The 207992-nt window shown below is 46.0% G+C and overlaps 4 protein-coding genes and 1 pseudogene across 12 annotated transcripts; 2 read left to right on the plus strand and 3 right to left on the minus strand.

Annotated features, from left to right (window-relative positions):
• The first annotated feature begins 13224 nt into the window (after positions 1 to 13224).
• On the plus strand, positions 13225 to 42362 carry ITPRIP (inositol 1,4,5-trisphosphate receptor interacting protein). Of its 7 annotated transcripts, none has more exons than XM_084800285.1 (3): positions 13225 to 13421; positions 20120 to 20620; positions 32053 to 35692. In XM_084800285.1, exon 3 carries the CDS (start codon positions 32066 to 32068, stop codon positions 33737 to 33739), a length of 1674 nt encoding a protein of 557 aa, XP_084656411.1. In that variant the 5' UTR covers positions 13225 to 13421; positions 20120 to 20620; positions 32053 to 32065; the 3' UTR covers positions 33740 to 35692. The 7 variants fall into 7 exon arrangements, 6 of the variants coding, with proteins under 6 accessions (XP_084656411.1, XP_084656408.1, XP_084656410.1 ...); XM_084800282.1 differs by having other exon boundaries at positions 20120 to 20317; XM_084800283.1 differs by lacking the exon at positions 13225 to 13421 and adding an exon at positions 14371 to 17266 and having other exon boundaries at positions 20120 to 20317.
• A 3040-nt stretch (positions 42363 to 45402) lies between these two features.
• LOC311592157 (uncharacterized protein) lies at positions 45403 to 78275 on the minus strand. The gene is made up of 14 exons (XM_084772170.1): positions 78135 to 78275; positions 77934 to 78042; positions 75123 to 75345; positions 73201 to 73299; positions 69556 to 69659; positions 68650 to 68797; positions 67516 to 67620; positions 67171 to 67352; positions 61192 to 61355; positions 60830 to 60938; positions 57988 to 58210; positions 56541 to 56642; positions 46855 to 46961; positions 45403 to 45663 (listed from the first exon to the last, which is right to left on the minus strand). The coding sequence occupies exons 1-14, from the start codon at positions 78166 to 78168 to the stop codon at positions 45492 to 45494; spliced, it is 1881 nt and encodes a 626-aa protein (XP_084628296.1). The 5' UTR covers positions 78169 to 78275; the 3' UTR covers positions 45403 to 45491.
• An 8332-nt stretch (positions 78276 to 86607) lies between these two features.
• On the plus strand, positions 86608 to 176475 carry CFAP43 (cilia and flagella associated protein 43). 2 transcript variants are annotated; one of them, XM_084772183.1, is made up of 38 exons: positions 86615 to 86790; positions 87964 to 88217; positions 92272 to 92368; positions 98548 to 98715; positions 100743 to 100893; positions 106630 to 106789; positions 109971 to 110038; positions 111732 to 111863; positions 116108 to 116224; positions 122131 to 122211; positions 125276 to 125424; positions 127288 to 127391; positions 129151 to 129291; positions 130763 to 130935; positions 133057 to 133206; positions 134387 to 134517; positions 137065 to 137218; positions 140569 to 140655; positions 141786 to 141863; positions 144157 to 144282; positions 146085 to 146189; positions 147175 to 147291; positions 148531 to 148761; positions 150158 to 150364; positions 152136 to 152225; positions 152685 to 152765; positions 153321 to 153446; positions 156617 to 156736; positions 158981 to 159088; positions 160289 to 160375; positions 161222 to 161310; positions 163501 to 163714; positions 164749 to 164861; positions 166095 to 166254; positions 170613 to 170777; positions 172693 to 172773; positions 173393 to 173546; positions 173736 to 176475. In XM_084772183.1, the coding sequence occupies exons 1-38, from the start codon at positions 86726 to 86728 to the stop codon at positions 173900 to 173902; spliced, it is 5001 nt and encodes a 1666-aa protein (XP_084628309.1). In that variant the 5' UTR covers positions 86615 to 86725; the 3' UTR covers positions 173903 to 176475. The 2 variants fall into 2 exon arrangements, with proteins under 2 accessions (XP_084628310.1, XP_084628309.1); XM_084772184.1 differs by lacking the exon at positions 98548 to 98715 and having other exon boundaries at positions 86608 to 86790.
• LOC311592163 (large ribosomal subunit protein eL34-like) lies at positions 89660 to 101163 on the minus strand (annotated as a pseudogene). The gene is made up of 3 exons (XR_014783559.1): positions 100902 to 101163; positions 96171 to 97351; positions 89660 to 90820 (listed from the first exon to the last, which is right to left on the minus strand). The product of XR_014783559.1 is annotated as a large ribosomal subunit protein eL34-like (transcript).
• SFR1 (SWI5 dependent homologous recombination repair protein 1) lies at positions 175980 to 180181 on the minus strand. The gene is made up of 4 exons (XM_084772185.1): positions 179816 to 180181; positions 178955 to 179064; positions 177620 to 178459; positions 175980 to 176717 (listed from the first exon to the last, which is right to left on the minus strand). Exons 1-4 carry the CDS (start codon positions 179826 to 179828, stop codon positions 176523 to 176525), a joined length of 1158 nt encoding a protein of 385 aa, XP_084628311.1. The 5' UTR covers positions 179829 to 180181; the 3' UTR covers positions 175980 to 176522.
• Positions 180182 to 207992: the final 27811 nt, after the last annotated feature.

Genomic DNA, 207992 nt, shown 5'->3' on the forward strand with positions numbered 1-207992 from the left:
TTTCACTGCCTGAAGGTGGCCTCTGCTTTACAACTGCAAAGGTGTCCACGATAATCTAGTGGAGATACACACACACACACACACACACACACACACACACACACACACACAGTGTTCTGTCTGCATGTAATAAACACCTGCATGCCAGAAGAGGGCACCAGATCTCATTAGAGATGGTTGTGAGCCACCATGTGGTAGCTGGGAATTGAACTCAAGACCTTTGGAAGAGAAGACAGTGCTCTTAACCATCTCTCCAGCCCCTTGAGTAGAACTTTTTAAAGAAGTCTTTATTCAGGCACGCCAAGCTCACAGAAAGAACATTAAGAGCCCAAGGAGTGTAGATGCTGCCATCCTGACAACACGACTTATGATCAGGGGAAAACGAAGACCCCAAAGTCAAGAGAGGTAGAAAGGCACATGACATGTTTAGATCTTAGAAGTGAGATCCAGACGGGCATCAGTGTGGGTGGAGAGATGGATAGTGGGTGGAAGAAGCATGTTGTTACAATTCAGTTCATGATGATAAAACAAAAACGATTTCCCATTTTCTATCTGGGACCTGGAGTCATTCTGCTCCCCCTGTGTTGTTGCAATAAAAAAAGAAAACACTAGATGGCATCATACTACTAAGAGTCCTCACCTTCCACAGCTTGAGGACAAACACCCAAGAGAGAGTGCAGCTTCTAATTTAAACAGTGTTCATCTTATTCCTCCTTATACACATTTATTTCCTGAACATCTAATATATATGCCCAGCCCTATGCTGCCCATGACAAAGAAAAAATACAGAAGTTAAAGCTCCCTAAATGAACACAAAGAAAATAAAAATGTGTGTGTGTGCCCTCTTCCCTCCCAAAAAGGTCTTCAGAACAATTAAAGAGGTAGATAGAGTAAGGATGCTAAGATACAAGGCCCTGTAACCTTGGACCTTTTACCTTAGCTCCTAAAGAATGTGAAGCCTGGAACTCACAGTGCTTCTCTGCCTAGAATGTTCCAACACACCCTTTCTTCAGAGCTCAATCCTCAGTGAATTCTTTCCTCGAAAAAAGTCACAGACCTTGTATTCTACTTTTTATACTATCAAATAATAGTAACAAATGACCTGACCATGTAAATGGTTAATACCCATCTTCCTCACAAGGCAATTGAACAACAGAAGGCCAAAGATCACCATGTGTAGGGTTTGTGGGCTGGATTCACACACACACACACACACACACACACACACACACACACACACACACACACACACCCTAAATCATACGTTGCAACCCTAATTCCTCATAGCTCAGAATGAGATTGTATTTAGAGGTGGGGCCCTTAAAGTCATGATTAACATGAAAACAAAGTCACCCTAATCCAATCTGACTGGTGTCCCTATAAGATGAAGCATCCATCTGGCTGTACAAGCAGGAGCAAGTGCAGACACAGGGAAGACAAAAAAGAGGCCATGTGAGACAGCAAATTTGCTGACACCTTCATCTTAGGCTTCTAATCTCCAGTATCATGAAGAAATAAGTTTCTGGGTTTTAGGCAACCCGATATATGGACCCATTGGTCATCTTGGGTGATAGAGCAAATTCCCAGCTGATTAGTGTGTGGAGCTTATAGCTCTGGAAAACTACTGTATCCAGCAACATTGCACAGTAATTCACCAATGAGTGACTGACTAGCGAGTGAGTTCTTGGGTATGGAAGTGAAGGATGCCATGGCTTATTGAGGAAAGGGAACTGAGGTTGAACGTAAAGAATAGGGCTAGAGATGTGGGAGAAAATTGGAGGAATCCCAACTATAAGAAGTAGCACGAACACCTACCAAGACAGAACTGCAAAGAGCCTCCTGCAAAAAAAGGTGAGATCTTAAACTGGGGAGGCGGTTCAGTGCTTAAGACCACATGCTTTCCCAGAAGACCAAGCTTCGTTCAGGTATCCATAGCAGGAGGCACACAACCACCTGTAACTCCAGCTCCAGAGGATGTGATGTCTCTGACCTCCATAAACTCCAGCACACATGTGCTCGCACACACATTCACACACATGAATAAATCATTAAATATAAAAATAAGTATTTTTTTTAAAGAAGGGGGCAAGGTTCCTATCAGGGACCAGTGGACGCTGCTAATAAGAGGGTAAGGATAAATGGTTAAGAGGGTAGGGGTGAATGGTTAAGAGGGTAGGGGTGAATGGTTAGGAGGGTAGGGGTGAATGGTTAGGAGGGTAGGGGTGAATGGTTGGGAGGGTAGGGGTGAATGGTTAAGAGGGTAGGGGTGAATGGTTAAGAGGGCAGGGGTGAATGGTTAATAGGGTAGGGGTGAATGGTTGGGAGGGTAGGGGTGAATGGTTGGGAGGGTAGGGGTAAATAGTTGGGAGGGTAGGGGTGAATGGTTAGGAGGGTAGGGGTGAATGGTTAATAGGGTAGGGGTGAATGGTTAATAGGGTAGGGGTGAATGGTTGGCAGGGTAGGGGTGAATGGTTGGGAGGGTAGGGGTGAATGGTTGGCAGGGTAGGGGTGAATGGTTAATAGGGTAGGGGTGAATGGTTGGGAGGGTAGGGGTGAATGGTTAAGAGGGTAGGGGTGAATGGTTAGGAGGGTAGGGGTGAATGGTTAATAGGGTAGGGGTGAATGGTTAAGAGGGTAGGGGTGAATGGTTGAGAGGGTAGGGGTGAATGGTTAAGAGGGTATGGGTGAATGGTTGGGAGGGTAGGGGTGAATGGTTAGGAGGGTAGGGGGGAATGGTTAGGAGGGTAGGGGTGAATGGTTGGGAGGGTAGGGGTGAATGGTTAAGAGGGTAGGGGTGAATGGTTGAGAGGGTAGGGGTGAATGGTTAAGAGGGTAGGGGTGAATGGTTAGGAGGGTAGGGGTGAATGGTTAAGAGGGAAGGGGTGAATGGTTAAGAGGGTAAGACTGAGTGGTTAAGAGGGTAGGGACGAATGGTTGAGAGCTATGGAAGAACATCAGGGAAGTTACCACAAACTCAAGGACCAGAGAGAACCACAGATGCACTTGTTTGTTCTGCTGGGTAACTCAAAATCTGGGCAGAAGCTCTAATTCCCCTGCAAAGCTCGTTGTCCAAACCTGAATACAATAGCTGCTTATCAGCACCCTCCTCTGACTGCTCAGCTGTGTGCACAGCACAGCTGTGACAGCAGTGTTATGGAGAGTGCTCCCCCTCGTCAGTGACACCCAGGGAGATGGTAAAGTAAAGCAGAAACTCTACCTTGTAGCTTTCCAGCCTGGAAGACAAAACAGTTGCGTGCCACAGGAGCTCACTCCTCAACTGGCCACAGAAGCCCAGCAGGCCGTTAGGGTGGAGGCTGCACAACCCACTGTTTTCTTTAGACAAGTAGCTTCAACCAAGAAGAGCACATCTCCATGAAGCCAGACGCTCTGGCTTGCTCCGCCTGCCTCCTGTAGCTGATCTTACCGTATTTTCCTAGCAACTTCTATGGAGGGTCACAAGTTGCCAGTAAGCTGGAGCCTGGAACTGGCACGACAAGGCCAGGAGAAGCTAAGGAAGACAGACTTAGGAAGAAGAAAACAGGAGAAAAAAAAAGATCAAGTCAGATAAGGAGGTTCGTGCCTGTAACCCCACCTCTGGGGAGGCTCAGGAAGGAGGGTCGCAGGTTTGAGGCCAACCTGAGCTACATAGCCTCATCATCCAGACCTACAAAGCAGACCTTGTCTCAAAATATTTAAATGAAAAACAGCCAGGCATTGGTGGCCCACACCTTTTAATCCCAGTACCCAGACAGATGTCTGAGTTCGAGGCCAGCCTGGTCTACAGAGTGAGTTCCAGGACAGCCTGGGCTTCACGGTGAAACCTTGTCTCAAATAACAAAAGACAAACAAACAACAACAACAACCAAAAACGAAAAGAAAAAGGAGAAGGAAGGGGATTGGGAGTCACATATCCAAAGAGATGAGGGAGGCAGGGGTCCTGCTCACAGGACCCAGGGAGGCCCTGCGACCTCTGCTTTCCTGGGTTCTACTGATGTGTTGTATCCCCAACAATATCACTTTATTTGTTTCAGCTCAATGAAAAGTGTTTCCATTGCCTCGATCTACGACCCACCCTCCAAAAGACAAGCCCTGGCCGACACGGGTCCTGTTTACACGGCTTTCTTCCCGTCTTGCTGGATTTGCTCTCCGTGGAATCTAAAGCTCCATCTGGGCCCCCAGTGACACGGCAAGAACCGCTCCAGTCAATCCTGCCTAACGTTTTTCCTCCAGGCTGTTGGGAAGATTAAAAGCCCGTGTGTTACAGAAAATTGTTATCATTTATCAGCCAACCCTTTGGTCACCTTAGATGACAGAGCCGGATCCCAGCTGGGCAGTGCTCTCCAGAATGCGCGTGGCATATTTTATTCCTTTAATCTCCTCCTTTCCAGCCCACTGCAGACCTAAGTTAACAGAACATCCTTTGAGCGTCTGACATTGGTTCCCAAAGGGTCTCCAGACAAACTCTCCCCTTGGTACCTAAGGAAGCAGTGGAGCACAAACAGATATATGGGGAAGAAGGGAAGGTCAGGAGGCAGGAGGTGGGTGGCAGCGAGGAAGCAGCCACCTTGGATGATCACTCTCACCACCTCCAGAGGAGAAGAGAACAGCCTTGTAAGCAGGCCATGTCACCTGTGTGGAATGTGGCTAGTTCCCAGCCCCTGTTCCATTCAGGGGAGGTGACTCTGGGGCACAACTGGTTAGGCCAGCTTGTTCAAGTGCATGTGTCTTGCTCAAGAGGCCAAAGGCTGACTAGATTGGCACCCCACAAAATATACCCACTATAAACAAATAAACAAAGAATTTTAAGTTGAAACACGCATACTTTTGATGATGGTTCGATTCCTACTATCCCCTGAAAGAATTATACTTTTAAACACCTCCAGGCTTTACACATATGATTCCTGTGCTGGCTGGTTTTATTTCGACTTGACACAGGCTGTAAGGCATCTTCTCAATTGATCAACGTGGGAGGGCCCAGCCCATTATGGGCAATGCCATCCTTGGGCTGATGGTCCTGGGTTCTTTAAGAAAGCAGGCTGAATAAGGCATGTAAAGCAGCCCAGTAGGCAGCACCCCTCCATGGCTCCTGCCTCCAGGTTCCTGCCTTGCTTGAGTTCCTGCTCTGACTTCCTCCGGTGATAAACAGCACGATGTGGAAGTGTAAGCCAAATAAATCTTTTCCTTCTCAACTTGCTCTTTGGTCCTGCTTTTGAAACCGTGCCTGTGGCAATTCCTATGTCTCCTCCATTGTCCAACTAGTCAATTATTTCTTTATCGTTGTGGTAGGGATCCAACCACGGGCCTCGGGCAAACTGAACAAGCACTGTACTATAGAGCCATGTCCCCAGCCGTTTAGTATTTTTCAGGTGTACACTCAGGTTGGGCATGGTGGCCAAACCTGTAGTGCCAATATGTGGAGATTGAGGCAGTAAGACCCAGAGTTTAAGGCAAGTCTGGGCTACCTAGGGAAACCCAGTCAGAAATAAAGGGGCCTGGAGGAAGGAAGGGAGGAAGGAAGGGAGGAAGGAAGGAAGGAAGGAAGGAAGGAAGGAAGGAGAAAGAAGGGGAGGGAGGGGAAGGAGGGAGAATGGAAGGGAGGGGGGAGGGAGGGAGGGAGGGAGGGAGGGAGGGAGGGAGGAAGAGAGTTCCATCACTTAGCCACACCTCCTCTGTACTAGGAGACCTGACTATCTCTGCATCAATGCTTTGGCTGTAGCTGTGGCTTTGCTTCCATGTTTTGTTTTGCTTCCCCCACCAGACCCTTTAATGTCTCTCTGATGCTAACCCACGCATAGGAGGCAGACAAAAAGGCTGATGAATGAACGGGAAGGAGAGTTATCGTACTCACTCAGGCACCACTAATTACTCCTTAGAGATGAAAGAATGGGGAAAGTGGAAAGCTATTAGAACCCAAGTATTTAAGTGCTGTTGAGATAGGGTCTCCCTCTGTACCTCAGGCTGATCTCAGACCTGCTGTGTGGGCCCAATCCTCTTGCCTCAGTTTCTTCAGATGCTGAGTTGACAAGCATGTGCTACCTGGCCTGGTTTAAGATTCTTAAAGTAGTTAAACTAATCATGCTTAATTACATCAAAGAGCACCAAAGAGAAATATCAATATTACAATATAATAAATTTACCTTGCTTCCCTGTCTGTCCTCATTGTTAGTAAACAGCACTTCTTTCTTGCCCAGAGGGATGGATACACTATAGATGCTCAATGAAAATTGATAAATGAAGTCATGTGGCCTCTGTAGCAACTACTCAGAGATCACTGTTATAGTACACAAGTAGCCATAGACAGTGTGTAAATGACCAACATGGCTGTGAGCCAATGTGATTATGTGTATAGAAACAAGTGGCGCTGTGGGTTGAGTCTGCCATCTAATTCCTGACTTAGCACATTGCCAAGTAGAGAGCATGTTCTATCTGTAGGATGAATGGATGGATGGATGGATGGATGGATGGATGGATGGATGCATGGATGGATGCATGGATGCATGGATGGATGGATGAGGGACTGAAGGCTTTTCTTCGTTTCCAGCACACTGAGTTGTCCCATCTTTAAACATAAACTACAGGGAGAGACATTAACACCTCAGAAATAAGCCTGATGGAAACCACCCATCAGAAGGGTGGTTTCTCTTAAAGCTTTTCCAAAGTGTGGACCTTCATGCATGGCTTGCATTTTTTAAAGGGGGGGGCTCTCAACATCTGTAGCAGCCCCCCTCCTCTTTCTAGAAGGCCTGGAGAACATGTGGGAAAGGAGATAGAAAGAGTCTAAGAGCAGAGGTCAGAGGAGACTGGGTGACTTCCAGACATGACGGGGCCAGTGCACAGCAGCTGTGGTTGCCTACGCAGATCTGTACCAGATGAAGCCAGTTGACTATCATGGACAGGGAGGGGCTCACCAGGCCCCACCCCTAACTGATAAGCTTTTGGCAAGTAAAGGCTGCTGAATTCTTCAGCTCTCTGACCTACTCTTCAGTGCATGGCTATATATTCGTGCGCATACAGGCAGCACTACATGGGTGCTGTGGGTTACAAAGAAGAAAGTGAAGAGGAGCAAGCAGATGCCTGAAGTCTGGAGGAAGGTGTGCGGGTGGGGTCTGGGAGCAGTGAGGGAGTGGGGGAAAGTGGGAGTAGGCCTTGAATGTGATCTAAATACATTGAATTAATGTATAAGACACTAAAATGTAGAGTAAAATTAAAACTAAGGGGAAGAGATATAAAGAGAAAAAAGGGGAGGCATATTGTCACGACTCACTTGGTGGAGCTCTTACCTAGCACACATGATGCCAAAAATCATCATCAAATGGGTCAAATCATCACCCTCTCCAATAAAAAAGAAAAAAAAACCTAAATATAAAAAGAGGAAAATCAAAGCAAAACAAAAATGCGTGAAATACTCATAACAAAGTCTTTTAAAAACACTTTTTTCCACTGTGGCATACTACTTGAAGGCACTGAGTTGTTAAACAAGCAGTTTTTTGTTTGTTTGTTTGCTTGTTTTGTTTTGAAGTTTGACAGCTCTTTGTTTAACGATTGAAATCTGGTTCCTGGGGAAGTTAAGTGCAGATTTGTATTAGAGGGTGGTTTGAATAAGAATGGCTGCCATAGGCTCAGATGTTTGACTACTTGGCCCTCAGTGGGAGAAACTGTTCCGGAAGGATTAGGAAGTTACAGGAGGCGTGTCCCTGGAGGCAGGCCTTGAGGTTTCAAAAGCTTAAGCCATTCCCAGTTAGCTCTCTCTGCCTTGCACTTGTGTCTCAAGCTTTAGCTGCTGCTCCAACACCATGCCTGCTGCCACGTTCCCTCCGTGATGACCATGGACTCTAACTCTCTGAAAGTGTAAGCCCCAAATAAATTCTTTCTTCTCTGAGTTGCCTTGGTAGTGATGTTTTATCACAGCAACAAAAAAGTAAGTAAGACAAGTCTAGTACATCTTCAACAAAAAGATACAGTGCTGGGGTTCAGACCAAGATGGTGGAGCCCGAGTGTCTGCCTTGCTTTCCCTCTTACCAGCTGTGTGACCTTAAGTCATTTAATCACTCTCAGCCTCAATTTCTTCAGCTGTTAAGTAAGGGTCTACTGCTATCTAGTACTTAGAATCCTTGTGAGAATTTGATGAGTTGTTTATGTGCAAAATGCCTAACGTGGAGCCTAACTGTTCATGATATCCAAGCAGCAAGTAGTCTAGAATAGTGACAACTTCTCCGGCCTTGTGGCCCTCAGCAGGCAGTCGCAAAGGCCTAGTCCTAAGGGACTGGTTTGCTGGAGCCGATTTCCAGGAAAGAAACAGCTAAATGCAAGTCATCCATCTCATCCCACTGACACCTTTGAGCTCTCAGCAAAACAGCATGTTCCAGGGAGGTATCCTGTTATCGCTCAGAAGTCCAGGCAGAGTGGAGTCCAGGCTGGCCAGTGACTGAGAGCACACAAGTGCCCTTTCCCCTCCACGGGCCCAGAACAGCTCCCACCGGCTTCCTGTCTCTCCCCTGTTGTGCCTTTAACTCCACGGTTTTTTTTGGGGGGGGGGGGGTCATCACAGCAGGAGGTGAACAGGAAGCCTGTCGCCATGTATTCAGTTATTTAAATTTTCCAGTTATCTTGACTGTGACATGTGAAGTGAAGCCAGTTGGCCCAGGATTTGTCACAAGCCACCTTTCACTGTGGAATTTGAAACTTCATCTAGCTCCTAGGGGCATGAAACACACCACACACACACACACACACACACACACACACACACACACACACACACACACACACACCAGAATGCTAGGCAAAGCTTTAAAATAGCCAGTATAGACATTCTATTCAGGGAATACACATGAAAGCTGCTTGCACCCTTGTGTTATTTTTGCTATACTCCTCACCGTAGCCTAGACACAGACCAAGCTTGGATGCCCATCATGGTTAAATGGACAAAGAGTGTGGTGCTAACATTTGCAGGAAAGAGGATATGACTGGAAGTCGGTACATTAAGCGAAATAAGGCAGTTCAGAAAGAAAAATCACATTTTCTCTCTCATATGTAGAATCTAGATTTAAACTCCTCACCACTCCTGTGTGTGTGTGTGTGAGAGAGAGAGAGAGAGAAGAGAGAGAGAGAGAGAGAGAGAGAGAGAGAGAGAGAGAGAGAGTGTAGGACATGAAAGTAGAAAAGGGACTATGAGATGGAAGGAAGAAGGAGGGGAGAGGAAAAACAAGAGAGTAAGGAATGTGCGTGCGGTGCTGTGAAAGCAGAAGAAGGTAGTATTTAGGGGGAAGAGGAAACTAACAGGACAGGGAGGAGTGGTGGGAGACTGGTGACTGAACAAAGTTTAATGATACATGTGTATGAAATGTCGTGAGAAACCCCGCTTCTCTGTGTGCTAATCAAAAGTAAATTTAATGGATTTTGTTGTTGTTGTTGTTCAGCCTCACTCATAATTAAAGAAATGCAAATTGAGACATTGAGATAGCTTTTTTAAAAAAACCTATAAAATGAACAAATAAATAATACTGATAAAATAACCTGTGAAAACTCGGCCTGATGGAGCATGACTGTAATCCCAGGTGACGAGAGAGGAGGAAAATTAGTCCCAAACTAGCCTGGGCTGCATAGTGAGACTCCGAGGAAGGCAGGCAGAGAGAGGAACCAGTGCTCCCAAGGATATGGGAGACAGGCAGTCTCGTACTTTATTGACAAAGGGTTAAATTGTGAAACCTCTTAGGAGAGCAGTCCTGCAGCATCTACCAAAACAGCAAACACACACAAGCTTGGGGCAGCCCTGAAGCAGCCAAGACTGTGAATCAAAGCAGCCACCTGTATGCAGGTTTCTTAATTGAAACAGACCCGTCCCTCCATTAAACCTGTTCTCATCCTAGACACATAAAACTAAAGCTATGCAGTCTGTTAGTTATTAACAAAATACTCCATTTAAAATTCATCTGGTGTGTGTGTGTGTGTGTGTGTGTGTGTGTGTGTGTGTGTGTGTGTGTATTCAGCTCTTGTTAAAGATTTCTGACCCAGACCTATAAATGAAATTATTGCTTTTCTTTCTTTCCCTTTTTTGTGAGTTATTTCATTTTTATGTTATTATTATACTTTTACTTTTTTGAGATTTTAAAAACAATTTCAACATTTCTCCCTTCCCTTTCCTCCCTCCAAAGCCTCCCATATAGCCCTCCCCACTCTCCTTGAAATTCATGGCCTCTTTTTTCATAATGTTATTGCTTGTATATACATACGTGTGTCTACGTACACACCATTTGGCATGGGACAGACAAGTGATTAACTCGCTGAATGCATCTCCTCTGTCTTAACAGGGAAATATTTTATTGCTAGGGATTTTAAATATGAATATTGAATTTTCTTGAGTAATTGCAGCTTTTCAAGTTCACCTGTGCTCTTCTTCCTGTACTGACTATCACTGCCCCGTTCTCCCAGGGCTGAGGATCTAACCATGGCTCTGGGAATATTCTCTACTGCTTAGCTATAGCTTCATGCAGCCATGACACCTTATCTCAAAGACCTACAGAGCTAATGCTCCTATAAGTTTGTATAGGTCTATAAACTTATAAATCTCATGTGATTCATTTTCCAATTTGGTTTATACTTTCCTTTATCTTTTTAAAATTTATTATTTTTATGTGTGTGTGGTATTGGGTATTGGATATAAGACCATTAAATTACATACCTAACCCTTTAGAAAGTTACTTAATTTGAGACATAGTCATGATAAGTTACCTGCACTGGTCTGAACTCACCTTGTGTCCCAGGTAGACTTTGAACTTGCTATCCTCTTGGAATCAGAGGCTTAAGCCTCCGGGTCTGCCTGAGTTTTGACTCCTTAAGCTCATGTGCAGTGGGCATTATTTATTTTGCTAAATATAAGAATGAACAATTGAGTTTTACATTTGCCTATGACAGACCAAGGAGATTCAGTTCTTTGAAACCAGGTTTTATATTCTTAAGTTAAGGACTCTCTCTCTCTCTCTCTCTCTCTCTCTCTCTCTCTCTCTCTCTCTCTCTCTCTCCCCACATTGTGTGTGTGTGTGTGTGTGTACGTATGTACCTCACAACCATGCAAGGCATAAGGTGTCTGATTTGCATGGAGACCACCCCAGTTAGGGTTACTATTGCTATAATGGAACATTGTGACCAAAAACAAGTTGGGGAGGAAAGAGTTTATTTGGCTTGCACTTCCACTTTGTAATCCACCATTGGAGGAATTCAGACTAGAGACTCAAACAGGGCAGAAAGCTTGAGGCAGGCCATGGAGGGATGCTGCTTACTGGCTTGCTCCTTACGGCTTGCTGAGCCTGCTTTCTTATAGAATCCAGGACCACCAGCCCAGGGTTGGCAGCACCCACAATGGCTGGGCCCTCCCCCATTAATCACTAATTAAGAAAATGCAATGGCAGTGCGTGTTTTTGTGGAGGCATTTTCTCAATTGAGATTCCGTCCTCTACGGTGACTCTAGCTTGTGTCAAGTTGGCATTAAACTAGCCAAGAAGACATATAGACAATCTTTTGGTTGAATTGCTTTTGTTTTATTTTGAAACCAGGTCTTGTTATATATGCTACCTATGTGATCCAAGATGGCTTTGAACTCATGATTATCTGTCTCAGACTTACTGGCATAAACCAGGAAAGAATTCAGTGTAGCCACATGAGTGAGATACAGGCTTGGGGACATAAAAGGAGGCCAGTTCAGGAAGAGTTTATATGCCAGGTTAGATTAGAGACCTAGCTAGTCCTGAGAATAGACAATAGAGCATTAAAGGGAGCATTGGGGTGAAAGTATCAGGTTCAAAAGGCAAACAAACATAAATACTCTTCTATTAATAAGTGTATCAGCTTGTTAGAAAATGCTAAAAATATTTTGCAGGTGGGCTGCAATCCCAGAGCGCATTGGAAGCACTAACCTTGACATTCCAAGCATAACACTGAACTCAGGCGAGGACAGCCTTGCTTGCGAGCCCCCACCTCCCAAACACACCGCCTCCTGTTCTGAGTGTCCTGCCCATTGAACTTGGAGACATTTTGGAACTACACAGCTCTTTCGGGAATGTTCCTCCAAGGTTCCTCTCTTTTCCTTGACCCCTAAATTCTGTAATAAGAATCCCCCACATCAGGAGCCAGCCAAAGCATGAACATAAAGTGCTCTGGGACAAGCCGGGCGCACGCCTTTAATCCCAGCACTCGGGAGGCAGAGGCAGGCGGATCGCTGTGAGTTCCAGGCCAGCCTGGTCTACAAAGTGAGTCTAGGATGGCCAAGGCTACACAGAGAAACTCTGTCTCAAAAAACCAAAAATAAATAAATAAATAAATAAATAAATAAATAAATAAAATAATAAAGTGCTCTGGGACAAGGGCCAGGGGTCTATTTTTAGAACATTTTCTCGTTGCCTGTTTAGCCTACAGACTCAGCCTAACGTGTTGCAGGAGTGTTAAAAGTCACTGGACTGGATGGAGCAAGGTGCTCTGAGACCAAATGCCGATAGTAAAGTGATCATCTCTAGACACCGTTACTTCCTCAACTTTCCCTAGACGCTCCTGAAACGAATTAATAATTTATTCCAGCCCTTCTCAGTCACGCCCACAAGTTGTAGGAATGTGCTCTTCACAATGGAAAGAAAAGTTGTTGATAAACTATTGTTTTGTTTATGGTACGCTTTCTATTTCATCTTCCCCTGCTCTAAAAGCCAGTACACGTCTAACTTGACAACTGGGAAAGAGAGCTCCCCCTAGAGCACTCGGGCGTCTTCCCTTTGTGCCTGTCTCCCGCCGAGAAACAAAGCATTTGTTCGCCTTTAAAATGTAGTGAACTGTTTTAATCCAATCAAACTGCAGGAGGAAAAGCGACCCGCCTTGTGTCTCGATTTATATTTTCCTCGAGGGACAAAATAGGTGGCCCCAGGAATCCCACTGCTTGTAAAACGCGCCACAGAAATGCAGGTAGACTTGCAGTGGCTTAACCCTTTTCGTTCTGAAGCCTAGACCGGTTTTTAAGGGCGTCCTTCCAGGTTCCTGTGTTCTGCCCTCCCTATTCCTCTTGAGCAGCTAGATCCTTCTCTCCAGGTGGCTCCAATTCCGCTGTTCTCTCTGGAACATCTGGGAGACCAAGAGGAGGGTCTCCGAGGCAGACCCACGGTCCCTCGGCGGCAACCCACAAGGTCCTCCTTAAGGACCTCTGCTGGGCGCCAGTAAAGGCGGGTGTTTTGTTCTTATAAGGAGCAAAAAGTTTCCGTGACAACACGGAAATGAGTAACTCTGCAGCCCAGTAGCGCAGGGCGGGAGGAGTCCAGGAGGCGGGAGCTGGCTAGGTCTACCCGCATCCCTGGATCCCCGCAGCCTGCAGACCCGGGACCCCAGCCCGCGCGTGGAACGAGGTCCACTCGGTACCCCTGCGGCTACCGCTACCGCGGCTGAACGTAAGTGCGGGGCTCTCGAACATTAGGCTTCGCTGGCCCCCAAGCTCAAAGTGTGTGGGATGTAGAGGGCGCTGGGACCTGGGGACTCCCGCAGAGCTGCGCGGGAGGTCGTAACGCGGGGTGCGACATTTGCGGGGACGGTCCCTAGGAACTCCTTTAATGCACGGGTGCTAAGTGGGCATTGTCTCCCTCACCACTCTTCCTTGTGATGCTTTGGGGTCTCACCGCCCTGCGGAACCCCCCACCCCCGACCCCTCACCCCTAATCTGGGAGGCAGGCCCTTCAGGCTTCAGAGCCCCTAGCCAGGCCACGTTTTTGTGCCTTTCATCTCTTAAGCCGAGTTGGGGAGTGTCTATCTGTAGTCCTGGAAGAAAGAAATGAAAATGACGTTAGTTTCATCCTTACTTGACTTGACACAAGGAGGTTGCTTCAGGCCGGATGAAGCCCCTGCCACTTCCTCTTTAAGGACTCCTAGCGGAGTAGACCCTGCAAAACTTTCTCCTGGGCTGTAAATAGTCTCTGCCTTGATTCCTAACCCATCCTCGAGGCCCCGCGCTGAGCCTCCCTCACTCTGACCCACAGCTGATGGCACTCGGAAGCCCCTGGCCCCCATACAAAATGGGCAACTATTGGCCGAGCCAGGGAAGAACCTCATTTAGCCCTTTACCCCTGTATGAGGATGGTCACCAAAACCGAGGGGGCCAGATACTGGTACCTGCAGTTCTGTGTCAGGCTGGCTTCCTGTTGTCTTTCGTGGGGTGGGGGGGAGAGTGGGGGGGGGGGTTCTCCTCTTTTACCATCTAGTTCTGCTTTGGAGATGCTGCCAGCTAAAGCCAACCCAGCTTGTGTGGTCGTTGGTTCAGGTCAGCAGTGAAAAGGGTGGTAAGAGGGTGCTATCTCCTGCCTGCCTGCCTGCCTGCCTGCCTGCCTGGCCTAAGAGACTTTCGGCATTTGCTGATTCCCTGTGAATCGCTGCTGCCCTAGGCATACTGCCTTCAGATTTTCCACTTGTGGCTAACCATGTGGTTGGTGGTTAGAGCCACTCTGTGGATGGATCCCTGCAGAAGATGGAGAAGCATCTGTTCACACGCTGCCCTCTCTGTGAGCCGATTTCAGCGACGGTTTCAGGGTCTCATTTAAAAAGTGGAAAATACCTGAACTTTTAACCCAATGTCATCATCCCAAAAGTTGTTAGCTCTCCGGGCCTTGAGAGAAACATAAAAGGTGTGTGGGTGAACTTTTTAATCAGAGGGCAAGATGGTGCGGCAGCCTCTGGGAGATAATTGCCCACTGTCTGCAAGCAACCTGGTTTTATAGTTTTCCCTTTTTGGACCCTCTGGGGGTTAGTGTAGAAGGGATCCTGTTTGATAAAAGCATGCTCTGTCTCCATGGAGACCGTGCTGGCATTCCGCAGCCTGCAAGGAGTAAGGTTGGGCCAGTGGAGTGCACTAGCCCAGTCCTCAAAGCCACTTGTTGGAGGCACAACACTGGCCAACGAGAACTTGTCCAGAGGAGAAGGGCTGAGATTGTGTGGCCAGTGGAGAAAGTGCATCTGGTGAGGAAGAAGAGCTACAGCATGTGTAACCTAGGGGTGAGATGCACAGAGGCGTGGTTATGGCTCTTGGGATTCCAAGCACTGAAACTTGATCAAAGAAAATGCCTTGCTCAGCCTGGCCTCAGATCCCTGCTTAGAACAGAGATGGGGCTCAGCCGTCAGCAGCCGAAAGGCAATGTGCTGGCCATCAGTGTGAGCAGAGGTTGTGAAGGGGGCCTTCTGGGTGCATGCTTCTGTGTTTCCCTGTTTGGAGGTGAGAGGTAACTGCCCCCCTAAGGATCTGAGAGTATTTCAGCCTATGACACTGTAGTAGAAAAGTATACTAAGACAGGGCCAGCTTTTCCCAAAAAATCAAAATGTGATTCATGCCGGATGTTGGTCCATCTTGGGTGCCCTCATCCAGGCTTATCAGAACTGGAGGAAGCTGAGATGGTGACCTCCAAGGCTACCACTACCGATCCAGTCTTTCGTGTGAATTAGAACATGGCCCTCACTCTTAGCAAGAGGATGCTGTTTGGTGCCATTGAACACAAGGACCTCATTGCCAAGCAGCTGAGTGTCATCCTTGCTCCCCCAGCCTGGTTCTCTTGAGCAATACACTGCTGAACAGTCATCCACAACAGTCAGTTATTAAGAGTTTAACATGGGCTGGAGAGCTTGCTCAGTAGTTAAGAGCACCGGCTACCCTTTCCAAGGGTCCAGGCTCAATTCCCCAGCACCCACAGGGTGGCTCAATACCATCTGGTAACTCCAGCTCCAGGGAACAAGACCCCCTCTTCTAGCATCCAAGGTCATCAGGCATGCAAGTGGTGCACAGACAAACACACAGGCAAAATACCCATATACATAAAATAAAAATTAAAAAGAAAAAAAAAAAACCAAAAGGATGGCAGGCTCATCCATTTGGGGAAGAGGCAGGAAGGAGGCAAGCCTGGCCTTGACGGTTGAGGTGAGGTTTGGCCAAGCATCAAATGACCTTCTTGATTACTGAGTGGTATGAGGCGGCAGATCCAGTTTGCATCCTGGAGTGACAGGGATGATGAGTAAGGGCCACCTGGGTGTGGTGCAGAGGGAAAAGGTGACAGCAACTTGCAGGGTGGAGTTTCCCAAGGAGATAAAGAGATCACACATGCGGACTTGCTCTTCCAAGCCCTTCATCCCCAATGTCCTCCTCCTGCCCCCACCAAACCCTACTTATCTGCACATGCCCTTCCCAATGCCATGCAGGAAGCCATTTCTAGCACTCCGCATGTCAAAGATTCCTTAGCTCCTATACCGTCCGTCTCAGGCCATCCGTGGTGAGGGGTGCCAGCTCTCACCTGCCTGTCTACCTGGGTGCATCACATCATAGGCCTTGGCTCCTAATACTGTACCCATAAGAAACCCATGTGTGCTTTAGAAAATGCCTCCAGTAGGATTTCTCCCTTTATGTTTTCATAATGCGGTTTTTTTTTCATTTTATTTACTTATTCAACATTTTGCAAGCAATAACCCTCAGGTACATATATTTGCATAAGGTAAACATTAGACAATCTCAGGGTTGCAGGGTGGTGCACTCTGCTATATGCAAATCAATTGGATCATCAAAAGGTGACCTGCGTGAGTCAATAGAAGCCCAGCACAGAACAAAGACACATGGTCCCTAGTTAGCACTAAGGCCCTGAGGAGCAGAAGTGTATAGGTGGCCACTTAGAACCAACCCCTGCTTCAGCCTGGAACTGAGCCCTCCCAAGGACGGTCTCTGCTTTGGCTGTCTCAGGCCACCTGCCCTGCCTAGCTGGCCTACTCCCCCCCCCCCCCCAGCCTTCATGATTAGTGAGCCATATCACAAGGTGCCATAGAGTCAAGATGGCAGATGCACAGGTTAAGTCCCTGCTCTGCTGCTCTCTAATTAGATGTTCCCACCAGGACAGAAGGAGAGCTTCCTGGTCTTGCCAAGCTGAGGACAAAGGTGGCCTACCATAGATAAAGGAAAAGCAGTTTCAAGCTTGGCCTGCAGCAGGTGCCCAGACAGGAGAGCAGGGTGGGGAGGGTTCTCTTGAGAGTGTCCAAAAGGCCTTCCAGGTCCTCTTCAATGGTTTAAGACCCCTGATATCTTCTCATAGAGAATGTGTCTCCCCCATGCTTATGTGCCCCACCCGGTGACATCACTGGAATGGAAGCACCTCAGATGGCATCACTGTTACCCAGGCAACACTTCCACCTCAAGGCAGACAGGAAGGACACAAATCAGCCTCAACTGTGAGACACATGTTACAGGACAAGGACCTAGAAGGTGTAGCCACCACAGGTGTGTTTCTCAGAGGGTGGGCCATGGATGGGGGCAGAGTCTGTGATCTCGGCAGTGAGCTAGTTGGTGGAAGGTGTGGAGGCCTTGGGCAAAGGAGAAGGCACAGTGCTGACTGCTCCATTCCCTTTTTTTCCTCTGAGCCAGACTGACTCCATACGTGAGCTTCTGCATCCGTCCACAGTCCTAATCTCCAAGGAGGGATGCGGAATTGTCTGGTGCAGTGGAATAGCACCAGAAAAGTGCTTTTCCCTGTGTCCTCACCCCATGTCCTTATTACTATGAGGGCTCTTCACTGATCAAGTTAATATGACAAGCATGGCACTGTGTGAGGGAGCTTCATAACCCAAGACAGGGAAGGAAAGGAACGTGTGGTAGACATTCCCCAAGAGGTAGGCAGTCACCTATCACCAGCTCTCACAGGCCCTGTGGGATGATTCCTCACATAACAGTCCTGTGGAGTCCCTTTATCTCTGGGAGCTTGTACTGGAACTATTTTTTCAAGATAGTTGGTAATTTGGGAGTGGCAGGAGAGAAGGCGGCAGCCATAGTTGCCTACTGTGTACCATCAAAGGGACACACTGAGGACAGTGCTGTGCACACGGCTGACCTCGTGGCAATCCTGAGGCTCTTAATTGCTGGCCTGTGGCTTCAGCCTCCTCATCTAAGGTGATGTCTGCTGCTGTCCTTCAGACAGAACTCCTGAGCAAGGGCTGCTACTAGCCAGTGCTACCAGTGAAGAGACACAGGCACGGGAGAAAGGCCCTCCCAGAGAGAAGTGGAAGAAAACTAGATGGCAAGACAGGTCTGTCTCTCTAGAGCTTTATAACCTAGGGCCTTTCAACTTCAAAGGACCTGATTCAAGTCGGCTGGTGCAATAGCTTCACGTGTTTCTCTCTTGTCCAGCAGGTCAGTGGCTAAAGGCCCATTTTTAGTGTGAACATAGCCTTTTTAAGGGTTCTGAGTAAAAAATTAAAATATCCTTAGCTGGGTAGACAATTTGCAAGCTCATGCTTCTACTTAGAACACTGGTACCCCCCCAAAATCCTTTTGTTCCTACAAACAGAATGGTCTCTATAGAAAACGCCAGCCTCACGCACTTAACACCTGCTCCCAGTAAAGCCGGCCCACGACCCTTTACCCGAATCTGTTTTTCTTACTCTCAACAGCCCCTCAAGGTACATACAGTTTTCTAGATAAAGGAACAGGCTCAGACTTGCCCCCATGCCCCCCGAGACACGATTCCAACTCAGATCTCGCAGGCCTTTCTTTCTGCTACCTCAGGCATCTCTGCCTGGACTCCACCACATAGAATCCCATAGCTTGTGTGTCAAAAGTGAGAAGCTGGCAAGCAGGCAGATCACCAGTTCCAGGCCTAAGCCTCCGATCCCTCTCTACTCCGTGATATTAGTAGAGGGGTCTGTTTTCTTGTCTGTCTAATGATCGTGGTAACAGCTACCACGTAATATTAAGCAATGCACATTAAAATGCTCCCCTAGTAATCCCAAGGAAACACAGAGTCCGTGCTGACCAAGGGGTTCGCGTCCCATGAGCGGCCACTCATGGCTCACCTAGGAGGAGAAACACTGCTTCAAAGCTGCCCTAGGCTGCTGCTAGGATGCACAAGATGCATGCAGAAGAGCGCCCCACCAGTGGTACCCAACCCAGAGGGATGCTGTCATCATCTCGGCCCTGCCTGTTGAGAGAACCATGAGCTCATAGCACAGTTCCCACGGGAGCCTGTTTCAATAGCCTTCTTCTTCTATAGAAGCAGGCAGGGAGTCACCTCAAATTCATGAACAGGTCCTTTGTTTGCTGAGACTTTGTTCTGAATCTCTGAGGAGAAAGGACAGCACCCCAGGCTGGAAGGGAGGGGGGCAGGCAATGCCAGGCCCCACTCCCACACCCTACTCCCCGATACCTTGAGCTTATCCAAAATTGTTCCTTTCTTTTGTCTTACCCCAACACCTAAAACCCCCACCCCCTGTCAGAAGAGCCCTGTTCCTTTTCCGAATCAGTAGGAGGCTTACCCAGGTCACGTGGTCTCTCTCGATGCTTCTTGAGTTCATTCAACTCCTCTTAATCCAGAAGCACAGACGTGTCACTGACATCATGGGACACTTTCATCCCACCTCTGGGTCATTGGGTGAGTGGCCTCACTCCTCTGGGCCTCGGTTTCCTTAGCTGCAGATGGATGTGAGTGCCCGCATCAGAGATTTAACATGAGAGCTAGAGACATACAGCACACAGCACAAAGCTTAAGCATCAGATGTTATGTATTGATTGCGGTTTGCTAAACCCTCCTAGCCTGTGTCACGCTAGAAGCTTGCCCAGTTTTCTCCAGAAAGGACACTTGCTCACTCTGCCTTACTGAATTTTTATCTAACTCTGCAGTCTTCCTCTGTTTTTCTTCTATCTCCACGAGTCTTTCTTAAAAGAAGTAAGGTAGCGAAGTTCTTATGAAACGTTCTGCAAGCCTCATTCATGCTGTTTTTTCTTCGTAATCATTTGCCTGAAGTTAAGGCCTGTTGGGACCGAAAAGAACTACAGTCGTTTCCAGGGCTACATCTGCAAGGGGTTTGAGTCACATTTGCTGGGACTTGGTGCTTTGCTTTTCTGAGTGTAGGGTTCCTCCTGGAAAGACTGTCTGGGTGTGAATTCAACCAGGACCCTACTCTTAAGACTTTCACATGTCTGCTCCTGGGATCAAGACTCCATTCATTCCTTCATTTATTCAGCAAGCATTGATAGCACAGCTGCCTCCATGGCGGTACTGCTGACTGCTGGAATGCAGGAGGATGCTCTGTTGAGCCTCCTACGTCACCAGACTTTCTCCTCTCCTTCTGTGGCCTTTAGACGACGAGGAGGAGAGAAGTTGGTGTCCACAGGCTTCTGAAGAATCTACTGGAATGCCGTTCGTTGTCCTCCTCCAAGGAAACAACACAAATGCCAACATCTCTTCTGAAGCACAGCACCAAATGTGACTGCAATCCTCACCAATGGGCTGAAAGCCATGGACTAGGTGTCATAGCACATGGCAGAGCCAGGACCTCAGTCAGTCCCTCTGATCATATAGTTTTGGCCCCTTTACTGCACTCTGGGTGATACAGCAAATGGCTAGACTATTCCCAGATGAAGAGGTTTGGACAGTTTCTAGGTGACTTTGGTGGGGGCACAGAAGTCTGTGCAAGTGAACTTATGAATTTGATACCATCCTTGGATACTTATGGGTCAGCCAGGGCTCTTGTCCGCTGTGCCAGGCATCACCTAGGTAGAGCACGTTATCACCCATGGCCACTCTGTCACCATTGGCTGAAAAGTGACATGGTGGCCGTTGCCGTTGCTTTTGTGCTTTGGGTAATTGGCAGGAAATGTGGCTGTGCCATTACAGATGATCCAGGGAGTAATTTCAGTAGCTGTTCCAAGCTGGAGAATTCATGCACTCTGTGTTCCAGAGAATAGAATTCGTTAGCTGTAGCCAGCAGGTGTGTCAGGGCAGGCAGGCAGCCATTCTGCTCCGTCTTCATCCCGACGCAGGAACCTGACCATAGCTCTTAGGATTTTTTTTTTTTTTAAACAGCTGGGTTGGCCTCTCCTCTTTGTTCTGCTTTAAGAAGATGAAAGAGTTTTGAGATCTTTACAGGCATAGACTACCCTCCTCCCCCACCCCCGCTGCCACCGTCCAGGGTAGAGTGTGTGTGTGTGTGTGTGTGTGTGTGTGTGTGTGTGTGTGTGTGTGTGTGCGCGCGTGCATGCAGAAAGCATCCTTTCTCCATCAGCCTTCTCCCAACTCTCCTCCTTTCTCTCCTTTAGCCAGTTGGGGCCCAGTGTTTTTAGGTACTGCCTGAGCCTAAGGAGAGTGCGCTGGGGAGGCCTACAGTAGGGGAACTGGTCTTTCTTTGGCTGCAGAAATTGGGACAAGAGGGCATCCTACCCTGTGCCTTAGAGGGTAGAGGTGCTGGGGAATTCAGACAGGCTGCCTTCTGAGCTGACTTTTGTTCCCCTGCAAGGATCAAAAAGAAAGTGGCTGCTGGGCATTGACAATTCCTTTAATTCCATCCATTCCCAGCTCCTCTGAAAGGGGAGGGGGAAGAGGGAGGCAGAGGGAGGGGGAGGGGGAAGAGGGACGGGGAGGGGCCTGGGAGCGCTTTGTTTTCTTTGTGGTTTCCCCTTGGTTCTTGGTTCTTTGCCTCTAGCAGCCGCTTCTGCTCCTGTTGGGGGGATCCTGCTTCCACCCTGCAGCCTGTTCTCCCAAGGAGGAAGCCTCAGGAGGCAGTGTGTGAACAAAACTCAAGGTGGAGAAGCAGGAAGCGTGCAAGAGGGGGCCCTGGCATGCCCTATCCTGATGTCCCCTGTCCCGTCCCAACTTGTATCTTGAGAGCAAGAGGGAAGTGTGTGTGTGTGTGTGTGTGTGTGTGTGTGTGTGTGTGTGTGTGTGTGTGTGTGTGTGTGTATGAGATTCTACTTGGAGTTTTGAGCCAACCTAATACAAGTCTGGGAAATGGTTAACAGGTCAGCCATTCCTTTGAGTAGGAATCCTAGGGGTCTTGGGAACCCCCCCTGTCCCCGCCCCCAGCACAGTGTACACTCTAGGAAACTAGCAAACTCATGGAGAGAAGAGAATAGTCAGTGAGGTGTGAGTCTTTGGCACTGTGAGCAGGCACATGCCTGGTACTTTAGGAGAGTGAGGGCAAAGAAGACACCCCCTCCTCCTGTCCTGGGGAAGCCTGACAGTTCAGAGATGCAGCTAACTGATGAGGCCAGAGGGATGTGCACGGAAGGTGTGGGCCTGGAGCTTTAGCAGTTGAACGACCTCAAACAGGCTGTTCAACTTCAGTGCCTTGGGCTCCTACCTGTGAGGTGAGGTTGATGACACCCTTCGCCAGCATTGCACCATGGGATACAGCAATAAGGACGCAGCCCCAGGGAACCCACACTTGGGTTAGGGACCCGTAAGGCTCCTTGAATGGTTTGTGGGAAGGAGTTTACAAAGAGGACATTTTAGCTTACAGAAATGGAGGCACAGAGTAGGGGAGGGGGGTGATGCACAGGAGGTGTTTAGAGGACGACAGTGGATGGTTTAAAGAGGCCAAGCAAGGCAGACCTAAAGCTTTGATCCTGCCGAGTGAAAAGAGGACTGCACCAAAGTGGTGGAGAACTTCAGGGTTGACGTAGAAAAACAGGATACCAAGGAGAGCTCAGAGGCCCTCACCCCAAAAGTCTATGCTGTCTCACATGCCATGGGTGCAGAGCAAAGGTTAAAGCAGATACATGGCTGGGGAGCTGTTTGCTGAAAGAGAGGAGGCCACTTTTCCCGAGGATGTTGTGACACTGTATTCTCAGGACCTACGTGTTCCTTCTTTCTTCCAGCTCGGGTGTCCCGCGTGTGGGTCTGTCTCCCACTGCTTTGTCCTCTGTCCTAGCCTTTCCGTTTCTCACAAGGACTTAGGCCCCACTTGGATCCAGGATCTCATCTCAAGCTCCTGCACCTAGATACATATACAGAGTCCCTTTGTCCAAATAAGCTCACGTCAGGGTGTGGTAGAGTCACATCTTCTTAAGGGCTGCCATTCAATCCACTCGGTGACTGCTGGATCCCAGGTGCCCTGCAGGGAAGAAATGTGAAGAAAGGGGTATGGCCAGGGCTCAGGGCTGCAGTCCTCCCTCCTGCCCCCACCCTACCGTCTGTGTGTCTATTCCCCGAGGCATCAAGTTATCTGTGATGCCCTGTGCGCCAGGCCCTCAGCTGGACAGAGGGGACACCTTGTCCTTCTTGGGAGACTGATGGTTTTCCCACCGTGCTTGATGCAGGCACACCAAGTAGCAAAGCAGAAAGGATGTAACCCTCCTGCCAGGGCCAGCAGCGTCCAGGCCCCTGTCCTTCCTGTCCCTTAGCTACCCTGGCCACTCTCATGACCCCAGTCCAGCCAAGAGGACTGGCATCCTGGTGACTTCCTTGAAGCCTCTTTCTCTTCCAAGACTGCTTTTAGCTGTGTGACCTCGTATCTCCTTTGGGTCCCAGCCAGCATCCCAATATAGACAACACAGCCCACCTCACCCAAGGGGCCACCTCCCTACCCAGTGGGCACTTCCACTGCCTCACCGGTACCTGATCAATCAGTCTGAGTCTCCTCTAGCTTACGTAGAGGGATTTCTCCAGTCTTTGGGGAGCCACAGACCTTTAGGACCATGCTCTCCTTGTTATACTCTTTAGACTACAGATTTGTAGAATTTCTGGAAAAGCTATGGGAAAAAAAAAGAAAACGTTTCTGGCATCTATGTCAAGCCCCCAGCACAGGCCTTGGGTATGATCATCCCTCAAATGTTGTCACCATGGTCCTTTCCAGGCAAAGAAGGAAGCAAGAGGTCCCTGAATGTGCCTGAGGCCAGGCTCTGAACAGCAGACATAAAGCTAGGCTGACTAGAAGGCACTGGGATGGTCAGGGCAGGTTGGCGGGGTGGAGGCTAGGCCTAGGCTGAGGAAATAGTAGTTCTGCCAACTAGCCGTTTAGGGGCTGGGTGGCAAGAGCTGAAAGGAATGCTTCCCAGTGAAGTGAGGCACAGAGCAGCGAAGGGGCCCAGTGCTGGCATCAAGGGGCTGCACATGGGCACACAGGCCTTGGTGAGCCATTGGCATTATCTGATTGGATCCAGGTGGTTTTAAAAGAATGTTTTTGAAAAAGTAACCAGTCCTTTAAAATGAGAGGATTCTAACAAAAATCTAAAATATTGGCTTCTATGAGGGATGAAAAAAGGTCTTGCCATTCTGGGTCCACAGGATATGCACTGTGGTGGTCATTGCTTGCAGGTGAAGCGTGTGTCACCTAAATGGCCAGTGTCCCCATGCTCAGCCCTCCACAGCAGCCTGGCTTATTTTTCCCTGGTGTCCTCGCCTATCTCCCACTTCTCCCCAACAACCTTGGCTTCACAACCACCCTTTTAGGGAAAGCAACTGGAAGAAGAGAAGAGAAAGAACTGAACAGGAGAGGTAGATAGTAGCTGAGGCCAAGACTCCAAGGATTCTGGGTAAATGAAGTGGGTGAGGGTGGACCACACCCTTTCTGCCTACTTTCTCAATTATTCTTGTTGGTCTTCTTCCTTCCTCTTTCTTCACTTCCTTTCTTTCTCTGCCCCTCCCTCTCCTTTGAGGGCAAGAGGCCTGCCACAGCCCAGCCCCCAACAGAGATGTTCTCCCCTATCCCCATGTGGGTACAGGTGAAGAGAGGTCCAGCCAGAGATGCTACAGTAGAATCTTGCATCCCTTTGGTCCTTGCTTGGATAAGGACCACCTCTATCAGGCCTTTCTCCTCCCCCCCGTGTTCTGAAAGCACGGTGGGTGCTCTCAGCTCAGGCATTACACACTGAGCAGAGGTGACTGGGCCCTGGTGCTGGGTCCTGAGTTAGCCAACAATGGACTTGGTAGAGACAGGTGACTGCCACACCTGTATCTGCCCTGGGCATCTCCCAGCACATGCTAAGTCAGCTCCCTGCGACAAGCTGGGGCTGTGTGTTGAGTCTAGCCCGTGCAGGGGGACTTGGAAGCTGTAGGACACTTGGTTTGCTATGCTGGACCAGTGGGTGAGAAAGCAGAACCAGTGAATAAACTGACATAGTGGAGGGCAGGGTAGTGGTCCAAGCTCGCAGCCAGAAGGGGAAGATCAGCTCACTCCTGGGGGGAAGTTAGTCTCACACTAATGGGACTCCACTCCACTGAAGAAAGTGTGGCTTTGGAGATGTAGCAGGAAACCTGGGATATAGGAGGAAGTCACCACAGTGCTCACGCTGCTCCAGCCTTGCACTCCAAAACCCCAAACCAAGATAGAGGCCAACATGGGCTCTGTTGAGGTCCACTGAGCCTTCATGGTATGGCCCTGATGCTCCAGGGCCTGGGAAACCTGGGAGACAGTCCTCTGGATGAGATGGCCAGTTGCCACTGACACATTGGTGGCCCGGATGTGCCCCAGGGCACAGGACACAATGGACCCACTCACTCAGTTCTCCCTTGATTTCCTGAGGAATAAAGATGTGAGAGCAAAGGAGAGGCGGGCTCTGCTGGGTAGTCCTCACTCAGTTGGACTGCAAACCATCTGCAGCCATTGGCCCCTTCTGTAAAATGGTAGTTAGGCAGCTGCCAACCTAAACAAGCACATTCAGTGCGCCAAGCTCTGTGCCTGGCTTGAGTGAGTAAACATACAAAGGGCCAGCCATTGTATGTGCCAGGCATGGAAGAGCACATGCAAAGCGTTTAACATCGTGCCTGACTCGAAGCAGCTCTTAATAACAAAAACGTCTTTTGCTGTTCTCTGCACAGAACTTCTTACCAAATGTCCCCTGGGAGGGCCCACGATGCACGCCCATTCTGCCTCAGGCCCCTCTACATCGTCTTCCTGGTCCAACCTATCTGCTTTTGGGGCCTCACTGTGCAAATCTGTAAGATGGTACTTAGGCTAGTACAGTTCTAAATTCTGACTTTCTCCAAATTGGCTTTGTTTCCCACACACGCAGCTGCGAACCCCGTTAGCTGGAATTGGAACCCCAAACACAAGGCCAGCGCACAGCAGGGTTCAGCACAGTCAGCGCAGTCTGGGTCTTCTTGATCCCTTTCTTAAAGGGTCTAGACTTAGACAGTGAGGGGGGAAACCCTCCACACACAGTCTACCATCACCTGCCTCCTTTATCCCATTTGTGTAAGAAAGCCATCAGATGTTCCTCTTGGCCCAGATTGCCTCTCCAGCACTGTGGCTACTATTATAATTAATTAGCAGAGTTAATTACATCTGACAGGCTGGGCCAGGCAGGAGACCTTGGCAAGCTCCAGAACCCAGCTGTGACACTGCAGAAGCCCCACCGTCCTTCTCCAGAGAGGGTACTTGGCCTAGGAACCTGGCTTTAGAATGGGGGGTGGTCAGGCTTGGGCAGTGGGGGCGGGGGGGGGGGGACCAAGAACCAGCAGGGGAATTTGCTAAAAGCACCACAGTGCTAGGCCCTACCCTGACGTTTCTGCTCAGCAGGTGGCATAAGATGGCGCTGAAAGGCCAGGTGTGGTAGCGCACACCTTTAATCCCAGCACTCTGGGAGGCAGAGGCAGGTGGATCTCTGTGAGTTCGAGGCCAGCCTGGTCTGCAAAGTGAGTCCAGGATAGCCAGGGCTACACAGAGAAACCCTGTCTCCAAAAACCAAAAATAAAAATAAGTGGAGCTGAAAATGCATCTGTCCAGCCAGTTCCCAGGTGGTACTGCCCCTGGGAGCCTTGGAGAGTTCCACGGGAAGGTACTTAGTCACTGAGAAATGGCCAGGATTAGAGTCACCCATCCAACCCTGGATGGCCTTAGGCTGGTGATGGGCAGGAGGAAAAGAAGGGCACAAGCTTGTTGCAGAATTCTCTGGAAGGAGGGAAGGGAGTAACTATGGAGCCAGGGACCTAACACCCCCACCAATGGGTGGGCCCAGAAGGGCCTTCAAAGGACAGGAATAAAGCTCTCTGTTTTCATAGCTCTAGTTCACTGGCCTCTTGAGGCTCTGTGAGGTGCTCTGTGGCTGCCTGACACCCATATGTAGTGTGAAGCCCTTTCTGTCAGGGATGTAGCTCTGCTCACTGAGGATCCTGAAGTGGCCAGCTCTCTCCTAGCACTCGGGTGCTTTATTGCAGCACCATGGTGGGAAAGCCTGGGCTTTGCACACAGAGACAGATGGAACAGCTGGAATTCCAGCTACCTCTGACCTCTGCAGCCACATGGCTAGAAAGTCCTTTGAGCTTTGACTGACCCATCTGTGAACCAGGGATCATAACCGCCTCTTGGAAAGCCACAGTGGTCACCGTGGACAGTGCTGAGCACATCCTAGGGAGGGCTTGACAGACAGGAGCTGTGGGCAGTAAACTCTCAGTGGTGTTTGTTCACCCAAGCTATTGTGAGAAGCATTCTGGGGTGCAGGAGTAAGGGACCCCAGTAAACAGCCACCTCACATTTCCCCTCTAGGGTCTTAGGCTCCTGGCTAGCCCTACAGGAAGAGCCTGGTAGAGTACCTGTCCTGGCCACCACATTCACCCAGATACCCAGAGGTCACTATCTTTCCCCAGCCTCTGTACCCCAAGACCTGGCTTTTGGCCAGGCTAAGTTTAGCTGTTTGAACCACCCTCTCTGTGGGTGAGGCTGGGGTGGAGAGGAATTCAGCGAGCTTCCTGTCTGCTTCCTGGCAAGCAGACGGAAGCCCGCCAAATGACCCAGGTTTATTCCCAAAGCCAAGGCTGCCCACAGCCATCACAAGCCACAGGTGTGGAGCAGTCTTAAAGCTGGCAGCTTTGGGACCAGCAGAAGCAGACATCTTGAAAAAGGCACCCTTTGGGGAAGGGTGTGAGGGTGCATGCACATTTGTGTCATTTTGGTTTTCAAGAGTTTCACACCGGAGTACAAACTCCTCTCTGCTCTTGCCCAGGCCCTTCAGGGCAGTGGTCCCTATCAACTGGTTTGGGAGGCAGAAGAGCAGAAGCTTCAATCCCAGCTCTGCGTGGGAGGCACACGTGACTACAGCCCGTTCAGTATATTGACCTGGCCCTCATACCCCATCCACAAGGCTCTATAGCCTGTACAAAGGTTAGCAAGGGACAAAAATGACAACTGGGTTAAGATCCCTGAGAAGAAGGTGATGGTTGAGCTGCAGGAGGTGGGATGGGGGAGGGAGGGTGAGTCAGCTGGGTCTCCTCACTTGCAGGATTTGAAGGATTCCTTCCTTTTGCTGGTGGGGCGGGGTGGAAGGCGCGCTGGGCCAAGTAACAGCCATGACTGTGGGGTGTTTTCTGCTTCCGAAGCACTTTCCAGCGTGCGTTCTTCCACACCCTGAGACCTGGGCAGGGCTACTGTGCTTGGCTGGTGAGAGTCCTCACCTGTGGAGGCCAAGGAAAAAGAAGCCGCTGCTTGTGGTGCCTGCCCTGCACCAGGTACTGTACCGAGCACCCAGGGGCATTTGACTTCGGCCTCCTTGTAAAGGAGGAGAGGTTCTGACCTCCTCACAGATGAAGATGGGAGCACTAGAAAAGATGAGTGGTCCCCCCGCCCTCCGGAAATCATGACACCAGGGGCAGAACCAAAGTTCAAGGCCAGGCCCGAGGGGGCGTCTCAACGTAGATGCCTCGTGTTCGTTGTGCCTTTAGCCTGATGCTTTTAACAGAGTTGGTCCATAACCCCCATGGGTGCTGCCTGTGTCCATCCAGAGCACCTTGCAGGCAGAGACATCTGTGTATTCTCGCCCTGCCACAGCTAGTCTTTAACAGGAGCGATGACACAAGGGGGCGGGGGATTTCCTTGCTCAAGCTTTACAACAGCAGGCGTTGCTCCTCCCACTTGCCAGGTGCAGAGATGGGATGGGAAAAGTCAAGTAATTTGCCCAAGGTGCCTATGCTTAGTCTGGGTCCTCCAAGTGACTCCTTGGTTTTGAGTTCTGGACAAGGAAGCTCCCAGAGTCTCGCATCCTCCAGCAGGCCTGTGGGTTTCGCTCGGGTGGCATAGCTGAAGCTATGGTGTGAAGGGGAAGAGAATTCTCCAGTCTGGGGGTTCGTGTTGGCCCACACTCCCCCCATGGGAAGGTGTGTTCTCCCTCCGGAACTGATGTGGAAGCTGACTTCCTCCCAATTGATGGCAGTTGCCATGGGTACAGCGGTGCCCACAGGTGGCTGCCTGTGTTACAGGGGCCTTGAAGGGCTCCTCGCTAGCTGGCTGCCATCTGGTGTCATCCTGCAGGGACTCCATTTAAAGCCCTGATCCCCGCTCTCCAACCAGCCTCAAGAGTTCTGCCCTGGGCCACCCTGGTGGATCACCCTTTGCTGTTTCTCTGTCGTGGAAACCATGACTGCTCTGTCTCTGCAGTTATCCGCCATGCGTTTCCCAGCTCTGGAGTGGGAAGCTGGCTGGCCGCCGTTGAACTTTTCCCCCCATCCTATCTCTTCCCTTCTGACATCCCGCACTTGCTCTTGTCCCTTTGCTTCCTGCTCTGTAGAAACCCATGGGCTCTTCACAGCTGTGCCTGAACTTGTCTTCTCTTCCTTCCCTGGGGCCAGATCTCCACCCCAGGCCCTCTGGATCCTGCTGACTGGTATGCTCTATACGTGGGGTGGAGCTGTCTGAGTCACCTATGAACAGCAGCTTGCCCTGGCCCGCCAGCACGGGCTGCGAGTGTTCATCTTCCTCTTGCTGGAGAATCCTTGCCTGCTCATGAGCCCCTTTCCCCTGCTACCATGGAGGGTAAGAGTTTCCTCCCACAAATCAGGAGACTGTAGGAAAAGAGCTCAGAAATTCCTGTCAGCCAGTGTTGGCTTACCCCAGGAGGGTGACAGCCCTTTTGGGTTCTTCTCTTTGTTGTCCAACAGGAATCTCAAGATCTTTGCTGATGTTACTGAGAGAGAGAGGGACAGGGCAGGTATAGTTCATCCCAGGGCTCCTGCTGGGAAATGAGAAAGTTCCATGAAAGGTCAAAACAGAGATGCCCCTTATCCTAGACCTCCACGTGGTGCCTGAGTGCTGAAGGTTGTGTGTACTTTGTCTTGCTACACACACACACACACACACACACACACACACACACACACACACACCCCTAAGGCCTTTTCCTTTGCTTCTGCTCGCCACACATTACGGCTATACTGTGCAACAGCAAAACTAGCAAGAATTGCTTTTCCTTCGTCACAATTTCAGATAGGATACCTTGGAATATGATTTTGTTTCTTCCCTTGAGAATGTCTGTCTTTTCACATAAAAAGAAACCCTTTTCTGCTTCTCGTCAGCATGTGCAAATCACCAGAGTCATTGCTTTTGCACTTGGCGCCGTAAGCTCAAATAAGGGTTAGTTCACCATAAGTAATGTCATAGGAGTCAACCTGATGGGCAAGCTGGCTGCCTAGTTACTAATGAGTGAGTAGTGTACACTGGGGAGATATGTTGGACAGATGTGCGGCTCATAGTCCAGGCAAGAAAGAGTGGAGCCATATGATTTCAACACATTTGCTCAGAGTGTAGCCTGAAATTTATAGCTGACTCTAAGCGACTGAAAATTTGGAAAAATGAAACTGCAGGTGACAGTAGTGAGTCAACTGTACCCATAACACAGCCCTTCCTCCAAGCACGCAGTGCTCAAGGGAACCAGAAGAGGGCATCAGATCCCCCTGGAACAGGAGTCACAGACTGTTGAGAGCTGCCCTACGGGTGCTGGAAAACAAACACTGGCCCTTGAAAACAGTAACTAAAGCTCTTAACCACTGAGCCATCCCTCCAACCCCAACCCCAACCCCAACCCCATCTGGATGATTTTAAAGTAAAGATTCTGATTGAGGTCAGGGGTGGGGCTGCAACTCTGCATTTAGTTGGTTGGTTGGTTTTTATTTCTCTCTTTCTCTCTCTCTCTCTCTCTCTCTCTCTCTCTCTCTCTCTCTCTCTCTGTGTGTGTGTGTGTGTGTGTGTGTGTGTGTGTGTGTGTGTGTGTATACCCTAGGAGGACATCAGTTCCCCGGGAGCTGGAGGACAGGTGGTTGTGACCCATATGGTACAGATACAAGGAGCTAAGCACTGGTCCTCTGGCAGAGTAGCAAGTGTGCTTACCTGCTACGTCCTCACTCAGGTCCCCCCGCCCCCATCTTGTTTTTGGTAGTCTCACTGTGCAGCCTAGGCTAGCCTTGAATCCATGGCAGTCCTCCTGACTCTGTCTCCTAAGTGTGTCAACCCCACACCCAGCTTGACTCTAGGTTTCTAGCGAGATTCCCAGGAGATGCAGTGCTACATGCATCACAATTTCAGTCGCAAAGACTACAAGAGTTCAGCCTTTCTCCCCCAAATTATTTAAGTGCTAGAAGTCCATCTGTCTTAGAGAATCTGTTAAGAGGTCAGATTCAGAGTTCAAACACTTGGATAAGAGCATCAAGAGGCATCAGTTCCATGCCCCTGTGGGGATATGATTACCTTTTTTTTTTTTTTAAGCCTAGACTCAGAGAAGTGAGTTGACGTACCCAGCATCACACAGCTCTTCAGTGACAGGATTCGATTTGGAACATGTCATCCTTAACCACTAGGTTTTATTGCAGGAGGACACAGCCACTAAACAAACTATATTGGTGGCAGAAGGCAGCATGTGGGGCCTCATAGTTCTGATGGCCGAAGAACAAATCAGCTTAGCTTAAAGAGAAGGGACGCCTTTATGGACTCCTCTGATTGCAAAAACCCAGAAGCGATGGTTTTATACACAGCTGGGTACCGGCGTGTGCTTTGCTCTATGTTGGTGGCAGGTTCTCCTTGGAGGTGGCTAAAGAGCGGCCCACAGTGTAGATGCAGTCCTACTATCAGACAGCCCTAGCAACAAGGAAAGCCTTTCTTCCCCTTGCCTCAAGTTGTTCATACATTCAACACAGAACCAATCACTGTGGGTATAGCTGTGGCTGCATGGAGCAGTCTCCTTATCTTGGGTTTGGCCTTTAGGCTCACCTCTGGATTTGAGCTGTCGGTTTAGATCTACCCCAGCCAAAGGGCCAGGAGGAGAGAAGGTTGACCCTCGAGGTCAACAGTGCGCTGGCTCCATCAAGGGAAATGTTCTAGCAGGCAGAAGGAAATGTCTAAGACGTGTGTAAGCCATAGACTCTTCCCCTAAGGCTGGACTGGAGCATGGGAGATGGTCACTGGAGGCGGCTGGGGGTTGAGTGTGAGACTCCAGGCCCTCAGTGGCTTTTGGGGGCGGAGACTGGTACAAGGGTCCAGGGCGAAGGATCCTTGAAGGAAACTTAGGTGTGACCAGAAGTGTCTTTCTCTTCTTAGGAACACTACAGCCATGGCCCTGGGACTTTTCAGGGTGTGTCTGGTGGTGGTGACTGCCATCGTTAACCACCCACTGCTGTTCCCTCGGGAGAATGCTACCGTCCCGGAAAACGAGGAGGAGATCATCCGCAAGATGCAGGAGCACCAGGAGAAGCTGCAGCTGGAGCAGCTGCGCCTGGAGGAGGAGATGTCACGGCTGGTGGCCGAGAAGGAGGCTCTGCAGCCGCTGGAAGATGAGGGCCAGCCGCAGCCAGAGGCCCACACTGCCTGGGACCTCTGGAGCACGCTCTGCATGATCCTCTTCCTGATCATCGAGGTGTGGCGGCAAGACCACCAGGACGGGCCCTTTCCAGCGTGCCTGGGCGGAGATGACGATGAGCTGTCTGGACTCGGAGGCACCCCACTGAGGGGCCTTCCCCTGCCCAATAAGGCCACCCTGGCCCACTTCTATGAGCGTTGTATTCGAAGTGCCACGGGTGACGCCACCCGCACCAGGGAGTTTGTGGAAGGCTTCGTGGACGACCTGCTGGAAGCCCTGAGGAGCATCTGCAACCGGGACACTGACATGGAGATGGAAGACTTTATTGGCGTGGGCAACATGTACGAAAACTGTCTAGTGGAGAGGCCCCTGTTGTACCAACTGTTTGTACCTTTCATTCCCCCAGAGCCCTATAGCTTCCGCCCAGAGCTCTGGTGCTCCAGCCTTTCAGTGCCCTTGGATCGCCAGGGCTACGGCCAAATCAAGGTGTCGCCGGCTGATGGGGACCCTCTAGGCTGCATCTGCGGCAAGACCAAGCTTGGGGAGGAGGATATGCTGTGTCTCCTTCATGGCAAGAAGAGAAGGGTGCGGCCCAGCCGTGGCGGAGGCGGTGCAATGGAGGACTTGCTGTGTTCCAGAGAGTCCTCATATCTAGACACCGTGCAGGTCATGAAGTGGTTCCAAGTGTCCCTCACCAGAGCCTGGCACCACATTGCCCACAAGTATGAGTTCGACCTTGCTTTTGACCAGCTGGACACCCCAGGGTCTCTCAAGATCAAGTTCCGCTCGGGAAAGTCCATGCCCTTCACCCTGACTCCGGTGGTCCAGTATAATGACTCGGATCTATACTTTGTCTCACAGGTCCCCAAGGAGTCGTGTGAGGTTACTCCAGCCCGGAACTCTGACTGGATCCTGTCCTTCGCTGTCTGTGAGAGACAGTTCCTCCGGATGACAACAAAGGCTTTGCCGGAGGGTGCCTGCCACCTCAGCTGTTTGCAGATCGCCTCGTTCTTGCTTTCCAAGCAGAGCCGCCTGACAGGCCCCAGTGGGCTGAACAACTACCACCTAAAGACCGCCCTGATGCATCTCCTGCTGTCCAGGCAGGCTGCTGATTGGACGGCCAGCCAACTGGATGCGCGCCTGCGGGAGCTCTTCTGCTTCCTGGAGAGGAGCCTGCTGGAGAAGAAGCTCCACCACTTCTTTGTGGGCAACCGCAAGGTGCCCGTGGCTATGGGACTCCCAGAGACCCTGCGCAGAGCGGAGCCTCTCAACCTCTTCCGGCCCTTCGTTCTGCAGCGGACACTTTACCACAGCACAGTGGAGTCCTTCTATGAAATGCTCAAGAACGCCCCAACACTCGTCCGCGAGTATTCCCTTCATGTCCCTTTAGACCACGCCAGCCCACCACCAAAAGCAGTCGCCTTGTAGAGCATGAGATTTGAGGGCCGTGAGGGAAAGCATCCTATGTATCTACCTTACTGGCCTCTGTGACCCCATACAGGAAACACGGCAGGCCTGGAGGCAGCTGAGGTTCACCTTGCTGAGGAGCCAGGTCCTGGAGAGTGAAGGAAACAGACTGACACCTGAACACTGTTTTTGCCTTTTTCTGCCACAGGGGCTTGTTGGTAAAACCATTGTTTTGAGTTTGGGCACTGATCCCTTGTCGCTAGCTGTAGATCACTATGAATGACCAAGACAGTGACCGGACAGTCTCTGGGTACTGAGTTAGAGAGATTGCAAGCACTGATTTGAATGCTTTTGGATCTGCTAGGAGGTTGCTGGGAATCAGATTAAGACCCAGCACTCCATCCCAGGAACTCTTGGTCCCAGCCACCTGCTGTTGAATCGCAGATGGGGACTGCTGTGGGAAATCACAGCCTTTGAACTACACCGTGCACAGTAACAGAGGTCCCAAGTGGCTGACATTTTTTTTTTTAATATTGCTTGGCGGAAAGAACCTGGCAGAGGCCCAGGACCTGGTGGTGGCTAATGTCTCCATTACACAGAAATGGGTACTTGGTGGTGGAGTGTCTTAAGTTGGCCAGTTTTTCAGCCGCACATCTTGCTCAGGTACACACCCTGTCCTTTTACCCTTGTACCACGTCCCAGCCACCATGGGTGCCATTTACAACATTGGGTGCTGGCTCAGAAGCCCCTCCCCCCCTCTCCACAGCTGATCTTACCAGCTGATCTGTGGTAGAGTGGCACAGATACTCGTGTCTGACTTGCACTTTGGCCCACTTTGCAGAAAGTTCCAGAGCCCCGGGGCGAGGATTACAATAGCCCTAAGCCATCTTTGGGCTCCTGATCATTGGGAAGGCTAGGCTTGTACACCACAGGTGCTATAAAACCTAGACCCAAAGCATCTCCCAGTCCCCAGCTCCAAGAAGGCCTCGCCCTCTATATGTAGGCAGTCTTTCCTGCATGGGCCTTGCTGACCTCCTGGATGACCCAGAGCTAAAGAACATGGTATAGGCTGGGCTCACTGAGAATCTGTGAGGTAGTTCAGACACAGCCCGTGTCTTCAAAGGAGTGCTGTGGGCCCCAGACCAGCACCAGAGCCTGAGGCTGGAGCTGGGCCCCTGTCCAGGCCTGTTTCAGAAGATCCAGCTGCTTCTTCTGTACTTAAACTTGGCTGCCTGTTTGGAATTTCTTCTCCACATCATCTCCATGGTAACTTTTACAGTGGACCAAAGAAGAAACAAGGTGGTACCCATAGCCATCCAGAAGTTAAGACAGCGAACCTTCCAGGCATCAAAATCAGGCTTCCCTTAGCCCCACACATGCCTTATGTGGCCTCAGAAAGCTCCAGAGATGGACCATGGACCATTTAGCCACCAAGGCTAAGTGATGGTGGAGAGAGTCTCTACCAAGTGCAGGGTAGCCAGAGACCCTAGGATGCCTGAGCAGGAGCAGAGGCTGAACCGAACACGTGTGGTCCTGCCCCTTCACAGCCTCCAAGCGACAACCGAGGACCCAGTAACGGAGCCTACTCCAAGTGTGGCTCTGTCTGCAACCCTGAGCCACCTTCACCAACAGGTACCTTCCGGAGTCGGGGCAACGTCCTTATTTATTGTCATCTGTGCCTATTTCTGTTCATTCGTGTCCCACTGTTCATTCAAAGAGAGCCTGGCAGTGAAGAACCAGCCTCCAGAGGCCAAGGTCAAGCCTGGACCCTTACCCTCCCCCCACCCCCAGCTTTCCCTTTCACTTCCAGGAGGAAGGTCACAGGAGAAACACCTCTGGCTTCTTGTCTGCCAGCCACTCGGTGGAACAGAAGCCTATTGTACACCAGAGATGCGTCTGAAGCATCCCAGGGCTCTCGGGGTTTTGTGCTGCCTTATTTATATTAAAGGAAGAATTAAATTCTTGTAAGGAGTAGAGTTTGTTTTTCACTTCAGGAAATCTTAGAGTAGAGTTGGGGATGAGGGTAGATTTCCTATTGGCAAGCAAAGCTTACACACACACACACACACACACACACACACACACACACACACACACACACCATTTTTATTTTTACACCCTCAGGGATTTTTTTTTAATAACAAAATGGAATACTTCTGCCCTTAAGGCAGCTTGTGCACTGCCTGCAGGGTCCCCCCGAAGTGCTTTTGAAAGCTGGCTGCAGGGCAGAGTCCAGCATGAGGCCTTAGTTCATAGAGCAGGCCTGTGCAAAGACAGGGAGCCCCTGGAAGAAATGAGGAGGGTTTGCTGTTTGAGGAATCTGTCTTGAAGCCTAAGTCCTCTGAGCTCACAGGACCTTTCCACAAAGGACGATACCCTCTCCCAACCCCTTTGCACCATGGACTTCCTCTCACCTCCCAAGGACACTGGGCAGCACCAATGTCTCCCAACTTGCTCTGCCGTAGGCCTCTGGACCGGGTCTGCCACACCTGAGGCTCTGAGGTTGGTTGTGTTAGGGGAACACACTATATCCTCAAAAGCCCCAGGCCAGGGCCTGAGGACATGGCTCATTCAGTAAAGTGCTTGCCACATAAAAACAGGGAACTGAATTTAATCCTCAGAACTCAAGGGAAGAACTGACGTGGTAGTTAATGCTTGTAATCTCAGGCAGGCAGGCAGGCAGACACACAGAGATGAATCCCCAGGGCTTCCTGCCCAGCCAGTTTAGCCTCACTGACCAATAAAATGCCCTGTCTCCAAAACAAGGTAGACTGTTCCCAAAGAAAGAAACCAGTGTTGTCCTATATGGCCTACACGCACACGCACACACACACACACCTAGCCCTCTGTAGTAGGGAGCTTCCATTTCTACCATGAGATACTCAAAACTACTTAGGAATAAAAGAGGCTTATCTAGCTCACCATCCAGAAGGCTCTAGATTCTAGATCAGATGGCTGTATTTGATGTCTGATGAGGATGCCGCATTATAGTGGGAACACGCTGCTTTGATTGGGGTGAAGAGCCAGGCTGAGACTCTTGTGCTAACCTTTGTGAGAAGTAACCAGGGATGCATAAGATACACCCTGATCTCCCTCAAGGAACCCTAATTTGAGGTTCTGTCACTAGTCTTAACCAGTCTTCCGAAGCAAGAACCCTTGGCAGGTGTGGTCTGGCCACAGCACCCAAACTATAGAACTCCCTGGAAATAGCTAGCATGCCAACTCATTAACAAAGCTGTCACCCAAATCACCCAGAGAGCTCCGCCAAGTTGCCTTGGACCTACATGGTGCTCAGCATCCAATCTAAGTGACCATGTAAAGCTCTAAGCATCCCCCAGGTGGTACCGTTGAGGAAAACTTCTTAAGTTCCTTTCAAGAAAACCACTGCTTTATCAGAAGACAGCCGTGGGCGAGGCTGGTCCCTTCACTGAGGAAGGTCAATATGGTCAGTGTGGTGCCAGCTTTACCGTAGGGCTTTTCCCTGAGCACAACTGCAGTCCCACAAGTGACCAGGACAGCAGATGGCTGTGGAAGCCCCAACTCCTGGCAGGTTGGTACAGGTACTGAGAGCCTGGTGCATAGGAGATGCTGTTCGAGACAGAAGGGAAGAGCAAGGGCCCCCTTTCAAGTTCTCCTATGAGAAGCACCACAAAAAGGACTGGAGTGGCCCAAGGGCGTAGCTCAGTTGGTAGAATACCTGCCTAGCATGCACGAAGCCCCGGGTTCAATTCCCGACACCACATGTTGTATCATACCGCATAGGTATGGTAGCACATGCCTACAAAGACTGAAACCTGGTGCTGCTGGGGGCCCAGCACATCCCTGTGTGGCCCTCACTACCCATGCCACTGGGAACAGGCTCCTTGCTGTGTCATAGAACCCACATTCTACCCAATTTCCCACCTAAGAAATGCAAGGACCACTGATACCTAGGGCTGTTAGGGAAGGCCTGGAGAAACACGGAGAATGATGAGCAGCTACCGTGCAGCAGCCCCAGCTGTGATCCATCCCCTTCTGCTCACCCAGGGATCAACTCCCACGACCCCACATCAGTCCTGAATGGATGTTCTTACTGTAACCCCCATTTTCCGTCTGAGGATATGAGATGCAGAAAGGTCAAGTGACTTGACTGGGGTCACACGGGGGTATATAGCAGTGAGGATCCCAAAGAAAGTATGTGTGGTTGTGTATACTGAGAAACCATGCAGGTTAAGATGGAGAAGGATCCCCTTCTCAGTGACATTCAAGCACCTGAAATAGGAGGGAGGGAACTGGGCAGGAGAGGAATAGGGAAAGGAGGAGGGAGGGACCAGGAATGAGGAGGAGGAAGGCTAAGAGAGAGAACAGAAATCAAAAGACGCAGGCATCTCTGGGATGGGGAGGCTTCTGGGAGTCTATGGGGGTCACCCTAGCTGAGACTTCTACCAGTGGGGGATACTGAGTCTGCAGAGGCCAACTTCTGTAGCCAGGTGGGACTTCCAGTTGGAAGGAGGGAGGGAGACACCAACCCATCCACAAAACCTTCCACCCAAAATTTGTCCTGCCTACAGGTAGTGCAGGGATAAAGATGGAGCAGAGATTGAGAGAACAGCCAACCAACAACTGGCCCAATTGAGACCCAACCCAATGGGAGAGAGCCAACCCCTGACACTATTAATGATACTCGATGCTTTGCAGACGGGAGCCTAGCGTAACTATCTTCTGAGAGGCTTCTTCATCCAGCAGGCGATGGAAACAGATGCAGAGACCCACAGGCAAACAATAGATGGAGATTGGGGAGTCTCATGGAAGAGTTAGGGAAAGTACTGAGGCAGCCAGAGGGAGCAAGGACACACCAGCAGGCCTACAGAGAAAACTAGGCCCCCCACACATGTGTAGCAGATGTGCAGCTGGGTCATCATGTGGGCCCCCTAACAATTAGAGCGGGGGATGTCTCTGACTCGGTTGCCTGCCTTTGGATCCCTTTCCCCTAGCTGGGCTACCCTGTCTGGCCTTAGTAGGAAAGGATGTATGTGCCTAGTCCTGCTAGGATTTGAGGTGTCGGGGTGGGTTGGTAGCGATAGGGAGGGTTTCCTTTTCTCTGAGGATAAGGGGGATAGGGGAACAAGGGGAGGAATGTGATGGTGGGGCTGGGAGGAGAGGAGATGGGCTGCAATTAGGCTATAAAGTGAATTTTTTTTAAAAATAGAGAAGAGTCTGTGAGGCCAAACCATAAACGTCTTGAATGCTAAAGTACCATTTGACTTCGTGCAGTGAGCAGAGGTGAGCTGCTGATGGTTTTTTAGTTGCTTAGTCCATCTACAGCTATAGAGTCATGAATTATGTGCTTGGTGTGGTGTAGGTGTGAGGGGTATGTGGCCGCCCTCCAGAGCAAGGCTGGCAGCAGCTGTGCCAGCGGTCAGGGAACATCCAATCTCTCCAAGGCTGTGATTCAGAATTTGTTCGGTCTAGTCTCCATCTCCTGGGAGAGCTGCCAGTTTATTTGGTTTGGCCAGTAGTGAGCGACAAGCAGAGCCAAGAACCACTTGAGGGGCAGGGCGGATACGTGCCTAGAGCTGGCCTCGGCCCCCTTTCTCTGACCCAGCTTTGCCCTACCAGGGAGAATTTTTAGACTTAACTTTTCTCAGTGCCTTCTAAAGATAGCTGTTCTTTTAGCTAGTATTCACACACATACACACACACACACATGCACACACACACACACACACACACGCACACATAGCAATACCATCATGATTTTTTTTAACTGACAAGTAATACCATCTAACTTTCCTGGCCATCCTGTTGGGACACGTGTCTGTATACCTTACTCTTTAAAATAGCTGCTCACTGCCTCACTCCATATTCCCGTGTCCCTCAGTTTACTCATCTTCCTTACCGAGGAGCCCTAGTCTCCAATGTTTTTGGGTTTTTTTTCTCTTAGAAGCAACACTGGAGTGAACATGTCTGAGCACTCAGCCTGTTCTGAAATGAGCTTTCCTCCCCTACCCATCACTATACTCCATGCTGAAGACCTTGCTTCCTGGGTGTGCATCAAGCCAGGCATGTGGCTAATCGTCAGCACGTGTGAGCAAGAACAAGGCACGGAAGCAAGTACTGAGCGATGAGTGTGTGCACTACCCAGTCAGGCACTATGAGGAAGCCAACGCTATAGACAATACTCAGACCCAAAGAACTGGGCCAGCCAGGAAGGCCAATGGCTACAGACTGTCAGAGATCACTAAAGAGTGCAAGTCATTGGGAATACAATTGGTAGCTCTGAGGCCTACTAAAGATGAACATAACAGCCAGGCCAGCTTTGCACATGAGCTCTTCGCATTTAACTTTCTCACACATGGGGTAATGTGAGGCACATCCCCAAGAAAACCTGTTGCACCCAAATTGTTCTGTCTTCCAAATACGTGTGCTTAAATCACCTGAGCATGGCTGGTTTGTTTCTGCACGGTACGAGGGTCTGCTTTAGGAGTGAGAAATAGCATTTGCCACCCCTCTGATGTTCCTCTGCGGCCCCACAACAAGACCAGAAAGTAAAACTGTCAGCAACAAATTATCTTCCAGAAAATGGAAGCGTGTAAACCTCAGAGGTGTCCAACCACGTTCGTTCTTTCTCCATGGGACAGGGGCTTTGAAAGTGCAGTGTGAGGGTTTGCAAGGCGGGGGTGGAGGGGAGTACGGACGGCTTTGTTTCCATCTGTTTCTCTTACGGCCCGTAGTTGGACTTTTGGTTTCTCTTGGACTCGCTGTATTTCACATAGAAACAGAGAGCAAAGAACTACTTCTCGCCTCCTCACTGCAGCCCCCCCCCCCCCCACTGAGTTCGCATCCGTAGAGGCACACCTCCCAGCCTACGTACTTCCGGAGAGTGGACTGAAAACAAGTTCTCGGGGGACAGTGATTAGACAGACCCCCCCTAAAAGACTGGCTATGGCCTTGAGTCTCTTCCAAATGGCATAAATAATGCTGACTGCAACTTCTGGAAGGTGTGGGTGGAGCGGGGTATTAACTGGAGGATGCGGGTCAGTCCTAACGGGAGATGAGGAAGCAACTCCTATAGACTCATGTTCCAAGAATCAGGGCCAAGCCAGCCCACGGCAGATGCCCTAAGCAACCAGGCTCTCCTGAACCGCAGCTGCACCTAGCGCAGGGCCAAAGAAGCCCTGTCTGTGGTTTCCTCTGATGCTACAGGCACCCAGATCAACACAACCCTTAAGTATTGAGGTTGTTCACCTGGGTGTTTAACGGCCCAGAGAGAGACTCCAAGACAAGCAGGCCCTTTGCCCCAGCTCCACACACCATCCAAATACAGAGGCCCACACATGAGACCTGTTCGCGGGGCACCCCAGTGAGCGCATGGCGCAGGGACTAGTAGCTGAGGCTATCCCAGTCCTAGCTGTGACTCATCCTAGCACAGCAAATCTCGTTCTGGGTTTTTGTTACCTCAGCCATGAAATGGGGATAGTTGGTGCCAATGTTACTGTGTGAAAGGGTGTGTGCCAAGTGCTTAGCTTAGGGCCCAAAGAGTGGCCCCGAAGCCAGGACCCATCGTGCCTCTCGCCTACCAGAGCTCCTCATAGCTAAATTCCCACTTCCGGTTGCTCTAGTGGGTCCAACGCCTCCCACATGGAGTCTGTCTTTCCTGGGGGCCCCTTCAGCACAGTAGTACCTACAGGAACCGTTTCATTATTATATCCCTGGGTGCCAGACATGTGCCAGGTTCCTAGGAAACATTTATATGGGCTTTAGTGGGGTAGTCTGGGGAGCCACGCCTTGATTTCCGCTCTCACTGGCTCTTTGAATGTGGAAAGCAAGCACATCAGAACCTCTGCAGCTCCGGAGACACAGAGTTCCCTCTTAGACAGCACAGGAGAAGACAGCTGTGACCCCTGCCTCATGAGATTCCCCTTGGGCTGTCAGGCGCACCATCCCCCATCAGGTCACCAACCCCATCCTGGACTCAGGGTGTTCAGTGAGCAAACACCAAATGGCAGTTACTGCTGTCTACAGGCCCTGTCTATCAGAGAGACTAGGAAAGCAAAGCCAAAGTGACGAGTCTTGCTTGAGAGCTCCGGTTCCTCCCAGCCAAAGAGGAAGGTGGGGCGGGCAGAGCCCAGGCAGACTAGTGAAGGCAGGGGCCTCGGAGGCTGAGGGCATGGGCTCTGGAATCAGCCCTTGTGCAAACCCTGGCTCTGCCCATTACCGGTTCTAGGATGACTGGACAAACCACAGGACATCAAAGCCTCAGCTTGCCTGTCTGTAAGATGGGGCAATTATTCCTCACCTTGCAAGGTTTTGAAGAGTAAGTGTTGTAGGTGGGAATGCATCCCTACCATGCATCAAGCACTCAGTACACACTTCATTGTTCCCCCATGCACAATGGGGCTTCTAGGCTTTAGGTGAAGACTTGCGATAGAGCTTCCTCAGCAAGTCACAGTGACTTCTTCCCCCTCACTCAGGCCAAGCGTCTCCTTCTCCCACCGCACCTGGGACGTCTAAGGGCACCCACATCTACCTCCATGTTGCCTTCAGACCATCAGGGACAGAGTATCAGATGAAACAAAGCCTCACAAAGTTCCCTTTCTGTTCTGTAAGCAAATGCCAAGCACCATTCACTTCAGAACAAAAAATAAAAATAAAATACTTCCTGGCTTCACCATTTATGCAGCTCTTCATTATTTATCTTGATACTTGCCTTGTGTTCACAAATGTTCACAAATGGGGGGGGGGGGAGAGAAACGGAGACAGAAACAGAAAGACACTAGGTGTCTTCCTCTATTCTCCGCCTTTAAAAAAAATTGTTTTCATATGTGTGGGTGTTTCGCCTGCATGACTATCTGTATACTACATTTGTGTGGTGCCTTTGGAGGCCAGATGAGGGCCAGATTCCAGGAGACTGGAGTTACAGGCAGGTGGGAGCTGCCATGTGTGTGTGCTGGGAAATGAATCCGGGTCCTTCAGAAGAGCAGCTAGAGAGGCTCAGAGGTTAAGAGCATTGGCTGCTTTTCTGAGTTCAGTTTCCGACAATCACATGGTGGCTCACAACCGTCTATAACGGGATTTGGCGCCCTCTTCTGGAGGGCGCGCACAACGCAGGCAGAACACTGTATACATATAAAGAATTAAATAGAAGAGGAAGAGAAAGAAGAGCTAGTGCTCTCAAGACTCCCTAACTTATTTTGTGAAACGAAGTCTCGCATTGGTCTGTAAGCACACAGATTTAGCCAGATTGGCTTGGGTAGCAACTGGATTCCTCCTGTCGCGGTCTCCACAGCACCAGGATGGCAGGAATGTGCCACCACGTCCAGCTTGCTGGGCCTTTACTGAGCCTTTGCCCCAGCAGTTGTGAATTTCTGTCATGCATATATTTTTTCTCCCAACCCCCATAAGATCTCTTTATGAAACATTATTGATTTGTCTCACAGTCCTCAGGCTCAGTTCGCCTATTTTCAGCCAAAGATTGGTGACTCCATCTGCTCTATGAGTCAGGAAGGTGACATCCAGAACCAAGGGAGGGGTCGGGGAGAAGGATCTGTGGTTAAGAGCATTTGCTCTGCTCCAGAGGTTTAATTGCCGGCATGCACATGGAGGCTCACAGCCATGTGACCCTAGTTCCAGGGGGTCTCATGCCCTCTTCTAGCCCTCCCCTCAGGCACCAGGCATGTACATGGTGCGCATACATACATGCCGGCAAGACGCAGGGTTTTTATTTAATCCCCCCCCCTTTTTTTTTTTGAGACAAGGTTTCTCTATGTAGCCTCGGCTGTCCTAGACTCACTCTGTAGACCAGGCTGGCCTCGAACTCACAGCGATCTGCCTATCTCTGTCTCCCAAATGCTGGGACTAAAAGCTTATGCCACCACGTCCGGCTTTAAAATCACATTTTTTAAAGGAATGAAAAAGAAGAAAAAACAAGAACAAAAAGAAGCAAGTTCAAGGTAGTGAATGAAACCAGGACCCTGGCAGCATGCACAAGTCACACTTACCCAAAGGGCATTCAAACCCAAACGAGGCTGTAGGCCACCAGCCTGCAACCTCTCCCCCTGTGAACATTTTCTCCCCTCTGTATTTCCGGGGTCTTCAAGTTGTGTAAATTAATAAGGGAGGCCTCAAGAAGATGCCTCCACCTTTCTAAGTCAGAGATATGGAATTTCTGTGCACCAGCAGTTCAGAGGCCACAGGCTGGAGACTCCCGACACACCTGCAGAGCTAATCAGACCCCAGAGCCCACAGAGATGATTCCCTCTTTCCAACCACGGATCCCAGCAAGTCATGATTCACAGAATCTACTCTACAGGAGCTTGGGTACCATGGCAACGAGGCGCCACATCCGGACCAGATGGTAGCACAGACTGCCTGTCATGTGGTGCCTTTTCTGGCAGGCCTGGTCACCTAGCCAAACAGCCTGCCTCTGTCTAAGTGGCATGGAGTAGCACCGGGGGTAACTATTTATATGGTGCAAAATAGGCCCACAGCCAGCAGGTGGCAGAGCCAGCTGAGATGCAGGGAGGAGGAAAGTTTGGTCTGAACAAAGGACAAAGCAGGAGCGTGAAGGAGTCAAAGCATCCCACTTGCTGCCTGGCCTCTGGGCATGGCTGGGGATGCTGAACCGGCTGGAAGACTCTCAAGTGAGAACAAAGCCAAAACGACCACAGGCTGATGAGGACACACTGACATAAAACAGCATGGGGCAGTGTCAGTCCTGCTCCACAGGAAGTAACAGCAGCTGCCCGCTGAAGGCACCTGCTTGGCAGACCAGCCACCCTAGCAAATTCACTGTGCTCTCTGCACTGCCTGGTCAAGTTGATAGAGGGCTCCAGGGAAGCCAGGCCAAGTCATCACTGCAAGGCAAGTTCCAGTGTACCACAGCTAAACCCTGGACCATTCTGGGGCATGTCTTCATCGTTGTTATCTGCCCCATGGTCCAGGATTTGGTACCCAGTAAGCAGCCAGAGGCATCTGCTGGAACCAGCTGAGTGAGTGACGCATATCCAGCAGTGACCTTTGCCTGTGACTGGGATTAGAGCAGAGAGGGGGGTGTTTTGGAGACAGGATGCTGGTTAATAAAACATTTTGTGAGACATCCTGAGCTCCAGTAACACCAGTGAGAGTCTGACGTCGTTCGTTGGTCCAGGGTGATAAACGGGTGTTTCATTTCCTGCGTTAGAATTCTTTCCAGTCACAAGACCCTTGGGTGTCTCCCAGGCCCGTGGCCAAAGTTTGAACAGGAATGATATGCATGCCTTCCCATGTGGGCAGCAGTGTTTCTTTGCTTTTTGAAAAAGGGTATTTCAACATAGAGTGTGTGTGGTTGACTACTCCTCCTCCTCCTCCTCCTCCTCCTCCTCCTCCTCTTCCTCCTTTTCCCCCACCCCCACTTTTGCTATGTTCTCAAGGTTTCCTCTTGCCAGAGGCTTTTGGAGAGTTCCGATCTCGAATGACAAACGGCTGTCAAATCAGGCCCTTAATTCCAGCACTGTGACCAGTAATCTGGGAATCAAACTGGCCAGAGGCTGGGGAGCCCAGGGTCACACTAGCTCTCAAAATACACTCTCACTTCAGCACCAGGCACTTTCTAGAGAATCATTAGAAGCTACAGGCTACAGGAGTCAGCCACATGAGCGCTAGACTATATTTAACATTTCCGTGTTTATTAGAGACTTCAAAAAAAAGAAAGAAAAGAAAAGAAGGAAGGAAAGAAAAGAACAGAAATGCACCGACCCCCAAGACAAGCCGGGATGCAGATCAGATGTGCTGAGAACCCTGGGCAATGCAGCGATTACCGTACGGCTGGGGCGCTCAGCCCAAAGTCAAAGGCAGTAGGGTTGTTTTGAAAATAGAGATTCAAGAAGCCCAGGAAAATGTTCTTATCAATGAGCAGGGCACAGACTGCGGGGTCCTGCTTCATGGTGGCTACCCAGAGCCGTAGCATCGGGGTGTGGTTCACACAGCTGCAAGACAGGAAAGGGAGAAGGTTGGGACAGGGGACATTTGTCACTTTGTAGATTTGAAAGAAACAAAAATACGGGTTTCTTTGAAAACTATGGTAAGCTTAGTTATTATGCAGCAAGCCTGATCTTTACTGACGACAAAAGGCTTACTTTTGTCACAAGGCTTCTGTGAGAGTGATGAAATACTTGTGAGGTGAGGCAGGGGAACCAAGTTTCTATTTCATTGCTGTCTGACTGATAACCTCGAGCAAACAGTCATAGGCTATTTGCAGACTCTACTTTTAGGGCTTTGAAAAAGGCGAGTAGCTTCCCAAACACTTTTAAAATAAATACAAGCAACCATGAAACCTTAGAATCCAGGCCTTTTCAAAGATAGACAGGGAATTCAGGTCTAGGGTCTGCAAAACTCCGCACCAAGGGAAGATGGCTGGTGGGTGGGCAGCCAGGACACAACGGAGTCTTGTTAATGGGGGGGGTGGGGGGCGGCGGGCTCTCCACTCTGCCTTGCGAGGAGGGGGGTTACAACTTACCTGTGTGTCTCACTACCCGGTCCCTTTGTCTGGCTGGAAGGGTTCCTTTTCAAACACTGCAAATGTCTGGTAATGCCTGACATGGCTGGCAGGGATCTGACTCAGCACCAGCACACAGCACACATGGCCAGTGTCACCTCGGCGCGTTGAGGTAACAAAGCTTTAAATATCCCTGCCACACTTTAAAGTGGGACGCTTCTGTGGTATGTGGTTGCCATTTTGTTTGCATGAACATAGCACATGCATTGCTTATAAAACATGGTTTTTTTTTTTTAAAGGGCATTCCTATGGGGGGGTGGTGGCATGAAATGGGACTCAGGTGTGCGGCATGTGCTGAGTGACTCAGCAGGACCAAATGTGCGGCTGTGGAGGGCGCTACCAATGATTTCAAGTGTCTGTGGGTACAGGAGACACTGGGCTCTGAAGCACTAGTGAGGCTGTGGTGCACAGGGTCTTATCCACAGAGAGTAGGTCACATGTGACCCTGTACTCGGTAGGAGCTGAACACGGTGCATTTAGGACAGGCAATCTTGCCTGAGTGGCTTCCAGCCCTGATTTCTGTTCCACAAGCATCCTGCGGCGCTCCACAGGGGAGTTAGCAGGGCCCAGCGCTCTCAGCAACTGGTGCTCTGGATTTGCAGTCGCTACTCAAATGTCTTACTCAGAGAGTCCGTAGACATCCAGCCGCTCAAACCAGGGCCAGAAGAGGTAATCAATCATGGATATATGGTCTCCACCAAAGAAGGTAGTGTTCTGATACTCAAGAATCTAGAAACACAGAACAATAGCCAGTTAATTTACACATTTGCTGACACATTTGCGGATGCTAAATAAACATAGCAGATTAATTACAAGGACAGAGAACTAGCCTGCCAGTCTTCTATCCCTCCCCGCCATGTTTCCTCCAACACCTTTAGGACCACAGTCTTCTTGGCCACATCCTGTTCCCTGCCTCCCTTCAACATTGAGCAAAAACCATGGCTCATCTGACTGGAGAATTTGGAAAAAGCAACCCAGGCAGAGGTGGCCCAGCCCTTCCCTTCGCCTAGGACAGAGTCTTCTGAGTCCTCGATTGTGTCCAGAGCAGCTCAGCTTGGAGCTGGGAAACCACACCTCAGGCCAACACTGCCTGTTCCCCGGGAACATGAAGCTCTGGTCCAGATGCTAGAAAGCAGCGCCGGAAACTCCACTTGCTGGAGTTGTGACCTCATCACCCACGTGCTCCACACTAACAGGGAAACTGCAGTCCCTATGTTCTCCCTTTTCTCGGCTCAGCGGGTCCAGAGCTAATGCTGGACAGAGCAGTGCTGTGTAGTTGGCTCCCTTGCATGCCAGTGTTGTCTTTACCATCCTTTCTTCTTTTATTCAAATTCTTCAAACATCTGCTACTCAACATCATAAACATTCTATAACAAAACAAAACATTTCTTTCTCAAATGGGACAAATCGACCCAAAAAGGTGAACTGTAAAGAAAATACTTTCTTTTTCTTCTTTTTTCTTTTCTTCCTTTCTTTTCTTTTTCTTTTTTCTTTTCTTTTCTTTTCTTTTTTTAAGCAGGGTTTCTCTGTGTAGCTCTGGCTGTGCTGGCCTCGATTTTTAGACCAGGCTGGCCTCAAACTCACAGAGATCTGCCTGCCTCTGTCTCTCCAAGTGCTGGGTGTGCAGGTTCACCTGGCTTGGAAAACACATTTTCAACAGATCACAGCCAGACAGTCACAAAAGAGTGCCTGCAGCTTTCCTAATCACAAGTAGTTACTGCTGAACCACTGTTTCCCAGAGAGAACAGCAGGATGCCAAGCTCCCCACTAAACCAGCTGCTCACACACACACACACACACACACACACACACACACACACACACACACACACACACACACTGAACTGGCCTAAGTAAGCCAACTGCTCACACACACACTGAACTGAGCTAACTAAGCCAGCTGCTCACACACGCTGACCTGTACACAGCACACAACAGCTCGACACTGCCCTCTTGTTGCTGATGGAAACTGCCAGGCCCATGAGCTGCTGAAAGCAAGCTCTGCTGAGAGTCCCATCTTTGGTTTGGAGAGCCTGCTGAGGAACAGAGCTTTGCCCAGAGATAAACTGTACATTCATGGCTGGGGAGACGGCTCAGTTGGTAAAGGGTTTTCTAAAGCTGCTCCTCAGAACCCACACAGGAAAAGGCTGGTGAGGTGGTGCACTCTTGTGTTCCCAACAATGTTGAAGTAGAAACAGGTGAGTCAGATTCCCTTGATAGAGAGCCACCTGAACCGGTAAAGCCCCAATCCAGTGAGGGACCCCAGCTCAGAAAACTCAAGGTAGAACTCCGCAGAGTAGAAATGGCACCAAAATCCAGGCACACTCCAAATGTGGCACACTCCTGACTGTGATCTGCTCAGGGTTTTATATTCAAAGATATGCTCATTGTGCGGAGTTTCACCTCTAATGCAACACAGAACCCAGGAGGACTTGCCTCCTTCCTCGCGCCGTCCTCATGTGTAAGGGGGTGGTGAAATGTGTGGCCCCCTCAGAGGCTGTGGTGAGGAACCACAAGCATGTGTGAACAGTAGCGCCTGAAGGCGCCCCAGAAAGGACACCATCCTGAGGGAGGACCCATTTGTTCCCCTGTCTGTCTCGCCTTCTCAGAAGGGAAAGCAAACCTCAGGGCCCTGAAGTCTAAGTTTCCATGTTCCCCAGGTTGGTGTAGAGGGAGCCTGGTCATTGTCCTGAAAGTCTGGAAGAACATTAGGTGGCACCAAAACGCTAACAAAATGGTACCGAGTCAAAAGCATCTAACAATGAGAAGTGTCTGCTGCCGGCTTCCGTCCTGGATGCCTGGGTATGGAGCCTTGAGAGAGAACAGCTCCCGTAGGGTCCCCAGTGTTAGAACTGTTTAGGAAGGATTGGGGGTGTTGTCTTGCTGGAGATGTGACCAGGGAGTAGACTGTGAGACCTCAAAAAACTCTGAGGCGTGTCCAGGTAGAGCTCTCTGCCTCCTGTTTGTGGACTGGAACATGAGCTCTCTTCTCAGCCGCGGCGCCATATTGGCCTGCCTACTGCCCTGTTCCCCATCATGAGGGCCATAGACTCCTAACCTCCTAGAACTGCAAGCACCAAACAAACTCCTCCAAGTTGCCTTGCTCATGGTGTTTATCACAGCAACAGAAAAGTAACTAAGACAGGGGGGAGAAAACAAAGCAGAAAGCTCTAAACTGCCTTAATGTTCAGAAATAGCTAAGGACCACCCAACTCTCAGTAGCTTGGTCTTGCTTTCCTGTCACCCACAGATGTGAACAAGCAGCTGTATGTTTTTGCTTCCGCAGCTGCAAACCAGGCCTTGCCCGCCATGATTGACAATACCCTTAAATCACAAGTCAAAATAAACCCTCTTGTCGCATATTTGGTCACCGCAAGGAGAAAAGCGACTGGTGTGCTGGGGAAGCCTAACGCTCCTCCACTGGAAGGCACCTCCCTATGGATTCCTTTACAGCTGCCTCCCGCTGACACCGGACACCATGGCCTGGCCTCCCTGGAGATTTGCAGCTGTCTTTAGAATCCTCAGCAATCCCTTCTATCAAAATCTGGTACCTCTCAGACACGCAATATTACCCCACGGTTAGAATCCAGATGCTGTGATGGGGAGATCCTGCAAAGGGGCATTTGGTGTTTGCAACATTCGGAAGAATCTGCTTTGAAGTGTTCTGAGGTTTCAGAGATGGATCAGTGGGTAAATATGCATGCCATGCAAGTGGGAGGACCTAAGTTCAAACCCACGTTAAAAACAATAGTTAAAGGCAGAGAGAGTAACGAGACCATGTGTAAGTCGTGCGCTTCTGTGCAGACGTAAGGCTGAGACTGGGAATCTGGGGAAGCTCCTGGAAGACCCCCTGACTAAGGCAGAGGAGAGTCAGCTGAGAGCCTTGCCTCAGCGAGGTGGAGGGGAGGATCAACAACAGACAGGATATCCTCATGTGTGCCTACACACACACACACACACACACACACACACACACACACACAGAGTATACATACACACGCTTATGAATTAAGAATATAAATAAGTAAAAATGTTGTTCTCTTTTCCCCAGTCACTGAAAAGGAAGACTAGAGGTGTGATAGGAGTGGCTGATGCGTGCCTGCAACAGAGGAGGCCTGTTTGGTTTGGTAAAGATGCGTTATTTCTGCCCTGGAACAAGTGAAACCCCTCACCTACTTGCTAGGGAGCTCTCTGGCTCCCCCTGGTGGGATAAAGGAGGAATATCATCAGGGAATCCAGGCGGAAGAAATGTGTGGGGCTCCCCCTGGTGGTCATAGGTGGCGTGGCGCAGTGACCAAGGCTCCCTCATAAGTCAAAGAGGAGAAAAAAAAAAGGAACCTGTAAGGCTTTTGAGATAGAAGTATTAACAGAACTGGAGGAACCTACTTTTGTGACACACACTGTTTGGGGCCACGTATCACCCCCATTTTGGTAACAGGAGAAAATTTTTAAAAAGCGAATCCCAGACTTCTTTAGACCAGGCATTCTAAAAAGCCCAGTCTTCAACTCACTCTTTAACTCTTCAAAATCTTCAACTGTTGCGACAGCCACCTGAGCTACACTGCCATCGCTTAGCTCGTCATCACCGGGAAATCCTTGGGCTCCAGTCCTCAAGCAGCGCTGAGTTTCCCCTTGGATGCCCTGCACTTGATGGAGGAGGGGACAATTCTTAAGAGTCAGAAGTCACACACACCCATTTCTGCAAAGAGACAGGCAGCCTCCAGGACAGAGCAGCAGACAAGCCCATACCAGAGGGAGCAGCAGAGCACTCAGATCTGGGACAGAGGTCTTTTTGAGTTTGTTAGGAAACAGGAGGGGATTTCAAAATGCTAAATTCCAGGTTCCTGCCACACAGAAACAGAACAGCCGAGCCTGAGCTCATGGTGCAGGGAACAGGTTTCCTGTAAAAAGCCTCACTGCTCAGTTAGGAAGAAGTCTGGGCAGTGGGCCTCAGGCCAGACCTGCCCCTGCCTCTGCCCATCACTTAGGACCAAGTTAATCCATGATGATGCAAAATACATCTCACCAACATTCAGGAGTCGACGGGACTCTGAAACTCCTCAGAGGCAAGCCTTTTAATGGGCTCAATTATTTTATCCAAAGTGCATTTTGTAAAAGTTAGGCACTACCTGGCCAAATTCTTGTAGACCAGTGGCTGGTGGATGTTAATGCACGTGAATACTCCATCTCTACGGAGGCCGAGGGCTTCCTTCCTGTGCCTGACAGCAAGGAAGAAAGCTCAACAGGAAATACTGCCCCTTGATATTTTTAAATGTTATACTCCCATATGCACAAGATAAATTGGGACAAAAGTTAAAACAAAACAAAAACAAACATGTCTTTAAAAGCAGTCAAATAACCTTCAAATATGAGAAATTCTCTAGTTGGAACTGTACAAACTAACAAGAAAAGCCGGTACTATCTTAGAATGTCAGTGGACAAGATGTTGGAACAATTTTTATAAAACAGTAAATTTAACCAAGCAGCACAAACGAATGGGCTAAAATCTCCTTTTGTCTGTAAAAAAGAAAAAAAACAAGTTAAACATTAGCATTATGGCTGAGCATGGCAGAACATGCCTTTAGCCCCAGCACGGGAGAAACTGAGGCAAGAGGACAAAGAGTTTGCTGTCAGTTAGCCTAGGCTCCACAGTGAGACCCTGTCTGGGAAAAAAATGTAGGAAGGATGGGAAGAAAAGAATAGGGAAAAAGAAAAGAAAGAAGAGTGGGAATGAGGAAAGAAAGGGGGAAAGGAGAGAAAGAAAGACGTTAAAACATCACAGGTGAAGTTTAAACTCAGTAAACGACAGGAGCTCCTGAGTGGTGCACATACTACGGAAGCCGAGACAGCCCTCAGACAAACTGTGCGCGCAAGGCATGCATCTCGGCTGCGTGGGGAGCTGCACGGAAGTGCAAAGGACAGGAATGCAAAGCAGGACAACAGACACGAAGGAGCTGAACCAAGCCGCGCCCTGTGACCTCGGAAGACGAAGCCTTCAGGTGCGGGTTCCCTCCGTGTGTTTCAGCCCACTCTCCATCAATTCTGGGAACAGCTGGACAGGGACCGAGCGAAGCCAGAAGGCGGAGCCAAAGCCTGTTAGCTAGACCACAGACTATGAGGGAAGACCCAACGCATCAGAAAAACCTGGCCAATGCAGCCGGCTTCTGCACATCATGGCGCTGGATTTGACAACCACCACCAGGAAAACGTTCTGAATAAAGACTCCCGGTCGCAAACAACCCCTGAAAGGTCCAGCCGTACTGGAATCCTCAAAGACAAGAAAAACAGAACCTGGCTCGAGGGTGGTGCTGAAATGGAACAGTCAATACGATACAAAAGACACTAAAAAGGGTACGCTTCCTAGGCTGGTGAGTCAAGAAGAGCTCGGAAGCCGCTCTGAGGCGGGTGTGAACGGTGTTGCATGCCAGCATTCAAGACAGGCAGGTGGGGGGGGGGGGCAGGCGGCTGGTCAGATCATCAAAGCAGTGGATTTTATTTATATTATCTCTATAACCTTAAGTGAACTCTTAGTAGTTTTTAAAGTTTTCTTGCTGCTGCTCTTTTCTGAGACAGAATCCCTCAAACTTGTGACCCTCTTACCGTTAGCCTCCACAGCCTGAACTTCAGGCCCCTACCAACACACCTAGGAAGTCGGACCTTTTAAAGATCATTTTAAATAAAAAGAGCATTCAAGTCATATCTCAAAAGGAAAAGATCACCTGGAGCTTAGAGCCACAAAACGCCAATTGAGTTTCTTGCTAGGCTATCACGTGGCATATTTTGCATTAACATCTTGACTTTGGGCTGGGAGATGGTTCAGTGGATGCAAACGTGAGGCCCTGAGATCAGATCTCAGGACCTTGCAAAGCTGGGTGAGATAGCATATGTCAGTAGCATACGGCAATGCTCCTGCGGTGAGGTGGGAGACCTGGTCCGCAAAGCAGGGAACAACGAAAGTCAGGCTGTTTCCATCAAGGCAGAAGGCCAGGACCATCAACAGAGGCTGTGCTCAGACCTCCACGTATCCACTGTGGCATAAGCCCACCCAAACCCCCAAACATGAACACACACACACACATGCGCGCGCGCGCACACACACACACACACACACACACACACACACACACACACTCATAGAGAGAAAAGGGGGGGGGGGAATATCAGCTTATTTTGTCTCTCAGAAATACCACGTGTGTATTCATCCCACAAAAAATCCTGTCTGTGACACCCACATGAGAGATGAGGTGACCTGTGCCTTTAATCCCAACACTCAGGAGACAGATGCAAGAGGATCTCTGTGAGTTCAAGGCCAACCTGGTCTATACAGTGAGTTCCAGGACAGCCAGGGCTACACAGAGAAGCCATGTTTCAAAAACAAACAAGCAAACAACAACAAAACAAAAAATACCAATGAGAAAAGTGCTAATGGAAACTAAGGAGGCATTTCCATCAGAATTATTCTGGTAAATTTCAACTTCACTAGGATCACCTCTAGTGGCTCTTATAGTTCATGTCCCCTGGCTGTTTCAGGTTCTGATCTCTTGTATGTGACGGCTAATATTCTTGCTAACACTCTGTGGGACAGAACTCCCACCCAAACCCGCTGAAACAAGCTGAACATCAGTGGTCTGTACAAGGCATGAGTGGCAGCTGGCTAACAACAGGAATTTCTGAGCCTCTGACTAACGTGAAAAGCGCTGGTCAGGGAGGCACTGGGAGCTGGCCAGTGGCTCACACCTCTCCCTGAGTTTAGAGACAGCGCCTTAAAGATCGGCCTTGCCGGGAGGATGCTCGGCCACTGAAATCAGCAAATGTTACAAAACAGGGCTTTGTTTTGCATTTTAATTTAGTTTTTCAGGGCGTATTAGAACATTCTTGTCACCACTCTGCTGCTTATGTATTCCAGTCTTTTCTCGTTAACACTGCTAGCTAGTCTACATATCGTTCTCCAGAGCCCTGGCTCTACACACCTGTCCCGCAACACCACCACAAACAGAACAAACTGGATCGTCCCTCCAGAAACATCATGTTTACTGGCCACAGATCTGAAAATTAACCTCAATAGCTACTCCACCAAAGTCCATCTTGTCATAGTCCCTTGAAACCTGTCCAGTCAAGTCCCACATCCAGCCCTACTCCAGACGTCCTGGTGGCCCTGCCCTCTGTCCTCCACACTAGTGAGCAAAGCAGGAAGAACCTCCCTTTCCTGCCTGGTCGGCTGCAATTACTACTCCACATCAGCTGATGAAATTCTGTACCCCAATTTCCTGTTCTCTCAACATACCATCTCTCTCTTCTGAAAGTCTCCAACCTAGCACTTAACATACCTGAGTTCAAAAATGAGTTTATCTGTTGGTCTCCATTTTACCACTGAGCCTTTGGGCGTCTTTATTTGCATTCTTTTTTTTTTTTTAAGATTTTATTTATTTATTATGTATACAGTGCTTTGTCTGCATGTACACCTGCTGGCCAGAAGAGGGCACCAGATCTCATTACAGATGGTTGTGAGCCACCATGTGGTGGCTGGGAATTGAACTCAGGACCTCTGGAAGAGCAGTCAGTGCTCTTAACCTCTGAGCCATCTCTCCAGCCCTTTGTTTGCATCCTTAAGTTAGTTTCCAGCCTTCACCAGCAGCCATTCCCATCTGCAAAGTACTCGTACTGTTGGCCTCTGCAGGACTCTGCGGAGAGTAAGACAGTGTGCACCAGCTGTGGCACAGATGCTAGCTGAGGAAGGCCAAGAGGCGGAGCCAGGCCTACCCCCTAGCTTCAGAGACTCGTGTACAGGAGCAGTCAAGCAGCAGAACTGTCATTTCAATGGCTCCTAAACTCTGTTTCGGTTTCAGCTCCTGAACGTGACCCAGTATTCACGGATCTGTGAGAACGTGATGAGGCGGGGTCGGATGATCCTAAAAGAAGACAGTAGCTGGGTGGGCGGCACACTCTTTCAGTGCCAGTGCCAGCACTCGGAGGGCAAAGACAGGCAGATCACTGTGAGGTCGGGGGGCTACATAGTGAGAGCCTGCCTCAAACACACACACACACACACACACACACACACACACACACACACACAAAGAGTAAAAAGTCTCTATTCAGAATGGTTTTGACTCCTTCTTTATCACTTCACATCCCACGTCTCTTCTCTCGAGCCTTCTTCAACACTGTGAGCAGAGGGGATGTTGGCGAAGCCGTTCTGGAACCACCTTCCAGGGTTCCTCTTGCCCAAGGCTCTGGAATCCAACAGCGCCACCCCTAAACTCATGACCCCACCGTCTGCGACCTCCTCAGGGTCAGGGTCATGGCAGTCTGAGGCCTCAGGACAAAAGTTATTATTCGTCTTCCAAAATTCCTGCAACTGTACCGCTCCGAGTCAGGAGACAGAGCGTGTGTGTGAATTTAATCTGCTTCTAGTTGATAAAGTCAAATGGATGAATATTAATAGCCAGTCTTCTCTTAAAGGATAAAGATAGTAGCTTTCTGGCTGTCAGCAGGAGAGCAACCCCACCCATAAAAAAACAATTTATCAATTTCTAGACCTGCGGTAAAGGAAATCCCAGCTGGACAGGGTCCCCAGGATGGGTGGGTAGCACACAGCTACACGGCTGCCCTAAGAGACTCTGCCAGCAAAGACTGCTCCTTGTCAACTCACATCCATCTTGCTGTCTAACACGCACAACACTGATGTGATGTCAGAACGTCCCCACTACAAGGTAAATCCCCGGCCTCCTCTGCTGACAGTCACGACCTGACAACTAAATTCTGGCCACTGAGGTTTAAGCAGTCACTGGATTTCTGGGTGAGTCCTTTAAGAGGGTCCAGCCATTTGCCACTTTTCTCTTCTGTGTTTGCTAGAGCCTGAGTGGAAAGCAACACCAGAAGTCACAGCAGCCATGTTGTTTTTAAGGATGCGACAGACCGATGAGCCTCAGTCCCTGCTGACTTGGTGAGGAAGCATGAAAACAGCCCTGACATGCCTCCCTCTGGTTGCAGAGTGAGAGAACAGACCATTATTGGACAAGTTTGCAGCATGTAGATCCCACACAGCCTCTAACCGATACCTCAGCCTCAGGGGCAGGAGCCATGCAGAAATACTTAGGGAACGCCACAATGCCAGGAAAGGATAATTGCTCATCCCTGACAACTTAAAAAAAAAAATCATTCCAAAGCAGGTCAGGCATGCAAGCATGTGCAGGTTACAGATGACCACTGAGGGACCACATTGCAAGCAGGCGGTGTCAGGTATCTAGGTTAGAGACACTACATAGGTTTGCTCATTCCTCTGACAGGAGAGACGCTCCACTGTACCTCTTCCAGGTTGCAGAACTCCTGACGCAGGGCGGTCTTCAGGTCTGTACACTCTCTCCCACATCTCAGCGTCACCAGACACTCCTTGGTTAAATGTGGGATCTAATCAGAGGACACAGGTTCTTAGTGGAGATGTTCCTGAGACCTGTTCCCACTCTGACTGAGAGACTCTGGGGCTTTTCTGTGCTTCCGGGAAGCACTTCTCACGGCAGCTGCTTGGCTGCTTTAGCAGGGTTCTCACTGTCCCCTGCTTGGTCAGCCACTCCTATGCTGCACAGACACGCTAAGCTTCAGTGTTCCTGTCTGAAAAACCTGAATCACTAACAGTACCCACTTCCGAGGGCAGCCAAGAAGGGCACCAATCAACAGTCAGAGGAAGTTTGGAACATCCTGACTGCTCAGTATATGTCAGCTACTAATAGCATTAAATTGGGTACATGAATATTTGTGTGTGTGTGTGTGTGTGTGTGTGTGTGTGTGCGCGCGCACACACACACACACACATGTATATTTGGTATATGTGGGCACAGATGTCCACAGTGGATGTCAGAGTGGGTATCTTCTTCAATCATGCTGCATCTTTTTTTTAAAAGTTATTTATGTATGGAATTAGTGTGGGGGCACGTGTGCACACTTGTGCATGCAGCATGAATTCGTGAGTGCCACGAATGCATGTCGGGTCTGAGAACAACTTTCAGTTCTTATTTCTCACCTTCCACCCCATGGGTCCAGGAGATGAAACTTGGGATGAGGCTTGGTGGCTGGTGCCTTCCTCTCTGAGATAGAACATCTCGCTGAACCTGGACCTCGCAGACTCAGTTAGACTAGCAGGCCAGCAAGTTCCAGAGGTCCTCCGGTGTCACCCTGCCCCCAACCCCAACCCCACCCCCAGCACTGGGATTATGGGGCGGGTACTGCCACACTGGGTTTTTATGTTAGGTGGAGGATCCAGAACCAGGCTCTCACGCCTCTGCAGTAAGCACTTCCCACTGAACCATCTCCCCAGCTCCTCACCAAGTCATTTTTATTTCTTCTCAAAGGGAACTGTCTTAACTTTTCTGTCCCTTTTCTCTCATTATCAACAACTGTCCTCATGATTCATGTTTCCTAAGTGCTCACCGCTCTTGCCCTGCTAAGGAGGCAACTCTTCCAGGTATAATCTCCCTCCGTTATTTGGTATTTCTCTGGAGCTTGAGAAATGCTCTTTTAAAAGGGACAGCAGTTTCAGCAGTTTCAATCCTCCCATTTCTAGCCATGGGAGCTTCTGCCTCCCACTGTGAACGTCAGTGCTGGCACTTGACGCTAGACCCAGGTGAGTTGTTGCTCAGAGGCTCCCAGGGTAACAATGAAACTATGTCACAATCCAGTTTAGGATGAACTAAAGTTGGGGAAACACACACACACACAGTAAAACCAAGCCTGTGTGGCTCTCTTTAACTCTGTCTACCTTACAGAACAGCTCCAACAGCATCTTCTGGCGAGCTCGTTCATACGGGTCATATGGAAACAGCTTCCTTCCCGGGTAGATGTCATCCAGGTACTCACAAGCGATGACAGATTCATAGATAAGCTGAGATTGGCTGTTCTCCAAGACAGGTATTTGGCCAAATGGGTGTTTTGTATAGTACCAATCAGGCTTGCTTTTCAGGTTAATGTTGACAACTTCGTGCCTTAAAAAATAAAGGGAAAAGAAGATTAGAAATGAGAGCCACATAAGCAGATGCTCACCTGGAAAAGAGAAACAGCTATAACACCAACATTCATACTTAGAGCTGTTTCTCTGACATTGGAGTTTGGTGCAAAATGTAACATGTGTATGTTTATCCCTGCGGTGGTGATGAGAGCTTAAAGCTTAAAAGCACAAAGACAACAGGATGTGGTGGCTCAGACCTATAATCCCAGACCCAGCAGACAGAGGCGGGAGGATTGTACATCAGAGAGTAACATAGAGGCCCTGCCTCCCAACCAAGACACTAAAGACCACAAAAAGACACCTGTGCTATTTGCAAGTCATAATAGACTTGGTGAATGTTAACACATCAAGCTGAGATCTTAGCCAGTTCCTCCCCTCCTCCTGCTCAGTGTCCATGACTGTACCCACCTCTTGGCATCCCTGTGATGATCAAAGCAGTGATCGTGTGTACTGTTTGGGAGCATGTCTAGTACATTAGCATGCAATCACTCTTCAGTCCTCTCCTACACATTATTATTGGAGGGTCAAAATTATTGGAGGGAGTTACCAGAGGCACATACAAGCATACTTAAAAAGATTAAAGGAAACACATGGTTATATTCTCCAATGTGGCGGCTCTCAACAGATTAGTTTACCTCTCCCCCATCCAAGGAATGTATATCATTATCTAGGGACATTCTGGATTTCATCTGGGGGATGGAATACAATCCTAGTCGGTAAAGGTGGAGGTACTAACAAATAACCTGGGGTGCACAGGACAACTCCACTCCTCTCCCCAAATGTCAGTGAGTGGGCTAAGGTTGAGAAACTCCATCCCAAGAAACTAATTACGGGGCTGGGCATATAGTTTAGTGGGTAAAGAGCCTACCAAGATACAGGAAGCCCTAGATACCATCCATCCCCAGCATCACAGAAGCCAGCCATGGTGATGCTGTTGTGAAAGTTCTGATTTCTTTAAAAACTCAGTTATGTTATGCAAGCATACTTTTTGTTTTAACCCCAGGTGTGGGATATAGGGCTGCTCCAGTTTGTCCACAGCTAATAACAGCCTTGTGAGAGAACAGGTGATCTTTGTCATCAAGAAACTGCCTCGTGCAGGGGCTTGGTTTTTGCCAGCTGGAAAACATCTTGTGCAGACTCCAAAAGGGTATAAATACAAGAGCCCAGAGAGAAAGAGGAAGCAGATGCTGGAACTTGCTTGGAGGAGGCGGTTGAAGGAGGAAGAGAAGGGCTGTTGCTGCATTTTCTGCTGCTGGCTAAATATCCTAAGACAGAGACTGGTATTGCCCCCCAAAGAACCTGGGGACCTTAAACAGCAGGAAGTAGCCAAAAAGAACTATGCCCCTTCTCCCTGCTAGCCTTCTTTCTCTCCTACCTGGTGTTGGGGTGTTGGAAGGATTGGTGTTGAAAGAGAGGAAGAGGCATTAAGGAATCCCAAATAAAGTATGTTTAAAAAGATCAGAGCCTGCATGATGCTCTAAGTCCAGCACTCTAGAGGGACAGTCAGAAGGGTCAGAGGTCCAAGGTCATCCTCAGACACACAATATGTGTATGGTTAGCCTGAGCTATGTAAGACTGTCTCTAAAACAAATAAGACCCCCACAAATACTGGCATCAGTTCCTAAGCTACCAGTTTGTCCCCAAATGAGCAGCACATTGTACTGCTCTAATTTTTCTGAAAACAAACAAGCAAAATAGAACAAATAGATTTGGACAAGAGGAAAGAATATGGAAATGCACATTATCCGTATGCATCTAGGCAGAGTTAATATAATTTTATTTAAAATATCTCCACATTGGTCTCTCTGTTCATTGACATGAGCTTAAACTCTGATGCCAGCTCCTGTGATGGACACTCCAAGTCCAGAGCCAGAGACTGAAGTTTTTGTGAGACAGGGTCTTCCGCGGCCAAGGCTGACCTGGAAGTCAGTATGCAAGTAAGAATGGTCTTGAACTTCTGATCTTCCTGCCTCCACCTCCCCAAGTTCTGAGATCACAAGGGTGTTCTTCCATACTTGGTTTTACACGCTAACTGGGCGTGTGAACCAGTGCTTCTTGCATGCTGAGCAAACACTCCCAAGCCCCACTGCCTTTTGAAGACCTACTGTGTGCCGGGCTGTCTTGTAGCCTCGAATGAGGTAGACCCTATTCTTTCAAACTCTATATATCTGTCATAGGTTGGGAGAGAGGAGAAGAAATGGTAGAAAGACAGAATGAATTAGAAAATGTAGGACATAGTTAAGCACCATGAAGAAAGAGAACAGAATTAATCCAAACTGCTTGGGGCAGAGGTTAGGGCTACAAGAAGCATGAGGAGGCCTCAGTGATCTTGGCTGTGCCCTTCCTAAATAGTGGGTGTCGGGGGGGGGGGGCAGTTCACTGACAGCATCATTGAGTTTGCTCTGCCTGGCCCAAAGTTCATGAAAATCTGATCTGGGAAAGAACATAGCACTCCAGGAGAGCTTGCACAAAAATCAGTCCCTCCAGCCATTCAGCCTCAGACAAAAGAGAAGAAGAGCCCCTTCTAGGAGCTGGAGACTTTAAATAGGAGCACCCTTTACAATGCTCAGGGAGCACATGGCCCCTGCTTTCTCACCTGATGCCTTTGGCTTTGAGGACCAGACGGGCCCTGTGGGAGTAAGGGCAGAACCTCATGCTGTAGATTCGGATCACACCCTCAGGGACTGGCCCTGGGGGAGAGCTTCCTGTAGGGCAGGGCAGGGGAGAGAAGATAGCGAATCTGGTTAGCCCTGTGGGGAAGGGACTTGCTCACCTAATGGACATCCGGGAGGAGTCTGTGCACTGAGTCTTTCAAGCTCCAGAGGAGACAATCACACAGTTTGTGGAGGGGAGGCACCCAAGGCCATCCTCGGTCCAAAGCCCAGTTACTCCTGTCAAGTGAGAAGAGCTGTGCCACACACCTCCCCCAGCCTGAGGGTCCAAGTCTAGAAGATTTACCTCTCCCCAAGCTTCTGGTGGCATCTTCAGACATCAACTTCCAGGTGTCTTGCAGTACCCAGAAGCCCGCAGTCTCTGCCTTGCAGTCCTCTGCTGCTGCTGGCTCCAGGTACAGCTGTGCTCCCTCCAGATTCAAACTGAATCTCTCAACAGTCCATAGCACTCTGGGGGAGGAGGGGCAGAGAGGAAGTGAACTGGGACCACTGGATAATCTAGCCTCTCACAGACACCTCCTCAGATATGGATGTCCATGGAGGGGCCAGGGAAACAGTAAATACCAAACCAAGCCCCAGAAAGTACTTCTTGCTTTAGACACACAGGGAAAGCATGTGGCGGGCTCTCATCCGCATGATGAAATCTGGACACTTAAACCCTGGCATGGATTTCAAAGGAATCGAATAAAAGTTTACCAGACCAACATTAACTTTCTCCTTCCATCACAAATCCTCATCTTAGGTAGATAACTGACCATACCTTCTGGATAACTGATTCAGCTTTTTGGTTTTTGGTTTTTGGTTTTTAAACAAACTTTCTCGCAGTTTGGCAAATGGGATGTTTGTGACTTAGGATGCGCTGACACCCTGTATCACTTGGGAAGTGATGTGCCAACTTCAGTGCCACACAGCACTCGCCTCTCCCTTATCCTGTTTATGAGATTTCTACCCACATTCTAAAAAATTGGCAGCGGATAAGAACATGATACCTAGAGGCCAAGAACTGTTTAAGAGTTCTGAAAGATGTTACTTTAGTTTCCAAGGACCTATAGCTCAGCAACACAGTGGCCACTCATCTCCCTATCTACGTGAGGTCGGAGGTAGCTGACCTTAACTTTGACCCTGACAGGCTGAGATCCTAAATTCCAGCAGGGGAAAAAAAGGGACTCCTTTAACTTTCCAGGACTGAGATGAACACATTTTAGGGAATGTCAAGGAAGGAAAGAAACACTGTGTCTCATTCACAGTGTTATTTCTACGATTTATTTCATTACCCAAACATCTGTGCCATGTCACTGATACTATTCCTCCTTCACAAAAGTGCCCCACAAAAATCAAATTATTTGTCCAAAATGAACACTTAATAGAGTCAAAACACTTAAAAGTCCAAAGACTTTTAAAAGGCTCATTGTCTTGGGCAGCAGCGATGGAACATTTATGTCCAGAAAGGCCTACGGCACATGATGGCCGCTTTATTGTTGAATCGCAGTGTTTCTCACTGAAATAACAGAGCCTCATCACATGCCTCAGAGGACGGCAGCCCTGGGCCTTTGGAACTCTCACCTCTCCAGAATGCCTTGACTAAGAATGATTTTTTTCTCTCTCTCTACAGAATAAGGATCCTTGAAATCTTCAGAGCAATGCTTCACCTACAGTTTTAATAAGGAATCCAGTGATTCCGTGGGAGTTACGCTTAAAGGCAGTGTGTCATCGATAGCTACAGTATACGAATTAGGTGTTGGCCAGAAATCTGGTATCTGGTGCTGAGGCAAGAACTTTTCACCTTTCACTGTGGCAGATGCAGGTACAGGCAACTAGTCCCCTGGAACTAATTTTGATCAAGAGGACAAGCTTGGCGGTAAAACAGAAACCAGGAGCTTAATAGCCAAGCCAAGTTAAGTAAGGTGGGGTAAAAAGATGGCTTCTGAGAAGACAAAAGTACCTTTTGTTGGGTCTCAAATGGCTGAGGTGCCTATTAACATATCAAAGCGGACACTGACCATCAGGTTCTCCCAGCATCCCTCAGTGCCTACCTGTTACAGGGTCGTGTGTGTGTGTGTGTGTGTGTGTGTGTGTGTGTGTGTGTGTGTGTGTGTGTGTGTGTGTGTCCAGCCCCTGCCCTAAACTTCTGCAGCCCGGGGACTGGGCTGGGCTTGCCCTTTCCCCGAGCCGCTCTTTCCTATATAATCCAGCCATTTTTGGTTACACTGGCTCTTTTACCCATTTTGGCCTCTTGGCCGCTCGGCTGCTGATCCTAGTTCCTCTTTCTCCCTCTCCCATCTCCTCATATGGCCCAACTCAGTCTGCTGGTTATGGCCACTCTGGGCTCTCCCAGATGTCTCTGCCTCTGCCTGTACGCTCCCTTATATCTATAATAAAAACCTCAACCCCTTAGGAACAGCCATGTGCTCCTTTTTTATTCCGTTTTTCATTCGCCTTTCACATAAATAAAGCAGATAACTGAGGAAAACATATCCAGATCCTAAAAGTGAGGGTACAAAAAAAAAGGCAAAATTTCAAAATCGAAATGAATTATTACTGACCTGTTTGGTGCTTTACCAGTGCCTTTTACACTTAAACTGGTCCTGAAAGTATCCTACAAAGCTTATCCCATTCAAAAGATAAGTAAGCAAAGCCTAGCAAGATTACATGCACCTGTTAAATGTCTCACAAATATGAAATGAAAGAGAGAAGAGTTTGGGGAGCTAAACTCTGGGAATACCAATCCCATCCAATAGCTTAGTCAGTACCAAGCGCAATGGAATGAACCGTCGGAAAGCCACTCCTCACAGAGTAAACAGTGAAGGCTTTTTAGGCCTCCGCTGCTCAATTATCGTAAAAACAGCCATAGACAATATATAAATGAATGGGTTCAGCTGTGCACCAATAAAATGTGACTTATAGACACTGAACTGGAGATGTGTATTTAATAGCCTCTTTTAGAGCTGTTTCATGTTCACAACAATGCAAAGCAGAACATATGGAGGTCTCCATATTCTCCCTGCCGCCACACACAGCCTCCTAACGATTAACACCCCAACCAGAGTGCTGCCTTTCTTACAACAGAGAGATGTACATGTATCAACACATCACTCCAGGCCCACAATCCACGAACCATTCACCCTTGGTCAGTTTGATTTCTACGTCACAAGTTATGGCTTATATTTTCAGCCACCTCGGGCGATATTTCTGAAAGGCACTCTCAGCTCTTTGAGCTGCATGGACTCCAGCAGGAGGCCTGGGGTGGCCTGGTGGTTTTAATTTGGTCATTGACAGTTTCTGTTGGACTGAGATAACGGTGGCCAGAATGGGAATTCTATCTGCGAAAGGTTCTATTAGACCAGAAGAGGGCGTTTTCCCAATTTTCCCCTCATGGTTTATTCCTTCTAAAGGGAACGCAGGTGCAATGCCAGGATTCTCAAACTGGGCGCTGGAGCCAGCTGGGCTGTGAGACCCCTCTGTGGCACTTGGGCAGAATCCTGAGCCTCTTGGGCCTCCATCTTCCCTGTTTAAGATGGCAAACTTAACAGTGTGCACATGGTGGCTATTGAGCATTGAGTGAAATCATGCAGACCTCATCAGTAGGGTTTTAGCTCAGGGAACTAATGACTAAGGATGCATTTAGCAGCACAGTTTGCATCCATAAAGAAGACATGCTTCGCAATTCGGCTTTGCTGTGCGTATCGGAATTAGAATCCAACCACAACTCTAAGCTCACCAGCTAGCAGTTTAATGCTAGCTGAAAGGGTCGAGTGCTGCAGGCTACATTTCAGTAATGTGATTTTTTTTTTTTGTTTTTTTGGTTTTTTGGTTTTTTGGATTTTTTTTGTTTTTTTGTGTAGCCTTGACTGTCCTAGACTCACTTTGTAGACCAGGCTGGTCTCGCACTCTCAGCGATCTGCCCACCTCTGCCTCCTGAGTGCTGGGATTAAAGGTGTGTGCCACCATGCCCAGCTAGTAATGTGATTTTTAATCTCACCAAAGATCACATCAGTTTTCTCAGAAGGATTTTAATCATGACCTCTAAGCTTGTTCTTTGCTTCCTCTTAAAGATTCAGTAGATAACTCCTGAACAGTTTTATTTGTTTGGGTTTTTTGTTGTTGTTTTGTTTTTTGTTTTTTTGTTTTTGTTTTTTGCAAATGTTCCATCTCTGCCATTTCATGTTTGCATCTCTATTATACTGACCAACCCAAGCACGAAAAAATTGTAATAAGGCCTTATGAGCTTCTAGATATCTGAAATATAATCCTATCTACTGTTTGTGTATGTGAAGGCACATATTTACATGTGTAAGCATGGATGTGGAGACCAGAGGTCTTTTGAGATGGGGTCTCAATCTTTTACATGGAATTTGTTGATTTGGTTAAGCTGGCTGGCCTGAAAGCCCCAGGGATCCATGTCTGCCTCTCCAGCACTGTGATTACAAACACAGGCTACCACACCTGGCCTTGTCTGTGAGTCTGGGTGGGGATGCAGTCAGGTTCTTAGGTTTGCTCCACAAGCATTTTACCTACTAAGACAGCTCCCTGGCACCAGATCTGCTTTTGTGACAATTCAAGAATCATTGATCATGGTGATTAGCAATTTTTCTTTTGTTGTTGTTGTTTTGGTTTTTTTGTTTGTTTCATTTTGTTTTTTCAAGACAGGGTCTCTCTGTGTAGCCTTGGCTGTCCTGGACTCACTTTGTAGACCAGGCTGGCCTCGAACTAACAGTGATCCACCTGCCTCTGCCTCCCAAGTGCTGGGATTAAAGGTGTGCGCCACCACCACCCGGCATAATTTCTGTCTTTACAGAATAGAAATAATATTTTTACTGTTTTAGTTTGTTTTGAGAAAAGGTGTTTTTCTTTTTCTTTTTCTTCTTTTTGACACTTTGTAACTCTGGCTGTCCTGGAGCTCACTCTGTAGACCAGATTGGCCTTGAAATTACAGAGGTCCACCTGCCTCTGCCTCCCCAAAGCACACCTTTAACTTGGTGTGCACCATTATGGCCTACTTGAGTTTTCAAAAGATGGTTTGGTTGGTTGGTTGGTTGGTTGGTTGGTGTCACAGCAGTCTCAAACACTGGAAACTAGATTATATCCCTCTATTGGAGAGCCCACGTGGCATGAACAATTACATCGCTGGCGTTCCACTACTGTTTGAACTCCAGGGGAGGGAAAGGCTCCACTCTCACATCTGCCTTTAGTCGGGGTTTGCAGGGAGTGAGGATCAAAGGGAAGTTGACCATACTACTCTGTCTTGGCTTCATCTCTAAATGTAAGAGCTGTTGAAAAGAAACGTCACAGATATGTAAACTCTTTTCTAAAGAGGAGCCTTAGCTGAGTAGAAGCACAGGCTACATTTGAATCACTTTAGCTTTTAATAGCTGGGTTACCTTGGGCAAATAATAAAACTCCCCTACACCCTGGTTTCTTTCTTTCTTTCTTTCTTTCTTTCTTGTTTGTTTGTTTTGGTTTTTCGAGACAGGGTTTCTCTGTGTAGCCTTGGCTGTCCTGTACTCGCTTTATAGACCAGGCTGGCCTGGAACTCACAGTGATCTGCCTGCCTCTGCCTCCTGAGTGCTGGGATTAAAGGCGAGCGCCACCATGCCCGGCTACACCCTGGTTTCTAATGCCCTGGTGTTCTAATCTATAATGTGGAGGTAAGAATACCAAGTAGTTTAGTAAAGTTTTACTTGGAAAAGTATGGCAAACACTTAATATTAACCATGTGTCTGTCATCTGGCAACTAATTAACATTAGCTATTATTATGTTTACTATTATTTAAGAATGTAGCAAGGAAGACTTTAGGAGCCTTCAAATAATAGGCAGTTCCAGAAACGAAATCTTCCTGGATGTCATCAGATAGCGTAAATCAACTAGTAATGCCGAGCTGAAAGCAGGATCTGTGGATCCGTCCTTGCAGGTCTTCATCCAAAACAGAAAATAAAAACGATTTAATTTTAATTACAGGTGTCTGGCTTAAAGATTCCTTCTTTGCTCTTAGCTTATTGACTGCTCCTTTTTAAAAAAAAATTTTTTTTCTTTATTCTAATGCTATATTATAAGCTCCCTTACACTTTTGGGGGGGGATTAAAAAAGAAGAAAAGAAAAAGAAACAGTCGCTATGGTTAAATACTTGGATTTTCTTTTTAAATTAAAGTGCACATTTAAAAGTTGGCCATCCTATTCTGAAAGCCCAAATTTAAGAAATACCCAACGTTCAGAATTGACCTAAAAACCCTCTTCCCGTCAGATACAACACAAACGAGACGGACCCACCCAGTAGCGGTGGCAAAAAAGACTTCCCCGCGGAACCTTCCTGTGGCTACCGCTCCAGCCCGGAGTTGGGCAGTCGGACTGCAGACGCCGGAGGTCCCGCCTCTTCTCGCACGGTCTTGCCCCGCTATTGGCCGCGGTGCCCTGCGCTGCAGCCAATGCCCGACGCGTTTGGAAGAGCGACCCAATAGGAGACCGAGTCAACGAAGCTCGCTAGGGAAACGGGCCCGCCCGGAAATCTATGGCTACGGAAGAGGAAGTCGGGTAGCAAGCGGTGAGCATCGGCATCTAGGCTCATATCCTCCTGGGAATCCGCGAGGAGCGGCCAGGGCCTGGCCAGTGGCCCACGGAGGGCCACACTGGTGGCTCCGCCCCGAACGAGGCGCCCGTTGTCTCCTTTGTGAAGTCAGCCAGTCCCCGGCTCCCCGGGGTGCGGCTCACATCACTATAAGGCTAAATCACAAATGTGGCGCTGAGCTATGGCTTAGGCGCTCTGAAGAACAAATCACCTGGGTCTCATTGCTAAGGGCAGGATATGCTTTCCAGCTCCCTTTGCCGGCATCTTGGTGCCTCAGTTTACTTCAGGACCAGTCGCATCATCCCTAGGATGAACCTAGGATCCTAGACTTCCCTCTTACGGAGGAGGTGATAAACGTAGTAAGATTAACCTTTCTCAATGAGGATCTCATTCATTACTTATCCGGTATTATATCCTGAACTGGCTGATATGATATTGCATATGAGACACCTATTTCTGTCTAATATGGGATTTGAAAGGGCTAGAGAGATGGTTCGGTCGGTGGTGTTTGCTGCACTTAGAGAGAAATATTAAGTTCCTGTCACCCACAGCCTCTGCCAGCTCCAGGGGCTCTTGGATTCTTCGGCCACCACCACCACCCCGCTTTTTTTTTTTTTTTAATTTAATGAAATTAGAAGCCGGGTCTGGGCCGTAGTGGCTCACACCTTTGATCCCAGCACTTGGGAGGCTGAGGCAGTCAGATCTTTGTTAGTTCAAGGCCAGCGTGGTCAACAGATTGAGTTCCAGGACAGCCAGAGCTGTTACACAGAGAACCCTTGTCTCAAAAAACTGGGGGAAAAAAGGAGGAAGAGAGGGAGAGAGGAAAGATAGATTAGAAGCTGGGAGTTCAAGCAAGAGGCTACCCGGTCGTGTTGAGGTTGTTTGAATTCAGTCGTCAGTGCTCACATCAGGAAGAGGAGAGTTAATGGGCAGTTTGGTTTTTAATTTAGAAATAAATCAATGACTTTTGTTTTTAAATCAAGATATCTTTATTAGAAGTCTGAATCAAACTGAAGATGTGCTTTGGAGATTTTTCAGTGAAGACTGTAAGGAACATTAGAATTGATTATTCTGAAATAGAAATGCAATAGACGGGCCTGGAGGTCATAAGGCCCGAGCTAGTGAGAATAAAGGGTAAAATGGAAGCGTGTTATCCATTCATGGAGAACCCTGGTCCTTCAGAGCCCATAGTCACAGGCCTCAAGGCTGTCCTGTAGGTAGAGACTTAAGAAAGTGCGAAAGGTCTCGGCATCTATCAAGTGGGATACTACGATGGGGTCTTTCTGCATGGCAGCCATCCAGACCTTGAGTTTCGGAGTGTGGGCTAAACATCTGTGGGAAGACAAGAGGGAGATGTGAGCTAGAACGACTAGAGAGGCCTCCCAGGGGCTCAAATTACCACCGCACTTTACCTCCCTAAGCTTTCCAAATGATCTTTAAAATGCAAGCAATAGACTACAAAGGGTTCAGATTTGAGTGCTGTTAAGGTCTTTGTTTTACAGAAGAGGAAAGCCGGCTTGAGAGTCAGTTAGTAGAACTTCAAAATGGGAGACTGACAGACCACGGAGTGTTAAATTCCAATTTCCTATATGAATTGTGAAGAGAAGTAGCCCCAGAAGGCTGTATTTCTAAGAGCTAGAAGTAGCCAGTTGTGGATGACTGCAAGTTTAAAAACCAATGTGGAAATCTTACAAGTAGGCGGGGAATAAGTAAGAAAGGTGAGTTGATACTAAGGTTTCACCAAACAGGAAACTTGAGAGTATTCTTTGGTTAATTAAACTTGTACTGATAGAAGGAGGTGGGGTGCATAATGCCTAAAATTCATCATATACACCATTGTGGATTCTTTGCCAGCAGAGAATTCTAAATTCTAAAAACGCTCTTCTCATGTCATAGATAGATGGCCTCCCTCCCCAGAGCTGAGGATGAGTAAATGGTGATCTGACAGGTTCTGTAATCCCAGGACTGTCCTCTCTGTTGGTTCTCATTCATGCCGGTGATATTAAATATTCACCTTAGTTCAGAAAAATTCCATATATACTATTACAGCTCTCATCCTAAATTACACACAGAATATTCAAATGTCTTACTCGCTGAGATCCAGTGCTCCCAGTCGTTGAAACCAAGGCCACATAAGATAATCAGCCATCGAGGGAAAACGCTCACCTAAGAAGTTTGTCGTTTCAGACAGTTCCTGAATGTTAAAAAAAAAAAAAAAAGTAATATAAGTTTATTTGTGCAACTAAAAAAAAAGTCATCAAACAACAGAAAACAACAGAGCCAAATTAGGTAGAAAATGTCTAAATTCCTTTTATCCTGATATAGTTAAATTGGGTTTTGATATGATTTAAAACCCTCTGTAACTCAGCAATCCTAACGGGATCTAATAGATAGTAAACCAATGGTTCTCAACCTTCCTACTGCTGCGACCCTTTAATACAGTTCCTCATGTTGGGATAACCTCCAGCCATAAAGTTATTTTCATTGCTACTTCATAACTAATTTTTGCTACTATTATGAATTGTAATATAAATATCTGTGTTTTCCAATGGTCTTAGGTGACTCATGTGAGAACTGCTCCAGTGTATGTACAGATATGTCAGGAGAGTACCAAGGTCCTTGTGCTCACAGCTAGCTCTAGGGAAAGCAGGAATGCTAACACACAGAGTTGTCTTTTCAAAAGGAAAGATGTATACTCTGTTCTACCCAGAAGGCTGGGAGTCAAGGTGGCTAGTAGCCCAGGTAAACCCTGTGCTATCTGTAGGCCAGGCAATTCCTGCCTCCCGGAAGCTCCCACAACCAGGCCTGGAGGTGGCTAATACTCTAGATAACCGTGTTATCTGTATGGCCGAAGGCTCCACCAAGCTCCCACAATGAAGACTAGAGGAGGCTGATAGCCCAAGATGACCTCTACACTATCTGTGTGATGGAGACCACACCACATCCTCCCCTAGGCCTTGAAGATGACTCATGTGCGGGTCTCATGCGCTTTGAGAAGAGCTTCGATGTAATCATGACTTTGTGCACAGAGGACTGCACTATACTTAAACACACCTACAACAAACTGCCTGGTGTCCGACTCAAGATGTTTGAACCAACAAGCCTCTGAGTCGCCTTGAACCAGATTTCCTTCTTGCCTCCCTCGAATTGTTATTCTGCCGACCCTGGTGGTCACACCCTCAGACTGATGAACACTGCAGCACTGTTTGGAATAGCTCACCTGTGAGCATGTTCCTTGTTCAGAGTAGAGGAGTTTTGATACAGTCAACCCTTAGAGCACTGAACGCACATAGAAAGAGCTATACATAGCGTAGCTGACTCTTAAAACACTAAGCAGTGTGTAAGGAGCTGTTAAAACACGCACATGGTACAGCTGCATTTGTATTTGATGCTAAGGCTTCACCAAAGAGAGAACTTGAGAATATTATTGGTTAATTAGACCTGTACTGATGGAAGGAGGTCGGGTGCATATGACTAAAATTCACTGTCTATATATGACACAGTCAAAGAATTTTAAAAGACAGAACCAAACTAATGTTCCCATTATAAATGACCTCTGTAGTTTTCCTCAGGGACTGTGTCATGTTACCCAGTGCAGAGAGATTGTTCTTGTCTTTCTGATTATTCATCTTCACTAAAATCAGAACCTGAAGCATGTGGACATCTTTCCAACTTCCATGCTGTCCCATAGAAAGCCAGAAAATAGCAAATTTGATTTAGGAACAAATATAAACCTCTACAATGAATTTCCAGTAAAGAAACTGAACTGCACAGTACAGCAGGCACAAATTAAAATGTCCTATTAAATTGTCTTAGGGTTTAGAAAAATAAGGGAAGTTACCAACCCATTTTAGGAGATTCAAATATTCATAATAGACTCAAATAAAGATATCAGAATAGTAAACTGTGAGTCAAACCCATGAGGACATAGAGAGAAATCCTTTATTAAGTCTATAAAGCATATGAAAGTCCACTTAGAGCAAGATGCCATCCCAGTGACACTAAGATGGTTCAGTACCAGAAAAAAAAAATCTATCTGTAAGAGCACTGCAGGGAATCAAAGTTGGCCTGGCCTAGCTGTCTTGAGAGGCATGAATCGTAGGTTTTTTTGGTTTAGAGTCTGTGGCTCCCAGGGCACTGTGTGCCTTTTCAGTTCCTGAGAAACTTCAGGCCACTTTGTGTTTCTCTGTGTGTCCCTTTAGTGGTGGAGGAAGCGGGACAGGACAGTTGCTTTTAGATGTTCATCTTGGGTACCCTTTATAGCACGCAAATGTCATTGTATCTTGCCAACAATAGCTGTGTTGACCCTGGCAATCATTATATTCTGTTTCTGATAAAGGTATAAGAAGTCTGATTGCTCTCAATAAAAATTGCCACAGCTTGAGTTTTGCTGTGGACCCTCCAACCAGTCTGGTTTAATTCCTCGAGGCCATATCAGGTGATCTGGGCCTGGTAAGTAAGCACAGGTGCTTACAGACCACAAGCATCAGGTTAACGAGAACAGGCTCTGTGAACTTCCCATAGATGTAACAGATACCAGGAACTTCAGCACTCTCAGTGTAAGAACGAGCAGGCTAGGGCTGAGAGATGGATAGCTCAGAGGTTAGGGGCATGCACTGCTTCTCTAGAGGACCAGAGTTTGGTTCCCAGCACCAACATCAAGGGGTTCAAAAATGCCTGTAACTCCCACTCCAGGGGAACCAACCCCTATAGCCTGCAGTGTCCCCTCACAGACATAATTATAAGTAATAAAAATAAAATGTTAAAAATAGCAAATTAGTAAGAGGAGCTTCATTAAAAAAACTGGATAAAGTCCATGCTTAGTGATAAAATGCTAGGATGCGTCCTATTGAAGGTAGCACCTATGTAACACCATGGTTAATTGTGAACAGAGTGTCTCAAGACCAAGAAGAAAGCTTTATCTCAAGGCACAAAGGACAGCTCTTCCCAAAAGGAAAGACACATGGTCTCCCTCACATGTCTGCATTCCTGGCCAACTTCGTGGTGGGAAAAGTTTATTACATCAGCAACAGGGAAAAGCAATACAGTGGCATCTATCATCTGATTACAACTAGGTTAAATTATTATTATTACTATTATTATATGAACATAGACTGGGAACAAGAATAGAAAAATCAAAACAAGTGATGTAGAAAATTGTAGGTGATATTTTTCATGTTATTTTAATGCTGATGGATACCTACTGATTGACTTGACCCAAATCTCGAAGCAGGATGCTCCAATCTCAAGGTCTAAGCAGAGAGATGACATGGCCAATTTAAACCTGTCTTCCTGGGTTGCTTCAAGCTACGCATTCTTGGCCAAGCTGTGAGTACAAACGTCTGACCACAGCCGTGCTCCCAGTGGCTGTAAATCGGTGTGGGAGGGAGAATAAGGCATGTGGAGTCAGGCACGCCTGCAGTACCAGCACTCAGGTAGCTGAGGCAGGAGGATCATGAGTTTAAGGCCAGTGTGGGCTGCATTGTGGGTTTGACGCTAGCCTGGGATCTCATGACGTCTGCCACAAAAACCCTAAATAAAAATACAACGTCAGTGATGGCTCCTTTAGGCGTCTGCATTACATCATGAGTAGAAGAGCTCACAGAAATCTGTTGTGCTTTAGTTTTCCTCGTCAGACTGATGTAGAGAGTGAGCGCGTGAGGGGAGGAGGGGAAGAAGAGAAGTGCAGAGAGAGGCGGCCACTCCTTGTGGTGAACGCTGAGAGAAAGAGTTACCTCCTCCAGCTTCATCAGCTCTTTCTTCAGTTCTTCTCTGATGCTGGGATAGTCTTCTTTCCTCTTCGCGGTGATAAAGCTTTTAACCAAAGGCGGCACCTGGAAAGAGAATGTTCCAGTTTGTCAGTGTGAGGCTAATGCCTCCCCGACACACACACACACACACACACACACACACACACACACACACACACACACACACACACACACGAATCCCTCCAGAGTGCTGCAGAGACAGGTGTAGAGCAAGTTGAGGAGTGTACAGAAGCAATGACCTGACATTACAAACTTTTTTTTATTTTTATTTTTTTTGAGGACTAGGATGTGAAGTTGCTCTGGATTTTGTTATCTGCAGATAACGGGGCCCACTTTGACAAACTTGAGCCAGAAATATCATAAATAGACACTGGGTGGCTCAGAATTGAATGACTAGGCCTGGAACTATGGGAACTTTCTAAAATCATGCCGAGAAATAGGCTAACCAAGAAGTACCAGTGCCCATGGGCATTTGTACCGCTGCACACTGAGACGCCTAGAAACACTCGCCCTAACATAGCTCCCCTAGAATTCAATCCTGCAGCCTCCACCACAGCCCCTAAAAGCAGGCAGCCACCTGAGTGCTGGTGTTACAGGCACACATGGCTTATGGGCACGCACATGCCTTGTGTGTGTGTGCATACGTGTGTGTGTGTGTGTGTGTGTGTGTGTGTGTGTGCGCGCGCGTGTGTGTGTGTGTGTGTGTTGGAGACGGGTTACATGAACTGGAGTATGTGGGTGCACTTCACCCCTGCATGTGCTTGTGGAGGCAGAACAGAGACGGGAGTGAGCATTCCAGATCCGTTTATCACTCCCCCCATGCTTACCCACAGAGCATTTCCTCACTGATTTTTAAACTCCCCAGCATTGCATGTATATGGTCCAGCCACATCCACTATTATTTTACCTTTATAATTCTAAGCCAGATAACTGACTTCCTTGCCATTTTTTTCAATGTCTCCAAAACAGAACGTTCTCCTTGTCAGTCTACCTTCTACATATTTTTAAAAAACTCTTTCTTTATAGACAAAATGCTCCTTTAATATACTGACCATAATACCAAAGTAATTCATCTGAATGAATAAAGCAGAGCATGGCCATTCTCGGTGTCTAAACACACACCATTTGGTCACCTCTTTACTAATACTAATTTGAATTAATCAACTCTGAGGCTACATTCTTCCCATGGAACTTTAGGGGTTTGTCCCTGCTGAAGACTGACAATGACAATTAAGAGCTGGTAGGTCCCATGTATCAGAGTCTGTTCTAGGCACTTGGTGTTAGACCTGTTTATAGATTAACACACTACAAGTGAGGCAAGCAACCTGCCCAAAATACAAGTATGAACATTTTCCAAACTAGTCACCCACCCAGGTAGTAATGGATCAGTGGCGGGAGCTCAGCCCTCTCCTGGTGGTGCTCACATTAGCAGGGCAACAAGAGCAAGAAGGCGGGCAGTTGTGAGGGCAGAGGGCCAGCAGCCTAGGTAAGGGAAAGCTTAGCAGGGAACAAGGCTGGAGTACCTGAGCAGCCTGGATATGTTTCTAGAAAGCAGCAGGTCCAAGCATACAGATTAAAGATGACTAAGCCAAATAAAAGAAAGGAGGAAACACCCAGCAAGAACTGGAGAAAAAAGGGATGTGTGGCAAGACTGAGAAAAAAAAAAGTCATCAGAGGTGGAGCCAGGAGAAAGAGCCAAGAGGGTTGACTGTGAAAGGGGAGCAGGGAGCAGAACATGAGGGCCTGGCAGGGCATGGTGAGCGGACTACAGTCCTCTGTTAATGTCCCCGGTCCCTGAACCATCACAAAGGCAGCACTGATGTAGCATAAATGAGGGTGTGTTGTTGTTGTTGTTTCAAACAAGAGCTGGAATTTCTTGCACACACCTTAGAGAAGAGCTGAAGGGTCATCTTCTGACGAGCTTTCTTGTAAGGGTCAACTGGAAACAACTTCTTCTGCGGGTATGCCTCATCCAGGTACTCGCAAATGATGGGCGAGTCGGAGATGATGTGACCCTGACTGGTCTCCAGAGCAGGCACCATCCCAGACGGATTCCTCTTTAAGAACCATTCGGGCTTGTTTTTCAGGTTGATATTGACGATTTCATGCCTGAAAGACACAAGACTACTGAAGAGAGCGAGGCATTTTTGTTTTCCTGCGTTAGTGCTGACTAGTTCTACCCTCTACTGAGTTGTCGCTGGCTTTTGTGTTTATCTAACGTCTCATGATCCACTTTCATCACACACTGTAGACTGTCCTTCTATTTAAAGGTGCAACACTATTCACGGAGCACCTTTTTTTTTTTTAATCCGCTCATCTTCAGTGGCCATGGACACTACACTATTGTGAACAGAGCTGCAGTGATCAAAGGCAATGCACGTGTCTTCTGGACCCTGATAGGAAGCAAATTTGGATTATGCTCACTCCCACTTAGTATATTAGAATCAGCCCAATGAAAACAGTTTATTTTTGGTTCAGTTCAGAATGAGTTCAGCTGATTCAACTGAATTCATTTTGCTAATATGAATTTTGAAATCTTTACAAGGCTGTTTTTTCTAATCCTAAAAAAAAATCTCATAAAATGAACCAGATTAAATCTACATGTTTTGATATGTTTTATTTTTTAAAAGCTTTAGAAAGCATAGAAAGCATAGGGCTGGAAGATGGCCCAGTGGTTAAGGCCACTTGCTGCTCTCATAGAGGATTTAGGTTCAGTTCCCAGGACCCACACCAAGCTTCTTTTGATCTGTGGGACCCTAAAAACATCATGCACATAAACTCATGTACACACACACACACACACACACACACACACACACACACTAAATCTTTAAAAGTATACAAGATGAATAGAAAAGAAAGATCACTGCATCCATGCTAAATCTAGGTTACGACTGTACACACCTTGTATCTTGCAGAGACTATAAGAGAAAGGAACATGTTACAAACCTTAAAGCAATGTCTGTATAACTCCAATCAGGAGTAATATTCATTACCACAGATCATTCAAAAGTAAGAAACCCCAGCATGTCTCACTTCCCGCTTCCTCGCCATAAGCAAACAGACTTAAGTTTATGGATTTAAATACATAACCCTTCACAAAAAGAAATAGCCAGTGTGAACACTGAAGTCAGCACTTGTGTGCGTGCGTGTTGAAAGACACGGACATAATGAATACACAGACTAGCTGCCAAGGGAAAATTGAAACCCTCTGCCATAGAATAATAAGCATCTCTGAGAATTATACTTCGAAAACGCAAGGCTGGTCTTGGGCTTTGAAGATCGAGAACATACAAGCAAGCTGGAAGCTCGGCGTTTTGAGCCAGCATTCAACACGCCTGAGCCCAGAGGCTGGAAGATGCTCCCTATAGAGACCATATGACAGATATGAACTGTATAAGATGTTACTGCCCCAGGAAAAGTTTCCAAGGGTTCAAAACCTATCTGTGAACATAGTAGAGCAGTTATATGCACTAACTGAAGGTACCTTCTCGCCCTGTAAGAGCCTGCCTCCCAAGTGTTAGGGTAAAATAATTTCAACCTTGCTTTGGAGAAGTGCTGGTTGAGAAATGTAATTCTTTTCCACGCAGAGTTTCAGCAGAAACATGTAACACAAGGCAGTGTGCCTCTGAATCCAGCTGTTCCCTGTTCTTGGACTTTCCCATTGCAGGAGGACAATAAATATCTTTTGTTTTTCAATTCCATTTGAGTTTCCTAATGATGGGAAAAGTTATGACTAATGCAGAAAAAATGCTTTAGGTAAATAATGCCAAAAATATTTTCATATGTGTTTAAACCATGATCTCTTCTCCAAAAAATAAAATAAAATCGTTATGAAGTGGTAGTTAATTTTAAAATACTTCTTTATACATCTTAACATTTAGTAAAAAGAACTACCTGCCTAGCCAATTTTCCCCCATGGACTAAAAGTAGTTTGCAAACTTTAACTGTATACCTGAATTTTTTTTCTTTTCTTTTTTTTTTTTTTTAATTATTATTATGTATACAGTGTTCTGCCTGCATGCCAGAAGAGGACACCAGATCTCATTACAGATGGTTGCTGGGAATTGAATTCAGGGCGTCTGAAGAATAGCCAGTGCTCTTAACCTCTGAGCCATCTCTCCAGCCCCCGAAACTCAGCAGGTGTCTAATAATTGTTCAAAAAATTCCACAGAGCATTGAAAGGAAAATGGTCCAATGGACGCGGTATCAGAGAAACGCCAAGTGGCTTGCCAACTGTAGATAACCCGTAGGTCAATGACTTAGTTTCAATGAGGCTTATCAAACAAACTTAGGCACTCCCTTTATTTGCAAGGGCATCACCCACATGGCTGTGCATGTGAAAAGTTGACTCTGACCTTTGTTTCTATGAGAAGCACTATAGAGGCCTCCAGGTGAAAGCAAAGTTCAGTGGACCAGGAATCCCGCGACCATAGCTAAGCCCTGGCTTCAGTGTTCAACGACCTTGCATAGACTACTAATTTAACTGCGGAAATAGCATTTCCAAGCTGTAGAATGCTTAAACAGGCTGCCCTAGAGCCCTACGGTCCGTGACAATGTGACAACTCTTCCCTGGAAAAGAGAGTATGAAACAAAAGGCTGGGGATATTTCCCCTGTACCCAAAACCAATGCTCCGAGGGTCTGAAGCCAGGTGGCCAGCCCCGGAGGGCTCCGGAGTGGTCGCCCTGATCCTCACCCGATTCCCTTGGCCTGCAGGACCATGAGCACCCTCTCAGCGAAGGGGCAGAACCTCATGCTGTAGACGCGGACCTGGCCCTCGGGGACTGGGCCCGGGGGCGCGCTTCCTGCAGAAGAGAGAAGGGAATCAGGGCCGAGGTCCCAAGGGAATCCTGGGGACCCCCCCATCCCTGGAGCCTCCCCGCCTGGGCAGCCTCACCTTTCCCTAGGCTCCTGGAGGATGCCCCCGACATCGCTGCACAGAACAGACAGAGAGCCACGCAGGTCCCACTGACGTTTGCGGGCCACTCTCAAAACACGTGGCCTAGCCTCGCTAATTTAAGAACCAGCGCTCAGCCCCGCCCAGACCGCGCCCCCTGGCCTGGAGCTGCCTCTGGGCTTAAAGGGAAAGCGCCCCCTGGAGGGACAGTACCACAGAGGCACACCCTGACCCCCACAACCCGTCAGCGCTTAAAAGGGGGACTTGTGGTCCCTTGTGTCACTCTGCAGTCCACCTGGAGATTTACCAAAGCAGAGATGCTCGGAGCCACCCCATGCTTCCAGGCAAAATGGGGTTGCCTGTGTATTTTCACAATGGACTCTGGCCCTGGCCTCCGGTACCTCCCATACGGGCTCCCTGGCATGCCTTGGTAGTTCACATGTTATGGCCCTTTGGGCTGTGATCCTTGGTGCTAGGAACCCCTGGACCTTACTGTCAGCTCTAGCTCTGCCCCAAGATTTCCAACTTATATGGCTTGGTCTCAACATTCCAGAAGGTTCGCTCGAAAGGCTCTTGCCATAACTTAACAACTCTGTGGTGGTGGTCTAGCCACCTGGACAATATTTTCCTTTTTCTGTCAGTACTAGCTTACTATGTATGGGCCACCGTCCCTTCTGTTACCCACAGAAGCACATTCCAGCCCACAGAAAAGAGCACACATCTGGATGTTATTAGCCTGAGAATGTGGTTGTACTTTCAAACTTAGATCCTTAAAACATTTGTTTGGAAACCTTAGAAAGAGCAGAAGCAGATTTAAGCACAGTGAGTGGGCAAAAGACCCGGCCAGAGGTTGTGTGCAAACTTCAACTTTTCACTTAGGAGTCATGAAAGTGGGGCGGAGTCCGCGTGCACCAGGATTCATACAGCAAGTAGTTGAAAGCTAGTAACTCCGGTGCTATTTACAGAAGACTGTCTGGGTTTTGTTTGCAGCTCTATTATTGGAGAAGCAGAGGCTGTCCTTGGAGCTCACTCCAGTTTCGATCCTGGCTTTTTCTTGTGTTCACCAGAACACTGGAACAAAGTACCAAGGTGACTTAAACAGCTGATATAGCTAACAGACACAGCCAGGGAATGGCAGTACTCAATTGGCTGGACTAGCAAACATGAGCTCTTCAAAAAAAAAAAAAAAGTACTGTTACAGCAAACCACTGTACTAGGTTATTTGTCTGCACTATATTAGAGATGATACCAAGTCCTAGCAGTTGAGAACTTAGTACTTGAACATCAGGGCTTGCATCTCCATTGGCCACAGTTAAAATGGCACAAGGCTGCATCTTTTGTAGTTTGAGGTGTCAATAGTTAGCCTGAAGAGACTAATTTTAACTAGCTACATTGCAAGAAGGTGAAAAAGTAAAACCCTAGTAACAAGAAATGGTTTTCACCTTCCAGCTAACACCCACCTTCACTGCCCAGATGTGTGCACTTGACACAACAGCCTTCTGGAACTTCTCAGGAGAGCAATGGGTAACTTCATACTTTTAGACATACAATCTGTAGTGACGGGATTAAGTTCAGGTGTTGAAGTTCACGCCAACTGCCTCACAGCTGATGTTCTAATAAAAACATCTGACTGTTCAATACAAGACCCTATTCTAGATATCAGAAAAGGCACCAGTTAGATTTCAGCCATTCCTCTAAACCTGAGGACATCTTAGATTCCAGGAATAGTAGAGCTTTGCAGACAGATCATCCCATGAGAAGGTCACCCCAAAACAGGGTCCATCGTCTTGTGGAAACCAGGTTGTCCACACAGGCCCTAAAGACTCCCTCAAGGTCACTCTGCAGAAACAGACTGAGTTATGGTCAACCAAATCACAGCCTGATCGGCACCATCTGATAGTGCATGCCTCCTGCCGCTCCCCAAATTCTTCCTCCACTTAAACCTAAAGCTCCTGTCAGCACCTCAGGGAGGAGTTAAATACTTAAATGGCCAGAGCTAGAAGAACTCCAAGCTATTAGTTTGAGAGCTCACTTCTCTAAACCTTGGTTTTTGAGAATATCATCAGAAGCCAAATACAGTCAGTACACCATCTGAACTGTCTTTTTGTTGACTCAAGCTTTTGTTGGAGAACACAACGCAGCACTTGGCAGAAAGGCCACAGAGCACACCCATGTTTAAGAAAGCACTGTTCTCTAGTCCAAAGGAACGTGGAAAACACGCGGAAGGACTAGGTAATCGGCCGAAAGTCAGATCAATGATAAAAGTAGAATGTGTAGCTAGGTGTTCCTGTCATTAAGCTTGTGTGAGAAGTTAAGACAAATTGACATAGATAGGGAACCCAGTAAGAGGACGAAAAAAACCAAACAGCCTCCAGGCTTTAACCTGTTACCCAGTAAACGCATGTTGTCAACAGCATTGTTACAAACCCAAAAGACAGGTACCAAGGCCAGGGTGTTTATACTCTATGAATTCCTTATGACTAAACCAAGATGAAACCAATGAGGTTTCAGATGGCTGCACAAATGGTAAATAAGGAGGAGGAAGAATTAGCAAAGAGCCTATCCTCCTGAGAATCCTTCCATCAGCTTCCACAAACAACAATGCCAGAGAGTTTGTCAGCTCAGAATCCTAGCCTTCTCTCAGGACTGACTCAAAAGGCACTGCTTTTGAGGTCAAACCACTAAGCAATACACTGTTGGACGCCCACCAGGTTTCCTCTAAAAGAACACCTTTGACGTGTGCTGTAGCAGTTGCCCTGGTTACTCTGCAGAAACTTGAAAGCTTTTACTAAAAACACTTGACTTTTTCCCAACGCCTACACAGTTACCTGGTGGGCGACCGGAATGGGATAAAAGGCCTGATGTGACATTATGTCTGTTCCATTTGCAGCTACTGAGTAGACCAGACACTACTTAGCTCTGCCTGTAGACTGGCTGGTCATCTGAAAATGCTTTGTTCCCGACTACAGTATAGAGTGAGCTTGCCATATTGCCTGTCAGAGCAAATGTGCACTTTTTCCTCCTGCTGCCTGGGGTTTCTCAGCATCTGCAGCTCTCAGCCCATTGCAAGGCTCAGAGGAAACCAGAAGGCCGGCCAGCGTCTGACATTTTTAATACTCTGACTTCATACTTTTCAACTAGGAAAGGATTTGTTTGTTTGTTTGTTTTGTTTTGTTGCCCTTTCTCATGAATCCTTAGACACTTTTGAATATTCACAACTGTGGAAGTGCTGCTGTCAGAGGTTTGGCTCAACTTCTTACAGTGAGTAGGGCCTACCACCCCAGCTCAGTCCAAAAGACCTTGTGCCAAGGTTGGGAAATGCTTGGGTTTAATTATTTCTAGGTGAGTCCGACCTCCAAGACAGCGTTCTCCTCCTGTCACTCTGTGTCCAGGTCATGTCGGCCACAGAAGACACAGATGTGCTATCTGTCAAAAGTCTATATTTATACATTGAAATAGATCTTTTCCCATCTCCTCTGGTTTGACCAAGGGAGAAATTGTACCTGCATGCACAGTTCCTTTGGAAGGAAATCGAGGAGAGAAGACAGTGCAAAAGGAAAGCGAATGTTGTTACAATCAAAACGGAGTGACTTGTGTCAACTAATGCAAGTTTAAGCAAATGAAGTAAATCAAGCCAGAAAGGTCTTGTGCACATGCTAACCCTATTACCAGCCCCCACAAATATCTGCAGGTTACACCCTTGCACAGAGGCCGCTGTGACCTCATACAAAAGGCACTCCCACAAGACATCTGTCTAGCCTCTGCCCCAACCTCAGACTGAAGCGACCGGGTTTCAGACTGTTCTAAGTCACTCTGTAGTGTACTTAAAAAGTCGCAGGACATTCTTCACAGTTGAGTGGAGAGTGAGGTCTGACTTTCATACAAACTCTGGTGCCCCATATTTGACCACGTCCCCTGGATGGGAAGGCCTGGTGGCACTCAGAGGAAGGATAGCAGGCTACCAAGAAGAGACTTGATATCCTATGAGCATATACAGGGGGTCCCCCCTCAGTCACAGTCATAGGGGAAGGGAGGTAAGGGGAAAATGGGAGGGAGGGAGGAATGGGAGGATACAAGGGATGGGATAACAATTGAGATGTAATATGAATAAATTAATAAAATATATTTTTTAAAAAGTCGCTTCCAGGAATTGTTTTGTCCTAAATGACACCATATTATAAAATAATCCCAATTCTGGGGCTGGATTACTCTTTTCCTTGTTTGTGAAATACAAGCCAGGAGACACAGACTGATAAACTATTCACACAAACTATGACCACCTATAAACTTAATAAATTAAACCAGGAGTATATGGGTACATGGTATGTCCAAACCACATGAGATGCATCTAAGCAGCGAATGATGCAAACGCATCCTTTGGATCACGTGATCGTCAGGATACCCATCACTGCATTAGGAAGCATCAGACCATCATGTTCCTGCATCACAGGATCAGCAGGCAAAGACCTCCAAGCTCTATGCACTGGGTTCCCGCTCAGCATCAATTCCCTTCCTGACTTGGAGCCCAACAAGCCTTGCTTGAAGCTCTGTGCTGTCAAAATCTTGAGTCAGAACACTGCAGTGCCTGGGTTCCCTGCCTTGGCATCCCTTTGACTTCACTCTTGCCTTCCCCCTTGAACTCTTCTTTAATGCTTTAACTCTTTCTTAGTCATTCCATAACATGCACATTCTCCAACATATATTGTGTGTGTGCTCATGTGTAATATGATGTGTAATTGAGAGTTCATAATAGTAATTAGAATGATTGCCAATGGCCACAGTTACCAAGTGAAACCAGTAGTTGATTAATTAAAGCCAGTGGGATTGATGTAACTTGTGAGCTTGTTGCTCCAAAATAAATTCTAGCACATGGAAAGCCACAAATGTGGGCACTTATGTTTCTGAAATAACTCATTCACTGGCATCATCTGTGAAGTCAGCGAAGCATAGCTCCACACATCCACACTCTCACTGAAAATAGCCTGAGAAACGCGCCTGGTCGAGAAAGGCTGAGACCTGATTCAGGTAAAGAGCAAGATTCATGGCTTACACCAACACACAGGCGCACGCGCGCACACACACACACACACACACACGCAAACCAGTAAGACCCTGTCTCAAAAAGAGAGGGTGCGTGTAAGGGTATAGAAGGTGCCTTGAATGGGGTTTAAATGATAAGGTATGGCCAGGAGCCACGAGGATTGCACAAGGGGGTTAGGACATTTCCTTGTACTGAAAAAGAAATTCTGATAAGAGTCCTAGAAAACTTGAGGGCTACAGCTGGAGAGTAAGGCCCCAAGCAAATGCTACTGGTGTTAGAATGGTTCGTTCTCAGCTGCCAGGCTCACTCAAGAAGCCTCTTCCCTTTCCTATGGCTCCGCAGTTGCGCATCTTCCTCTTTTACCTCAACATCACTCTCATTATTAAATATTGTTGCTGTGCCTTATTGTTTCAAATTTTTGATACACTCATCCCTGGCTTTCTCTTTATAACTTGACCTTGCTTCAGCCTACTTGAACCACCCATAGTTTATTACTGTGGGCCAGGGAAAGAACAGCATGACCCTGACTTGACCCCAAGCTCAAAACCAGGGCCATGAAAAAGAATCCCACCAATCCCTGAGCATGAAATCCCGCCAAACTCTAAACTTGCCCAAGATCCAGCCATAAAAATCCCACCAACCCCAGGCACACCCCCAAGGAACCCCTATATAAAGCCTGCTTTCTGCTCAGCTTCCTACTGCTTTTCCACCGAGCTGAGGCAGCCGCCCTCCTGAGCTTTCCCCTGCTGGCCCCATCCTCCCTCCGCAACCCCCTCCCCCTCTCCTAGTCCTCCTCGATCATCTGACCTTAGCCTAACAAGTCTCATCTGGTCTGCCAGCATCCTCTTCACTCTGTCAGGGGGAAGTGATCAACGAGTGGGCCCCAGAGTCCACATCAAGGCAGCCCCTACTCCTATGGGACCCACAAGGAGACTGAGCTGCCTATCTACTACATCCGAGCAAGGGGCCTAGGTCCTCACCATGCATGGACCTTGGTGCATCCGTCTCTGCAGCACCACCACCCACCCGACTCCCAGCCCGGATTTGTTGGCTCCATTGGTCTCCTTGTGATGCTCCTGTCCCCTCCAGGTCCTTCTGTCCCTCAATTCTTCAATAAGATTCCCTGCGCTCCACCCCAAAGTTTGGCTGTGAGTCTCAGCATTTGCCTTGATTCCCCCGCTGGGTGGAGTCTTTCAGAGGGCCTTGATGGTAGGCTCCCCTCCTGTTCCTTCTCTTAACCACTTCCAGTGTCTATTCTATTTGCCCTTCTGAATGAAAACTGAGCATCCCCTAGGGTCCTCCTTGTTATTTAGCTTCTTTAGGTCTGTGTATTGTAGTGTGATTATCCTGTATTACTTGGCTAATGTCTGCTTATAAGTGAGTATATACCATACATGTCTTTCTGGGTCTGGTTTACCTCACTCAGGGTGATCATTTCTAGTTCCACCCATTTGCCTGCAAATTTCAAGATGTCCTTGTTTTTAATAGCTGAGTAGTATCCCATTGTGTAAATGTACCACAGTTTCATTATCCATTCTTCGACTGAGGGACATCTAGGCTGTTTCCAGAGTCTGGCTATTACAGATAAAGCTGCTATGAACATAGTTGAGTAAATATCCTTGTTGTGTGGTGGAATATCTTTTGGGTATATGCCCAGGAGTGGTATAGCTGGATCCTGAGGTAGAACTACTCCCAATTTTCTAAGAAAGGGCCAGATTGCTTTCCAAAGTGGTTGTACAAGTTTGCACTCCCACCAGCAATGGAAGAGTGTTCCTCTTTCTCTGCATTCTCCCCAGTATGTGCTGTGACTTGGGTTTTTGATCTTAGCCATTCTGATGGGTATAAAATGGAATCTTGTTTTGAGTTGCATTTTCCTGATGACTAGGGGGAGTTGAGCATTTCAAGTATTTCTCGGCCATTCAATATTCTTTTGTTGAGAATTCTCTGATTAGCTCTGTACCCCATTTTTAATTGGATTATTTGTTTTGGTGGTGTTTAATTTCTTGAGTTCTTTATATATTTTGGATACTAGCCCTTTGTTGGGTATAGGGTTGGTGAAGATCTTCTCCTTAGTCTGTAGGTTGTCATTTGTTCTGTTGGCAGTGTCCTTTGCCTTACAGAAGTGTTTCAATTTCATGACTGAATTTATTAATTGTTGATCTTAGAGCCTGAGCTGTTGGTATTCTGTTTAGGGAGTTGTCTCCTGTGCCAATAAGCTCAAGGCTTTTCCCCACTTTTTCTTCTAACAGATTTAGTGTCTCTGGCTTTATATTGAGCTCTTTAATCTACTTGGACTTGAGTTTTGTGCAGGATGATAAATATGGATCTACTTGCACTTACACATAGACATCCAGTTAGACCAGCAGCATTTGTTGAAGATGCTATCTTTTTTTCCATTATATGGTTTTGGCTTCTTTGTCAAAAACCAAGTGTCCATAGGTTGGTGTAACTCTAACCAAGCAAGTGAAAGATTTGTATGGAAAAAAAAAAACTTGAAGTCTCTGAAAAAAAAAATAAATAGAAGAAGATATCAGAAGATGGAAAGATCTCCCATGTTCATGGATGGGTGGGATTAACATAGTAAAAATGGCCATCTTACCAAAAGCAACCTACAGATTCAATACAATTCCCATCAAAATGCCAACACAATCTTTACAGACCTTGAAAGAACAATTCTCAACTTCATATGGAAAAACAAAAATCCCCAAATAGCTAAGGCAATCCTACACAATAAAAGATCTTCTGGAGGTAACTCCATCCCTAATCTCAAGCTGAACTATAGAACAACAGTAATAAAAACTGCACTGCGCGGTACTGGCATAGAAGCAGACTGGTGGATCAGTGGAATCAAATTGAAGACCCAGAAATAAATCCTTTTGGGGTTTTGCTTTGTTTGCTTTTTAGTTCACAGTGGCTGAGTAGGAAAGAAAGAACTGGAGAAAAACAGAGACGCCCAGGGGAGGAAAAGGATTACACAGCAGGAAGGTGGAGAGGCAAGAGGATCAGGGGAGAAGAGCTGGCCCATCTTTCACCGGATTATTCTGTCAGCCTCCTTGCTAACAGGGAACTTTTGAAGTGTTATGCAACCATTGGGCCCTTTGCACTTGGGATTCTGACTTGGCCTTCAGCCTACTGGATTCTGAACTCTTGGGCAAGTTCCTGCTTCTAGTTTTCTTAGGGTGGGAAAGCAGGCCCTACCGTGACAGGGAAATAAATCAAACATTTCAGGCATGTCTCTAGGAGCAAGAGCAGTACGCAAAATTAATAGCTGTCTTGACATTTATTGATTCCGAACCTATTTGCCTAGGCGGAGCCACTCCAGCCAGCATCTACAGTCAAAGGTCACAGCCAAAGGTCCCACCCCTAGCTTTACCCCCACTCCCTCCCACCCCACCCCCGCCTATAGGCTTATCCAGCCAGCCAATGGGCGCGGGTTCCCGGTCTCCCGGATACCGGTGTAAACAGTGGCTTTTTCGCGGGGCGCCTTAGCCCGACCCCCGCAGGACTGCGGAATAACGGCCGCAGCCCCGAGTGGACCGAGAGGGTGGGCATGGCGCAAAGCCGGGAGCGCGAAGATGTCTCCGCGCAGTTCGCCGGGTCCTCCCTGTCCGTGAGGTGCGGGGTTCAGAGCGTCAGGAAATCCCTACCCTCGACCCTCTACCCTTTCGGTTCCTCGCTGCAGACTCCGCTTCTCTCCCTCCACCTCTCCCCCCCCAATCCTCCCTGTCAGCCTCTTCTGCCCAGCCTCTCGATCCCCTCACCGGATGACCGCCCTTCACTTTCCCACCCCTGTTTGCCCAGTGTGTCTCTCCCCCACTCTTTGTTTCTGCAGCCTCTTCCTGCCTCAGTTTCCCCCTGCGCAGTCAGACCCACAGCCTGCAGCCCATTCAGCTCTCCTGGCGATTCCCACCAGCGATGGACCTGTGGGTCGGTCGCTTCCTTCTAACTTCCTTCCCTCCCTCTCCTGATTTATGTGCACTGGCTCTAGGCCTCAGAAATCTGGAAGAGCTATATAGCAAGCATTTCCTTTCCTTCCACGTTCTGGGGGTGGGGTGTTGCTTGCGCATCCTCTGTCACTGCTGTCCACTTTCATGAGGGGACACAAAATCTGTGTTCTTCACTCTCCTTCCTCCATTTTCAAACAAATCTTTAACATTTAAATGAAATAGAATTTTCCAGGCCCCGCCCCCAATAGACTTTTCCTTATCTCAGACTTTCCTTCCACCATATACACACCACACAATCCTCTCCTAAAGTGTACCTTTTATGTTCTAACCCCGTGTTCCCATGGATTTAATATCCTTTTGTTTCATGCGTTTGTGTGTATTTTTAGGTCTAAAACAGGCACATAGTCTTCATGCGTGCAAATTATGAAGCAGCTTATGTGGCTTACAACCACATGGCGTACTGTCCTACTCAAAGGAGTTTTTGTTTGTTTAGTTGATTTTTGACTTAGTTGTTTTAGACGTTTGGTTTAGTTGTTTAGTAGTTTTTCATTAGCTAAAAACAACAAAACAAACAAAAGTCAAGATAATAGGCCCGGATGTATTGCAAGCTCCTTTTTTACCTACAGAGCCATCTCACTAGCCCAAGACCTTTCAATGCCTGTAGTTCATTGCCTCACACTGCTCTCACAGAGAGCATGCGTGTCCATCTGCAACACAGCATCAGAAAGGGAGTTACACATGAAGCATGGTACTTTAAGGATTGGGGTGGCTTTCTGGTTGCTGTGTGAAAAAAGGGAAAGAGCACGTAGTAATGCTGACGGTGAGCTGTGTTTTCTCAAAGATGGGTGCAAGGATTCCCTAGTCAGAACATTCATTTTGCCAACGACCACACCATCTGCTACGCTTCTGGGAACTTCGTAATATTCATCAACCTCGACACCAAGAAGAAGACCGTCCTCCAGTGTATTAACGGCATTGTGGGCGCCGTGGCAGCGAACGTCCCTGGTGAGGTGGTGGCTTTCTCTGACCGCAGACTAAGACCCATCATCTATATATACAACTTTCCTGCACTGAGCAGAAGAAGCAAGTTAAAAGGTATCTGGGAGCCCCTCCCCCCACCCCCACCCGACCCCCACCCCCACCCCCACCCTCAGAACTGAAGGGCTTTTATTTCATTTTTCCAGTTAAGGTTTCTCTGTGTAGCCCCGGTGTGGACTCACTCTCTACACCAGGCTGTCTTTGAACTTAGAGATCCACTTGCCTCTGCATCTCAAGGGCTATGAATAAAGGGGGGGGCACCACCACACCTGGGAATAAAGGGGGGCACCACCACACCTGGGTGCTGAAGAATTGTTTCATGTGAGCAAACCTTGCGAACGAAGATGATTTGTGCTGGGAGGGGTTGTTTTTTAAACAGGAGCAGTCAAGCTGACCACTGCAGGTTTATCTAAGTATTTCTGACTCAACGTGTGGTGTGCTTCCCCAGTCAACAATGGTACTGCCTCTGACACTACCCCAGCGGGCAGAATTACCCTGCTGTGGTGGCACACACCTGTGGACCCAGAAACTTAGAGGCTGTATGGGGAAACTCATTTGAGCCCATAAGCTGGAGTCCAGCCTAGGCAAGTTAGAAAGAACCAACCACTCCCTCAAAACATGCACATATTGGCTCCCAACCTAGACCTACCAAACCAGTACCCTAGTTTTTAACAAGATACTTCAGGTGATTCATGTATATTTTAAACTGTGAGAAACATAGGCTTAGAGAACTGACCTCTTCTGGGACAGTGTTTCTTCTTTCCTGGTGATTTTTTTTTTTGTCATTCTAAGGCACACAGATGCTTGTTTTACTAAGGACAAGTCTGAACCTCACTGGGTTCTTAACTACAAGATAGTGTCTAATGTTAAATTTGTGGTCATAATAGAGAAACACACACACACACACACACACACACACACACACACACACATGGTCACCTATTATTTATATTACTATTGAATTGTTCGCAGATACAGCTGACTTCCATAGACCCCGGGGAAGCCTCTGTCTTATGATACCTGCCTCGGTTTAATACACTCTGGATCTGAGTGTGGTGATTACACACGTCTGCAATCCAGACTCTGGGAGGCTGAGGAAGCAGGATCCAGAGCGTAAGACCACGCTGAGCTAAAATCGAGAGCCTGCCACAAATAAAACTAACAGTATAAGTCCCCACGTAGGTCTCTCAGGAAGCATGTCCTTGCTGGGGCCTGGGTTTCAGAACCACATGGGTCAAGCAGGGGTTTGGGTCGAGTCAGCACCATCGCTGTAGTTTACGTGTTATTCCTGCAGAACTTGGTCTGCATTCTCAGACCGAGGCACCTTACTGAAAACATGACCCAGTCGTAAGTTGGGGATTGTTGGTGTGGACTGTAGCCAGGCTTCATGTTTAAGGTGTCCTCAGCTTAGCTTTGTGGCTCCAGCCCTGGCCAAGCAATTGAAAGTAAATGCAAACCAGTAGGCAACATCCATATTGAATTTTAAAATCCCCAGAAGAAGTCACAACACAAACTGACATAAGCCATCAAGGATACCTGCCATCATCAGTGTCATTTAGTACCAATCGGAGGGCCTAACCAATAGGATAAAATATTTGACAAAAAATGTATAGCTGTGAGACAGAAGATTATAGGAGAGTCAGTAGTCTGCACCAACATCAATGATCGTGTGTAGCGTGCTTTCCATCTGAGGGCTCTTTCTTTCCGTCAGGTTCATGGTTTGGGGGCTTATGATTGTCACTCACTGTGGAGAAATTGGTAGGCTCTCGCTTGCTGATAGAGGCCTTCTGGGGCCACTAAGACTTAGAACTCGATATAAGGAGATGCAGTGGTCTGAAATATGGTTATAGGTATGCGTATTGGCGTAAGTGTAAAGACAAAACCGTCCACATCCTTGGTATATGAAAAGTGGCAAATATGTTAAAGAAGGGTTATTATTCAAGCATTATAAATCAAAGGCTTAAAGAAATATTAAGAACATGACAAAATGCTTAATGTAGTATAAACATGAAAACCAATAGGATAGAGAACTTTGTGTGATCTAAATTATATATATATGCATATATATAATTACTTTTTAAAGCTGCATATTTATTTTGCTTTCTGACTCTGTACTTGGGCCTTCAACATTTTCACAATGATTTTCTGCTCCTCAATAAGGAAAGCCTGCTTGATCCTGTCGCAGACACATTTGGCACACAGGGCACCATCATAGGCCCTGCTGACATGGGTCTTTGTCTTAGACAATCTCATAAGGACTTTGGGCCTCACAGCACAGAACCCCTTGCAATCTGCCTGGGCACACACCACATGTCGATGTAGGCTTTTCCCCCAACCTTCTTGGTATGCAGGTAAACAATCCTGTTGCCAAGGGTTCAAGGCAGCCTAGTTGTATTGGAGGTTGTATTGTAGGAGAGCCTGCGACAGTATGTCAAACGCTGGGCCATTCTGAGGGCGCTGGAACCACTGAGGGCTTTCCATAGCTAAGAGCAAAGTTACATATACAGAAAGTCTATTTCCCTGTATTTTTCTGTGTAAACATGCAGAAGAAACTAAGCATGATAGTGCATGCCTGGAATCCCAGCACTGGGAAGGAAAAGGCCATTCTCAGCTAAATCGTGGATCCAAGGCTAGCCTTGGTTGGCTGCATGAGACTCTGTCTGAAAGAAAAAAAAAAGCAGAAAGAAACTTAACAAATTTGATGTTAGGGTCACAGAAATACATTTTTTTCTGTCTAGGTTTTTAAAAATTCTCTTCAAAAATCATATTTAAAATTTTTTGAATGCATAATAATATTTACAATATTATATAACAATTAGAACATTCTTGATATTAGTGGTGACGATAGGAAAGGGTCTGTAGAGAAAGGATATAAAATATTTGTGTTAAAAATCCCATCCCACAGAAAATTAGCTTCTCGACAAATACATATTGTTTTCTTTGTTAACTAGGCCATTCTAAACAAATTCAGTAGCAAAGGCACATTTTAGGGTTATGCTATGGTCAGTTTAACATGAGAATTCTGGAGCTGGAGAGACGGCTCAGCTGTTAAGAGCACGTGCTGCTCCCAGGCTGACCTCAGCACCCACAAGTTCACAGCCGCCTCGAACTCCAACAGAAGGAGATAGGACACCCTCTTCTGGCCTCTGCAGAGGTGTGGCATACAGTCTCTCCCTCTCTCTCTCTCTCTCTCTCTCTCTCTCTCTCACACACACACACACACACACACACACACGCACACACGCACACATGCACACGCACGCACATGCACGCACACGCACCCACAAAGTGTAAAAATGGGAACAGTCGCTAAAATATTCAGAGCAAGCAAACAGATGCAAGTACCAAGGCTGAGCTTGGGCCTGTGCAGCCACACTAAACAAGAGGAAGTCAGTCAGCGACGTGAGACAGAGATAAACCCGTACCTCACTCAGCCTCCCCGGGACCCACCTGGTAAACATCTTATTGCCAAAAGCATTTAAAGCAACCTTACATTTCTTCAGCTAGACATATAAAGAAAGTTCTTCTAAGGATCGGAAGAAACTGCATTGAGGGCCAGATGTGGCCTAAAGATTTATAAATTCTTATTTATAATTTCTGCTTGATATACTAGCTAGAATTATGACACCTTCCCAAGATACTTGAAGCTTGAGGAACTGTTCTAACCCCAAGGTCTCATATTTATGAGCAGCTGAGGGGTCATTCGTTTCAAATCAGGCAGGGACACTACAGTGCAGTTTGCTCAGTACTGCACCAAGCTCTAAAGACAAAGACTTAAGGATCTTAAGAAAAAAAAAATGGATCTTACTGGGTGTAGTGGAGCAAGGCTATAATCCTAGCACTTGGGAGACAGAGGCAGGGGGATCATGAATTTGAAGCTAACAGGAAAATCCTGTTTGAAAGAAAACAAGACAAAACCACCACCACCAAAGCCAACAAAAGCAGCCCTGAACTTTGCCATCAACTTTCTGACTGTGACCTTAGACTCTGACCAGGAGGTCACCTACCTTAGAGGTGTGTGCCAGTCACCAGGAAAGGGCCGAATTCTGTAAGGCCATGAGTTCCATCTGGATGTGACAGTCAAGTCCTTGTCATGGATTTTGTATTTCAGGCAACGTCCTCCTGGACTATACTTTACTGTGCTTCAGTTACTGTGGCACCTACCTGGCCAGCTACTCGTCTCTCCCGGAGTTTGAGCTGGCCCTCTGGTAAGTCTCAGCACCCCGAGGCTCTCCTCCAGGTTCCACTGGATTTTACCAAAAGGGAGACACACACACACACACACACACACACACACACACACACAAAGGGGAGGCACACACAAATACACACATATACACACATGCACACACATACACATATGTACACACACGTACACACACATAGACACACACGCACACACACAACCAAAAGGGAGACACACACACACATACACACACATACACACATGCACACACACGCATGCACACACGCACACATACACACACATTCACATACACACACACACACACACACACACACACACACACACAAACCAAATAAAGGAAGATTGAAAGAATGATATCCTAGTCACATGGTTCAATGTCATCTTTACGCTCAGGTGTGAAATCTGTTAGGACAAAAACTGTGGCGGCTGAATTGCCGTGTTTCCTTAACCAGGGTGAAGAGCACATTCTAAGTGCATAAAGTTCCACCTTTCTCTAGAGCGAAGTGGTCTTTTGAGTTGTTAGCATGGGTTTTCTGCCTGTGCCGCAATTAGCCTGGTTTGTGAATTGGAGCTCAGTTTAAAGTTAACAGTTCATGGCGGCCCTAGAGCAGTGTGTTCAGAGTGGCACGTTCTAGCACACTGGCCAGCTGGGCAGAGAAACCTGTGGGTTAGACACAACTGTGTCTGTGCTGAGTCCCTTCAAGTGGCCAGCTGTGTGTGTGTGTGTGGCATTCACTGCCATCTGTGACATAAACCTCTCTGGGGTTGGGACTTTTTGTTTGTTTGGTTGGTTTGGTTTTTCCGAGACAGGGTTTCTCTGTGTAGCCTTGACTGTCCTGGACTCTCTTTGTAGACCAGGCTGGCCTCGAATTCACAGAGATCCACCTGCCTCTGCCTCCCAAGTGCTGGGATTAAAGGCGTGCACCATCACAAAGTGCAAAATGTTCCTGGGATGATTGAGGCCGCTCTTTGAACACCATCATTTCTACCTAAAAATCTAAGATTCCAGATTCAGAGAGCCAAGCTTAACTTATGTAGCACTTTACTTTACTTTGTGTTTTATTTTAGTGGGTATTTTGTCTGCATGTGGGTTCGGAGAATCCAACCCAGATCCCCTGAAAGAGCATTCAGTGCTCTTAACCAAGGAGCAAGCAAAGGTTTGCACCTATACCAGCCCCTGAGAGGCTGAGATAGGAGGATTGTGGTGACTTCAAGGCTAGCCTTGGCTACACAGTTTGAGTCAACCTGGGCTCCTGCTCTATAAACTATAAAACCCTAGGGAGGAAGGAGGAGGAAGAGGAAGGGAGGGAGCACTCTATTGAAGACACACACACACACACACACACACACACACACACACACTGCATGCACACATACACACTCATACATGACCGAGCTATTCTCCAAGGTCAAGCAGTCAAAGCACCAGCTGCTTTTTAGTTAAACATTCCACCCTACAAAGCATGCTGGAGCCTGCTAATCAGTATGCAAGAGCAGCAAGGTTTCATTTCTTTGAAGTGTCAGACATGGGTCAAAGCTAGGGACAGAGTCCACTTTTGTCAGGGAAAGCTAGTTGGAAAATGCCTCTCACATGAACAGCCAGCACTAGTGCTTTTTGTCCATGTTTGAGCTGTTTTATTCTTAAGCGACGTGTTAAATTGCTGGGCAGAGTTTAAGCCTGGGGGTATATTTCACAGCTTTCCATATTCTTAGGGACACAGGAGCAGGGATCAGGGGGTCTCCCATCTAACCCAGGAATTGAGGGAGGATGAGGGAAGGACTCCTGGGAAGGGAAAGGTGTTTAAATAGACCCTCATACTGCCTTTCTGAGATCACCATAACAAATGTCACAAATCAGGTGACATAATCAACAGAAATTTATTGTCTCAAGTTCTGGAGACCAGAATTCTGAGCTCTGGGTTCGGGCGGGCTTGGTTCCTTCTGTGGGCTATAAGTGAATTTGTTCAGTGCCTGGTCAAGTCCCATTTCTGCTTTGATGACCAATTTCGATGTTCCTTTGCCTATAGACACACCACCCTGACCTCTGTCTTCATTCACATGGGCACATGCATCATCTCGTAATGCCCCTGCCCGCCACACACACACACACACACACACACACACACACACACACACACACTTTTAAAACTACATAAGTGATTTTCAATTAGGGCCCAACCCTAATTACTGCATTTTAACTTGATTACCTCTATTAAAAATTCTATTTCCAAATAAGGTCATATTCTGAAGATCGGGTCATCAATATATGAATTCTTCCCCCCATTAACCCATAGCAATACCTAAAGTATAAGTAGGGATCAGCCTTAAGAAGGTGATGGTGAGCCAGGTGTGGTGGCGCACGCCTTTGATACCAGCACTCAGGAGGCAGAGGCAGGCAGATCGTTGTGAGTTCGAGGCCAGTCTGGTCTACAAAGTGAGTCCAGGACAGCCAAGACTACACAGAGAAACCCTGTCTCAAAAAATAAAAAAATATAAAAAATAAAAAATAAAAGAAGGTGATGGTGCCAAACAGAAGAGTGCTGAATGCAAAGACCACATGATGAGAGAACACTCATTGAGTGTGTGTGTGTGTGTGTGTGTGTGTGTGTTGTGTGTTGAGCCCCTAGATATCAGCCTGTCTCTACCTCCCCAGCTCTGTGTTTACTAGCGTATGATGTCATACCCAGCCTCTCTGTTTTAAGCTGGGTTCTTAGGCCTCTAACTCAGACCCTTGTGCTTCTAAGGCAGGCACTTTACAAAGCGAGCCATCAGACGCGCTGCCTGCCCTGCATGTCAAATGTTTAGTTGAGAGATCACAATAAAAGGAACAAAGACTCAGTAGTGAGAGAGGCACAGTGGGAGGCTAGCTCATGAGCAGCCTGATAAATAGGTAGCCACTGTCTAAGTCGAGACACTTCTGAGAGTGAAAGCCCTTAATAATTAGCAAAGAGTAACAGGCGGACAGTGGGCTTCTCCTGGAATACCTAACTATAAGCCATGCTATAGGACACATCATTGTTTATCCTATAGGCAAAGAAAGGGAAGCTATGGAAAAGGAAGGAATAGTGGGGAGGTATCAAGGACGTGGGAAGAAGGAAGTTGAAGGATGCAGTGGAGGAAGATGGGGTGGGGGAGGGGCAAGCCGGCCTGAGGCTGACTAAGGAAGTGGAGATGCCCAGTGGGCATCTGATGCATCAGTTGAGGTTTGACTAACAGAAAGCCAGGTCACTGAGAGAAGCAGGGGTCAGGGTATGAGCTGCCCTTGGACAGTATGGGGGCTCCTCAGTATCTGTGGCCATTTCTTGCTGTCCTGTTGTTACATTATCGCTAGGGTGTTGCCCTCCTCGCTTGTCTAAAATGTGCCACCCACAAATTTGGAGGGGGGGAAAATAGACTTCCTGATGAAAAGCATGGATTCCAGGTTGCACACTTATACCCCACTGGCCAGTTTAGGCACATGTCATGGCTAACTGTAGTTGGGGCAGTCATGTACCTGACTAAACTCCAGGGATTCTGATCCCCAGAAGGAGAAACAGGACTCACTATGTCTCTGCCACAGGTATCCAGGCCAGGATAGGAGGCCGGAGGCAAAGAGTGGGGACTAGTTAAATTATCAGAGTCCTGAAAGTAGACAAGAATGCCCAGAGAAAGACCTAGAGGGACACCTATGAAAGCTACTGAGAAGAGAAACCCCAATAGGAACTCAAAAGGAGCAGCCATAGGGATGGGGGAGGAGGAGGGAAGGGGAGGAGGGAGGAGGAAGGGGAGGATCTTTTGGTGAAGTGGATTCTAGAGTACCTTACCCCAGAATCCAGAGTCTGAAGTAAAACCTCAAGGACTCATTCTTCCGTTGGCACACAATGCTAAGGAGACAGGGGAGGGAGGAGCCACTGAGAGTGCACGTTTATTTCTCGGTTGGCCGTTGCTTGGCTCCTAGCGCAGCTGACTGCTGTGTCTTGAAGGTGGTCTCCGGGGAATGGAGGGGGAGGACTCAGTTTGTCAACTGGCTCCTCAGTGTTCCACTGCGTAGGGTGTTGACTCCTCTGTATTTTCAGGTTTATCGTCACTTGCTAGATTTTATACCAAGGGCCCACAGGAAGTCCTTGGGCACTTGGAATCAGGTGTGGAGTAAGACATAGGTGGATTGTGCCATGGGGAGTCAGTCAAAGAGAGCTGTCCACAGAACTGAAGAGCCCCTGCGCCAGTCGGAGAGTCAAGTCAAGGCATCAGACACAACTGGGGCTGATGGAGATAATGAGGTGTCCCATAAGCAATATGTCAGCAGAGTGGTCAAGAGTTCTTCCAGAAGGTAGTTGTAAGCATGCTGGGAATTAATCTGAGTTGACAACAAGACTGGGGAATTGTCATGGACTGTCTCAGTCAGGTATAGGTCCTTGGGAACAGGAGTTCTCGAAGCGTCAGTGGGCGAAGATTAGGCGAGTGACAAACAGAGTCAAGCACAGAGGAAGTTTGATCTGAGTGTATTTTGTAGGCAAGCAATCTAGATTTTTATACACATTTTTTGAAATGGGGAATACTTTGTGGTCACATTTTTTTCCCCTCATGGAGTAGCTCCAAGGGAGTCAGTGAAGCCGTCAGGCATACACAGTACTAAGAACAGAGTGCAGAGTAGTAGTGTTGTCATCATTCTTAAGTCATCATTGTTAAGTCATTAGCTTGGTGTCAGTATGCACGTACCCTCTTTATCAAAGGTCAATGTTCTCTCTTTATACCAAACATCTGTGTGTCGAGCCAGTTTTTTTCTTAGTTCTTCTTTTTATCTGAGTGCCGCTATCTGGAGCTTTCTTAAACGCTTTATTTGAAAGTCATAATATAAATTATTAACTGATGATTAATTCTTAGCCATGTTTCTTTTAACAAGTGGAGCAGAACTTGGTGGTGAACTCTAGGCCTGAATGGTCCTTGGCTGCAGTCCCATGTTAGGGAGTTTCACAGAAACGGTTGCCATGTTTGAAAAGTTCTGCTATGAGAGGTTAGGAGAAAAATTAAGACAGAATATGCCAACACAATGAGTAGTAAGGCTGCAATCAGTTACTCCAGGCAGGAACATCAGACCCATTTCGGGAGGCTCTCCCTGGGCAGGGGTCGTCGCCCAGGGTTGTGCAATAACATTTGTCACACAGACTCCACTGGAGGGGTCGTGACAGGGAATCCACCTGATTGCTTCTGTTTTCTTTGTTGGAATTGAGACTCTTCACAAACAGGAAGGAAGGAGTGGATGGGCTAAAGGCCTCAGGAGGCTGAGGAATATCTAAAATGGCTGCGGTAGAGCATGGGAAAGAGAACCACCCAGAGAGACAGGAGGGTGGAGGTCGCATCAGTGTGAGTTCACCAGGTGGTATCTGGGACTCCATACACCCCTGGCATGCATGTTCTGTGATCCTTGCTCCTGTGCCCACAGCGACCTGGGCTCCCAGTTGTGTCTATCCGGTGTTGATAGGTTTGCCACACACTAGAGGAAAGAAGTCAAAGGACCAAGGGATCCAGAGATCCCAGCAAGATTCTAGCTGTGATGGGCAAGGAGGTTGGGATGGATGGCAGGCCGAAGGCAGGGGGCAGGGAGCAAGGCAAGTTCAGGAAACACAGGGTCCGTTAACTAAGCACTGCTCTGCTGGCACCTGTGTGTGTGTGTGTGTGTGTGTGTGTGTGTGTGTGTGTGTGTGTGTGTCCCATTCTTCTAGCATAGGACTTAGCTGGCAGGATTGGAGGCTGTTTTTCCAATGGGCAAATCAAGTAGTCGACTTTAAAATGATTTTTTTTTTAATTTCAGTAAGTGATCGGTTGTCATCAGTGAGACAGGACACCCAGATTCATGTGCGGTCCTCAGGCACAGCACTTAGAGATTTAGACACAACACCTACTTTTCAGTGAGTGTGTTGTGTCCATCTCCCAGGTTTGAGTGAATTAAATTCAGATAAAAGAAAAAGGACAAAATACCACTGGTACAATAGTGCAATATTTAAATGTATATAGTATTTCATTTCTTAGAGAGGATTCACTTAAATGTAGTCACCTAAAATGTGCTGTTTATGTCATAGGTTAAGTAAATTATGTCACAAACTTACCTTCCAGTAGATGTACATTGTCTTAATATTAGATATCATCCAGACATACTATTAAAACAAACTTATTCTTCATCAAATGCTGTTTGCATCTAAGGAACTGGGAATCCAACATGATTCTGTGCAGGAAATCAAATCCTGGAATGGACGTAAGCCAGATGTCCTTCAACCCCATGAACTGGCACCAAATGTGTTTGTCAAGTTCAAGTGCGGTGAGCGTGTGGACCATTGAAAGAAACAACCAGGATCATCATTTCAAGACAAAGTAGGACAAGGCCTCTGTTGTTCCACAACCACGTGGTAGCCTTCATTTGCATTCACAGTCATCACTGGGCTACTTTGATGAATTAAGTGGCTTCATGCAACACATACATACACACACATGCACGTGAGCATACACATGAACAGCTTAGTTTAAGTTGTGTCAGCTTTCTGTATCTGTAATGAGCTTCGAGTGGCTGCTCGGGTTTCAGATCCTCTTTGAGTTCCCAACTCTTCTGTGCATGTACCATTATGGTCCCCCATCTTTCCCACATCTCTATCACAAATTTGCTTGTTGTAGTGGCATTGGAAGTTGTGGTGTGTCACGCAGTTTACCCTTTTGCCCAAACAACGCAAATAGCTTTACCTGCAAATGCTCATTGCAATGAGTCACTGGGATAGTTCAAGGCCTCTGGCTCCTGCTGTAAAATCAATACTGGACCTCATAGAGACTCTCAGATATCTAACTGTTGCCCTGAGTTGTGGGGATCTGCAGGACTGGCTCCTGCATTCACTCCAGCAACTAATAGACATGGAAGATACCAGAGTGGGCCAACTCAAAGCCCTAGATCTGAGCCTGGGTGGTAGTTAAGTTGGTCATCCTGCCATATTTCCTGTAACCACACCACCACAGTTGACTCTCTTGCTGGCCAGGTGAGGGGCAGGACCAGCTCTCCTGCTCTTCCATGATCATACCTCTGGAGTCAGCTCTCCCGCATTGCCCCAGATGAGGGTTGGGGCCGGCTTTCTAGTGCCCACACCATAGCCATCAGGGCCAGCTCTTCTGCTTTGCCCAGGCGAGGGACACAGCCAGCTCTCCTATGCCCACATCGCCATTGGTGCCAACATACGGTGGCTGGTGATGGGGCCCTCAGGCATGGTAATGGTTTCAGGCTGTCCTACAGATCCTAGACATCCTCATACCCTTTGGTAGTAGTACAGGCCACTGACATCAACACAGACCCAGGCTGCAACAGGACCACAAACCCAGACATGACCCTCAGCAGCGGCAGCAGCGGCCCAGATGTCACTATTGCCTCATGTGGTTACTCAGGTCTCTCACATCAGGCTGTGCCTCATCACTGTCACATCTCCAGTCCCACCTTTTTTCATAGTGCACAAGCCGCCAGGCCTTCTCTTCCTGCCCTGTCTCTCCACCCCCTGCTTGCCCACCTCTGGGTTGGGTGCTGCTCACCGTGTCTCATCACTTCCACTGAGCCCCGCCTCCCCAACGCACTTTTATAACTACATCATGGGCTGAAAATAGATATAAGATAAACTTGAAGATGGAGTTTTGTCATCAGACATTCCAGAGGTGACTGGACTCGGACTATATATGTGTTTATTTCAGCTCACAGTATTTTGATTTAGTTGCCAACGTTCAAATTTGAGATACTTCTCACACATATCCAGATGGCATTTCAGAACCAGAATTCTTGCACGTCGGCCACTCTCTTAGCAGGAACTGAGTGGTACCTGTCACCTTTACAAGAGGAGGACACTCTCCTGTTGGTTATAACACACACACACACACACACACACACACACACACACACACACACACGGGGGGGGGGGGGGGAGGGAGATGAGAGACTGAGACCTCTCCATAACATTCAAGTTTTCAGTTTCTGCTTTGTACATTAACTTTGGGTCTTCTCAATAACGTCCGTGTATTTAATTTTTAACTACACATAACTTGTCACTTCTTTTACTTTTTTTTTTCTTTTTTTGGTTTTTTGAGATAGGGACTCTCTGTGCAGCATTAGCTGTCGTGGACTCACTTTGTAGACCAGGCTGGCCCCAATTCACAGCGATCTGCCTGCCTCTGCCTCCTGAGTGCTGAGATTAAAGGTGTGCGCCACCACACGCGGCAACTCGTCACTTTATGGCATAGACTTTAAAACCTGCTTCTTGACCCTTCTCATGCAGTTTTAGGGCAGAACACCTCCTCGTCTCACACTGACCCACAGAACCTCCATCCATAATTGGTTACCCTTACTCCATTGGTTTTGTTGTCTCCTTTCTCCACAGGTTGGTAAAGCTCCCTCTGGAAGACGGGACGTTCTTAAGTGAAACAGATGTGCTTTTCCCCACCTCGCTGCAGAAGGACCTCATTTATGGGCCCGTGCTGCCACTGTCGGCCATTGCCGGGCTGGTGGGAGAAGAGGCAGAGACGTTCAGGGTAGTTACCTTGCTTGCTCCAAGGCAGCAGTCTGGGAAGCGAGGGCTCCTTTGATGCTGAGGCAGCTGGGAATAGCGGGTCATCTCGACTGTTACTGCACTGCCCGAGAAGCACGTACTTGGGTCTGGGGAGTTAGGAAGATGGTGGCAAGTCTGGGTACCCAGATGTGGACCTGATTTTGGACCTATTGATGTTGAGGGACTGGGGAGCAGGTAGAGATGCACGGCAGGGGCTGGCAAAGTCGACTCCCTGTCCCCTGTCAGAAATGACGTGGCAGGCAGGGGTGGAGATACAGGTATTAGTGTAGTTCTCACAGGTCGCTCCTGGGAGCAAAGGGAGGGTATTGGTGAGTAAGCAGAGAAAGTCTGAGGGAGGCAAAGAAGCACACTGCTGACACCAGGAGGAGAAAGAGGAGTCTGCAGGAAGGTCCACCCCCCCCCATCTCTGTCTGAGCACAGGCAAATGCAGGACAGTGGAACATAGTGGGGGATGGGGTGGTCAAATGACAGGATTTGTCAGGAGCTTCACACACAAGCCCCCACCCACCCCCATCCCCGCTTGCTTCTTTCCACATATGCACACCAGGCTCTCTCCAGGCAGCAGACTCCCTCTCAGGCAGTGGGACCACATAGTGACCAAGTAGAACCGATCCTGTCAGAGGAAACAGGCTAACAAGGCAGCAAAGAGAGACACTAACTCATTACACAAGGTGATAATCACGTCAGTGGGGTGAGGCGGTGGCGAGGAAGGGCCTGCCATACATGAGAGAAACTTTCAAAGAACCATTCCTGTTACAAGCAGAAAGGGGTGTTTCAAGTTCAGGGGACAGCATGCCCAGAGGCCCTGAGCTGAGACAGCCCGATGTTTGAGGGACTGGCCAGAGGGTGATGGATGAAGGCAGAAATGGCAAATGCGACACAGAAGGATGGTCAGGAGGAAGACAGAGCAAGGGAGTCACAGGACAAGGCACTCAGGATGGAGATGAGTCCTCTGGGCCACTGGACCCTGTTAAGGTGGTGTTCAGTGGAACTAAGCAGTAGATAAAGGCAGTGCGTATACGCCCAAGTGAGACAGCACTGTAGAAAGTGAAGTAACTCACCTCGAAAGACTACATTATCTTAAAATGTCTGTGGCAAACAAGAGAAAATGTGCATGCTCGTAGCATTCATTCTAATGAACGATAGTAATTCACTTTTGTAAATGAGGAAGCATGGCTATTGTCCAGCCCCGGTTCTAGCTTTGGAAAATGCACTGCAACGTCTCAGTCACTAGGGGGAAGCAGAGTAAAAACAAGGCACTCAGCCAGTTGTTATTTGGTGCCTAGAACTTTCAATTCTGTCTTTCTCTCTCTCTCTCCCTCCCTTCCTCCCCGCCTTCCTCCCTCCCTCCTTCCTTCTCTCATAAATGCTCGGGAGTCCTAATATTTCACATGTCACACTACTGTTAGCCCAGCGTAGGGGGACCTAAGAAGAAGCTCCAGCTTCACTGAGAGTCCCCACCTAAAGAAGTAAGGTGAAGCAGGATAAGTCGCCCAGTATTGACCTCTAGCCTAAGAGTGCAAGCCTGCACCTACACACGCACGCAAGCATGTACGCACCCACATCACACACCACACACATGCATACACCGCACACACACACACACACACACACACACCACAGAGAAAAATGAATGCCTAAACATGGAGTTGCCATGTTAAACAAAGCTCATGAGTAAATTAAGTAGCTTACTTTATGGGGCCTTCTGCTCCGTGCATTTTCACCTCCTGAAAGCAGCAATGTAATGCTGCAGTGTTATAATGCTACATAACACAGATGGCATATTACACGGATTAACTTAGAAATCTAATTTCCCAGTGGTTTGCCATATATGTGTGTGTGTATACATACATACATACATACATACATACATACATACATACATACATACAGTGAGGAAAACAGATAAGGCATTGATCACTGATTGCACAACGTGTGGAGGTATAGGCAAAGGTTTTCTCTCAAATGCCTCAATTTCCTTCCTTACTTTGAATGTCATTTGTCTCCTTAATTTTTCAAAAATTTTTATTTCATGTGTATGAGTGTTTTGTCTGGACGTGTATCTGTGTACCCATGTGTATGCCTAGTGCTGAAGGCGGCCTGAAGAGGCCATCAGATTCTCTGGAACTGGAGTTTCAGATGCTCGTGAGCTGCCATGTGGGTGTCGGGACTTGAACCCAGGTCCTCTGCAAAAGCAGCCTGTGTTCTTAACTGCTGAGCCTTCTGTCCCACCCCCAGAATGTCATTTCTCTTGACCTGAGTGCTAATGGAAAAAAAAATCAATGATGCTGTGATCTATGCAGGAGTCTAGAAAATTGTCAGGCTGGGTGCTATTACAAGGTATTGAATCAGCCCAGCTTTTCCTGCAGCCACCACCAGAATGGCGCATCATAGGCCTTTAAAAGGCCGATGCACATTGTGCACGTGATTCAGAGCATTAGAAACCTATTCTGTTGTGTGGTGGGAAAATCAAAAGCAGATGTTATCTGGGCAGAAACTGGATCCAACATAATGAATTTAAGCTCGAGGGTCCAGTTTCCTTGTTCCATCTGCATTTAAAAAAAAAAAAAGAAGGATAAGACTCTCTTTGATAAACTCAAATATTCCCCAACATAGTTCTGTTGCTCCAACTTTTAATGCAGCACAAAGTTGGAGTCCGGCTTTCCGTCTTTAGTCTTGAAGAGATCAGAATGTCTGACGTCTGATCCCAGAAGACTCGAAAAGGAGGTTGAATTGTCGAAAGTTTTTAGACACTGTCACAGCACACTGTCTCTTTTAAAACTCAGACTCGAAAATCAGGACAGCTGCTCATACAATCCACGTGGCCCCACATGTGTTCATTCCTAAATAACACCAAGCACATTACTAAAGAAAATTATATGAAACCAGACCCACAAAAATGAAAAAAAAAATCCCATCTAACTATAGTTAAACTTTCCAAGTCTTAATCCTCACATTTTGTTTCATACATAAAGTCACTGGTATCGGGGGAACCAGACCGCCTGCCCCTTGTTTTAGGTTTTGCAAGCTGTGAAATACCAGATATGCACAGGTGTTAAACTAGCATTGGGGAGACAAAGGTAGGTGGATCAGAAGTTCCAGGCTAGCATGGGGCACACAGTGAGATCCTATCAATAAACAAACAAAGTGTTAAGTGCACTTAACTTCACCAATAAGAGTGCGTGTCTCCTTTCCTGATGAGTCAGATCTCAGGCAGCTCCTGCAGAAAAGCCACTCAAGGGCAACAGTCTAATCCCTTTGGTTGGTTGGTGGTGCCTTTCTTTCTCTTTCTGTTTTCTTTCTTTCAGTGGGAGTGGGAGGGCAAGTGGTGATTAGTCAGGCTTTTATTTTCTAACTGTCCAAGTCTATGATGACACGAAACAGGCCTGTCATACGGGTAAAGTCGCCTCCGCACCCCCACTGCTGCATCTTGTCCCTGACTACCGCCTTGGTCAGATGTCCACCTGAACAACTCGCTTCCCTCTCCACCCTCCTCCCTTGGCCAGGAGGAGCCCATTGCTTTATCACCACCTCTCCTGTAGCCCACATGTCTGTCCCAGCCGTTACCTCTCTGCTTCCTGACTCTGCTGTCCACTGATTGTTTGCTACATGACTGTGCCACTGGGAAGAAACCAGGCTGGACGCTCTGTCTGCCATGTAACCAATAGCCAACATGCATTTGTTGGAATATGCACTATCAACAACCTATATCAGTTGGGAATCTGCTAGGGACACTTACTTTGGTGGGACTGCTACTGTCACTACCTTGAATCTACACATCTTTCGTAAATTAAAAGAGTCATCTGTTATCAGACAGTTGAGCATTTGCTAGGAAGGTGGCTGGCACACAGCAAGGAGTCTAGGATGGAAGATTGCTGTGCTGATGGTTATGGAGTTCCCACTGCAGCACCTGCCTCACCTCACTTTCCTTCAACATGCTCCTCAGCACACAGTGTTCTCACTATTAAGCTTTGTGCCTATTCTTTTACTCTCTCTTTCCCTTTGTAAGCTCGATCATTCACTGCCACAGGCGGATGCTTGGAGCGGTGTCTGGGAAGGACCAAATGCTCAGTGAAAGGTGGTGGGACAGATGAGCACTTAAGTTAAAGCAGGGCATGAACACAGAACTTTGGTTTGGTTTGGTTTGCTTCTCTCTATAACCCTAGAACTCAGTCTGTAGACCAGGCTGGCCTCAGCTCCACCTTGCAAGTGCTAGGATTAAAGGCACGTGCCATCACAGTCCAGCAGCATAAACACAGAACTCTTGAAGAATCTAAACCAGCTTGGAAATTGGTTCCTGGCTTGCTAACAAAGGGTATGTCAGTGGGTATAAGGATACCAGAAGAAAACAAGGTACAAGTCTTCTTCTGGTAGAAGTCATGCAGAACTGCAAGAAACTCAATATACACACACAGGTACACATCTGAGCACATGCACATGCTTGCATACTCATACAGGCACACATACACACACGTGTGCACATGCATACACTGATATCACGTGCACACACTTGCACTTGCAGGTATGCACACAATGTGCACACTCACATGCACACAAACACTAGTACGTTTCAACCGTTAAATAAAAGGAGTAGGACAGTGACATGGCTCAATGGCTCAGTGATTTGTTAGCAGGCAAGAGCCCCCCAGAACTGCAAAAAGAAGGAAAAAAAAGGAGGGAGACATGGAAGGAGAAAGGGAGAGAGGAAGAGAGAAGGGGAGAGGTGAAGAGAGGGAAAAAGAGCGGGAAGGAGAGAGAGGAAAATAAGAAGAGAGGGCGAGAGGGAGACATATTCTAGTATCCTGAACTCTAAGTCCAGCGCTGCAGCAAACATAGTTTCTGACATAGTCGTCAAAAAGCCACTTTGAGCTTTGTGGAGGAGAGGGTGTGGCCCTTTCAAGGTTTACTAGGAGGAGGCTCTGTGCTGACTAGGGTCAGCCTCCCCTTGCCGAGCACAAATACTAAAGGCTGAGGAGAACAGTTAATGTCACCACTTGAACAAATTATGGCCTGTTTTTGTGACCCAAGTCTAAGAGTGCTTTTACACTTTCAAGGGTCATAAAAAAGAAAACAGAGACAATATTCAATCTATGTGGTCCACAAAACCTGAAATGCCCACTCCCTAATTGTTTAAGGAAAAAAATAACTTGCTTTAAACCTGGTCCAAACTCTTTTCAGTGCCCAAAGGGAACTTCTTCTTACATTCTGTTCCTTCTGTGGAATCAAAGGCAAGTGGAGGGATCCTAAGCCTCATGAGGGGAGCCACAGAGTTAAGCCAGAGGCTTCTCATTGCCTCTGACAGGCAGCTAGGCAGGGACCCCAAGCTGACCCTTGCCAGACTAGAAAATAAGATGCTAATGACAGACTTCCCCAAAAGGGGGGGTAGTGGTGTTTGTAGCCAATCAAGGACTCAGGATGCCAAAAATGGCTGCTAAGAAGCAGTTAATCACTCCTTTCAGCAGAATCCATGACAAGAGGACTCTGGCAGCATTTGCAAGAGAGTTTTGGTTGTACAAAGTGAAATAAAATAGAGAAAAAATAGAGGAAAGAACCACCACTGATGCTGAACACGGAAAGGCCACGTGTTCAGACTGGCTACTCACTCTGGTTTCTTTGTGGCAGTTGTGCTGGGGGTGGTCCTCTGGGGCTCTTGACCATGCTCGGTGTCCTAACACACGGATGTTGTTCTCTCCCAAAGCCGAAGGATGACATATACCCTTTGCTTCACCCAACTATGCACTGTTGGACTCCATCAAGCGACCTGTATGTTGGGTGTGAAGAGGGCCATCTTCTGATGATTAACTCGGAGACCTTGAAGGTGACTGTGCTGCAGAAAATGGATGACATTCCACTGCTTGGTAAGAGACCGCTCTGCCCAGAGCCCAGAAGCACAGCTATGGGGTTAGCTTGGCATACCTTACACAGCTGTAATCTTGGTCCCTGATTTTCCCCTTGCTTAGAGACATCCTGGGGCCTCCTTCTGTTTAATTCTCTATCTCCAAGTCTTGTGATGATAAAGAATTATGTACCTTGTGCCTATGCACTGTTTAGTAAGTGTCAATCGGCCCCTAGTGTTCCAATACCACTTTATATGCTCATGTCCTGAAACCCTCAAGATGTGACAGGAAGAGACACATGTAACTCCACACACATGAGGTTTAAAAAGCACCCTCATCGCCATGGGCTGGCAAGATAGCTCTGAAAATTAGGGTGATTGCCACCAAGCTTCCCAGGCCAGTCTGGGTTTAATCCCCAGAATCCCCATGGGTAGACGGAGAAACCCAGCTCCTGCAGTTTGTCCTCTGACTTCCACATATGAAGTGTGGCACAGGTACCCTCCTCTCCCACCACACGTAAACCCAAAGCAAACAAGCTCAGCTTCATAGAGGCTGTGAGGCTGATGCCGGAATCCAAGGAATAAGGCTCCGGACTCCCAGGTCAGCTAATCATGTCCTTTTCTGTCTCCCATTCCTTTCAACCACCTTTCTGTGACAGCTGCCTCTTTAAATGTGCCATCCTGAAAACTCCTTTTCCTATGGTTTATTTCAAGGAGGACCTTATCCACTCTGCCTTGCATCCAGTATCCATTCTTGGTTCCATCAGATGTGGCCAAGTGTAGGGCCTGGACCACAAGAACCCACCCCCCACCCAAGGATGGGTTCTGGGAAGGGAGCTGTTCTCCAAGGCCACCCAATCAAGCCCGTGCCCTGCACTCTCTCATCTTTTCCCATATGATATTTACAACAAATCTCAGACTGTTTCTGACATTACTCTACATATAGTCCAAAGCAAGCAGGTGGCTACTGTCATATGCTCGTATTGAAGACATAAGTGTAACACCCAACCCAGAGTCTATGCTGCCCTGATGTCCCACCTCCTGCGGCTGGTCCTAGCTGCCTCATTGACGTCATTTTCCTTTGGCCCCAGGATGAGTCTTTGGTAACCAATGTTTCTTCCTGGCATTTCACAGATCTGTCCCCTGGCTCATTTTTCTCTCTCCATAACACCCAGTGTCTGGTGATATGCTTCACATATTACTCCGCCTTGCAAATTTCTCACAATTTCAATGTTTTTCATGAAGTTCCTCTCCCAGTCTCTGACTCATCCTTCCTTGACAAAGCTTTCCCACACGCCCCGCCTTCTTGTGACCTCCCCTCCAGCCTTCTTTCTTTCTACACAGTGCTACTGCCTAGACCCTCACTGAGAGCAAGCCTCTGGTTGCTCGGTCCATCTTCAGGTCGCTGCCTTTTATTGTTAGCTTTGTCAGGAATGTCCATTTCTTTCCTGTCTGCTTCTTTGTGGACCCTTCTCTAGCCACACCTCAACCTTCAGACACTTCCGGTGCCTACATTGGGACACCATGAGCGACACTTCCGGTGCCTACATTGGGACACCATGAGCTCCACAACACAGTTGGAGCCTCGGCCTGTGCTAGCCCAATGGCCCCAAGCCGCTCTTCCTTCCTAGTCATCAGCTGAGGTCACTGAAAGGCTTTGTGGTTTCACTCTGTTTAATCTCACTACAGAATCAAGTGGCTCCCACAAGCACTTGCAGAATGGATTATGAAATGAGGCTTTCATTCCAAATATTCATCACATCTAATGCATTTTACACAATTAGGCTTAACCACCTCGTCTTAAGGATTGCTCACAATTCCTTTCCTGCATAACTCTTTTTTTGCAGTGTATTACAATGCTTTCAAATATGTGTTTATCAATTGGGTGTGTTGACACAAGAGATTGTAATTCCAGTGCTAAGGGTGCTGAGGCAGGAGGATTATGAGTTTCAAGCCAGCCCATCCCCCTCCCCCCACCACACACATTTTGAAGGCAAATCATATTTTTTCAAGTACCATTACAATGTGTCCCAGTCACGGGACAGTAACCTATATAATTAATACAGCCACATCCTTTCCACCCTGTAGGGACATTGATATTATTAAACACAGGTTGACAACCATACGCAGAGGACTGAGAGTGTAAAGACATCTCCTAAGTGGGGGTGAAAGTCAATCAGAATTGTACTTTTCAGATTAATTTGGCCACAGTTTGGGAAAGGAGATCCTCAAAGTAGGTGGCTGTATGCAGCTCCTAGACCAGGCCAGGACTCTTAAGATTGCAGTGGCACCTGGGTTGCAGAGGGGGCTGCTGGGAGGTGGGCGGTAACTGAAGAAAAGGACATATTTCCAGGCAGCCAACAACATCAAACATGTGTTGTGCAGCAAACAAACATTTTGATGGATGGCATCTGTCTTAGATTGGGTTTTTCTTGCTGTGAAGAGACACCATGACCAAGATAACTCTTATAAAGGCAAACATTTAACTGGGGCCTGGCTTACAGTTTCAGAGGTTTAGTCTGATCCTTACCATCGTGGCAGGAAGCATGGCGGCATGCAGGCCAACATAGTGCTGGAGGAGCCAAGAGTTTACATCTTGATCTGAAGGCAACCAGGAGCAGATTGGATGTGTATCACACTGGGTCTAGCCTGTTCATTCAAGACCTCAAAGCCCCCAGTAAGGCCACACCTACTCCAAAAGGCCACACCTACTCTACAAGGCCACACCTACTCTACAAGGCCACATCTACTCTACAAGGCCACTCTTCCTAATGGTGGCAGTAGCTATGGTCAAGCATTGAAGCACTTCAGCCTGTGGGGGCAACACTCATTCAAAGTACCACACCCTCTGAGCCCATGTAGTTATCATATTTTCCTACATAAACCAATAACATGGTTTTGTTATTTCCTCCACAGAGAAAATATCTTATTAATAACAAATGCTCATGTAGAACTGTTTTTTCCCTACTGTGCTTTATTTGATAGAAATTTATATGTCGTTTGATAAAAATTATAAAAAGTTATAACATACATAAATCCTAAGTACACAGCCCGATAAGACTATGGTTTTCATTGCATGGGTCTTTGACCCCCAGCACTGGATTAATGTCTAACGGTTTTTCATTCCCACGCAGCTCTTACTGTCTGATGTGTTGCTGCTCTTTTGATTATGTCATCTATTTTCTCTTGTTCTTTCCCCAAAGATGGAGGCCAGCTTATCAATCCACTCACGCTGGTGTACCAGAAGGATGGCATGCTCGCCTCTGGAATCGTAACGTATTTTATTCCTTACAATTTCTCACTTCGTGAAAAAGCACAGTTCCCCATTGCTGCCGCTTATGTTTAGGAGCCGTATTTTTGGCATGTCGGGTTCTTTCAGATTGGCAAAGATAGAAAATTGACTAGGCAAACTTTCCATTACATGCAAAAAGAGAAGACAGGTCAAGTCTAGGCTGTTGCTAATGAACACACGTAGGCTTTAGAAACCTGCAACTGTCCCTCCCACCCAGGGGAAATATGCCCAGTTATCTGCAGCCCAGCACTGTGTCTGTTTTTACAATAATGAATTGGGTTGTCAGAGATGAGCGTGGTCTTTTGTCTGTTAGAGCTGATAATGAGGTTCGGTATGACTAATCTCCACTTGCTTGAGCAGATGGAGTTAGCCACGAGCTCCTCATACAGATGAAAGCACTGTGTCTGGTACAAGTCACCAGAGAGTGAACCTGGGGCGTCACACCCCAAGGATTATGATTTTATCCTCTAGCACACACAGTCCCAGGAAGGTTTTTTTCCTTTGTTAAAGACAGGGTCTCTCTGTGTAGTCCTGGCTGTCCTGGACTCACTTTGTAGACCAGGCTGGCCTTGAACCCACAGCGATCCATCTGCCTCTGCCTCTGCCTCCTGAGTGCTGGGATTAAAGGCCTGTGCATTAGTGGTATAGTGGTGAGCATAGCTGTCTTTCACGAAGTTTTAAGTGGGAGAGGAAGGGGTCAGATCATGTGTTTCTATGTAGTTGCAATCAGTGTCATCAATGTTAAGATTGGTGACAGCACTGCACTGAAACCTCAGGTCTAAGTGAAACTATCCCGGGTCCGTTGTTAGTTTTTGTCTGTCTCACTGCCACAGGTTAGCTTGAGGCCAGGGAGGCAATGACATTAGGATGAAGGACGCGTTTCCACCAAGCAGAAGCCACCTTGAGCCTCTGTGCTTACACTCCACTTATATGTCCCTTCCTGGAGTTTTCGTCAGAAAACCACCTCCCGTTTCCTACACTTCGTCTGCATTTGTGACCTTTAAGAGTCTTACCTTCTTCAAGGCCACTGTCTTTGTTTGTTCTGGTGAGGGATGGGGACCCATCAGGAACTTGGGGAAAGCAGCTTGCATGACTCCCCCACCACTGGGGTCTCAGCTATACGCAGTCACGTCTCTTAAACGCCTGGCTTAGTTACAGTGGGGTTCTATAGACACCAATGGCTACCTTTCCCCAAGCCTTGTAAGCACTGTAGCAGTAACTCACGTCATTAGCTTAAGTCTATTTATCACTGACCAGTTGGCCAGCCCATTTTTATTGAACACCTGCCGTGTCCTAGCACTGAATCAGGGACTGGAGAAGAGAGCGTGAAGTAAATAAAAAGTACACTCCTGCCTTTGGGTCACATAAGTGGGCAAAAAAAAAAATGTAGATGGTCATGATTTTAAAAACATACTTAGGACTAACGTGCTTTGAAATGAGAAGAATCAACCCACAAGCCATGCAAACTCTGCCTCATCTGCCCTGCTTTCTGCTTAATGAAGTACATAGTTAAAAGGTGTCTGACTCAAAGGTGGCAACACATTCGAGATGTAAACACAGACGGTGCTCTCAAACAGGCGTAGTCCATGAGCCTTGACCTGTCTGATGACAGAAGTGGACTGTACTTTGGCAAGCACTGACTTTGTCCTGTCTCATTGTGTTTGGTCTGCAGGATGGTGTGCTGTATTCTTTCATCATCAAAGACTCAAAGTACAAAGTGAAGACTTTTCTTGAGTTCGATGGGCCAGTGTCACACCTGGTGTTTTCCCCTAGTTACAAAGTGTTGCTGATTCAAACGGACAAGGTACATTAGATAGTGATTTCTTTTTTTTTTTTTTAATGTTTTTAACTTTTTTAGTATTTAATTAATTTATTCAGATTACATCTAAATTGTTTTCCCCTCACTTGTATCCACCTATTCCTCCCTCCCTCTTGCTTTCACTCTTCCCTAGGTCTGGGATGGAAGGGGACCTCCTCCCCCACTATATGGTCATAGGCTATCTATCAAGTCTCTTCCTGGTAGCCTGCTTATCCTTTCTCTGAGTGCCACTAGGCCTCCCCACCATGGGGAAGTGGTCAAATATGGGGCACCAGAGTTCATGTCTGAATCAGTCCCCACTCTCCACGTAACTGTGGAGAATGGCCTGTCCATTGGCTAGATCTGAGTAAGGGGTTCAACCAAGGACAATACATGCAGTAAACATTGAACCCCTACTTAGTGATTTTTTTTTTTTTTGGTTTTTCCAGACAAGGTTTCTCTGTGTAGCCTTGGCTGTCCTAGACGCACTTTGTAGACCAGGCTGGCCTTGAACTCACAGCAATCCACCTGCCTCTGCCTCCCAAGTGCTGGGATTAAAGGCATGCACCACCATGCCCAGCTAGATAGTGATTTCTTGATGCACACTCTTCAGATGCTGTTAGTGCATGGTGGGAATAAAGAGTGGGGAATGTTGTGTAGCGATTCTCAGCTCGTCGGTACTTACACTAGTGCAAGTCGAAAAGTACCTTGAACAAAGGCCTGAATTAGAAACAGATGTCTGTTGCTGGGCTTGTGGTCTGTGCCTCCAGAGGAACTGGCCTGGGACTAGGGAGATGGAGTGTGTTTAAACTCCAGAAATCTCACACTTGAGATTTAAAATCTCATCCTGAGAACAGAAAGTGTGGGACAAAGCTCTCTCCTTGTTTCTGTGCCAGCCCTAAGGAGCACATGACACAACCCCCAGGTGGCTACAGGTGGTCAGTCACATCAGCTTGTCACCTGTCAAATTTCCCCATGTAAATAGAGCATTGCTAGTGTCTTAAGTCCCAGCCAATGAGACGCATTAATCCTCAAAACCCCTCCCACTGCCCAACATTTATAAGTCCCTGTTTTACATGACAGTAAGCACCATCTACTTCACCAAAGGATATCTGGGACCGGCTATTTATTCCTAGCTGTAACCCTGGGAAAAGAAGGGTCTCCCTTCTTTTGAGAAAAATGCATCTCTGAACCCCCGGACTCAATTGACAGCCAAGTAGTAGCTCCGGTCACCGCAGTGCCCATCTGTGGGAGCGAGCTGACACCTGTTCCTAAAGCAGCCATTCCATTTGCCTGAGTCAGGTCAGGCCTCTGTTGCCACCTGGCTTGGTTTCAGAGCCCTGAGTACCACCCCCCCCACCCCCCACCCCACCACCACCAATGTCACCTGGCCTGATACCAGCAGCCCAGCTAAAAAAGCAGTAACACGTACTGCGGAGAAAATCTCCTTTTCCCACACCCCTGCCTGGACTGGGGATCTGTGACGCAGACTTCCTTCTGCACCCCGAGCTTCATCCTGTTCTGCCCAGATACCAGTGGCACTGGGACATTTGAGCAGAGAAGCGTGCACTTCCAACTTGGTGGTGACCAGGCCTCTGGGCAAATGCAGAACCACAGTTTGGTTATGTATAGTCACCAGCAGAGGAAAGAGTGAAGTGAATCCAGATTCCTTGGTGCTCCCTCTGGGCCTTGTCCACCATGGCTCATGGCTCTGCTGCCCCTTTGCCCCTTTTCTGGCCGACTTTCCCCTTCCGGCATTTAGAGCCTTCTGCTACTCCTGCTTACTTTTCTGTCCTGTTGGTAACTTTGGAAGAAAGTTACCAACTAGAAAATAAAACTGTCCTGAAATGCAGATGTATGCTCCTCTACCTGTGATCAGTCAGTCTGGCCAGGAAAAGTCTGAGCTCTGATTGGCCTGGCTAGTCAAATCCATACCCTCAGACCGTGGTTCTAGTCAAAAAAAAGTTGAAAGTTGAAGAATCAGTGCAGAGCTAAACAAGCTAAATTATATAGTTAAACAGACCCCTAGTTAATAAAATGACTCTCTGAGGTCAAGATTAGCAGTCGTTTTATTGTTAGACAACAGCACTGGAAAGATGGCGGATAAAGTTAAATATTTTGGCTTTATGTATGGGAAGACTTAAGTTTTTGGTAATTACCAGAAGTCGAAACAATGATATTTTGTTGTATAGATAAATGAAAAACTAAAAATATCTGTTGAGTACAAGAAACTACTTTTAGAAGTATTCTAATAGAAAAAGAAAATAGCTGACAAAATGAGAGACAGAGACAGAGACAGAGAGAGAGAGAGAGAGAGAGAGAGAGAGAGAGAGAGGAGGGGGGAGGGAGAGAGAGGAGGGGGAGGGAGAGAAAGGAAGGGGGAGGGAGAGAGAGGAGGGGGAGGGAGAGAGAGGAGGGGGAGGGAGAGACGACAAAGGAAACACAAAATGAACACGGGGGATCTGGAGACAGGCTTGCAGTGAGCAGCACTGGTCGCTTTCCCAGAGACTCGTGTTGGATTCCCCACCCCCACACAGCAGCTCACAGCCATCTGTATTACAGCCATCTGTAACATCACTCCCAGGGCATCATATCTCGGCCCCCACGAGCACTAGGCACGCATGTGACACACGGACATACATGCAGGCAAACACCCATGCACATGAAATAAAAATGGCACCGGGCACTCAAGTAGTGCACAGACATGCATGCAGGCAAAACACCCATGCATGTCTGGTTGCCATCCTCGAGAGGGGAGCAAGGTGTGCAGAGGTAATGAATGCTTCAGGAGACAGTAACTCGTAGCTTTCCAGAACTGACTAAAGAGATGAGTTCACAGATGTAAGAGACACGGTAAGTTCCACGGGGCGCAAAATGACATCCACACTTACAATTCCCAAGATGAACCTTTGGAAAAACAAAGACAAAACCTTTTTGAAAAATTAAATGAGTTAAGAAAGAAAAAAAAAAGTACTTCAGCTACGTTTTCAGACACTCTAAAACGGTGGTGTACCAGTAGCAGGCTGTTAACAGTGAAAGTTCTTAAAGATGTACGTCAGGAGGGCACAGAAGGGAAGAGGTTATTGTTTTTAAATTATCTGTATTATCAGTATTATCTGTAGGCCCAGCTAGCAATCAATCAAGACACAGACACTGGTTATATTTTAAAATAGCCTTAGCTAACCTGAGGCAGGGCAGATATTAATCCTGTATTGGGGCAGGCATGGGATTGCTGCCTCAATCCCATGCCATCGGCTTCTAATAATTTCTGTCAAGCTACCTCCCCTCCATAATCGCAAATACTTGCTAATGTTCTTCATCCGGACCGAATCCCCCATCCATGCCAGCCAAGTGCTTCTCCATCCAACCCATGGCGGCCTTTTTCTCCTCCTCTGGTCTTTCTCCTCCTTTTTCCTGCGGTCTCTCTTCTTCTTCCCAGGATTCCCCCTCCTCCTACCCCCCCCCTCTCTCTGGAACCTTAGCCACACCTCTCTCCTCTGCCCTGCCCAGGTAGGATGGCTTTTTAGTAATCAAAAGGTGGGTCACAGAGACAGCAAAGCAATTAGCATCAAAATACATTAGACCATGCCCCAATAAGAGGTTAAAAACCAAAGACGAGAAGCCCAGCTGTCACTGTGACAGCACATCTGAAACATCAGCGAAAGGGTGAACGTGCATCATTCACACTCCGAGTGGTAGGAGTCCAGACGTGCTCTGTTGGCTTTAGATGAGCAAACCCCCGTGGTGAAAATCGTACAGAAGATAAATGCTTTTCCAATGATAAAATAGAAAATGTGTCAGAATATATGAACATGTAAAACACACGGGAGCCTGACAACATAGCCACATGTGTGTGATGGAATGAACCGTGTGTTCTCTGCACATGTGATAGAATGAACCGTGTGTTCTCTGCACGTACAATGGAATGGACTGTGTGCTTTTGGAATACTCAGAGCCCATGGTGGCTTAGATCCCATTTCCCCATCCCCCACCCCTGCCTTATCTCTCACATACTTGTCTCTTGCTGTATTTACTGATACAGCAATGATACAGACGAATCATTCTCTCGTTTAAGTTAATAACATTTCTATATTTTAAGTTCCTCTAGGACCTTGTTTAAGTCTGTAGTTTTCCATCCCTTAGTCCCAAACTATGTTGCACACAGTGGCCATTGAGCAAGCATCTGTTGAATTAATGGCATATGCAATGATTATTAGACATGTTTCCTTTTCTCTGCACGAATTTTTCAGGGGTCTGTTTACACCTACACATATGGTGCAGAGCGAGCCTTGGACAGAGTCCTAGAAGCCTGTGATGGGAAACTTCAGGCCACTGACTTTATCACACCTGGAAACAAATACTTCCTGGTAAGAAATGGTCTGCTGGGACGCGGCAGGGTTGAAGCTGCATTTCAAGGTTTGAACTCCTATCCATATGTAGTTGGGTCTCTCTAAACCAGTTCTTTTATTTTTTATTTTTTCCTTTTTTGGTTTTTTTGAGACATGGTTTCACTGTGTACCCTTGCCTGTCCTGGACTTGCTTTGTAGACAGGCTGGCTTCGAACTCACAACATTCCACCTGCCTCTGCCTCCTGAGTGCTAGGATTCCAGGTGTGCGCCACCCAGCTTAGACCTTAGAGTCTTTGAAAGGCAGAGTTTTTCAAAATCACATTCTAAGAATGAGATATTCTTAAAGGCCTATATCAATGAAATTGGATTAATTATAACATCCCAAAAGTGGAAGTTTCAGGTCCAGATGAGTTATCTGGTGAATTCTGGTAATCATTTAAAGAAAAAAACAATACCAAATTTCCACAATCCCATTTAAAGTTAGAAGTTCATTCTCTGAGGCTCTCCTCTACCTGAGCCAGACAAAACACTACAAGAAAAGTGGACTACAAATCAGTGTCTTTCCCGAGCACAGAGACAAAATCCCCCAGTAAATGCTGGCAATGCCAGCTCAATGACATACCTTAACCGAGGGTGATTTAGTTCAGGTATGTAACACTGAAATGCTGGTTCCACATCAAAAACTCAAGTGGTGTGATCCATAACACCATCCTAAGACTAAAGAAGAAAATAAATGTGTCGTCATATCAGTAAAAGAAGCACTGAATGACATCTGTTACCTACTTATAATAAAAAAGACCCAGAAAATAAATCAAGTAATGCTGCTCACTGTGGTAGAAATATCTATAAAGTGCCCAGTTCCTAATCAATATCATGTTGGAAGTCGAGTCCATACGATAAAGTTTTTTTTTTCCAAGGAAAATGTATACAGACTGGAAAGAAGTGAAACTGCCTCCCTTCTCGTGTGACACAATTACCATCAGAGAAAAATGTCAACTCTCTTTTTTTCAAGCTCTATTTAGGGGGTATTGAAACCTCTGCCTCCCTTCTACAAACACCTTAACCCTGAGTAAGAGAGAAAGGAGGTTAGTGAAGATTGGGGCGCAGATCCCTTTACATCTCTCAGCTGTTTAGGGTCAATTGGGTGCCTTTGGGGCAATACCAGTCTCTGTCAACAGCAAATGCAGCAAGCAGCTTCCTCCAAGCCGCCGCATAGAAACATTTCTCTCTCCGTTTCTGTCTCCAGGCCACCACACAGTCTGTCTCTGGTCTCTCAAACTGCCACATGGCTTCTCCTTCAGATCCTAGACCACGCCCCTCTCTGTGCCTGGCAAAGACCACGCCCCACAGGAGGCAGTTATCAGCTGAGGACAAACTAAAGCCCAAACTAAAATCCCACACTTGAGATTAATACAAAAACATACTTACATAACATAGCCGTGTTTTCAAAGGAACCAAAACTTCCACTACAGAAAAATCACAATCGGCAAAGACCCCCTAGTGCTGAGTGGTCACAGCAAGGCTGCAGGCAAACAGGTTACAACCCAAGAAAACGAATTGTTTTCTCACATACCAGTAGTGAGCGATTACAATTTGAAATCAAAAGCACAATAAAATTAACTAGGTAGACATCTAACAAAAGATGTGCTATATGAAAAAAGCCGTAAAACCTGAGGAAAGAACTAAAACAATTATCTATGGTGAGCTGTCACTCTGACATAGATAAGAAGCTTCAGTTTTGGGGCCGGTTGATGGTGGCGCACACCTTTAATCCCCAGCACTCGGGAGGCAGAGGCAGGTGGATTGCTGTGAGTTCGAGACCAGCCTGGTCTACAAAGTGAGTCTAGGACAGCCAAGGCTACACAGAGAAACCCTGTCTCGAAAAACTAAAACAAGACAGAAAAACAAACAAGAAGCTTCGGTTTTGTTAAAATGTCACTTCTACCCAAGTTGACTTGCAGACTTAATCTAATTCTAGTCAAAATATCAATACATTATTTTGTAAAAAAAAATTGATTGATTATAAAATTTGTGTAGCATTGCAAAAAAAATCAATATACTATTGAGGGAAGCCTCAGTCTAGTATTGAGGGATAAATATAGTCAGGCCTGATGCTACAAGATTCAAGATTGGTATTGGTAAAGACTAAAATAATAGATAAATGTAATGGAAAACAGAGCCCCCGATAAACCCACATGGATATAATCAACTCATCTTTTTGGTTTTAAACCTTATTTTGAGAAAGGGTCTTGCTGAGTTTCCCAAGCTGGCCTTGAATTTACAATCTTCATATCTCCTCAACCTGGATTTATAGTCAAGTGCTACCACCAGGCCTAACACAGTAAGGCTTTGCTTTGATAAAATAGCAAAGACAATTTAGTGAAAATATCACCATCTTTTCATCAGATGGCGCTGGAACAACTAATCTCTCCATACATGAACTTCCACACACGCATCCACCATGGCACATGCACACTCATACCTGCACATACAACTTCAACACATGCATCCACCACAGCATGTGCGCACTCATATCTGCACACCCATCTTCCACACATGCATCCACCACAGCACATGCACACTGGTACCTGCACACACACACACACACACACACACACACACACACACACACACACACATATAAGTTAAACAGTTTGAACCTAGATGCAAATCTTACACTTTCCAAAAGAATCAAAGTTAATTGTAGACAAATATAAAAGCAAAGTTATAAAATTATTAAAAGATGATGAAAAAAATCTAAGTTCCCTTTGTCTTGATGGCAAACTCTTTAACTACAATACTAAATACAATCAACAGAGGGAAAAATCAGTGGGTTGCATTTAACTGAAACGTCTGTTCTGTGAGAGACCTCCAGAGTAGAAAGTCCTGGGCACATCCTCTGCTAAGAGAAGGAAAGGGCAAATTACAGACTAAAGGAACAACTGTCTCACAGCAGGCATAGCTTACAAAGGCCAGGGTGTCCCAGATCTGCAGAAAGCATTTGGGATTTGACAAGTGAACAACCTCGTTCAGAAATAAGCGAAATAAACAAACAAACAAATAAATAAATAGACTCCACACTAAAGAAGGCATATGGATGGAAAATAAGTATGTGAAAAGATGCTAGAAACATTAGCGCTTAGAAAATTGAATGTTGAGGCAATGAGATGCCACCACTGATTAGAATGACTAAAATCTAAAACGCTGGCAACGGCTGAGGCTGCAGCAGAGCAGCCAAAGCGCAAGGCGCCCATTTGTCGCGCATAGGTACAGCCAATTTGGAAGACGGGTTGTCAGCCTCTTTCAAAGCTAGGCGGGCACCATATGCTCTGGCAGTTGTGCTCCCTAGTATTTATCCAAATGGCCTGAAAACATAATGCTATCCAAAACCAGATGCGAATGTATATAGCAGCATTGTTAATAAGGGCTCAAACTCAGAAAGCAACTGAAGCGCCTGCCCATCCATCAGCGAATGGAGAGACTGCAGCTCGGTCATACAATAAAAAGAAACCAAACTGTGAGGTCACCAAAAGACTTGGAGGGGTCATAAATGCGTAGTGCCAAGTGAAGGAAGCCAGTGTGGGAAAGCCTGCGCACTGTATGAATCTAACGGCATCTTCTGGAAAAGGCAAAGCCGTGGAGCCAGTAAAAAAACGATCAGTGGTTGTTAGTAGTGTAGGGAGGGAGGCAGGAATGGACTTTTAAGGCAGAGAAGCTGTGATTGCATGCCATCACAAACTCATCAAAATTCTCAAAGTGAGCAACACAAAAGATTGAAACAGCCCCGATGTAAACTGTAGACTTAAGCCAGTAACCGAGTCAGTGTGGCCTACATGCTGTGGCCCAGGTTCAGCTCCGATGCAAGCTGCTAACGATGGAGAACTCTGTGTGCGTCGGGGTGGGGAGCTCCCACTGTGCTTTCTGCTCCAAACTTCTACAGTCCTAAAAGTGTTCTTAAAGTAAAATAACTAAAATAACAATAAATAACCTTCTGGTTCTAGGCTTTATCACTAGGCAATAATCCTAGGAGTTTCCAAGGGATTTTTATTTGAACTATGATTGTGGGGGAAATGTTTATTTTGCTTCAGTTTTATTTTTATGTGTGTGGCTATTTTGCCTGCATGTATGATTGTACACATATATGTGCCTAGTGCCCTCAGAAGAACAAGAAGATACCAGATCCCTTGGAACCAGAGTTGTAAACTGCTGTGTGAGTGTTGGAAACCGAGTCTTGGTCCCCTGGAAGGCCTGTCAGTGCTCTTTAACCACTAAGCCAAATGTCTAGTTCCTCATTTCACTTTTCATAACCTAGTTACTATGTTATTTAAATGACATTAAAGATGATTTGGGTTAGGGTTTTTTGGGGGTTTTTATTTTTGGGGTTTTTTTTGTGTGTGTTTGTTTGCTTGTTTGGTTTTTCAAGACAAGGTTTGTGTGTATGTCTGTGTGTGTACGTGTGTGCACGCGCATGCATGCATGCATGTGTGTGTGCGCGAGCGCTTTCACATGAAAGAGTCAGAGGACATTGTGGGGTAGGTTCTCTCCACGTCGCCCATGTGGATCAAATCAAGTCATCAGGCTTGGCAGCAAGCCACTAAACATGTCTTTACTTCATAGCCTGGCTAGCGGGGAACTCGCTGTACAGACCAGGCTGGCCTCACACTCACAGTGATCCTCCTCCTCCTGCCTCCCAGGTGCTGAAGATAGTTGCTTTAAACCCACAGGAAGAGCCCAAGTGTCAGTCTGGGCCTGTAATCCTAGCCCTCGGGAAGGGAGGCAGGGGGATTGAGAGTGCAAGCCTAGCCTGGGTTATATACGAAAGCTTGTTTCAGAGAGGCAGAGAGAGGGAGAGAGGGAGAAGAAAGCCAGAGGATAAAGGAGAAGGCAGTAGTCAACACTTCTTCAGGAAATAAGAATCAAGGTTGAATTCATAGACTAAGTATTATAACCTAAACAAACAGTGAAGCTTTTTATTTTTAACCTTGGGTTGTTTGTCTGTTTGTTTGTTTTTTCCTGTGACAGGGTTTCTCTGCGTACGCTTGGCTGTCCTGGACTCGATTTGTAGACTATGCTGGCCTCGAACTCACAGCAATCCTCCTGCCTCTGCCTCATGTGGGCTGGCATTAAAGGTGTGCACCACCACGCCCAGCAACAGTGAAGCATTTAACTGACCCTTTAGGTGAACATACCAGCAGGTTAGCAGGTGCTCCCACTCAGTGTTGCATGCCAGCAGGTTAGCAGGTGCTCCCACTCAGTGTTGCATGCCAGCAGGTTAGCAGGTGCTCCCACTCAGTGTTGCATGCCAGCAGGTTAGCAGGTGCTCCCACTCAGTGTTGCATGCCAGCAGGTTAGCAGGTGCTCCCACTCAGTGTTGCATGCCAGCAGGTTAGCAGGTGCTCCCACTCAGTGTTGCATGCCAGCAGGTTAGCAGGTGCTCCCACTCAGTGTTGCATGCCAGCAGGTTAGCAGGTGCTCCCACTCAGTGTTGCATGCCAGCAGGTTAGCAGGTGCTCCCACTCAGTGTTGCATGCCAGCAGGTTAGCAGGTGCTCCCACTCAGTGTTGCATGCCTGCAGGTTAGCAGGTGCTCCCACTCAGTGTTGCATGCCAGCAGGTTAGCAGGTGCTCCCACTCAGTGTTGCATACCTGCAGGTTAGCAGGTGCTCCCACTCAGTGTTGCATACCAGCAGGTTAGCAGGTGCTCCCACTCAGTGTTGCATGCCAGCAGGTTAGCAGGTGCTCCCACTCAGTGTTGCATGCCAGCAGGTTAGCAGGTGCTCCCACTCAGTGTTGCATACCTGCAGGTTAGCAGGTACTCCCACTCAGTGTTGCATGCCAGCAGGTTAGCAGGTGCTCCCACTCAGTGTTGCATGCCAGCAGGTTAGCAGGTGCTCCCACTCAGTGTTATTTCTCTTTCTCCTACAGACGCTCACGAATTTGGGGGAAGTGTCTGTTTTGTGGATAGAGGACTGCACCTGCATTGGCAGGATTTCGCTGAGGATTCCAGTAAGTGTAGCCGATAAGCCCACGTTTAATATATCTATTTTAACTCTGCTCTCCTTTCAGTGCTTGTATCCCAGTGGCCTTTAGAACCCCTTTCCTACTATGCTGTTTTCACCATACACAGAGTTTAACACGCCCCAATTTAGTTGTACTCACCTGCCACTTTGCCAGCCTCACGCCACAGTGTCAGAGAAGGGACTGTCAGCAGGAAGATGCAGCCGCAGCAGACACACTCCCTCTCTGGAGGCCTCAGAGAGCATCTTCCACAGGGTCTCTCTGTGTAGCCTTGACTGTCCTGGACTCACTTTGTAGACCAGGCTGGCCTCAAACTCACAGCGATCCATCTGCCTCTACCTCCCGAGTCTCCCGAGTGCTGGGATTAAAGGCGCACACCGCTGCCACCGCCACCACTACCACCCCCCCCACCAGCCCTGCTCAGAGAGTGCCTTCTAAGAGAGCACTCCCTATGAAAAAGAAGGCGATCAGTGCTAATCGACATAAGTGCAGCCCTCAAAGTGGGATCACGTTCATCCCACTGAGCCCCAGAAATTATGGGAGGGGATTTCCCTGTGGATAAAGGCCTCTGTGGAAGGAAGACACCTGTGTGCTAGCTGGAAAACATCCCCCACACTTTCTCAATATGCCCTCATTTCTGCAGAACTCACAGAACAGTTTGCATAAAGTAATGAAAAAAATGTAGAGACTTAATAAATAGTAATAGTGCTGGATTTTTTTTCCCAATGGATTTTAGAAGATAGGGAAATTCCGGTCTTCCTCTCCTACCAAGTTAAAAATCTCAATTATAAAATACTTACATTGATTACATAAGACATGATACTAAGTATATTGCCCTATAATGTTACAAGTTGCAAAAAATAAATGATACTGCCCCTCCCTGAATAATAACAATAAAAAGTCTTCTCTAAAAAGCCACAAACAATAGAACACTGCAGGCTCGTAAGTAACAATTTCTATTCAAATTTCTAGAATAGAGAGACATTACACACTCATCAGAGAGCACATCTGTTTGCAGGGGAGCAAGTGTGCAACAAGCCCTCTAGGGACCTGTATAACCAGGATTTACCTTGCTCCTCTTGGACAAGGCGAGATGAAGCCTCTGTCAGGAGGTCTTGGCCACCCACTGAGCTCCAAGCCAGGCCTGATACAGGGCTGTGGTCCAGCTTGTTGCCTGGAGAGACACAGCTCTCTGCTTATGGTGGATCCCACTGCCCTACAGAGAAAAGATCATTGTACCGACCCAGTCAGTGGTGCTGAGGCTCAATATTTCTGTCCCTGCCCTCTGTAGCTGTTTCCCTGTGAACACTTTAGGCAGTGGTTCTCAAGGAGCCCAAACCAGCACCTCCATGGCTAGATTAATGTCACCTGTGAGAGGACACAACACTTCCTTGGCTACTGCTATTTAGGGTAGCTCACTATAGCTCTAGAATGGAAGAGATTTTCAATTGATAATTTGGGAAGCAACGTACACACACACACACACACACACACACACACACACACACACACACACACACACACTCCCTCTCTCTCTCTCTCTCTCTCCAGAGGTCCCGTAAAGACTTTCAATCAATATGTAATAATAAAAGCCCACTGAAGGGAGCTGGGAGGGAGATACAGTGGTGGGTAAGATGCCAGCTGTGGAGGCCCAGGGACTGGAGCTTGGATCTCCAGCTCCTATGAAAATGCCATGCAGGCATGATGGCCGCCTCTTATCCCAGTGTGTTTGAGGGAAAAACAGGCCTCTGTTGGGGGATGGTCTGATGTATTTTGATGCTAATTACTGCTTGCTGTCTGGCCCACCTTTTGCTTAATAAAAAGCCATCCCACCTGGGCAGGGCAGGAGATAGGTGGGACTAGGAGAGAGAGAAATCCTAAGAAAGAAAGAAAGAAAGAAAGAAAGAAAGAAAGAAAGAAAGAAAGAAAGAAAGAAAGAGAGAGAGAGAAAAAGAAGACTGCCACAAGGAGAAAGGAGAGAGACCTAAAGAAAAAAGAAAAAGGCCGCCATGGGTTAGATGAAAGAGAAATACATGGCCGGCATAGATAGAAAATCTGGCCCAGATGAAAAACATAAACAAGTATATGAGATTATAGATGGGAGGTAGCTTGATAAAAGTTATTAAAAACAGATGGCATGGGATTGAGACAGAGGTCCCATGCCTGAGTTCCTACTATGAAAAATAATTTAAAAGATTGATATTTGCCCTGTCCCGGGTTAACTAAGGCTATTTTAAAATATAACAAGTGTCTGTATCTTAATTCATTGCTAGCCAGGTCAACAGATAATACAAGTAATACAGATAATTTTAAAACAGTAGGTCTCACTGGAACAGGATGGCTAGCTGGGCTAGCTGAACCTCAGCAAACTCTGGGTTCAAACAAGAGGAGGAGAGCAATCAAGCCTATACATGCACACACACACACACACACATGTATGTGGACAGTCATACACACATGTACACATACTGCACCCACAAACACATGCAAAAAAAAAAAGCCCCCTTGGTTAGAATGCTGTGTTCTGAGAGTTAGAGCCTTGAGTGCTCATCTGAACACTGTCCCCCCCACCTACCCCCCCACCCACCCTCCCTCTCTCCCTTCTCCTTCTTTGTCCTCATAGCAGCAGACAAATCTCCATGTGAGCCTTATAGCCCATAAGCGGGACCTGGTGTTTCCCTGTGACGTGGTGGGGGCGGTGGGGTGTTTCCCCAGAGCACTACAGCTTAGTTGTCTTAAATGCTTCTTTAGATCGTACCATTCTAGATTTAGCATAAAAATACCACACGGAGAGTCCTGTGTCGCGCATGCAGCCGGTCAGGGTTAGGAAGGTCGATTTCCCAAAGAGAAGTATGTACCAAACAAGCTTGCAGGCTTTGCAAAAATTCTAAGCATTTGAGGTGGAGCGGGGATGGGGGTGGGGTGGGGGGTGGAGGATGGGGGTGCTAAGCGCGAACTCGAGGGCCTGGCGCATATGCAGAGCAACATGCCCAGCCCAGCAGGTTTCTTGGCTGTGGCACAACCTTCAGGCTCCGCGGTTCATCTTGAACAGGCAACAACCCTAGCATGCGCCCCTTCCTCCATGTCAGCTGCCGTGGGGACAGCGGATGGCTATGTGTACTTTCTCGACATCCATGATGTGGAGTACCCTCAGGTGATTCACAGTGCCTTCCTCTCCAAGTCACCGGTGAAGATCTTAATGTAAGTGAGCATGCCCTACTCTAGCCACACTGTCCTCAGGCCTGTCCAGAGGGGACTCCAAGGAGGTGCCCTTGTTTTTTTTTTTTTTTTTTCAGCTTTACACATTTCATTCATTTTGAATGTTCACTCAGTTCAGCATTCAGAAAGTACAAAGGCAGGTCTGTATAGTGGAAAGTCCCCTCCTCGCACATCCCTCCCAGGAATATCCTATTACCAATTTCCAGTGTCCCTTTTCAAAGACATTTTTATTCACAAATAAACAATAAGACTAGTAGACTAGTATTTGTCTTCACATGCGGAGTCTTCAAATACTGAGAGCAGGCTGGAGTGTGTGGGCTTGTATGAGGATGCATGTATGTGTGCAAGCATGTGAAGGCTCCTTGGATGCCATCCACCCAGTTTTGGGGGATGGGTTCTCTCACTGGGCCTGGAACTCGCTTTTGGGCTAGGCTGGGCAGATTGGCCATGAAGGCCAGCGGTGTTGTCTCCACTTCCCCAGCCCTGGGACCACAGTACAGATGCCACCGTGAATTTTCTCAGGCAGGTTCTGGGGCTTGAACTCAGGTTCTCATGTGTTGGTGTACTTTTTTTTTAATCTACTTTATTTGGGTTTCTGAAGCCTCTATCTCCCTTCTGCACCCCAGCTCCTTCCAACACCCCAACACCAGGTAGGATAGAAGAAAGGTTAGTGGGAAGAAGGGGCATAGTTCTCTGTAACTACTTCCTGCTGGCTAGGGTCGTTGGGATCCTTGGGGCAAGTTCAATCCTCCTTTCAGGATATCTCCAACTTCTTCTCTTCAAGCCACAATAGCAGCAACCAGGAGCAGCAGGGAGGAGTAGCATAGCAGCCTCCTCCTTCTTTCTCAAAGCCCCTCATCACTCACTCACTCTCTGTCTCTCTCTCTCTCTCTGTCTCTCTCTCTCTGTCTCTCTCTCTCTCTCTCTGTCTCTCTGTCTCTGTCTCTCTCTGTCTCTCTCTCTGTCTCTCTGTCTCTCTGTCTCTGTCTCTCTGTCTCTGTCTCTGTCTCTCTCTCTGTCTCTCTCTCTCTCTCTCTCTCTCTGTCTCTCTCTCTCTCTGTCTCTCTCTCTGTCTCTGTCTCTCTCTGTCTCTCTCTCTCTGTCTCTCTCTGTCTCTCGGTCTCTCTCTCTCTCTCTCTCTCTCTCTGTCTCTCTGTCTCTCTGTCTCTGTCTCTCTCTGTCTCTCTCTCTCTCTCTCTGTCTCTCTGTCTCTGTCTCTCTCTCTCTCTGTCTCTCTCTGTCTCTGTCTCTCTCTGTCTCTCTCTCTCTCTCTCTCTCTCTCTCTCTCTCTCTCTCTCTCTCTCTCTCTCTGCTCTCCCATTTATTCCCTCACCAAGGTCCTCAGAATTAAACTATCTGCAGATGGCAAAGATCACGTTCTTCTCAAAGCCTGAATGGGGCAAACTGTCTGCAGCTGTGGACAAGCTGGAGCAGCCCTACACTTCACACCTGGGATAAAACAAAACATGTTGTTTACATAACGTCATCTGGAGTAGCCCCATATCCCATACCTGGGATTAAAGCAAAACATGTTTATGTAACATAACTGAGTTTTTAAAGATGCCAAAACTTCCCACTACATCCATGCTTGAGGGACACAGAGAATATTTTAAAATCACAAACCATAGGGCTGGGGATGTAGCCTAGTGATAGCTGGCCTACTTTGCATGCACAGGACCCTCAGTCCCATGCCAGCCCCACAACATAAATGAATACATAAATAATAAATGCTGCACATTGTGTGAGCGTGAGAGTGTGTCCCTGTTGATGTGCATCGAGCAAGCTCACTTACCACCGAGCTGGTGAAGGAAGCAAAATCTGGACACTGGATTTGTTCTCTTCCAGTTACGACCAGCGAGGATTTTTTCTGTTAGTTGGCACAGAAGAAGGAATTGTCTTTGTCATCGATGCCAGACCCTCAAAATCATTTCAGATTTTTGGATTCACTGGTATGATACAGGAGCTTTGTTTGTTTAAAGTTTAGATCACTTTTATGCCAAATAATTTAAAGTTAAAAAATTAAATTATAGCAAAACAATTATGTATGTCATATTTTCTGAAAAAGAAAATTTTAAATAGAAGTTAAATTCCTACATTATATTTAGAGGAATTTAGAATATTAGAGCTATCTAGTATGTAACTGATGTTTAAAAAACTCTTATATCAACTACTAAATTAGTGAAATGTCTAAACATTTTTATATTACAAGGGGAGGAGTAGATGATTTATAACTGAAATACTTAAAAATGTTTTACCTCTGACCCTGTTTAATAATTAATTTTTCTCCATACTGTTAGCAACAAATATGTGTGTATTTCCTCCAAGATATATTTATTTATAAATTCACTTATTTATTTATAAAAAATTACCAAGTACCTACTAAGTACCAAATGTTGGCCTTGTGGGGGATAAAAAAGTCAAGGAGATAACTTAGTGCTGTTTAATTCTTCCGGATGAAGGGAAGAGAGTGAGGATGAAGGTGTCCCAGCTACGGGGATGCTAAAGATGGAAGGAGAGTCTGTTCCGGGGAAGTAATGGTTCAGAAAGGCTTCATAGGTGCGGGATGAGGCCCATTACTGCTACAGCTCAAGGCGTTTTAGGTCCGATGTAGGATACAAGTGGAAGTGTTTCTTGGCAGATAACCGCGGCAGTGTGGGCCAGGCTGTTGAGGTGTGACGTCATGAGCTCTCACTCGGGAAATGCTTAGAAATAGGGACAGACAGACAGTCATGGCTTCATGATAGAATTCCTATCGTCCTATCCTTCCTTCCTACGGAAGCTGGTGGCCCAAGAAGATGGAGTAGAAAGAAGCCTAACTGCTCACTGGGGCCAAAAAGCAGGGTCCACCTGGGAGTTAGATGGCTCTCGGCATGGTAGAGCCTAAGGCTAACGGCAGAGGGGATGCGCATTCTGTTGTCAGCTCATGAGGTTGGCCTGTAGGTGGAAGAGGAAAAGCTGGAGATCCAACAGGAATTGGTACCTCTCACTGAAACTGCAGGCAGAGTATGACGCAGTGACGAAAACCAAGGATGCTCTAAGTCGTGAGGGGCATGCACCAGGCCTTCCAGAAATAGCTCAAGGAAGACAGATGGGTGAGAGTCCAGAGAAGTGAATCGGGCAGGTTCAGGCGTTCCCGTGTGTTGGTCAGTCAGCAGGTGTTCCCGTGTGTTGGTCAGTCAGCAGGTGTTCCTGTGTGTTGGTCAGTCAGCAGGTGTTCCCGTGTGTTGGTCAGTCAGCAGGTGTTCCCGTGTGTTGGTCAGTCAGCAGGTGTTCCCGTGTGTTGGTCAGTCAGCAGGTGTTCCCGTGTGTTGGTCAGTCAGCAGGTGTTCCCGTGTGTTGGTCAGTCAGCAGGTGTTCCTGTGTGTTGGTCAGTCAGCAGGTGTTCCTGTGTGTTGGTCAGTCAGCAGGTGTTCCCTGGGAGACAGATGTGTCATGGAGGGAACAGGTGAGAAAACAGACTCAGTATGTGGCAAGATGGTACGAGAAGCTTAGAATGTCGAACTGTGTGTGTGTGTGTCTGTGTCTGTGTCTCTGTGTGTGTGTGTCTGTGTGTCTGTGTCTGTGTGTGTGTAAAATCTGAAATATTAACAGAAGATCATTCTGAGAATTGGTGGGAAATACTATCACTTATATCTGAATTAGAATGACTTAAGATTCTTTAAACTCAACCAATGACCTCTTGTAGAGTCAATTTCCACTCACTTTCAGAGACGTTCAAAGACATCCTGCAGATATCCACGGTGTCTCTCCCAGTGTCAGACGTGGTGGAAGTTCTGGTGCTGGCCCCGCTCCCGGAAACAGGAAGAAGCAGGCTGGAATTCTTCACGCTGCCTACCATGTTATCACAAGGTGACACAAAACAAGCGACCCGGCCCACATGAGTTACAGTTGTCATTGGGTAGTTTCCTCTGGGTTGGTACAGAAGTGACGTGGCGGCTCCCATCCCATGCGCCTTTACAAACTAATGCTCTGTGGCTGCTCGGCAGTGTGAAATGTAGGCTTACCTCCATGCTCAGGACTCGGGAATGTTTATTTGATTTTTTTTTAATAAGAGAAAAGAAACAAGATCAACTGTCATGCCAAATTGATATGTCATTTTGTGATGGCTCTTGTTATGTAGTTTTAAATATTCACAGTTAAATTCAGATACTTTACAGTATAGTATAGTTACCTAGAATTATAAAACAAGCTCCCTGGATTAAAACGCATGAGAAGCCGGGCATGGTGGCGCACGCCTTTAATCCCAGCACTCGGGAGGCAGAGTCTGGTGGAATGCTGTAAGTTTAAGCCCAGCCTGTTCTACAAAGTGAATCCAGGACAGCCAAGGCTACACAGAGAAACCCTGTCTCAGGAAAAAAAAAAAGCATGAGAAAACAGATATACTTTTTGTCTCAAAGGACAGATTTATCTAGCTATAAAATTTGCAAATATAGGATTACAGAAAATAAGAAAAAATAACCTCAAAGTACTTTTATATTTTAATTGAGAATCTTGGGGGATGAGGGAAGCCAGGCATGGTAGTGGCACAAGCATTTAATTCAAGCTCTTTGGAGGCGGGGAAAGGCAGATCACCATGAATTCAAGGGCAGCCTGGTCTATATGCAAATCCCAGACCAACCAGAGTACAAAGTGAGAACCTGTCTCAAATAAAAAGAGAAGGAGGGGAAAGAAGGGGAGGGAGGCTGGAGCTGTGAGCACATCTGTAATCTTAGCATTTGGGAGGCTGGAGCTGTGAGCACATCTGTAATCTTAGCACTTGGGAGGCTGGAGCTGTGACCACATCTGTAATCTTAGCACTTGGGAGGCTGCGGCAGGAAGAATGATGCAAGTGTGAAGCCAGTAACACCTTTATTTCAACAAAAAGAAAGAAAGAAGAAATGGAATGTTGGCATTGTCTGTTATTTTAATGTTAATCGTTAAGCTAATTTATGAAATGGAAGGCTGTGAAATATAGTTTACTTACTATCAACATTAAGTATCTCAGGTTGAGGTAAATTGTTTTAACTTTTTAGTTTAGTTTAGTTTAGTTTTTTTAAACAAGGTTTCTCTGTGTGGCCTTGGCTGGCCTAGAACTTGAACCGTAGACCAGGCTGGCCTTGAACTCACAGAGAGCCACCTGCCTCTGCCTCCCACAGTGCTAGGATTTAAGACGTGTGCCACTCCGTCCCATTTTAATATTTTTTTTTTAAATCCCCAAGTAGCCTCAGTCCTATTAGTCAAATGTTTAAATTTTTATTTTTCATTTCGTAACTTCTCATAATGATTTTCCGAGTGACCTGCCAGTTGCCTGTGAGCTCTCTTGTTTTCCCTAATCTCATAGTTCCCGGTAGCTTTTCTGATGAAAGGGGAAAGCTGAAAGATGACTTCATCCACAAGTTCCTGTATGAGGTGGAGCACCCTCTCTCTTCTGCCGTGCTGGACTTCGAAAGAAACAAAATATACGGCTACTGCAGCCAGGTGCCATACATCTGCAGCTATTTAATACCTGACAAGGTACGCCAGAGTCCAGTGAGCGAGACTGATGCGGTATTCATTCGATAAGATCCTCTCGGCTGCCGTAGCAGATGAGTTCAGTCAGTACAGGCTTCACTGTAGCAACAGCATCACCTTCAGTTAGAGGCACTGGCGCTACTTGCTAAGCCGCCATGAACGCAACTGAGTGACCTCATACATTAACACCACATACATCATTCTTGTCAGATAAGCAGGCAGGTGATTGGGTATTTGTTTGGTGCCTTAAAAAAAAAAAAATCTGGCATTACATCTGTTCCATAGATGCCAGTGGCTAAAAGGTAGATACTTTTCAGTGAAACTTTACACCTGGGCCCTAAGTAAAATTGCACAAAATAATTAAGGTATGCACTCTTCAAAGTTCTACCATTGTGTGGCTCCTCCCACCGCAAGGCCAGCCCAGTGTCTTGCTTGCTGCCTTTGGCCACTCAGCATCCCCCGATCGATGCCTGTCTTCAGACCCACGTGCTTCTATAACTTTTTATCTCCTCTCTAGTCTTCTCTCTGTGTGGCTGGTATTAGACATAGAAATTAAGAAAAAGAAGAGATGGTTCATGGTAATGGGAAATTTGAAGCAGTTGTGTAGAAGAAACCAGATTTTTGTTTTGTTTTGGGTTTTGTTGTTGTTGTTGTTGTTTTGGGTTTTGTTTTGTTTTTGTTTTTGTTTGTTTGGTTGCTTGGTTGGTTTTTTTGTTTTTTGAGACAGGGTTTCTCTGTGTAGCCTTGGCTGTCCTGGACTAGCTTGGTAGACCAGGCTGGCCTCGAACTCACAGAGATCTGCTGGTCTCTGCCTCCTTGAGTGCTTGGATTATAGGTGTGTGCCACTGCGCCCAGCTGAAGAAGCAATATTCACACTAGACTTTGAAGGCTGATTCCGATGTGAAGCCTGGAAACAGCGTGTGCACCTTGAGAGAGGAGGGCGTGGACTAAGGGAAGTGGAGCAGGTGGGGCTAGAGCAGAGAAGAACATTTCAGACAAAAGAAAGGTCATGGCTGAGGCTCGGAGAGGGGGATGATGCATGGGGCGCATAGTGAGGGACACTGATAACTTCTATTTCAATTAAAAATGGTGGTATATAAAAATGATGGCTGAAAACAAAGACTGTCAGTGTAGACTTGGACCCTACATGGCAGAATTACACATAAAAAAGCCATTCCTGGGCTGATAGACAGAAGATAGATGATAGATAGATAGATAGATAGATAGATGATAGACAAACAGACAAATGATAGATAGATAGGTAGATAGAGTGCTCTTTTGTTGTTGTTAATTTAGAAGTATGGCCTAATAAATGTTTATTACTAGGCTAATTATTATTAGTGTGGTATTTTCTAACCTGCTAGCAATCAATAAAAACACAGACACCTGTTATATTTTAAAATAGCCCTGAGTTCACCTGGGGCAGGGCAGATATTAATCCCCTAAACTATCTCCCATATTGGGGCAGGCGTTCTATACCCTGACCCAACCCCATGCTATCTGCTTCTAATAATGTCTATTGAGCTAGCTCCCATCCATAATTCCAAATACTTGCTAACATTCTTCATCTGGGACGAATCCTCCGTCTACGCTGGCCATGTGCTTCTCCTCCACCTCACCCATGGCGAGGCCTTCCTTCTTGTCCTCCTGTCCTATCTCTGGTCCTCTTCCTGTCTCTGACTGCTTCCTTTCCCAAGAACCTCTTTGTCTGACCAGCCCTGGAACCTTAGCAACGCCTACCTATCCCATTTGCCTTGGCTGGGTGTGTTGGCTTTTTACTGGTCAGACAACAATAAGTCCTTAGGCAAGGTTACAAACATTTTGGAGTGTGTGAGTCTGCTCATTTGGGCAGCAACCAAACCCCAACACTCCTTGGTTGGCAAAAAAAAAACAACAACAACAACAAAAAAAAAAAAAACAAAACAAAACAAAACCAGCTTTTATTTGTAAAGATGTAATTATAAGTAATACATGGTGTAAACACAGGTGCCTACTCTGTCCCTTATTCCCAAGGCTGGCACTCCCAGATTTGAACCTGACCCCATATGTAACACACGCCTGAAAAACCAAAGCTGCTGCTGGCCTGATCCTCTCTGTAATGTTGTTCTTTGTTTTGATTGGCAGGAACATGTTGGTGTTTGTGTCCTTAAGCCGCACCAAAAAGTGCAGAGCAAACAGTACGGGGCTGGGATGATCTGCCTGTCTTCACATGGACTGTGGCTTATGACAATAGCTAAATGTGGATTTCTCTGTGTCCGAGATACCTACAGTCTGGTAAATTTAAAAAAGAAAAAGGAAGCCTGGGTCGGGCAAGGGGGGATCTGGGAGGTCTCAGAGAGATTGTTCAGTGGTTAAGGGTATTTGTTGCTCTCACAAAGGACTCAGGTTCACATTCCAACACTCACATGGCACCTCACAGCCACTTCCAAGGGATCTGGCACCTTCTTCTGGCTTCCATGGGCACCAGACACACATGTGTTACACATATATACATACATGCAGACAAAACAATAGAAATAAGTAAATCTTTTTTAATTCTATAGAAACATATGGGGTAGGGACCAGAGAGATGGCTCCGAGGTTAAGAGCACCTGGGCCACATGGGTCACAACTGCCTGTAACTCCATCTCAAGGGCATTCCCATGGTCTGGCCTCTACCAGCCCCTGCACTCCTGAGCACAAGTCCACACATGCTCATAATTAAATACAAATCCTTTTTAAAGTGTAGGGCAGTGTGCATGGATTTCAGGCAGAAACAAAACCTTTAGGAAAGGAATCAGAACTTCCTTAAGTAAGTTGACTCATGTTAACAAAAGAAATGCTGGGCGTGGAGTCAGGAGAGAGTTCAGGCCAGGCTCTGTGATAATTTGTTTGTTTGTTTAACTACTTGAATGTATTATCTATTCAAAAAGGTATCTGGAAAGGCTTGGGTGCCAGGATAACAGCTGTAGGTTGTACTAAAAGAGCTTAAACTGTTGTTATGTGTGACATACATCAGTGATGTTTGTTTGGATTCCTTAATCAACTTAATTAGCACACCCCCTGGGGCATGTTCTCTTCCTTCTGCGTGTTTCTTGTCACCTTTTCCCACCGCTGCCAGCCACTTTACACAAAACACATCTGGCGGGATTCTCACCTAAGGGCCCTCCCCTGACTCCGAGGGCTTCAGCAACCACACTGCTGCTCACTTCAGCTGCTGCGTCTGACACGTCTCCTTCCACACATTACATGAAGTAGTGTAGGGAAAATAAATCTGTAGTGGTCTGAAGAAGAGGTTTTAAGCACTGCGTTTTTACCGAGAGCTACCTCTGTACCAACTAAAATGTCATTAGGAGTACAAAGCAAATTGTCCGCAAGCAAAAGCACACGTGACCGACCATGTTAGGGGGGAAAAAAAATCACGCTGGAGAATTGCACTTATAACTTCCCCCATTTTATTTCTAAAACTATTGAGGAAACTTCTGTTCGATGCCGGAGTCATTCGCACCAGGGGCATGGGATCCAGTTCGTGACCATGTCAATGGATGGACAGCACATCCTGGTGAACGGCAAGGATGACGGCACACTCGTCCACCTCAAATGGAAGTACGTACGGCACACTGCGCACGCGCGGGGTTTTGTGGGACCGTGGTTTAAATTCAGAAGGCCAGTATCTCAAGCAATAGGGCTGTTATACCCAGAGGTCTGAGAGGAGAGGGCGCCCCATGCTGCTCCAGGAGCCCCAGTGGGAAGCACCATGCTGGCTAGACAGGGATGCTGAGGCAGAAACGTGGCCTGAGGACATCACTCCCGAAGGATCTGGAAGGATGGAGTGAGCAGCTGCGGGGGTTAGATCATCAGGTTCTGGGGCTTAGGGGGTGCGTCTTGGTGTCTGGAACTTGTCCCTGAGGCTGAAAGAAGCCAATAGAGAATGGCCTTGGATGTGAGAGTGTCACGGGTGTCGCCTCGACCCACCCACCCACTTTGGGTATGGCCTCCGAATTGGTTGGCTGCATTTGAAAGGGTGCTTCAGAGGGAACTGTCTCTGTGTCTGGGGGTTGGCTCACTCTGTGTCAACAATGTGACCGCGGAGGACAGCTTGGACTTTCAATGCTGTCTTGCGGAAGTGGAGATCACTTACCGATATGCGGTTCCCTCTGGCAACAGTCGTTTTAAGACACAGCCTTCCTTGGTGACGTGGTGAGTGTGTTCAGTGCATGGAGATTTTGAAGCATGACAATTGGGGGACCAGCTTTATTTCAAGGACTCATTTGAAGATAACATTGCAGTATCTGTTTCAAACATGAAAGCCACACATCTTTTTTGTTTGTTTGTTTGTTTGTTCTTGTTTTTTTCTCTGTGTAGCCTTGGCTGTCCTGGACTCACTTTGTAGACCAGGCTGACCTCGAACTCATATCGATCCGCCTGCCTCTGCCTGCAGAGTGCTAGGGTTAAAGGTGTGCGCCACCATGCCCGGCCGGAACTTACATCTTGATAAGTAATTTCTGACATGCCCTTTGCAGTAAATGACCAGATCGTGTCTCAGGCAGTAGCAAACAAGTGCAGGAGCCCTGTTTAGAAAAGGAAAGACACTCTTGGAGGTTGCATATCCGACATCCTACATCACAGATATTTGCATTATGACTCATAACTAGCAAAATTACAATTATGAAGCAGCAACAAAAAATAACGTTATGGCTGGGGGGTCCCCACAACATGAGGAGCATTAGGAAGGCATTAGCATTAGAAAGGCTGCAAGCCACCGCCTCTAGGCTGTGTGTCACTCAAGGTGGGAAGTCTGTAGCCTCTGTGAGCTTGTTAGAAATGCGTAACTGGTTGCCCTCACCTCTGCCTGCCTCAGAGTGTCCGCGCCTGTCCTAGTTTGCTTTTCTGTTGCCCTGTAAAACCCAGGGCCAGAGGAAACTTGGGAAAGAGATTTCTTTCAGCTTACACGTTTGTAGTTCATCACTGAGGGAAGCCAAGGCAGAAAGCCCAGGAAGGAGCTTGAAGTAGAAACCTCAGAAAAACACTGCTTCCTGGCTCATGTCCTCTGGCTCATGTATACAGCGCAGGCCCACCTACCATGGGATGACGTCACTCGCTGTGTGCTGGGCTCTCTTGCATCAGCAATGAAGGAGGTGCCCTAGAGACATGCCCACAGGCCAGTTGAGTGGAGACAATCCAACTGAAGGCCCCTTTTGGTGGGTGACTCTAGTTGTGTCAGGTCACAGTAAAAACCAGCCAGCAGAGCTAATTAGCCCAGGAAGGTGTTCCCTGAAGCCCTCCCAGTTATATGAGCATAAAGGTCGAGGTGCCCCGGTGTGGCACATGGAAATAATCTTTTGGGGTGGGCTGTGAGGCCTAGATCCAATAATAAGATCATGTATGTGGTGAAGCCTGGTGCATTCTTGGGGCTCAGAGCAGCGGCTCTTTTGTGTGGTGGCCAAAGACCATGTGGGGTGAAGGTACAGGACAGCATAAGGGAAAGTCGCCCAAAAAAGAGTCAGGAACAGTTGGAGTGGTGTCACACGCCTGTAATCGCTGCACTTGGGAGGAAGAAGCAGGCAGATCGCTGTGAGTTCGAGGCCAACCGGGTCTACAAAGTGAGTCCAGGACAGCCAAGGCTACACAGAGAAACTCTGTCTCGAAAAACCAAACCGCAAAAAAGAGTCAGGAGCCTGAGTCCTTAAAAGTCCATCAAAGTGTCCTCCTCTGAGAAGCAGTGGCTCTGGGACTGAAGGGCACCATGGAGAACTTCCCCATACTTCTTTGTAGAATTATCTGGAAATAACACTGCTAAATGTGATTATTTTAAGTGATTTTATGGTTATATGTTCTCTCTCTCTCTCTCTCTCTCTCTCTCTCTCTCTCTCTCTCTCTCTCTCTCTCTCATTTTATCTCTCTCTGTCACTGTCTCTCTTCTCTCTCTCTCTCTCTGTCTCTCTCTCTGTGTCTGTCTGTCTCTCTCTATGTGTCTGTCTGTCTCTCCCTCTGTCTCTCTCTCTCTATGTGTCTGTCTGTCTCTCTCTGTCTCTCCTTCTTTCTGTCTGTCTGTCTGTCTCTCTCTCTCTCTCTCTCTCTCTCTGTCTGTCTGTCTGTCTCTCCTCTCTCTCTGTCTGTCTGTGTCTTTCTCTCTCTGTCTCTTTCTCTCAGACGACTTGGAACAAGCCTAGCAAATGAGATGCTTGAACACTTCCAGCAACTGCTAGCCTCTCTGAGCAGCACGATGGAAAAGGAGAATGCACATTTGGCTTTAGCAGGAGCCTCGCACATCACGCAACAAGAAGAGGAGTCCATTGAATCCCCTGTAACTAGCTTGCTCCCTCTTTATAGATAATACAGAAGATTTCAGCTTATAGTTTTCTTTAAGCACATGCTTACTGCTATTTCTCCTTACCCAGATGTCCAGTGAGTTTTCAACTAGGACATAAGCTACATCTGATAGAAAACTCAGCTTTTCTTAAACTTACCATAAATATTATATCTCAAATTTCACTTAAATGAAAACATAAGATCTGGGCTTGCACAAAAAAAAACTTTTTAAAAAAATCAATATTGGTGATTGGTCATATCACATTTGTGATTTAGGAAGTGTCAGGCTAGAAAACAATATTTACTTGCTTGTTCAACAAATACTTTTTAAAATTAAATAAAATGACTTTGTTGTAGAGAACTCACATATAAAAATGTCAGATAGCAACAAGAAGAGACTTGATACCCTATGAGCATATCCAGGGGAGGAGGTCCCCCTCAGTCACAGTCATAGGGGCGGGGAGTAAGGGGAAAATGGGAGGGAGGGAAGAATGGGAGGATACAAGGGATGAGATAACAATTTAGGTATAATATGAATAAATTAATAAAATATATTTTTAAAATGTCATATAGCCAGATGAAGGATGCCATGGAAGTGCTTGCCCACTCTCAAACTATATACCTCTCACTGAACTTTCACACAAAATGGCCATCCTAAAGCAATGGAGCTTTGCTTACAGTGTTTACACTTTGGTTTGGTTTTAAGAAAAGTCTCATTATATATCCCTGGCTGGCCTGGAACCTGCTTATGTAGTTGGCTGGCCTCGAACTCAGAGACTGGCCTGCCTTTGCCTACTGTATTTTTATATACAGAACCACTACAAAAGAAAAACCATTACAACGGAGTTGAAAGGGGCGCAGCAAAAATTTAAAAAATAAATAAAAATAAATTTAAAAAATAAAATTTAAAAATTAAAAAAAAATAACAAAGAAAGAGGCTCAGCAAATAATTATTGTGTGCCTACAAAAGGATAGGCTGGGAGAGACACAACCATGAATGAGAAGAAAGTTTTTGCTTTCCTGGTGTTTCGTTCTGATGGGGCTGGCGGCGGACAGAGAGACAGATAGGTAAGCAGCTAAGAGACAGCTGACCCACGAGCAAGTGCTGCTGCTGAAGTTAGAATGGCCGATACAGCAGTGTTTGCTGGACTGGCCTCTACATAAGCTATCATCCTACTTAAAAGACAGTGCCCCCTTTGCAAAGTGGAGAGGCACGAGAACTCGGGACAGAGGGGCAGTCAGCTCGGCGTGTGATGTGTGGGCACAGCAGAAGGCCTGGGCACTTGAGGTAAGCAAGGACAAAGGGGGTCTTCCAAGGAGGAAAGAAGTCCTGGAAAGACAAGTTTAATAAACCAATGAAGAATCTGAGGTGTTTTTTTTTTCCTTGCACATGATGAGAATCCATTGAGGCAAGGAAATAACAAAACTGGACTTTGATTTCCCATTTTGAAATGAGCACTTGCTGCTTTGAGGAAAGTGTGTTTCCTGGGGGCAGATAGAGTGGGAGCAAGGAGCTTCCTAGCGGTGGAGGAGTGCTATGGAGGGGACAAGTGGTGGGTTCCAGGTCAGTTTCAGAGACTGATTTAGTAGAACCAACCAAAGGATGGACGTAGAGGGAGACGAAGAGAAAAGACTCATGGGTGGCTCATAGGCTGCTGTGAACAGCTGTGTAGAAGATGGTACCCTGAACATGAATGGGATGGAGAAGATGTTACCCTGAACATGAATGGGATGGAGAAGATGGTGCCCTGAACATGAATGGGATGGAGAAGATGGTGCCCTGAACATGAATGGGATGGAGAAGATGGTACCCTGAACATGAATGGGATGGAGAAGATGGTGCCCTGAACATGAATGGGATGGAGAAGATGGTACCCTGAGCATGAATGGGATGGAGAAGATGGTACCCTGAACATGAATGGGATGGAGAAGATGGTACCCTGAACATGAATGGGATGGAGAAGATGGTGCCCTGAACATGAATGGGATGGAGAAGATGGTACCCTGAACATGAATGGGATGGAGAAGATGGTGCCCTGAACATGAATGGGATGGAGAAGATGGTGCCCTGAACATGAATGGGATGGAGAAGATGGTGCCCTGAACATGAATGGGATGGAGAAGATGGTACCCTGAACATGAATGGGATGGAGAAGATGGTGCCCTGAACATGAATGGGATGGAGAAGATGGTGCCCTGAACATGAATGGGATGGAGAAGATGGTACCCTGAACATGAATGGGATGGAGAAGATGGTGCCCTGAACATGAATGGGATGGAGAAGATGGTGCCCTGAACATGAATGGGATGGAGAAGATGGTACCCTGAACATGAATGGGATGGAGAAGATGGTGCCCTGAACATGAATGGGATGGAGAAGATGGTGCCCTGAACATGAATGGGATGGAGAAGATGGTGCCCTGAACATGAATGGGATGAACTGTCAAAGAGCCAGCAGCCGAGGAAAAAGACAGGCTCTCAAGTCAGTTTTTTCCCCATGCTCAACTTGAGAAGTCTATTCGACATCCACGAAGCAATTCCACAAAGCCCAGGCCACTGGAGAGATGAGCATTGAGTTCTTAGAAGAAGCTAGTACTGGAGATGTTGGTTTGAGGGCCAAGAAGTATGTGAGTTGAATTTAAAACCATAAAACTTAGGAAGTCATGTTGAAAGAATGGATAGTGAGAAGCAGAAAGGACCAGGAGAGATGCTTCTAGAGAAACTAGAGGCACGGCAGCAGAAGAACCACAGTGTTGCGATACCAGGAGTGGGTCCCACAACATTTGCTGCAAAGAGGGTCTCAGAAAATGGGTGGTAGTGACAGAGGAGCAGAGCATTTGGCTGCTGCTTCAAGACCCTACAGCAGAGGGAAACAGGATGTCCAAGGAAACAAGGTGAGGCTTGTAAAAACAAAACAAACAAACAGGGAGGAGGAAAGAGCAAGCTCCTAAAGAAGCACACTTGACAGAGTAGGCCTTCATAGGCAGAAGCCTGTGGTCCACAGAAACAGGAGAGAGGCAGAGGTGATCTGGCCCCAGTGGGAACCGTGCCATGGTTTCTAATTTCTTAGTGCCTTTCTTGGCACTTGCAAAGTAGCAGTTAGATTTTAGCAATATCAAAGTGATCCTATTTCATTTAATGTCATGTTATTAATCTTTAAAACATCTTTAATTCTGGGGTGGCAGAAGTGTAAGGATTAAAGAATTCATCTAGGCAGACACACGTCTGGTATTATTTTTTAAAATGAGACAAGTGCGGAGAGACTTAATGAAATTATGTGAACTAAGGTGAGAGAAGAATTGAACTGTTTCTAAAAACTATCTGTGTCTTTCTAATCACTCACAGAAAAAGTTGAGCTTGGATTCATCACAAGAGGAACTGGTCATCAGTTCTGACAAGGAAATTCCCTGGATCCAACAAAAAAGGGAAGAGGTATTTATTTAGTTACTGATGATGGTGGTGGTGATGGTGATGATGATGGTGTTGATGGTGATGATGAGGAAGATGAGGAGGAGACAACGTTTCTCTGTGCATCCCTGGCTGTCCTGGTACTTGCTTTGTAGACCAGGCTGGCCTTAAACTCAAAAATTCACCTGCCTGGCCTTTGAAGAGTATTTTTAAAGGGTGAGACAGGTTTGAGTTAACAGTCTGATATGTCAACTGCGTTCTGTTTATATGGAAACCTAGGGGAAGGCTAGAATACTTCATGAGGTACCCGTTGGCAGTGCATCGCATTGTACAAGTGCCTTTTCTAAAAGCAAACACACCCCTAAGCCGGACCCACCCTTTTAGATTAAGTTCAACAAGGTTTCAGATCCCAGACTTACTGGAGCCCAACAAAAGTATTAGGGGAGCCAAAGTAAAGACGGACCCGTGAGACGCCGTGCGTGACTGCTGTGGGATGTTTGTCTTAACCGGTTGGGTCAGGGACAGAAGGCTGCCGTGGCTGAGGCCACATAAAGATGAGCAGCAGGCTGAAGGCAATGTCTGCGTCCAGTCTCGCCCAGGTTAGGTTAGTTTTCCTAACTTGCGTGATTGACATTGTTTGGATGTTGTTTCAGTGGTCACTCCCAAACACCATTAGATTTAAGCAAAGAATCACAGGGCTGTGGATTATCATGGTTTGTTAGTTTTGTTTGTTTGTTTCCACTTTCTTGCACGCATATCCATGTTTTTATGTGTGTGCTTCTGCATGTGTGTGTACACACAGGCTTGTGACGGTTCACAGCTGATGGCAGGGATATCCGCCATCACGCTTCCACCTTATCCACCGAGGCAGGGTCTCTCAATCAAACTCAGAGTTTATCGATATGGTTCCTGGCATTGCAGGCGGGCACCACACCCACCTGGCATTTATGTGTGTTTCTTGGGGATCCAAACTCTGGTGCTCACAATTGTGTGGCACGCCATGCCCCTTGCCTCGTGTCCCTTATTTTGTAGTCTCCGCAGATGTGCTGTTTCAGTTTTGAAGAAGTGCCGCTGTGTGCCCCCCCACGTCCTCATTTGTCTCCTCCCCACCAGCTTCTCTTACTTTATTAAGTGAGGTGTTTGCTCCATTTCAGGCCATCAGGAAGGAGATCAAACTGTTTTCAAATAAAAGAAAGGAGATCAAAAGTGGAATCAAGGAGCTTTCTCGAGTTGTAAGTGCCGTGGCTGTACGCGCTGAAATGCATCCGCCTTCCACCAAAAACGCCACTTTCATTTCCCTTTGCTTCACACGATGTGAGGGTCTAAGTTCCTGCGCTTCGCAGGCTGTTCTAACAGGGTCAGATTGTAGCTATATCGCACTCTTAGCATCAAACAAGCAAGCAGTGCGTTTCCCTTCTGCTTCCCCCAAGTACCCCATCTCACAATGCATTTTAATACTTATTTTCTTCAAGGTTACCTACGCTGGCCTTTCTCTGTTTAAGGCCCCTTCTGTCCTGCTTCCCTTTGCCATGGTTCTCCTCCTCTCCGCATAACTGTTTTTAACTTTTCTACCTTATCTTTTGTCTGTGTTCCTCCATCTTTCTAAACAGTCTCCTAACACCACTGTTACACTAACAATTCCATCCTCGGGATGCATCCATCACAGCCACGTAAGTTTCCAAAGCTTGGTCACATGGTATAGGGTGATCACATGACTGTTTTTTGCAACTTTATTTTTCTGTGTAACTGTTATCTAAGTGCGTGAAGCCGGGTTTGCATGTGGTAACCTTCCTCCAAGAGCTGTCTGTCCTGGGAGGTAGCTCTTATTGTTAGGTCATGTTGCATAAAACTACCTACAAAACTTTTCTTCAAAAATATATGATTCAGGGGCCAGCAAGATGTCTCAGTGGGCAAAGGTGCCTGTCGCCAAGCCTGATGGGCTGAGTTTGACCCCCAGGTTCCACACGATGGGAGAAGAGAACTGATTCCCACAGGCTGAGTCCTGACCTCCATGCACGAGCCATGGTGTCCCTCACACACCCTCACACAAAACAAGCGAATAATATGTAATAAGTACATATATATACATATATATATATGATTCAATCAACAGCAAGTATTTTCTGTCTTTTCAGCTTTTTAAAAATATGCCTTTTAAATGAAATATTCTAAAATTATAGCACGGTCTATAATTTCTTTCATAGCTTTTGCGTTTGCCTCTGATTTTTAAAGGGCCTTCCAAAAATTGGGCAGTAAGTGCATGCCTGAGGATCCACCTGTTCTAGAGGCAGAGGGGGCAGGATGGGGGGGGGTGCTCATTTGAGCCTAGCAGTTAAGAGACTAGACTCAGCAACTTAGCGGGATGCCGTCTAAAAAAACTAAAAGCCTTCCATGGTCTCACGTGTCCTGTGTAATAGTCTTTAATTGCTGTGTAGTTTACTCTTATGAGTGATACAAAGGGAAGTCTCGCTTCCTCAAATAAATAGCCCACTTCCCACAACACCTTTCTAAATTGAGTCCACTGCCCTTTCTCCACGGATTTGTGGTGCTTCTACAAACGCAGAACTATTTCGGGATTCTCTATCCTGAGAGTGGCCACTGGTTTCCTGTGTTAGTAGGAAGCTAAATTATTACTGTTTCGTGGATTTTATTTTTGGTATCTTGAGAGTAAGTCTGCCTTTACACTTGTTTTCCAAAAGAATATTTTGCAGACATTTACTTTGCTACTTGAATTCTAAGATCCATTTGTGAGTCTTGATTACTCTTCTGTTGCTGTGATAAAATAACCTAACCAAAGCAACAGGAGAGAGGGAGAGAGGGAAAGAAGAAGGGAGGGAGGGAGAGAAGGAAGGGAGGGAGGAAGGGAGGGAGGGTAGAGGAAGGGAGGGAGGGAGAGTGGGAGGGAAGGAAGAAGGGAGGGAGGGAGGAAGGGAGGAAGGGAGCCTGCATCGGCAGCCAGGAGGAGCAAACAATGAAGACTCACTTAATTCCTCCACTGCTTATGTCCACAATAAAGAGAATTCCTACTAACCTGGGAAACAGATCGTTTTGTTTGGTTGCTTGATTGGTTGTTTTTTTGTTGTTTTTGTTTTTGTTTTGCTTAGAAACCCATGTGTTACTTCAACAAGCGTTATCTGCCTAGATCCCTTAGTAAATGGGTAATTACGTTTCCCAGTTTTTCCCAAGCCCAGAGAACGGTGCTACCCAGCTTCACTGGAAATCTTTCCACCTCAAATAGCATAGCCAATGCAGTTCTCTACAGCCATTTCCAGAAGCGGAAATAATCCCTGATTTGCCTGCCCACAGACTTGTGTCCTAGGCGAATCCACTCCATCACAGTGACAAAGTATTGTTCTTGCTTTTGTTTTTAGATAAATTAATTCTTAAGTATCAACCTTCAACCTCAATAACCACAACAAGCCTATAACAGAATTCTTTATTTCATGGTTCGTTTGGAGAAACATAACACCTACTTAATTGTTCAGTTCTGTACCTGTCATCATCCTTTCTTATTTCAAAATGCAGATTACGAATATGATGGAAGAAAATGAAAAGATGGACCTGATTGCAAAGTTAGAGCAACAGGAATTTTGCCTGGACCTTGAGGAACTAGAAAGGCTTCATGATGAAAGTGAGGAGGAGGTAACAAAGGTACGTAAGTGCCTCGCAGAAGCTGTCAGAACGACCTTAAAGACAAACAAACAAAAAAACAAACAAGTGACACTGGGTAGGGCTCTTCCCATGTTACTTCCCCAAAGCTCTTGTCTTTAGAAGAAATGCCATCCTTGGATTTGGCTTTCCTGACTAACAGCTGGCAGCACAAGCCCAGCTATCTATTAGCATCCTTGGGGATAGAAATAGGTCCCTAGGAGAAGATGTAACACTTCCCAGGAAGGAGTCTCAATGCTAAGGAACCCAGACCTATAGCCAGCCCTGGCCAAAGTGAAAGCCACAAAGCCCAGCCATGACTACCTGAACAGCATCCTGGGCATTGAATCAGAGGGAGCTGATGGGTAAGTCTCAGCATTGGAGATGGAGGGCTAAAAGATTAAAACTCAAGAGGGCTCGGACAACTGGTATACCATAGACCCAATGAATCATAATTTAAAAGCAATGAAATGAAAATCAAAGTAATTTAATCAGAAAACAAAATTTTAAAAATGTAAAAAAAATTATTCTGAAAGGCTATTCTTAGCTAGTTTGGAAGTGATCTTGCCAAACAAAGTAAAATGTAAGGAAGTTTCTAGAAAGAACCCTAAGGACTAAGAACTGTCATGGCTCACTTTCATAACATGCATTTGGGCAGACTCTTGAGTAGGAACCCTTACTTGTTTATCCATGATGAGATATCAGCAGAAAATCCAATTGAAGTAACACACATCATTTACATTTTTAAAAAGTAATCAATCTGGTCCTCAGATGAGTGGGAACATAAGTAATAGAGGAATTAGGTAAAAAATGTCCAGACATAGGCCACAAACTGGCCCTCCAGTATGTTGACAAGAATAAAGCTAGTGCTAGGCATGGTGCCACACGCCTTTAATCCCAGCTCTCGGGAGGCAGAGGCAGGCAGATCGCTGTGAGCTTGAGGGCAGCCTGGTCTACAAAGGGAATCCAGAACAGCCAAGGCTACACAGAGAGCCCCTGTCTCAACAACAACAACAAAAAAACCCAACAACAACAAAAAGAAAAAAATAAGAATGAAGCTAGCATTACATATCCTGCCACATCACATAAGAGTATAAATTTCAGTCTTCATTCATTAAATAAGAAGATTTGGGGCTGGAAAGGCTTTAAAAAGAAACAGTGCTGGGTGTAGCTGCCTGTGCCTGTAATCCTAGCACTGGGGAAACTGAGACAAGAACATCCTTGGAACTCAACTGACCTGCCACCTGGCCTACTTGGAGAGCTTAAAAGACAAGGTATCCTAAGGAAGGACACTTGAGGTTGCGTGCGTGTGTGTGTGCGCACACACACACACACACACACACACATATGCACAGAGAAAAGGGGAGGGGAGGGGAAGGAGGAAATGGAGGGAGGGAAGGAGGAGGGAGGGAAGGAGGGAGGGAAGGAGGGAGGAGAAAGGGGGGAGAGAGCACACCCAGGAAGTGTGGCACTGAAACCAGTCATCCTGTTTACTTTACCCCTTGGAGGTGTCTGTCCACACAGCCCCTTTTCCTCATGGATGTGATCCGGCCCCTTTTACAGGCATTTGTATTGACATAGCAGTCTTCTAGGTAGAGAACACATGCCCTTGACACAAACATTCTCAAATGAAGGCTGTGTGGCCCAGAAGTTCACCGCGGTGTAGAGCAGCTCAGCATTTCAGGAGAACTCCTGTAAACCCACTCCCACTAAGTGGGCTGCTCTGCCTAGCTTAGTGGGTCGAGGCTGTCGCCTTTTTGCCTTCAGTGGCCATGTTTTCACTTTTATCTCTTCCTTTCTCCAAGCTGAGAAAAGATGTGGAGATGCATAACTTAGCCACAAGCTACTTAACCGAGCTCATCAGGGAAGAGTGCTGGGACTCCATGGCTGTGAAGGGCAGAGCTCTAAAGGTAACCCCGCCCACCAAGCCCAAGCGCCGCATCCCAGATTATGAGGATGTTCTCAGAAAGTTTCATCACATCACTTTTTAAAAAGTAAAGGAAATCCACTCACAAGAAAACATTCAGTGCTGCCTCCACTGAATTCCACCAGACGCGTCACCTTCCTTTAATTCATCGGTCTCTCTGCTCAGTCTCACACACTTCAAAGACCGTGTATTTCCAGATTGTTCTTAGCACCCTTCCCCTGTCTCCTGTGATGTTCCTGCATCCTTTCCTTAAAGCCTTCTACCCCAAAGGGCTGTCTTCCTCGTGTTCCACTCAGATTAAAAAGTAGACAAACGCTGTTCGCGTTTACACCCCCACTTCTCTTCCTGTGCTCTAAGTAGCCGTTCTTTTACCTTTTCATGGTACACATGGTAGGGTACACATAAGGCAAACAAATAGCTGGCTTTACGCTTATGTCCTTAAATAGCTACTAATTGTGCCTTTTCTCTCTTTAAATATGCCTTCCCCTCCCACCCCCATTGGGATGATGAAGTTCACAGCCACTGTGCAGTCACGTGATTGGGTAGCGAGAGTGTGGAGGTGGACGATTCTCTGTTGTCAAGGCTGCCCTGGGTCCTGATGGATGTTTCACAACATCCTTGGCCTCTGCTGATAGGGACATCACCATACTACTCTCTCAGCAATAGAAAAAGTCCCTAGACATTCCCACACTACCTTGGAGAGAAGAAAATTGGGGGGGGGGTTGTTCTTAGGTATTATTACTCCAGAAAGAATCCCTTCACAAAAGCATGCTGTTTCATGCAAAGGTCATGCCCATAAGAACAGCACCGTATCACTTTATTTTAAAGGGTTCGTTCCGCTGTCAATTTCACTCACTACTTAATAACCTTTGGATTAGTTTTAACAAGAGGAAGCATCCCCCATGCTCCCCCAGATACCCACAAGTATAGTAGGAAATAAACTTATTGCATCTTGATTTCCACCCGAGTGTTTCCATATCCCCTACGTGGTTGAGAACTTCCCCATGAAAGCGCGCACAGAAGAAGAGCTACGGGACTTGGAGAGAGTTCTGCAGCAAAAGAAGACTGAGGCGGAGTGCCTTAAGGTACCACTTTAAACACGTGTGTGTGAAGTGTGTGTGTGTGTGTGTTTACATAAGATAACGTAATTTATTAAGGGTCCCTAGCTAGTTTTATATCACTTGATTCAAGTTAGAGTCTTCACAAAGAAAGGAACCTCAGTTCATAAGATCTGGCTTTAAGTACTTTTCCTTAACTAGTGATTGATGGGTGGGAGGGACTAGCCCATTTCGGGTAGTGCCATCCCTGGGCTGGTGGCCTGAAGTTCTATAAGACATTAGGTTGAGCAAGCCATGAAGAGGAAGCCAGCACCCTTCTGTGGCCTCTGCATCAGTTCCTGCCTCCCGGTTCCTGCCCCGTTGAGTTTCTTCCTACATCCTTCAGTGATGAGCAGCGATGTGGAAGTGTGAGCCAAGTAAACCTTTTTCTTCCCAAGTTGCTTTGGTCATGGTGTTTCATCACCGCAACAGAAACCCAGACTAGGACAGTCCTGGCCACGTGTGTTTGTGCTGAGATTAAATTTAACATTAAGTTTGCATATAGTGTGTATTTATGCTTCTGGATAATTTATATACTGTACCCTCATAAGTATGTATTCTTATGCTTTTTAAATGAGATGGGTGCTGTTCATACCCTGCTCAGGTGGTCTTCTTCACCTACACACCCTTACATTCGGTCCCTTACATAATGTCCTCCCTTACATGAGGGACATGCTCTATGGTCATTGACCACGAATGAAACTGAATCTATGTTGATGGCATTTATGGTTTTCCTAAAGCAATCCCAGCTACAATTTTTTTAAACAACAGTGTCTGTCAAAGCAGTAAAAAGTGTCCCTTTGGCACAGCTTTGTCTTGGCCAGCACTTCGCACTCCCTCTTTTTCTGAAACATAAGATGGAGGCATACTTAAATCAACTTACACTCTCCAATCCCATGTGAACAAGTTCCATGATAAAATATGAGGAGAAGAATCTTTTTCATGTTTAAGTACCAAGAGAGACTCAGAATATTTACAGGCTGGTATCATCCTGACACAAAAACATAAATACTGTGTACCAGCAAGGGTCACTTTTATTCTTTTGATTTACAGTGAATCCATTTCTGGACTTTAATCTCTTCTGCAACACCCATCACAGGGAGCCAAATTGTTGGCAAGATCATTTGACCTCTTCAAATGAGCGTTAAAATGATTGAATCACCGGAAAATTGCCCTTTGTGGAATTCTAATTGTGTAACTTCTGTGCCATCTTTTCCCTGTATTTAGATACGCAAGGAAATTGTAGAGAACCAGTCTACAGCTGCCTTGGCTAAAAAGCATCATGATGAGGAAGATGAAGAAGATGAGGATGAAGAAAAGATAGTAAAAGATACGAGTCTGCCCAATTACCTGCTGGGGAGTCTGAGCACTGATTTTGGGGCAGATACCTCTTTGTTGACAAGCCAATTGGAGCTTCATTCCAGAGAGGAGAAAATCAACCAAATTATATTGCTAAAAGTGAGTGAATTTCCTTTTTTATTAAAAAAAAAAGTCTCTGATATTCCACACAAAGTGCCTTTCAAGGGCTCCCATCAAAACCTAGCAATAACCGAGTGAATACACCTTGAGAAATACACAAGTAAGTGATGAGCATTCGTGTCTTACAGATAGAGCTTGTGTACAAAAGTTACTCCCATCCAATCCAACTGGATGTGATGATACCAAGTTTTCTAGCAAATGTTTTTTCCCAGCTGACAAAACATTCTGATTAGAACTTTAGTTAGCTCAAAGAAATGCTTTCATTGCAGGCTGCCCAGTAACCCACACATCCATCACTCAGGATCTGTAACATCAGAACGCGATTGCTCATCTCTGCTTAACTCAGAGAAATACAACAGCCTCAATATAAGGCATGAGGTCCCGCTGGCTATAAACGTCCGCTCCTTGATTTCTGCCAAACAAGTCGGTCTCAGAACACACCTGAACAGAGAAGACTCTATTGAATATTTTTTTTTTTTTTTAGTCAACAACTAAGATTGTAGATGGTTTGAAATTCTGTTCTCCAAGTCCTTCAGCATTCTCTTCAGTTTGTGTTCCCCTTCCCGTGTCACTCAGCCCTGGCTTCCTGTCCTTTCCCCACCCTCCTCAACCCTTGGCACTTCTATTTACACACAGAACTGTTCAGTCACCTTTGATCAGCTTCTAGCCCACTTAGTTCGCTGTATTTCTGTAAGGAATCCATTTGCCCAAAATACCTTAACTCTGACTGTAACATAAACCAGAGTTTGAGTCAGAGTGGCCACTCTGAGTTGAACCTTTAGCACTTGGGTTGAGTTGGGGCAGTCCACTTGATCCTGCTGCCACCATAGCTAATTGGCTGACCTCGAAGGTTAACTCAGGTTTCCCCTTCATCTTGAGAATGACCTAACTCCATATAGGAAGCAGACGGGCACAGTGGTCCTTCTCGGCAAGGCTCTCCAAACACGGTTGCTTCTTTCCCTGCATCTTCTTCATCAAGTTTCTGAGAAAAAATGCTGAGTCCTGTACACTGCATCATAAATATTCTGTGGTAGATTTTTAAGGACACACAAAAAGGTAGAAAGAATTGTCCAATGAGCTTTCAAGGACCGAGAGGTATTTATCAGCAAACCTGCACATTGAATTCCAGTTCGCAGTTTAGGAAGAAGGCAGTTAGGGTATAAATCTTGCTGCTGCCTTAATCCAAACCTGACTATATACCATTGTAGATTATTAATTAAACCTAGAAATGACTCACCACAAACACCAGTCTGGGAAGATGAGTTTGACCTTTCTAAATGCTAATTTCTGGAATGATCTTAGGGGTGTATATGGGATTATGCTACCAGAAAAACACATAAGATATGATGTTGTCAGTAACCTATTGATATTTCAGGATATCATTTACAAGGTGAAAAAGGCTTTCAATAGTGAATTTGATGCTGCCTATAAACAAAAAGAGATTGAAATTGCACGCGTAAGAGAAAGGAATGTTAGAATTGAAGAAATTATTTCAGACTTGGAATTGGAAGAAAAAGTCTGGCGGCCAGTGTTTGAAGACTGTGAGCAGCCAGAAAGAGCCCTTGTTGTGGAAGACGATGAGGTACGATGAGGTACAGGCTAAAAATGATCAGGTACGATGAGGTACAGGCTAAAAATGATCAGGTACAGGCTGAAGATGATCAGGTACGATGAGGCACAGGCTGAAGATGATCAGGTACGATGAGGTACAGGCTGAAGATGATGAGGTACAGGCTGAAGATGATCAGGTACGATGAGGTACAGGCTGAAGACAATGAGGTACAGGCTGGCCATCTTAATCGCTTCCCATGCTCGGGAGATCTTGCCAGCTTGGTTTGTCCATCCTCTTGTCTGCACTATTGGACGCAGCTGCATTGGCACTGGTAACAGGTCACAAGCACAGGGGTCATAGCCTCAGCTGGAGGGAGGTTTCTTCTGTGAATCCCATGGATCCAGGGAAGGTTTCAACACCAAACCTAGAGGGAGCAAGAACCCAAGACTGGGATGTGGTGGGGTGTCCAGAAGACTGTCTTCAGTGTTAGCTTGAGTCTCTGTGCAGTTGAACTTCCTCCTCTGGCAATTTCCACTTTGTGTCTCTTCTGGTAAAGAGAAAAGCTCATCTCAGTGAGAATCTCTTAGTTCCAACTCCAGGTCTACTGGAGGAGAGGCTCCTTGGCCCAAACAGGTAATAAACATAGTACTCCAGCAGGCCAGTGGTGCAGATGGAGTCTGAGTAATTATCTATGTCAATTCGAGCACTATAGGACACAGGGAAAGGAGATGGCCAGAAGGTCTTCAGTGTGTTCCTCGGAAGTAGTAGAAAATAAAAAGCTGAAGTGCTTACAAAGTTAAAAAGACAGAGAAAACACACAAGGAAATCTCTGGCACATATGAAATCAACTGAAATGATTTGGGGCCAAAAGATAACCATGTGTAGAAGAAGTATGAATTGTTGTGATGTGTGTTAGATGCCAGGGCTCTAAGTGTCCCAGTAAGACTGGAACGCATCTGTGATTATCCAAGCTTGATCTCCGTTCCACAGCTGAAGAGAGTAAGGCACAGAGAGGTCACATAGCTTGAGCACAGTCTCCCAGCTTATGACTAATAAGGATCAAGGTCTGAGCACTGTCCGCTGCCACACTTCAGAGGACAGATGCTTCCCCTCTGCACTCTGCTGCCATTCAAGTCATTTCTCCTTTACCTAATGCTGTGTGTCCTCAGACGTGGAGCAAGGTGACAGCAAGACCTCACTCTGCCACTCTCTGAGGTCCCTGTCACGGCAGTCACTTTTGCAATGTTAGTGGAACCCCAGCTCTGCTTGGGTTTGGCTCTGAACCATTCTACGCCTCAGAGAGCAGTCGTTTTGCTCTGCCTGCCCCCACTCCTGCCTCCCCAGCTTAGGCTACTCACGCCACCAGTGGGAAGGATGCCACGGGCCCTTTCTGGACTGCCACTTTCACCTCCATGTCTAATGAGTTCCCGTTCAGACCACACATTCTGGTTCATGGTTCCCTGAACGCCCCTGGCTTTTAACTCTAAGAACTCCATCTTTTTGGATATGACTTAGGTGACACTTCTTTGAATCTTCTCCCATTCTGTCCTAATCTAAATAAAATTCCTCTTCAAATGAGAGAGTTCCTGAGAACTAATAGATAAGTGAGGGTCCATTTTTCCAGATCTCTCATTTTAAACCTTATCTTCATCCCACAATAAGAAACTGGTGGAAAAATCTGGAATGTTCCTTTAATCGCCTTAATACCATTTAAGTTTTTCCAAGACTATGGAAGGAACATCTGGCTTGACTTTTTTTTTTTTAAAAGAAACTCGGCAGGAAACTGTACTTTCTCTTTCAGATTTCATTTCAAAAACATGTTCCTCCATGGCAAAAAGCCAAAGAAGAGTTGGACGCATCCTGTGAGACTGAGCGATTGCAACAAGCACGGGTATGTGGTTTTGCTCAACTAATACCCAAAGCCTCCTTTCCATCACAGAAAGACACCGCACATTTGCCACAGTTCAGAGGCCACCTGCACCTCAGCTGCTGTCCTTCAGGGGCCACCTGCACCTCAGCTGCTGTCCTTCAGGGGCCACCTGCACCTCAGCTGCTGTCCTTCAGGGGCCACCTGCACCTCAGCTGCTGTCCTTCAGGGGCCACCTGCACCTCAGCTGCTGTCCTTCAGAGGCCACCTGCACCTCAGCTGCTGTCCTTCAGGGGCCACCTGCACCTCAGCTGCTGTCCTTCAGAGGCCACCTGCACCTCAGCTGCTGTCCTCCTGTTCTCTCCCTGCATCACCCATCATGTCACAAGTCCCAAGTGTAAACACTGTACTAGCAGGTGGGCAGCTGCCTGATGGGTTGGCTATCGGTTTCAATGCCTTCTCTGATCCTGGTCTTTTCCCCAGGCCTCCGATGCAAGACACAGAGGCCTGATGGACATGATGGGAGGTGTTCTGGAAGTCAAGAAGGAAGACATCTTAAGAATGGTGAGATGTTTTGCCATCATTGTGGAAGATGCTACTTGAGGTAGAAAGAGCTACTTGAGGTTCATCATTTTTGTTCTCTGTGGGACTCAGTTTTAAAAATTCTACAGCCCCCAATATTCAGCAACTTGCAAAGATGCCCCAGTGGGCCAACAAGAAATGTGCCTTCCATTGTCACATACACTTAACACCACCATGAGGAGGAGGAAAAAAAGAAGAAATTAGCACAAACAAACAAGCATAGTGTTCTTGCTTCACCCACAGTTGCCCAGACATAACAGAGACATGACATTCCAGGTCTTCCTGAACTTCCAACTACGAAGCCAGCAACACACATCTGATTGTGTCACTTAAGAGTCCAGGCAACTCTAAAATGATCACCATCTCAGAGACATGGGAACCTAAGGCTTTCCCGCAACCTTCTGTCAGAGCACCAGGTTACTCCCTTACCATTCTGTGTTTTTAACTGTCATCTAAGCTGGGAGGTTTTACTGCAGTGCTGCATGGATGCAGTTTCTATGCATTAGCGCGCTAAACTACATACTTTTGTATCTCCAGGTGATCCCTCAACCTGCTTTTATGGCAAAAGCTGATGCTCTGTGGACTGAAGAAGAAAGGAAGCAATTCAAAGAGTATGAGAAAAAAGTCAAGGACCTAAATGAAGAGAGAGATAAGTACAGAAAGGTTAGAAGGGGGCTGGAGAGATGGCTCAGAGGTTAAGAGCACTGCCCGCTCTTCCGAAGGTCCTGAGTTCAATTCCCAGCAACCACATGATGGTCCACAACCATCTACGATGAGATCTGGAGTTCTTTTCTGGCCTGCATGTATAGCATGCGGGCAGAATACTGTCTACTAAATAAATAAATCTTTTTTTAAAAAAAGAAAAAGAAAAAGAACGGTTAGAAGGACAGAAAAATAACATAACTTCTCTAGATTCTCTGGGTCAGATTTTTCCTAATGCCTCTAATAGCTTAGGATAGCGATTTGGCTTAAAGTCTCTTGAGAACTTAGAGAGACTGAGAGAGACAAAAATTGAAGAATGGGGACTTTTTTTTTTAAAGGAAATACATAAAGGTTCTTTTACATCCTTATTACTGTCAACTTTCCATTTGCCACATTGTTACCATCTGCCTGCCCTTCTGTTTAAGGAGCACCTGTCACAGCACATGCATGACATTACAGGGGACTGCAGTATCTTGGCTCCAGCTATTTGAGTTCAGCGACACTTCTGCTTGACTCAGTGTCAAGCTCAAGGGAAGAAGCTGAGGAAAGAACATTGCAACCAGCATGACACAGCTCAGCTCTTCTTTGAGGTTTTTGCAGTATAGTTCTATCGTTACATCCTTCCCGCTCAAAGACACAGGGTACCCACATTAAAATATCTTACACCCATAGTGGAGATACAAAAGTTGATAGCAGCCAGGCATGGTAGTGCATACCTGTAATCCTACCACGTGGGAGGCAGAGGCAGGAGTAACCTCACACAAACTAGAGTCCAGTGGAGAAAGAGGACCTGAATCAAGGAAATGTCTCCATGAGACTGGACAGTCAGCATGTCTGTACAACATGTTGTTGATTGTTAATGGGTGTGGGAGGGCTCATCCTACAGAAGACAGTATCACCCTTGTGCAGGTGGTCCTGGGTGCTCTAAGGCAGCTGAATGTAAGCCTGGAGGCATGCATCTTCCTCCATGGTCCTGCCTTGCTCCTGCTTTGCTTCCTCCCTGAATTCCCTCAGCGATGGACAGTGCCAGGACATGTAGGCTAAGGTCCCCCTCCTTGCCCCCCCAACCCCCACTCCCCCACCACCACACCACCCCAGGATGCTTTTCTTTCTTTCTTTCTTTCTTTCTTTCTTTCTTTCTTTCTTTCTTTCTTTTGGTTTTTCGAGACAGGGTTTCTCTGTATATCCTTGGCTGTCCTGGACTCACTTTGTAGACCAGGCTGGCCTCGAACTCATAGAGATCCACCTGCCTCTGCCTCCCGAGTGCTGGGATTAAAGGCTTGCGCCACCACGTCCAGCCCCAGGATGCGTTTGATCTTGGTGTTTATCACAGCAATAGAAAGCAAATGAGGACAAGCCGTGACTGTTAAACTGTGTTCACACCATGTTTTAATGTAAAAAAAAAAAAAGAGAGAGAGAGAGAGAGAGAAAGGATCCGTTTCCTACCTTCATCCTCACTTTCCTGAGCATCCATTTATAGTCCTCTGGTGAATCCCAGCCTTGATTAAATTCAGTATTTGTCCTGGTTTCCTTTCTACTGCTCTAGTAAAGTGCCATCGCTAACAGCAACTTGGGAGGAAAGGATTTACTTCGCCTTACAGTATATAGTCCATCATGAAAGGAAGACAAGGCAGGAACCGCAGGGAGGTAGTTGAATCTGGATGCAGAAGTGGAAGCAGAGGCCATGTAAGAACACTGCTTACTGGCTTGCCCTCCATGGCTCTCTCAGCCTGCCTTCTACACAGCCCAGGACTACTGGCCCAGGGAGGCACTACCCACAGTCAGCTGGGCCCTCCCACGTCAGTCATTAGTCAGGAAACTACTCCACAGGCTTGTCGACAGCCACTGTGACAATGACATTCCCTCCATTGGTTTCCTCTTCCCAGATGACTCTGGCTTGTACCAAGTTGACAGAAAGCTAACCAACTGCCTTCCCTGCACCTGCTCTCCTCAAGTGAACAAAGAAAACAAAACAAGGACACAAAATATAGCTTTACCTTCAGGGGTTAATTTTAATCTCAGTTAGACTTTTTATTTATTTCTTTTAAAGCTTTTCCATGTTGCTTTTCTTGCTCAGCCTGGTGCTCTCACAACATCACGTGAATCTACTTAGAGCTAATGTTGTTTCATTTCACACTCTGTCTTTTTCCCTAACACTGGACATTGGACTACTTTTTCAGTAATGTAAAAAAAAAAAAATCAAGTTCAAGAGGCTGGAGAGGTGGCTCTGAGGCTGAGAGCACTTTCTTCTCTAGCATGAGAATGGGAGTTAGGATCCCAGCACCCCATCTGGCTGTGCAGAATGCTTGTAACTAGCTCCAGGAGACTCAGCGCCCTCTTCTGGCCTCCATGTGTACCTGCCCACACGTGTACGCATACTCTCACATAGACATACACATAGAAAGATATGTTTAATTTAATATAAAAATACAATACATAATGTAAAAATTCCAACATATTTGGAATAGACGGGAGGGGCAGCAAGTCATATGTCTGTAAATTGTTATCTGTAGTCAGAATTTTTCTGGGAAGATTTGGCGCAGCTTGATTTCTTAGGCCAACTTGGTTAGTGATCGTTGATATTATTTTCCTTCAGTGTAATTCTAAAAGCAAACACCCAGTCTGGGAAGATGACTTGGTGTGCTGGAAAGAGTACATGTTGCCCAAAGTTGAGAGCCTGAATTCAAATTCTTAGACCTCACCTGAAGAAAAGCAGGCGTGGTTGTGCACATCTGTAACCCTAGTGTTGAGGGTATGGATGTGGAGACAGGCAGACCCTGAAAGCTCATTGGCCAGCTGGCCTAACCCCGATTGTGAGTTTCAGGGCTACTTGTCTCAAGAGAATAAAGCAGAGAGATGAAGCACGACACTCACCATCCTCCTCTGGCCTCCACGCCTGTGTGCACAGGCACACATATGGACACACACACATGTATGCATGTGTGTATTTACAACACACACAAATACACACAAAAATGAATAAAATGAAAACTGAAAGCCAGAATTCCAAGCACGCGGTATTTTGGATGGGCCCAGGTAGGACCTCTTTCCCTTACTCTTGCTTTTCCTTGTGGCAACATACAAGTGGCAGTTGTACTAGGCATCTAATTATTCTGTCGCCTCCCGTTCAGTCTTTAGAAACAGAACTGAAGAAACTTCAAAACTCTATTCAAGAAAGCACGCAGAACTTTGACGAGCATTTGAAGAGACTCTTTGAAAGAAGAGTGAAGGCAGAGATGGTTGTCAACCAGGTAAACGGAAGCTGCTTCCTCTCTGCCTCTTGTCCTTTTAAGTAGCTGCGGGGCACCCACCCATCTTAGGAAGCAGAACAGCGCACTTACCTGGTACCGAGGCCCTGTGTGCTGATGCCCGCCGCCTCCCACCTTCTTCCCCCCTCCACTCCAGCCCCTTCCAGCCTGCTGCTGCACACTCCCTCTTTCTCCTGATGGCTTCTCCAGTGTCCTGATACACAGCTGCTTTAGCGAAGGGGAGGAGCTTCTGAGAGAGGTGGATATAAAATAGCTGTGGAAAGGATTTCTCCAAACCTGGTGTGGGAAGCGTGGCTACATAGCTGTGCGAAGGTACCAAAGCGTCAGATTATTCACTGGTAGTGGTGAGATGCTTCAGTAAAGCTGCTTTTTAAAAAGGTACATGCTTAGAATATTTTCCCGTACAGATAATGAGGGGACAACCAGACTACTAGGCAGTGTCCAAAGGACTCAAGGACTCAGTGGCTATCATCACTTCTGCTCTAAAGGTCACCATTTAAGAATCGGAAATACAGGGCTGGGGCAGAACACTTGCCTTGCATGTGCCAGGCTCCAGCACCAATGATGATAATAACATTTATTATTGTTGTTGTTGTTGTTGTTGTTGTTGCAATTTGTTGAAACTCATCCAAATTTTCCAAATTCATGGATTTATGACATTTTACAAAGAAAAATCCAGTTGTCTTGGTTTCCTTTTCTGTTGTTGCAATAAAACACTGGCAGTTTAAGAGAGAAAAAGGTTAAGCCAGGCATGGTGGTACACTTTTAATCCTAACACTTGGGAAGCAGAGGCAGGCGGATCACTGTGAGTTTGAGGCCAGCCTGGTCTACAAAGCATGTCTACGACAGCCAAGGCTACACAGAGAAACCCTGTCTTGAAAAACCAGAGAGAGAGAGAGAGAGAGAGACAGAGAGACAGAGAGGTGGGGGAGTTGTCTAGCTCAAGTTTACGTTTTAGACAATGAAGACCGGGGAGCCCAGGCATCGGTAACTGGTCCCAATATGTCCAGCCAGAAAAGCAAGGGTGCGTTTGTGCTGCCCACATCTCCTCCTCCTCTTCTGTGGTCTGTGATCACCTTCCTAGTAAGAGATCCTGACCACAGCCAAGATGAGTTTTCCCTCATAAGTTAATCAAGATAATTCCCCCACAGCCACACACAGAAGCCCCTCGACCTGTGACTGTGGAGTCTTTCAGCCTCGCAGTCAACACTGGCCTTTAGACAATGACAACATGGGCATTGTCCCAAAACTGATAAAGTGCCTAATATCTGTTCTGACCTTCCTGTACAAACTATACCTCCAGGGGACAAACTTATAAGTAGGAGCACTTCTTTGTACAATAATTCAATTAGTAAAGTTTTTTTTTTTAAGTAAAAATAGACAATAGCCGTCTTGCAGCTCTCAGTAGGCATACTGGGCTTGTGCACTGAGCATCCATAGCTACAAACATTCCCAAAAGACAACATGGCATGTGTGTGGCCTGACCAGAGAACAGAGTGGCCCATGAGCATCCATAGCTACAGACATCCCAAAAACACAACGCAGAATGTGTATGCCCTGACCAGAGAACAGAGTAACGCACAGCTTTGCCAAAAGGGTCCAACCAAGGTCTGACTCAGCCTCTGGACCCAGGCATCAGTTTTCAAGGACTAGAAGGGCCTTTGGAGCCTTATAAACTGATTATGACGGCAAGCACTTGGAGAGACACAAAACTGTATGCAGACTGCTGATTGCTACAAGTGAACTGTGGAGGAGAGAAGGGGGCAAAAGAGGACATGAGGGTTCTAAGAGACTTAGAAGATGTGACAAAATAATGTTAATGAAAAGCAGTGCCAATGTGCCAGGGTTCGCACTAAGGCAAAATGACAGGAACATGGGGCTTCATGATTGTTGAAGTCAAAACAGTGGTCACTACTGGGGCGGCTGCTGATGGCAGCTGGATTCTGTGCTGGCAAAGCGGATATTTTTTAAAAATTGATGATAATAGGAGCATTGACCTGTATAGTACCTCATTAAATAATTCATTGGTGTCAACTGTTTCTCTGTATGTGTGTTGAAATGATAAATAAGACAAAATAGCCAAATACTATTGTAAAAAGTCCCTACTTGACTTTTCTTTAAGGCATTCCTTGTCTCGTGAGTGTATTTGATTAGTGCCAGGTCTATGGCCATCAGGAGGAAGCTCTTTATCAGCTAGGAATGTTAAACTTCAATGCTCTTCCACAGGAGGAACTGAAAATAAACAACCTTGTGTTTTCTCTGCTGCTGGATGAAGAACTGAGCTCCAGAGAACAGTTCCTGAACAATTACCTTTTGAAGAAACAGGAGGAGAAAGTAAGTCCAGGGCTCTCTGGCATCGGTGCCCTTGTTTAGACACAGACCCCATCTGGAGCCTTATTGGATTAGACTTATGGACCCAGTCTCATCAAGCAGCCTTATGAGACAAGGGGATGCCCTAAGGAAAAGGCAAAGTAGGGACCATTACAACAACATTTGGCTATTTCACCTCATATTTTCCCTTCTGCTATTCCTGTTCAACCATGCTCAGGTGGTAGCACACATCTTTAATCTAGCACACACAGAAGGCAGGGCCAGGTGGATCTCTGAGTTTGAGGCCAACCTGGTTTACAGAGTGAGTTCCAGGACAGCCAGGGCTACACAGAGAAACACCCCGCCCCCTGCTCCACCCACAAATACAGCTGTTAACCATGGCCTGGCTATAGGATCCTGACCAAGACATACAATCTTTGAAGCTGTTCACAGGCCATTCTCAGGAAAAGTAATCCACTATGGACCATGCGGTAGTCCCAATGACACTGAACATAAAAGTGATAAACACAGAAACAGTAAATATAAACATGAATAGATAAGAGTTATTAAAGAGGTGAGATCAATGCTAATTGTTTATGCATGTTTCAACAGGTGCCAACCTATGCTGACAGAGGTAATAAATCACACTATGAACACATTTACTGCACCATAAATGACTTATGTGTTAACTTTAAGAATCTGCTTATATGGCCAGGTGTGATGATACACACCTTTAATCCTAGCACTCACAAGGCAGAGTTAGGCAGAGTTCTGAGTTCAAGCTAGCCTAATCTACACAGGGAATTCCAGGACAGCAGAGCTACATAGAGAGAGAGAGACCTTATCTCAAAAAAAGAAAGAAAGGAAGAAAAAAGGAAAAAGAGTCCGTTTATAATATATGCCAAGGACTTTTACCAGGCGTGGTAGTGCATGCCTATAATCCTGCACTTGGGATGCTAGCACAGAAGAACCACAAGTCAAAGGCCAGCCTGGGCTACATAGCAAAACTGTATTTGAAATGCATCATAACAACCCTGCAAGCTGTTAGACACCTTTATCAAAGGAGGAGGCCATTTCAGAGACACTGCATAATACTCCCTGGCTCTCTGCCATTGCATCCTATGAGTTTTCTTGTTGGTAGAACCCCCAAAGCTTTGTTTGACTTGAAACCCCACCACCACCACCACCACCAGTTCCAATTAACTGCCCCTGCCATTGCTGCAGAACAAGACTTCAGAATCCATCCAGAAAGCCAGAGAGGACCTGGACCTGTTCAAGGAGCACCATGACTTGTTAGTGGCAGAAGACAAAGTGAGTCACAGGCTCATCTGCTGACAGGGCAGAGTCGCTGTGGTTGGGATTGGTGGGGGAGGCTGGGCTGGATATAAGTTAGTTTCCTCGTGGACTGTACTCCTTCTGTTGTCTTTAGCTGTGAGCGAGTTTCATTCTGTAACGTTGCATGTTTCTGAAAAATCTGTGGGTCTGAAGGAATTTGTGTTAAATTTCCCTAGGACAGAGAAGTCATCAAGTTTAGGGGTCTTAAACTTGGGGTCACGGAGTCCGTTAATTGCTCATAAATCAGCTTAATATATAGCCAACAGCTTGTAACAGAAAAAATAGCTAGAATAACATAAAGAAGATGGAACAAAATTAGGGTAGACAGGAATGGAGTGAAATGGATTGTAGACAGGAATGCAGTGAAATGGACTGTAGACAGGAATGCAGTGAAATGGATTGTACACAGGAATGCAGTGAAATGGATTGTAGACAGGAATGCAGTGAAATGGATTGTAGACAGGAATGCAGTGAAATGGATTGTAGACAGGAATGGAGGGAAATGGATTGTAGACAGGAATGGAGTGTAATGGATTGAACAGTGACTTGCATGCTTCCTGAGTAAATATTATCTGGGAGCAAGTCTAGATGAATTTATTTTTCATCTGTTATATAAGACAACATTTTCAATGCACTGCCATGCTCTCTAGGAACAAATCTTTGAGAAAGTCTTTGCAGAGAGAATGGTTGTTCTCTGATAACTGTAAAGGACCAGGTCTCAAGGCCACAGTGGTACTATCTGTATTTCAGAGATTGCATTGGCCAGTGAGAAACTCCTGTGTGTTTCTGCAATCCTGGAGATAATAATGTGTCTGTCCTTAGGTTCTGGAGCGCAGCTTCAAAAAGGAAATTTCTGAAATCTCTGGACACCAGGGGGATCTTCTCCACAAGCTCTTTAAACGCAGGCCCAGGTCTGTTTCTTTTCTACTACCAGATCCGGGGAGTCGGGGAGGGCAGGGTCTTTTTAAAAGAATTATAAGAGCCAGAGAGATCCTGGGGATCCACATGGCAGAAGGAGAGAATTGATTCCCACAAGCTGCCCTCTGACCTCCACAGTGCGCCATGACACACAGCCAAGTGTGCACGTGCACAAAAGCAAATAGATGTCAAAAAGTAAAGTAGTTATAAATGTTTACCTTTTCCCAATTAGATCAAAGCAATCAGTGAAACACCCTGAGATGGAAGCATCCAAAAGCATCATAATTCAGTGTTTTCCAAGATCACGCCGGTGCCTTATGAGAGAGAATAAAGTGCAATGATTAGTTTCAACTGTTTAAAAATAGTTGTGTCTGTGCTCCTATTTCACACATGGGAAGGCTTAAGCCAAAGTTAGCCTCCATGTTTCTAAAGAAATATTCCACCAAACACAAGTGGAGCTTTACACGAGACAGGCTTCCAAGACTAAACATGTCTGAGGAAGTACGGCTTTTTACAGCTAAATGGCATTCTTCACTGCAGAGCCTCCCAACTAGCCAACTTGCTAGTGACTTTTAGATTTCCAGGAATAGGAAGATAGTCAGTAATGTCTTCCCAATGGATCTGACCACAAATTGCTTCTCCTTGGAGAATCTCGTGTGACTATGCTCAGAACAAGGTCTTTATTTGCAATTTTTTGGGGGGTTTGTTTGTTTGTTTGTTTGCTTTGTTTTTTGTTTGTTTGGTTTTGGTTTTTTGAGACAGGGTTTCGCTGTGTAGCCTTGACTATCCTGGACTCACTTTATAGACCAGACTGGCCTCGAACTCACAGCGATCCACCTGCCTCTGCCTCCCAAGTGCTGGGATTAAAGGCGTGCACTACCACATCCTGGCTTGCAGTGTTTTTTATAATAAAGTTTAAAATAAAAAAAAAGGTAGCTCAAAATAATGATTTTCTAGCTTTCTGAAATACATTTCTACACTGGAGGAGTACTGAGATAGCTTGATTTCTAACATAATGAGTTTAAATTTTCAAAAAAACATAATACAGAGTCATGCTGTTTGTCATAAAAGATCAAGTTAATTTATTTGAGGGATACAAACCTTTGACAGGTTCCTAGGAACTCTGTGTGTGTGTGTGTGTGTGTGTGTGTGTGTGTGTGTGTGTGTATAAGCCAGAGGTAAACCTGGGATGTGATTCCCTAGTTGCTTTCCACCTCTTGGATTGTTTTGATGTTGTTGTTTTTAATTTTTGAGGCAGATTCTCTCACCAGCCTGGATCCTGTCAGTTTTCCTAGGCTGACTAGTCTCTCTGACTAGTCAGAGAGGCCCCAGGATCTGCCCGTCTCTGCCCATCCAGTGCTGGGATGAGTCACAAGCATACACTGTGACAATGGGTTTTTTCATGCAGATGCTGGAGACTGCACGCGGGTGTTTATCCTGTTCAGTACTGATGGAGCTATTCTCCTTGCTCAGTTTCCCTAGTTGCTGTACATCTTTTGAGACAGGGTCTTAACTATAAAGCCTTGGCTAGCCTGACACTCAATATGTAGTCCATACTGGCCTTGAATTTTTAATTATTTTTCTGCCCCAGCCTCTCAAGGGCAGAGATTGCAGTGTAAGCTACCAGGTCTAGCAGGAGTGTGCTACAGAGTAAAGCCAAGGGATCCTTCTTGATCATCAAATAGAATCTCTTTTGAAATCTAATTCCACAGGGAGTGCCGAGCCCAGCTCTTTGCAATCTCCTTCACTGCCCAGCTACAGCCCAGGAAAACTGAGTTAACATATTGTAGACAGAGAGCCCTTCCCCAGTTCTACATATGTCCGGATGTCCAGGCAGACCCAGGGAGCACGCACACTAAATAGTATTGGGTGTTTATTTGCCCACAGAAGAAGTGGGTTTCCTAGCATGGGTAAAGCTGCCGATGCTGCAATAGTCAGGGGTGCCTGTAAGTCCAAGGCATGTCTGGGAACCTAGAATATGAAATGGCAAAAGAGGACATGTGTCCCTGGGGTAACCCGCTCGCCAGCCCTGAAGTGACAAAGGAAATCACTGTACAAGGTCAGGCTTGTGCTAATGGTCTGTTACTTAACAGTGGGATTTGTTTGGTTGGTCGGTTACTTGGTTTGGTTTTGGGTATATGTGAGAATATTAAAGGCTAATCATCTTTTCTTGCTAATACCAGGGTTCACAAACAGAAAGCACAGGCAGATGTGACCAGTCTTGTTCCTTATGGTGAGCGACCAGGATCTGGCAAGTTAAATAAGGAAAACTTTGCCCAGCTAATGAAATCCATGGACGAGCTGGATAATATCAGTAACATGCCAGAAGGCTTGGACCCCTTGGTCTGGGAACATTTCTGCGCAACACGACGAGCAAAAGTGGAAAATGAATACAAAGTATGTAGCTCCATTTAAACTTGTAAGTGTAGTAATAGCACATAACACATCTGTCAGTACATCAGGAAAGCTAGAGCCTCTTGCTGGGTAGTAGTTAGAATTAGTAATAATAACATAACAAATCAAGTAATATTATTTGTGTTGATGTTAAATCCCCAAGGTCCAAAATGTGGCCTCTATGCTAAGTAGCTACTGTGCACTGGAAATAGATGTGACCAGTACTGAGATGTGCTCAGTGGAAAACGCATACAGATTCAGAGAACCTCCATGAAACAAACAAGAAATGTCCTGTTAATGTTTTTACATTGCTTATGAGCAGGACAGTACCTTGGAGAGTTTGTATTCAGTAAAAAGTATTAGTAAAATAAGTCCATCTGTTTCAGTTCACTTTTTATAAAGTGACCACAACAAAATTTAAAATGACACACGTGGTTCTCATTGACTTTTCTCCTGGACAGCGTAGTTAGAAATGATCTCATTTGGCATAGAATTCTCTTCAGCTCCCCAGAGGAAGCTTCGCCCTTTGCTGGCACAGGGGACAGAGATGAAGTAAAGGTGAAAGAGTGAGAACGCGTTTAGCTGTGAGGAGACCTTCTGCCCCCTGACCGCCTGTCTCCTTTCTCCTAACCCCCCAAAGTTAGCGCACTTACTTCAGATTGGCAAACTGTTATTATCCATGGTTCTAGAATTTCATGTAAGTGATGGGAACAGATTTCAAACTGGTCTATATGCATGTACATGATACACACACACACACACACACACACACACACACACACACACACACACACACACACACCCCAACTGACTACTTGATTTTCAGCAAAAGGCCAACTTGATACTCCTTAAAATTCTTACGGAATGTGCCGGTCATATTTTACAAAACTCACCAGAGTTTAGGAAAAGATTTAAACTTGTATTAATCTCTGAGAAAGGCAGGCTTTGTTGAGTTTTTGTAAGAAACAGTCAAAGACAGGTGTTGTCTCCAGTCAAGCCGTCACGTGCTCTGACATACTGGCGGTTGGGTTTATCAGTTGAAGCAGAAGGCAGCCACCCTACTGGAAATGACGACTTTTCTCCGGAGGAAGATGGAGGATGATGAGGTTGTGCAGCACGAGATCGAAAGAGTGTTCCATGAGCTCCTCCGGTAATTCGAACCTCTCAGGGTTTTTTTTTTCATTCCCATTCATAGTCTGAGTTGAACTCAGTTAAGCAGGGCCCCCCCACTCTCCCACTCCCCCCCAAGCCCCCATCTCACACACACACACACACACACACACACACACACACACACACACACCCCACGTTGCAGAGCCAGCCTCCTTGCAGAGCCAGCCTCCTGCCTCCTGCCTCCTGCCTCCTGCCTGGCTAGTCCACAGCTGGCTCTGCCTGTCTCAATCCTAGCACTGTCCTGAAATGTTCTATTTTATAGAGTGTGGTTTGTTACCCAAGACTTGTTTCCAAAGAAATTTTGCCATGTGTGCTCATAACATAAAGAAACCAACTTTCAGGGGTCAGGAGAGGGACCAAAGCTTTGTGTAAATCTGTCCCTACCACAGAAACATACAAAGAGCCTGTCTCTGCCAGTGGAGACTTTTGGGCTCAGGACTGAGGGAAAACCAAGCAGATTTCCAAGCCATTTCTCCACAAACACCCACCAGGTTTGTGTTTTCCTTTGTAGAGCCTGGTGGTTTTTACTGAGTGCTTTGTAAAAAGGTCTTTGTTTCAAAAGGCCATGTGCAGGTTGATTGCTGTGAGTTTGAGGACAGCCTGGTCTACAAAGCGAGTCCAGGACAGCCAAGGCTACACAGAGAAACCCTGTCTCGGAAAAAAATAAAAAAATAATTTTTAAAAGGCCATATGGATAGCCACATGGATAAAGAAATATTTCTGTGACATTCCCAAATTCATCATTACTCAGCAGTTTCAGATCTAGGCTATAGGAGGAATATGAATTATGCACCAGATTTGATAAGCAATATATAGATTTAATAATGGCATATTATCAAAATCAGTAAGGTCAATATTTTGATAGACTTTCCACTTAAAGTATTTCTATGTATTTTCATTACAATCAAAACTATACAGTTTTTTTCCTTAATCTTTACATCCTGACCATCTCCACCTCCCTTGTCTTTTCTTAACCTTACAGTAGAAGTTCACAACTAATTCTGTCCATACTGTTGCTTCAACAATCCAATTAGAGAGAGCTCCAGGTGGAGGGAAGAGGTTCTGGAAAGGCTCATCTCTGGGAAAACGCTCTTCAGGCCACTCAGGGTGCATCCTTGGGTTGGTCAGAACTTTATGTCTCAGCCAATGGGTGAGGTTTGATCCCTAAATACACCGCAGATACTTCCTTTTAAGTCTTTTTTCCATTTAGATTGCAGGATGAAAAAGTGAAATTCCAGGTGAATTTGACAGTACAAATTCTTCTCAAACAAGGACAAATAGAACTGGAGAATTTCCAGTTGACTCTGGAATATTCTGATGCGATTCTCATCAATAAGAACATAATTGAAGACTTGAATTCTGTGATTCGGGTAACTATCGATTTTGAACATATTGGCTTTTTTGTATAGAATGCTTTATAGTGTCTCTCGTTTCCACGGTAAGTGTGCTGGCTAGTTTTGTGTCAAATTGACATAAGCTGGAGTCACTGGAGAGAGGGGGCCTCAACTGAAAAAAAAAAAATGTCTCCAGAAGATTGGGCTGCTGGCAAGCCTGTAGGGCATTTTATTAATTAGTGATTGATGTAGGAGGCCCCTACCCATTGTGGGTGGGGCCATCCCTGCACTGGTGGTCCTGGGTTCTCTAAGAAACCAGGCGGAGCAAGCCCCCCTCCATGGCGTCTGCATCAGCCCCTGCCGCAGGTTCCTGCCCTGACTTCCTTTGATGATGAAAACTCAGGGCCAAATAAAAGCCTTTCCTCCCGCAAGTTGTTTTTGGTCATGTGTTAGAAGGACCTGGCTCCTCCCAATCTGGATAGCTGTTCTGTGCTCAGCACTAGATGGAGGACTCCTTCTCCCCAGCAGGGCCTCCTGCTCTCTGCCTGACTCCATCTGGAGAGTCTTTAGGCATAGATGCCCCTAACCGCATTTGATATATGGCCCTTGACACAGCACCCTGCTGGCTCTCCCCTCCCCTTGCCTGTAGGATAATTAGGTACTGTGTTCCCATTCATACGGTAGGAACCAGGAACGTGCTGCCAAATGCTAATCTAATGTCCTTGAAGAGCCTAGTTCCAGCCAATTGTGCACATCTATCCTGGGAGCACACCCCCCCACACACACACACTCCCGAAGGCATATATAGCCTTTGTTCTCCCTGAATAAAGTTGAACTAGCTCCCTGAAGTGGTTCCTGGAGGGCCATTCTCCATGTGCTCATGGACTTCAGAGTCCTGCTGCCCTTGCCTTCATGGGTTGGTGGCCAACAGCACCCCCCCACACACACACCCCAGGGAGGAGGAGACCCACAGTCATGATGTTTCATCACAGCAATGGTAACCCTGACTAAGACAGCAACTTTAATGATGTTATATCAGTGTTTCCTCCCAGTAGCTGCCATTAAAATTACCTATAGAAATGTATGCCAAGACCTTACCCCATGATATATTTTTTAAAAATCTATCTACATGACTCTAAGGTAAAGAAAGTTCAGGACAGTGAGGCTAAACATCCATTCTAATATACCTTAGTTTCTGTAGTATATAATCTTTGATTACATAGTTCTACTATAGCTCTGATTACAGTGCTAGGTATGGAGCTGAGAGTCCCCAGCCTTGTGCTTTAGTCTAGCTAGATTTTTGTCAGTCTTACTGATTTTTTTTTCAAAGAACCAACTTTTGATTTCATGGCTTTCATTGTTTTCCTATTTTCTATTTCACATATCGTTAGTTTATTCTATCTTTCTGCTGGCTTTGACTTCAACTTTTCTTTGCTTTTTTTCTTTTTTCTGGCACATAAAGTTAAATTATTGGTGCAGCTTCCTTTTTTCTTAACTGTGTAACAAGAAAATCTGAATTAATGCCTGCATAGCTTTAGTAGTATTGGAAGCTCTGCCCCGCTAAAACTCCTTCTGGTTTGTGCTGTGTTCACTCCATCGCTTCCCATAGTCTGTAGCCATTAACACTGATTTATGGTGACTGTTGTGTGACTTTCTATTTTAAAAGGAGGAACTAGGAACAGACTGGACTTTACATTTATGTATGTATTCATAGTTTGTCAGTAGTATTTTTATACCTTCCTTTTTCTTTGAGTTTCCTCTGCTCTCTCTGGTTTCAAGTTGAAGGACTTCCTTCAGCATCTTTTTTAAAGATTTATTTATTTATTTTGTGTATATGAGTGCACTGTCTGTATGTACACCTGCAAAGAGGGCATCAGATCTCATTATAGATGGTTGTGAGCCACCATGTGGCTGCTGAGAATTGAACTCAGGACCTCAGGAAGAGCAGACAGTGCTTCTAACCACTGAGCCATCTCTCCAGCCCCCTCCTTCAGCATCTTTTACAGAGCCAGTCCACTAGCAATGGATTTCCTCCACCCACTTGGTTCCCCCCAAAATGTCTTAGTCTGTGTTTCACTTAAAAATACTCCCTTCTTTTGTTTAGATTTTTAAGACAAGTTCTTGCTACATTTCCTAGGCTGGGCTCAAACTTGGGCTCCTTCCGCCTCGGCTTTCTGAGTGCTAGGACTGCAGGAGCCAGCTCAGCCTTCATTTCTGAAACACGGCTTTTATAACTATAAACTTCTTAAATTCTTGGTTGGCAGGGTTTGCCTGGGGGTCCTTTTCCTTCTTTTTGTTTTGTTTCAACATTTTTTTCCTTACCTTTTCTCTGGGAGCATATGGTTTGGCTTGCTTTGCCTTTTTCTATTTTTGTTTCTAGTTTCTTCCTCTAGCCAAAATCATTCTTGTGAGCCAGGTTTGCCGTTCTCTCGGTGGCTGAAAGTGGCTGAAGTGACTCTGTCAGGGAAAAGGTTAGCTTTTCCTAAATGCTGGTTCCAGGCTTTCTCCAAGACTAGACAACCAGAGTAGGCTCCCCAACTTTCTAACTTCTTCCTGTCGTCTTGGTAAAGACATAGTGGAAGTTTGCAGAAAATGGCATGCTTAGCCATGTTTGGTGACAAATGTAACCCCAGAATTCAGGGGCTGGAACAAAAAGATACAAGTTCAGTGCCAGCCTGGATTACATACGAAGACCTTGTCTCAGAAAATCTTAAAAGAATTAAAATTGTAGGTGAGTAGCTAAATAGACTATAGCATCACTAACTAATGGTGGCAGGACTGAGAGGCGGTGGCTTTGACTGGAGTGATAGAGCGAAGAATTTTGACCTTTGTTAACTTAAGATGTATTTCAAACATTTTGGTGGAATGTCCAAGTTGAGTGTTCTCTATAGATCACATATAAATAACTGCCTATAGATTATTACATACAGGCATCTACTTATAGGTAATTTTAGCCATGAGACTGGCCGAGACAACCTACAAAGTTAGGTAGACCAAAAATAGGGAGCTTGTGTCTGCACCTCCAATCCAACTCTGAAAGGTCCAACACAGAAGGAAACAGGGAAGGAGGCAGGAAAGTAAAGTAGAAAAGAAAACCAAGTAGAGATCTGTGCAGTGTCAACCATTTGACAAGAGCAGTCTCAGGAGAGAGTTGAGGAAGGGGTGCCACTCACGACACGGGGAAAGGCACTGACTGTAAGTACACCCCGCAACACTGGCTGAGATAAAAGTGGAAAGGAGATAATAGCTCTAAACCAGTGCTTCACACCCTTGACATCTGGGACAGGAGACTGTTTTCTGTGGGAGCTGCCCTGTGTTTTGTAGGCTGCTTTGTAACATCTCTGACCTCCCCTTACTAGAGGCCAATAGCAACCTCTTGGCGTATCAACCCTAACATACACCAACGCTTAGGACCATCCACTGGGTCAACACACTTTCCTCAGTAGAGAAATGCTTACATTTAATATTTTGTTTTTTGAGCTACTTTTGTCCAGTTGAAGTGTGTGAGCATGGGAGTCAGGTGACTGAAATATAAAATTTAAAAAGTATTAAGAGATGCAAGGACTTGAGGGACCAAGCTATGATCAAAAGATGAAGATAAAGAGTAGAATGTGGTGTGCTATGTAGCTTAGTTGCATGGTCTTCAAAAAACTAGATTATGTAAAGAGAAGAAAAAGAAGAGAAATAATACAAAATGGTAACCGTTGGAGTTCCTATATAATTTGATTGACTGCTTGACTGACAATACAGCTCAGGCTAGCCTAGAGCTTATTATGTGGCCAAAGCCACCCCATACTTGGGGCAATCTTCCTGTCATAGCCTCCCAAGTACTAGAATCTGGAGTTATAAATTCATTTTAGAGACATAGTAATTTTATTTTAGTGATCTTAGAACAATTTTTAAAATTTAAATAAAATACTGTTTACATTAATGGTCCTTAATTTTATTGAGATCATATAATATTAAGTATATGTTATTTGAATAAGTATTTAATATCTCATTTTATAAAATTTAATATGCTTAATATTTAATTTAAATGTTATCTATTTAAAATATTCATGAATTTCATATAGGTTATTGGATAACATGAATGAATTGAATATATGAATATATTGTATATATAACCTAATATATTGAATAACCATTATTCCAAGTGAAGTACAAAACAATGGGGTAAATGTCATAGCTGACATTTTTCTTTGCTACTGGCTACAAGGTAGATGCTAGTATGCCTTAGCCGTGTTAGCCACATGTTTTATCCAGGAGCATCAGATGTGAAGGCCTAGAAGTTTCCAAATCCATACAGGTTATCAGCAGGAGTCTTAGAGACCAGCTTCAGATGTTGTGCAGCTCTGTGTACAGGATCACATGTGTTCACCAATGTCCCTTTTTAGGCTCAAGGACAAAAGAAAGTTGCTAGCATGATGGAAAGTAAAGAAGTCCACAAAGGAATCTATCAGATTGAGTGGGAGCACAAGAAAATGGAGATGGAAATGGAAGATCTCAACCAGAAGGCCTGGGATATCCAGATGCTGTTTTTCTCACGAGACCGTCAACAGGCCAGTCTTCCCTGCCCCTGCGTTCATTCCTTCATTCACAAATACTTAGCAGAAAGTCATCCCTTTCTTAATTTGCTTATTTCTCATCTCTCTAAACACTGAATCAGGCTTAAAATTTGGAATCAGCTTTGGTGGCTCTCTTTCCCAAATTAGCTATTTATCTTTTCCTTGTCTCCTGTTTCTGCCACCGTCCTCCATTTTCACCGCTTTAGAGTAAGAGGCAGCACATCTTTTTTGTTTATTATTTTGTTTTTTGAGACAGGGTTTCTCTGTGTAGCCTTGGCTGTCCTGGACTTACTTTGTAGACCAGGCTGGCCTCGAACTCACAGTGATCCGCCTGCCTCTGCCTCCCGAGTGCTGGGATTACAGCACATCTTATTAGTTTCTAACACTAGTAGCTCATACTCTCATTGATTCTCTCCCTCCCTCCCTCCCTCCCTCCCTCCCTCCCTCCCTCCCTCCCTCCCCCCCACCATGTGTATGTCTGTTTCTCTTCTCCTCTTTCTCAAAATCCATTTAGTTCATTAATTTGAACACTGCTATCATACTTATTTCATAGATGATTCTACTAATAGCTGCTCAAACATTTTAAACTATTCTTTTTGTTGTTTGTTTGTTTGTTTGTTTTTTCAAGACAGGGTTTCTCTGTGTAGCCTTGGCTGTCTTGGACTCCCTTTGTAGACCAGGCTGGCCTTGAAGTCACAATGATCCACCTCCTTCTGCCTCCTGAGTGCTGGGATTAAAGGTGTGCACTACCACACCCAGATTAAAACAATATTCTTTATGTACCGAATAAATTCAAAGTCCCTAGGTGGACAGTATCACTCAACTTGCCTTTAGGGCAAATGAGAGAAACAAATGCCACTATGCTTCGTATCCATCAGTATTGTCATATGAAATGGAGGAGGGAGAGAGGGAGGGAGGGAGGGAGGGAGGGAGAGAGAGAGGGAGAGGGAGAGGGAGAGGGAGAGGGAGAGGTACAAGTGTGTGGAAAGATAAAGATCAACGCTAGGTGTCTTTCTCTGTAATTGTCCCACATACTTCAGCTAGCCTGGCTGACCAGCAAGCTCCAGGGCGCCCCCTGGTGCTGGAGTTAGAGGCCTTTGGATGGATGCTGGGAATCTGAACTCAGATCCTCATGCTTGAGTGGCAAGCATCGTTTCAACTGAGCCCTCTTCCTAAGGGATCAAACAGATTGCCTTTTGCTCACATAGGCTCTTCAGTCCCAAACACCTTCCTCCCCTTCCTCTGTTCCTTGTCCCTTCCCCTCCTCTCATCCTACCTACCTAGTTTGCCAATACTAAACTTTTGTCACTTTCTCCATGAAGCCTTTCTTTGATTTCCCAAGTCTTGAGAAGCCCTAACGCATCACAAACTGCCTTCGCTACACGTGACATATCATCTTGTAGCCAGTCATTTCTGTATGCCCTCTTTCCCTTGAAGGCAAAGCCATGGTATCTGCACCCACTTTGCTGTCTTTAACTAGAAAGCTATTAATGTAGGGCCCAAGTGAGACACTTATGTTTGTTGAGCCATACTAATAGAAAAATGTAAACATTTGTAATGATTAGCATATAGACTAATAATATAGTGTATTGATAGCTAGATACAAGTAAATATTGTAGCACAAAAGCCAAATTAATCTTTTTTTTTTTTTTTTTTTTTTTGGTTTTTCGAGACAGGGTTTCTCTGTGTAGCCTTGGCTGTCCTGGACTCGCTTTGTAGACCAGGCCGGCCTCGAACTCACAGCGATCCGCCTGCCTCTGCCTCCCAAGGGCTGGGATTAAAGGCATGCGCCACCAACGCCTGGCTAATCTTAACATACAGATACTTCAAAACTTTGCTTATCGAAAAGATAGAAAAATTACTCTTACATGTATTGTGATATCTTTTTTTTTTTCTCCCCCTCTTAAAGTACCTAAATGAACCAAACTACGAGAATGTGATTGCCATTCAGATTGGAATAATGGAGCAAACCATCAATGTTATAGAGAAGGTCAGCCTCAAGTATATCAATTATTGTAATGGCAACAGTTGCGAATCATGTGAGCAGAGTAATGTTTCAGTCATGAACTCAGACAGAACCTAACAGAAACTTGATAACGTACTGATATTCATGAAAATCAGAGGTCCCTGACCAGTGTCTTTGCAACCGCAGCCAACGATGCGGACTGCTGCCTATCTCTGAAAATTAGGATTCACCTCTGGGGCTGTTTATGAGTGAATGTGAGTTTGCTCTCACATTAGTTAAATCTGAGCCACACAAGCCCTGTTAGTCTTCCTGCATTTTGAACTTTTTAGTATAACATAATGACAAAGCTGGTTATACTATACAGCATGTAAGATGGAAGGAAAGTAATTGCCAAGGTTTTAAAATGTTCATATTTTAAGACCATATAAAATCTTTTCTAAAGAATAGTGTTAACATTCTGTTTTCTAACAACAAAAACAAAACAAAGACCTGACTGCCTGCTGTGAACAGACCATCTATCTAGCAGGCACTAGGGATATAGTAGTTGTCTTAGTGATGATAAAGTATTTTTAAAGCACAAATGTTTTTATAAACTTTTTTTCTTCAAAATTATTTTGGGGTCTTGTGGGAACAAAAATTTCAGACTCACAAGAAGAATGTAGATAACTGCAAAAAACTACTAAAGAAATTGGGACGATACAGCAATCAAAAGGATATAGCAAATTACACTCTAACCTGTAATCTACGGGAAGAACTGGTGGCTGTCTCAGAAAGACAAGACATCTGCAATGCAGTAGGTGAGCTTTTTTTTTTCTTCAGTCAATTATAGGTAATTGGTATTGGCGGCATTCTAAACGGCGTCCCTGATATCTGAAGCACCACCATCAAGCTACCAGTGTCCCCTTCACACAAATGATCTTAGGCATTGCTGCTGTACTCGCTGTTGGTAATAATCCCACTAATTCCTTTCTCCATTTCTGGCTTAGGGTCTAAGCTGACTTGTGAAAAGATTGCCAGAGAACAATATGATAACCTGTTGAAACAACAGAAGCTGACAAACATTTCCAAGCAGCAAGCGGAGCAGATTTCAATACTGCAGGCTGAAGTGGAAAGGCTAAGGATGAAAACGTTTCCTGCTTTGGTCCCAATGTAGATAGAGCCCCAGCAGGACCGGGTTCCCTGCTCTGGTCCCAATGTAGAGCCCCAGCAGGACCAGAGGGCGGGCCACTCAACAGTGCCGCGGGAATAAAGGCAACCTCTTGCTCTTATGAGAAAACCTAAGGAGGGTAGCCCTTAGCTGCACATTTTTAGTAATAGAGTTTAGGTTAATCAGTACAGTTGTTCATCTTACATGAATAAATGAGTAAAATACCATAAAGTGTCATTTGTATTAATTAAAGAAGTGTTTTTCAACCAGGAAACAGGGAAGAGTTATTTTTTCAATTAAAATTACCAGAATTCTGGAGATTTTTACCAGTGAAACCAAAGAAAATCAGTATTTTTCCCAAGACTTAAGTCATTTGTAAATTATATTTTGGAAACAGAACTCAACCTTTCCCCCTAGCAGCATTCAGCAAACAAGTGTTTGTTTCCTTGAAACAGTTGGTTCTACTCATAGAGATGATGCTAAGGCTGTAGGACCACTCACTAGTAAACCAAAAACCCACCCACACTTCCACACCATCACCATGGTCGTTTACCAGAGTCTCCACACGATGTCAATGTCCCACTTTACTGCAATTTATAAGTTAAGCTTGCTATACACCACCACATCTAGTGTAGACTGTAACAGGCAAAGGAGCAGTCAAAACAATCTTCCACTTAGGAGCACACTCCTGCCATGCCAAGATTATTAGAGGTGGCTGCCAGCAGGGGTCACACAGAGACTCCACCCCGAAGAATCAACATTCCCACTTAGTTTGTCCTGTTCCCACATACTAGTTGCTATTTGTTTTTATTATTATCCCTTACAAGCCCTAGTTTTCTAAGGACAGACAGAAAGGGGTTGGATCTGGATGGGAGAGAGGTAGGGAGGAACTGGGAGGGGTAGAGGGAAAGGAACCACAATCAGGATACGTGAGAAAAAGGGAGCTAGCTTCAATAAAAGGAAAAAAGTTAGTACTACCCATTATCACAGATGTGAAAAAGGAGGGAAAAAAATCTCAAGGTGGTTTCTAATTGATTAACCCATTAGTGCTCAGTGCTTCCCGGGTGAACAGAGGACCAGCATCACCCTGCTGACTCTTCCCTCCTCGTGATTAGAATGACAAGGCAGCCTAGCTGATTTACTAGAGAAGCCACTGGTCACATTTCGTCTATGACTTCTGAGGATTTTCTGAGCTCAGCCATGGAACCAGGAGGGTGTGCAAGGTAAGAGACAAGGGCCGCCAGCTCTCTGGCAATTGCAGTCAACCATGGCTACACTAAACTCGGCTCTTCACTCTTCTAGAGCTGTAAATGCCACATCGCTTAATGAGTTGTCTGGGTACACCATTAGCTAAAAGGAAATGACCTAACTGGCTAATTCTGGCGTTAATAAAGCAAATAGCCTGTGCCACATGTTTTGTCAACAACTCTAGGTGGTGCTCCTTCCTCAGCAGCCTCAGCTTTGAGGCTTGACCAAGCTGGGCTTGAAGGACTCTTGCTCTCATACCATGTTCCAGAAGAAGCCTTTCCAAAGATGCCTTCTGAGTAGTCTGACAGGTGCTTTGAAGGGCTTGTGTGCCTTGAACTCTTAACTCATCCCTCAATACTGTTCGTGATACCAATTCCTCTCAGCTTCTGCTGAAGAGCAGTTCTTTACAGCTCATCACCAACTAGTGATATAGACAAACAGGTCAAGCATAGCTTGGCCTTATGTACAGGAAGAATAGCCTCACAAATGCAGATAGCAAGAAGGAATTTCTATGCGTATAAGGTAGTTAGGTGTGTTACAGGTGTAAGTCCTCTGTTGTAACAAACAGCAAGAGTTTTTAGAGCAAAAGGGAATGAGAGGGAGTGCTCAACTGAAAGCAAAGTTCCTGGGAGAAAGCTCAGTACAGACCATCTACCCTAGTTAACTTAGGGTTCTGGCTGAGGCCTCACTGTCAACTCAACAGATACTTCCAATTTATATCACAGATGGAGGCTACAAAGGCAATTGTGAAGAACCTTTCACACCAAAAACACCTGCAGAAAATAAGGATATGAAGCTTCCCAAGATGGTCATTTTAATAAATGAGGAAAACAAATTTGGAGAAAAATTGTGAACATAAGTTTAATTAGTTGCTGTATTGACATACACAAAGGTATATAGTAAGCAGATGAAGACAGGTCCATACACTTAGGAGGGGCAGGTTATATTTAGGCCAGCTGAGGCTTAGACATTCAATAGACTATTTTTTAACACTGAATATAAAACCTTTAGCCACAAAAATCAACGGATTAAACCTGGTTTCTAGCATTATCCAAACTTCCTTCTGAACACAATTTAACTTTTTATACTTACTGTCTTTAGCAAATATAGCCAAAATACTGAGCTTCACCTTACAATCTCGTTTATGTGTTTATCCTGAACTGTTCAATATTCCTCCAAGCCACAACAGCTTACATCTTTCTTCCCTTTAAAATATCTTTTCATATTGTCATTTTTAGATATTCTGTAGCAAGGCAAAGTGTGTAGCCACGGATAGAGCACATCTGAGGCTTGGGTATGATCCCATCACCCCAAAGAGAGAGAGAGAGAAAGCCTGGAGAGAAAAAACAACAACAACAACAACAACAACAAAAATGTATCAAATCCCTGTAAATTCCTCTTCAATTCTGTCGTAATGCACCACTTTTTCATCTATCCCATAGTAGTCGATCAACTCGGTGATGCTCAGCTTCTCGTCTTCATCCTCTGACATAACCATCTGTAGCTCGTAGAGCAGCTGCTGGCTGCACTTCCTCCATTTCTTTATTAACATCTCTAACTCACACATGTTATTCTGAAACAGAAAAACCAAGTCAGTTAATAACCAGATGTTCATGCATTTTAACTTACAGCAAAGTGGCTAGACTGGTTCCTATCTCACTTTAAAGGATAATACCACAGGCATAAAGGGCACCACAAGCCTTAGGAAAAAACCTTCACCTTGGGGTAGGGTGGGGTGGGGGGTTGTTGGAAACAAATGATTAAATTAAGAAACTGAGGTTCTCAATACACTTTTGTATTACAACTATACACTTAAGATGCTTCGTTGTACCTTCCTAATTTTTCTGTGAACATCGAACTTTTCTTAAAGGTGAAAATATTCAAGTTTTTAAAAAATTTAGAAATGTCATGTTTAGAAAACTCCTAAAAATTCAAAAACCACAAATTAAGATCCACTATCTCTAATTCCACATTTATGGGAAAGAATGAGTTACTACATGGGCAAGAACTGCTCATGAAAGAGAAGTCACATCCTTTCAGACATCCAAGTTTTGTTGAACTGCTAAAATCTGTGTTTTCTCAAATAAATGCCTGACATTTATTTAGAAATACAAGATCATTACTGAAAGCACATTATACTGTATTCTATGGGTTAATTTTAGTTCTACTGTCATCCCTTTCTGTTCCCATTGTGTTTTCGTCTAACAACTTATACTTCTACTCTTGCTACTGGCTAGGAATTAAAGCCAAAACGCTACAAATGTGGATTAAACAAAAGCTGCAGCTTTTAAGTTGTACCTCGTTTCTGATAGGACTTATCTGCCTAACTCTAAACCAATTCTGTGTCAGTTAAAGACGGTGTAAGCCAGATTTCTGGTTATTTGGCTTGTTTATGACTAAAAAGAATTGATTTCCAAATTCTGAAATTACTTCACTTATGTAAGAACTATTCGGTGATTCTGAAATTCTTCTCACCTTTATTCTATACATTTTGACTAATTTTAACCTCCGAAGGAGTTCTTCCTTCTCTTGAACTTGCTTTACCAATTTTGCTTTTTCTTCCTTTAAACTTTTAGTTTTCTCGTTCACAGAATCATTTTGGAGGGCACTAGCTGACCCTGTATCAAGTGACTTAGATTCACGTGTGCTTTTATTCTCCGAGCTATCTTTTTCAGACTCATTGCCTTTGTGCTTCAAACTTTCTTGGGATTTTGAACAATTTTCTTCTTTTGAGGAATTTTCTTCTTTTAAGGAATTTTCTTCTTTTGAGGAATTTTCTTCTTTTGAGGAATTTTCTTCTTTGGAAGGATTTTCTTCATTGGAAGAAATTTCTTCTTTGGAAGGATTCTCTTCTTTGGAAGAAATTTCTTCTTTGGAAGGATTCTCTTCCTTGGAAGAAATTTCTTCATTGGAAGGATTCTCTTCCTTGGAAGAATTTTCTTCTTTGGAAGGATTCTCTTCATTGGAAGAAATTTCTTCATTGGAAGGATTCTCTTCTTTGCAAGAAATTTCTTCTTTGGAAGGATTCTCTTCTTTGGAAGAAATTTCTTCTTTGGAAGGATTCTCTTCATTGGAAGAAATTTCTTCTTTGGAAGAATTTTCTTCATTGGAAGAAATTTCTTCTTTGGACAAATTTTCTTCTTTGGATGAATTTTCTTCTTTGGAAGAATTTTCTTCTTTGGAAGATGCTCCTGGTTCTGAAAGGGTCTGATCATTTTCTTCATTCTCTACTTTAAGTCGCTTCACCACACTACAAAATGAATGAGATGAAGATCTTGTTTTCTTTAATCTTTCTTTGAGTGTTCCACTCATAGGCTGAAAAATACATAAAACATTAAAAACATTAACATTCTTGAAATAAATCTATTAGAAATAAAGGCTTTACACTTCTATGGTGGGTACACTGGGTGGCTTTCTGTCTCTACAAATCCCAATCAACCATAACCAATGTCTTTAATTTCCAGAGGCTCCTGAAGTCTAAACTAACTAAAATAAGACTGAGATACTTCTCACGCCATCAGCAGCTAATATTGCCTGACAATACTAGAAATGCCTCAAAACTATAGACTAAGGAAAGACCTGACACTAAAGACTTCTCCTAACCAAAGAAAACTGTACAGATTCAAATTTCCTCAGTTTGGGGCATTTCAATTACCTGACCAACTAAACGAAATGAACTGAATCAAAATTAAATCTGGCAGAAAAGGCATGGGCTATTAATTCACACTCCCGTATCCTTAAAACTGCCACTACCAGAATATTTTGAAACACAGAACAGATGGCGAGGAGGGAGCATCAGGATTTTCATACTTGTTTGTTTGAAAGTGGTGACGGTGGATTCTCATTCTGAGAAGTCTCAGGTAAATTCGATGCTGAATCTGAAGAGCTTTCCATCTTGGACATGAACTCCTGATTTCCTTCTAAAAAGGGAAACACACGGATGATGATCAAATTAATTACCTCAACAGGCCTCAATTCTTAACAAAAATTTCTTTAGTGTACAAAACACTAAAAAAGCCAACAACGTCTTCCAATTATATATAGCTGTAATTTACTCTACTTCTTTTCGTATTTTCCCAATTAACCGCTAGTATCTCGTTGGCGCTCATTTTTTCCCTTTAAATATCTTCAAAAATGTTCATTCCGGGGAACTAACTTTACCTACTCAAGAATTTTAATTTTTGTCATAATTTTGTAAATAAAAGCGATACAGTCGGAATCTTGATTTGGAATAATGTTATGGATCTTGAATCTTAAAAGCTTTGTGCCTACGAACAGGACGCTCCAAGCCTGACGTCTTAGAAACCAGCGACCGCCCTTTTTTGTTTACAAGGGGTGAAGCCTCCCCCAATCCATCTGCGCCGCCCCGCCCCCCTCCACCCCACACTCCCGCTCCCCCATCCCCCCTCACCACAGAAAGCCCTTCCCCCCACCCACTCCCGCGCTCCCCTCTCCTCCCGCAGCCCCGTCCCCCTCCCCTCGTCCCCCCATCTCCGTCCCCCTCCTCCTTCACTCCCTCCTCCTCCCTCCCGCCCCCTCACCACAGAAAGCCCTCTATCCCACAAAGCAGGGAGGCAGAGCTCCCGCGCCGCCGGGAAGAGCTTCTCTATCAGATCCACAGACACCCGGAGGCCCGAAGCGCAGACCAGACCCAGGGAGAAAGCACAATACCTTCCTCAGCCATGCCCACGGCAGAGACAACAGCGCTGCGGCCCACACACAGCCTGCGTAGCGGCCTCAGAATGCCGACCTCGCCCCGGGGGCAGAGCCTCGCGGGAAGAGAGACGTGCGATTGGCTATCTTGACCGTAGCGGGCGGATGTGATTTGTCCAGCTCCCGACGGAGCGCGCGCGCGCAGGGCCGTGAGCCTCGGCCAGCGGGCGGGGTGGGGCGGGGCCAGGCAGGGGGCGGGGCCAGGCGGGAGGCGGGCGCGGCTCCTGGTTGGCTGGGTTGGCCGGCGCGCTCCAGGCCTCAGCTGAGCGCGCGCGGCCGCCAGCCTCGGGATGGCGTCCCGGGAAGGATGGTTTTGAGTCTCTGAACGGGCCTGATGGGGGCGCGCTTCCGCTCGCCACTTCCTTTAATGGCTGCTGCGCCTGCCGCCTTCCCTGCAGCTTCCCTGGGGGCGTGCATCCTCGGGGAAGCGCGCCTGAGAGCACCGCCCCCCGTGCCCACCCCCCCGCCCCCCCGCACGCTCGCGGCCGGGCGGTCTCCGCGTTCTCCTCAGCAAAGGCTTTTCCTCAGACGTGGCAAGGCCGGAAGCTGTGGGGCCTCTTGGGCTCCCTGCAGGAGAACGCTTCCGATGCGTTTGTGGTCACAAAAGAGCGATCTGTTAGGAAGCAGGCATGATGGGAATCTATGCAGGCGTCTCTGCACGTTCAGTAGAGATCGTCTCCAGCTTGCATTGCTGTCTCTCTCCGCCTCGATTTTAGTTTGTGTCTACCCCTGCTTAGCTACACAGGTTTTGGTCAAATCTGAGGTTTAAAAAAAAAAAACGCACCCTAAGGAAGATTATTATGGCGCAGGACAGGAAAAGAGCAATCGATACGGTGGGGTCGGTCTAGAGTTAAAGATGTTTGAGACCTAGGCCCCTTGCTAGACCCTGGGAGACTACAAATGCAGCCTAAAAATGCCCTTAGGTTTCCAGCGGTGGGATGGGGGGGGGGGTCCTGTTGCTATGCGACAGCAAAGTGAACTAGCTGGGGTGGAGCCCTGGGTGTGGAGAAGGCAGCTGAGTAACTTGTGAGTCATTTGTAAGTTTGTAATAGGATACAACGCTCTTTACGAATATCTGCTAATGGTGGCTTAAAAGCAGCCCCAAAGAAATGATTAAGAGTCCTAAGCAATCAGTTATAAACACAGAACGTACAGAAACTTAATGAGATTCGATCGGCAAATGTTGCAATTAATTGCCTAGGTTCAAGTCCTGGCACAACGGTTTTTCTGTTTGTTTTTGTTTGGTTTGGTTTTTGGTTTTTGCTATGGAGTGTAGTGGTCGTGTACCTCAGTTTGCTGGTTTCGTATATGAGAATAATACCTCCTAGAGGCAGGAAAATTAAATGATAATTTGTGAGAACAATGCAGAGTCCCAGAGAAACATTTAATGGTTTATTCAAGCATGTTCGTCATTCTCTAATTGTCTTAAAGCAATGCATCACAAGCTTTTACCTTTCTTCCAAAAGCATGGGTTTTTAAAAATAGTGCTATGATTTCTAAAATTCCACACAATTTAAGTAACGAGTACCAGAAAACTTGGAGCCTTCACTTATGATTTAATGTTAGTATACCACTCCTAAATGTTTAAGAAACATAAATTTACCTTCATGATTTTACAGTACATGTGTTACAGTTCACAGATCACTCTGTACACTCATTTCTTCTCACTTTTTCCTTGTTATGAGTTCATCTCTTTGCAAAAAGCAGAGTTATCTGCCTGGACACTTGAAGCACAATGCACCCTCTACATATTCAGGATGCCTTGAGGCATAAGGGTGAGTTGTTTTTATGAGTCTAAAATCAGCTGTTCCCCAATCCTTTTATTATTACAGACTCTCTTAGGGCTGTGTTTTTGCTGGCTGCATAAAGGAAAACAATATCTTGCCTTGCAAATGTTCTGACTTGTTTTTATGTCAAATTGGTGTATTAAAATAAGACTGGCTGAACTTTTAAAGGACCTCTGAAGATGCTCTCAGGAAAGCCTGTTGGTTCAGAAATGTGCAATTGTCTTATCTCTTCTGTGTGTTTTCAGGTGTCAATGATCGTCCCGTATATTTGTATTTTACTCACCATACTCAATTAGTGTGAAAGATCTGGAATATGCATAAATTCTCCCTATACAAATGGAGACAAAGCTCCTTGGTAGGATGCTTGCCTCTCGTTCATGAGGCCCTGTGTTTGAAGTGTTTCCCCTGGGGAGGGAGACACTAAAAATAGCCATTATAGTTTCCATGTGTATTTAGACAAATGTGTCTTTAGTGACCTGAAATCTATTTGCCTACAGTTTGGTGTTTGTCACATAGGACTTTTGTATTTCATACGAAATTTTCAAGTAGTAAAAGGGTGCTTTCTCGTGAGCCAGAGAACAAAGACTCCTTACCCTACCATAGAGTACAATAGAGGAATTGTCCTAGGATACAGGGATAATAGTAATTAACTTCATCCTAAGTCAGACTTTCTCTGTTTTTAAGTTTTTTCAGTTCCCAAGGCTACCGTTGACTCCTTCATTATTCATCAGGGAGTGGTAAAATGTGTCTTCCATTCTTGCTATGATTACTGTTGATGTGCGATGACATATACCTAGAAATCTTTATGAGATTTTTTTTATAATTCATTTTTATGTGAAGGAAAACAATATCATAGAGTCTTTCTCCCTGTCCCTTCCCCTCCTCTCTCCCTTCTCTCTTTTTTTCCCATGCAACAATAAAGGTAAAATTTAGGCTCATGAAGACATAGCTGGTGGTATCTAAAGGATTTTTTTTTCTTTTCGGCTCATGAAGACATAGCTGGTGGTATCTAAAGGATTTTTTTTTCTTTTCGAGACAGGGTTTTTCTGTGTAGCCTTCGCTGTCCTGGACCTGCTTTGTAGACCCAGCTGGCCTCAAACTCACATCGATCTTGTCTGTGCCTCCTGGAATTAAAGTCGTGTACCACCACACCCGGCACTAAAGGATTTTCTTTTTTAAAGATATAAACACTTGCAAAACTATGATTATAAACCATTTGGGTGAAGAATTACATAAAATCCACATGATAAAGTTCATGTGTAGCACAAAAAGAATTCAGTAAATTTTCTTAACTATTTATTATGACATTTTCTTACTGTGTATAAATGGAAAAATACCTTCAAAAACTCACACCATTATACAGACCTATCCATGATGTGAGGAGCTTTATTGCTTGGTCAGTTCTTAAGTTTCCTCTTAAGAATAATTGACTATGTGTTTCTTGTTCTTTTTCTGTTACCTAAGAATCTCATGGGGGAATTCAACGATGTGTGGTTAATCTATGCCTATAGATTATCAAATACCCTGTGACTATAGGGTGACCTCCGTGCATTTTTAAAAATCATTCTTCAGCTGTATTAGTCAAGAAGGAATTGAATTTTAAACCACAGGATGAAAAGGGGTCTTACTTGTTTAGGCATCCCTCGCTTAGCTGGATGGGGACCTAGAACGAGGAGCCACGATGGCGAGGGTCAGTGTTATTACTGTGATAAACATCTTTCCAACAAGCTGGCCAAGGTCCTGATACCCAAGGTGCAGAGGAACAAACAGAACCTCACAGGGAGTTCCTGTTCTTTTATTCTACCAGATAGGGCATTTTGTCAAGTCTATTACAGACTAGAGAGGCAAAAGTATCTGAGCCTCAGTCCTGTTGCTGCTGTGTCGTTCCCTCAGGGAAGAATAGAGTGACTCAGGTTAGAGTAATAATGTGGATGGAGGAGGTGGGCTATGTAGGCTGAGAAACGGGGGGTCGTGGCAGAAGAATGAGTCTGTGAGAAGATGGTGAGAGTGGACGTGTTGCTTGGGGCCACATCTTTCTCAGATGCTTGATTAACTCAGAATTGTCGCCCTTGAATTCATTTGCAGAAAAAAAAGGCATTAGATGTCAGCAAATGCTTGAGCAGCAGAACTTGTCTTATAATCATCTTTAACCACGTTGGAGTTTGAGAGATAACAACTCTCATGATAATTTGACAGTGTTGGGATCTGTCTGAAGTGCTGGTAAACATGTCAGTTCAGTATTATTCCATCCCTGCCTCTCACTGCTCTTTCAGTCCTGAGGGTATATACTTCTCTTGGGGACTTTTTTGGTTGAAAGAGAAAACAGGAAACGGGGGGTAAGAGACCACTCTACCACGTTTTAGATCTTACTGCTGTTTGGTTTCTCTTCTTCCACACGTTGGCAAGTTTCGATGATAAATATAGTACTGGATCAAATATGTGAATTTAGGTTAGCCAGAAATTTTGTGGCATAATTCAGGAACCAAGAGTTAGGTTAGGACTAGTCGTGTTCCTGCCATTCCGGAGAAACTCCAGGTCTTTACTGCAGAGACAAAATATCTCAGATTTCTATCGTCAACCAAGCCTGCTAGATGCAAAGCTCCCGAGCAGGCAGCCTACTCCGCAGTGTGCACCATTACAGAAGTGTGCTCAGAGACGCAGCCCTGGCTTGGGAGGAGCCACCTCTTCACTAATCTCCTTCCTGCTTCCAAGATTTGGCCCACTGCTCTGCTGTGTCCAAATCATGGGACTTGTCGCTAATATTGGGGTTTTTTGTTTGTTTGGTTTTGATTTTTGGTTTTTGGGTTTGTTTGTTTTTTGAAACAGGGCTTCTCTGTGTAGCTCTGGCTGTCCTGAAACTTGATCTGTAGACCAGGATGGCCTTGAACTCACAGATTCCCCTGCCTCTGTCTCCTGAGTACTGGGATTAAAGGAGTATGCCACCACCACCTGGCTTCAGCGATACTATTAACTAGCTTTCTGACTCCACTACACTTTTGATACTGTAAGTAAATAATATATAAGCTGACTAATGATGCTGGTGGCCCATAGTTGGTATATGACTTCACTGGTTTGTTTGGTGGTTTTGTTTTGTTTTGTTTTGTTTTTTAATAGCAAAAAAGACATCTTTGCCTTATATAAATATTGCTGACTCGGAAGTATAGCTCTCACTTCACAGGGAATGATAGGTAACTTATTATGGACCCAAATATGAGTGACAATTTCCTGGGAACACTGATTCAGGTTGCCCCGAATACCATGTTCCAATTCTAATGAATCAGGCATCCTTGTTGAACGCTTTACGTAGGTTCAACAATGTGGCGCCCGCGCCACCGCAGTACCGAGTCAAGGGCGAGGGGCTGCGGATTTAACTCATGCACACACACACACACACGCACGCGCACGCACACACACACACACACACACACACACACACACACAATAACACAGCGGATCCTTCGTGCTAAGAGAGCAGCAGCCACAGCAGCAGCCATGGCAGCAGTTTATTATTCTCCATTCGGACCCCAGAGTGCAAAAGAGCCTTCTTATAGGCAGCCAAACAGGAATCTTCCTCCCAGATGAAATCCCTCAAGAGGTGATCGCACACAGGAGGAAAAGTCTCGAGGAAGGGAGGGGTGCATTCTCAGAGCAGTAAACATGACTAGCTAACCAAGATAAACACAGACATGGAAGCTGCTAGAAACAGGACATGAAACAGCAAGACAGGCAGGCAGCCCAGTCGGGCCTGGTTCCTACAGAACAATACCAACCCTTAACTCAATTTCTAATTACCTCTGCTTCTTGCTCACGGTTTCCCTTCTAGCTGTCACTATATTGTCTCTCGAACACCCGCATCATCTCACTTGCTCTGTGTCAAGTGTCCTTTTCGTACAGGCACTTGAAATGGGCCACTGAAAGAACTCTTCCTCAACACCCACCACACAGACTCAGGGAGGACCATGATATAGTCTGCTGCTTCCTCTTGCTCTGTTAGACCTTCCCAACCTCCACCCTTCCGTGAATGCTGCAAATTGGAAATGCAGCCTCCGTGTTGCTGGAGGCCTGTAGTGAGGAGACTACATGGCAAGTGCAGGGGTAGCACCCATAAGGAAATATGGACCTCTTGGGCTTTTGATCTGTCAGTTAGCAGTCAACATCCCCAGATACTAAGGGATATAGATTCGAGCTTTAGATTAGCAGGGAGCTGATCACACCCACACGTTAGTTAAATTCCTGCGAAACTACAAATTACAAGCTACACATGAGTTTGAAAAAAAAAAGCCTTCCTGTGGATTGGCATACCCAAAATGCCTTCCCAGTCTAACTCTAGGTCACTGAAACAGAGTTTCTGAACCTGTGAGCACATGTTCAAGACTTTTGTAAAGCTGCCAAATCTGCAGTGCAACAATAATTAGCATAAAGCTTGTGTAATTAAGCTATGGCCAAAAGGAATGAATTTGAATCTTTGGCAAGATGGCCTCTTCTCTTAAAGGAGAAGAGGGAGGAAGGGCAGGGGGAGGAGGAGGCAGAGAAGGAAAATAGCATCATTGGTTTGCATTTTTTCCTCAGAGATACTTTCCACAGGTTTTGAAGAGAGAGCAAGTTGACCTTGTGTCATTCCAACAGTTATCTACAGGGACAATTTATTTTCAGGCATTATTTTTTGGCACTCATTTTCAGAATGAATCAATCCATTTTAAAATCAACACCACTCTGTCTACAGTGAATACTTCCTATTTTTAAAATGTAAAATACTCCATCTTATAATTAGCAATTAGAATTTTTTTCTTCTTCATAATAGAATTAAGTTTTCCAGCTGGGCATGGTGGCACACGCCTTTAATCCCAGCATTTGGGAGGCAGAGGCAGGTGGATCACTGTGAGTTCAAGGCCAGCCTCGTCTACAAAGCGAGTCCAGGACAGCCAAGGCTACACATAGAAACCCTGTCTCAAAAAAAAAAAAAAAAAAAAAAAAAAAAAAAGGAATTAAGTTTACCAGAACAAATAAAGAGCATTCATTCCAGAAAAGTAAGTTCAAGCATATCAAACATGAGATAGAGTGATTGGGACCTAGTGACTTGATTTTGATGAGTGAAAAAAACAGCTTGTTACATGTTTACAAGACTCCAGGTAAGTGGGGGCGGGGCGATGGCGCACACCTTTAATCCCAGCACTCAGGAGGCAGAGGCAGGTGGATCTCTGTGAGTTCAAGGCCAGCCTGGTGTACAGAGTGAGCTCCAGGACAGCCAGGGCTGCATAGAGAAACCCTGTCTCGGAAGGGAAGACAGACAAGATTCCAGGTGAGAACTGTGTGAATTAAGGAAAGTATTTAGGAAGTTGGAATTAAAAGTTTCCATACTAGCCAGCAGCTCCCAGGGCAAGCCTTGTAAACTCATCCTCTCTGAATCAGATATTGTTCAAGCTGATACGGCAGGCTCCCCTGGACCATGCGTTCCCAACTGAAGTAAGGCCTCAGGAGCACTCAGACTCCTTTTTGCCAAGAACTGTAGGAGAGGACAGGAGAGAGAACTGTTTCTTGCCCTGAAACTAAACAACTCAGGTTCTAGAACACTTATTTTTCATAACAAATTACTGACCACACCACTTGTTTATTCCATACAATTATTCAACTGGATTTTGAGATATAAACAACAGGCTGGACCCTATAAATAAATAAGGAAAGAAGGGAAGAAAGAAAGAAAGAAAGAAAGAAAAGAAAGAAAGTACCTTGACAGAACTAAGTTTTCGGAAAGTCATGTTCTTAAGGCCTTTTTATATAATTGGATATAAAGGAGTATAGGACATCAATATTCTGCCATTAATAAAGATGTAGGCAGGTACTAGTTACATGTGTACTTTCTTAGGAGTCGGGGGATGTCATAATAATCAGGTTCAACCTGATTATACCTTGTAAGTTTGATAAGCTGTGCTTTATCGTAGGGAAATTTTGAATGGGTACTGCTGTAAAGCTACACCCATTTTCTGAATTCTGTTTGCACTCCAGACCTCATCTTTGTTGATTCTCCTTGCTGTGTGCAGTGAATTGGAGGTAAAATGGGTTGTGGTCACAAATGGGGAAAATGAGGTTGTTCAACTCTTCTAAGCAGAGACAATCACGGGCTGTTAGTTTAAATGGAGACACATGGGGAAATCTTTGGAGATTTTTGTTTGAATACAAGCTTTGGTCAATACAAATGATACTTGCTAATGCTTGCAACATTTCTCCCTCTTATTACTTCCTTCCAATGGCACAATGGCTTCAACATGGAATAGAACGAATTATTAATCAGAGGATCTGAGCTCTTTCTCTGAGTTGACCTTGCAGCCAATTATGGTTGGTCACATTGCCAAATGCAGTGCAACTCCATGCCCTTAGTTTTCTCTTTTGGAGAGAAAGCGATTTTTCTACAGATCTGTGCTCCACAGTCCCCGCTTGGATTCGTTTTGAAGTGCAGAAACCATGTTTCCTCCAAAAAAATGGTTATAAGTAAAATGTCCTAGAAATAAGGAGTATAATAACACCATATAAGATATGCTAGTTGCTCTGGGGGAAAAGTAAACATATATTAAGCACTTTACAAAGTGGACACCAGTATGTATAACACAGATTCAATCAGGGCCAGCCCTGGAGAAAGTTGGCATAGAAATAATTTTCTTTAATACACTCCCTTTCTTATTTCTTCATTGAGACAAGGTTTCATTATGTAGCCCAGGCTGGTCATAAACTTCTTTAAAATATGCATTTTGTTTATATATGTATTTGTGTGTTTGAAAAAAACCTGTGGAGACCAGAAAGAGGCATCCATCTCTTGGAGCTGGGTTACAGGCAGTTGTGGACCACCCAATATGGGTGTGATGAAGCAAACCTGGATTCTTTACAAGAGCAATAAACACTCTTAACCACTGAGCCATCTCTCCAGCCCTGGTGTGGAACTCTTGCTCTTCTGCCTCAGTCCCCAGAGGGCTAAGCTTCTAGTAGATGTGATGATCCCTTTCTTTTAACGCTTCGTAGATCATCTTCCCAAGCCCAGGGCTTCAGACCGAGTCTCATCAGTCAGTTCTTGTCATTCCCTGCCACATCCCTAACATCTAAAAACCAAAAATAGTAAGGGGGGGGGTAAAATTGGAGTTTGTTGTTTGTTTTGTTTTGGTGTTGGTTTTCAGTTTTGCTTGCTCATAGTTTCAGAGGGTTCAGTCTATGGTTGCTTTGCCTCCTGCTCTTGGGCAGAATATCATGATTGGTGAGTGTGTGACAGAAGGAGTTGTTTACATTCATGTCAGACAGGAAGCAGAGAGCAAGTGAGGGACAGGGGTCTCAGAACATCCTTCAAAGGCATGCCCCCAATAATCTTCCTCTAACTAGGTCCCACCTCCTGAGCTTACCAGAGCCTCCAAAACAGCACTACCAACTGGAAAGCAAGCATTTGACTTGTGAGGAACCTGTGGGGAGACTTCATATTCAAATGGTGTTGTAGGGTAGCCACCAGAGAAGACTGCATCCCTGTACCTGGTTTCATCTTTCATCTTGTGACAGCCATGGATGAGCACCTTGAGGTTGGCATCAGGCAAGAGGTGATGGCTGTTGGAGTGGTCCAGGAGTAGGGCCTGTTTACTGAGTCAGATGGGCATTAGGCAGCCGGCATTCTGTGTTTATTAGATGAGGGCATCAATGGCATGGCATGCTGCTGGTAGAACATCTTGACCCAGAGTTAACTTTTTTGTTTGTTGTTTTGTGTTAGACTAGCAGTAGCTGCCACAGCTCTTAGGTGGACCATCCTGTGGTTACAGGGTCCAGTCATTTAGGCAGGCACATCACAAGGCATTTTCATGGCCCCAAAGTTTGGGTTAAAACCCCTTTTGACTTTTGTTTTATGGACAAACAGATGGAAAGGTTTTGAGACATCTGGAAGTACTAGGAGCTGAAAGAAGAGCTGTTTTTAAAGTTTCCGATGCCTTTTTGTTTAGTCTCAGTCCAGGTTGGGGCCTTAATGTCCCTTTTTGTGCTGGTGTGCAGAGGCCTTGTTTTTTCCATAGACTCTGGTATTTAGAGGCACCAATATTCTGCTGCACCTAGGAACTCCTGAACCTGCCTCTTAGTCTTTGGAGTTGGGACCTGAAGGGTGACAGCAATCCTATTCTGAGACAGGCTCCTTTTGCCTCCCCTCAGCTAGTAGCCAAGACAGGCAACCTCTGATGCACAAAGTTGGGTTTTCTCAACCAACATTCTGTAGCTCAAGGTCTGTAACTATTGCAACAGTCCTCAGTAGTCCTTTTGTAACTTATTTTAGTTTTACAGGCTAGAAGGAGGTCATTTATATGTTGTAAGCATATGGTCTAGGAAAATCTCTGGCGGAAGAGCAGGAGGTCAGCATTTAGTGTCTCACCAAACAGGGTTGGAGAATTTTTAATTCCTTAGGACAACCTGGTTCATGTAAGGTGCCTGCTGTAACCATCCTCTGGGTCTGTCCATTTAAAAGCAAAAATTGGTTGACTCAGCTCTGCCAATGGGAGGCTGAAGAGTTTGTCTGTCAGGTTCAAGACAGTGAACACCTGTTTCTCTGGAGGAATCAGAGGTCCCCAGTTTCTTTATAGGCAGGCGAAGTGTATTCCAGGGTGACTGGCAGGGCACCAGGATGCCTGTCTTTCAAAGCCAGGCAATATGGACTACAGTAGTTGTTGTTTTCAGGGTCTGGGTATTGTTTAATCTGAACGGAGGTATCTGAGCTGGCTAGTTAAACAATTACAGGAACTTGAGGTTGGGCCAGTCCACAGAGGTTGGTTTCTGCCCACACCCCCAGGAATCTTTGTCATGAATCTCAGAGATTGCCCAATAGTATCTCTTGATTGGAGAGAGAAAGAGCTCTCAGCCAGGAGGTATTCTTCTGACAGAGGGTAAGACACCAAAATTGTGCTAATCTGTGTCATCATCAGAAAAGGTGGTGGTGGCTCTCTGCTTATGCAAAAGGTCTCGTCCAATCCGGTCTCCTTTGCTAACACCTTTTGAGGCACCTCCACCAACAGGGACCTACTTAAACCTTTATATCTTTGTAACTTTTCCAACTTTTTTCTAATATCTAGGGCCAACTAGATGACAAGGAAATCTTTTTAGCAGCTATGTAGTGAAAGTTGTTTAAAGTCTCCTTGGTCTGTGCTGGATAGAAGGGAAAATCTCTTCTATCCAGGCTGCATTGTCTGGCACTGATCCTCTCATCCTGCCTGGGGGTGGTTTTTCTACCTTTTTTTTTTTTTTTCAGAGAATGGTGGTATTTGAGTTTTCTAATTATACGGATCATTGGTGAAAAGAAGAGATATATCACAGAAGAGAAAGATGTGAAACTTTGAGCTCAGCACAGGGAAACTTGTTCCCTTTCTCAGGGCTGCTTGGAGGTGGGGGAGCAGAGGGAATACATAACTTGGGGGACTGTTTCCCCCTCCCTGTGTGCATTCCACTTAATGACAGGGTGCTTTCTGGATGAGAGGCCCAACACTTCAACACCTCCACACAGGGACCAGGACCAACCCTGGCCATAAGCAAGAGTCAAAGGATGAAACAAGTGAGCACTATATGAGTGGAACAGGCAGAGGGTTTTGGGATTTCTCTGGGTGACCTGAAAAAGCCAAAAAGATTTAGGTTCTCAATACGAAGGAGAAGTTCTTAAGCCAGGGTGGGTCTCAGAGACAGCCACAGGTCAATATAGGGAAACAGAACTGACAGAAATACGGGGGGGGGGGGGGGGTTGGAGAGAGATGGAGAACCAGGGGTGACCACCACACATGGATCCTGTGCACTGGGTCAGCTGTTACAACTGACCTCTCCTGTGTGTCTAAACAGAAGGTGCCTTAACCAGCCTTACCTCCAGAGGTGACAGACTAAGTGACTTTCTAATTTGTTTTCTTTTGAGGTGGAGGTGTCAGATTCCTCCAAAGCATTAGGCAGTAATTGACCAAAGGGAGTCTTAGAGATGTGGAACTCAGGTTGTACAGCCCCTAGGAGCTCTTTGACTACCTCACTCTTCCTCTCTCTGAGGGGACTTGAGACCCCTAGTGTCAAGGTCTGGTCTCTGGAGATCTTGGTGGGACCTCTAGAAATATTGTGGGATATTCATCAAAGAAAACTACTCAGAAAACCAATAGAAAGTCGTTTGTTTGTTTGTTTTTCAAGACAGGGTTTCTCTGTGTAGTCTTGGCTGTGCTTGTCCTAGACTCACTTTGTAGACCAGGCTGGCCTGAAACTCACAGTGATCTGCCTGCCTCTGCCTCCTGAGTGAGTGCTGGGATTAAAGGCATGTGCCACCACGCCAGGCTTAGAAAGTCTTTTTTTATTATTGTAATTTATTCACATTACATCCTGAATGTTATCCTCTCATTTGTATGTTCATAGCAGCCTTATTCATAATAGCCAGAATCTGGAAACAACCTAGATGTTGCTTAACTGAAGAATGGATAGAGAAACTGTGGTACATTTACACAATGGAATACTACTCAGCTATTAAAAACAAAGAAATCTTTAATTTTGCAGGCAGATGGATGGAACTAGAAATGGTCATCCTGAGTGAGTTAACCCAGACCCAGCAAGACACGCATGGTATATACTCACTTTTAAGTGGATGTTAACCCAGCACAGATGTCCTCTGCAAGACTCCACCAGTGGGTTATTGGGATGCCGGGACTTGGTGCTGGAATTGGGGTAGAGTGCTGAAAGTGGTATGGAAGAATGGGGACATGGAAGGACCCAGAGGGTTCAGGAGCCCCACAAAAGAGACCATCAAGGCTGGAGGATCTGGATGGGGTGGGGGGAGTAAGGAGTGCTGCACAAATTGTTGCACCAACCAAGGGCAATGCATGCAGCAAACCTAGACCCCCTGTTAGATCTAGCCAACGGGCAGTTGTGGGGAGAGTGGGGACTGCCTCTGACATGAACTCTGGGGTCTCTGATTTGATCACTTCCCCTTAGTAGGGAGGCCAAGTGGCACACAGAGGAAGGGGAAGCAGGCTATCTGGATGATACCTGATACGCTGTGGTCAGATGGTGAGGGAGGAGGTCTCCTTCTGTCAGAGGTCTAGGGGAGGGAAATAGGGTGGAAGAGGGAGGGAGGGTGGGAATGGGAAGATACAAGAAAGTCTTTATTAGCTGGCCAGCAACTACAATGGGTGTTTGAGATCCTAGTGTAATTCCAAGCCTTTCTCCTCATGAACTTTATATATATATTTGACATACAGTCAGCCAGAAGCTGAACTACAGAAGCCAAAAAGTAAGTTTAGTACATTTAGAGACATTCCAGAACTGTGGATTTGAATGGATTAGGTCTTTGTTTTCATTTTGACAATTAGTACTGCCTACATATTGAGTCCTATGGCCTGAATGGTATTCTCATCATGAGTCAGTTGTGCTAAGGTCTGGGGGCCTACTAAGGTCTGAGGCCCTGTTACAACAATATACACACACCTCTTGCCCATTCCTTGTTTTTCTTTTTTCTTTTCTTTTGTTACGTTGTTGTTGTTTTGGTTTGGTTTGTTTTTTTCTGGTTTTTTGAGACATTTCTCTGTGTAGCCTTAGTTGTCCTGGACTTGCTTTGTAGACCAGGCTGGCCTCAAACTCACAGCGATCCACCTGCCTCTGCCTCCTAAGTGCTGGGACTAAAGGTGTGCACCACCACACTCAGTGCCCATTCCTCTTATAAGAGGAGACACATTTGTCCATGTAGCCAGAAAATGTTAATGCCTAGCTATGGCTCTGGAGAGGTCCAGGGTAGGGTCTCTGGGGCTGGATGCAGATGCCCTTCCAGTTCGCTTTACCTCTTGGATGGCCAGAGCTGATGGCTCAGGCAGCCTATCAGGATTAAAAAAGAAAAGAGAGAAGGGGAAAAAGAGACCAAGGTTTCTTCTCTAGAGACTGCCTGTGCTGCGGCTGAGGAGGAGAATTTAAACTGACCACAAATTTCCTATGTCTGATGCTGTAAAAACAGCTTCTGGCTAGAAAGGCACCGGGGTGGTAAAAGGAGGCTCTTTGATCTGTAGATAGGCCTCCTTGCAGAGATCGCCAGTAAGCTGGTATAAACTTAGGCTGGGTAAAAAGCCCTGAGTCTGGTAACTTATTTGTGAATCTACAGAGAAATAAGAAATAAGAGATAGAAAATAAACCACTCACACACATACATTCAAGAAAAAGGGTGGGTGAAATTGGGCATCTTGACTTCAACTGAAGTTAAGCTTCCCAATTTTCCAGCCCCATTTATTGTAGAAGACAGTACTTATACTTCTGAGAAAAGGGAATTACCTCATAGTCAAAAGAGTATAATTAATCACAAAAACAGATGAATTCTAAAATATAACAGGTTACATGTTTTAAATCTAAACATTTCTTATCTATGTTTCCATTACATAAGTTCATGGCGAGTTGAGAATGACGAAGGTTGACAGGGTCTAAGGTTAATAGGGTCTGAAACTTACAAGAGTATACAACTTATCAGTTAGAACAGACTTAACTATACATTATCCAGCTATCTTTTAGTTCATTATGAGCTCAGGACAATAATTTTATCTGTCTTTCATTCTAAGAAACAGAGTAAATTCTGACACATCTAGGTAGCTTCATTCCACTTAGGTTCCTGCAAAATTTAAGCAAACCTTCCTATATTTATGGTGAAATACCAGGATTTACGAATCTTCAGTGCCATCTTCAGTGGAGGCTTATCTGAAGCCACAAATCTGCTGGCAGGCTATCCTTACTGAGGCGTTTGGAGGTCCACAAAGGTATTAATTGCAGCCATAAACTAATTTTAACTTTTAAAACTATTTGAATCAAATCAGGAATTCCATAATCAGGGATTAATTCATCTGAATAACAAAAAGTACATCTTCAATAAGATCATGTAGGGAGTTTGCTCAATCAGAGCTGGTCAATGCCCAGAAAATAACAGTTCACACCAATGCCAGATGTATTTGCTTTTGGGTTTTTGAGACAGGGTTTCTCTGTATAGTCTTGGCTGTCCTGGACTCGCTGTGTAGACTGGGCTGGCCATGAATGTAGTCCTGGCTGTCCTGGACTCACTTTGTAGACCAAACTGGTCTTAGATTCACAGTGATCCACCTGCCTCTGCCTCTGCCTCTGCCTCTGCCTCTGCCTCTGCCTCTGCCTCTGCCTCCCTGGGTGCTGGGATTAAAGGCATGCACCACCATGCCCAGCTCTAATGCCAGATTTTAGAGAGATGCAGTAAAGCACAATTGACAGGGTAGTCAGAGGTTGGAAGCATTTCTGGGGTAGATCACAATACAGACCTTGCAAATACTAGATCACCTCCAGAGATCTCTCATGCCTACTGGACTTCCCCAAATCAATGGCTCCTGACAGCATGTAGAGGCTGGAAGCAGTTTGAGGGTACATCATGGTACAAGACCTTGCAAACACCAGATCATCTACTAGACAACCCACATGCCTAGTGAGCTCCCTTAACAGGGTGGCTCTTGGCAAGAAAATAGACTGAAGTAAGGTTGGTAGAAATCAGCCCATTATTTCAGCTACAGGAAAACAAGTGATATAATATGGCATATGTTGAGCAGCATACAGAAAATACTGATTTTCATGTCAAGGTTTATTCAAGTTCCTAGGTGGTCTGTTGTACTCCACTAACATACAAATATTATTTGTCAATTAAAAATACAACTTAGAAAAATACACAGGTTTTATACTTTGCTAAATACCATGCCAATAGTACAGTACCTGAGAAAGAGACAAGAGTCTTTTCAGCGATGACATAAGGAACGCGTTCAACTTCTCTGAAAAACAGATGTTTTATATATGCCATTCATCCCTTTTATTTGCCTAAATTTGTCCTGCTCCTCACTCCCAGCACTCAGGAGGATGAAGCAAGAGAATCGGGAGTTCAAAACTAGCCTTGGCTACAGAGAAAAACAACTCTAAAGATGTGTAAACATACAGTTTGGTCATTTTCTTGATAGTATGATTGCTCTTAGTTCACAATGTTATGGTGAAAACAGATGTTAGGGTTAAAGGGACCATTATGGTTAAAATGACAAATCAGGAATTCTAGAGAGGAGAATTAAGAGGTCTTGCGTCTGGGATAAAAAGCCAAGCTGACCAGGTGAGATGAGGAACAGGTCTCCAGGAGAAAAGGAACAAAGCCAGTCTTGGTCTTGGCAGCCTCTGATCTAGGCCTCCCAGAAGAACATGTGCAGCCGTTACTTCTTTTTCATATGTTGTTCTAATTCTTCTAACACAACTGACTAAGTCATGGCTAAGGATAGTTCTTAAGCATCTATTCCAGGAAGAGACTGCCCATAGGCAAGGAGCTAGATCTAGGGGTAAGCATCTCTTGACAGACACCCTTTGGGCATTAAATATGCTTGACATTGCACTTAGGTTGTTCTCATATATCAGGAAGTAGGGCACAAGGGCAGTTGATCACATATTCATTAACAAAGTGCAATGGCTATTCTTGGTTGTCAACTTGACTGCATCTAATCTATATCTTTGAGGTAGCAAAACATCTTTAATCCAGATCTTTCCAGCTGGAAAAAAACACACTTTTAATATGGATCTTGAAGAAGGATGACACACTTTAAATCAATACCTGCTCTGGGCCATGTCTTCTACTGGAAGCCTATGCTCTTTGCCTGCTTGCTTTCACCTCAATAGCAAGTCCCTTCCTTCCCTAGCATTAGAGCAACAGTTCTCAGATTGTGACCCTGGGTAGGGGTCAAATGACCCTTTCACCAGGGTCACCCAAGACAATCAGAAAACACAGATATTTACATTACAATTCATAACAGGAGCAAAATTACAGTTATAAAGTAGCAAAAAAAAAAAAGTATACAGTTGCCATGAGGAGCTGTATTGAGTCACAGCACTAGGAGAGGTGAGAACTACTACAGTAGAGCTACTTCCTCAGGATTCCAGAGTGGACTGAGGACAGACTGAGATGTCCAGCAGCTACCCGAGTCCAGGACTTTCCATGCATAGCCAGACACTTTTGGCTTATCTGGACACAACCTATAAGACAGTCTAATAATCCTATTTCTATGTACAAAGAGATTCTTTTTATAAGTTCTGTTACTCTAACAAACCCTGGCTAATACACAGAGGGTGCACGTCCTCAATATGGCATTTATGATACCATTATAGTATTGTTGCATTGCAGCTTTTATACCCCTCTCCTCTTGTGTAGATCTTGATAGAAAATACTCTAAAAGGAAGATTCAGTCCACCATGGTTTGTGACAGGAAAATAGTCACTTACCTCATGAGCATGTCACCCATGTCACAATCCTTAAAACTTCCTTAAATCTACAGTACAGAACCCACTAAAGAGCTGCTTTGCCAAAAAAAAAACGGTCGCTGAGGCTCTCTCTGTCTCTTGACTAAACTCATACCCAAGAAGACTGGAACCGAGAGACCCTACATCTGCCATGGTAACAAAACAAGATACCACTTTATTTCATGTTTTTCTACAAAGAGTACAAAGAGTACCACAGCACCCCAAATCTTGACCATCTATAGAACTGGGTGGTCAGCTATTGCCAAGACCCATCGTCTGATGATTTGGAGCTCTGGTTCTGAAGGCACCCCAAAGAAGATGATTAAAATGTCCATGGGTAGTGGCCCAGCCGGCTCCTCTCCTAAGCTCTCCTGCCTTAAAGGAGAATTTCTTCATAAATACAGATTTAAAATAGCAAAGTATCTGCTGCCCAAGGTTCTTTTGTTTGGAGCCTACGTACAAATGAGGTTTAAGTTGGTACCTGGCCTCACTCTACATGAGGGCATCCGAAAGAGTAGGCAAGGAGAAACGGGAACTTCAGAAGAAGGACATCTCGCTGCAGCTGTGTGCTCTGCCAGCTTCTTAGAAGCCAGAACTAGCAGTGAATGTCTAGTAACTAAGCAGGGAGCTGCTCAAGCCCTGGAAACTTGTACAGTCACTAACTTTTGACTCAGAAATCCTGTGAAGCTTGGAGTTACTTGTCTCTTGATAAGCAGGTGAGTTTAGAACAAGCACCATCTGTCAATCACCTTGGGCAACCTTCATCAAATGATAGCGCTTGGTGCTACCACTTTTGGTGTCTATCCTTCTGTGTTTCTCTTGCTTATTCAGAGTGAATAAGTGAAAATGAAAGAAAATGACTAGGGGATTTCATTATTCAGACACTGGAGGAATATAGCAATTTTAGAGAACCATGTCCAGCTTTTCTGGCTGATCTCACCCTCCTGAGCACGTAGGCGAACACACTGGTTTGAGCCAGGGTTTGGTTTTGTAAATAACGCTTTACATTTAAGGAGCTATCCTAGTTATATATTTAGTATATAATATATACTTTTTTATATTTTGCTTATTGCTTGTCTTATTTGCTGGTTTCATCACTACAATGTGAATCTGATACGCTAACAAACATTAGAAATAGCAAGTCCACCTTCTGACTACAACTGGACTTCTTTAAAGATGCTTGATACTTACCTTTACTGTTTCTGGCTTATTCATTTTTGTTCATGTACATGTGCCTGCTTCTTCATACGTGCACCTTGTGTGTACAGTACCTGTGGAGGCCAGAAGACAGTGTTCGATCCCATGGAACTGGAGTTACACGCAGTTCTGAGCTGCAGAATTCGTGTGCTGGGAATCAAGCCTGAGCCCTCTATAGGATGAACTGCTGAGCCATGTCTCCAGTTCCTAGCTTTACTTTCAAAAGCAAGGAGCATTCAGAACTCTTTTGGAAATTTTTCTTGGAAAGGTTTTATTTCTCATTGTAGCATCTGACCTATGGTATTATAAGTATATCAAAGCCAGAAGTCCACAGAATCTTTTCTGTGCTCTATTGACTTGGGAAAGAACTAGATTCTTTTACTTTTTTTTTCTAACTCTTAAATAAACTAACCAGGTCTCAAAAGATAGAATTATTAAAGTGAGCTTACAATCAGAGTGCAGAACTGGTTACTTCTTATAAAATGAGCATAACATTAGCAGAATAAAACATTTAAAATTTACATGACCAGGGGCCGGGCCTGGTGGTGCACACCTTTAATCCCAGCACTCAGGAGGCAGAGGCAGGTAGATTGTTGTGAGTTCGAGGTCATCCTGGTCTACAAAGTGAGTCTAAGACAGCCAAGGCTACACAGAGAAACCCTGTCTCAGAAAACAAAAACAAAAACAAAAACAAAACCCTTACATGACCATACAAATAGATGGTCATGACAAGCACAAGGGCAGGGGAAATGGCTCCACAGGGAAGACGCTTGCTGTGCAAACCTGAGTTTATCCCCTGGACCCCCAGCATCTACATAAAAATCAGGACCTGGGGCCAGCATACAGCTCAGTAGGTGAAAGCTCTTGCTGCCTGAGCTTGCAAAGCTGATGACCCGAGTTTGATCTCTGGAACTCAAAAGTAGAAGGAGAGAAATGATTCTGTAGATTGGCCTTTGGCACCCACACCTGTGCATCATACACACACACACACACACACACACACACACACACACACACACGGAGGGGGGAGGACTTTAATTCCAGCATACTGGAAGCCAAGACAGGACAATGGTGAGTTGGAGGCCAAAACTCAAACCAAACACAAAAACACTGGAGTGGAGTCGAGCTCAGTGACAGGACATTCGCCCAAATGTAAGAGGTCCCAGGTTTGATCCCCACACTGCAAAACAAAGATAGAAAGAAAATTGGTGATTAAAGAAGTTTCTTGCTGGGCACAGAGGTGTACACATGTAATACCAGTACTCAGGGAGGCAGAGGCAGGCCTGGTCTACAAAGTAAATCCAGGACAGCCAAGACCTGTCTCAAAAAAAAAAAAGTTTCTTTATCTGATAAAGGACTTCATTTTAAACTCATGATAAACATGGTGGTGAAATATTGAAATTTTTCCTTTAAAATTGAGAATAATCCCCAAAGTCACAAAAATAATCATTAAAATACAGAATAATAAGGATGCTCACTACAATCACTACTACAGGGGATTCTACTGAGGGCCCAAGAGAAGGAAAAGAAATATACTGTATAAAGAAAAATAAAACATCTGCAGAAGATATGAATGAAATTATAAAAAATCAAAAAGAATCTTTTTTGTTTTTGTTTTTGTTTTGCTTTATTTTTCAAGACAGATATTTCTCTATGTAGTCCTAGCTGTCCTGGAACTCACTCTGTAGACCAGGCTGGCCTTGAAATCATAGACCTGCCTACCTCTGCCTCCCGAGTGCTGGGATTAAAGATATCATCACCTGGCTCAAAAAGAATCTTTAAACAAATTTCTCAACATATATACAAGTTTACTACATATAAAGTCAATATGGTAAAAAAAAAAAATCTCAAACTTCTAACAGAAAGTGAAATTTCAGTGGACATTATTTCAAATAGTGTCAAACACATGAAACACCATCCAGATGCAATGGCTCGTGTCTACCAGCCCTGCTACTCAAGAGTCTGAGGCGAGTGCTTAAGGCCAGAAGTTGGAGTCCTGCCAGGGCAGCATAAAGTAAACTATGGAACATGTAAACAGGTGCTGTAAAGCAGAGAATCATACAAACTATAAACATTAAGACATATGAACTGAAAGTTTATAAAACATATAAGCTATAAATTACACAAAACCATGAAATACTAGTCCAAACCCCGGGCCTTAGTAAACAGCGGCTTACAAAGAGCTCACAGATGCTCACTTCAGAAGCACATGCACCAAAACTGGAACGATACAGAGAAGCCTAGAGGACGGATGGCCCTGAGCAAGGATGACACGCAAGTTAGTGAAATGCTCCGTATTTTATTAAAAAAAAAAAAAGTGCTCACGAACCAGAAGACTCTATGTGTTAAAGATGTCAATTTCCCTCTAGCTAACCTGTGGATTTTGTGCAATTTTCGTGTAAAAAAATCTTAGCAGGTTCTAGCATGTTTATGCACTTGTGTATCATTATAATTAAGATGTTAGTTCTGAAGTTCAACTGAAAACACAAAATAGCAGCCAGGATGTCTAGGAAAAGAATGAAAAGGGTGGTGAGTTACTCCGCTGGATGACTTGGCACAGAGGAAGCCCAGGGTGGAAGCTCGGGCAATGCCTGAACATTGAAGGAAACAGAGGCTGGAAGCATCCATGCACGTGTAAAGACTTTGTTCACGAAAATGATAGCGCCACAAAGACATGGGACCAAGACTTGTTTCAGTGCCGGAGATTGAACCCAAGGCCTGTATAGCAGATCTCTGAGCTACAGCCAAGCAATGAACTGTCTTTTTAGTAATGGTAGTCAGTTAAAGAGCCTTATGAGATAAGTGAAACCCTTTTTCTCAGTGTATATACACGCATACACATGCACATACACACACACACACACACACACACACACACACAGAGAGAGAGAGAGAGAGAGAGAGAGAGAGAGAGAGAGAGAGAGTGGGCATTCCTAGAGTTTTTGGAAGCAAACGTGAGAAGGTTGGTGTTATTTTAAATGGTAGTTTAGAAGATTTAGAAAAGGAAATATATTTACAGCCTTAAGAAATGGAACTATTTCTTAAATAAGAAATAAACTGATTAATAAAGAAAAGATTTCCTGGGTCAGCTATATTAAAATGCAAAGTTCTGTTTTTCAAAGGCATTTAGTGAGGTCAAAATGGATGCCACAAACCAAAGAGATGAAATTTACTATAAATAAGGAAAAGACAATCCCAATTCAAATGCTCCAAAGATTTGGGTAGGTATTTCACTAAAAGGATATGTAAATAGCCAATAAATATTAAAGATGTAATAATAATCAGTAATCAAGGATAATCTGGTTAAAACCACAATGAGGTAAAACCATGTGCTTATTTAAAGGGCAGACTTGATAAAGACCGCCCACACCAGGGCGAGTGTGGATGCAGACCAACCAGGGATGATAAGGGGAGAAAGATCAGCACAATTGTCACATAAAGCCTGTATTATTTACTAAAGCTAAACGCACATGTGCCCACCTGTCTAGAAATGCCTCTTTAGGCACATGGCCATTGGGAATTTGACGCACCTGTTCAACAAAAGACACAAGAAAGTTTGTAGTAGCCGGGCGTGGTGGTGCACGCCTTTGATCCCAGCACTTGGGAGGCAGAGGCAGGTGGATCGCTGTGAGTTCAAGGCCAGCCTGGTCTACAAAGTGAGTCCAGGACAGCCAAGGATACACAGAGAATCCCTGTCTTGAAAAACCAAAAAGAAAAAAAAAAAATAGTAGCTCTTTTTTTTTTTTTTTACAACAGCCAAAGTCTGAAACAACTCAGATGCTATCCGTGCAAAAGAAATAGATGTTAATACATTTACACAATGGGAAACTGCTTAGGAATGAAAATAAGTTATACCAGCCCCAGATGGCTCTCCTTAGCACAATGTACAGCAAAAAGAGCCAGACCCTCCCCCCTGAAAAAACAGAACAGACATGGCTCTCCTTAGCACAATGTACAGCAAAAAGAGCCAGACGCTCCCCCCTGAAAAAACAGAACAGACATTGCATGGCTCTTTCATTGATTTTTTTAAACAGACACAACTAGTTTATGGTGTTAGACATTTCTAAGAAGTGGGGTTCTGAGGTGCAGGCAGTGTGTGGGTGCTCGCTGTGTGGGTGGTTGTGCTCATTTTGTGGGTAGTCAGGAAGCTGGGTATTGACGGCCCGTGTGTCTCTCTGTATGTACGCTGCTCTTCTATGCCAAAAAAAAAAAAAAAAAAGATGATGGCAAATTAGGCTGGAGAGATGGCTCAGCAGTTAAGAGCCCTGGGGCTGCTCCTCCAGAGGACCCAGATTTGCTTCTTAGCATCCATACGGTAACTCACAACTACCACGAACTCCTCTTTTGGCCTCCAGCAGCAGTGTGAATGTGGTGCACTGACATACATGAGGGCGGTAAAAGAAAAGCATAAATAAATAAATAAATAAATAAATAAACAAACAATTAAAGGGTTTCAAGAGACACCCTTGTTTCTGAACTCAGCGATTCTGAAGCAGCGTTTCTACAAAATGCCTGGTGATTACATAATATAAACACATTGAGACACTTCTTTTTTAAAAAATAATAGACTTTATTTGTAGAACACTTTTAGGTTCACAGAAGAGTGGAGTAGGCACCTGCGTTCCTGAGAGTCCTCACCACTACCCAAGCACACAAACACACGCCCACTGGCATCTGGGTCATTGCTGCGGTACAGTTTGACACAGCTCCCGAGGGATACTGAGGCACTATCATTCACTAAATCCACAGTGGACACCGGGATTCACTCATTATGTCGGTTATGTTTAAGCGCCCTACAAACAGGAAATTAGAAAAGCTCGTTGTGGTCAGATAATTCTAATTAAGACCACTGAGAGCTACTACCACCTACCTACCAAAGGGGCAAAAATTAGAAGCATCAGCCAGACCGGTATTAGTGTGGCTAATTAGAATAGACAGGCTGCAGCTGTTCTCCACTACTAGTGGAAGCGGGAGCACTACCACAGAAAAACCCAGTATTGTTAACGCCTATGGATTTTAACAGATATCTAAGGATAGGTATCCATCACTAGAGCTAAATAGGCAGTTTTAAGTTGATCTTGGATCGATCCTCAGCTTCATCTGGTTTCTATAGTGATTATTCACTTCCGTTACTGGCTGGTTTTCTCTTCTTTATTACCATACATGTGTGCTTCCTAACGATGCTGTGACATTCTTATGCCATTAAGTTAATGTCATAGACGAAACAGCAGGTACATAAAATTTAGGCTCAAGAAGTTGAGCAGGAGATGTTAGTTTCCGGGCCTAAAATTTCAGAGCTGGCCTATCTTGCACTTGTCTTGGCTAGTTTGGGATGCTGTGTTGGTGTTCTCGGGAATGTTTGAGGGAACCCTGGCCATGTGCCATCCTGACCACATTCAGCCTGATAGATAGGTCATGCTTCTGAGTCAACACATGGTCAGGACAAGGATGTGCCAGCTCCTGCTCCTGGCTCAGTCATCTCACGAGGAACAGTATACTTTTCTATGTAAGCACTGACTATACAGCCTTGGCATAGCGGGCTGTTCTCTGGCTCCTTCCACTGCGTTCCTGAGGGTGACATCTCAGAGATGACTAACACGCTGATGGGAAAAAGCAGACAGCTGTTCTTTCCTGCCCCAAAGGGGCAGGTCAGGATGTCTTCTGGTAAACTACTCGAGACTATAGGGAAAATTCTACATTTTGGTCCTTAAAAGTGAATTTGGTTCAACATATCACTCTACGCACTCTAAGGGAGTAACTGGCTCCCTTTTTAGTCACTGACCACGACAACTTTGGGCCCCATCCTTATTGCCCCAAGGGAGAAAAAAAGCAGTCCAGAGTTGTTACGGATGAGCTTACCAATACTGAGCAATACTGAAGTTACCGCAACATAGCCTCCTGGTGGCTGCCCAGTTCGCAATGTTGGGAGCCCACCGCAACAGATCTGAGCCGCTCTTGATAATGTTGTTGACTTTATAGTACAGCAAAGCATTGGGAAGGCCTAGACTCACGTTCACCTTAGGCTTAGGTGAAGTTTCTTTATAAAAATTATTCAAATAATAAGGTCGTGGGGGGATTGCTTAGAACGCTAAGACAATAAAGCCATTAAGCGCTCCAACATCTGCTTTTATGCTTGTAATCACAATGACAAGGACGTTCTTCAGTGGGTCTTCCAGGACCTACAACTAAGCAGTGTGTATAAAAACTGACTTTGTTATGGTAAAATGGAACTGAATGCGGTCACACTCGTTAACTCTGATTTTTCTCGTTCAACTCCATTCTTCCTCTACGGAGATTTCTTTCATGAATCATTCATCTCTGTTCTTATTAGAGACTCCATCCATCAGATTACAAGTTTTGTTTTAACCCAGAAAATACATAGAATGATTTGCAGGTTTAAGAGAAGTTGAACCCCACCCCACCCCTACTCTACCAAGTCAGATCTGTTCTCTTGCTGAAGGGCCCCATGACTGATACATTGAGGTCATGAGAGCGACACAAGCAAATGATGGCAACAGAAAGCAGGACTCATCTGTGGGACTTACACGATCCTTATGCTATTGGCCTCTCCAAAAAGGAGCCCAACTAGACATAGTGGCGAATACCTTCAATCCCAGTAGTCAGGAGGCAGGAGGCGCCTCTGATTTTTGAGTCTAGCTTGAGCTACATACTGAGACCTGAGGTCTTAAAAAAAAACAAAAAAACAAAAAAACAAAAAAAACAAAAAAACCCTAAATAAAATAGTAATAATTAAAATTTAAAGGAGTCATGTGTTCATTCCATTCGATGTATGCTGTGTATAATTTGTTGTATTTAGGATGGATGTGTAGCCAGGTGTGATAGCACATGCTTGTAATCCTAGCCCTTAGGAGACAGGGGCAGGAGGGTTGAGTTCATCGCCAGCCTAGAATGAAATGGCTTATTTTGAATGAAATACCTAGAATGAATGAATAAGTAAAGAAAAACTGGTAAATATACTGTTCTTACATGAAAATTATTTTTTTTTGTTGTTGTTTTTTGAGACAAGGTTTCTCTGTGTAGCCTTTGCTATCCTGGACTCACTTTGTAGACCAGGCTGGTGGCCTCAGACTCACAGAGATTTGCCTGCCTCTGCTTTCCCTAGTGCTGGGATTATAGGCAGGTGCCACTGCACCCAGCTTTGAAGATGATTCTTGACTGTGAACTTCAGGGTTTTTTCTAGGACAAGTCTTTGGGTTGTAGGGGTCGTAGTGGGCTCTAGCTGTATACAAAGCTCTAATCCATACTGTTGCATAGTTTCCTACTATTCTGCCTATAGACAACAGGATTATGTTTTCAATATGTATTCACATCTAAAATGTACAGAAAACTCTTAATTAGAACCTGTACTGTGTAAATAGTTTATTTCTACAAATACTCCTATGGCTTTGTATGGAAAAAACAAAGTTAAGAAGCAGGAGGTAGAAGGAGGAAGCAGAGGAGGATCGTCCATTCCTCTGGGCCATGGTTCCAGCAGGAAGTGCCTCCCCCGCTGTTTTTCACCAGCGCCTCAAGTCCTGACCTTTATGCTGGGGAAATTCCAGAGGTCCCAGAAAACTAGTGAGTAGATAGATCGACCAATAGGAAGAGAGCGAAGGCAGCCCCGTTTACAAACAAGTACTTAAAATTATTTCTCTGAAAAAGGTTCTGTCCATACATCTAAGCCCCCTTCAAAACTGCCAGCACGGCTTTTCCAGTTCCCTTACAGTGATGGACTGGTTTCCCTGTGGGCTAGAACAAACATCCCACAAACAAAATCAAGGAGTGCCCATGTCTTGCCCTTACCTGAAAATGTCTCGAGGTTACAGTTGTGACATGTCATCATTCAAAGGGATTAGCGCATCAAACTTTAAATGAGCTGGCAACAGAACTCCTAGAGAAAACATAACAATCAGCTACATGATTTAAAAAAAAAAAAAAAAAAGAACCAGAGGAGCAAGCAAGAGCTTGTTTCTTTACCTTCCTAAGGCAAAACAAGGCATGGCTCCCCGTGAGAAAGCCAGGTCTCCACTTCTAATGATGATCTGAAGACACAGGCGGCTGGGGAAGGGTGCAGCTCAATGGTGCAGCATCTGCCGAACTTGTAGGGGGCCCTGGGTTCCACCTCAAGCACCAAGGAAAGCACTCAGCAGGTTAGACACAAGGGCCTTGGCCACACTTTCTGCTTGTGTCTGTTACACAAACTCACACTCCATAGTGGAAATTAGCCCAGCCACTGACGACGTCTGCAGGAACCAAGCCCAGACGCCCTTTCTCCCATCACACCAACAGAACAGTCAGGGTCTAACCTGCTGGGTGAAGTTGAAGAAAATACCAGAAAGGAAGGAGGTGAACACGTGTTCTAGGTTTTCTTTGGGAAGGTTCCTGAATTCACTCTACCCCTTCATCCTCCCCAGCCTGCTTGATATTTTTCCTTCCTTTCTTGTTTTGTTTTGTTTGTTTGTTTTTTATTTTTCAAGACAGGGTTTCTCTGTGTAGCCCTGGCTGTCCTGGAACTGCACCACGCAGAGGAGTGGAAAGTAGCAGCCACTTGTGGTCTTCGTGGGGCCAACTAGCCAGGATGGTCTCCGTGGGTCTTAACAGTGGCTCTGACCTTTGAAGTTCAGTGGATGCCGAGCTGCTCCAGCTGGCCTTGCCTGTGAGGGGCAGCTCCGCTGAGGCTGGTCTTCTCTCCTCTGGTGCACACCGGCCTTTCAGTAGGGGAGCAGCCTGCCTCTTTATGTAAGAAAGAAAAATCCATGGCTACCTTAAGTCCTCATGACCCTAAGAGACTTAACACAATGGAGATGTTTGCCGCATTACATTTCTTCCCAGGCGTTTGGCAGGACCAGGAGCAAGGCCAAGGAAAGATAAGTCCACTGACCTCAGTAAGGTCAGCTCCATCAATCAGCTGGTGGAGGGGTCTTTTTACTCTGCTCGGAAGTCACAACTAGGAAAGGAACAGCTCTCCCTAATACTGGCAGACTGCGGTCCTTAAATGTCAAGAGCTTATGAGCCACACCAGCAGACTCAAAAGCTTGTAGTTACTGAGAACTGGAGGCTTACGGCTCCAGACTGAAGGAGCAGAGACTTGTGTTTCTAAGTGCTCAAGTTGCAGGTGAAATGCCCAAATCACGAAACTTCACAGACTACCAGAGATCAGTCAGATGCAATATACACAGGATCTTTTTTTATTGATCTTGCTCCGGAGCAAGGATCATCCATTCCCCAGAGGCTGAGGAAGGTGGACGGCCTTGACTCCTTTGAATACAAGGTTTTTAAAGGCAGAAACCATAAGCAGGACTTTCCCAGCCTTGGCACCACATAATTGGGTAAGGGGCATAGGGGAAGTTGGCCTTAATTGATAAGGTACAGGGCAGAGGACCTTTGAGTCGTGCTGCAGGGGGGGCTCTTATCTAAATTTTTCATCTGTTGTAGCTGTTACACTGCGGGGGGCCAAGGGGGTCTCCCACACAATTGGGGAAGGGGAAGCTGGCCCTAATCTGATAAGGTGAGCTTTTGTTTGGAGCTCAGGGAAGTGAGATCCAGGGAAGTTGACTTGAAGCTGATTAAGCACAGGGCAGGGAGAGGGGCTTTTGTTCAGGCAAGCTAGCCCTTGTCCAGTTCCCACACAGGCTTAGTGCTCTGAGCTTTGGTTGCCAGCGGCCTGGTATTCAGTAGCTAACACAATCCTGGACTCGTAGCAGCAGCCAAGAGCAGTAGCCATCGGTACCAGCTAGTGCCATAGTTTCCAAGCTATGGATGCTGGGACCCGCAGCAGCAGCTAGTGTTAATCTATAGCTCTTGAGCCTTGTGTGTTGGGGCCCTTGGTCCTAGTGTTACAACTCATGACCCTTGGGTGTCAGGATACAGAGTCCTTA

Source organism: Acomys minous, assembly GCF_964271855.1.
Source record: "Acomys minous genome assembly, chromosome: 2".
NCBI classification, from domain to species: Eukaryota; Metazoa; Chordata; class Mammalia; order Rodentia; family Muridae; genus Acomys; species Acomys minous.

What these genes read in the sequence shown, in the direction of transcription:
- ITPRIP (XM_084800281.1), top strand. Translation starts at nt 17,085, where the DNA reads ATGTGTCTCCCCCATGCTTATGTGCCCCACCCGGTGACATCACTGGAA. An exon ending in AGAAGGTGTAGCCACCACAG is followed by an intron (nt 17,267 to 32,052) that starts GTGTGTTTCTCA and finishes TTCTCTTCTTAG; the next exon opens with GAACACTACAGCCATGGCCC.
- SFR1 (XM_084772185.1), bottom strand. An exon ending in CACCACTTTCAAACAAACAA is followed by an intron (nt 178,460 to 178,954) that starts GTATGAAAATCC and finishes TGTATTTTTCAG; the next exon opens with CCTATGAGTGGAACACTCAA. An exon ending in TCAAAATGTATAGAATAAAG is followed by an intron (nt 176,718 to 177,619) that starts GTGAGAAGAATT and finishes TTTCTGTTTCAG; the next exon opens with AATAACATGTGTGAGTTAGA.
- LOC311592157 (XM_084772170.1), bottom strand. Translation starts at nt 78,168, where the DNA reads ATGTCGGGGGCATCCTCCAGGAGCCTAGGGAAAG. An exon ending in CACCAGAAGCTTGGGGAGAG is followed by an intron (nt 60,939 to 61,191) that starts GTAAATCTTCTA and finishes CCTGCCCTACAG; the next exon opens with GAAGCTCTCCCCCAGGGCCA. An exon ending in AGTTCTGCAACCTGGAAGAG is followed by an intron (nt 46,962 to 56,540) that starts GTACAGTGGAGC and finishes CTGTGTTTCTAG; the next exon opens with ATTCTTGAGTATCAGAACAC.
- CFAP43 (XM_084772183.1), top strand. Translation starts at nt 86,726, where the DNA reads ATGGCGCAAAGCCGGGAGCGCGAAGATGTCTCCGCGCAGTTCGCCGGG. An exon ending in CAGAAGAAGCAAGTTAAAAG is followed by an intron (nt 88,218 to 92,271) that starts GTATCTGGGAGC and finishes TTTGTATTTCAG; the next exon opens with GCAACGTCCTCCTGGACTAT. An exon ending in TGTTAGTGGCAGAAGACAAA is followed by an intron (nt 160,376 to 161,221) that starts GTGAGTCACAGG and finishes GTCTGTCCTTAG; the next exon opens with GTTCTGGAGCGCAGCTTCAA.